The sequence below is a fragment of the Diabrotica undecimpunctata genome, chromosome 10 (assembly GCF_040954645.1).
Source record: "Diabrotica undecimpunctata isolate CICGRU chromosome 10, icDiaUnde3, whole genome shotgun sequence".
Taxonomy (NCBI): Eukaryota; Metazoa; Arthropoda; class Insecta; order Coleoptera; family Chrysomelidae; genus Diabrotica; species Diabrotica undecimpunctata.
This window is the reverse complement of record NC_092812.1, coordinates 15,606,257-15,894,614: the sequence shown is the minus strand read 5'-3', so window position 1 is coordinate 15,894,614 and position 288,358 is coordinate 15,606,257. Positions and strand designations below refer to the sequence as shown.

Here is a 288,358-nt window from a genome sequence, read left to right as displayed (position 1 = left end):
GATACTTTTTCTTCGTCGAGAATGGAGAATTTGTATTAGCGATTTTTTGATTAAAAAAATTTCTACGCCACTGGATTTAGAGTGGCGTCAAATAGCTATGACAAAATTTTTATTAAGATATATTTATTAATAACAAACTTATGACAACTTAGAATTTTAAAACTCACTAAGAAAAAAATATTCTGTATTAACGTTAAAAAAACACTCTGTATTAACAGAAACATGGAAACATAATTTTAGTTTAAATCCTAGTTGCCTCTACCAATCCACCATCTAATTGGATACATTTGTCGTAGCGTTTATGAATATTTCTAATTACATTTCTTAGTTGTTGGGGAGTAATTTCTGCATATGCCTGTCGAATTCTTGCACGAAGTTCGTTTACGTCTCTTGCACGGGTTTGGTAAACTTTTTGTTTGATTGATAACTCCCCAGAGAAATAAGTCTAAAATTGTAAGATCTGGAGATCTGGGTGGCCAATCTATCAACGGACTACCCCGGCCTATCCAACGGTTCGGAAAATTTTCATTTAGCCATTGCTTCACGGTTCTGGCGTAATGAACAGAACACCTATCTAACTGGATATACAAATTTAATCGTTCATTAATTGGGAGCTCATGAATAGCATCCCACAAGTCGGTGTTTAAAAATTCTAAAAAGTTCTGTGTGTTCAAGTTTTCTTCAAAAAAGAAAGGACCAATAACTCGCTCGTTCAGTATACCACACCATACATTGATTTTTTGACAATACTGGCTTTTACAGTTTATTACCCAATGGGGATTATCTGCTGTCCAATAGCGACAATTCTGTGATGATACTACTCATTTTTTATGAAAGTGGCTTCGCCGGTAAACAACACGTTTTTTAGAAAATTTATATTGTTTAAATATTCCCCTTGGGCCCGTAAACAATATTCTAAACGTTTTGCTTCGTCGCCTTCTTGTAATGTGTGTAAGAATTTTGGTTTGAAAGGTTTAATATTATTTACCTTAAGACATCGCCGAATACTCACTCGAGGCACATTCAAATATAAACTGGCATTCCTTAAACTGGCATTAGGGTTATTTCTGAAATGATCTAAATTGATTTGATCATTTCCTCTTCTTCTTTGTAACGGGTTATTTTTTAAAATTAGTTTTGATACTGCACCATATTCATTAAGTATTCTATTTATTTTGTTTACCGTACCGCAGCTAATATTAGGACGATCCACATGTCTGTCATTAAATATTGTACAAACTTCCCTGGCACTTTTATCGCTATCTCCCAAAAGACGTATAATTTCAATTTTTTCTCTCAAACTTGCAGCCATGACACAAAATATTATTAAAAGAATTTGAAGTAAATATTGTTGCAGATATTATGCATAAATTTATGCTAGCACTGAAATTTGTATGATACAAATAATGTCAAACAGGAATATCGTTGTCATGGCAACTGAGATTTAAGTTGTAGCATGTAAAGTTAATAATAATGTAAGTGCTTTACTTGCATTAAATTTTTATGCTATTTTAAACATTTTTTTGTCTAGTAGTGGTTTATTATTAAAATTATTTAAAAAATAATTAGTTTTATGGTTATCTGTTGATACAGGGTGTTCTTTTTTGACTCGTAGCTTAGTGAGTTTTAAAATTTTAAGTTGTCATAACTTCGTCATTAATAAATATATTTTATTGAAATTTTTGTCATAGCTATTTAAAGCCACTCTAAATCCAGTGGCGTAGAAATTTTTTTAATAAAAAAATCGCTAATACACATTCTCCATTTTCGACGAAGAAAAAGTATCGTAGACTGCCCTGAAAATTTAACTAAATATTTCATATTTTGTCCCGCAATAGACCTTTTATTACATGACATTAAAAAAAAAATTTTTTAAAATCGGTTAACAACTTCAAATTTTATAGAGGTGTTTCCAATCTAAATGGGTCACACTGTATATTTAGAGGACGACATCAACAGAAGTAATGTCAACAGAACGACTGCCAAATCCACTATTTTTGTTGTGATTAATGATCAGCGAGATAAAAAAACAAAGAATATATTTATTTGGGATTATTATATTATTTAAGTGCAAAAAACCAGGTTGGAATGTCAGCCAGGAGACTGGCTCATTAATATAGTACAATATAGAGGAGGATGGTATGTTGAAATAGAGGAGAAATGGTCTTAAATATCGAAAGCGATTTAAGTGCCCCACATAATTCGATAGACCTTACGCACACATTTTAGTTTTAGTTTTAGTATTGTAAAAAAACCAAAAAAATAAAAAAAACCAAAAAATAAAAAAAATTGCTTTCCTGTCTATACAAATCAAGCTTTCAAATCTTTACTTTTTCAAGTTAATACTGACCCATGAGTATTAAATTCATATTCAAAACATAATGACGGTATTAGATTTTTGTTTTGATACAGGGCAGCGACAACCGCTGATACGTATTTCGACCTCCTTAGGTCTCGTCAGAACGGTATAGCCACTGCTCTGTGGCCAGAGGTCGAAATACGTATCAGCGGTTGTCGCTGCCCTGTATCAAAACAAAAATCTAATATCGTCATTATGTTTTATTACTTACTTCGTTTGGAGTACTAGAAACGGAATTCACTACGAATTTTGACCAGGATGAACGGCATGTGGAATGCAATTTTAGATTTCCTTGCCGAGTAATTTATCCAGCTGTTTGTGTCGCAAATTTTAGGAAACACAGTGGTAAAAATTTGAATTCGGTTTCGCTAGGTAGAAATCATTTGATTTCTCTTCTTGTTCATATTCAAAAATATATTAAAGGCCCGTCAGCTCTTTTATAACAGCCGCACAGGCTTAGTCCCTTCAGGCAGGTCAAATGAGGACCTTTTCGCAGAATCTGAGCATGGAATTCATGTGTGACAAATGGGCTCAACGGTGTGTTCGAGTACACACATATTTCGGACAGAGAGTCATCAACTTAGGTTTATGGTTCTCTGTTCGAAACACACACTTTTTCTTTAGGGTCTTAAGTCCCGCTGTCCAGTAGAATAACTTCAATAGAGTAAGTAAAGTAAATAGGGAGCAAAGCCGATCAGGAGAAACGGAGGGCATCACCCAGGGCATCCAAAGTAACACTCAGATCATAAGAATCTCCACGTTATTCAAGTGATGGGAAGGGGTGGAGGCAAAGACTGGGGGGTCAGATAGGTACCACTTTTATGGCAAAGTTTGACCGGTTTGATCTTCGGATATGTGGATCCCACTTTACAATGATATACAGTGTGTCCGTAAAGTATGGAATAAATTCGATATTTCCTAAATAAAAGCATTTTTGAAAAAATCTAAAACACGTCGATTTTTAAATTTAATGTTCTACATTTTACAATAAAATTTCATTATACAAGGTGATACACATTACAGCGATGACGTCATCGGCTCTTTTTTAAATGTAACACCCTGTATTTTAGGACATTTTTAGATCGATAAAAATGGGCTAATTTAAAAAAAAAGTATAATACTCGGGTCTAATGGATATAATTTGAAAGATATGCGCTTAGAAAATAAATTATTTATTATCAATTGCAAAATCGCGAACTCAGATGGAAGTGTGTAATTTATTTAATGATAAATATCCAGAAATACCCATCACACAGTCAACAGTAAGTAAGATTGAAAAGAAATTTCGAGAAACTCGTACGGTTGAAAATGCACGCAAATCAGGTCGTCCCTCTGTAAATTATATTACAACATTAGATGTTCTACGTGCTTTTGAAGAAGATGCACATACTTCTGTTCGTAAGGTTAGTAGTGATCTCGATGTTTGCAAAACAATGGTACACAAAGTACGTAAAAGTAAGTAAAGTAAGTAAAATGAGAGTTGTACAGGAATTAAACGAGGATGATCAAGATAAAAGAATACAATTTTGCGAAATAATTATGGATAGCAACCACCGAAACCCTCTCTTGGTTCAAAATGTTATTTTTTTTTTTTATGAGGCTACATTCGAATTAAATGGCGAGGTCAACCGTCAGAATTGTAGACACTGGGCAAAAGAAAACTCCAACTGAATGCGAGAACATCATACACAATACCCGCAAAAGGTAAACATATGGGCTGGCATTGTAAGAAATAAAATCATTGGACCCTACTATTTCGAAGGTAATTTAAACGGGCCAGCATACCTTCAGTTTTTAAGTAGGTATCTCGTATCTACTTTAGTTAATTTATTCCCCAGTATAATTATTAATCTTGGAGGTTTTGATAAAAGTTTATGGTTTCAACAGGATGGTGCGCCTCCGCATTATGCTTTAGATATTCGAAGGTACCTAAACGAAATTTTTCAGGTAAATTGGAAGACGTGGACATATTGAATGGCCAGCGAGGTCGTCAGACCTCAATCCTTTGGATTATTTTATGTGGGGTCATTTAAAGAATGTTGTTTATAAAACGAAACCTGCAAATATTGGAGACTTATAAACAAGGAGATAAACATGGAGAAAGTATAAACAAGGTTCTACAAGAATTTGTACAACGTTTGGGTTACTGTCAAATACAACAAAGGCTACAATTCGAACATTTAAGATTAAGTCATGTATTAATTACTGGATTACTTTCAAGTTATTCATTATAATTTATTTATAATTTATTAATATTATAAATCAATAAAAAATAATTTTCTAAGTGCATATCTTTCAAATTATATCCGTTAGACAACCAGTATTACTTTTTTGGAATCAGCTCATTTTTATCGATCTAAAATTGTCCTAAAATACAGGGTGTTACAGTTAAAAAACGAACCGATGACGTCATCACTGTAATGTGTATCACCTTGTATAATGAAATTTTATGTAAAATGTAGAACATTAAATTTAAAAATCGACGTGTTTAAGATTTTTTTAAAAAGGCTTTCCATTTAGGAAATATCGAATCTATTCCATACTTTACGGACACACTGTACACATATTCCTTAGGGGCAGGATTGATCACCGTGTGTGTGCATTCTGGAAACAAAACGAATAATAGCTCTAGGTTGAAAAAGGTTTAAAATAGATTTGTTCGTTGTATGCGCGAACAGTGTTTTAAAACGTTTTTTGTCTGTGCTTTACAGAAACATGCGTTCTTTGTGCAGTCAAAAAATTTTTATTAAACTGTTCTAGCGGTAGCCAGACCTAAAGTCAATCAAAACACAAGGCTGTAGTAGCGATGTGATATAGCGTAAAAAAAGTAATAAAACCAAGAAACAAATCATAGGGACAAGTCATAATCGCTCGATACATTATATGGAATAAAGCAAATAGTGACGATATTATAAAAGTTTGCAAGAATAACAATATAATTAAATATTTTTTCTCTACTACTTTATGCTTTAGAGAAGGGCCACGGGAAAGAACGATCAGACTCACATTTTGTATAAATCGAATTTTAAAGTTTTATTTTGGTTCAGGAAAATTAAATACAAAATGTTTAGTTATCAGTTTATTACTATACTTTTTTATTACTTTTTAATACAAAAATGAAAAATAAAATAGTTTGCTAATTATATCTTCTTCTTCTTAGAGTGCCATATCCCTACGGAACGTCGGCGACTACCATTCTTATAATATTTTTGATAATTATATATGTAATATATAATTATGTATGCTAATTATATATGTACTTGAAATCTTCAAATTTGTAATTAAGGAGCTGGACTCTGATCTATTTTGCGCGTTAAATGTCGATTGGTGGATCGTCGACAAATTTCACATCACTACCTTCATTCCTACCGGCATCGGGAACTAGTCCTTGGTAAAAGGAATGCGCTTCAGGGTTTGTCAGGAATTGTGTTAGGTGCAATAAACCATGCAATTTAGCAGTCCTAATAGGCAGAGGTTTATTATATAGCTTCTTTAGTGGAACAGGTTTCAATTTTCTCTTACGTGCCTGATTTTTTGAGGGAACTACCACAGTTGTAAGATATAGGCCATTTGTTTTGTCCGCCGCACGAATCACAAAAAATTATTAGATGGCGTATGTTTGAGTCCAAAACATGCAAAATAAAATGTTACAACATAGAACAAACATCATCGGCACCCTTTCGGGCAACACTTTCGTCGTACGTATAAAACACTGAAGTTGCATTTGACAGTACATGAATATTAAATGATATGAAGTTGAGTTAGGAGAGGGGAGGTTTTTTTGGTAATCAATCGTTATGGCTTCCATTGTATCGTTTTTTCGTGATTCTTTGTCGTAGTTGCAATGTTAGCTTTGAAAGTGTCGCAAGAGCTACATGGATCTTTACGTGGGTAGCCGAATGATATGTTGAAATTACTCACAAATATCTCATGAAATGTAGTGTAGCCTATTTTATTATTATTGTGTGATTCATTAAACATTCGATAAAATTTGGCTGTATTAAGTTCTGCAGGTAAATATACCTTTCCTACCTTTCAGGGACTCTATAAAGCTCATTACCATTGTTCTTGTTTCATCGGTCAACTTATTATGTCTGTTTTTATGACCATCTTCTTTAGCATCGCCAAATTCAAGTAAATTTTTCTTTATGGTTTGAGCACGGCGATTAGTCATGCCGTGTAAAGACAAAACTGCTTTATAGCAAACAACAGTATCTTGTAACTAGCCACTCACATTTACCCGAACTCTATAGCTATAAAAAAGATTGATTAAAACTTGCTTCAGCTTCAGGGTTTTGGCTTCTCCGTCTACCAACAGGTATAACCGTGACAAAATCTGTTAAATATTTATTTTGAGCATTGTAGTCCCCAACTCATTAAAATGAGAAATTAATCGTTGTCTTTCATTCGAAGGGATGACTTGAAAACAAATGTAACGAATGCACTTACAGTCTTCCCCGACCTCGTGAGTGGTGGCACGTAATTTTTTCAATACATCACTTATTTTGCCGGTTTTTCTCCGCTTTTTAACTTCACCTGGCTGATTATTTCCATTAGATATATCACTATCACTAAGATCACTTGACATTATAAATTTTCTCAAAAACAAACTAATGAAAACTACAAAACATTAGCAGCTTGCTTAGCGATTACAGAATAGAACTGACGCTAAGATGCTATAGATGCAAACGACAATCTACGTTTAATTACAAGGTCGTCGGAATCTGATCGTTATTAGCCGTCAGCGCGAGGAACCTGATCGTTCTTCTCCGTTGGCTTATATCTTTCCCCTTTATTATCTTCTGTACGGTGATCGTTATTGTACAAACGAAACCATGCTTGGGTTCTTTCCTTAGCTAAGAAAAGCTAAAATATGGCCCCAATATCTAAATTCCAACCAAAAATGGAGTCTGATCGTTCTTTCCTGTGGCCCTTCGATTATAATGTGAACAAAATCAGAATTTTTTGTATAGATAACTATGCCAAATATTTAGAAATTTACTTGGATTCATTAGAAAATTTTAATGAATTGTTTATCTTTTTATTTATTTTAACTATAAATATGGTTTTCAGTTAAAAAATGCAGCTGCGAATGTCCTACGTGAAACCTGGTTGATTTATAAACATACAAGGCTAGTGAAAAGAGTTAATCCAGGTAGAGTTAGGACTCACCAAAGAAAATTTTTACTTGCAATTTATGCGTAAGTATTTTTTAGTGTATGCCTAAGTAAGTAAATTTCTATGCGATGATTTCTATACAATTGAAGCCAAAAAAAACGGGTTTACCCATACCCTTAACATTGAGATTTTATAACTACATGTTTTTTAACTTTTATAAACTCATGGTCAAAACTTACATTAAATACCGAAATGGGTGCAAATTTACCACAACAGTTTCGTCTTAATTTTTTATTATAATTAAGGAATATCAAAAAGAAATATATTCTGATTATATTATATGTATATATATATATATATATATATATATATATATATATATATATTATAGAATGGGGGAAAAACGTATCCATCGACGTAAGAAAAGGGAATACGAACAAAACACTTTCAGTGAGATAAAAAATTTATTCGATAAAAATGAAACGAGGAAATACTACAAATCCTTAAATAATAGACGTCGAGAATTTAAACCACGATTAAAAATTTGTAAAATCAACGGTGAAATTCTACATGATAAAAACCCAGTTATTAACAGATGGGTACAACATTTCATCGAACATCTAAATGTAAACGATATTGAAGGAGGTTACAACATAGAAAATCAACAAAATCTACATTTACATGTCATTTACACAGTGAAGATCCAACAAGAGAAGAAGTGTCAAATGTCATCCTAAAACTCAAAGACAATAAAGCCCCAGGAATCAATGAAATCTGTTCGGAAATATATAAAAAAGTTGGTGATCAACTTTTTGCAGTAATCCATAAACTAATAGTACTTATATGGCAGATTGAATTGGTACCAGAAGAGTGGCTAAAGGGAATAATATATCCGTTGCATAAAAAGGGTGATCAACTGAAGTGTAAGAACTATAGAGGCATTACTCTGTTAGCATCTGCGTATAAAATCTTCAGCAATGTATTGTTTGAAAGACAAACATTTTACAAAGGATATTGTTGTTCAATATTAATGCGGATTTACTGCTGGAAATTCAATTACACATCAAATTCAAACACATAGGCAGATTCTAGAAAATCACTAGAATATAACATAGATACACACCATCTCTTCGTCGACTTCAAAGCAGCCTATGACAGTGTGAAAAGAACTGCATTATATAATGCAATGATGGACTTTGGGATCTTGGGTTAGAATTGAAAGAGAAAACACTATTACTTCTTTGACATTAATAATGGTCTAAGACGGGGGACGCGCTGGAGTCTCTCCTCTTTAATAGTGCCTTGGAAAAGGCAATCAGACAATTAAATAGTAGAATGAATGGAACTATTTTTAATAGATCAACGCAAATTCTCGCATTCGCTGACGATATAGTTCCAGTGGGCAGAAGTTTGAGAGACATGGTGCAGTAATTTACAAGGCTTGCGTACGCGGCAAGTGAATTAGGACTGGTAAACGAGGAGAAAACGAAATATATGTTGGTTTTTAAAAACCCTAGAAATATCCAAAAGAGAATTCAAATTAACAACCATACCTTTAAGCAAGTCAAAGAATTCACATATCTTGGATCGCTAGTAAACGCAACAAACACGACAAGCGACAAATAAAAAGACGCATAGCGATAGCAAACAGAACTGTTCACGGTCTCCAGAAACATTTAAAAAATAAAACGTGCAGTAAAGCTCGATAGATACAAGACCTTAATAAGACCGGTTTTGATATATGGGGCTGAAACGTGGACCTTATCTCAAAATGATATTAAACTTTTTGGTATTTTTGAGAGAAAAATTCTTAGAAAGATTTTTGAGGCCGTAAATGAAAATGGGCTATGGCGTCGAAGATACAACTTTAAACTATATCAGTAATACACCGATCTAGATATTGTGAAATTCGTTAAAGTGCAGAGACCTAGATGGGCTAGACACATTGCCAAGATGTCAGATCACGAATACACGAAGAGATTACCATTTTAAAATCCAGAGGGCGCAAAAAGCAGAGGACGACCACGAAGGAGATGGATTGATGATATGGAAGAAGACCTACAGATTCTAAGGGTCAAAAGATGGAGGGAAGTTGCCAAGAATCGACAGGAGTGGCGACGTCTTTATGAGCAGGCCAAGTTCCATAACCGATTGTCGAGCTACTTATGATGATGATATCATACTTATTAGAAACTTATATATTTCGAGTTTTCTGCGCATACGTATATAAATATATATACGTATATACGTAATAAAAAATAAGTAAAATTACTATTTGTTATACTGAAAATATTCAATAGTTAACATTATAAAATTACTTTAATTTAATAAAATTACTTAACCGGTTTCATAATTAATTTTTGTCAATTATCAGATAATTTCAATTGATTATTATATTGAAAATAATTTTTTTCTGTTTTTCATTCTATCAAACATTTATTCAATTAAAAATTAATTCGTAAAATATTTATATTTAAGAAAAAAATGTGATTTGTAAAGTAAATATGACTTTAGTTTGAAAAAAATACATTATCATAATATCATTTTAAAAGTACAAAATATTCTATAAAAGATTCAGACGATGACTTAGAGTTTTATCAAATGTTTTAGAAAAGTTTTTCTAATTTTTTTTTCTTATCGGAAAAATCGTTTGAAAATTTTTGGAAAAAAATCATGGTATAACTTACAGAAAAAGGAAAGGATTCTACAAATTAGATTTTACCTCAAAAAATTACGAAAATTTTCATTTACGGAAATTTTTTTGGAAAATTTTGAGGAAAACTCTACTACTTGACGCTTTTCAGAATAGTAACAGAAGTGAGCATACAAATTTTCAAATCAATCGGTATAAAAATATCATAATCAGTTTGAAAATTGTTACCGAGACCTAAAATGCGCAGGCAAGTGGTACATTTGACCCCGTTTTATGGCTCTTTGTACCAACCCAGCTGTCCGCCCTTTTGGATTTAGAGTTTTTAGGGGCTAAATAATGAGCCATGAAAATGGCGGACATATTACTTATCTTTAATTTTTCCCAAAAAAATTGCAACTTCACCCCTGTCCGCCACCCCTTATGTATCCACTCTCTCGTCCGCCCTTTGGGATTTCGTCTAATTATACCAAGATCTTACTCTGGGCAAATTTTCAGCCATATTATTGATCGTTAATTTTTCCGAAAAAAATGACAACTTCATCCCTGTATAGCTACCCTCTGTACCACGAGGGGCGTCTGCCTTAAGGCAAAGTCTTAACCCAGTTACAATGAATATATTCCAATAGAGAAATGTCATATTACTGATCAGTTCAAAATTTCGGCTTTATCTCTTGGACTATTATTGCTATAGTTTAAGTTTACTTCGATATAGATTATTTTAGAAAAGACAATTTTTCGGGACTGAAATGTAAACACAATTTGTAGTACCATGTTTAGGACCGGTCTCGAATATCATTAAATGTATATGAACGCAATCGACCGATTAAATAAGAGTAGTATTTGAGTTTTTGAACTTTATAGTTGTCCTTGAGTTGAAGTTGTATTAAAAATTGTAATTCGAATTAAGTATTTTAAAGAAGTGTAACATTGGTAACAACGGTGAGATTGAAGAGATATTAAATAATTGTGAAATAAAGAAATGGATACGTCCGGACCCCCCGCATTGTTTTTAAAACTTAAAGAGGAAATAAAGAAGCGTAGGGAGATAAAGTAGAATCCAGGACAAGAAGAGGAAGAGCTGAAGAAGAAGCGTAAGAAAGAAATGGAAAAGAAAAGGGAAAATAAAAAGGAGAAGCGTAGGCAAGAAGAGGAAGCGAAGAAGGAGAGCCGTAGAAAAGTAGAGGTAGAAATTATAAATAGTTTATCCAAAAAACTTATAAAAATTTTAAATTAGAGATAAGTCACATTACTAGAAAAATATTTAAATTAGAAGAACAACAGAATAATTTAGAAAATAAAATAGTACAACAAAAAAATTGGTGCAAAAAATAATTTAAAAAATCAAATAGTACAACAACAAAGTAATTTAAAAACCGATTTAAGAAATAAAATAAAACAAAAACAAAACGATTTGAAATTTAATTTAGAAAGGTTGAGTTGGAAAGAAAAATGAATACCCAAGCTTCCTTATCTAATATTGTTTCAGTAACTAATATTGAATGAGATCAAACAGCTTCATTCTCTTCCATAGTTGAACCAGGCACAGTTAGAGCTAGCACAATTTAAAAAACCACCCATATTCAATTTTAAGCTGTAACTAGAACAAATGGAATGGACTGGACAAGAAATGGCAGGTTCCTTGGTAGCCTCTCTCCAAAGACAGGCAGCAACTATCTTGCAATTTCTTTTCCAGGATATACTTAGTTATATCTCTCTCCAGACACCTAAAAATTTTCTGGAGCAAATTAGTATACATTCATTCATATATGGACTACAAAATGTCAAGATGGAACAAGCTCCTCGATTACAGCATCGCCAAACGCTAAATCGAGCACTAATCTTAGCTTAGTAGTATGAAGCGGCAAAAAGTATTTCCAGATCTCACCCAAAATTAAAAGAAATAAGATTTCGAGAAAATGAGGAAGTCACTACCTCAGATAATCAACAATTTATTTTATTCCAGGTTATTAAGCATATTTACAACATATTGTAGACGCTGATCCGAAGCAAAAAAAGAAGAACCAAAAAATGAGATCAGAAGATCGCCTAGATTGACATCAAAAAACCCATTACCTAGTTCTACTAGAAATACTAGTAACTATAGGTCTCTAAGAAATCGATTTTCCACAACTGACCACAGAAAGGAAAAAGATACTCGCAAATCTGAAGTTACTCATTTGAAGAGGCAACTAGCGATTAGTAAACATAAAATAGAATAAGGTAACTTGAAATAATGCAAAACCTACAAACCAATGCCAGTACTGTAAAAGACTTGAAGGAAAAGAGAACATAACCGAAGAACAACAGTTATTCGGTTAGTGTCTTTGGTTAGGTAACCAGTGAAACAGGAAGTAGATAATGATCAAGACTTCCCTGGAAAACCTTAAAAAGAGTCATGACAAAGAAAATTACTTAAAAAGCATTCAAGAATGGCGGCTTAAAAATGTAGTAAGATTTATTTGGCAAAAAATAATCAAATACAGTGGCACTATAAAAGCGTACTGGGCTCAATGGGAATCTCTGTATCTTTCCAATGGTCTATTATATTGGAAGTAGGAAACTCCCGGTGGAGTATAAACAAGTGGTACTGCCAAAATCACACATTAAAATTGTATTAAAAGAACTTCATAGCAGCCTTTCTGGAGAGCATTTTAGAGTTAAAAGAAAACTTGCCATAGTTCGAGACAGATTTTACTGTGTCTATTGTCGCCGAGATGTAGGATATAAGGGTAATAAGTGCGATTTGTACAACTGTAGAAAAGGTTCTTGAACAAAAAGTCGTGGTAAAATGGTACAATATCTTCCCGGAGTGCCTTTTGAACGACTTGCAGTGGATATTCTGGGTCCACTTCCGATGCCAGAGTGAGAAAACAAGTACTTAATGGTCGCAGTGGATATTTTTTTTTAATGGCCTGAAATTTCCCCTCTTCCTAATCAAGCGGCGAACACAGTAGCAGAAGTATTCATAATACTCATGTTATCACGATATGGAGTTCTTTTAGAGTTACATTCTGATTAAGGGCGAAATTTTGAATCAGAATTATGGCAAGAATTAATGAAAATCATGGATATTAAGGAAACTCACCCTACGCATTTCCATCCACAATCAGATGGAATGGTCGAAAGACATAATAGAACTGTTTGTCAATACCTTCCAACGGTTTGCGCTGATAATCAAAAAGCGAAGAATAACGTTCATCCCTACGTATATCGAAAATTAGGAAAAAAAATTGGAGAGTCTGCTGGTAAACCTTTTGAAAGAGATGACACAGTATGGTTATACAATCCCACACGTAAGAAAGCACTTTGTCCGAAATTTCAACGAAACTGAGAAAGCCCGTACATCGTCCTGCAGAAAATAAACGATCTAACCGACCGCGCGCATTCCGTTTCCAGCTAGAAGTAAACCCAAGGTAGTTTATATCGAGATATTAGCTCCATACCATGGAACTCATCCACCCCGTTCTCTTTAATCGGTCGCTAATAGATCACATTTTAGAACAGGTCAATAGATTTAAGTACCTGGGATGTTGGATCGATAGCAGCCTAAATCCTGATCTAGAAATAAGATCGAGAATAGAACAGGCCAGAAAATCTTTCGAAAAAATAAAAAAACTGCTTTGTGATTCTCGAATAAAACTCGAAATTCGACTACGTTTATCAAAATGCTACGTTTGGTCGACTCTTCTATATGCAGTTGAAACGTGGACCCTAAAAACATCAACCGTAAATAAATTGGAGGCCTTTGAAATGTGGACCTACCGGAGAATGCTCAAAATTTCATGGACATCGCATACCTCAAACGAAGAAGTGCTGCATAGAATAGGCAAGGAAAGAGAACTTTTTAACACAGTAAAAGTTAGAAAAACATCATACCTAGGCCACATACTGAGAAATAATAAGTACCAATATGCCCAACTTATAGTGAAAGGAAAAATCGAGGGAAAGAGAGGCCTAGGAAGGAAAAGACTATCGTGGCTCAGAAACATCCGACAATGGACAGGGCTAAATTTTGAACAGCTAATAAGAACAGCTGAAGATAGAGAAGATTTTAAAATTGTAGTAGCCAACCTCCATTGAGGAGAGGGCACTTTAAGAAGAAGAAGAAGAATAGATCACTTATTCGAGGCGAATAACTATAAAGGAGAGAGCAGTACGACAATTCCGTAAGATTTACTCTATATAGAAAAAGTCCCTTAACGAAAAAGAAGAGGTATTAACACATTGAGTGCCACTATGGACAAAAAAAATTTTTTTTTGTCAATTTTTAAATGAAAATAACCATAAATAACTTTTTATGCTAATTGAAAAATAAAAAACCTGCAATTTAACAAAAAAAAAACAAAAATGGTGACACGTTGGTCTCAAGCGGCCTCTGAGTTTCAATTTTTGCTTTCGGGCCATATGGGACCAATGTGTCACCACACCATACTGATGTAATACTCGTATATTCACAGATTTCGACTCGCAAAGGTTTACGTCACGGCGCGAACGTGACGTTTTGGTGAGTAAAGATGTCTATTTTTGAGAAAGAACAGCAACGTTTAGAAAAGGTATTGCAAGAATGTTTTTCCGACGAGAGGCTGTGAACGATTTTGAACCCGAAGGAACATCAGATGAATTTGAACCCGAATCGGAGAACGAGTCTGACTCTGATTCATCAGAATATCAGCCATGCAAGAAGAAGAAAGTTTTAACAAAAATATGTGGCTCAAAACGCACTGCCAATTTACACGAAGTGAACTTAGGTGCATCGACATCTAGTGAAATTATCCAACCAGTCAATAAACCACAACATAATATAGCAGATACCATTGAAGCTGTTATTCAACAAATGCAGGTTTTCTCATCAAGTGACGAAGAAGAGGACCAACAAGTTACTAATGCTACATATGTCTGGAAGCCAGTCAGTGGCAATTACCTAAAGAAATTTGATTTTGTGGCAAACGAAAATGGTACTGGATTTCGACCAGAATTGTATGAAACTATGTACAATAAAATTCCATACGATTTTTACAAATTGTTTGTAAATGACGATATCATAAACTTAATAGTAATAGGCAAAAATAATTTTTTTGGATCTTTTAATTATTTTTCTACTTTTAGGTGACTGAACTATTAGAAAAATTGAGAATTACATTTCAGAGCTCGATTGTACCTTCACAAAATAAATGTATCGATGAAACATTAGTTCCCTTTAGAGGACGGCTAAAGTTTTTACAGTATATCAAAAACAAATGCCATAAATGTGTCAATAAGTTGTTCAAGTTATGCCTTGAAAAGGGTTATACCTATAACTTTAGTATATATTGTGGAAAATCCAAAAACGAGCAAATGTCAGTTCCATCCAAAATTGTCATAGATCTAATGGACAAGCTCTTATACAAAGGATGCAAACTTTACACGGATAATTGGTATACCTCTTGCATGTTAGCAACTGAATTATTAAAGCAAAATACCCATCTTGTAGGAACATTACGTGTAAACCGAAAATTCAACCCAAAAGATGTTATTCAAAAAAACTTAAAAAGGATGAAACGGTTGCTGCTGAATGTAAGGAAGGAATTGTGGTACAAAAATGGCGCGATAAACGCGATGTTCTGTGTCTAATTACTAAGAACACGGCTGAGATGGTTTCAGTGAAGCAAAGATGACAAGATATTTTGAAGCCAAAAATAGTTATAGATTATAATAAATGTACTTAAGGCATTTACTGATTTATCCGATCAAGTGAAAGCCTATAATACTTCCTTAAGGCGAAGCTTAAAATGGTACAGAAAGCTGGCGTTGGAACTCCTAACGGGAACGTGTCGTGTAAATGCTTATATTGCTCATCAAGAAATAGCCGATGTCAATATGTCAATTACTAAATTTAGAAAGGAAGTTGTAAAGGGACTATTGCGAGAAGGTGAAGATTTTACGCCAAATAATGAAGAGTCCGAGGAAGCCTAACATATACTGGAAGATGTTGGCCGAGCTAATAAAAGACGTTGCGTTATTTGTTATGCGAAGATCTCTGAACAATCGGATTCCAAGGAGGTCTCAAGAAAAACCCCACAAAGTTCACTGAAGTGCTCTAATTGTAAAAAACATTACTGTATATCTTGTTTTTTGTAGAGCATAACGCAACGAAAATATAAAATACCAAAGCCCTTGTTCCCTTTATTTTAAGTTTTCATGTAGAGTAAAGTTTTATTTTTATGTACATGTACTTCTTTGTAAGTAAATAAATAAATTTAAATTATAGAAACCTTTAAAAATTATAATTTTTATTTAAAACAATAAAAAAGTCACATTGCTGTAGGGTGCCACAACGGTAATATAGCAAATATAGCAACTGGTCCGTCAGGCCATACGTTTCAAGATCCCATTGATTTAAATGAATATAACGAGATCAACGCTGCTTCATATAATGAAATGTTTCGACGCTGCATATGAGTCCACATTGGTATCACACAGCCATGGACGAGACCACGTTAGTCTTATCTGGCACTCAACGTGTTAAAGAAATCTAGAATGATCGAGATGTCATCGAAAAATTCCGAAGTGTCTAATAATGTCTGGAATTTTAGAAAATGTACATAAACACAAAAAGTTGAGAGTTTAAATAACAGTAGTATTCGAGTTTTGAAGTTTATAGTTGTCCTTGTTTTAAAGTCGTTTACAGTATTGTAATATAGTTGGTCTCTGAATAAAGTATTTTAAAGAAATGTAAAGAAATGTTTTCCAAGTAAACAAAAAATAGAAATAGATTACTTGAAATACAAAAGAAATTATTGTCCTGAAATACATTTTCTTTCTTTACCTCCTATAGAACTTTTAAAAAATCTGGATAATCCAATGTGTTCGTGTAAGACTTATAAACTTAGTAAAAGTTTGCTCCAAATAATAATAATCAAACTGTTTAAGTACCGCAAATTATTTCATTTGTTTTTCTTTGTAGGTTAAGAAAAGTAAAAATGGACCAACGTAAATTAATGGATAATGCCAATACTATAACAGATATGGCCAAGGTAATATAATATTTTTAAGATATATTTCTTACTTGTATTGTTGGATTATATTTTTAACCTAATGCTAAGAAAACACGTTTTGATAATCTCATTATTGTTTTGCACTAATTGCATTAAATATAAAATATATAAAACCTACAGTAACTATAAATATACCTATAGTAACTCTCCTTCGCCAGGTTTACGTTTCTTTCCATACACAGTTCTACATACAAAGTGTAGATTTTTTTCATTGTCAGTTCTACGCTCAAATACTTCACATTTGGAGATCTAATCCTAGAGTAATGGCTACTGTACTTAGGAAGCGACTTTAAGTGGTATTTGATTAAGTAAATGGTTTCATCTGTTGTTTTATTCGATGGAGCTTTACGACCTCTTTGGTCCTTGTGAGAAGCCGAGTTTGTGCTGGTCATTTTTTTCATTATAACATTAGTAATTCGTTTATTACTGACATCAAGGGTTTTCATAAAAAAAACCTTACATACTCTATATTCTTCGAATATGTAAGTACAGCTTGTTCTCTTTAAATAGCTCGCATTAGGTTTTTTTCTTGCAGGATCTGGAAGGCTAATGCAAGAACATAAAAAAGAAGTTTGAAGGTCCCAGCTTCCAAATCCCCAATAACTGTCAAAAATAGATTGGCATTTGTCATTAGGGATATTTGTATTACAACCGTATCTATAGTTATGGTTAAACTCTTCCATACGCTTTGCTCAATGCACTGTTCCTTTTCTGTCAGTATAAAGGTGCCCTTCATTTCTTACCTGCTTTGCACGTACCAGTGCCCAATTGTCTGACCTTTTCAGCCTCTTCTTACCGGGGTGTTTGTTATGTTCTTTTCATGGTCCTGGTTTAGGTAGTTCAGGTTCTACTTCGGATTTGCTGTCACTGTCACTAGATTGAGGCTGGTATGTAGAATCTGCATCTCAGTCGTCTGAAAAAATAAGACATGAGCTAGTTTTACCTGATAATAATCTGATTCATAGCCTTTATAAACACAAACTATGGGCTTTACCGAATTTTCACTTACCGATAAAGAGGTTATGTTGAGACTCCTGTTCTTCTTCATCTCCAATACTTGCGATGTCCATTTCGATTAAGGTAACAAAACTTTAGTTGCTTTACTCTTAAAGTTGCCAACTATCGTAGAATAATATGGGTAAAGTTTGAATTAAAAGATACTACAGCAACAGTGTCGACAAGCGTGTACAACATTCAACAACAAACAACTCTGATGACAGTCAGTTGGAGGCCAAGGGGTACAAGTGGCGCTTGTACCTCTTGGCTTCTCAGGAAAACAGCTGATATTTGAGGTAGTACTTATACTATCCGCTAGATTGCAGAACTGTGTAGTGATACGCTTGTATCCCTTTGCCACAAAAATATTTGACTCCATAGCAACTACTTAGTGCACTTAACTCCATTTTGTTTAAAATTGCACTTGTACCCCTTGGCTTCTAGGCTCCTCATATAAGAATATTGAAAACTACGTTCCATTATAAATAAACTACATAATATTTTTATTTGTTGCTTGTGAAGTTTGCCGTTTGATATCTTCTAAAGTAACCCCTTCTTTTTGTGTTTTATCAAAATGTTAAATAATACATTAAATATTATTTCACGACTTTGTCCTGATATCACGGATCTACAAATCCAAATTATCCTGGATTGGATTATCCAAATCACCAGTCACTTTGCGAATATAGACACAAGAAACAAACAATTACATCTGTACATGTACAATCGTTACTAACAAGTAGTTACGCTACTGAAAGTAAGCCATAATAAGGTTTAACACTTTCGCTGCTGACTTCTATGATAGATGAGTTGCCGGGTGCATTTTTTTTCTAAAAATTTTAATGTTTTGGGCTTTATAATTGCTTTAGTACTAAACTGAAGCCCATATATAGAGAGTTTAGTTGTTTTTTATCAATGTCACGCATGCGTGTCGGGCGCACCTAGGTATAGTAATCGTTAAAACATTCGACGCATAATCCGGGCTCTTCTGTACATTGTTGGCAGTGGTAAAGCGTCATTTTACGGATTTTCTTGCCAGAGCACACTCTACATCGCTTTCTTACTGTTTTTCCTTGTTTGCCCTTGGCCAAAATTTTAGTAATAATGTGGACTGTTTTAATTGTCGGCCTCAGCTTGTTATTCATCCCAATGTTTAATAGTTTTTCCAAAACTGACAGTCGGTAGTCATAAAGGCTCATCGGACGTAAAACAAATTGTTTATGTAGCAAGTACGAATTCATTAGCATCAAGTGTATGTATTGTATGCCCAACTTCTTGTACCACCTTAATGATTTTCTTTCACAGGGATAGTAAGAGTTTAGTTGGTCTTGCCGATCGACACCCCCCATATGCTTATTATAATTAAAAATTGCAGTAGGTTTTTCTCTGGGTCTATTCCTTCTATTAACAAATTCCGTCATTTCACTTCCAAATTCATTAGAGATATAAAGAACGTCACGTTTGTCCTTCCATTTACCAACTAAAATATTATCAGAAAAACAAGCAATTCGCTCACCTTTTTTTAGTTTTTTTTTCAATAACGTCTTTGGGATTATGCTTCCTTCTCACATTTACTATTCCAGTGCAGTAAGTACTTCGATTTGTTAATATTTTAAGTTCATAAGAATTATAAAAATTGTCCATGTATACACTATGTCCTTTGTCCAAATATTCCTGAAGTAGCTGTAAAACTACTTTTGTTGTGTGGCCTTTTCCACCGGCATCATCCAGGGCTCCAGTGTAGACTAAAGATTTTAGAACTAAACCACTTGGCTCTGTAAGAATATAGAGTTTTATCCCGTATTTATGACGCTTGTTCTTGATATATTGTCGGAATACCAAGCGTCCACGCCATAGTACCATTGACTCATCAAGTGAAAGGTTTTTTCCAGGATAATAAACAGCAGACATTTTATTATTGAAGAACGTTATTATAGGTCGTACTTTGTACAATCGATCTTGAACTTCTTCTCCACTGGCTGGGTTTCTAGCAAAATGTAAGCACCTCATTATGATAAGGAAACGATCTCTACTCATATGCTCCGAAAAACATTTTAAATTAAATAATGGACGAGATTTCCAGTAATCATTGAGTCTATTTAATTTAATGGTTCCAGTGTGAATCAATAGTGCAACAAATTTTATCATTTCTTCTCGTGAAACTGGCTTCTACTTTGTAATTCTTGATTTTTCTCGTATATGTTTAGAAAGGAATATCTCTTCTGCATACAAGTTGGTTTGGCTAACGATTAAATCCTAAATGTCGTTATCAAATATCATTTTAAAATAATCAATTGGGTCATTGCCACCTGGTTGAACCAAAAGTTCATTATTTGTTTTCGAAAACATAAAATCTTTCATATTCATAGGAATATTTGTCCAGTCAGGAAATTAGTGTTTTAACACAGTTTCGTTTTCGTTGGGAACGTCATCTTGGATTTAAATCGGCATTTCATTTACTGTAACAATAAAAAAAATTAATAATATTGTTATCACATAAAATATAAAAACTTACTCTCTCTATCATCGTGTGAATACTCCTCGGATTCAGAAGAAACGCCCTCGAAATCAAAATCAGTGTTACTGCCAATAGAATGATTACTAAATAAGTCCTCCTCGTCAGTAGATTCATATAACAAAGCTAACATCTCACTTTCACTTAGTTTATTAGGATTTTTCACCAGTACTTTACGTTTTTTACATTTTGAATGTCCCGGCATAGAGTCCGCCATTTTAATAAGACAAAACGGTCTATACGCGAACGTAACAAAATAAATAAGCCGACAACCAACCTTCCACTGCAACAATAGAATTACACTGGATCGAATTCTTTGAACGCGTGACTGACTTGACCGCGCATCCCCTACTCTAGCATGTCCGAATTCCGAACGTCGCGAATGCCGTCTCATTGGGAAATTATGAAAACAGCAAACATATTTAAATACTTTGTGCCTTAGTAACACGCTAAAAAGATGTGAACCATCTGCTGCATACGCTGTATTTAAAATGCTCTGTTAAATTTAACTGGTCAGATGTCACGCAAGTATGTCGTCAGCACCTGGCAAAACAACTTGAAGTCACGCATGCGTGACATCAGCAGTGAAAGTGTTAAAGTATAAGTGGGCGTGTCGACTTTTAAGTAAACGAAATCTGGTTTGTACACTGGTTCGTCAAATTTGGCGTCCACTGTAGGTTACGAATTGTTAAGTTAAATATTTTGACCAGATCCTTAAATAGTCCTTACTATTAATTTAAATATTTCGTAACTGTACTCCGTAAAAAAAAATTTTCCTTTTGTAGAAACCACAGAAGAACAGTCTACTGTGAACTTATCCCTAAACATAATTTCAAAAGACAATTAATTACATAAGTACTTTATATTTACAATTATAAAATAATGTTCATATTCATAACACTTTCGTTTTACTATTTGTGGAACATATATTTCTTCTTCAGTATTTATTCTTTGGTTATCAAACAACTCTTAAACGTAAAGTGTTTTTTTTAATATATAAACTTTTTGTTTTCTTTAAGACACAAAATACTGTATATGAAATAGTGTCAGACATGAGCACAAGACAAGACAGCGTAGAAGATAGATTAACAACAATGGAAGAAAAACTGATAGCACTACAAGAACAACTAGATTTACTACCTGAGTTAATTACTACGAGAATACAAACTCAAGTAAGTACACATATGTATGATATATACGCTTTTACTTTTTCTTGTTAATAACCATTTTAAAGATAGTACCACTTCAAAAAAATTGTGTTCAAAAAGTTAGGTTTTGTGAATATCAACATTTTTAAAATTCCTCCACAACTGATTACTAACAAGGTTTTAATGGAAACACAGCAATTAAAATATAGATTTTGGGGTAAATTTTGGAAATTATATATAATTTTATTGTAATTTTAAACTCATTTCAAATTTATATTATTCAACACATAAAAATACACAAATTCTCTCTCCTACACTACAACAATTTTCTCCAAGCATATGTATATTTTTTTTTATTGGTTTATTACTCTCACATAGTCATTTACTATAAATGTAGTTTTACTAACAAAGAGTATAAAGTGCGCTTCGAATATTTAACCTTCAGCCGTTGACGTAGTAGCGAAAAGTCACACTTTCGGTGACGTCTGTTCCAAGCAGCCATCTTATAGCATGCGGTACTTTACATCCTATATCATGTACCAAAAATTAGGTAAAGTTTTACAATGTTTTACAAGTTTTACAATATATTGTTAACGAAACATACACATGATATTAGAAGATACATTTTATCATAGTAAAAACAAGTTATACAAAAACAAAATATCGATACCTTTTTGCCATAACATCGTAAGTGACAAAATTAGGGAAAACAGTTTTATTGAAGAATCGTATCTATCAAGCCGCCAGGCACCTCCCAGCAAAATTATCGTAAGGTATAATAGCATAGTCTTGGAGAAAAAACCGAATTTGCTGTAACGTAAGTCACATAAAAATTTGAACAAATCTATTTTGTAGTTGTGAAAACATCGCATGGTCACCAAAACATCGTAAGGTGCAAGTCACGTGGTACAAAAATTGCTACTTACGATGCAGCGAAGTGCGTTACGATCTATTAGTGCACTGTGTATAGCCGCAGAATCAGAACGTAAGTACCACAAAATAATTTTTTCGGTAATTATTTATGGTTTTTACTTTTGCTTTAGGCATAAAAGATAATAAAACGTCGAAAACAAGAGGCTGGAAGAAGCAGAAGACAATGTTCGTACAAGTATATAATTAGGTGGAATGATGTGAAACACGAGGTGTGCCAACAATTTTTATTGAAAACCTCGGATATTTTACAAATGACTTTGAGATATACGAAAGAAAACTCTACGTCAGCCTCATTTTCCAAAATAGATCCGAGAGGTAAGCATGTTCCACATAACAAGACTGGGAAAGAGCAGAAGCAGAATGTTTTACCCACTGAATTTCGTAATGTATCATTCTTATACGAACATTTTAAGAAGAAACAGTTAGAAAATGGCATAACTAAGAACGGTATCGTTTCCCTGTAAGTGTTCTGAAAGATTTTTAAGGAAGAATTTAATATCGGATTTCACTTGCCGAAAAAAGATAAGTGCAAAGTATGTGAAGTGAGAAAAGACAAAGATTTTAAGGAAACAGAAGAAACAAAGCAATTGCATGAAAAACATTTGGAAAACAAAGAAAAATGCAAAGACTCATTTCTAGCTGATCAAAAAAAAAACTATCTTAGATTCAAAATTTTTATGTGCTAATTTCGACGTACAGAAGGTGTTAAACACACCACATGGAGACAATTTGCTCTTGTACTACACCATAAAGTATGCTTATTACAATCTTATAGTTTACGAAAGTGGAACCCAAAATGGGTTTTGTTATTTGTGGGGAGAATGTGACAGAGGACGTGGCAGTAACGAAATATCTACCATAATCTACAAATATTTGCAAGAAGTTGCATCTAATGATCCCGACTTTTCTTAGGGATTCTGTTAATATAACATCAATCAGTGTGCGATACTTACTACCAGGCCATACTTATATGCCTGTCGACTCAGTTCCGCAACAATTGAGCGGTTTATCAAAAAACGCGTAGTATGGGCTCCATCAGAATGGTGTACATTGATATCCAACTCTCGTACCAAACCTAAACCATTTGAAACAATAAAAATTGATTTCAGCGACTTCTTAGAATGGAAAAAAAAATATCTGATGATGTACTAAAACCGAGTAAATTCAAATGTAAGAACGGAAAACCTATAAAAAATCAGTGAAATTAAAAATGTAAAATTTGAGAAAGGTAACCCAGATATTATTATAGAGGTTGAATATTTAAATAATGGCCAGAACTGCATCAATTTCACGATGGAATTAAAAGGAAAAAAAAAACCAAAACGGCTTTAGTCTCAAAAATTGTCTATTTCCGTTGCAAAGAAAAAAAACTTAATTGATCACTGCGACTAGAATATAATTCCTCTCAGGTTTCAAAAGAATAAAGAATATAGGCTAATGAAAACGTCAGCTACGCCATATAAGCTAGCAGAATCCGATGAGGAAGACGAAAGCGATGAAGGGCCCCAAGATTAGATTTCTGCTGACTAGCTATGATTCACATTTATTATATCACATGCAATAACATTAGATATTATGACTATTTGTAAGTTTATGAGTAAAGCGATTTGTTGTTCAGTTAAATGCCTATTGTACTTTTTACTTTTCACAAATAAATTACCTTAAATAAATGATTTTTGGTATTTTTTTATATATATTTATGTTACTTTATGAGGCTGCGTCTAAACATACTTTTTATCGTAAGTGCTGAGCTTACGATAACAATCATAATGTGAAATTATTTCTGAATTTACCAAAATTATCGTAAGTGTGGGACTTGTATAAAACTACAGTAGCAAAATTATTTTTAATGCTTCCAAAGTAACGTAAGTCCAATTACAAAAAAACTGAAACTATTTTGAAGAAAAATCATTACTTTACTTCAAACACTCATCATAATACGTCCGGATGCCAATTTTCACTTCAATTGGACATTTCTAAACACGTTTATTGAAAAAACTGCCGTACTGTAAAATTTACTAAACGAGACTTACGATGTTATGGCAAAAAGGTATCGATATAAATACCAGTGTACGGTCAAATGAATTTGAAAAAAAATTTATAAGAATAGAAAAATAAGACATTTTCTTAGCACAAAAGACAACTATATTTGAATGCTCAATACTAAGAACCTTTTTAAACCATCCGCAGAAATATTTGATTTTTCTGTTTTGTTTGGATGTCCATTTTTTAACCCTTTCTCTAAAATCAACACCCAAAGGAAGACAAAATAGGTTTCAGGATACACCAAAGGCAAAAACCCAAAGATGGTAAATACAGAAAAAACTAAGACACAGCTACTACTGTGTGTGAAAATAACTTTTAAAAGAAAATAAGATGGCAAAATTTGTATTTAGAATTAGATAAAGATTAAAAGTAGTTTCTTGTTTTTGTGGAAAATTGTTAAATAGCTTTAGAATAAAGACTAAAAACTTAGTGATCTATATTTTTGGACACGATTATATTTAGCAATACATATATCCTTTAGGAAATTAAGCTTCAATCTAGTTGGTGAATGAAACAAATTTAGAAATTTTATATCGAATTAAAATCAATAAAGTTGCAAGTATATATATATATATATATATATATATATATATATATATATATATATATATATATATATATATATATATGTATATATATATATATACATATATACATATATATATACATATATATATATATATATATATATTTATATATACGTATACCGATATGGTAATTGTTCAACTACCGTTATTCAATATGTGAAATAAAGATAACACTTCATTGTTTGAATAGAAGTAAGAGGGAGTCACCATATCGAAGGAGTAGGTATGAATTTTAAACAGTTTTGCTATATTTGTGTTACATCTTTTCTTCTAACATTTTAGTCCAATACATGAGTATAAAATAATATTTAAATCCACTGCCGTTTATTGTAGAATGAAAATAAATATTGTCCCAAAAAAACTTAAATAAAGCTGCCATGTAATTGTTATTATCTAATCGATTATATCAATTACTTTTTTAGTTAACAAAGAACATTGATTTAACCTTTTGTGGACGGACTTTTTTTTGTTTATATTTAATGGTAAATAATTTGTTTTTAGGACATATTAGGGCATAAATAGACAAATCAAAGGTTTTTTATATTATATTTTTGTAATTTGTACAAAAAAAGGTGGTTCCATGTGGAACCACTAGACCACAAACGAAAAACTTATTTGGTGTGAAATGGACTAAAACATTTTTTTTTTCAGATAGACATAAACCTACTTAACATGTAGTACAGTGCCATCTTGTACGACGAGGAGTTGCCTTGGTACTGCAGTGTGTACAACGTACTATGGCTCCATCTTGAGGCATATGGGCTACTTTGTCAGTTCTTATTTCTAGAGGAACTTGTTTTTTGAACCTGTTACTGGTGCTTGGTTTGTCCATGTTTCTTCTTCCAAATTTAGGCATTTGGGGGTCTGCTCCAATCAAACCGGTGGCTACAGCAATTTCGAAATTCTTTCAAAGACATACTCTTACCAGTTGTTGATGGTTTGAAAATTATATATGAGTTTAGTAATGTTAGGTCAACAAAATGGAAAAAATTTCTACGCCACCACTTTTTGGATTTTCTATCCAATTCGTAGCAAGATACTAACATATCAGACTTATCTACATAGGCCATATATTTGTTGTAATCTTGTTCTAATTGTTTGCAGTTAATTTCCAATGATGACCCATCCTTTTCTTTCCTCTTCACAGTGACATTTTCTTCAGGTTTGTGAAAATTGCTTAGAAAATGAATGGGTTTTTTATCCATCCATTGTAAAGCTAGCACGCCGTCTTCACTCATTCTCCAGTTTGAGTCACCCCTTTTCATTTTTTTATTTGTTTTAAGTTCAGTTGGAAAACCTTTTCTATCTTTTCGAGTTGTTCCACATGCGTAGATATTGTCTTTTATCAAGTCGCATTGTAATGCAACAGAATTGAAATAGTTATCGAAATAAACTTCATAATTTTTTTCAACTAAATCTCTTGTAACCATCTTTTATTACTCTTGCCCCTAGTTGTTGTTCCCTTACATCGTTTACTTTTCCGGTGTATGTTGGGAATTATAAAACATATACTACTTCGTCCCTTGAACCTTATTATCGATTCGTCTATTGATTATTGCCTGCTGGGATAAAATGAGCTTTTATAAGTGGTTGAAAGTTTCTCTAGCAATGGCCGCACTTTGTAGAGTTTATCATAGTTGCCATTACCTTTTTTAGGTTGTAATGAATTGTCATTTATATGAAGATGAGTAACCAACCATCCAAATCTGTCACGCCACATACATGAAGAATTAAACTGATCCCTGATAACAAATTTTGCAGACCAAAAATCTCTATAACTTGACAACTTTTTCGCACCCATCAAAAGGTTTATTCTCAAAAACACTTTATTTCTTTAAGTGTTGTGGGAGTGTTGGTTTTGTTATTTTCTTGGACTACATATAAATTAGTTTGGGAAACAAGTGTATTCAACAGGTTCTCACTACACAAATGAAGGAAGAAATCAAGAGTATCAGGAGTCAGGAGAATCAAGAGTCTCTCTAGTATCAGGAACATTTGGTCCAACGTTTTCTGAGAAAGGACGGAGTTGAGCGGCATTATTTGGGTCAATGGTCCATTTTAACTCATCAAGAATAGCAACTGATACCTCGTCTTCGCCACAGTCACTGTCATGCGCAACATCTTCATTGTCTGAAATATCAGTTTGTTCATCTAAAATAGCTGACTCCAAAGTCATGTACATCAGATCCCTCCTATGGGATATCTGCTAGTAAATCGTAAGCGTCATGACTTGTTAATTGACTCAAATCAAGACGTCTTTTCATTTTGGAATTCTGTAACAAAACATACCTATTAGTTACTGATCGGCCTAGTGGCACCTATTGGAACCACCAATCAAAATATCAAAATTCACTTAGTTATCTACGTAGTTCATAAAGACTCAATACGGCAATACATAAATACATCTATTTATCAACAAATTAACATAATACATACCTTTTATCAGTAGAAGAATGTTTGTTTATTTACAACAATAAATAACCTCACTAGCATTCACTTGTGAGCGCGCCAAATGTGTTATGTACAATGTGCACAACTGCTTCTGGAATTTTGTTATCGCGTGGAAAGTGAAATACACGACGTCTACATCGCATTCCGTCTGGTGGTCCCAGCGTACGATTACTCGGGCAGTAGGAAAAAAATTGTTTAAAGGTGGTTCCACCGTGGAGAAACTAAGCCTGAAAGGGTTAAGGAAGTGATGTTTAGCAGCGCATATTTCCCAGAGAAGTTGTAAAATTTTAAGCAACGCCTTCCTTCACAGTGCGGGGCTCCAAGATACATCCGGCTATACGGCATTCAGTAATTATCAGACACTAATGGGGTGTGGTAATGAGGAGTGTGTAATTCTTTGCATAAAATTATTTTCTCGCCAACTTTCCGTCGGTAAACCTTAAAAAAACTCTAAAACTTATACATATTCGAGTTTTAAATGCAATTCTTGTAGATTTTTAGCTGTGGTAGCTTGGAAATAAAACAATAATTAACAAAACATAAATATTTGTTTTTATAAGGAAAAAACTAACTAAAAAAATTATTCGAAATAATTAAATTAAAATTAAAGGCATTTTTAAAAAAATCTCTAGCCAATTAAATGTTTGAATAAACCACTATTTTGTGCTAAACAAAATCCGAATCTATCAACTAAAGCAAGTCTCATTGCATTCAGCTGATTTGGCTGTACCCGACTACAGAGTTGAACAATGTTTTCTTGCAATTCTGCTAAATTGGTGGCTCGTTCGAATTCATTATTGTCATCATCATCATCATCATTATCATCCAGCCTTCTTTTATCACGTCCACTGCTGGACATAGGCCTTCCTTAAACCTCTCCATTCTTTGCAAGGTTGTGCTCTTTGTTGCCAATTTTTGGTGATACCCCTGATGTCGTCAGCCCAATGTGCAGGTGGTCTTCCTCTACTATGTTTGTCTACTCTTGGCCTCCAATTTGTTATTTTGCTCGTCCATCGTGAGTCACGCATTCTCGCTACATTGCCTTCCCTGTTCCATTTCAGTTCCGCTATGCGTTCCACAACGTCATTAATACTCGTCCTTCTTCGCAGATTTTCGTTTCTTATTCAGTTCCGCAACGTCACTCCCAACATAGATTGTTCCATTCGTCTCTGTGCTACTCTTAATTTTGAAGCCGTAGTCTTGGTTAAAGTCATAGTTTCCGCCCCATATGTCATGACCGGTAATACACATCGGTCAAATACTTTTCTTTTGAGGCTAATTGGTATGTTGGCCCTAAGTGTGTCTCGCAGTTTTCCAAAGGCTGTCCACTCTAAAGTAATTCGTCTTTAGATTTCGCATGTTTGGTTGCTGGTCCTTATTTCATGACCCAAATACGTATATTTCGCCATCAGTTCTACCACTTCGTCTTGAATAGTTAAATGGTTATTGGGGATCATATTTGTCATAAACTTAGTTTTGGTCAAGTTCATTCTGGGACCCACCTTCGAACATGCAAAGTCCAATTTATTTACCATATCTGTCGCTTCTCCTAAATTATCTGTGATAACGACAATGTCATCTGCGAAACGGAGGGGGTTAAGCTTTTCGCCGTCTACTGTTACTCCTATGTGGTCCCAATTGACCATCTTAAAGGCATACTCTAATGCCGTTATGAATAATGTCGTGACAATGTATGTCCTTGCCTTATCCCACGTTTTATTATATATGCTTTATAAAAATCTATGAAAGTGAAGACAAGAGGTTTGTTGTATTCTATATATTTTTCAATGAGTGTCTTTACTGTATGGAGGTGATCATTGGTACCATAAGTTGATCGGAATTCTGCCGGCTCTCTCGGTTGATAGAAAACTAATTTTATCTCCATTCTTGATGTCACTAACCTAGTGAAGAGCTTGTATGTGGATCAACAGGCTAATAGGTTTATAATTCTCTAAGTCCTACCTTTATTTCTGGCATTAGTTCGGAACCTTGATTTATGATCTTCCTTGAAATGGCTGTTTGTATTCATGTTTGATCTTCTCGTTTACTTCTATATAATTCCTCGTAAAACTCTTCGACGACCTTTATTAACTCGTCTCTACGTGATATTATTTCATTTTGCTTGTTTCTTAATTTATGAATTTCGAATTCGTTCGTATTCATGCCGATATAATTTTGATTTTAGCATTCCCTAGAATCGATCGTGATTTCTTTAATAATTGATCGAACTGTTTTCTCTGTCGGCATTGGGCGATTTTCAGCAGCAATAAATAACTGTATTATTTCTACAATAGAATGGTTCCCATAAAATACCATTTCACCATTTGAATCTTTTCTTCTCGAAAATATACGCTTCGCATGTTAATTATTTGTTTACAACCACAGCTAAAAATCAAATAGATAGGCCATAAGCCTGCTGTACAGATAAGCACCGCCTATTCTTTTGAGGGGAAATCATGTACTCGTAGAGGGGGCACACCGTTTATACTATCTGTCTGTCTACTAAAGTGCGTTATTTATTTAGCTCAAGCTTTGGTATTATATTAATTTCTTAATTCAGTGTTCTTTGTTAATTAATCAAGTAATGATATAATCGTATAAAAAATAACAGTTACATAATTAGGTACTTCATGTAAGTTTTGTTGGGGCAATATTAATTTTCATTCTACAATAAACTGTCGTGGATTTAAAGTGAGTGTACTCATGTATCCGACTAATATTTTAGAAGGAATGATGTAACAGAAATTTTGTAACACTTTGTTTGAATAACGTAGGCGGTAGTTAAAAAATTGCCATATCGGTATATATATATATATATATATATATATATATATATATATATATATATATATATATATATATATATATATATATATATATATATAAGAGGACAAGGTGGTATTTCTTTAAATATAATTTTCGAAATAAACCATCAATTATAAAATAAATTATTTGTAATTTGACGTTCCAAGTGCCAGATCGGATACTTAAAAGGATAGAATTTCACTTAAAAGGGAATAATTAAGTATTTATAACCAAAATAAGTTTTTAGAATAAAAAAATATTTATTTTCGTCATATATATTACCTGACATTGAAAATGTAACACAAAGTGCGATATATCTTAATAATTTTTCCGTCGACCGTCCATTTATGATCAATTTTAACACCCTCAAAATCATTGATTAATGACACCTATTAATTAATGATTTTCTATTAATAGACGATTTCATTATAGGCAACACAACATACATTGCTTGCATAAATTAATTAAACGCTCTGTGATTGGCAGTGACCTGTGGTGTAGGCAACCAAACATATACCTATTTATATTTCCAATAAAAAATTTAAAATGAAGTAGCCGCTGTTAGTACTATATATCATTGTATGTAATTATTTATCGTTAAGTAAATAAAAATTTTGTTACGAACTCGTGAATTAAAATATCACGCGTTAAAATATCCCAATTGTTAATCGCCCTTATTAATACACTTGTTGGTTAAATAGCTATTTGGTAAAGAATTGTTATTAACAAGCATCACTGTTTATTATTGTTATCATATAAAAGTTTAATGTACTGCATACTGCCTTCAAAACATTATTTTTCAATGCCTCGTTTAGAAATAACAATGTTCATTAATCAAATGTATTTGAGTGGTAGGAATGCCTCTTCGGGAAATCGCTGATAGGGTTGGTAGAACTGCGTCTACTATAATACGGTGCTGGAACACTGGGACGGAGGAACACAGATATTAAGGTTATAGAGGTACACGAGCAGTTAGCGGAACAAGTGACAGTGAAGACCGCCTAGTAAGAACAATTGCTCTTAGGGACCACTTTATTTGGCTCAATAGCTGACTCCTATCAGCTGTAAACTTAATTTACTGTCGAATAAAGTCTTTTAGTTTTTAATTCTACCGATCACGCCTCATCTTGCCATTAATTAAAAGATATAAAGGAGAAAGTTGCTACCAAGAACGGAACGAGTCGGATCTGGAATGGAATCGAGTCATATTTAGTGACGAATCTCGATGGCCGTTGGTTTGTTAGTCCAATGTGTCCGAAAACGGGGATGCTATAAAATAAGTAGGTCTACTCTAGAGTCAACTACTTCCATATTGATGTCAAGCTAACTTCACCATTATTCCATAGCCATTAAGATAACCACTCTCCTATTGAACATAAATGAGATATGATAGACAGCAATTATGGCAGATTGCCTGCTCCGCCGATGCAGTTACAGCACATTCAGGGTGAGCTGGGTAGAATGCTGGGACCACTTCCAGAGTAGACGAGTGTATTAGCTTAAAAGGAGCTCCAACTCATTACTAAATTTTAAGGTTATGGACTACTTCAATTGACAGGAAACTTTAATCAAGTGGTATAATAATATATGTGCCCATTTTATTAGAAATAAAATTAAAATATATTTACTTTAATTGAGTGTTACTTTTTATGTGTGTCAGGTAGTATATAAGAAAGAAACTTTACGAAAAATTATACAAAAATAACTAATTTTACGAAAAAGTTAGATAAGTTAGAAAAAGAAATAATTCCAGAAATAAAAAAATATCATGCATAAAAATGTTAAGCGAATTGAGTAAAATGTAATAGGATATGGCATGAAACATGTGTATATATGTAAGTCCGTCATAACTAGGTGATACAATAATGGTCAAACTTGAGTTTTTAAGTTTTGACCATAACTCTAACCTAGTTAATTGGATATGGTTACATATCCAATTAACCATATTAAACCATATTATCCATATTAAAGATAAAGTTGCTAACAATATGTTACAAATTTTGATGGGTTCTTTACCTTCTGCGTTTAGGAAAAGGTGTCCTCAGTCGATTGATTACTTATCTGTGATACTTGGTCGTGAGACTTTTAAATCTTCCCTTCTTCTTAGGGTGCCTGTCCGTTCCGAACGTAGGCAACCATTCTGGCTATGATGACTTTCTTGGTTGCTATACGGAATAGCTGTGTTGAGGTCTTTGTATACCATGCTCTCAGGTTAGCAAGCCAGGATATTCTTCTTCGTCCTGGGGCCCATTTTTCTTCAATTTTACCTTTTCTTTCTCATTATATGTCCCAAGTACTGCAGCTTACGGCCCTTCACAATGTTGACCAAATCCGCGGTTGTGTTCATTCTCCGCAGTACGTCTTCGTTGGTGACATTGTCTGTCCATGGTATCTTCAGGATCCTTCTGTATAACCATACCTCAAAAGCCTGAAGTTTTTATGGAGTTTCTGCTTTCAATGTCCACGTTTCTATTCCGTACAGAAGCACTGAGTGCACGTAACATTTAAGGAGCCTTATTTTTGTTTCTAGCCCAACATTTCAATAAACTCCACCAATAAGTTTTATGCTGTTGATAAAAGACATTAAATTTCGTAAAGCCTGTTCAAAAATTTCTAATACGGAGATCAGATTAAGAAAATAATCATATTCCAATTTTAGTATATTACCCCAGTCAATGAAGAAAAAAGCTCAAAAAATATACAGAAATTTAAAGGTTCTAAAAGGTATATGAAGGGTAGCTGATGGAAAATCCGTGAAATCGTACATAACAGTTGATTTTGTTTGGTTTTCTTTTTAAACATTCTCAAAAAGTGAAAAATATACTTTATCGCATATAAAAAGTTTATTATACATTTTAGAAAAAATATTGTTGTAGATCATAAAAAGTTATTTATTTTGAGAATTTTCAAAATAAAATACATAAACAATTGACCAAGATAATTATAAAAAACACTTTATAAATGTTAATTAGTTTGTTTTTTGCATAAACGCATGTTATATAACTACTTAGACTTGTAGTAGTTAATGAACTATTAAAGTAAGTATCCGAAATTTCAAACAGATCGACGAAATAGTTTATAAGTTATTCAATTTGATTATACTGGACAGCGATTATTTAAACAACTATGCTTAGGCAAATAGACACTCTAGAGGTATTGTTACGAAAGATTTATCCCACATAGGAAAAGTCCGTTGACGAAAACGATAGTGAAGTTTGAAACGTCAAAATATTATAATTATATAGTTGTCAGTTAGATATATGGTATTGTCATATTGTTGGTGTGGAATAAAGTTAATTTTCAAGAAGTGTAACATTGGTGACAGCGGTGGGATAAAGAAATATTTAGCAGTTGTTAATGGTAAATACAAGATCCACTGAGTTTGACAAAGAAATGGATACGTCCGGACCCCCTGCATGGTTTTTAAAAATGAAAGAAGATGAAGAGAAGCGTAGACAAGAATAGAAAGCGGAAAATGAGAAGCGTAGGCAAGAAGAGGAAGAGGAGAAGGAGAGGCGTAAAAAAAATAGAGGTAGAAATCATAGATGGTTTATCCAAAATTCACGAAAATTTTCAGTTAGAGATAAGTCAAATCACTAGTAGAATAGATAAGTTAGAAGAAAAACAAAACAATTTTGAAAATAAAATAGAACAACAACAAAATGATTTGAAATCTAATTTACACATACAAATAGTTGAGTTAGAAAAAAAGATTAATACACAAGCTTCTTTACCTAATGTTTCAGTAACTAACGTCGAATCTAAACAAACAGCTTCATCACCTTCCATAATTGAACCAGGTACAATTAGAACTAGTAAATTTTTAAAACCACCCACATTCGATGGTCAGACAGCATGGGAAACTTATTGTTTTCAATTTGAAGCTGCAGCTAGAGCAAATGGCTGGAATGAAAAAGAAATGGCAGCTTCTTTGGTGGTGTCGCTTCGAGGACAGGCAGCAACCGTTTTGCAATTCCTTCCCCAAGATGCACCCAGTTATACCTCTCTCGTTAAAGCTTTAGAGACAAGATATGGCCAACAGCATCTAAAGCAGGTTTTCCAAAGTCAGCTAAAAATTCGATATCAAAAACATAACGAAAGCCTGCAAGAATTTGAAGCCGACATTAAAAGATTATTGCACTTGGCATACCCTCAGGCACCTAAAGATTTTCTGGAACAAATTGGAATACAGACATTCATAGATGGACTACAGGATGTTGAAATGCAACAAGCTCTCCGATTACAACATCACAAATCGCTAAATGGAGCACTAGTCTCAGTCCAGGAGTATGAAGCGGCAAAAAGCATTTCCAGATCTCGCCCAAAATTAAGAGAAATAAGATTTCAAGAAAATGAAGAAATCACAACCGCAGATAACAAACAACCTATTTTATCCCAAATTTTAAACATGCTGCAAAATCTTCAACAAAAACCTCGAAATAAAAACAGAAGATGTTTTAATTGCGGGAGAATAGGACATTTTCAAAACAATTGCAGAAGCCGATCCCAAACAAGGAGAGAACATCCAAAGAATGAGGCTAGTAGGTCGCCTAGATCGACATCCAGAAGCCCATCACATAGTCCTATTAGAAATACTAGTAGAGATAGGTCTCTAAGAAATCGATCTCCCACAACTGACCACAGATACGCAAACAATAGCCAGGGAAACGAATAAAAGTCGACATTAAGGGGCGGGCGTCGGCTTTATCTAATAAAAGCCCCCAAATTCACACTTATACTTTACATAAAAATAAACAGAATTTATTACTTAAGGGCTACGTTGAGAATCAAAAATGCACCTTTATTATTGATACCGGTGCAACCCGATCCTTTATTCGAACCGGATTTCTGAATGAGAAACTACAACCCACTAAAACAAACTTAGTTCTTGAAACAGCTTCAGGCCACACTATTCCAATTCATGGAGAGATAATGGCAACCATACAGATTGGTAACACTTTGAAAAAACACATTTTCCTTGTAGCCGATATTAAAGACGAATGCGTCCTTGGGATGGATATTATGCAGAACAAATTTATCATAGATCTTCAAAATAAAATGTTGTTAATTGAAAATGAAGAAATTGTCCTAAATTTGGAAGAATCGGTACCTCAAGTAAGAGTTATAGTGAGCGAGAATACCGAAATTCCTCAAAATTCTGAAAGTATCATCCTGGCGAGACTGAGTCAAAAACCTGAAGGTCTACATTTCGGCGTTGTGGAAAGCGATGAACTAGTTAGTGATGGAATTTTCATAGCCAGATGTCTTATTAATGTAGATGAGATGATTCCAGTAAGGGTTGCTAATTTGTCTAAAAAGCCTTTTAAATTGAAGAAAGAACAACAAATAGCATTCTGTACACCAATAGAAAAAATAAGCAAGTGCGAAAAATATTTAAAAAAGAATACAGCTTCCAGTAACCCAGTTGACGCTAGCCTAGTGAAACAACTAATCAATTATGTTGACCACTTAACAACTAAAGAATTAAACAAAATTAACGAATTTATTAATGAAAACTACGACATTTTTGAATCCGAGAAATCTACAGGGCGTACTAGTTTAGTTCAACATAGAATTTATACTGGAGATGCAAGACCAATTCGTCAAGCGCCACGGAGATTGCCATTTGCTAGACAAAAGGAAGTTGAAAACATAATACAAGACATGATAAATGCTGATATTATCGAAGAAGCTTCGGGCCCCTGGTGTTCACCAGTAGTCTTAGTAACTAAGAAAGATGGATCTACTCGCTTTTGTGTAGACTACAGAAGATTAAACCAGGTTACACAAAAAGACAGTTATCCGTTGCCACGAATAGATGATACACTAAACACTCTATCAGGTGCTAAATGGTTTTCTACCCTAGATTTAAAAAGTGGCTACTAGCAAGTAGAAGTACATCCGGATGATCGAGACAAAACTGCTTTTTCAACTGGCCGTGGTTTCTACAGGTTTCAGGTTCTACCATTTGGTCTGTGTAATGCTCCAGCTACGTTTGAACGTCTAATGGAGATGGTTTTAAGAGGACTTACCTGGAAAACGTGTCTAGTATATCTTGATGATATAATGATTATGTCCAAAACGTTTGACGAACATCTGAAAAACTTAAGCGAGGTATTTGACAGATTGAGAAATGCCAATTTAATGTTAAATTATAAGAAATGTTCACTATTTCAAAGAGAGGCATACTATTTAGGACATATCGTTTCAGTAGAAGGAATTAAAACTGATCCAGAGAAGATTTCAGTTATTAAAGATTGGCCTAAACCAGGAAACAAAAAGGAAATTAGAAGTTTTCTTGGACTCTGTTCATATTACCGAAAATTTATTAAAGATTTTGGCCGCATAGCTAAGCCCCTTTATCGACTAACCGAAAACAACATTGAATTTGACTGGACACCGGATTGTCAAAATGCTTTCATAGATTTAAAAAAACGACTTACAACAGCACCAATTCTAGCATATCCACGAGAAGATGGTAAATTTCTGTTGGATTGTGACGCATCTCAGCATGGTATTGGCGCAGTATTATCACAAGAACAGGAAGGCGAAGAAAAAGTTATTGCATATTTTAGTAAAACAATGGGAAAGGCTGAAAAGAATTATTGTGTTACCAGAAAAGAGCTCCTAGCTATCATAAAAGCCCTAGAACATTTTCATATTTTTCTTTATAACAGAAATTTTATAGTTAGAACTGACCATAGCGCTTTACAGTGGCTAATGAATTTTAAGAAGCCAGAGGGACAAGTGGCTCGGTGGATAGAGAGACTCCAACAGTATAACTTCGACGTAGTACATAGAAAAGGGCGTCTCCATAACAATGCCGATATTCTTTCTAGGCGACCCTGTTTGGAACGACAATGCCAGTACTGTAAAAGACTTGAAGATAAAGAGAACATAACCGAAGAAGTAAGTCTCCAGGTAACCACAGTTATACAAGAAGAAGATAATGATCAGACTTCCCTGGAAAACCTTAAAAAGAGTCAAAAGAAAGGTAATGACTTAAAAGTCATACGAGAATGGCTTAAAAATGGAGTAAGACCTATTTGGCAGGAAATAACCAAATACAGTGGAACTATAAAAGCGTACTGGGCTCAATGGAAATCTCTGTATCTTTCCAATGGACTATTATATCGAAAGTGGGAAAGTCCCGATGGAGTACGTATAGTTCAACAAGTGGTACTGCCGAAATCACACATTAAAAGTGTGTTGCAAGAACTTCATAGCAGTGTTTCTGGAGGTCATTTTGGAGTCAAAAGAACACTGGCCAGAGTTCGACACAGATTTTACTGGATCAATTGTCGCCGAGATGTAGAAGATTGGTGTAAGAAATGCGATTTATGTAATGGTAAAAAAGTCCCTAGAACAAGAAGTCGTGGTAAAATGGCACAATATCTTTCCGGAGAGCCTTTTGAACGACTTGCAGTTGATATTCTTGGTCCACTTCCGATGACAGAGAGAGGGAACAAGTACTTAATGGTAGCAATGGAATATTTTTCAAAATGGCCTGAAATTGTACCCCTTCCTAATCAAGAAGCGACTACAGTAGCAGAAGCATTTATAACACACGTCGTATCAAGACATGGAGTTCCTTTAGAGTTACATTCTGATCAAGGACGAAATTTTGAATCAGAATTATGGCAAGAATTAATGAAAATCTTGGGTATTAAGAAAACTCGCACTACGCCACTCCATCCTCAATCAGACGGAATGGTCGAAAGACATAATAGAACTGTTTGTCAATACCTTTCAATGTTTGTCTCTGATAATCAAAAAGATTGGGATAGTTTAATTCCTCTATTCCTGTTAGCCTTTAGAAGTTCCGAACATGAAGCAACTGGTTATTCTCCATCAATGATGATCACCGGAAGAGAAATGAAGCTTCCCCAAGATCTTATTTTCGGAAGATTGCCTCCCTGCGAAGAAGAACGTTCATTCCCGACCTACATTGAAAATTTGAAAGAAAAATTAGAAAAAGTCTACGAATTTGCTCGTAAAAGTTTGAAGCTTCAAAGTGATAAAGCCAAGGCCAGGCTCGACATACATGCTACTGGTACAACTTTCGCAAGAGGTGACCCAGTATGGTTATACAATCCCACACGTAAGAAAGGACTTTGTCCGAAACTTCAACGAAACTGGGAAGGCCCGTACACCGTCCTGCAGAAAATAAATGATCTAATCTATCGCATCCAGTTTTCAGCTAGAAGTAAACCCAAGGTAGTTCATATCGAGAGACTAGCTCCATACCATGGAACTGATCCATTATAGAATAACTATAAAAGAGGAAGCAGTGTTACGAAAGATTTATCCCACATAGGAAAAGTCCGTTGACGAAAACGATAGTGAAGTTTGAAACGTCAAAATATTATAATTATATAGTTGTCAGTTAGATATATGGTATTGTCATATTGTTGGTGTGGAATAAAGTTAATTTTCAAGAAGTGTAACAGTATTTTATAAATCTCAATCGGTTCTTTAACCCATTAACAAGCATACCTGCACGGGTACGGCAAATATAATTTTCTGCTGACGCCTTCTATGGTTAAAAATCTCAATATCTGGGACACAAGACGCTTCTGCATAGTTTCATTTCTCAGACGGTGTTACCGATTGCTGTACTGATTACTGATTACAGATTACTGTATTTTTTCGCGTGGTTTTAAGATACAGCACTTTGAAGAAACCATTACAGTTGTTATTTGGGGTTAAATTGTGGTACGTAAACATTTTTATTAATATCGTTCTGTATTCATGAATTTATTTTGTTGCATGCCTGAAATTTGTTTTATTATATGTGTAAGAATATTGAGTGAATATAATTTTATCACATATTTGTTTTACCTCGGAGATTTAACAACCTAAACTTCTTTGTACCTGCTTAAATACATTGGGCAAAGGGGTATACAATATAATATATATTTTTTTAGGTCTGAAATTCTACGATGAGTCTTCCTGAAATAACCACTTCTGCTTTTTATGGAAAAAAGTATCAAACGCTTGCAGCAGCTGTAAATGATATTGAAAATGTAGAGGTCACCAACAGTGCTGAAATAGATCTGGTAATATTTCCACCAAATGTTGATCCTAACCACGATAATTTTGATAATAGAGATGACCCGGATGAAACAAATGATAACATTCCATTGTCCAAAGGAATAAAATCATCAAAGAGGAAACCGACAGCTAACAAACTTCCAAAAAAGAACTTACAGAAGAAGCCCGAAGATCCCAAATGGTGTCGTAAAACAGTGAATATGAGCATGAATGGTACCAATGGAAGCTATAAACGAATGGAAAAGGTAGAAGCTGAGCTGCAGAACTAACTACGTTACAAGTTTTTAAAAAGTTATTTGATGATGAATTTGTAAATCATATTGTAGAGCAAACCAATATGTACGCAACAGCCTCCAATAATCATCATTTTATAATTACAAAAGATGAGATCAAAATTTTTGTTGGAATTCTTTTTTTTTACCGGGTGCCATAAATTACCTCGTGAAAGGATGTATTGGAATTTGGATGAAGATCGGAATGTTCCATTTATTTCCAACGCAATGAGCAGAAATAGGTTTACAGAAATTAAAAACTATATACATTTGGCAGACAATACTAAACTCAATAAAATTGATAAAATGTCTAAACTACGACCGCTTATGGATTTACTGAATGCTTAGTTTCAACAATGGGGCATTTTTCATGAAAATTTATCCATCGATGAGACAATGGTCAAATACTTTGGCCACCATTCGGCGAAGCAATTCATTAAATCAAAGCCAGTACGTTTTGGCTACAAGGATTGGATGTTGTGCAGTTCTACTGGCTACTGTTATGCTTTTGATACGTAGTGTGGAGCTAAACCTCCAGCTAACGAAGAACAGATGAAACCGAAGAAGTCTAAACTGCCACTAGAATCACAAGTTATTTTAGACCAGAGTATTATTACAGTTTTTTCTTTTCTTTTATGCATTTCAATGTGTCTTCCCTTAATTTGATATTCTGATGGGTGTTCCTTTGGTCGTCTTCTCCAAGAGCTTCTAAGGCCGCTGAAATCAGGCAGGTTTTTATGTGTTCATGCATTTCATCTAACGTGTCATATCTGAATTCTTCTAGTTTTTGGTCTAGTCTTCTTTTGTATAAATCTTTTATTGATTCTTCCTGCAATAGATGTAATTTGAGCCTCTTTTCGTTTATTGTCGTTCCCGTTGTAACAATCGATGTATGTTTTTGTTTTGTCCAGATATAGGGGAATTCCATCCATGCCACCACAAGTTTGTGATCTGTTCCACACTCTGCCCCTCTTTTCACTCTGATGTCTTTCACTTTGATGGAGCTGAAACTACACATAAAATACCTAAACACCAAAAAACAGGAAGACTTAGACCTATATAGAGCGAAAAACAGAGAGGTAAAGAAAAGAGTAACAAATGAAAAGAACGAACGATGGGAACAAGCATGCACAGAGATAGAACGACATATCGGAGGAACGAGAAATTCAGAATCATGGCGAATATTAAAAGCACTTCAACGAAATAAGACAGAGAAAACCCAGATCGGCAAAATTAGTGAAAACGAGTGGCAAGAATACTACGTAGAACTACTTACAGAAAACCGTCCCCAATTTCAGGAAGAGAATATAGAACATGCAGGAAATGGGGCATACGACCAGATAGAAATAAGCCTGGCAGAAGTTAAGAGAGCAATCAAGACATTGAAGAACAAAAAAGCCAAAGGACCCGGAGGAATACCAAACGAACTAATTAAAAACGGAACGGAAAAGTTATTCCGCATGCTACATAGAATGTTCGAAAGAGGACTAAATGGAGAAGAAATACCTGCGGAATGGACACAAGCATACATCACATCCATACATAAGAAAGGAAACAGAAAAAAATGTGAAAACTATAGAGGAATTAGTATAATATCGTCGGTAGGTAGACTTTACGGGAAAATTATTAAAGAAAAACTAGAAACTGAAATAATAGGAAAAATTGGAGAAGACCAAGTAGGGTTTACAGTAGGAAAATCATGCCTAGATCATACGTACACATTAGAACAACTGATAGAGAAGAAAATGGCAAAAGGTAGACCGGTCCATCTGGCCTTTGTTGATCTAAAGAAAGCATATGACTCAATACCTAGAGTCAAATTATGGGAAGCAATGAATGATCTCGGAATCCGACAAACACTAATAAAAGCAGTTAAAGCACTATACAAAGAAAACAAAGTAGCTATTAAATGTGGAAATAAAGCCTACAATCCATTTAAGACGACAAAAGGACTTCTACAAGGCTGTGCTACGTCCCCTACTCTGTTTAAAATATTCTTGGAAAAGACACTCAAACCATGGAGGAGAAAGTGCGAAGGAATGGGCATACCAGTAAGAGACGAATACCTATACACCTTAAATTTTGCCGACGATCAAGTAGTCATCGCACAAGATGAAGAAGATCTCAGCTTTATGCTCAGAAAACTAGAAGAAGAATATAAAAACAACGGAATGGAAATAAACTTAGAGAAAACCGAATACCTAACAACAGAAAACAAGGATATGAGAAACCTAGAGATAGACGAGGGAAGACAAATAAATGGAACAGATAAATTCAAGTATTTAGGAACCATAATATCGAACCAGGGAACAACAGAAGAAGATATAAACAACAGACTGAGACAAACAAGAAACTGTATAAGACAACTAAACTCAGTGTTGTGGGATAAGAACATTACGATAAAGACAAAAAAGAGAATATATAACACCCTGACAAGAAGTATCCTGACATATGGGTCCGAAAACTGGACAATAAACAAGAGAAATAGAGGTAGAATAAGAGCAGTAGAAATGGAGTTCCTGAGGAGAAGCTGTAGACTTACAAAAAGAGACAGAATTGAAAACGCAGAGATTAGGCGGAGAATGGGAGTGCAATCAGACATAATCGACTATATAGAGGAGAAGAGACTATCCTGGTACGGCCACGTCAGAAGAGCGGACAGAGGACGCTGGATAAACAAAATCACAGAATGGAGCCCGATTGGAAGAAGAAAGAGAGGAAGACCCCGAAGGTCATTCAGAGATGAAATCGACGAGGCTATGGAGAAAAGAACCCTACGAGATGGAGACTGGAATGACAGGGAAAATTGGAGAAAACGGTTGAGTGAAGGAAGACAGTGAAAACTGTGGAAATCATTAGTAGTAGTAGTAGTATTATTACAGTTCCAACTGATCACATAATATTTTTCGTTAACTATTTTGCGAGTTATACTTTTAGTGACATTAAAACAAAAAAGTATCAGAGCTACGGGCACAGTTCGTGATAATCGTATCAAAAAATGTCCTCTTATACAAGGCAAAGAGAGGAAGAGAAAAGATCGTGCATATTATGATCATTGCTACGATGAAGAAAGTGCTATATTATTTATAAGATGGAACGACAACAGTGCTGTAACCATGCATATCAATTACGATACAATAGAGCCCCTTGCACAAGTGAAGCGTTGGTGTGCAAAACAAAAAGAAAAAGTAGCAGTGTCACAACCTCAAAAATTATTCAAACAGTTATTCAAATTTTACAATTTATCAATGGGGGGTGTGGACTTACTCGATCAAGGGGTAAATAATTACAGAATCGGCATACATGGAAAAAAGTGGTGGTGGGTACTCTTTACCCATATGATAAATGTGACAGTTATCAATGCGTGGAAACTATATAGGATTGCAAATGCAAATGACAAAATAGATTTTCTACTATTTCAAAGAAATATTGTCCGCCATTACTGCAGAGCTTTCAACAAAGCCATACAAAGACGATCCACATCTATCAAACCATCTGGTTCGCTGCCAAAGAGTATACTGGATACTCCTCATGGCCATTTTCCTAAAAGAACCACGAACTCTCGAAGATGTCGCCAATGCCACATGAGAGTTAGATGGATGTATGAAAAATGCAATGTAACCCTTTTCACTGAGCAGAGAGAGTGTTTTAAAATATTTCACTCATAATTAATTATGTGTTTTTTATGTTTATGTATGTATTTTTAATAAATGTTTTCTTGTTCTGTATGCATTTTTATGTTCAATATTTCTACTGGTAAAATATAATTATATTTCATATATTTTATACTGATTGTCCCAGTGTACCTGCTTGGGTACACCATCTTTTTTCAAAAACAAAATTTAAAAAATGTACAAAATATTTTTTTATAAAACAATGATCATAATTAAAAGCAACTCCTAAAGGATTTAGGTATTTTTAGTTTCTCTTTTGGCGGTGGGCATTAATGGGTTAAGGCAATATTTATAAGAGTTATTAAAAAAACTTCAACATTTTATTAAATTTGTTATTAAAACACAGTTTGAAAACTGGCTGACTTATTATTTTCTAAACATTTATACTAAGTTTAATACTTTTTTATGTCACAATGTTGTAAGTAGTCTCAATAAAAAGTTGGTAAATAAGCACAGTTTCAAAAAAAAAATAGAACCTTTCGTGACCAATAACATGAAACAAGCTGAGATATTGCAGCGGAAAGTTCTACTCTGCACTTTTCAGTGACGGTATTTTACGAGTACTTTTACTTCTTATCGGCATATATCATCTATAAAATGGATTATAAAATTTGGATCTTCATATCTAATTTTTACAATACTCAGCTCTTAATGTTAATAAATAATGGAAATATGATTTTTAGAAAAAAAAATGCTATCTTGTTTCCTATTCGTCATAAGAGGTTTTGTTTTATTTTGGGAAGTGTAATTTTTCACCAGCTTTTAATTGAGCCTACTAAAAAGCTTGTGACATAAAAAATGTCAAACTTATTGTAATTGTTTATAAGCTAAAAAGTCAGTCCTTTTTCAAAATGTTTTTTAATAGCAAATTTATTAAAATGTTGCAGTTTTTTTAATATGCCTTAAAAATGTACTCTTATAGAATTGATTTAGATTTACAGAATACCTCTAGAGTGAGTCTCTGGGTAAAAACAGTTATTTAAATTATCGCTCTCCGGGATAAACAAATTGAATAATTTATAAACTATTTTCGGTCGACCTCTTTGAAATTTACCTCACTATAATAACTTAACTGCTACAATTTGCAAAGTTATTAATATTTATATATTACTGCAAAATTAAAAGTTTTTGTAACTATATTGGTATGTATTTGCAAGTATCTTATATATTTTAGTTTAGAAACTGGCAAATTGAAGAACGTTTTAAAATCTACAATTTTTATTTGAACCATTTTTCTCTTAACTGTATAAGAAACGTTTTATAGGCAAGAAAGACTTTTTCAGTTATTAAAACGAAGCAAAATCAGCTGTATGTCTTCACGGAATTTTTATCAGCTACCTCTTATATATCTTTTAGAACCTTCTAATGTATGTATAAGATTTTTACATAAAATCAATGATTTTTTCTCAGATAGACTGGTGTATATGATAGTCCCATAATTAACACCCATTCCCTGAAAAATTTGGTCTCCTAATTTTCTGGACATTCACCTTATTCACCCTAACGTGTTTTTTTTGGTCTCCTGCGTTGAGTGATTGTCGTAAACTGTTGTTAATGAACATGTCAATCCTTTGTTGGATTTAAGATATCTGGACTATATGTGAGACTCACATATAGTCCTCCATTAGCGGCCGGCTTCGAGCCCAGGATTACCCAGCGCTTCACCCTGAGTCCTTTATTTTATTTACCAAGACAGCCTAACGTCACCTTCAGTTTCCTACTTTTAGTCTCTTGGAGATATTTGAATTTAGAGCATGCTACAGCCTTAACAGCTTTTCACTCTGCATTTTTCTCTCGTAAATCCTATTTGACATTAAAGAAGTCTTCATATTTCTTGGACATATGATCATTCTTCTTCTAATTTAACTTCCGGAGACCATGTTCGGATAGTTCTTGGACATCAATGTTATCCCGATCCCCATTAAAGTAGCTTCGTAACTTCCACCATCACAATATTTTGAGAAGGAAGTTGCAGGTTAACTTTTTTTACCTTAAAAATATGGAAAACGTCATTTTGATCTGTTAGATTTAAAAATTGAAAATAAAACGTGTGAGTTGTAGATACAATGGAGGATGTTAGTACAAATCATGAGATATAATTAATTTGTCAAAAGAAAACAAAATAATTTAATTTTATTTTACACTTGTGGTTTATTTTTAAAAGTATATTTGCAAAAATTAAGATATCAAAAAGAAACAGCTTTTGAACAATATTAAAAGTGGTACCTAAAATATAAATTCGTCATTCAGGTACAATTGTCTCAAGAGTGTCCTTCAGAGCTCCTTTGTTCATTCTTTTCAACGTCTGAAAAAATCGTGGAGACGAATAAAATCCCTATTAAGGTACAACTTTCAGAAACTGAAGAGATCAAAAGAATAAGTACATCTGAACTTCAAAGACTGATCCTTCTGGAAAAATTAGAGGTACTTGAACTTAAAAAACGGATTTTATTGAAGAAGTTGGAAAAGTATAACTAATTTTTTATTTTTTGAAGGTAGGCATATACAGCAATCATCTTTGTTTTGTTCATTTTTTTTATTTGCATATGTCTTCGAAGAATTTCTTGTCCTCTAGCTCAAAATTTGGGTCGTTATAAATCTATACGCCGATGCTTGCCCGTTAGATTCTTCTATTAGTATATTTAAAAATTAAAATCATTTCAGTGTTTCTGTTGCCATGAGTATTTAAATAGGCTACTGCACATTCACGCTTTCAATCATTGCACCATTCCGCAGAAAAACGGCGATGTTTCTCCTATTATTCACTAATATTAATCCACGTCTAAGAGATTATTACCTCCCCATTAATATTCATTCGTCAACACCGTTTGGGTATTTCCACGAGCTTATTCAAGGAATATCTTGTTTCATGTTCAACATGTTATTTGAATACAACGATATTGGCAAAATGTTCACTTTTAAACTGCCTTTCTTAATAACAGTATAAGGGTTTCGAATAGCCTTCGCTTCTAAATATCTTTCTCTTAGTTCTATTATATTAGAAAACAGTTAAAAAAACTTTCTTTATTCTGGGTAGTGTCGCAAAAAATGACTTTGTTTTGTGTTGACATTTAAAACTACACAAAAATCGTTATGCCCAATTCTCGTGAATGTTCATTTTTTTCAATTCAGTTATTTTCAGTTATAGTCCTACCAGAGATCTAAGAGAGTAATTAATATTTATTATCGATATGTGTCTACCGCAAGGCAGCGGGGGATCGCCTCTGGACAGGATCATACTTTTAGTTTCGATTGGCATTACTTATTCGATTGTTAGGTGTGTTTAAAACCGGTCTTTATCATTCTCTACTAAAGATATAATAATTGCAAAAATATTTACATACACTACATTCACATATTTACAAAACTTTATCATTTCTAAACAGAGTACTAAAAAAACAGAGGCAAAAATATTTTAGAAAATTATTTTCAAAATTGAGATGTGTCTAAAAGTTGGTTTTATACCGTTATCAACTGAATTTAAAAATATTTTCATAAATTATGTATACAAAGAAAGTTTACTATTTATGACTACAATTTAAGAAGTACTTACATTTAAAAAAAATTACATGGACAAGTCAGATTCACTATCACTATCGTTATCCAGATCTATAATAATTGTTTCTTTGAGCAACCTATCTGTATTCATATAAAATCTTTCCATCTTTAGGACATGGGCAACACTATTTTTCCAGCTATCATTGGCTATTTTCTCCATTTCTAATTCAATTAGACGAACTATAGATGAATTTAGGGTGGGCGAAACCTTACTTCTCCTTACCGATGCTTTTAGCTCATGCCATATGAGTTCAATCGGATTGCACATGCAATAGTAAGGAGAAAGTCTTAATACTGTATGACCCATTTCTTTCGCCAAACTGTCGAAATAATATTGTTGTCTGATGGAAAATGATTTTAAAGTTTCAAGTTTGTTTGTTTTTAAACTAATTATCTTCATAATATATAAGACTTTTACGGATCGAAAACAAGTTATCTATTGAGGATCATTCTTCATCTCCAAAATTTACAGATACCATAGCAAATGAAGCAGTTGATCGCATTAACCGGGCTAAGAATATTTTTGTTAGGGGTGTACCAGAAATTACAGGAGACATTGAAACAAAGAAAAGTCACGATGGTGGAATATTAAAAAATATTTTAGATACTGTAATGTGTAACTCCACTCCTGTCGCATTTTTCAGGATTGGAAAACCAAACAATCGCTTCCCTCATTATGCAAAATGAACATGAAGCCAAACATATTTTGAAAAACAAAAATAAACTTTTACAAAACGTCTCTCTAAAAAACGTTTCCATTATCGCCGATAAGACTCCGAATTAAATAGAATGCCTAAAAGAACTTCGAGTGGAACTGGAACAGAGGTATATACAAGGTGTCCCGAAAATTGTAAACTTTCGTCACTAATTCTGATATTACAGGTTTTCATAATTGGCTATGTTTCTATACTAATCTAGCTACTTTAAATTCCACATTTAATGAATTGTTATGCAACATTCAAAACCTCAATCCTCAAATAATTCTTATCACTTATGACATTGATAATTATTTCCTTTATAGGTGTGATCGTCGTAATCGACGTGGAGTAGGAACTTGTATCTACTTGTCTTCAGAAATTACTAATAATTTCTCTGTTACATCTCTTGATATTACTGGCCCTAATATGGAACTTCTTGGCTTAAAAATATGTCATAAAAACTCTTTTGTTTTTCACCTAGTATGTGTTTATCGGCCTGGTGATTCTAGATTAGCAGACGATGAGTCCCTTATCGCATCACTTGAACTGTCTAGGCTAGAGAATCTGATTGTTATTGGAGACTTTAATTTTAGAGACATTTCGTGGCCTATAACTGATCCACGTTGAGGCTTAACAACTTCCAAAAATGTATTTACAGATTTTGTAATAAATTCTAATGTACATCAATTCATAATGGAGCCGACTCGTTTCAGAATCAATTCATTTATTAACACATCCCATAATAAGCTCTGCAGTAGGTAACTCAGATCATGCAGTCATAACGTTTTATATTCAGTTTAACTTATAGTACTGTACTCCTAATCCTAATGTTAATAAAACGGTATATGAAATAATTGATTTTGAAAATGCAAATCGCCAACTGGCTGATACTGATTGGAATGATGTTTTCGGCGACATAAGGAATCCAGTTGTATTCTGGGATAAGTTCTTACACGCTGTTAATTTCTGCAAAAACCAAAATACCTTCAAAAAAACCATATACAAAAATAACATAAAACCTTGGAATAATGCGGAATTAATATATCTGATCAAGTATAAAAGAAAGTTGTGGAACAAATATAGACGTACAAATCGCATAGAGGATTTACTAATTCATCGAGACTTTGCCAAAGATTTAAAGAAATCTCTACATGAAGCTCGTGTTGCCTACAAAGAGTGTATAGCCATTCTTAATAACTGTAAAAAATTGTACAAGTATATTACATTTTCGTTGACAACAAAAGTTTCTATACCTTTACTGGAAAATGATAATGGGGATATATCCCAAAGTAACTATGAGAATGCCGAAGTCCTCGCCAGTACTTTCTCTAAGGTTTTCTCTGTCGATCCCACTAATCATCAATTGCCTAATATTACTTCGTCACGAGTTTCTTCTTCCCTTGAAAATATAATCATTACTCCTGAAAAAGGTAAACATCATCTTCAAGGCCTAAAAAATAATTCGTCTCCTGGTCTCGACTTAATATCTTCTTTATTTTTAAAGAAATGTTCTGATGGTTTAGCTTACCCACTATATGTAATTATGTCCTTATCATTCATTACACATATTTTGCCTCCTATATGGAAAACCGTATTTGTAACACCGATTTTTAAAAAAGGGAACAAATTGAATCCTAATAACTATCGTCCTATCAGCTTAACACCTATAATATCTAAGATAATGAAATCTATTATTGCCGAGACAATTTCTGATTTTCTGCAAAATAAACTGATTATACTAGAACAGCAGCATGGTTTTGTCAAAGGACGTTCTACAATGACAAATCTTCTCTGGTGTGTCAATGAATGGTCAAGAACATTATACAGAAAAGCCCCGGTAGACATTATTTACCTCGATTTTGCTAAAGCTTTTAATCGAGTTACAAAGTGGTCAATTAGTGAGATGGATCGACGCGTATTTAACAGATAGAAAGTTTTGTGTTATGAGTTGGAGACTCTTTCTCAGTTGAGAGAACGGTTTAAGTGGGGTAACGCAAGGATCAGTTTTGGGTCCACTTTGATTCATAGCATACTCAAGTGATATACAATTTTACATTAAATGCAGCAAAGCTTTCTATGCAGATGACACGAAGCTATTTTCCGACCCCTCGGTAAATTTCCATTTACTACAAGATGATCTTGATTGCATATCGGAATGGTGCTCTACTTGGTTGCTGCCTCTTAATGTGGACAAATGTGTAGTTCTTCACATGGGTAAAAATAATCCGTATCTTCCTTACTCTATTAATGGTGTTAAAAACAGTGAAATCACATAATGATCTCGGTGTTATAATTAATAACAATCTAAGTTGGTCTTAACATATTTTGCATATTTGTAAAAAAGCTAACAGTAAATTATATCTACTAAATAAAACGTTTGCGAAATTGTCATTTATGAGCTTAGTTCATCTGTATAAACTGTACATTCGTTCAGTTCTGGAATATTGCGGAACTGTTTGGTGTCCAGTATTAGTGCGCGATCGTAATATTCTCGAAAACGTACAGCGGCAGTGCACTAGGATGTCTTTTGGTCGCTCAAGACCTACGTATACAGAAAGGCTAAATATGACCAATCTCACTACATTTGAACAAAGTCGACTTCGAGGCGATTTAATTATTACTAATTGAAATTTACTAATGGAAAATTACTAATGGAAATATTATTTTCCAGCATAAATTTCTGGATTCTAAGTTTGGTGTTATTAGAACATGGAACTTTATTATTTCTAAATATTATTACACTGTTTGGTGATATATTTGGCAATAACTTCGTTGAAACCCAGTTTTCAAATAATTCTGACGTGGTGTCATCATGATAGTCGACACGGGAGTCCTTTAAAACCATTTTTCGTTCCTGCATGAATTATTGTAATACGTTTTCCTTTATTTGATGGAGCTTTTGTTATACAGCGACCAGAAGAATCTACCCAACCATATTTTGAAACGTCATGGGATGGGTGTCAAACCACGTCTCATCCAGATAAACAATTTCTCTTCCACCTTCTATGTATTTATGAATTTTAATTAAAAATTTCGTCCTCCATATTTGTAGACGATCAGATTCCATAATCACTTGGCGTTTATCGATCGTTTTTATTTTAAAGCCGTTTTTTAGAACACATTGTCTTACTGTCTCACTGCAGCACTTGATACCTGTGTCATCTTTCTGCAACTTTTGCATGATGGTTTTTAACGTGAGGACCATTTGTTCTTCATACATGTTATAAATTTTTCTTCTAAGGATCTCTACATCACTCCGGTCTAGGTTCCTAAACATACCAGCGTCTTTTCTTTTTCTTCTGCTTACCATCGGTTGTTTTGTTATGGACCACACTGCGTTCATTGGTCTTAATGTTAAGGCTGCCGCTTCCTTTACTGCATTAAATTTGAAAAGTCCTTATTCAAGGAGGGTAGTGTAAACTTCAAATATCACTTTTTTGTGTCAACTGACAAAACACTACTCTTTACGGGTTTGTTAACACTGACTGATGGACAATGCCAGCTACCACAGTCCTAGGCCGAATAAAGTTCCATGTTCTAATGACACCAAACTTAGCATCTAGGAATATATGCTGGAAATGATATATATTATAAAGATAATTATTTTAAAAAATAATCACTTAAAACGGTAAAATCATTTTGCATCAGAAAACAATATGATTGCGCAGTTTAGCGGAAGAAATGGGTCATACAGTATTAAGACTTCCATCTTACTACTGCATGTTCAGTCCTATTGAACACATCTGGCATGAGCTAAATTCAACGGTAAGGAGAAGTAATGTTTCGCTTACCCTAAATTCATCTGTGGTTTGTCTAATTGAATTAGAAAAGGAGAAAATAACTAATGACAGCTGGAAAAATACAGATAGGTTGCTCAAAGAAACCATTATTATAGATCTAAATAACAACAGTGATAGTGAAACTGAGGTTCATGTATTTTTTTAAACGTAAGTACTTTTTGAATTCTATTTGTAAATGGTAAACTTTCTATGTATATGTAATTTATGTAAATATTTTTAAATTCAGTTGATAACGGTATAAAACCAGCTTTTAGACACACCTCAATTTTGAAAAAAATCTTCTAAAATATTTTTTAATCTGTTTTTTTTTTAGTACTCTATTTAGAAATGATAAAGTTTTGTAAATATGTGAATGTAGTGTATGTAAATATTTTTGCAACTATTATATCTTTAGTAGACAATGATAAAGACCGGTTTGTAAACACACCTAACAATCGAATAAGTAATGCAAATCGAAAATAAAAGTAGGATCCTGTCCTTGCGGTAGACACTTATCGATAATAAATATTAATGACTCTCTTAGATCTCTGGTAGGACTATACATTAAAGTGAATTCTTTCTTAAAGTTTAGTGCACATTCGACGCTACTGTTCTAATACTGAAGAATTTTAATGACAACGAAGAAAAAGGTCCAAATTATCTAAAAGAGAAAGATTTAAAATTACTCCAAATATGGATTTTTAGAAATTAAAAAAACCAAAAAAAAAAACTTTTTTACAAATCAAACAAAAATTAGAGACTTATTTTTGTTTTAAAAATTCTGTGATAACAGATACGATGAACAGTACAGTGTGGTAAATGTCAAAGTAATAACATAATGGAGACGACAGGTTGGAGAATCAGAAAGTATACAAGTAGAGGAAAGAAAAATTGAAGTAGAGAAATAAATAAATACCAAAGGTACTTTCTTCTAAGGAATGGTTGCCCAAGTAACGTGCATTGTCTTTCACGCATAACTAATGCAAATTCAGTTCTTGCAATAATAAATAACTTGTCAAATACCAAAAGAGTTGAATTTTTGGTTGATTTCTGGTTAAGTAACCTTGTCACATGCAACTATACTGTCTACGGGTTTTGCACTACTACTACCCTAAGCAGGTCAATACTCAACCATCTTTTACTACCTTCTGACTCATAGCTTTCTCAGATCTTTTTCAACGCCATCGATCCGTCGAACACTCTTCCTCGATGAACTTATCTAGTTACCAGTACCTCCATTGGGTTTCTTCATTAATAGTTCCTGCGGCATACTTTTCATGTAACCTACCCATTTTAATTCGTCTGCCTTTATTTCTGCTACAAGGTCAAGTATTCTATACACATAGCCAGATCATTGAAACTTCTTCTTCGCTACACCCTTTATTTATGAACGGCTCCTTATACTTTTCTTAATTTTTTTTGAGAAAGGTCACTCCCTTGGAAAGGGAGTGCTGCCCGACCATTCTGACCCATAAAGAAAAACTAAGCCAAAATGCCAAAGAATCAAAGAGGTATAGGTAAAAGAAGACCGCTGACGGAAAATACGGCTCCAACTACACAACAATAAAGAAATTAAATAAAGATATCCACCGGTCAATCCGAAAAGACGGAAGAGAAAACAATACAAGAGAAATAACTAAAATAATTCAAGAAAACAAAATTTTTAAAGTTTTGACCCGAAATACGAACAACATAGGCAACAAAAATATGTACAAAATAGAAAACAAAGATGGAAACATTACTACTGATAGAACCAAAATCCTTGAGGTTGTCGAATCCTTTTATCGCAAAATGTATGAGAGCACCGACGAAAGGCAAGAGAAGCCCCTGTCCAAAATCACAAACCAGGGACCAGAATTAATGCCATAAATAACTCCATACGAAATCAAAGTGACACTTTTAGAAATGAAAAATAACAAATCCCCTGGCGATGATGGAGTAGGGATTGAAGCGATCAAACTGGGTGGAAATAAAATTATCCAGGCTTTGGCCGAACTTTTCACCGGGTGCATCTACCAAGAAAAAACTCCTTCTCAATGGAATAATGCAGTGATTACTTTATTACACAAGCAAAAGGCATACCAGATTTAATCAGCATATCAGTTTGCTTTCACACATATATAAACTTTTCACAAAAATTATCAAAAAAAGACTGGGCGCTAAATTAGACTCCTATCAGCCTAGAGAACAAGCTGAATTTAGATTAAGATACAGCACTTACTAGTGATAAAGAACCTAATAGAAAAGTCTGCAGAATACAAAAAACCATTGTCACTGATATTTGTCGACTACGAGAAATAATTTGATACTATAAGCTATCAGAAAATGTTAAAAGCATTGACAGAATGCCGAATAGACCGTCGCTTCACTAACATAATCAAATATATCTACCAAAATCACACAGCTAGCGTAAGACTATCTGAACAAGAAACAAATAAATTCTGTATACAGCGAGGATTACTGCAGCTATTCTTGTCATAGGGTCCAAGATTGATTCACATCAGTATGTCAGTATTGGGAATATCAACCAGTTTATCAACCTCATTTTTAGAGTTCGTGAAGTTTGAGATTCCAAATTTTTTGGCTATCTTTCCTACGGTGAATTCTGCTAGATCACATCTACGTCTTATTTCTTCTTGTAGTGATCCTGTGTTATAAGCTCGAACTAATGTAAATGGTACTTTAAATGACCAGGATCTGTTTATTACCTTACTATTCCCAATGTACTTACTTAAATAAGCTTGTATAAAGGAATAAGGTTCCTTCCTATTTTCCAAATTATATTTATACGGAGGTGCAATCAAAGCCATTAGCACTGCCTGCATATCAGGTAGGATAATAATTTGTTGCCTTCTATGCTCACTTATGTTTACATCGACTTATGCTACTGTTACTATAACGTCTAGTCGAGTCATAATATTACTCCTCCTCCCCAGTCCTAATCCCTTTTGGGATGTGGTGACACCATCAAGCCTTTACAGTTTTTTCACAATTTCCCTCCATCCTTCCCTGTCCTGGGCTAGTTGTTCGACTTTATGTAACCCTTGGTTAATCAATATTTTCGACTGATCTACCCAACGGCTTGGAGATCTTCCCTCGGGTCTCTTTCCTTCAACTCTACCCTCGACTATCAGTTTTTCCATCGTACCTGTTCTTCTAGCAATGTGTCCAAAATACTGCAAATATCTCTGTTGTATTTGTTTAAGCAATCTATATATAATAACGGAGTATACGTCTTCCACTTCATTGTCTAATGCGTCTGAGGTTGGCATATAGACCTGAAGGATGTGTAGTATATGCAGTTTGCCTGGTTGCAGTAATCCTCGAACATTCCAGGTTGCTATTCCCATTGCTTTTCTTAACTGAAAATCTGATTTTCTTTCAGGTGCCAATTTCGCATGTGTTGCCTGGTTGCTCACAAACACATGCCTGGTAGCCCATTTGACACTAGTTGGCCCGGAACCAACTGAGCGCCAATCGCTAATCGGATCGCTAACCATATCTAACTGATTCGATACATTCATAATGGTGTAGTCACGGGAATATAATCAGGTGGTTTCCCCTTGCCTGCCTGATCGCAGTATCACGGCCGTTTGAATCATTATGCGATATCCGCCCGTGAGTATCTGTCATTAAGCCAACAGAAGAAATCATTCCTGTATAGCCTTAATGAAGTAATGTCATAGCTGCTGCCCTATGCCATGTCCTCAATTGGTTCACGGGTGTTTATTTGGTAAAACCTGATTTACACCTATCCTACATAATATTACTAGAGATTGGAAAATAGCAAAAAAAGGTCCTTGAACAGCCATGAACTGGCTGTACATCATACCAACGAATCCTTCTCAAACCCCTAGGCTTATCGAGCACTCTCTCAGAATTTCTGATACTGTATGATTTATTGAGGTTACATTTCTCGAGGACTTATAAGTGATATAAACATAAAGAAAGTGGTTGAAATGTGATTGACGTAACAGCTTTATTCCTAGGGCAATAAAGAATTAACGATTTTATTCAAGCAGTAGCAGCACTGATCTTGTTTTATTTACAAATACTTTCGTTTTTCAATTGATCTTTATCGAGATGTCAACACGAATATCATCGATTATTATTGCAGATACTATATTAGTAACTAAGAGATAAATTTAACTTATTCACTGCGACTCAAATGCTCAATTTTTTGTATTATTCGGAAATACCTTCAAGAAATTAACTGATCGTGATTTTTTTATTAAAGTTTGGCCTGAATTAAGCTTTTCTGTCTTATTTTACAAAGTTCAAGTAGTATTATAATAGCTTTTGTTATGATAGATACAGATTTGTAGAAAATATTCTAGTCGTTAATATTAACTTAAGTTTTAGGTAAGTAGATATTTTCAGTGGAGTTCATTTGTGCTTTTAAATAGGGAAGCAGACCATCATTATGTCGTGTGGGAACAAATTATTAATGGTAAACTATAAACTAAACGTAACTTTGGTTACATTTTCATGAATACAAAGTTTTACTTAACAAATAAAGTATACTGTGGACAAAAAACATGGACTTTTAATTTGTTGTGATTAGTTAACAATTATTAAAGATATAACGATTGAAATTTGGTAAAATATATTTAAAGTAGGTACAAAACAAATGTATTCATCTCCATTATGTCATCAAACATTTTATGTAATGTCATTTTTTTTATTTAAATTTACAACTGTCTCGACAACTAATAGTCATTTACACGGGCACTAAAAAGAATGTTTACGATATTTGTTCAAATTTTACACATATTGGTACTAATATTACACATAACAATTTTTAAATAGGTATTGTAAAGTTTAATTTTAATTTATTTACAGCCTTCTAACACTAACACCAAGTTAACCAACACACAATTAACACAATTAATTTAAAACATGTATTACTTAACTCTACAAATTTATTTAATCGACTAAGCCTCTACAATTTTATTTCTTTTTATATATATTTGTCCCGTTATTCTGGAACTCCATGAAGTCTCTCAGCGTGTCGTTGACTTTTTCAACAGGTTTTGTGACGTCAGGACTATCTTGATCTTAAAATCTCAAATCGTGTCTAGATAGCCGCAGGTCAATAGCCGCATCAACAATCCTTTAAATTAAACTGTATAAGTTACAGTCTTTCAAAAAATCAATTAAAGGGTTTATTAATCAAGATGAATTAAGAATATCATTCTTATTCTTCTAATTATTGCTTTGTTTCCTCGTTTTTATGAAGAGATATAGGAAGATCCATTAAAGATTGGAATAATGGCACCTACTTGTGACGAGACCGAGATTATCGAGACTAAGGCGCCTGTAGTTAATAGTTGGGGACAGTTGTTGTGTATCTCATTACCTATTGGGTATTGTAAGTTTAAAGTTCTTACTGAATGAATCGATGACTGTGAGTCGGTGCATATGGCTATACGTTTATTGCTTTTAAGTGTAACTTCCAGAGCTTTAAGTATTCCATATAATTCCGCTGTGTGTATATTGCAGATTGTTGGAACAGGAACTGACGCTATTATTTGATCTGTTGAAGTAACTGCCTAGCTTGTACTGTATTCATCCTTACTGGCATCGGTGTAGAAGATTATGTCAAACTTCTATATATTTATTTTATTAAATTCTTGTCTGAATAGAAGCGTTGTAAGTAAAAAAGTTTTCTTTTTGTCATAGGTAGCAGAGACATTTGTAAACTACACTTGAGTGCAAAATAATCGACTCAAAATTATTTTGCGAAAGTACGTCTCCTGTTTCAATCTAAAAAGTGTAAATTTAAAAATATCTAGTGTATAATCATTAACCTCATTATTGAGCTTTAAAAAAATTGTTTTTTTTTAATTGGATGCAAGATGCATTACAAATAAATAATGCAAGACTTAGAGAGAGGGTCAGAATTTAACTAATTGAAATCGACACGCACCGACTTAACGCGTTCGGTTAACATCGTAAGCATAAATTTTCATAGCAACCCACCTAATACATCAGTCACTTAAGTTCCAACTGCATTACAAATGGATACCACATCCGTCAACGCATCTCAAGCAGTATTGAGAGAAGACCTGAGCAAGAGGGCCGTGACAAATCGAATAAATTTAAGACAATCTGCTGTGTCCCGAGTGTATCGTCGGTACCAAGATACTGCTGATCATATCCGTCGACAAGGAGGAGGCCGTAAATGAATAACAACAGAGAGAGATGATCGATTTCTTGTATCGAAATCCCTGAGAAATCGACATTTGAGTGGTGCTAAACTGAAAGAAGAGCTGCAGCCCAGAAGCAAAGGTGATTAGAATTTGCTCGCGAATGTCTGGATTGGGACGGATCTCAATGGAGTCAGGTATTATTCTCCGATGAAAGTAGGATCTGCCTACATGGCAACGACAAAAGGCGTCGAGTCTATGAAAGGCCAGGAGAGCGATTTGCTCAATTTTGTATACGAGAAATTGTGTCATGAAGGCGGTTCATGTATATTTTGGGCAGGCAGTTCTATAGATGAGAAAACCGAGTTGATTTTCGTGCCTGGTGCAGGACGTGAAGGAGGTTTAACGGCGTATTGTAACATCAGAGACATTTTGAAGGAATATGTGGTTTTATACGCGGGATTCATTGATGATGCCTTTATTTTAATGCATGATAATGCACGATGCCATATCGCACGAGTCACCATCACCTATCTATCTGAGATCGGTATACCTACAATAAATTGGCCTGCGTGAAGCCCGGACATAAATCCAATAGAGCATGTTTTGGATGAGCTTAAACGAAGGGTCCGGGATAGAAATCATGCACCAAGGAGCATAATAGACTTGAGAGCTGTGCTTAATGATAAATAGGAGGCAATGCCTCAAGAATTTATTAGAAAAGTCAATTGGAAAGTGTAATTAGGAGTAATTAGGAGATAATTAGGGGTAGTAATATTAAATACTAAATAATTAAGAAATTTATTTTGTAATGTATGATTTCTCCGTTCATAACATCTTTCTTGCGTTAGTTCCAATGATGAATATTTAGGAAACTCTGTTTGTATTGCATATTGTTTTTATAATGCGTGTTCCAAATAATGCAGTAGCAGTTTCTGGAAGTTAGATAATAAATTATTGTTTGCACATTACATTTTCCTATTATTTTTATACTTCTTAAATTTAAACAATCTCAAATATCGCTTTTGAGTCGATTATTTTGCACTCAACTGTAGTTTAAAAGGAGTACTTTTCTTCTAATGATGATAGAAGGTTCAGAAGCTTTGATAAAGGTTATTGAACTAGATCTAAAGGTGTCAAGACAAATTCGAAGAGATGTGTTTTGAATCACATTAAGATAGTTTGCGAGGGAGTTGCAAGAGGACATGTAAAATATGCTACCATAATCTACAATTTTTAAATAATTAGCCTTAGTTGCTTTTATATGGTTTTTCCACGACAATCTTTTATCAAGCTTTATACCTAAAAGTTTTTTATTTTCTATTATGTAAAGATAAATTACTTGTAGCTGTAAATTTGATTTGGGAGAATTCTATCTTTTGCTAAACTAGTTTACTGCTGATTTGGATGGTGAAAATGTGCATCCCAGTCTTTGTAAACAATTATTGATACTCTGTAAGGTATTTTGAAGTAAGGCACATGTACTGGATATGGCCTTACCTTGACACATACTTCGATTCAGACGCGATGAAACAATTTTGCACTCTGTCTTCACTTTTTGAATTACTAGAAGTTTCGTCATTTTGATTGTAGGTTATCATCATCAAATTAACCCATCAATATTTTTTCGGCCTCCAATTCCAATTCTAATTGGATTAAGGGCCTTTTATCTTTAAATTTTCCAGTCATTTTTTAATTAAATTGTCTTTAACTGACAAAACAAAATAATTATGCCAAGATAAAAAAAACTTACGTTAACACTAACCTTTCGCAAAAGATACGAAGCAACTGAGATCTTGCGGGTAACGACTGTACAAAAAAAAGCAACTACACAGTGAATGTACTCGACAGATTGATTACTGAAGCTTCTCAAATACCTATGCTTCTAGAATTCATGCAAGGTTGACAATTCTTAAAAAAATTATCAGTGTTCGTAAATTTTACGAATGGTTAGTGTTCTAGGGTTAAGTTCCTTATATCCCAGTGAAGGTTGATTCATGCAGCTTCTGTCCTTAATCATTTGTTGTGTTCATGTCATTAATTTATTATTTTTCGGTTTCGGCTTCGTATGGGTTTTTTTGATCGCAGTGATTAAATTCGTTCTTATCGTTTCTTCTAAATCATTTATGCATTTTTTTTTTTATTGATCTATTGATTAAGGTTAGATTCAAGATGCTTCTGGTAATTGGTACTGTTTTGCATAAGTTCTTTAGTAGTTAGGGTTCTTCTTTGCACAGTTAATTTGTTTCTTCGTAATTTTGTGTTGATTACTATTTTTGGTCTTATTAATCTGTGGTCACTTCCCAGACTCAATCTATTGAGTACCGATACATCTATTACTATATATTTCTGGTTGGCTAATAGGTAATCAATCTCGTTTTTGGTTTTCCCGTCTGGTCTTGTCCATCGTGTGATACGCAATCAAAAGACTTATACAAGTCGCAAACAGAAATTGCTATGCGATTGCCGCGTTCAAGCCCCTCAATCACCTCTCTCACAACATTAAATACCACGTTCGTACTAGAACAAGCACTTCTGAATCTATATTGTGAGTTGCTAAAGTAATTATTTGACTCAAAATAGAAATAAAATTGTTGTTTGATAACTTTTTCAATCTCTTTCCCAAAAGTAGAAACAATGCTTATGGGTCTGTAATTGTCAGTTTTTGAGGATTCACCTTTTTTGTAGATTGGTAGTACTTTTGAGTATTTTAGTACTTCTGGAAATACTTCAGTTGATAGTATTAAATTGATAGGATGAGTGAAAGATTTTAAAACTATTTGGTAAGTTTCTTTTAAAATTTTGCTAATAATTTCGTGTGAACGTCCCTACAATTAGAATTACTAAGAGACTTTATTATTTGAGAGACCTCTTCTTCCGCAACCGGACGAAAAAAAAGGATTGTGGGTTTATTGTTCTATTTATGGAACTGATAGATCATATCTCTAGAAGGGAATAATGTACATTGTCCTCCTAGTAGTCTCGTTTCACGTAGACCAAGGACATCCCATTTGATCCTAGTTAGTTCTTCTTTCAGTTTTTCCATTCTTTCAACTCACCACTCTAGCAAGACGGGTTGGCGAGTATTGGGGGGAATATAGAGAAGGAACTTGGGGTTTGGGTAGGATAATACTGGTGTTTGGGCCTAGTTTCCTCGAAGTAGAGAGTGAAGGAAAACACCATGAGCTCTCGTAGGTAGGAATGCTAAATCTCTAAAGTAAGTCTACCCTTTATCAAGATCATAAAGAGGTATCTACCCGCTACATTTCTGGTACTGATAGGACTGAAAAAGTTTTAAAAAAGTTGTATTCCTTTTGGATTTTTAAATAATTTTGTTAATTTTTTAAATTATACCAATTATACTAAAAGGTTTACACTTCATTGTAAGTTTTTAAAGTTTTTTAAACTATGGTATACAACTAACCACTGGGAATTTTCCCTTTATAGGTTATAAGGAAATGTTTGAAAAATAATATGTAGTTACTCAATGTTAATTTTAAAGTTTCATTTAACCTTAAGACTTAAAATTACTAATATAAAGATTTCTGTGTTTTTTGTCTAGCGGTATATTTTACTATTGTCAATCATGAACCATTATTTTTTAAGTATAAAATGGCAGCCATTTGTACTGGGAGATGAAGAATACTTAAGTCAAGAACATAATGTTATTGAAAAACTTAAATAATACTTTTATTTTTTACTAAAATCGAATCTACTATAGTGTTGAAAATGTGTGCATTACAGAAAATCAAACCAAGTAGTATAAAAAATGCTTTGCATGGATTGGCTTCTCTCTGATTCTAACGCATGGTATAGGATGCATAACTGTGTGGCACACGTATTACTATCACGAGACGTTATGTAACGTAACGTGAGCTCATAGGAACTGATGGTGGTCTGTTTTCTTATTAATAACTAAAAATGTTGCTCAGAAATTTTAAAATGCAATGTAGCATTACTAAAAGACTATTTAATTTTATTCTTCTTTCAGTTTTAAATGAATTTTTAACTAAGGTATGCCAGTTTACCTATGCATATTGCAATCAGCGAAAAAGTCCTATTGACTACATGACAAAATTAAACCCTTGGCTATTTTAGTACTGAGATTAGGCTCTCTTCAGAAATCAATTAAGTACTGATCTTTTTCTGAACTAATTCATGGGCCATTTTATTAGTAATTAAGGTTTTCCTGTCAACATTGGGATTTTTATTTCAGAGAATACGCTTATAACATAATTCCAACAATTATTTTAAAATATCGATTAGTAAAACATTTTTTTAGATAAGGAGTTTAGCCCATGATGACTAGTAATTCCTGGGAGTCCGTTTTTGTTTAAACATTACTTTGAAGTATTTCCCAAAGGGTTAGAAACGATAGAGAATCTTCTAAGACATAGTTTTTGAGATAATTATTAATTGTATAGCCTAACCGAATTGACTAGCCGATTTGATATGGAAGGAGAACAATTTCTGTACATGTATGTGCATCTCAACACCAAACTTTTACAATATAGGTACCTACATAGTCATAAATATGTTACGATCAATTTAAGATATTTTACTGCTGTATTTTCAACGTGAGGTTCTAATACACAATAATAATACATTAATAATTAATACAAACATAATTTAATCGATTCCAGCATGATCACTCCGCAATTTTTATTATTTCAACATAACCACGTGATTTACAACGACACTACAAGCTACAAACACAAGGTCAGTTTGTTTTCTGTATTTATTCACATATTATTCCTAAAGTTTGACTTTTTATTCTTGTAAAAATATTTAATTAACTGTTTGTAATATACATACATTAAATTTTTATATTTGTTATTCCATTCGCCATGTTAATATTTATGTAGTATACTACACATACATGTACTTTTTTACACATAAAATAAGTTAAAAATAGTATACCTACATGGTGACCATCATAGTGTTCAGAGATATGAATGATTCTATTATTTATACTGTGTGAACGTTTAGGTTGGGCACCTCAAAATACCTTCGTTGGGTATCATTTAAGTAAAAAACACCGTAACAGGTCGATTTTTAAATTTGGTTCTGCTTTCATTTTGGATTACCGTAACTGTAATGACGTAACCATCACGTCATCCATTTCTTATATTCAATATTTAACAGAATTTTTAAAACGGCAATATGTATTAGAACTGCCCTAAACTTAATAGTTTTTGATTTACAAGGTGTTAAAATTTAACACCTTGTAAAGTTTCAAGAAACTATCTTTAATTTTTAATAGCAGAAAGAAAAGTATTGGTTATTTAAATAAAAAAAAACACGTTAAATAAGCTAAAATTGAGATATAATCACTTCATATAAATAAAATCATTGAGATCTTCAACATCGTTAGTTAATGGGGTAAGAGGGCGTAAGTTTAAGATCGATTCAAAGTCAAAACGGTATAAAATTCTTCGTAGGTCAAAATTTGAGCCCCGACTATACGAACAATATGTTCCTTTACAGAACGAATTCCGCATTCATAAATACCACCAAAATGTGGAGCAGCAGGAGGAGCAAATGAAAACTTAATATTTTCTTTATCGTGAGCGCTCTCCATGAAGCTACTAAGCTGTCGATAAGCACTATGAAAATTAGTGCCATTATCACAAAATAATTGCGATACTCGACCTCTCCAAGCGATAAAACGTTGTAAAGCGGCCAAAAAGGCTTCCGCAGTCAAATCACTAGCTAATTCAAGATGTAAACCCTTTGTAGCGCAACATACAAAGACACAAATAGGCCTTTTGAGTTATAACTCCCCTGTAACGAGACATGGTTATCGAAAACGGTCCACCATAATCTAACCCACAAAACGAAAAGGGTTTAATGGCACCGAAACGAAATTTAGGCAAATTACCCATAGGGGGTTGTAAGTTTTTAGGAGATTGTTTCCAACATCTAATACATTTGGACAATACCGAATTAACGGCTGATTTAGAAGACATTATCCAAAACCTTTGACTAACCAAAAACTGGGTACTCTTAAATCCAGCATGTAAATACTTCTCATGATAATGACGAACTAGAAGAGTAGTAAGGCGAGATTTTTTTTTAACAAAAACGGGTGTTTTGCTTCATACGATAACGAAGACTGAGATAGACGACCACCTACTCTTAAACACTGAGAGCTGTCATCTAAAAATACTCCCAACTTACGAAATGGTTTTGGAAAAGAATTTGATTGAAGATGTTCTTCAAAATACTTTTCCTGTGTAAATCTGACAAGAATAATCAACGAGTCTTCTAATTCTACGAAAGTCAAGGGTCCTGACCGTTTCGACCTTTTATAACGAGAGTTGTGCGCGAATCGCAACATAAAAGCCAAAATTCTTTGGATCGAGGTAAAAGACGATTTATTTTTCAGCAAACACGACAAAAAATGTTCCTCACGAGTGGAAACAAACACTAACGCTTTCTTTATCTCTTCCAAAGAGGATTTTTCCTGCAATGAGGGAGGAACCTCTGGAAAAATTAATGGAATATTATACAAAAACGAAGGACCTGTTAACCAGTCTAATTTTGATAGAAAAGCGGCCGGTAGCATGCCTCGCGAAGGCGCATCGGCTGCATTATTTCAAGATTCGATATAATGCCAAGAATAATTTTGACTATGGGACTGGATATACGAAATGCGATTTGCGACGAAAGTTTTGAATCTCGAGGAAGAACTTTTAATCCAGTGCAATACGATTTGAGAATCTAACAAAGCATACACATTTTGAAATATTATATGCTTTCACGACTCTAACACAAACGACATAAGTTTTACTAAATGAACAGCAGCTAACAATTCTAATCGAGGTATAGTAATCTGTTTTATAGGAGCTACTTTCGATTTGGCACACAGTAAATTAACTTGAACTAGGTTACGAGTATCAATACTACGAATATAAACGACACAAGCATATCCCTTTTCACTAGCATCGGCAAATCCATGAAGCTCTAAGATGGGACATGAGGATATATTCAAAAAACGAGGAATTTTGAACTGTGAAATAAGAGATAGTTCGCTCTTATATTGCTCCCATACACGAATTATTTCCGAAGGAGGGCGACCATCCCATTTAAGACCGGTTGCCCAAAGTTGTTGGATTAAATGTTTAACAAAAAAGGTAATAGGTGTTAAGTAACCGCAAATTCGAGCTAATTCAGACAAAAACGATCTTTTGGTACAAGGAACGTCTTGCAATTTGACTGAAAGTTGAAAGACGTCGGACTGTGCAATCCACTTCAAACCAAGGATTTTTAATGAAGGATCATTTGCTTCTGGATCAAAATTAATGGAGTGAGGAGGTATATACTATTACGAATTAATAGTAATTCAATTAACACGAACTATTCCTTCGATAACTCTGGCGAGATAATAATGAACTTTCACTCATAGGTGCAAATAATTATTAAAATTTAAATGGTTGCAATAAACAATCAAAAAACAATTTATAGGTTTAGGTAAAACTTACCGCTGGATCTAATTTATCATGGTTTGCACTACGAAACAACGAACGAAACCAATTCAATATGCATGCATGGGTTCACTTGCCGGGTTACGTCTTTTCTTTTCAACGACTGGTGCTCTTCTGTCTTAAAGGGACGCATTCCACGAGCCCGATGGCGATACTTATAAGGATCGTAGGAATACAGGGAGGACAAATGTTTTGATTAGTTCACACAACCATATTTGAATTTAAACACTCGTAGATAAAAAAAACCATCAGAAAATGTTTCTCTCATGCGGGGTGGACAGAAACTGTAGCTGAGTGTTTGAGGTTACAACAGCAAGGTCAAGAACTAACCCAACTGAACAATGATGACGAGTTTGCTGAATCAATGGCCATTGATAATGACGTCATTGTTTGTGATCTTCGGACGGATAGTAAAATTATCGCGGAAGTAATAAATTCGCCGACGGAGCGCGTTATCGTCAGTGACGAAAGTAATAAAGATGAAAAAGACCATCGCGGTGAATTTACGCAAGAAGGTCCTAGTACACAAGATGTGGAAAGTGCTTTAAACTTTGTAAGAAACTGTATCCAAAGACAAAACGCAAATGAAGAAGCATACAACTGTTTCACGTCTTTAGAAAATATGATAAATAGAATAATACTGGACAATTTAAAGCAGTCAAAAATGACAGACTTTTTCTAATTGCAGAAACAATAGTTTATGTTAACCTTGAAAATACGCTTTATACATTATGTAGTTGGAAAAAAATGTAAGTACAGATTTTTTGTTTTAACGTATATTATTGACAATAAAAGTAAACATCTCTTTTTTGTTTTAATGTATTTCATTGACAATAAAAGTAAAGAACTTTTTTTCAAAAACGCCATTCAAGCAATATTTAACATCTTATATTGCTCCGAATAGCTTCACTATAGGAAGTTAATGTTTCAGAAAACTACATATTCATATGTATGCACAGTATTATTGTTGTCTGATATACAGGGTGTTTCAAAAAGGTATGTCATAAATATTAAATCACGCATTCCGGGGACAAAAATAAATTGATTGAATCCAACTTACCTTAGTACACAAGTGTACACAAAAAAAGTTACAGCCCTTTGAAGTTACAAAATAAAAATTGTTTTTTTGCATTATCTCCTAAACTACTTGACATTTTGTAATGGAGACGTTACTTTCTTGTTCTGAAAGCATTTTTTATGCAAAAGAAACAACAAAATTTAAGCGCACAGAAAAATTTTAATGGGAGTGTGCAGCCCTAAATCCCCCCAAACTTTTGAGTACGTTCAAATCAAATGAATTTTGTGGCATCATTAGTTTAACACATTATTTTTAAATTTTTTTTGCCACATCACTTTTTTCAAAAAACAGTTTTTATTAAGTTACGGCCCTTTTCATGAGTCTTTAAAAAATTATGTGAAACTAAATAAATGGCTTAAATGAATTAAAAAGTACAAAAAATGTCTATAACCTCTATAAATATGATATTACAATAAATGTTCAAAATGGCCCCCATTTTCTTCAATACACATTCGGTATCGTTTTAATAAGGAAAACCGAATGAGCTGAAAAATTATATTTTTCTAACGAAATTGATTGCACCTTCAATTATTCGAACCCTCAATTGTTGTTCGTCCTCTATTGTTACAGAATACACTTTCTCTTTCATAAACCCCCAAAAGCAAAAGTCCATGTGGTTAAGACCAGGACTTCAGGGTGGCCAAGAAATAGGTGCGTTACGACCCCTTCCAATCCACCAACCAGTATACTGCCTGTAAAGGTATTCCCGGACTTTATTACTGTAATGCGGTGGAGCGCCATCTTGTAGAAACCACATATTTTGCCTTATTGCAATATTCACTTCTTCCAAATAAAAATTGTAAATCGTTTGCCAAGAAGTGCAAATAATTATCACCATTTAAATTGTTGGGAAGAAATACTGGGCCTATTAGATTATTATCCACAATTCCTGTCCAAACATTAACTTTGAAAGCCCTTTGGTGATGAATCGTTTTTTTGGCGTGAGGATTTTCGACGGCCCAAATGTGCTCGTTAACATGGTTTGTTATTCAATTTCTACTGTAGGTAGCCTCGTCAGTAAACAAAATATTTCTAATAAAATTAACATTTCGAGTGTTTTCCATTAACAACCAATCGCAAAATCCAATCCTTTTAGGATAATATTCAACCAATAACTCTTGAACCATTGTTAGGTGATAGGGTTTAAGCAGCTGATCCTTCAAACGCCTCCAAATCCTTACGTGAACAACATTTAGTTGAGCAGCTATTACCCTTGTACTTGTTCCAGGGACTTCTTCAGTGATTTCTAAAATGTCTTCGCATTCATTATTGGACGACCACTATTGCCAGCAACTTGCGGTTGGAATGTACCCGTTTCCCGTAAACGACGATCAATGGTCAAAAATAATCGTCTATCAGGTGTATTTCGATTGGGGTATTTTACTGCATAACGCCTTGCGGCTGTTGCACCATTTCCTTGACATTCACCTACGATATTCCCGATAGTTTATTGAAATCATAATTTAGTCTGATCCAACTTACCCAAAGTTAAATGCATATCTGCCATTTCCTGAAATGTGTAGGCCACTATAATATCAAAATTTTTAATATTAAACTTATTCACACAATAAATGATAGCTTCAAATGATTGATTAGTAACTTTTTGTAATTATTTTATCTGTAGAAACTAATTACAATTTTATGGCCAACTAGGAAGAAACTAGTTTTTCGAAAAAGTGATAACAGGCAAAAAAGGTTTTAAAAATAATGTGTTAAACTAATGATGCCACAAAATTCATTTGATTTGAACGTACTCAAAGATTTAGGGCTGCACACCCCCCTTAAAAATTTTCTGTGCGGTTAGATTTTGTTGTTTCTTTCGTATGAAAAATGCTTTTAGAACAAGAAAGTAACGTGTCCATTTAACACGTTAATCGCCACGACACCCGACATTTGGGTTTCAGATCCTGTGGTCGTACACGCCCCGACACCCATAGGGCAACCTTCACTACTAGCGTTAACATAAAAGCCTGTAACCCAACTGCCGTGCTTCAAAACACATTTATCTATATGAAAGTTTTTACAGATGGGCCTGGCAGGTAATACTAGTGATTGAGCTCGGCACTTTTTATGTATTTACTATCATTAAAGATTTTTCAAAAAAAATATAAGGATTTATGAAAAAACATTTTTATTTTAATTAAATAATACAAACAGTTTTTATTATTTATACAGAATAATCGTGAACGTCAAAAAAATATGACAAACAATAAAACTTATTACAAGCATCACATGAAAATTTTGATTTTGGTCCCTCTTCTGAGCGGTTTTTCGGCCTTCTTCAGCGTTTATTTTCACAGTTTATAGCAGCGTTTATTAACATACTACATATTTTCGACGATCTTTTGAAGCAACTTTATGTAAAATATGCTTTATGTTGTCATTTTCCGGCACCTTCGCGACATCCACTTCATGCATTTGTAACATACTTAGAGCAATGCTCTGTCTAAAATCCGTAATTGATATTTTGGCCTTTGTCACCATTTTATATATTATAAAAGCGTTTACTACTGCTGAGCCAAGTAATATTTCAAATGCAAGTTTTCTATAAAACTTGATCTTTTAACGCAAAGGGGAAGAATATGATTTCAACTGATCGGATAGATTTATGAATGTTAGTGGTTGTGTCAGTATGAATAGTGCTGAGACAAAGAATATCTATCACGTTTATCCTGCCATTTTAAAACAGCTACCACTGTATAACTTTCTGTTGCGTAAATTTCTCCTTTATTAAATTTTGGGGGAATCTACATCCTTTGAATTGTTTTTTCTACTTTTGCTTAAATGTACCGACAAGATGCGTTTTACGCTTTTGTAGTTCATGCGCTAATGCGACACTAGTATAGTAATTATCTATATATAAAATGCATCCGTGATCTAAAAGTGGCAACATAAGTGATAAAACAGTCGAAACTGTAGCAGGTTTATCTGAATTTTTATCTTGTCCACAGTATATTTTGATATCATATATATAGCCGTCTTTACAACAGAGTTTATACAATTTTATTCCGTATTTGAACCTCTTATTTTTGATATATTGTCTGACCTCTTTGAATTTATTGGTCAAGTTTTCTAATAAAGGGCTTAGTTTTCCCAAACGGTTATTTTTATCAATCGTTTCATTATTGTTCAAATGTGGCATTCTGAGAATTAATTCGAATCAGTTTCTTGACATTTTACACGATATATGATTGCTATATAATGGATTCTTAGATCAGCAATCCGTCATTTTTGGAAACCTTACTAGACCCATATACATTACAATTCCAAAGAATGTGGTAATTTCGTCCCTGTTAGTATCTTTCCATCTGTGTAATCGCGAGAAAACTGCCATAGGTTTGTTTTTGATTTGTTGAGCATATCTCTTGGTCTCTACTACAATCAAATCCAGAAGTTCATCACTGAGATATATCTTGAAAAAATCATATGGTGCCTTTGTAATAAAACTCTCAGCTATCTGTGTTGTAATACCGACATGATCTACATCAAAATTGAAATTTTTTAAATGGAAACCATTCGGAGGAAACCAGTGTAGTTCATCTTGTAAAAGCTCATCATCATTTTAATTTTCAATTTGCATGGCAAAATTGCTATATTTACCTTTTAGTTTTTTTTTCTTGGATTTATTTCTTCTAAAAAATCATCAGAATCACTACTTGAAGATATATTGGAGTGTAATACATTAGACCTTGCAGTGTTTATAGCTGTTTGGCAGTTAGTAGTGGAAACTGAAGGTATTGAGGTGTAAGGCGGAAGCTCATCAATAGAAATCTTTGCTTTTATAGGGAACCTAAAAGTGATTATGTTTTAGTTCAAAAAATCCTGAAGGTTGAACTATAGTTGTAGAAACATTGAAACGTTTTATTTAGATTTAAAAATGGTTAACTAGAACTGAACTACATACAAATATTTAATCCTTAAGCCGTAAACAACACAACAAAAAGAAAAATAAGTTAATAAGTTTTTTGGTGATATGTTTCACATAATAATTACCTTTTTAATTTTTTCTTCCTTGCTTCTAAATTCAATGCACTTTCATCAGACTCAATATCTGATGATGAATTACTGGGCAAGTAATCATCTGAAGTATTATCTATGAAGTCTAAAGTCTCTTGTTTTTCGTCTGATAACTCATTCCATAATTTCAAAAGTCTCTCTTGCTCCTTTTCATAAGTTTTTTCCATTTTATTACGACACAAAACACAATACAATTTTCTATAATTCACAATCAACCTTATTACGCGCCGTAATTTCAACAAATGGATTGTAGACTAAACAAAACAACTGCAATTTTAGCACACACAGACTTAAACTGAAAAAAATGACAACCGATATTCGGGTTTCGCGGCGCTCGGTCGTCAGAGGATCTGAAACCCATAAGTAGGGTGTCATTTTCAAAATACATTTTTAGAGAACTTTTTTAACCTAGCGCTTTATAACAGCCAGTATATCATATCCGAGGTAAAAACCTAATGATTTACTAGAAAAACTAAGTTGGGCCTGGGGGTGGGATATGTTTCGCTTCATTTGGGCGATTAACGTGTTAACGTGTGGCTGTAACTTTTTTGTGTACACTTTTGTACTAAAGTAAGTTGGATTCAATCAATTTATTTTTGCCCTGGAATTCGTGATTTAATGTATAACATACCTTTTTGAAACACCCTGTAACGAGATCGGCTTATAACGAGTTAATTAGTCTGCCATTTCAGTTCTTGTTATAGAGGGAGTCTACTGTAATAACGCTAGTATATTTAAACGAAATTGATTTAAATTAAAAAACAGAAAGGACTAGATGTTCACATTTATTAAATAAAAAAAAACTGTAACTTAAGCTTAAATGTTTTGAAATAAAAACTGAATGAACAAAATTTCATTGAAACTTACGAATGATATTATCCTTAGGGAGGCTCATTGGGATTGTGCACATCCCCTCGTTGCTTAGATTACTTGAACTTGAAGAACTCCGCATGGTTGATATATTATATTTTTTGGTCATCGGAGCTTCATTTTACGTCAAAAATGCTGTTAAGTTTCTGACGTGTTTTGGTTTTTCTGGCCCCTTTGTTACTTTGGCAATTTTATTCATTTCACGCGTTTTCCTATTTTCTTCTTTCTTTATCTTTTTCTGTAGCTTAGCTTCTTCCTTTTCTTTATGAATTTTTTTTCCACCCACTAGATCACATATGGCATTTTTTCCGTTGTATACTGAGACTTTCGCTCTGGCGTCAGTTGCCACAGCAAAGTGTCGCGAAACCCGTGATCATCGATATCCACGATAGAATCACAATTATTTGGCGTGTTACATTGAATGTGCCACACTCTTTCTTGATCAATATTTTGTTGATTTTCTATGTTTCGTTGAAATTTTAAGTTTTCAAAAATCGTTCTAGGTTGGTTATCTTCGGAATTTGGTTTCGATATAGTGTGGCTGATAATTTTAAATTGCTCTTGGATAAGTACACTATCTCCGAAAACTATTTTCATATCTTCAATACTTTCTTGGGTGAAATATCGTACAGGCAGTTTACACTTTTCAAAACTTTGATGTGACTCACACTCTTCACCATCAAACAGCACAGTAACAAGGGAATCATCTGCACTAGAACTGCATGATTCAGCAGCTTCCCCTTTTGTAAATATTTTTAATAACAACTGGAAATCTTCACTTTCATCACCCTTCCCCCAGTTTTTCCTATACTGTCTAAGTTGGTTTAATTTTTCTTGTCCAACAATGGAAATAAAGTCATCAGTTATGTCATTTAGCAACCGTCCTTTCCATTTCCACTTCCAACAGCTATATCTGGTCCTGTTGTCTTATATCCAATACATTTTGAAAAGTCAATGGATTCGACGTTCCAGGGATACAATCCGCAAGCTTTAAAATCGTTAGAAATTGAAGAACCTTTTAGTGACCTTAAAAAATCTTCTAATATTGGTGCAAAATACGATTTGATCAATCCAATGAAGGGATTATTGCTTCGCCATTTCAGAACTGAACGTTTGCAGGCATTTTTCAGAGGTTTAAAGCAGCTAACACCTGCTGGTTGAAGGATTCTGGTAGCATTTGGATGTAAGGCAATGAGTTTTCTGACCATCCACAAAAAGAATGACGGGAAACTGTATTTCGTTTTTGTAAAGATGGGGATGGAATATATTTGAAATATAGTCTACAAATAATTCAAATTTCATCCAGCCATTGTCGCTTGTTCCTATTCACCACGCATCAGAAACACTTTTATTAACAGCAACAGGAAGCCTCTTATAGGCGTAAATAATCATCGGAGGAGTTACTGAGCCAGCAGCTGAGAAGGTGTACATAGTACTATTGGCCTTTGCTGTTCTTTGATCCATCTGGTAAACATTTTCAGCACCGAGAGGAGCCACAACTTTATCCTCCTTAGGACAAAAGAGGAAACAAGTTTCGTCCCCGTTGAACATTTGAATGACTTAAAGAAGGCTTTATACCAGTGTCTTCCAAGTTGGTTATCCTTGAATGAAGTCTTACGTGGATCAACGTCCACATATATATATATATATATATATATATATATATATATATATATATATATATATATATATATATATATAGACGTTGGTGTATATTATCGTCCATAGGTGTATATTATTTATATAAATATATAATAATAATTATAAATTATTAAAATACATTTCATTATTTTATTTAATTTTATAGTTTTTTCTTTCAATAAAATAATTCATATTATTTCAATTGCATTTAATGAATATACGTAGCTAATAAGTACAAATAATATTTTTGTAGCTCACTCCTACACTATTCCGTGGCGGTATTTTAAGAGTACCATCATTTTAACGGGTTAGAACTTTTTACTCCGTCTTAGTATATGCCATCTATAAAATTGATATAGATAGATCTTCTTTTATAATTTATTCAATACTCAGCTCTTAATGTTAATGAACAATGGAAATATGATTTTTAGAGAAAAAAATGTTATCTTGATTCCTATTGGTCATAGAAGGTTTTATTTTTTAAGTCTGTTTTTTCACCGTCTTTTTATTGAGCCTACTTACAAGCGTGTGGCGTAAAAAATGTCAAAGTTATTATAATTGTTTATAAGCAAAAAGTTAGTACTCTTTCATACTATTTTCTAAGAACAGATTTAATAAAATATTTTTTTAACATACCTTAAAATTTAATCCTTCATAAAATCGATTTCAATTTACAGAATTCCTTTAGATTTGGTTGATTTCATCATCATCATCATCTTGGTGCTACAGCCCTTAGAGGGCCTCGACCTTCTCAAGCTTTCTACGCCATTCTATTCTGTCCCTCGCTTGCATTTTCCAGTTGCCGACTCCGATCTTCTCGGCATCTTGTGTTACCCCGTCCATCCACCTTAGCTTTGGTCTACCCCGTCTTCTCATTCCTACGGGTTGCGCTGTTAGAATCTTTTTTATCATGTTTGACTCAGGGGCCCGGGCTACATGTCCTGCCCACTGCAGGCGGTTTCGCTTAATTATAGTGGTAATATCTTTACCACCAAACGTATGCTTGTAGATATTCTGCAGTTCAAAGTTATATCTACGCCTCCATACTCCGTTCTCACAGACCGCTCCGAATATCTTGCGTAGCACCTTTCTTTCAAAAATGGATAGAGCGGATTCATCTGTTTTCGTTAGCGTCCATGCCTCTGATCCATATGTGAGAACGGGGACCATCAGTGTTCTATACAGCCTTATACGAGTTTTTTGAGACAGACGTTTGTTAGCTAAGTACTTTGATAGACCATGATAACACCTGTTTGCAATTATTATTCGCCTTTTTATTTCTTCAGATGTGTTATTATTGGGGTTAACCGATGTCCCTAGATATATGAACTCTTTGACTGCTTCGAAGTTTTGATCATTGATGATTAAATTTGTGTCAACATTTCCAGCTCTTGTGTTTGTGTTAGTCGCCATGAATTTGGTTTTATTTTGATTTATCTGTAACCCCATTCGTTTTGCTGCTGCTACTAGCTCGGTTAGGATTTCCGCAGTTCTCGCCCTAGTTCTTGTTATAATGTCCACGTCGTCTGCATATGCTAGAATTTGGACTGATCTATTAAATATTGTTCCCCTGCTCTCTAAATTAGCGTCTCGTACAACTTTTTCTAAGGCGACATTAAAAAGCTGACACGCCAGCGCATCTCAATCGGCGCGTCTGCCTTAACCCCTTATGTATTTGAAATGGGGTTGACGAGTCGTTTTGAATTTTAACTGCTGATAGCATCTTCGCCATTGTCACTTTTATCAAACATATGAGTTTTTTTGGAATTCCCAACTCATTCATAGCGTTGTAAAGACTTGGTCTTAAGACACTGTCATATGCCGCTTTAAAATCGACAAAAATATGATACATATCTATGTTAAACTCTTGCGCTTTTTCGAGGATCTGTCGTAGTGTAAAGATCTGGTTAATGGTTGAACGTCCACGCCTGAACCCCGCCTGACATTCTCCTAGAAACATTTCAGTATAAGGCTTTAATCTCTCGTGCAAAATATTTGACAATATCTTGTATGCTGTATTTAGGAGAGTAATTCCGCGGTAATTATTGCATTCCAGTTGGTTTCCCTTTTTGTGTAACGGGCAAATTAAGGCTAAGCTCCATTCTTCAGGTAGTTGCTCCTCAGACCAAATTCTACAAACAATTTCTCGCATCACCTTGGTGAGCTGCTCTCCACTGTGCTTAAATAACTCTGCTGGGATGCCATCGCTACCTGGGGACCTATGATTCCTTAGTTTTTCTATAGATATTTTCACTTCATCTACCGAGGGGGGTTCCACGAGTTCCTCATTTCGATATTCCAGCTCTATATTATTAGTAGGTTCCCCTTCCAGCAACTCTCGAAAGTGCTCTACCCATCGTAAAAGGATATCCTCTTTGTTGGTAAGTAAGTTACCTTCCTTATCATTACAATAGTTGATTCTTGGTTTGAATTCTTTTCTAATACTATTTATTTGATGATAGAACTTTCTTGTTTCTCCTTGACTCATATGGCTTTCGAGCCGTTCTAATATGTCATTTTCCGAGTCTCGTTTCTTTTTTCGGTGTATGCGTTTTTCCTCTCTCCTTAAGTTTTTGTATCTATCTATTGTTGTTCTAGTTTTTCGTTGTTGCATGGTCCTAAATGCCTCGTTCTTCTCATCTGTTATTTTTTTGCAGTCTTGGTCGAACCAGTCGTTTCTTTCTTGGGTTCGGGATATTCCCAATGTGCTTTCGGCTGCTAATTTCAGAGCCTCCTTGCAGTTGTTCCACATTTCCGTGCTTGATTGGTCGACTGCCCAGGTGTGTTCTAGGGTTTCTTTTATATGTGACTGGAACTGTTTCTCTTTGTTTTCATTTTTTAGCATATGTAAATTATATTTTACTTGTCTAGTGCCCCTTTCTTTCTTGGCATTGGAAATTCTTTGTCGTAACTTGGCCCTTACCATAAAATGGTCTGAGTCAATATTTGCGCCTCTGTAACTTCTTACGTCCATTAGGTTTGTAAAGTGCCTTCTGTCAATTATAACATGGTCAATTTGATTTGTGGTCCGTCCATTTGGTGATATCCAAGTTGCTTTATGGATATTCTTATGATTAAAACATGTACTTCCCACAATTAAATCTTTGGAAGCTGCCATACTAATAAGCCTTAAACCATTGTCATTAGTAACGTCGTGAAGGCTGTGTTTACCAATATAATCTTGGTAGCATATCTCTTTTCCTATCTGGGCGTTCATGTCTCCAATGATTATTTTAATATCGTTTTTGGCACAGTTATCATATGCTCATTTGGTTGATTTAGGTATTTGAAATTTAGCACACTATAAAATTTCATTAATTATCCCAATTGTAAGTACTTATATTACATGGCAATATGCAAAAAACAAAGTTATTAAAATTTATAAACTACTGAAAAATTAAGGGTTTTTTGCAACTATTTGTAATCTTGGTGAATTCTTTATGTATTTTAATTTAAAAACTCGCGAATTGAAGAAGTTTTTAAGATCTACAAAATTTTATTTGAACTATTTCTCTCTTAACTGCATAAGAAACGTTTTATAGGCAAAAAATTTCTTTTTGACTTTTTAAGATTGCTTTAAACAACAACAAAGCAAAATTAGCTATACGTCTTCACGGATTTTTCATCATACACCTTTTATAACCTTCAAATATCTGTATAAGATGTTTACGTGAAATAAATGATCCCAGATAGACTGTGGTACTAAACATTTTCTTCTTCTTGATCTATCCGTTACGAATGTTGGCGATCATCATGGCAATCTTTATCTTATATGCAGCAGCGCGGAAAAGCTGCACAGATGTTGTATTGAGCCAGATTCTGAGGTTCTTTAACCAAGATGTTCTTCTTCTTCCTGAACCTCGTTTTCCAAATATTTTTACTTGCAAGATGGCTTAAAGGAGAGCATATCTGGATTCATTTCGCATAATATGTCCGAAGAACTGTAACTTTGGAGATTTGATGGTGGTCAGTATCTCTCGGTTCTTATTCATTTTTTGTTCAACCTCCTCATTTGTGACTCGGTCAGTCCACGAGATCTTAAGCATTTCCCGATATAGCCACATCTCAAATGCTTCCAGTTTTCTGCACACATCTTCGTTCAAGGTCCACGATTCAACACCATAAAAAAGGATAGAGAAGACGTAGCATAACAGCATTCTTACTTTTGTATCAAGAGAGAGGTTGTGACTCTTGAAGAAGGCCCCCATCTGATTGAAGGTGGATCTAGCTTTTTCGATGCGTGCTCTAGTCTCCTGGTTGTTGGTCCATTCTTCATTTATTATGGTGCCGAGGTAGTTGTAGTGCGTCACTCTTTCTACAGGGGATTGGTTGACGTAGAGTTGACCTGTTATCCTTTTCTTGCTAATTATCATAAGCTTTGTCTTCTTCACGTTTATATTGAGTCCATATTGTTGACTGTAATACGTGATTTTGTTCATAAGAACTTGTAGGTCTTCTAAGTTATCGGCAAATACTATGGTGTAATCTGCATATATGATGTTGTTTAGCCAGTAACCATTTAGTAGAATACCTTTTTCAGTTTCGTACAAAGCTTCGATAAATATTCTTTCAGAGTACAGATTGAAGATTAGATGAGACAAAATATAGCCTTGCCTCGCTCCACGCATGATTTTCACATAGTGTGTTCACCTTCAACTCTGAGATTTGCTATCTGATTCCAGTAAAGATTTCTAATTATTTTCAGATCTTGGTTGTTAATTCATGTTTCTTTTGCGTATACGTCGCAGTAGACGTATCTGCATCTCTGAAATAAGACTTGTACTGAGAACAAAGCCTCTCTAGTACCAACAGCATTTGTGAACCCGAACTGGTTGGGGGAAATTTGACTTTCACGCAGCTTGTAGATTCTCTTATGAATTATCTTTAGGAACAATTTTAGGACATGACTCATGAGACTCTTGAGCTTTGTAAGTGCAATAAACTCAGATATCAGCCATTCTGTTGGTATTTCTCCAGAGTTGTATATGTTGTTGAATATCTTTTCGATTATTGCTTTAACTGTGTTATTGCGGAGTAAACTTCCTGCTGTAATATTCTTGGTCCATCGTTTACCTCTTCTTCTAGCTCAAAGGTGTTCTCTTTGGTCTTCAAATAGTTTTTCTAGATATTCTTTCCACGTTCTTATTTTACTCTGTTTGTCCAAGATGATGTTTCCGTCAGAATCAGATTTATTTCCTTTCTGCTTTCGTCTTAGTACCCCTGTGAGTTCTTTAACTTTCCTATGTACATTGTGACTATCGTACTTTGACTGCAGAGTCTCAATTTTTTCTCATCTTTTCCTTGCTTCTTCTTCTTTCGCTTCTCTGATTTTCGTTTTTATTAATATGTTTATGGTTTTATATTTGTGTCGGTCATTTTTGGCTTCTCTTCTCTCGTCCATTAGTTTCAGGATCTCATCTGTCATCCATGATTTTTTCTTCATTAATCTATCTGTCTTTAAGTGTTTAACCTTTATATTTGCACTATTTCTGTAATATGTTTGATCGTTTTTTCTTCGTTGGATTCGTCTCTAATTGCAGTCACTTGCTCGTTTAACGTGGCTTGGACTCTCATCCTCGTATCAAGGTCTTTCAGCATACGTAGGTCGTATGAATGTGCTTTCCTTTTCTGCACTGTTTTGAGTTTGACTCGGAATACTCCCACCAATGGAACGTGGTCTGTCTCCAAGTCTGCTCCAGGATAAGTCTTGACAGAGATAAAGCTGTTTAGGAATTGTTTATTTACTAAAATGTAGTCTATTTGATTCCTAATAATTCTCCCGGGTCTGTCTTGAGGGGATTTTCACATGTACAGCTTGCGAGGTGGTAATTGGAAGAATGTGTTGATGACAACTAGTTCTGAGTCTTTTGCAAATTTTTCTAGGAGGTCTCCTCTCTCGTTTCTGACTCCAAGTCCATGTGCTCCAATGTACTGTGTCTTATCTCCAGCTCCAATCTTAGCATTAAAATCGCCCATAATGATGAGAACTTCCTGTCGAGGAATTTTCTGTATGATACTGTTGATGTTACTAAACAAGAATTAAATTGCTATTGAATATCTTTAAGTTAGGTATACTTTCCAGTAGAAAAAAAAACGGAACATTTCATCTTGAACAAAATGTGTTATAGTGAAATTGTTGGTTTTCTCCTATTGCTTTGACGCAATAAGGTAACATTTATTTTTATATCTTCGAGAAAAATCTTAACCATTAAATGCATCATATAGCGCCCTATGAATCAGTACTCTTTCATCAATTATAAAATAAATCGAGTTATGGGCAACAATTTTTGTAGCGTCGTTTCGTCTCATCATATCAAATCTCGATATATTTTTTTCTTAAGGTACTTTCATCGGAAAAGTTAAATTTAATATATTTCTACAAAAATGAAGTAAAAGTGACTTTGTTTACTTTTAAAATTGCAAATCCCGAAGATAACAAAGCATTCAAACGTGCTGGTCAAAAAGTTGCTGCTTGATTTTTTGAGTCCCTAAGCACTGCGCCATTGTCAATTTCCCTTTTTAAATTTACTTGGGCCCTTTAAGAGTTTTTCACAGTTTTTAACCCTTCATAGGTCGCGGTGTATCTCAGAGATACATTCGTTTAAGTTTAATGTTTCAATAAGATTGAAAAAAAACTGATCGAGATCGGAAGAAACGTTTATTTTAAACATAACTAATCAAAAAATAAGCAGATTTAAATTAATTTATTGTCAAGAGAAAATAAAATAAATGCAGTATTAAGAACATAACAAAATAAAACATGTAATAACTATTATTATTGTTACTAATCTAAGGCAAAAATAACCCAAACACATAATTAGATTTAGCTAAACTTAATCAGATTCATCAGCGGAAGGACTAGTAAAACGGTTATTACAACTATTGCAAACAATATTGCTATGCTCAAAACATAAAAATGTGGTACAACATTTACAATAGTATTTGGAAAAACGCGTCGTTTTTTTGCTTAACAACACCTTTTTCTTTTATTACCCGTTTTAGCAACATCTGGATCTGCCCCACTGTTTGAACTTTCCTCCTTATGTTTCTGAAGCTGCAATGGTCTGTGAATACCTGTAATAATATCCGATCGCCGTTTTATTTGCACTGACGATAACTGACTTTAAAGGTTTCGAATGAAGAGTTTACGTAGTATTTTTGAATTCGGATTTAGCATGTGAATGGACTGTGCGTTGATCCCAGCAACGTTCAAGAAGACGTAAAATATTACCATAGGCCACCTCCTGCTGTTTCTGGCTACATCATACGAACCAACCATTTGGTCTACAGTGTCGACCCCTGATTTCGTCTGATTGTAATAATTGATTATCTCTGGCTTGTGCGTATCTGTGCGTATCGAAGTGCATACTAAATACTAAAATTACGTTTTTTCTCTTCTTCAGCACATGCGATACAAGAGTACAATCTTCACTAAAAGCAAAAAAGTTAGATTGTATTGGTCTGTTTGCCGTACTCACTAATTTAGGTGGTAGTTGACGTTTATTTCTTCTGACTGTCCCTACATATGATAGTCTGATCCTTTTCAAATCGCTTACGAGAGTTAGATCGGTGAACCAATTATCAGCAGTGATATTTCGTCCTGAATTATAGATAGGTTCAGCTAATCTCTTGACCACATCTACTGGTTTATTGCTGACACGAAATGGACCTTCAGGCTCAGGAAAAAGACCGGAAAATGCATCTTCATACCGGCCTATAAGCCTTTTGCCTATGATTAGCAAAGTCTTTGAAAAAATATACGTAAAAAGGTTAAAAACGATAATAGACAAACATAAAATAATTTCAGAATATCAATTCGGTTTCTGAGACAAACACGGAACCATAGAACAAGTGCATAGGCTAGTCAACCAAATAAACAAGGATTTTAACGCCAAAAGATACTGTTCTGCTGCTTTCCTTGACATATCTCAGGCTTTTGACAAAGTATGGTACATAGGACTACAAATAAAATTAAAGAAGCTCCTACCCTATCCTCACTTCCAGCTCTTAAAATCCTACATAGAAAATAGACACTTCCTGGTGAAGCACGGTACCGAGCACACTAAGATACATCCTATTTACTCAGGCATCCCACAAGGCAGCGTTCTCGGCCCAATTCTATATCTTTTATACACAGCGGATATTCCAACATCTAGTACAACTACTGTTGCAACGTATGCAGATGACACTGCTATCCTGGCATCCCACACAGATCCATCAATAGCATCAAGAAATCTTCAATTAAACCTAAATAGAATTCAGCAATGAATGAAAGTATGGCGCATCAAATCTAATGGAACTAAGTCAAGACATGTTACATTTACGCTACGTAGAGAAACATGCCCCCCTGTATATATTGGTAATTGTCTAATTCCTCAATCCGATGGGATATATTGCCTAAATCCGCATCTGTCCCGAAAGCTTGCCAACATCTCGTCTATAGTTACGTTTTGTCCCAACTTTTTTGCAAGTATCTACAAATAGTGAAAAGATTTATTATCCTTATTAATTCGACTACACTACCACTTAAAGTCTAAGAAACATTTTGTGACCTAACATTTGACTTTAGTTGGTGACACATAAGCTCTATGGGATTAAATAAACAATAGTAGGGCGAAAGCCGTAACACTGTATGTCCCATGTCCTCGGCCAATGCGTCACAAACATATACTTTTTTAATAGAAAATGATTTTAACACTTCTAACAGTTCATTTTTTAAATAACTTTCTTCAAAATATATATCGTTTTCTAACAGGTAGTTTTGAATTTTAATTTTCGTGTTATTTGCACTTGGAGACTTATGTAATTGACGACTGTGGTAACTTGCATTGTCCATTACTATCACACTATTTTGAGGAAGGTTAGGTATAAGACAATTCTTAAACCATTGCTCAAAAAGCTCTGCCGTTGTATCCTCATGGTAGTCCACGCAGGAGTCTTTAATGTTCTTTGCAGAAAGCCATAAGGCATTTGGGACCCAACCATTTTCTGATCCTGCATGTAAAATTGTTATTCTTTTCCCTTTGTTTGATGGAGCTTTTGTTTGACACCTGTTGGAAGAATCGGACCATCCTTTGGATGGTGTTTTATGAGTGTCAAACCATGTCTCGTCCAGATAAATTATTGGTCGATCTTCTGTACGGTACTTTCTTATGGAAGTTATATATTCAGTACGCCACTTTTGTAAACGATGGGACTCCATAAGCACTTGCCTTTTGTCAATTGTACGATATCTGAAGCCCATTTTAGACAAAATCCTCCAAAGACTAATGCGGCTACAGTTTATTTGTGTATCATCATTAGTAAGCCGTTGTTTTAAAGCATCTAATGTAGGTATCCGTTGCTCTTCGTACATTGTGTAAATTTTTCGTCTTATTAAGTCCTTATCACTTTCGTCAATACATTTGGTAGAACCGGCATCCTTACGCTTCCTTCTTGACATAATGGGATTTGATGTAATTCTTTTCACTGTGGTTAGAGGTATTTTCGTTAAATCAGATATTTCACTGGCAGCAGTATTAGCAGTAAGTCCTCTTGTAAGTAAAGAACTATATATTGTTTTTACGATTTCTCTAGCGTCAGCAGATAAATGCTTTTTCTTTGCTGAAACACTGGAAGAAGCACCATCAATGTTTTTCCACGGACGCCACATAATGCTGTTTTATAGGTTTAAATAAGTATAACACTGGTAACACTTGTAACACTTTCAACTAAATGAAACAAAATGTATATTTAAAAATTTCTCATCGGTTTTATATACTTTTACAAATTATACAGAATAGAGGGAACCTGTATAATTATTCCAGGAAATACTTAACGATCAACAAATTTATTGTGGTCATTAAAAGATCAACCATTGATAGTAAAACTCACTGTTAAAATGTTTACAACTTTATGAAATAAAATGTATTCTAATCGTTTTTATAATTTTATACGATTTTTTAATCGTTTTTATATTACCAGGAATTTATTATACAAACAAGATAACGACACTCCACAGTAGCTTCAATTTTACCTGAATACTTAACTGCTCAACTAATGTTGACTAAGCTGGGGTACTTGCGGTCGGGTTTTATTGCAATCATTAAGCACTCATCCATTTTTCGTGAAATAAACTATACGTATTATTTTGTTTATTGTTAATTATTAATTGTTTACCAGTTTACCAAAAACCTTTTATTACAATAGCAGGTATACCCAAAATGATTAAAAAAACAAATGTTTAATTACTCGGGAAATTTGAATTAACAATTTCGAGAAAAGGTTGACACATTTAGAAATTATTGGCATTATACACTTTTTTATAAAAATAAGTAGATATATGCAATTTCTTGTAAAAATTTAAATTTATGCGATATATGCCAGATATGCAAAAAATGCCTTTTGCGTATATTGCTGTCTCTAGTCATAATATATAGTCATTCAACATAAATCTACATTTTTACGTAACATTTTAATAAAAATAAAATTTAAAGAAAATGTATTGAAAATATTACGAACCTTTTAAGACAAAAAAATTATTAAAATATTAGGCAACAAATTTAATCTGTTACCGATATCGATTATCTCTAATATCACTATTCTTCGGTGACATATGTAAACTAAGATGTTATAAATAAATATATTTATTAATATTATCTTTCGCATTACATTAAAAACACTAAAAAATTACTAGCTGCATTTTTTAACTTGCAGTCATGATTTGTAGGCAATCTTATGTTGTGTAAGTTCTCTCTTTATTATCTATAAACTGCCCTCAAGTCTTCCTGTAGATTTATGATTACATTTCATGGTATGGAATCACCGTACTAGTCTAGGGGTAAAGGGGGTTTCGCCGAACTGATTTTTATGTATTTTGACCCACTGAATCCGAATCTTCAACATCATAATCCGAATGTTTGGTCAGAAATTTTTTTATTAACAATTTAATTGTTTATACTTTTTGTCAAATCATGTTTTATTTCTTTTAGAAAAACAAACTAAACAAACGCAAAAAAATTAAAATCGCTCCGTTAAAAGCTGAGATATTGCAAATTTATTATTAAAAAATAACAAATTATCGACTATATCAGACACTTTTGATTATAACTTTGCTTTTGCTTCTCATTCTAAAGCTATGGTTAGGTATAACCTTTAAAATAAATTTTGAAAAATTAAATTTTCTCCCATACATTCCTGTTTGTTCTTCGATATAATGGTCCATATGTTGTTCTATTTTTTCTTTTATTACTATGGAAAAGATTCTTGCTATTTAAGGCATTACACTGATCCCTCTATAGTTTTTTGATAACCTTTTGTCACCTTTTTTAAAAATAGAGGATATATATGTAGTAGTTCTTTATTATTTGAAAAGGCACCAACATTAAATTAAAGCCCGCGATCAATATTGGAAGTCTTTATTACACAAAAAAAAAAACAGAAAGTGTTGTTATTTACAGGTAGGTACAAGATTGATATTTATACATAAAAAACAGGTCTACGAATTAAAATCAAACATACTTCCTCGGAACGTCGTAACTCTTTCGTCTTTAAATAGCTATCAATCGGCAATATTTCCGGGTGTGTTAATATGACGTAAACCCCTTTCAGACCAAAACTCAAATAGCAAATACCGACTGACTTGACTGATAAACAAATTCGCATCATCCAGTCGCCAACTTTACAACTTTACACATTCCAAGTACCGACAGCCGACCAACATGTATCTTTTCTTTGCCTCTCAAAGGCGTTGTTGTCTCAGCATTATTAAGATTATTATTTAGAATATTTTACAGTAGCGTTACTAATAAAATATATATATATATATATATATATATATATATATATATATATATACATATATATATATATATATATATATATATATATATATATATATATATATATAGAAAAGAAATTTAATCTTTGCAGATTAGTTAAATAGTAAACTCTTAAATATTGGGGAAATCTGCAAAAAAGACTCTAATGTGTATCAATTGTTTCGCCGAACGTTCTCGCCAAAGAGAATTAATTTGGCTTCTTCAGGGCTGAAAGAGAATAAATTATAATTAGCTACCATATATTATCTATTAAAACATTATTGATCTTACCGTAACTTAGAATTGTAGAGTTAGAATATTAAAAAACTTTGCTAGTAACATAGTGGTGTTTTTTGTTACTATGTGCAAAAAAAAGTTTTTTTTAAGGTTTGAAATGTATGGTAGCTTTGAACTTGACACGTAAAGGCTTACCCAAGGTTAATCGAAAAACCCAATGTAACTACATTTAAAAGGAGGTAATTCTTTGAATTGTCGGCAATAACTAAATTTTTGATTTTTAGATAGTTAAAAGTAAGGTTCTGTTTTAGCCAGAACGCAAGCGCTGACAACTTCATTAGTTCGTATGAATCTTTATGTCGTTAAGGTTCATTGGTAAAAAACGAATGAATTTAAATCCCAGTAAAGGGAAATATTATTTTGATTTTCTTTATTTAATTATATTATATTGTTCATGTATTATTGCATCTTATTGAGATGTATCTAAGAAATGCAAGGGAATGTTATATATTTTTTGTTAATGAAAATTAATTATAAAGGTATGTTAGTTGTTAATGGATATATCAGTCAAGTTAGTTATCTGTGATATAGTATTGTTCTTGGTATCTGATTTAAGTAACAGGTGGTATATATCGCTTAGATTCTTGATGTCACTCTTAACATTAATGGAGAAATCGTTAAGGAAAATATAAGACATTTCAATGAACTCTCTTTTAGATTTATTGTTCTCACGGTGGAGAATTGTGGTGTTAGTATAGTCCATGAGATGACCAGTGGAATGGACATGTTTGGCTAATGCACAACGGTCAGGGTGAAGTCGAGAATCACTTTTGTGTAGTGTAATACGTAATTTCAATAATTGAGATGTTTGACCGATGTAGGAATTGTTGCAAGAGAGACATGGAATGTTGTAGACAATATTACTAAGCCTATCTATGGGAGTCTTATCTTTTATCTTAGAATAAAGATTATTAATTGTTAGGGCTGATCTACAAGCCACATTAAGTTTAATGTTGTTATAATAATAATAACAATTTTTGTTTGGCAATACGGTTTTTCCGGGCAGTTAACGGTAAAAAGCGTTCTTGGACATTGGTAGTAATTCTGGATCTTCCGCTTTTTGGACTATCGCTAACAGAATTCGTCTCTCGATATTTTTTCACAATCCGAGACACATCATTCTGATTAACTCCAATCCGGACAGCAACGTCGACTTGTGTGTGGCCTTCCTCAATCAAAGTAACGATTCTCGCTCTGTTGAACTCAGATATCACTTGTCTATTCATATTGTTCACTACAAAGTGAATAAAACGCAAACCAATTTTTACAAATATCGGTTTTCGAAAACTGATGAACGCAATATGAATACTGAGAATTTTTGCGATGATAAAGAAACAAATAACAAGCAATAAAATACATTATTTTAGTAGACAAAAAAAAAATCAGTGCAAAAAATTTCAAATGAGAAACGTTTAGTGGCGTTACAGATAATATGCAAAACATTTTTGAGTGTATATATATATATATATATATATATATATAAACAGGCCTTGTAGGTCACTGGCTTCTAAAAACTTGGTTATTTCCCTCCATTTTTTTCGATCCCTTGTTTTCTCTCTCCAATTTGTCACGCCTATTTCTGACAAGTCTTGCTTTACTACTTCCAACCATTTCGTCTTTGGACGTTTTTTCTTTTTTCCCCATTTCCTTTAGTATTGTTTTAACATTTCGATTCTCTGGCATTCGTATAATGTGACCATTTTCCATACATCCTCGTTATTTCTTTATTCGTTCGTCTTCTCCAAATATTCTCTGCCGTCTTTATTCCTCCGAAGATTTGTCTGAGCACCTTTCTTTCCCAGATATCTACTTTCTTTTCTTCCTGCTGAATTATAATCTACGTTTCACTAGCATACATCACTCTGGGTCTGATTACTGCTTCGTAGACTCGCAGTTTAGCTGTTCTTGACACATTTTTTGCTTTCAGCAATGAATTTAGTGACCCTATCGCTCTGCTTTCCTTCATTAATCTTTTGTCTTTTTCTCTTTCTCTCTCTCTCTCTCTCTTTCTCTTCTCTAACACTTCTTCAAAACTATGGACAGTCTCTGCTCCTTTCATTTTGATATATTTGTTATTATTTGTTATGTCTCCTCTCATTTTCATATATTGCGTTTTTGTTTGGTTTATTATTAATCCGTATCTTTTCGCTTCTTCTTCAAATTTCTGTAAAACTTTTTCTAAATGTTTTTTGTTCTCGCTAGTATCACCACATCATCTGCGTACGCTATGCACTGTTCCCTGCTATTGAAAATAGTCCTGTTTGAGCTTATATTTGATCTTCTTACGATTTGTTCTAATACTAGGTTGAGTAAATTCGTTGATAGCGGATAAACCTTGTCTTAAACCTCTATTTACTGTGAACTGTCTTAAAAATCTTCCTTCCATTGTTACCCTATTCATCGTCTTCTCAAGCTTCATTCTCACTAGTCTTATAAGCTTTTCTGGTATTTCTAATGTCCTATGGCCTCATATAGCATCGTTCGATTTAGGGAGTCATATGCTTGTTTAAAATCGATAAATAGCATATGTAATCTTAAGTTTTGTTCGTAGCTATTATTTTTTATTAATTTTAACATACTTATTTGATCAGTAGTTGTTCTTCCTGATCTAAAACCTCCCTGGTATTCTCCAATCACTTTGTCATCATATATCTTTTTCTAATAATTTTTGTAAGTATTTTATAGACTACTTCTAATAGTGCTATACCTCTATAGTTTTCGCACTCCGTTTTGTCTCATTTTTTATAGATAGAACAAATAAGAGCGCTATTCCATTGTTTCGGCATTTCTTCCTTTTGCCAAATTATTAGTGTTAAGTGAAATATCCTGCAGACCTTACAACTTACTGTCAACCTGCAGACGTTACTAAACACAATTTGTGATACTGGAGAACAGTTTGGTTTAAAAATAAACCAAATAAAATAAAAATAAAATGTTATATCCACTCTATTCTTCTTTATGGTGTCGAAGCTTGGACTGTTAATGTTGATTTAATAAAAAAACTGGAAGCTTTTGAGATGTGGCTTTTTAGGAGAATTTTGAAGATACCATGGACAGAGATCATATGTCAAACGAAATGATGTTGCGCAGAATGGGAAGAGACAGAGAACTTTTGACTACCATTAAAAGGCGAAAGACAGCATATTTGGAGCACATACTTAGAAATGATAAGTACGAGTTGTTGCAGCTGATTATGAAGGGTAAAATCGAAGGAAAAAGGGGTCCTGGTAGACGACAAATATCCTGGCCGAAAAACATTCGCGACTGGACCGGGTTAAACACACAGACGCTCTTAAGAAGAAGATAGAGACGAATTGGCAATGGTTACAGCCAACCTTCATTAGTGGAGACGGCACTAGAAGAAGAAGAAGTGAAATATCATCCTTTCCTTCAATCTTTCGCTACCTTCCTTAAAAATCTCAGCTAGGATACTACTTTCTCCTGCACTTATTTCTTTGACTTCATTCAAAGTTGTAGCATCTTCTGTAGCCTGTTCTGATATAGTGGTCGAATACTAAATTGTTGTAGAAGTTCTTCTTTATGCCTCGTATTTGCGATTTTTTGCATCTCATCATCCTTCTGGACACTATCTTTTTGTCGTCTTTCCGTGAATATTAATTTCCCTAGTACTAATCGGTGGGTACTTGCACATTCTGCTTGTCTGTATACTCTGATATCTTGTATTATTGCTTTGCTGGCTTTTCTAACTATTATTAAATCAATAATTGATTTTTCTACTAGGTTCCTTCTATGTGTAACTTGTATGTTCTTATCCTGAAATATTGTATTGGTTATGGTCAACTCGTATTCTCCACATATTTCGATTAGCCGACTTCCATTGTCGTTTCTAATTTCGTCTTCTCCGAATCGTCCCACTATATCCTCATCGTCCTTTCCTGTGTAGCTATAAATATCTCCAATTAGAAGAGTATCTTCTTTTCCTTTTGCCTTATCGAATACATATTTTAGTGTGTTAGAAAGATCTTCAGTTTCCCTTATGGTCGTATTTTCCTTCATTGCATGTACTCTAACAATTATTGTTGGTTGTCCAAATATATGTTCATCCTAATTTCCAGTATTCGATCGTTTATTTGCTGGTAATCTTAAGTGTGTTTTCTCCATTTATTTTTATTTATAGAAATTCCTTTAGATTTTTTGTCATGTTTGCAGAATCCGCTTCATATGTGTGTATATTTCACTATAATTTCCTCTCCTTGACCTTTTTTTGTTTGACTTAAGACTATTATATCTGTGTCTAGTCTTTCGATTTCTGGGAGTATTTCATTTTGTTTTGTTGCGATGCGTTGTATATTCCATGTTCCTATTCTTATAGTCCTTTTTTTTGCCCAAGTCTTATATCCTTGATTCCTTCCAAATCCTGAGGCTGTGTTGAATTTTTTTTTGCGTAATGAATTTTTCCGAGTGTCCTTGACCTCCTATTCTTTGAAGGACCATTTGTCCTGCTCGTTGATCAAAATCATTTCCAAATTCAATTTAGGGTTATTATCGGTAAATCCATCCAGAGACTGAAGATCGATACTGGGAAGGGGATGATAGGTTTGGACAGGTTTGGATAAGGTAGGATAATGATTTCCCCTGTATGGCATTAAGACATAAACCAAGGCTCGTGTATGGCAGGGGCGCATCCCTGTAGTATATCTGTCACCTATCGGGATCATAGATGAGTATTTACCCGCTATCCGTCAAAATTCATTTTAACGCTTGTAATCATAGCTTTAAAATGAGGTGCTTTAAATATTTTTACGTTTTGCCAAAGCAAAGTTATAATTTGCATAATATAATAATAAATTTGCAATATCTCGACCTTTAATGCACTGATTTTTGTCTTGAAAGTTGATATTAGCTTATTATTGGTTAGATACAGCTTTTCCAATTCTTTAAAATGGTTAATAATAAAGAAATAATAACAAAAACCTTCGCCATAGTTCTAATTCAAAAAATGATCTGGTATTTACTATTTCAGCAAGAGAAAATGGAACAAAGAAGGAACTTCCTTCATCCAGAGTCCGCTGCTGGTCTTCAACAAGCTCGAAGTGTTCCACCCGCTTGTCCGTGGCCTGGTCCAGCGTCGATCGGGAAATCCTCCATTCCACCTACCACTGGACAAAGTTGAGTTACTTACGAATGCGTCTATAGTTACGGAAATATGATTTTAACTGGGCAAAGTGGTTACTTAAGCTTTTAGTACTTTATGTTTAAAGAAAAAGTGTAGTTTAATCTTGTCAGTACAGTCTAAAAATGAATGAAACTAAAGGATGATTTACACTTTTTAGTGTACTATCAAATTGTTAAGTAGGATATCTGCCAAAATAGACAGTACCAAGATCTAGAGCACTAAGGAATAATTCACATAGGGTGCATTTATCATGTTTGTCTTACTTGTCATTAGTTATCATCTTGACTTTAAGTTACAGCTAATATATTTTATATTGTGGTTCTATAAATGGAAAGTTTTTAGTACAGGATTATTTCTAGTTATATAAAGTTGGTGTGAATAACAGCCTAAATTAAAAAAAAATCAGAAGAATATCAGCAACAAATTAACAAATCTGTAGCACTAGTAGTTGTTACATAAAGTAGTACTGTTTAGTCTCGTAAAGGCACAAATAGGGAAAAGTATTTACATGTAGAATGTTCAAATCCATTGGCGTTTATCCATACCGAATACCCGAATTTAATTAAGTCAACTTAATTTAATTAGGTCAAATTAATGTCGTAAGAAAAAACATAATATGAGTGATTTACTGAAAAAATACCGAATTCTTGGAAAAAGTATAGTCGTCAGGCTAAAATCACAGTCGCATTAACGGTTGTATAAATAAACAAATGGATTCTGCAAGTTTGAATGACCTAATCTATTTGTAGAGAAGCCTGTTCAAAGTGTACTAGGTTTTACTTGGATTGTTGTGTATGGTTATGGGACCTTATCTTGTTGAGGACAGGAATGAGAATATTGTACCACAATATTCTAGCATTCTAGAACTACAAATATTTGCTGAAAAAAATATTCGTTTATTTGTGTAACACATCTGGAAGTGAACATTTAATCTTAGATGTTGAGCCATTATGATATATTTCATCTTTGTTCATGATATACTTTTTGAGATAATAAAAAGACGGCATATAAATAAACAGATAAAAACCTGTTAAACGATAAAATAAAATCAATTACACATTAAAAATAAAAAGCTTTTAAGCGAGTTAGTGCCATATTTAGCAATTAATACATTTCTTATGATATTTATAAAAAATTTATTACACATTATTAGATTATTACAAATCTCCAAGATTTTATAAATATCCATATAGTTATTTCTTGTTGTAGGCCTAGGACTAGAACTAGAATTATTATATAACCTACTTTATAAATTCAAACGGTAGTAAATGTATATAAGAAAGATAAAAATTTTCAAATTTCTGTAATTTTTTGTAAAAATTAACCATACAGAAAGAAAAGTTCTAATAATAAATAAATACTTGAAAAAAATAAAAACATATTTTAAATATTAAATAAGTACCACATTTAAACAACGAATTATTCATATTTCTTAAAAATATCTAGTGCTTCTTACTCTATATTTACAAATTTTTGTATCACTAATTCCAGGGAAAAGTTAAAATCCTCTGGGACATTTCTATATAACTACCAAGAGCAGAAACGCAAGACTTAATTGGATGGTGTTATTGCTTTTTATAACTGTATCGATTTGAAAGCTTTGATTAGTTATTTACTTAAAAATAACGCAATCCTCAAAAGTATAGTATTAAGATCACATGCTATTCTAGGCTGGGGAGAAACTGTGTAATTTGTCGCCTGAGATTGGCGAATAACTTGGAGTTGTAGGATAGTTGTTGATGTTCTTAAAGTTTTCCCTCGTTTAAAAGATCAACGTTAATAGCATCAAAACTTTTATTTATAATTCTAATTTATTTTCACAATATATAATTTACACTGGGATAAGTGGAATCGTGAATTTCAGTAGTTCCTGTTTGAAGTGCATTGATCAAAAAATATGTCTCTAAATCTGAATTATTATTAGCACACAAGACACATTGACTAACTGATTCACTATCATATTTATGATCGAATCACACCTTCCCATTTTATTTTACTACTTTCTTTATTTTGAGATCCATGGCTTAAAATTACCCTACTAGTGAAGGGTAAGTGTAACCTGAGGCATATTTTTACTATCAGATTGTAAGCAAATTTTGCCAGGGTAAAAATGAATTATAAACGTTGACAGATGCTACAAAAAAGATTTATTTGCAATAGGAAATACATTACTTAACCCACATTATATGTATTTAATGTAACGGTAATTATCTACTGTAGAGGGGGTGAATTTAACTACAAACTAATCCCTGAGGTTTATATTTGTCAAGTCTAGCTGTATTTGATTAAAGAACTTAATTTCTTCATTCATTTCCTTCACGTTATCTGTGGTAGAATTCGTTGAAATGCTTTGTTTATCTTCAATACTGTCATCATCACTACTGTATTCGATAAACAAGAATCTCTTTTTCGTCGACTTTTTTGCTTATTTTTATTTTTGCTTCAAATATTCTCTGTTTCTGACTCGTCATCTTTGCTACTAGTATTCTCATCTATTTTTTATTTTGATGGGTTTTTAAGTTGCTGATTTTGAATTTGTTCCAGTCACCAAAGACAGAAAAAAGAACTGACTAGTAGAAATGGAGGCCGAAAGACTTAAAGCCTTAGAGAAAGAAATACCCAGAAAAATAAACAGCGAAAAGAGAAAGTGCTGGAAAGAACTATGCTAAAGCCTGGACAATAACATCGGGGGACGTATATAATATTGCAGCAAGCGAAATCAATGGAAAAATCATTTTTAAAATAGAGGACAGCCGCAGGAGAAACCTAGCGGAAGCACCGTTTCCGCAAAGAGCGGAGGAAACCTTCCAAATAACACCTACAGAGGCACCAACAAACAGCTTAACAATGGAAGAGATAATAGAAGCAAGAAAGGCACTAAAGACAAGGAATGCACCTGGAACTGATAAAAATTGCGCCGGAACTAATAAAAACCATTATTGAGGAAAAGGCTGAATGGGTGAAAAACATAATGAACGACTTCCTTAGAAAACAGAAATTCCCCACGGTATGGAAAATGGAAAACCTTATCCTGATTCCTAAGCCTGGAAAGAAATGGAAGAACCATTTATATTAAGGAGCGCTCCCAGTTATACAAATTCGTTTACTGGTTCGATGATGTCGTTTTCTATAACAAGTGATCGTATTATTTGTGGTTGCGTGCTTATTTTCATACACTTTGTTTTGTTGGTGCTTATTATTAAACCCATTTTTGTAGCTGATTCTTTTAATGCTACATGTGCCTCTCGAACAGCGTTTTCCGTTCTCCCAACAATATTGATATCATCAGCATAGGCCAGGATTTGCACTGATTTATTATATATTGAGCCAGTGGTTGTGATTTGTTACATACGTGTTACTTTTTCCAGAGCCAGACTGAATAGGATACAGAACAGAGGGTCTCCCTGGCGCAGCCCGTTATTTGTTTTAAAAGGTTCAGACAGTTCCCTTTGAATTCGTACTCTACATTCAACTTTTTCAAGAGTTAGTTTTGTTAAATTTACCAACTGATTTGGTATTCCTAGCTATTTCATTGCTTTGAACATTTCCCTTCTATTTACAGAGTCGTAGACTGCTCTGTAGTCTATAAATCTGTGATGAGTATCAATGCCATATTTCAGTGTTTTTTCCAAAATTTGTTTCAGGGTTGCAATCTGATAAATTGTCGATTTACCACATCTGAAACCAGCCTGGTATTTTCCTACTATCTGTTCTGCATATGGTGTCATAAGATGACATAGTACTGTGGAAAATATTTTATACTCTGCATTTAGAAGCGTAATTCCTCTGTGGTTAGAGCATTCTAAGATATCTCCTTTTTTGTGTATGGTGCAAAGTATTCCAATATTCCCATCATTGGGGAGGATTTCTGTGTCCATATTTCTTTTATAAGCTCCTGTAATGCCACGATATGGTGGCCATGATACCATTATGGTATCATGGCCACCTTCTTTATGTAGATCAGCTGGGAGATTATCTATTCCAGGTGATTTGTTTCTGGCTAGTTTTTTTAAATGCATCTTTAACTTCAAGAATCGTTGGTGGTTCATCTTCCTCGTCTGTTCCCATTACCTCATCTCTTTAGTCTTTCAGGTTTTCTTCTTCTTTCTCTATATTAAGTGCCTGGTTAAAGTATTCCTCCCATCTATTCAATACATCTTTCCTTGTTGTTAAAAAGTCGCTATTCTGACTTCTGCATTGTCTTGTGGTTGCCTTGAATTCTTTTCTGTTGATGTTAACTTTCTTATAGAATGCTCTGAATTCTTTCTCTCTGTTGAGTTTTTCTATATATTTAAGTTCCTCATTTAGATGTTTTCGTTTTTTCTTTTGTGTATCCTCTTTTCTTCTCTTCTCTTTGTCTGGTAATTCTCTACAGTTTTTCTAAAAAGTGTCTACTGTATATCCTAAACAAGAGCTAATTTGTAATTTTTTAACATTTTTATATTTTGTAGTTAAAAATACATGAGAAATAGCTATTTTTTAAGTCCGAAAGATTTTCATTGTTAGGCAGTGTTATTGATGCTCCATACAGTCATTTCTTGATTCGTCACAGCTTCAACAGCTGATTTAAGAGTATCTTTTGACTATTGGAACAGCGGCTTTTTGCGAACGTATGTTCGCACCCTGTGAGAAATAAATAAGATAAATTATCAATTACAAACTGGACAATTGTCATCAATCTGTTCGCTGTCAAATTCAAACCGTAAATTCATATCTAGCGGTTACATCTGCTACAGAGCATACAAAGGTAATAAATAGGCTAGTATTCAATAGATGGAGCCATTTTACAAAAGCTGCGTTTAGCAGAATAAGCGTTGGATCTACTTGCCCGAATTTTCCACTTACTCCGGTGAACATACCTTACCTTCAAAAGAATGTGGGAATTAAAAACATATTTATAAACAAATAATTCTACATACCTACTGATTGTTGTAATAATTAACATAAAACATTAGTACTCATAAAAACAGAGTAATAACACCATCCAATACTTTAAATTTAGTAACGTGAGTGCCATTTTAACAGATACATTTAGTAATATTTTCAATTAAAAAAATAAATTCACAAGATGAATTAGATAATATGAGATTTTTCCAACAAACAATTGAGGACCACTGTTTTTACACTAGTAGCTATTCATATAAATAACTACATTTTATTTAATGTTAAAAGAGTTTAATCTATTTAAAGCCAAAAGGAATGTTTATCTAAAATTGGTGTCAAAACTAAAAATATAAATAAACTGGAGCTATTCCTACCGAACGGAAAAATAATTGACAAAAAAATTTTTTTTGTATTAATTACATATAAAAGAAAACATTTTTGACCCAATATTATATCATTAAGGATCAAAGCACTAAATCTGTCTTCTTCTTCTTCTCTTAACTGCTTTTACACCCTATGGTGTCTGGAGTTTTTGTTGTATTGGTGTCTATTCTTTCTTTCAATTCTTTTCTATTACGCGATATGATTCTGGCTTTACAACCCTGCGTTAGTCCTAGCCTCCCCAAGAATTTCTCTCCAGTCGTCCCAATCCATCGCCTTTCTCCGCCAAGCATGTATTTCCATATTTCTCATAATATCTTCATCGATGTTATCGAGGAACATTGTTCTGAATCCTCTACTTCTCTTACCAATGGGTCTATCAATGAGTTTTTCTAGCTGCGTCATTTTGTTTCATCAGTATTACATGCCCTATCCACCTTAGACGTCCATCTTAATATGATTTACGATATCAGATTCCTGGCATATTCTATAAAGTTCGAAGTTGTATCGTCTTCTCACACTCCATTGTCATTCACTGCTTCATAGATTCGCCTTAGTACTTTTCTTTCGAAACATCCTAACATCTTTGCATTACTTTTTATTAGAGTCCAGGTCTCTGAACCATATGTTAGTACTGGGCCTATTATTGTTTTGTAGAGTTTTATTTTTGTATTTCTAGATATAATTGTGGATTTAAAGAGAAGATTGAGCCCAAAAATAGCATCTGTTGGCCGTGCAAATTCTGCGGTATATCTCTGCGGTAGTATTATTTTCAGTGTTAAGGAGAGCTGTCAGGTATACAAATCCATACTCTGCTTCGATGACGTCTGCTTTTTAGTCCATAAATATATGATGAGTATCTATGCCATATTCCAATGTTTTTGCTAAAATTTGTCTCAGGGTTGCAATCTGATAAATTGTCGATTTACCACCTCTGAAACCAGCCTGGTATTTTTATACTATCCGTTCTGCATATGATACCATACGGTGACATAGTACTGTGGAAAATATTTTATACGCTGCATTTAGAAGCTTAAGTTCTCTGTGGTTAGAACATTCAAAGGTATCTCCTTGTTTGTGTATGGTGCAAAGTATTCCAATATTCCAATCATTGAGGAGGGATTTCTGCGTCCATATTTCTTTTATAAGCTGCTGTAATGCCAGTATGGTGTCATGGCCACCTTCTTTATATAGATCAGCTGAGAGATTATCTATTGATTCTGGCAAGTTTTTTAACTGCATCTTTAACTTCAAGAATCGTTGGTGGTTCCTCTTCCATATTTCTTTTATAAGCTGCTGTAATACCATTATGGTATCGTGGCCCCCTTCTTTATATAGTTCAGCTGGGAGATTATCTATTCCGGGTGTTTGTTTCTAGCTAGTTTTAAGTGTGTCTTTAACTTCAAGAATCGTTCCCTTTCGTCTGTTTCCCTTACCTCAACTCTTCCGTCTTCCAGGTTTTCTTCTTCTGCCTCTCTATTAAGTGTCTGGTTAAAGTATTCCACGCATCTATTTCACCCAATGCATCTTTCTTTGTTGTTAATAGATGGCCATCCTGACTTCTGCATTGTCTTGTGGTTGTCTTAAATTCTTTTCTGTTGATGTTAACTTCCTTATAAAATGCTCCTAATTCTTTCTCTCTGTTAAAGTTTTCTATATATTTAAGTTCCTTATTTAAGTGGTTTCGTTTTTTTCTTTTGTGTATCCTCTTTTCTTCTCTTCTCTTTGTCTGATAATTCTGTAAGCTTCATTTTTTTCTTTTGTTGCATTCTTGCATTCATCGTCAAACCAATGATTTTTACGGGCACAAATTTCTGTTCCTATTTCATCTTTCGCTGCTGTTTCAATGCCTTCCTTTATTCTGGTCCAGTAGGAGTCTATTTATGTCTGGCCTCCTTTATTTATATTTTGTTTCCTTAGCCTATAGGTGAGTTTTTGCCTCAGCTTTGGCACATTCCATTTTTTTCAATCCATTTTATTCTCTTTACTGGTGTTTGAAATTCTAGCTCTCAATGTTGAGATCACTAAGCAATGATCTGAGTTTATGTTTGCGCCTCTTTAACTTCTGCAGTTTATTACGTCTATTCCATGCCTTGAATCTATTAGGATGTGATCAATCTAACTCGTTGTTTTTCCAACAGGAGAGGTCTAGGTTGCCTTGTGCAATCCCAATCTTTTGGAATTTTATTTTACTCCAACGCTTCATTACATATGATCCACAATCAGTGTATGGCTTGATGCATTTCATCGTTATTATTTCTATACCATCTTCCTCTTCAGATTTCATGTTTTTAAGTATTGTTGTTGCTTCGATAACTTCTTTTCTCTCTATTCTCCATGTCCTGTTCTCTTGATATGTCTTTTGAGTTCAGGCTTGTGTCTTCTAATTTAAATCTAGTGTGGTTTATGTTATAGTTGATATTTCTATCTTTTGTGCTGTATATTTCTTAATGCTTTAATTTTACTCCAAAAGCATCTACTGTCATTTGTATAACCTTTATCTAAGATATTCCCAAATTCGTCTCAGGATTGTTGTTGCGTATCTCTTACTGTCTTTTGGCAAACTATTGTTATAAAGTTCTTTGTCCTTTGGATCCTTTGTTTTTTATTAGTGGTAGCCGCTTTTACTCGGTTTGTTCACCATCTGGTTCACTTTTGGTTTTTCATTATTTTCTTAATTCCACAGGATCATTTTGCTGATTCATGTATTATAATACTTCCTATAATGTTTCGTCAGTTAACTTCCGTAGTTCCGTATTTTACAAAAAATATAAACATTCTATTCACATGCTTCTGTTCTCTTATTTAAAGTCTATTTTTACTGAACCAATATTTAGCAAGTTCATAATTGTAATATTATGATACTTTTGCATTCATTAATTTTTAACACCTGTATATGTGTTTCCAGATTTACTGCTTTGTGAAAAGATGCTTAAAATATTGTAGACTACCTGTTACTTATTGGTAGATCTGTGTATTCATCTTAAAAACACTTTTAATACATTTAAATATTCCAAACTAACAAAAAGTCTAACAATTTTAAGTAGGTTTAGATTAAAAACAGGTCAAAGCTATTTTTTTTTGAGATAATAGCATAAAATTTCAATTCCCTAAAATGTGCCTAAATGTTTTTAATCCTTTATATAACCAATACGAAATTAATCTACCTCATATTTCAATAAATATAAATTTTCCGACGTCCTAAAACTATTTCCGTAATTGTTTTATTTCTTACGCAGTTAGGGATCCCTATTGCCTTATAGAAAGTAAGTTCCTACATGAATATGTTCTCTTAATATGTATACAAACATATTATCTAGCAACTAGGTAGATTGAATAAACCATATACAATATTATTCTCCTTCTTTCTTACAAGTTTCTCTCAAATTTAAATCTACTTCAGTTATCCCATTTTGTCACTCATTTAGGTAAAGTTGATGGCAACATCGTTGCCATTCCTTAGTTAATTATTTTATTTACCTTGCATAAAATTTACAACCCAAAACATATTTTTATTTTTATCCCCTGACATCTTAAAGATCTTTCTTACTAGACGTTTTTATCATGCTTCATCCCGTAAATTCTCATAAACTACAAATAACAATTCTTATAAAAGTGTAAGTAAATAAATTGTAACCTCATATGATTTAGAACCATTTTGACAATATACAAATTAATCTACAAGGTTTGAATTTATCGTTAGTAATAAATATATTCGTGACTGACAGTCATTTAAAATAAGATTCTCCTGTTTGTTTTGCTAAAAAAATATAAATGACTCGTCATGTTTTTATGTGCCAATAGAAATTATTACTTCCAAAAATCAACCAACACACCTAGCAATCTTAAGAAATAAAACATCAAAGAAACAACATTTGTAATTCGAATTTTTGACAAGTATTCAAAATTTCACCTTTTATAGGCTATGGTGACTATCTTTGTATTACTGGAAGCTATTTTTCCACATATTCTTAATCCAATTTTCTAAAACTTGGTAACGTTGGTAATAGAAAAATTAGTTCTACACATTACAGATCTGGTATGTTTGATGTGTTACTTACTACAAACTAACATATATATTGAAAAGGAAAGATTATGTTTAAACAGTAATTTTTAAATTAATAAAATGCATAATAATTACAAATTATGGTTTTTAATATTGTCTCCAAGGGAATTATCTCTTTTTGGTCAAAATAAATGTCATAACTACAGCTAAAGCAGGGTACTTAAGAAAATATGATAATTTGGACAGAGTATCCCAACAATTCTTAGTTTGTTGTTCAGAAGCTACAAAACATTTTAATCTAAAATTAGCAACTATTAATGAGATCTTTGGAAAAAAGTTTGGTCCAGTAAAGACTAGAGCCAAGCTTCATACTATGTTTTATACATTTTTAAAATTTAAATAATATTTTTAAAATTAAATGAAGTAATTTTATTATTAATATTTTAAACAAATTACATTAAGTAGTCTGATAGTCCCGTCAAAATCTGAGCAAATATTAATTTAATAATAAAATATAAATAAATATCACTTGATAGTAAATTTAATTATTATATAAACTAAAGAAGATGTTTAAAAATAAAATTTGAGAATAGTTTGAAAGGAAGTTATTAACAACTAACGGTAAAAAATTAATGCAACGCCAGTATATAAATAGTAGTGACGTTTTCGTGTTGTGCCGGATAATCACGAAACGAACTATTTCGTGTCGTGACCATCCGCTCTGCATTTTACTATAGAAAAAAATTAATACATCGCCAGTATACTAACTTGGCTTCAATAAATTCCTTATTTGTCTATATATTTGTCTGTATATTGCCTAATGTGTTTGGCTTATTGACCTCCTCTTCGCATCGATAATGGGTAGAATACTGTAGAACCTAGTAATTTGACTTGGAGGGATGTCTTATACCAACTTTGATATTAATTTGGCCTTATCAAAAGCCAAGAATGGTTTGGAACTGTTCGGAACAAGCTTGGCCAGTGTCCAATGGTAGTTTTGGTATTCATGTAAAGATAAATATTCTGAAAATACCAAATTACCTATACCCATTTTAAGGCCATTATTGTTGTCATAAGAGGTGTAGACTTTTGCTTCTTGCGTTTTAAGGGGCTTACTTATAATTGTTTTGGAGAACTATCTACTATCGCCGTCAGCGATGCCTAAAAAACGGTAGCTACAATTGGTTTTGGTGAGACCAAATATAGGTCCCCTCATGACCAAATTAGTCGTTCCATCGATCCTTGGACTTGACTTTCTTTAAATTCTTTTAGTGCTTTGTGGAATAATTTTAGTTGTATATGCCATGAAACCACATAAATAACGGGTCGGTAGTAACCTAGTCACCATGCTGAATTATGGTTTGACATTGTCAATATAAAGTTTGGTCAAGGCCTATATTTTAACAAATATTTTTGTGAAAATTAAGTAAACATGGTATTCAGCACAATTACTAACAGATATAATTGAAATACAGATGTAAAACTAAACAGCTAGTTGCTATTTATAAATAAAGTATGTGCAAGATAAGCGGGGTCGGCTTTCCTAATTACATTTCTCCATAAGTATTTATCTTGGGTCATATCAATATTAATACCTTTTACCGATATGTCCTGCCTAAGCGTCTCTCCCCAGGCCTGTTTTGGTCTTCCTCTCCTACTGATTCCAGGAACCCGCAGATCAACAATTCTTCGTATTGGGTGATTAACCTCTCTACGTTGAGCGTTGACCAAACCATCTTAACCTATGCTCTCTCATCTTAGCAACAATTGGTGCTACCCCTAGACTTCCCCTAATATACTCATTCCTAATTGTATCCTTTTTTTGTCACTCTACTCATCCATCTAAGCATTTTCATTTCCGCCACATGCATTCGTTATTCCTCTTTCTTTTTAACTGCCCAACATTCAGTTCCGTACATCATAGCTGGTCTTATGGCTGTTTTATAGAATTTTTCCTTCAGCTTCATTATAATTTTTCTGTCATACAACAAATCACTTGCTTTCACTTTATCCATCCAACCCTAATTCTACTGCATGCATCTTCATCTATTCCCCCATTACTGTGTAACACCGATTCTAGCTACACCTATTACTTTTCACAAACATTTCACCATCCAATAATATCGTTATATTTGTACTAACTCCATCTCTAAATGAACATTCCAAATACTCTGTTTTTGCCCTACTAAGTTTTAAACCTTTTTCCTCGAGAGCTTGTCCTCCATTGTTCCAGTTTTTGCTGGAAAGTCGCTTTCACTATTTCCTACTAACACTACATCATCAGCATACATTAAGAACCACGGAATATTACTCTGTAGTTTCGCTGTTATTTGATCCAGAACTAATGAGAGTAAATAAGAGCACCGAGGCTTGGTGCAATCCTACTTTCACATACAATCTCTTACAATCTTTACATATTCACCGGGGACTCCTTTTAGTATTGAGTGCTCACCACAGAATCTCCCGAGGAACTCTATCATATGCTTTCTCAAGATAAATGAATATCATATGAGCGTTTGTTTCTTTATTCCTGTCTTTTCTATCAAGTGTCTTATAATGAAAATTGCATCTGTTGTTGATCTGCCTTGCATAAAGCCAAACTGATTATCGGATATTTCGGTTTCTTCACATATCCGTCTGTCTACTCTTTCCCATATTTTCATGGAGTGATTAAGTAGTTTTATGGCCCTGTATTTTGTACATTGTTATACATCTCCCTTGTTTTTGTAAACAGGTACTAATACAATGCTTCTTCATTCGTCTGGCATTTGTCCTGATCTGTTATTACAGTTAAATGGGTTATCTATTTATTTTACAATGTTTACAGAAATTATAAAAATACAATAATTATAACGTAATTAAAACAATACTACTGTTGGCCATATTATCAATATCGTGTCGACAATATTGATCACTCTAAAGTAAGTAAATTTTTATCTCAATGACAAAAATATCGAATATTTTAGAATTTTCTAATTTTTTTTTAACATAAATTCTAGTCTATGAAGTCGTTTATTGTGAAGAAGAGTCTATTTTAACAATGTTTAATGAACAATTTTAAGTTTTTATGATCAGTAACGAGTATTCCGCCCTCTAGCTCTTATTACTGCTTGCATCCTTCTCGGCATGCTTGCAAGTAAATTTTGGAAATGTCCTTGGGGAATTGCATTCCATTCATCCTATGTAGCAAGCCGAAGCTGATCTATCGTATTTGGAACGAGATTTCTTTGTCGTATACGGCGAAGAAATTTCTTTTACGTATACGGCGATTTAGCTTATCCCACATGTAGTCTATTGGATTTAAATCCGGGCTAAATAGTAGTCAATCTAATCTTCGAATTTGGACCTCATCAGATAATTACTTACTATGACAAAGGCATTTGGTCGAGCATTATCGTGCTTTAACATGAATTTGTCATATACAATGTAACCAACATATGACAACATGATCTTGTAGGATGTTTTCAACGTAAGATTCACTAGTCCACAAGTGCGGTGCATCCCTCATGACTCACACCTCCCCAAAGCGTTATGCCACCACCTCCAAAACTAACGGTCTGAGCGAGATTGCAAGTGGAGAATCCTTCTCCAACTCTTCTGTAGACGTAGTTTCGACCATATGGCTTCCATAATAGAATTCTGGTTTCATCAGTGAAAAGATCATTTTTCCATTTGTCGATATTCCATGTGTTCTTCACAGGGCGATCTTCAAGAGAAGCTCTAATTATATGTTCGGCATATACATTAAATAATAGGGGGATAAAATGCACCCTTGACATACTCCTCGTTCTATGTTGATGTACTTGGTGATTCCTTTCTCTGTTCGAACGCATCCTGTGTGGTTCCAGTATGTATTACTTATGATAGTCGTGTCCGTCCAACCCTACTTCTATTAGCACCTCGATCAATTTGCCGTGTTTGATGCGGTCAAAGGCCTTTCTATAATCGACAAAGCACACATACAGCCGTTTTTGAACCTCAAGATACCTTTCTGCCATCAGTGTTAATCCCATAATTGCTTCTCTAGTGCCTGTACCCTTTCTAAAGCCGTATTGAGAACGACTTAGGTATTCTTCACACTTATTTTGAATTCGGTTATAAATTATTCGCATAAAAATCTTAGCGGCATGACTCATTAGGGATACAGTTCGATGGTCTTCACATTTCCTTGCTTTTTGCTTTTTAGGAAGAGCTATATATACGGATGTTAGCCAGTCATGCGGTATTATGCCATGTTCATATATAATGTTGTAGAGGGATGTTAATTTCCTGACAGCATTATCACTTAGGTGTTTAAAATGTTCGGCTGTTATTAGGTCTTCGCCGGGTGCCTTGTTGTTCTTTGCGTCTTTTATTGCCTGCAAAACTTCTTCGGTGAGAATGTTTAATTTTTCATCTGTATCTAGTTTTGGAGGCTTATCTGTTCTCTGATCACCAAATAAATCTTTAAGATATTGCTATCATATTTCTTTCTGTTTTTCAGGGTCCAATTCCATTTGGTTTTTCTTGTTTGTTACAATCGATAAGTGTTTGGGTTTCCATATTCCAGCTAGTTCTTTAACTTTTCTGTGGTGAAGTTCTCTATCTTTATGCTTCATATACAGATCTTCTACCTCTTTACATTTTTCTTTCATCCACTCTTCCTTAGCTACATTTATTTTTTTCTCAATTTCCCTGTTGAGTTCTTTGTATCTTGTTAGGTTTTTTTTACCATCCGTCTCTTCTCCATAATTTTTAATATTTTGTTTGTCATCCATGGTTTTCTATGTTTACGGTTTTCTTTCTGTATACTTTGGTCTGCTGCCTCCAAGACAGTATTTTTAATTTTCCCCCACATGTCTTCTTTTATTGTCTTCTCCTTAGTGGGAGGTATTGTCTTAGACTCTAACTGCGTATCTACCATGTCTTCATACTTATGTTGCTGTCCTTGGTTAGCACTACTCCATGCTATTCTCTGACTGGGTTTAGCCTTGTCTACTCTTTTAAGTTTTAATCGGATGGTTGCGACTACAGGATTGTGGTCTGAATTTATGTCACAGCTTGGGTACGTTTTTACATTTAGAATACCATTACGGAACCTTTTGTTAATTGTAATGAAGTCGATTTGGTTCCTCACAATATTTCCTTCGCAATCTTGAGGAGACCTCCACGTATATAGACGTATTTTAGGTAATTTAAACCATGTGTTAAAAACCACCAGGTTGTTCTCTTGGCAAAATTCAACAAAGCGTGTGCGTCGTTCGTTCCTGGTACCTAAACCATATGGGCCGATGATCGATTCGACTTTTTCTACTCCTACTTTGGCATTCCAATCTCCCATAAATATGTTAATGTCGTCTGATTTCATGTGTTTTTTGATCTTTTCAATATCGGAATAGAAAATCTCAAGATCTTCGTCTGGGCTGTCTGCTGTCGGTGCATATATTTGTATTATATTGATGTCGAATTGTTGTCCATTTAATTTAATAATCATTAATCTGTCGCTGACTGGTAGGAAACTTTTCGTGTGTTGTTTCATGGATGCTGTTATCAACACTCCTACACCTGACTGGGCATCATCATCTTTGCCTGCATAATAGAAACGGTTGCCATTTACTGTATCCACATGTCCTTCTCCTTTCCATCTCACCTCGCACATACCAAGTATGTCCCACTTCATTCGTCTCATCTCGTTTTCAGCATTTGCTAGTTTGCTTGTTCTATATAAAGTTTTAACATTCCACATAGCAATTTTAAGTTTCCTTCCAGGGATTCTTAGCACCCCTTGACGATTGAACGCCTGCCGCATATTACTATGATGCTATCCAAATGTCTACTTATAGGTATATAAATAGTAGGAAATTTGTTGGATAAACATTACCGTACATGGCTATATTTCCTATACATACCTTGCAATCATTTTAACGACACTTATTTTTAATTTTATTTTATACTCTTTATATACCTTTATCTTATTTCTTCTGTAGTTGTATTTGTATTATGTTCTATTATATTATTATATTAACTGTGAAATATTTGTACATCTATTTCACAGTTTTAAAATTATACAATTTAAGTAAATTTATTCTCTAAATAGTGCCTCAGATAGAGAAATGAGATTTGACTTTGAATGACCTTGTGTATTAATTTTATTACATAACTCTCTTAACGTGTGTCAACAGTCATGCAAAGGGTTTAAACGTATTTAAACTATTTTATTTTTTTTTTAAATTGTGTTTTAAAGAAATCAGATAGTCAGGTATATACAACTTGGGTTATTTAATATGCTCTATACTTAAGTTGCTCCAATACATCAAAAATTTTCACTTAAAATTATTTCATTGATTGATGATTCTGTTTTCATTAATTAATGTCGCCAGTCTTGATTGTTCGTAAAACAGAACTAAAGATTACATTGACGCATTATACATTTATAATGAAAGTAGTAGTTTCTGAAAGCTACTGTCTGAAAAACTAATAAATCGGGATACTCTGTGTACAAGAAAAACAACCGACAAACATGTTAGTAGATCATATAAAGTATTAAACTAGTCATCTACTTTGCCCAGGTATAATATATTTTAGAGCCTTATATATACAGTATTAGTTAAAAGTAAACATGATCACTTTAGATTTGGTAAATATCGCCTAAACTGTTAATACTATAATCATTTATCAGTCACCCTAAAATAGTATCTACAGAACTGATTAGTCAGCTAGCTACTTTTAGAATACGTTTATAATGAGTAGTGATAAATTAACTTTATCTCCCTGGTATAAAATGAGTGATTAAATTATTTGACCTACCGGCAAAATGAAACTTTTTATTTCTATGTAAGTTCTTATTATTTATATTGATGGTACTTAAATAATACAAACATAAATCAATAATCTAATATAAATATAAATACCATCAATATAAACTTTCCAGAATTTAAAAATAGTCGAAAAGAATTGGAACCTTATATGATATTAGATAATACTTAAAAGTAAACGTTATGTCACCTTTTGCATGTTGCGACCTTCAATGTTCTGTAATTGTTTCATTCCAATGCCAAACTTTTATTAAACCCTCGATCAGCCAACGCCTGATAGTAAAAATTTCGTTGGATATTTCTTTTTTTCTTATTAGGTTGTTAAGATATTCGATTAGATTAATGTTTTGTATCTCTCATTATACAACTACAATAGTAGTAGTAATAGTAGTAGTAGTCCAGGGAGTAGTTTTAGTCCAGATATGTTTTTCTCAGAATATCGCAATAGTCAGGTACTTATGCGAGTTTTATAAATATAAAAATTTTATTTGGTAAGAGATAGAAATAACTTCATCACCATCATTCTGGCTTTAAAACCCTGTGTGGGTCATAGCCTTCTTAAGAATTTCTCTCCAGTCGTCCCTATCCACCACCTTCTTCCGCCAAGCACGTATTTCCATATTTTTCATGTCTTGATCTATGTTAACAAAGAACCTTCTTCTGAGTCTTCCTCTTCTTCTCTGACCAATGAGTCTATTAAGAAGAGTTTTTCTAGCTGAATTAGTTTGTTCCATCTGCATTACATGCCCTACCCACCTCAGACGTCCTATCTTAATATACTTTACTTCAGTCTTCTCCACACTCTACTGTAATTCACCGCTCCATAGACTCACCCCAGTACTCTTCTTTTGAAACATACAAACATATTTGCATTGCTTTTTATTAAAATCCAAATCTGTGAAGTTTTACCTTCGTAGTTCTTGATATAATTGATGACTTAAGAAGGAGATTTGGCCTAAAATAGCATCCGTTAGCCATGCACATTCTGCAGTAGTGTTATTTTCAGTGTTGACGAGCGCTCGCAGGTATATAAATTTGAACCGGTGGTTAAGATTTGTGACATACGTATTATTTTTTCCAGAGCCAGGTTGAGCAGTATACAGAAGAGAGGGTCTCACTGGCGCAAAAGGTTTAGTCAGTTTTCCCTGGATTCGTGCTATAAGAGTTAGTTTTGTTAAATTTGCCAATTGATTTGTTGGCCCTGGCTCCTTTATTGCTCTGAATATTTTTCTTCTATTTATAAAGTCGTAGGCTGCCTTGTATTGTATTAATCAGTCGTCTAAATTCAAAATCTGACATGTCCTTTAAAACAAATTTTAAGTAAACCCTAAAAAACTTTATTCCTGTGTGGAATAACCTAAATCAAAGTATACTTTTTTTTGACTATTTCTACACCTAATAAATGGTCCCTATAAATCTATTTCATCGTAGTTTTTTTAAATAAAATTTAATTTAGGACATGTCAGGTTTTGCGTGTTGTTGGCTTGGATATGTCGTGTTTTGACCACAAACTCTTACTTATAATAGCAGAAATCGGAAAAACTAGTAATTTTTTTTTAGTAAGCAAAACTATATGTGCTCATGGGCATACACCAATAATATGAAAAAGTATTTGAATTTTGAAATGTAAGTTTTCCTCCAAACAGAATTTTTTAGTTTTGTTGTCGTCTGTTTCCTACTCCCTCAAAGCATCTTGTGATATAAGGCAACTAGCTTATTGTGACGTAGATGCTGTAAGATTTTCGTCAAAGTCTTTCTTGAAAAATCATAATGTTTCACCTTTTTGTCAATAACTGGGGAATCAACCTATCAACATGTATAATTTATCCCATTTTGTTTTATTATTTTAATATATTGTTCAGTACACATAACTTCGAGCCTTTTGTATAATGGGTTTTCAATTTGACCAAAAAGTCTCCCGGGTGGAATGTACGAATGTCCTACAAATGGACAAAAATTTCAACTTTATGCTTGAGGGACTCAAATAGTCAGTTGGATAACATTCCGGTGACTATGGAGTTCTTATTCTGAGCGCTACAGCCATCACAGGAAGACCGGGCGGTTTTTGCATTGTTTTCTTCTTCTTCTTGTAGTTCCTTCTCCTATCGGAGGTTGGCTATCATCACAGCTATCCGTACCTTATTGGCGGCTGCTCTAAAAAGATCTACTGAGCTGCAACTATACCACTCTCTTAGGTTTCTCATCCAGGAAATTCTTCGTCTTCCTATGGATCTTTTACCCTTGATTTTACCTTGCATTATGAGCCTTAATATCTCATATTTCGCACCTCTGGTAATGTGGCCTAAATATTCCAGCTTTCTTGTTTTAATGTGCTTTATGGTATTTTCAAAATCCTTTTATAGCACCACATCTCATATGATTTCAACTTCTTTATATTATCCACTTTTAGTGTCCAGCAGTGTCAGATCCAGAGAAAGGTCTCGATTGACAAACATTGTTTTCATTTTTATAAATGCTTGGTCATTGTTTTCATTTACCCAGGTTCCCAGATATTTGTAGTTATTCACTCTTTCTACTTGTTTTCGCTCAATATCTAGCCTTCCTACTGTATGTTGCTTAGAAATAATCATGAACTTGGTTTTCTTAACGTTCATTTGTAGCCCATATTTGATACTGACTTGATGTAATCTACTTACTAAGCGTTGCAATGTCCTAAATTGGCTAAAATGTCCTAAATAAATGTGTTTGCATTGTTACTAAATTCAAATGTTGTGAGGATATGGTATAGTGCTAACGCCATTTCATTGGATCTCCTCTTATGATCCAGTTCTGCCATAAATACGATATAACTGTAGATGGATTTAATATTCCCTTGGAAATTTCTTCACCTATCGCAAAGTCGTAGAAATTTAGTTGTATAGCAAAGTAGGCTGATTAATCTGCCATTTTTGGGAGTACTAAGTTTTTTTGGCAATCAAAGCCAAATCAATATCACTATGTCAGCATAATCTTGGTTTTCTCTCAGAAGCTCATATAAACACTTAGCTATACTTTTATTAAAACGTTGATGAGCCATTATCTAGATTTTTTTTATCACTTTGGTTGTGTATTTTAGTGTTGTGTTTAATAAATTATTTCTTCTGTAATTTGGATTTATTCTGTTGCGTTTGTTGTATTCTGTATTGTAAAAAGGTTTTCTTCTTTTCTTTACAGTTTATTTTCACTTCCTCTTTAAACCATGGGGATTTCCTTTTTGATATGTTAGTATTCGTTACATTCCTCTCTAGAAGTGATTCTATTGCTGCGTTAACTATGTTATTTTTGTGTTTTCCCAGCTTTCCTTGATGTTATCGTTTTCTAATATTTCATTTTCAAAAATCTTCTCTGATATTCTTCTCTATTTCGTGATGATTCTTATTTTTATTGAATGTATATTTGTGTTGGTCTTTGTGGTCAAACAATGAATGTAGGCTTTAAAAACAATAATAATTTCTTTTGTTTTTTGATTTACAATAAATCCCACTCCATCTATGTGTTGACTTTAATATTTGGAATGTCAAGAGTCACTCACACACATGTCTCTCTTGTCAAGAATGCCAGTTCCCGTTCACCGCTTTTCCTGCAGTGTTAAATCATCTACTTTGTACTTGTTCGCTATGTCTAGTAAAGATGTGAGTGCTCCAGCTCGGTAGAGGGTTCGGGTTCCATGTTCCGAATCTAAATTCCATTTTTCGTTTGCAGCGTCGTCTTAAGTTCCGTCCAGCTAATAGTTCCTGAGATTCCGTAACATATGAATTTTTACAAAGAGAGGTTGTTGGCCTCTAGCTCAACCCCCAACCTGGAGAACCAGGGCTCTTGTGTTTTGTTTTTTGTACCATAATATACTCGTATACGAGTTGCCATACCTTAGAAAAATCTTCATAACTGCGTATTATAAATTTTTTTATTAAAAAAAATGGCACACATCTCTTAGAAGATAAAATGTTTATATTTATGTAGAAATAGATACCTTTTTAATGACAAACTAAAATTCGAAATAATCGAATTTTTCACATTAAATTGTTAATTATTCGGCAAACAACGCCGAAATGTTTGTACAAAAAGTACTACTTAGTTTTTTTTACTATAGTATAAATTAACAAAAAACTCTTCAAACACCGGGCTATTGCTATGTACTAAACACGGTTAAATTTTGCTTATTTCTCTACACTACTTTCTATTGTCCGACACAATTCATGCCCGAATTCCAATTCGAAGCAGCAGAGGCAATTTGGGTTTTAAACTACGTTTGGAAAATTTCTTTGGAACTGATTACCTACTCTATATCACTCAATAACAACATCAACAATAAAGTGAGCCTGCCAGCCAGGTTAACAATCGAGGCGGCATCTTTAAAAACATAAAAGTCTGTTTTATTTCTGTCAAGAGCATATCGCAATTTTTTCTTTTATTCTCTTTTCATTCATCTTTTTTTTTTTAATATACGTCGTTCTCCATGACGACAGATTCAAATTGTCACACACACAATTTCTTGTACAGCCCCAGCCCGTAATGGAGTGGTACCTATCTGACTCCCAAGCTATAACCAACCTCCTCTCCCCATCGTAGGACATAAGAAATGGAGAGGCTTTGCACTGAACGTTACTTTGGATGCCCTGGGTAAATTTTGTTGGAAGATAGTTCATTCGATTTAAGAATACCCTTCAGAAAAATCATAGCATATGATTTGCCTTTAACAAGTCAACTACATCCAATGATGACAGTAAAATTCCATCGTTTAGTGTCCCAGGAATTTTTCAAATCGATGATGTAATATGTCTAAATTGTCAATATGAACAAGTCCGATAAAATTAAATTATTAGAAGAAATTTTTTACCAAGTAAAAAAAAACAAAATTTGTTTGATTTATTAATATTTTGTATTTTGAGAACGATTTCCGAAGTGAACTTTAAAACGTCAAAATAAACTTATTTTAAAGTTAAATTGTGGCTTATTCCCAATAAAAATAGTAAATTTTAATAATTTGATCACCCACAATACTTCTGTAAACAGAGAGATGGTTCAAAATTTCATTTATTATTTTTTGTTGTCTCGAAATGTTGAGAGCGTTTCTCATTACTTCATTTTGTACTTACAATTTATTATATTGATACATATTTACAGGTACTAGAGGATAGCTAACCAAAAGTTATATCCTGTTTTATACTAACTATAGCCTAATAATCCAGTGTACCACAGTAAAAATATGGTATAACCTACGATTTCCATCCACACGCATCGATTTTGATGAAATTTTGAAATTATCCTCTATTTACCCTTAAATCTACTATAGGCCAAACTGTGCTTTTACCTTGGGGGTGGAATCTGCCCCAACTAAAAAAAATATTTGCTCAACAAATTGTTCTACCCCTTATTTATTGCTTTGAAGTAGGGGCGACTTTTACGTTATAAATTAGTTAAGCTACAGCACTCCCTATACATTACATACATTTTTAGCTTATGGATTTAATTTGTTAAAATTGTAGTAGAGGTAGCGGCGGTTGGGCTACCTCCTTCACTTTTAATCTGACGTCGTTCAGCTCGAGAACGGCTAGTTGGATCGTAACGTCTGAAGAGTCGTTGGAAGGTAGCTCAATAAGTAAATAATAAGGGGTTGGGGTCAGAGGGTGAATTTTCAAAAAGACCTTAAGCTTATAGTGACTAAACGACTTAACATAAAGGACCGTGCGATATATCAGATGACAGGATTTAGTGAATAGAAAAATCATGACAAAAAATGTTAACACGGTTACTAAACAGAAATTTTCCCAATACACTGACACTTAGAGTAGAAGTGTATTGTCTGTATTTAGCTAATTTAAAATAATACCATAACACGTGATAAATTATTAATTCTAAAATTTCACCTTGTATTATTCATTATAGACCCTACATTCAGGTTGTTAAGAATCTTTTAAAAACATAAAAATATACAGAGTGTTTCATTAAAAATAAGGATTATTGACTATGCCAGACTTGCGTGGATCACCCTATCCATTTAAATTTATGTTTAAAAAGAGCACATTTAAATTTAAAAGTTAACGTGTCCCAGAGTTTTTTATTATTTTCTATAATAAGGACACAAACAATTATTCCATAAGTGGTTTCCACACTGTATATACCAGAGACGTACTGGATTTTTTCCATATAATGTAATCCTTTTTAATAGTTCGTGGAATGTTAAATAATTTCATTTTCAGAATATAAAAATACATCTTATGAAAAATAAAGTCACTAAAGTTTTAATCGCAGCTAAAAAAATATCGCCAATGTTCACAACATTTGCCGCTACCCCAAAGAAAAAAGAGCGAAATTGGTTCATAATTAAAGAAGATATGATAATTTTTTCCGAGCGCCGGCGATTTGAAGTTTCAAATTAATTAAGTTTCTTTCTTTACCTTTAACTTTACTTGTGTTTTTTGACTATAAATGGAGGTTTTTAAAAAAAGAAAAATTATATTCTCATAAAATATAGGCCTTTATCTATTGAATGGCCTCCATTTTAATTCCTTATTGTTATAAACAAAGCAGCTGTCATTTTTAAAACCAATTAAGCTAACTTCACTTCTATTGGTCGTAGAAATTTTTTTTTAATCTTTGTCTTGACTTCATCTATAATAATCAATAAGCTAAAAATAGGTGTAATGTATAGAGAGCGTCGTAGCTTATTAATTTATAGCGCATAGTTGCCGTACTTAAAATCAATAAATAAGGAATTTAAACATTTTTTCAACAAATATTTTTATTTCTACAATAAAATATAATCCACCAAGAAGAGTATCCATTTAGAATTAGATCCCTATCTTTTTTGGTCCTACAAATTTTATTAACTTTTTTATAGAAAAGAAATTTTATAAACAAATAAACGTATCTCAAAAACGATTTGACAGATCGGGTCTTGCAAAGTATCATTCGATTTGTAATTAAAAGAGCTACAATATGATGATTTTTGCATAAAAAGAAAGAATTTTTACAGAAGTTTCAAAACTAAAAATGGCGAAAAATTGACACTTTTTAACCTTCAATCATTAATTTTGTATAAACTATTAGGTCAAATTCAATATAGGATAGCTCAAATTAAAGCTTTTTATGTACTTTCATATATTGTACTTGTTTTACCCTAAAATTTTGATTTGATACAATAAAAATAAAAATAATCAAAAAACACCGTCTTTTGCACCTTAAAACTACCATAAAAAAAATTATAACCAACCAATTGGAGTTGCAAGCACTTGGAGGTTACTCCAGACATTGTCCTTCATAACAGTGTGCTGGTTTCAAAAATTCACTAATTAATGCTCAAAATCATTCAGTTTTGTCTCTACAGCTATTAAGATTTTGACGAAATCTTAATAGAAAATATATGCATGTTAATAAGATTCAGAGGTAAAAATCTTGGTACACTGAATACATAACTTAATTATACTAACTTAATAAAATTAAGATGCTTTATTATGCCTAAATGATTATAGTATTTTCAAAATCCATGTTTCAACGAATAGCACATTCATTATATACACAAAGTTAAACAGACATTAGGTACATATTTATATTATAAAATCTAGATTCTTACTGTTAAATGTAGATTTTCCAAGACGGAAGAAAAAATTGAATATGACAGATTAATTTGTTAAGTTATCTTATGTAATAATACTCTATGAGCCAGGGGGGTTGACTTTTACGCCACCTCGATACCTTGAAGTTTTTTTATGTTTTTTGGTGCGTAGATTCGATTTTTCGATGGTATCAGGCTGAAAACTCATCAGATAATTTTTTATTAACAATTAAATTGTTTAAGTGATTGTATCTCCTAAACTATTAGAGATATTTAATATTATCACAATGAAAAATTGTTCATTTATTTTCTATAACATTCGATGGGGCTTTTCCGAGAATAACTCCTTTCATACGTACCATTAACTTTAAAATCCTCTCATTTTAAAGGTAATTGTTTTAGCTTCAAAAAAACTTTGAAAAGTTACTTTATCTTTATTGATAAAAAAAATTATAACAATTAAACATTAAGAATTTCACTAAAAAGTTGCGAATTAATTTTTTTATCAGAGATTTAAACAAAATAACGCTATATATATATATATATATATATATATATATATATATATATACACGAGGTCCCTACAGCATCTGCCGCTTCTCGCACTTCGACCGCCATCGCTTTCTGTATATCTATTCGTCTTCTTTGATGACTCTATCTCTCATTAGGTGCCGTACATTTCCCATGCAACTGAGGGCCTTCCCCTTCTTATTCTTTGTTGTGGTATGTAACTGAAAGCTTTCTTTGGCGATCTATCTTCATCCATTCGTTTCACGTTACCATACCACACTAGTTATCTCGTTTCAATTCTGTCTACACTAGAAAATACAGTATTTGTCCTCCTTCTAATATCTTCATTCCTGATATGATCTTTTTTGAATATACCACACGCTCTGCTTAAAAAATCCATTTCTACTACTTCTATTCTTTTTTTATCTTTTTTCGTGATCTGCCAAACTTCTGCCCCATAAGTCATAATAGGCTCTACCGAGGTTCGATAGATTGTCAATTTCGTTTCTAATATCTATGTCTAATATCTTTAGACCATAGTAGAAAGTTTAGAATGTTTACCGCTTTTTTTCCCTGCTGTTTTCTTTTCGATGTCTCTTTTGGTAGTGCCTTCTTTAGATATTATAGATCCGAGATATTGCATGTTTTTGTGTTTCTAATTTCTAACTCTGGATCTTCTTCATCATATCCTATTTTAAGATACTCTGTCTTTGACATATTCATATTGAGGCCCCACATTTCATATTCTTTCTTTCGTTTTCTAAACATGTACTCCATGTCTTTCTCATCATTCGCTACGACTACCTGATCATCTGCGAAATATAAAGTTATTAGACACTTACCACCGCCTGGGTCTATTCCCTTTCCGGATACTTGTTTCCTCCACTGCTCTAGAGATGATTGAATATAAATTTTAAATAAAGTCGGAGATAGACAACATCCTTGTTTAAGCCCCTTTGTTATTGGAAATGGTTCAGATATAAAGTTTCCTTCTTTAACGACACTTCTTGCATTTTTGTATATATTTGCGATAGCATCCACATACTCTCTACTGAGACCTATTTTCGTCAATGTTTGAAACAGTTTGTTCAAAGGTACCGTATCGTATGCCTTCTCTAAATCTACAAACAATAGGTGGGTAGATAGATTCCTTGCCTTCCGTTTTTCGATTACCTGCTGCAGAACGAATGTACCATCAGTGCTCGATCTTCCTGCACGAAATCCATTTTGTTCCTCTATGCCTTCGTATTCTGATTTTATCCTTTCTTTTTTTATTCGACCGTTCAACCTCCCCACTTAGCTTATAACAGTTATTCCCCTATAATTAGATTCTTATTCCCTCTGTTATTTTCTTATCTCCCTACTCTGCCGTTTAAATTTCCTAATATAAAGATTTTACAGTTTTCTTTAACTTCAGAGAGTATTTTATTCATCTTGTATAAATCGTCTTTACTTTCTGAATCTGCATCTTCATTTGGGGCATACACTTCGATAATTACGATGTTGTGCCCATTCATTTTCATTTCCAGTATTACCATTTGTTCATTTACTTCAGTCCACGATTTAATATTTTTTTGAGATTTTTTCGAATGGCAATAGAGATTCCTCTATTAGCTCTTTTAACTTTACTTAACTAGCGTTACTTTAAATAACGCTATAACCATGAAAATTGTGGCTAATGAAAGCTATAGAACAACTCAAAATTAATATTTTAAGCTTTGGTAAATGTTTCTATGTTAATTTTTAACCAAGATATGGAACTTTGAATAACGCGCTCTAAGACACATTCAAAGATGCATATTTCTTTATCATTATAAATAAAATAGTTTTGACATTTTATCAGTTTTGCAGATTACGAGTGAAAATATTCTTTAAAAAGTAGTGAAATAATTTTTTTATCAGAGTTTTAAACAAAATTGATAAAAGTTGGCAGTTTGGTTAATGGAACATATAGAACAATTAAAAATGAACATTTTTAAGCTTTTGTATGTTTCTATGATAATTTTTTGCCGAGATATTGAAAATTAGCTTACGCGAGTGGTTTACGCGCTTCTGCATTCGCTGTGAGATGACCGTGCACCTCAGAGCTTGTTATTAAAAGTGTCATATCTTGGTCAAAAATTAACATAGAAACATTTACCAAAGTTTAAAATATTCACTTCTATAACTTTAATTAGCCAAATTTTCAAATTTTATAGCTTAATTTTGTTTAAATCTCTTATAAACAAATTAATTCTCAACTTTTTAGTGAAATTTTTAATATCTAATTGTTATAATATTTTTATTAATAAAGATGAAGTAATTTTACAAAGTTTTGTTTTAAGCTAAAACAATTACCTTTGAAATAAGGGGTTTTAAAAGTTAATCGCAAGTATGAAAGCTAAGTTATACCTTGAAAAGGGGTACACGTAAACTCATCACCAATTAGCATAAAAACTCTCGTACATAGTACAACCTCATCACCACCATAAAAGTAGGGATTTTAACATAGACCCCGAGAGATTGGTAAACTCATCACTGGCCTACCTGCACCCCGTAGCAGGTATAGACCATAACCTAATTGCAAACCACTAAGATTTGGTATTTTGACAGAATAAATCTAAAATAGATATATTAAATGCAAATGCAATTCATTGGTTTTTATTTGGGAATTCCGCAAAATTCTATTGATAGCTACCTAAAACTATGCGAAAAGAAAAATTTCTCTTTATTTGCCCTTGTTCCTTTAACATGGATAGTGAACGACTCATTAATTACGTTTTGAGCCAACGCCGACGAAAAATGATAGATAGCAATAATTTCAAATTTTAATTGAATAAAGGACTCTATCTACGCTTCTACGGTACCAAACAATGGTGTACATAAAATTGCAGAGTTGACATGTACCTGTCAGCAGGCTGAGAACGTCTTACGTGAAAAGTTAGAAAAGCTCAGTAGGAACGAAATTTTCGATTACGAATTTATGAAATTTGTGTCATAAAGATATCATAAAAACTTGTACAAGTAAATAATACTGCAAATAAAATGTTTCTTTTTTAAAATTCTACGATCATTATTATTATGAAATTCAAAACCTATTTTTTTCAATTTCTCACCTTAAAAAATTAGTTTTTTATTGATTCTCAATACATACATACACACACACAACTCGTTTTATATTCACCGATAAATATAAACATTTCTGAATTCCTAGATTAACTTTCTGTGCAACAGGTACCTAGACAAAAACAACAAAGTTTATTTTGATGCAATAAAAACAAGAACTTGTTCATCTATAATAAATATAATTACTGTTTGCTGATAAACAAAATCTAGTTCTACCTGGGGAACACATTTTTTGTTGAATTAGATCTAACACTTGTTTTTCACTAATTTGTGTCCTCTTTCACTTTCCTTATCACGTCAACTTTTTAAACTACAGGGTATCCTCAAAAATCATGCATATAAAAGAATATAAGATAAAACGTACCAAATCTACAGTTTACAAAACATTTAACGCAAGTTAAATCGAGTTCGTATAAATAAAATTGTTTAATTAGTGAAGAGTACTTACAAATTAAGACAAAAATTTGCGTTTATAGCTGTTTTTGGAGCGTTCAGTTTGTGTACATTCGCGCTTGATGCTCCAACAATAGTCAGCCATCATATATGTACGTCCCATCTACCTTGATATCGTGCTTCCATGACCTTCAAATCTTGATGGAAACGCTCACCCTGCTCATCACTCACCGCACCAAGATTGTCCGGGAAATTAGCAAGGTGGCTATGTTAAAAATACACTTTAATGCTCATGTTTCACCCTAGCTGTTGAAAGCTATCCAAGAGTTGCTGGACAATGTCGGCGTAATTCAATGCTCGTGTATTTCCAAGAAAGTTTTTAACAATGTTTTTGAATGCCAACCACGCATTCTTTTCAATTTCTGACATTGTTACCACGAAATGTTCATGTGTAAGAAGCTGCCGAATCTGTGGACCATCAAAAACACCGGCCTTTATCTTTTCAAATGACAGGCTAGGAAATTTTGATACGAGATACTTGAAACAGTCTCGTTCAGTTGGCAAAGCTTTAACAAATTGCTTCATGAGACCTAATTTTATATGCAGAGGTGGAAATATAATATTGTTTCTGTCGACAAGTGGCTGATGTACAATGTTTGGATCACCAGGTCTCAGGTCCGGTCTTGGCTGCCAATGCACCCAATGTTGCGCACGTGCTCTGCTGTCCAACATATACAGAAAGCAGGGATACTTTGTGTATCCACGTTGTTGACCAAGTAAAAAGCAGACCATTTTAAGGTCAACACAAATGATCCATTGGTGCGTGTGATATTGCAACAGATCAATGACTTTCTTTATGTCGTCATATTCTTCACTCAAACAAACTGAATGGTCAATTGGAACTGAACCAAATAAATTTCCATTGTGGAGGAGAACAGACTTCAAGCTCCGCTTTGAGCTATCTAGAAACAGTCGCCAGTCAGTTGCGTTATAGTTTGAAATTCCCAATTCTTCCATTAAATTACATTATGGCAAAACACAAATCCACCATCACTTTGAAAGTAATGCAGAAATGCCCTTTCTCGTGTTCGAAAATAGGATACCTTGTCTCCCTTTTCAAGCAAGTTTTTCTCATTGAGTCGTGATGCTAAGAGCTCTCAAGCTTTTTTGGATAGTCTCAAATCTCGTACCAAATCATTTAGCTCTTGCTGCTTGAATCCCTTACGTACGGTGTCATCTTCAATTTCAAAATCTTCATCGTTGGAGAACGGTCGCTTTCATCTACACCATATCCGTATTCCCCTTCTTCCAAAGAGGGAAATTCATTGAAAACTGGCCGGGGGATTTCGGTCGAATGCGGCACTGGGCTTATAGCTGACGGTCAACTAGAATACTCTATATTACATTTGTTTTTCTTGTTATATCTTGATGTTTTCACTATACAAAAGTAACAATCACTTGAATGATCTTTGGGCTCGCGCCAAATCATAGGTATACCAAATGGAAGTTTAGCACGTGTTCCCTTGGTCCACATCCGAAAACTCTCAACACACTGTTTACACTTTTTATGAGGAGCCCATGCTTTATCTTGATCACCAAGTTTCACTTTAAAATAGGCAAAATATGCTTGTCTGACGAATGTACTGATGTTTGTCCTTTGATTGGGAATGGTAAAACTGCCACATATATAACAAAACGAATCGGGGCTGTTTTCGCACTTACGATGTGTAGGAGCAGAGGTAGCCATAAGGAAACGTTTCAGTTCAAACACACTAAGTAGGTCACTTAAGTAAGTTCACTAAATAGTTCTACACACTTAAGTAACGAAATACTAAATGCTGCTAACCAACACACAACGTTTCACCATGGTATAACAGACGTAACTGAAGTGAACACGTGAAAAGTCAAGTCTAGACCAGTTACAGTTATCAGCGCGTCATTCCCCCACCAACATGCGCCCCACCCACATATAAAACGAACGTGACGTGATAGAAGAAAAGTAAAAACAGTTTTGAAATCAGCACGCCTAATTCTATAGAAAACAGCTAAAAAATCTAACTCAACAGAAATTGAGTTTCAAATTGTTCCCCAGTAAGTTGATTTTAATCAAAAATAAAAATACAATAACTTGTACTGCAGCAGTATATATATATATATATATATATATATATATATATATATATATATATATATATATATTTGGCGGTATATATAACCATATAAGCCGAACAAATAGAGTAGTAAAGACAGCAAGAGACGGTTCCCCAATAGGAAGACGATCAGTAGAAAGACCACGAAAACGATGAAACGACAACTTACTAGAGGCACATTAAAAAATAGACAGAGTCATATCTGCATAAAAAGAAGAAGCAGAAGAGATATATATATATATATATATATATATATATATATATATATATATATATATATTCTTTTTTTTTGCCTACTCACTTAGATTTCGTAATATTTCAAATTTTCATAATTTTTGGCGAACAAATTTTAAATTCAGTTCCATATTTCAAGTTTTTAAGACTTTTTAATTTTTAAATTTTTTTGCTGTTTTCACAGGATAATGTTGGATAATGTTGGCATCAAGTAGGCTTTGACCGTTTATAAATGCCAGGAAACTGTACTTATTTAGATTCATTTTACTGTCACAATAAATAGATTTCTAATTAGTTAATAAGTTAGGGACTATTTCCGATATAAACGGAAACAGAGATCATAAATAATATTTTCATTATAAAGTTAAATATCGAAAACCTATGCAACTGAATTTTCAGATCTTAAAACCGTTTAGATTGGCAGATACGTCTAATAGGCCACACCGTAAGAAACCCGATATTAATATCTATTTTAAAGCAGTATGCTTAAAATAATTTCTGAATTTAATAAATTACCACATAAACGAGAACTATAACAGGTAACAGGCACTCTTCGGCATTAGAAACCAGCGCCTTGGGGCAAAAATGCTGGTGATGAGTTTACCTATCTCCAAAGGATGCCGGTGATCAGTTTACTATATCTCGGAGGGTCTAATAATTTTATGGGGGGCTTTAAAGTGATGAGTTCGTACACGTCCTTAAAAAGCTCAATCAAATACCTGTTTTGCAATTGTTTTTTTCAAAATTTGTTATAAATTCAGTTCTAACAATCGGATCAGAGTTTATCAAACGCCATTATGTTCATTTTTTCAAAAGGAACAATTTTCATTTTAGTGAAATTAAATATTTCTAATAGTTTAGGAGGTGCAATCATTTAAACAATTAAATTGTTAATGACAAATTATCTGACGGCTTTTCAGCTTGGTACCCTCGAAAAATATGCAATAAAAAACATAAAAAAAGTTCAAGGGACATATAAGTGCATACTTAACCTCACCTCGCTCCTAGACTATAATAACTATAGAATAATAATGTCCTAAAACTTTTTTATAGATTATCACGATCATTGTCATTTAAGATATTATTGCGACCTCTTCTGTTCCCTTCATGTTTTGTCGCTTTAATAATTGTACTCTCGTTAGTTTAATGTCTTTATTTCTGAGAAATTGAAAGTATATAATCTTTTACAAGTGTGTGTATGTATGTATGTGTATGTTTAGTTTTTTTATTGTGTATCTGATACTTTTTGAATGTGTATATTTTGGTTTCTCATTATATTATTTCTTATACATGTTGAAAGAATTTATATATATATATATATATATATATATATATATATATATATATATATATATATATATATATACATGTTACTCTATTCACATTTATTTATAAATTTCGCTTTTTCGTGTAATTTTTTCTTTGACGTGATATATAGATCGATATCAAAATTTCGTTTTATATTCAAAAATGCAATTTTGTTTTATTATAAGTATATAAAATTTTTTTTGTAGAGGAGAAATGCAGTTACGCAGTGCCCTAGCATTTGTTCGGTTATATTATTCGAAGTTAAATCCTCTTCCAAGAGAAAGTTGGTATCCTGTCGCTCTCTATGCTATCCCTTGCAGACAGATTGCGTGCTCCACAGTATCACGTTCATTGCAATAAATACAGTATTGCAATACACTCGCCAATAGAGCGTAGTTTTATGTTTGCATTTAATCCAAGGAGTAAGAAGCGGCTTAGGTATAAGCCGCTTTGTCCTTTGTGCATTTTTTAGTTTCAATCCCACCGCCCCTGCTATTTCACGAGACTTGTCTACCATAGACAAGAGATTCTCAATAGACCTTTTCACTGTGTTCTCTCATTATCTATCCATATGGTTCCTTCTTAACTACCGGTGAACACACCGGAGCTCCATAAAGTATAATAAGAGTTAATTACACTACCTATTTATTACACTATCTACTTTTTATTTCTAGGGCCCTTTATAATGATCTCTTCTCTCTTACGTTGCGCTGGCTTAAGCTTATGACAGGTCATTAACTCGTTGATTCTATTCCGTCCCGCATTTACCTTGCTTTTAATAGCTTCATTATCATTAGCTGACAATATAAAATCCAAATCGTCCGCATAAGCTATTACACTAGTCCCGTGCATAGGCCTACTCTTAGCACGATAGGCCGTTATCTCTAACGCCTCGCTCCAGACTGGTGCCGCGTAGAGGACAATCGACTGTACAACACCGTGTAAGACCCTCCTCCTTTCGGTTTTGGGTCGTCCCCCAATGTTGGGCATCACCCTCCCCAACGCAGTCGCACTATTCGCAGCCTTCCGGACCACCTCCCGCACGTGCTCCCCCGATTTTCCATTCTGGTGCAATGTCACTCCTAGGTACTTTACTTGTTTCTTGGGTGTTAGACATGCTCCCGCACATTGCAATTCAACACTTTGCCTGTTCCTTGTCCCCTTCAGAATGATGGTTTCAGTTTTCTCTGTCGCAAGTTTCAGTCCGTGCTGCGTCATCCATTTCTTTACGATGTGGCCTGCGTTCCGATCCCAGTATTTGAGATCTGGCTCATTCCGGGCCACTACCAGTACAGCGAGGTCATCCGCGAATTCGAAGGGGGTTGTACCCTCTCCGTATTCACAGTGCATAACCCCGTCATATGCCAGGTTCCATAGCGTCGGGCCCACGACAGATCCCTGGGGTACCCCGGCCGTCACGTCCATGATCGTGCCCTTTTCCACCATAATCCTTCTCTCGAAAAGATACTCCGCCACCACATTCATTAGGTAACCAGGACATTCTCTTTCCTCCATTACCTTCATTACCTCGTTCCACTGCAGCGTATTGAATGCATTCTTAACATCAAACATTAGCAGGCCCGCCCAGCGATGTTCATCCCCTCTGTTGCGCAATGCTTCGAGTACACTCATGATCGCATCAATCGTGCTTTTCCCTTTTAAAAAACCAAATTCTCTCCGAGATGAACCACCTGCCTCTCAATCATGTCGTCTATGCGTACTCGCAGCATCCTTTTATACAGCTTACTGATGCATGGAAGAAGACAGATGGCGAGACTTTTCGTTAGCCTTGGGGAGTAGTATTAATCTCGATGTCCTCCAAGGCTCAGGAGTTTTGCTTCCAGCAGTGTATTTACGTGTTCCAGAAGCCACGCAGGCTCCGCCCGTCCTATACCCTTCACCGCCTCAGGTGGTATCTGATCTAGTTCGGGAGACCTACGCGTCTTGAGTGAACCCAATGCCTCGACAAGTTCATCCATGATAACGGGTACAGGCCGCTCAGCTCCTTCATCGATGACCTAAACAATTCATTAGTGGTACAGCCAAACCACTCTCTGAAATTACGCAACCATGACATTCTTCTACGGCCTGGATTCCGTTTTCCTTCTATTTTTCCTTGCATTATATTTTGAAGTAATGCGTATTTATCTCCTCTCATCAGGTGACCCAAATATTCGAGTTTTCTTCGTTTGATCGTTGACAAAATTTCTGGGTCTTTTCCTATCCTTCGCATTACTTCAAAGTTTGTGACTCTTTCAACCCAACTTATCTTCAGCATTCGACGGTAGCACCACATCTCGAAACTTTCAATAGTTTTTATGTTGTTCTGTTTGAGAGTCCAGGTCTCTACACCGTATAATAGCGTGTTAAATACGTAGCCCCTTAGCATTTTTAATCGTAGGTAGAGGGATGCTTATATCTCTGTTGCAGAAGAATTTCCTCATCTTTTTGAAGGTGGCCATATGTACTTATTTAAGTAGGACAGTACTTACTTTTAAATATTAATATACTTCCCTTTCTAAGGAATGTACTTATTTTTTCTGGAAAAAATGAATATTTTTATCTTTTACTATATTTAAACAAATATCTTAACTCGGCCATCACCGAATAGCGATCAGGTTTTGTCGTTCATCGCATTAAAGTATTTCGTATTGTATTACTGTACTTTTTAGTGTTTGTTTGCAATAACGTTTTAGAATATGTCTCCGCCTCGACGAAAATGTCATTTTAATGCAGAACTACAAAAGGATTACCCTTTTACGAAAGTCAAGTCTGTTTCATTGCCGCATATTATTTATTATGAAATCTGTAAAAGTGACGATGATATTTTTAACAAGGGACGAAGTAATATTAAAGCTCATTTTTAAAAGAAGAGACACACATTGGCAGCTAATGGAGTGACTAGAAGCAATAAATTACATTCATTTTTTAAATCCGCAAGTGTTGGCTCCGAGAACTTAATAATTGCAGCCAAGCAAAGCAAACTTTCTTAGCATCATTATTGATTCATCAAATCACAAGGATACAAAACTACTAGTACCTTTACTAGTAAGGTACTTCGGCAGCAAAACTGGTATTCAAACAAAATTATTACAGTTAGTGGATTTACCAGGTGAGACATTCGATTAATTACATGATTATGTATTAAATATTTTACAAAAATATATTATCAACAAGATTGTTGGACTAAAAGCAGATAACACAAATTCTAATTTTGGTAGAATGAAAAGACAGAGAACTAATACTTTATTCACTAAACTGAGTAATTCTTGCGGAAACCTTTAATCGGTATTGGATGTGTTGCTTACATATTCAACAATTGAACATGTACATTCACTTATACCAAAAAACGGATAGAGAAAAAGAAAGAGAAACAATAACGAACACAGAACAAGATCTTCTTCTTCTTCTTCTTCGCGCGACTAGGATTACTCCTGTTTGTCTGCCTCTTATTCTGTTTCAGTCGTTATTGACTGTACATTATCTTTTCACCTTTTTGGCGGCCTTCCAACGGGTCTTCTGCTATACGGCTTGTTGTTTTTACAGATGTTCGCTAATCTATCTGGTCCCATTCGGTTTACATGTTCGTTCCAGGTTTTTTTTTCTTGTTTTTATCCACCTGTTAATATTTTGAATTTTGCATTGTTCGTGTATACTTCTGTTGGTTTGTCTGTCTCCTTAATCATATGTCCGCTATTGATCTTAATACTTTCATTTCGATATTGTTGATTTGTTGTTTCGTCTTTCTTGTATCGGTCCTTGTCTCCGCTGCATATGTTAGGATTGGCCTTACTGTTGTCTTGTATACTTTCATTTTGCTTTCCGTGGTCAGATATTTGTTTCTCCATATGGTTTCTTGGAGGCAACCACTTACTCTTGCCACTTTTGATGCTTGCCTTGTAGTCTCTGTTCTTATATCCCTGTCACTAGTGATCTCTACTCCTGGGTAATTGAATTTCATTACTTGTTCTACAATTTTGTCGTCTATTTCTAGTTTGCATCTACGCGGCTCTTTACTGATCACTATACATTTAGTTTTTTCTACTGATATTCTCATATTAAGTTTGTTTGCTGTGATATTGAATGTGTGGAGCTGCCTTTGTAGGTTATCTTCGTTATCAGCAATTAGTACTGCATCATCGGCATAGCATAGTGTCGTGATTTTATGGGCTCCCGTGTGGTATCCGTGTCGTTTTCTTACTTCGTGAACAGAACAAGATGAAATGAAAAAGAATTGACCTATAGAAAAGTGAAAGAGGAAATATGCAAACTTGAAAACGGGAAAACAGCGAGAGAAGACGGAATATGTGCAGAATATAAAATAAGGTGGAACGGCACTATACAGACAGATTTATGAACTAATACAGAATATATGGAGCAAAGAAATAATGCCCGAAGAATAGAAGAAGGGTATTATAGTGACAATCCCAAAACAAGGAGACCATAGAATATGCAAAAACTACCGCACAATTAATTTACTGAATGTAACATATAAAGTAATGACTGGTATAATTAGAGACAGACTAACAATATATACACAACAAAGCATAGGGGATTACCAGTACGGTTTTAGAAAAGGAAGATCCACGATAGACGCTATACTTACGCTAAAACAAGTGAGAGAGAAAACATACGAGTACGACGGAGAAATACGTATACTTTTCGTAGACTTTAAAGAGCCGTTTGACAAACTAAACAGAAGAAAAATGATCCAAGACTTACAAGAGAGTAATATACCAAATAAAATTATAAGAATGATAGAAATGACAATGCGAGATTTCCAAGCAATAATAGACACTGGAAGAGAAAGAACAGAAACAATAAAAATAAAAAATTGAGTAAGACAAGGAGATGCGCTCTCAACCGTACTATTTATTCTATCACTAGACAAGATAATAAAAAAAACTGTCAAACGCAGGAAATATAAACATGAATGCAGTACAAATAATAGCATATAACTCTTTTTATTGTCGCAAAGTTTCTATCGTTCGGCAAAAAGGAATGGCCACGTTGTAGAAAGTACTGGTTTATGGTTTTAAAACTTCCAGTATCTACTAACGAAATTAAAAATCTCACTACAGTATGATTCCGGTTTTGACCGTCACAGTTGTCAGAAAATAAGTGAAGATGTTTCACAGCAGTAGAAATTCAGACTTAATATAATCCATAAGAAATGAAGCAACTTTATTGGGACCCTTTCTGGCTTAACCCTCGTAGTAGGTGTAAAACACCCCTTGTTTTTTTTTCATATTGTGAATTCCAAAGACGTTATAGGTTAGTTGACGTAAGGAAAAAGTCTCCTGTACAAGAATAAGTGGAAGTTGAAGATTTTGCAGACAATCACAACGATATCTCTGCAATTTCTGCCATTTTATTGTAGAACTTCTTTGCATGTCTTTTATGTACAGATAATTCCGCAACTGCCACGCGCTTCGCTGTCTCATTTAAAGATGGACTCTTAATTTTTATTTTTAACTGTTCACATTCACAGCAAGTGTCTACCTGTGGACGTCCAAAAGATAGAGAAAAATGTTCCTGGAGAATCTTTAAATAAAATTTATACTTCACCTGGAAATTTGGCACAAAATAGGTCATACATAATTCGCACATTTAATTTTTTGTCTAAGTAATGCTTCTCTTTCCCCGTGTAATGTGAAATTTTAGTGGGAAAACTCCCAATAAGAGTCCTAATCTGTTCTATTAAATGTTCAGACTTAGAATTGCCTGAAATATTTTTCCACGTTTATCGAGTGGTGCTTTTCCTTGTAGAAGAAGCTTAAAAATTCTTCTAATTCTTTCATGACTCACATTGTGAATTCCCATGAAAGCTTTTTTGCAAGCAATAATTTTGCCACCCGAGCCTGTCACGGAGTAAATAATGTTATATCTTCTATTCTTTGGATTTTTATTTCGAGGTCGTCTCTTTTTTACTTCACACTTTTCCATAAGCCCATAAGTATGTATGTTGTGCATTCTTGGTAAGCATGCTTCTGAATTTGGCAAGTATTTCTGCTCTTACATCCGCATTAACTTTTTCAAAGCACTTCAAGCGACAACTACAAAAAATATATAACAATTTTACGTAAAACTATCTTAACCTTAAAACTTACCGACAGTCTCCTCCTAGTTTTCATGCAGGTACAACATTACCTTTATAATTTTCATATTGTTCCCCACACAGCCTCGCTTTCTTAATAATTTCTGACATAATGGTTTTTTTACCTCTTTTTTACTTTTTCTTTAATTCAGATTATTATTCGTGCCATGAGTATGGGAATGGGTATTTATATTAAGCTGTAGTTTATTACAGTCGAGATGATGTCGTTTCTGCTTAGAATGGTGCGTTGACGTATAAAAAACGGATTTATGAAGAAATGTCAATATTGCCAAAAACGGACTCATGTTGTTTCTAAAAAGACCGATTCATTTGGGGTTTATCCTAACCTTTATGTCGTAAAAATACACAACATATAAACACACATAAACAACTGTTTAAAATAAACTATGGATTTGTTCAAATTCACATTTGTTATTTACTTTTAAGTAAGTGTACCAATATACCAAAACAACAATTTTATGTATAGAAATATCATCTATAGACTAGACTGCTAGACCAATCACTACTGTTAGACGTTCTTCAATTTGTGGAGTTTTTTAGCTGTCTATATTACTTAGTATTATTATTTTTGATAGTACGTCTAAGTTTACACATTTGTATATACCTCTTTTCATTTCTAATCCTTAGTTGTCCTTCTTCCTATCCTCTGCATATACCATTTTCATCATATTATTTTTTATTAGGCATGTCGTTGAATAATGCTTTTAAAATGTTCCAGATTTTTACAGAACGTACTTAAATTTTACTGATATCTTGTATATCGTTTATTGTATATAGGAAAGTTGTCATTTAACAGTAATATACAATATTCTTGTTAAAAATTGTTCATAATTATATCCGAAAATTTGAATGTTTGAATGAAGTTTTTAGTTATTTTGGTTTAGTAGCTGCTGTCTGTAGATTACTTATTTAACGAAAAAGATTATTATTATTGACAATGTACGTGAATGTAAGGGTGAGCTAATTTAGAGGAACAGTTGCTCGTATTTGAAACGTTTGTGTTTTAGATCGGAGAAATTGATATTTTCTCGGGTTTTCAAAAGTGCACTATAATGGGATATAAGTAGAAATATGTAATAAATTTACAAAAATAATATTTTAGTATTTAAAATTAATAAATTTTACTATTTTAGAATACGGCTTTATACAATGTGTCCAAATAATAGTTTACAAACTAAAGTAACAGCTGTCATTTTTAATACCTTGAGTTAATGTCTTCAAAATATTTACCTTCGATTTGTAGTTGCACAATTCGTTGAGAATATTTTGGAACTTGAACGATCTGTAAAAACTATCTACACATATTTCTTATCCAAAGAAAGAATATGTCATTCTACTTATTTGGCATTATAAATCCTATTTAAAAAATGTTAAGTGCTGGTCACACTAAAAAATACTAGTCTGAAATTTACTGTTCTATTTAGTAGTACTTAAAATTGATCGTCCGAGTTACATAATTTCGATAATCTAATACTAGTGCCAATAGTTTTTAAAGTCTGCAATAATTGAATTCCATAAAAATAATATGTAGATCTTGATCCGTTTTGATTTTATTTTCAATTATTTGCTGTAATATAAACAAATCATTAACACAAAAACGCCCTGGAGTTAAACTGCACTTATCCGATCTCATTTACAACCTGGCTTGAATTAATTTTTCCCTGAAACATCTAATAAGTTATTGATTATGTACTTTAGAAAGGAACTACAATGTCAAAGGGATTTTATTATTTTATATGGTCTATGATCCCCAAATATAAAAAAACGTGAACTGCTACAATTTAAATGACTCCGATTTTGAAAAATGGTGAATTTGTTCCCATGCATTTTATGTCCTAAGGCATACCCACTACAACCGCCTGCATCCCCACTGCTTAGTCCGGGACTAATTATTTTATATATTTGAAGCTAACGTTACTATGCAAAGGCCGTTCAAAATTCGCGACCTGTGACTCTGCAGGTAGCCTACAGCTCAACCCCATCCCTTAGCAATATTTTTGATTGTAATTAAAAATCATAAAATCTATGCTTCTACAAAGCATCCAATTGCTTCAAGCTTTGCAATTAAGACAACAATTTGGACTGCTTGTTCTTGTGGTTAATTATTATTTTTCAGACAGATTCCCCTACAATATAAAATCACACGAACGTACTGTATGTAAATAATTTTAACGGAAATGATCAAAATAAAGCATATGCAGCGCTTATTCCTTTTTGTTAATTTTTTTCCAAAAAAATCCTATCTTTGGACGTGGGCTTTTACACACCCACAAAAAATGTTCAAATGTTTTTATACACCCACAGAAAATGTTTTCGAACATGTTACAAAAGGGAATTAAAATTATCTGTATATAATTGCAATTCTTCTTATAAATATACGTGACAGTATGTATGTCCTTTCAGCAACCAATCTTTTCACCACCAGCTACGTTTCTTGTATTTTTTTTTTGTTTATACAAAGAGCAAGAGCCGCTAAAAGTATGTCGTTATCTGACATGTTGCTGATTTGAAAGTAAAACTCATACTGCAAAATCGGTACGTGTGTATTCCCATCCGATTTTCAACATTACACTGCAATTATTGCATTCAACAAAATCGTACTGCGCCGTTAAGGCCCGTTTTCACACTACGTCTTATTATACGTTTTGTGGGTCATATAAAACGTACGACAAAATGTACGTTTTGTCCAGTGTATACACACTACGTTTTTCCTTCCGTTTTCTACCTCATTTCTAATTCAGAGTCTTGAGTTGTATGAAGTTTGTTTAGTGTTTTTTTTTATTATGGAGGAAACACGGCTGCTTTCTTTTATTTTTTCAACTACAAAGATACTACGACTGAGGAAAAAGAGGATGAAGAGGGAAAAGACAAGATGGTCAAGAGAGTTGGCTTCTAAAAAGAAGCCAATATTCCCACGTCTCGTTACTAAAACAGGCGAACCAGATGACTGGCGCAATTATTTACGAATGGATACCTCCGCCTATTGTCAATTGCTAGAGTTGGTAACACCATACATATTGAAATAAGACACCTCATGAGAAAAGCCATTACACCCCACGAAAGACTTACAGCAACTCTCAGATATCTTACAACAGGACGCAGCGTCAAGGACTTGGAGTTCACAATCATAATATCCAAACCAGCGTTAAGCCAAATAATTCCTGAAACCTGTAATGCAATCTAGTTGGTTTTAAAACATAACTACTTAAAAACTTTTATACAATTCAATAAATTCCCCGAGAAAATTCAAGATCTGACGACTTGTCTAAACATGTATTTTCACGTAACGTTTTATCCTATCAGTTCTCGCAAAACTATGCTTCTCCCATCATTTCTACGATCTGACCTTGGATTTCATTTGGATTCGACAAGACGTACGTTTCGCTGTTTACATGCCACGTTTTATTGTATAGGATTTGTCCTATCCAACAAAACGTACAATAAGACGTAGCGTGAAAACCGGCCTTTAGAACGTGAGTGGCTGGCTTTAGAGTGCAAGTCGGCGAAAAAGTTTATGATAGATACTCTCTTCAAAGTTTGAATATCGCTTCACTAGGCCGAGTGTAACACGGTTTCCCTCTGTGACTTTTTTTTTGGTTCTGGAGAGTTTTTCCTTTAATTGTCGATTTTACGATATATCGAAAATGTATAGACACTGCTATTCTTTTTCATTTATTAGCTTAAAAATTACAAGAAAACACGAAAATAAAATTGTCTGTACAACAGTAGCAAAAATACCTTTTTATATTGTCTGACGGAACTTGTATTCCGATTTTCCTGTCTGGCGGGTGGAAGTGGTGGAGTTTATGACTATCAAAAAATGTATTAATTACCGTCAGACATTGAAAAGGTATATGTATACAATCAGTACTTACTACGTGGTACAAGTCTGACCAATTTATTGAGGCATATCTAGAGTCTGACGGTAATTTTAAAGCGGCAAAAAGACCTACATTCTCGTTTGTAATAATTAAAATATTGTAATTTGCAGTTATTTTCTTCTTCTTCAAGTGCCCTGTCCGTTGCGAACGTTGGCTATCAACATGGCAATTCTGATCTTGTTTGCGGCGCTTCTGAATAGTTCGACCGATGTGAACAGGTCTTTTAACTTTGAATATTCAACTTTCTCGAAATATTACAAATAAAAATACTTTATAATGAAAAATAATTTAAATAAGCATCAAGTATTGCGTTTAAAAGAATATTGGAAGATTAAAAAAAAATTCAAAAATAATGAAAATCAAGAAAAAAATTACAAATTTAATTAAAATTATAAATTATCGTCGCTCTCATCACTATTGTCATCATCGCTACTGTCAAAGGTATCTTTCTCATAGCAGTCAGTTGCCTCACAATCATTTTTAGGATCTGCAAATTAAATATTATTTACTTAACGAGATGGTTTGTTTAAGAGTTACAATAGAATAATTTTCAAATAATTGAAAATCACTGTCTTAATAAAGAAAAGAAACTTAAATAATAAATGACAAACACTGTACCTTCAATATTTGAAGATATATATTTCAAAGAAGGACTTTGGGCTCAGTCAAACCAGTAATAATTATAGTTGTTGTCAATCAAAATTCAACCACTACCATTTGGTTTCAATAAACTTGGTTGCCTCAAGTGAGCGTTACCACCATTATATTGGAAACGTAGATCGTTCTTTTAATTTGTTGCAACAGTTCTTCTTTCGTCGATGGCATGCTTGAAGCATCAAGACGCTTTATTTTCTTTTTTTTTTTTTTTTTCGTATTCGAAGTTTGGAAGGAGTATCTATATAAACTTATTTGCGACGGGCACTCTAACTATATCTCATTATTACACTTACTAGCTTTTGCACCGTACTAAGATAGCATTACTACAACCATATAGAACTTTTTTTTTCGGTTATTCTTTTTTGGAATAGGTATCTTGTGAAGTCATCCTGTAAGCTTTCGACTTTTATCTTTGCGGTGTATTCTGGTGTTTTGTTATCACATATATGTGTTTTCATTCGTATTTTACACAATCCCAATTTATGATCGCTTCCTATTTCTGCTGATGTTATTGCTCTTACATCCAAGATTTGAGAGGACTGTAACTCTCTATTCGACAGAATATTATAGATCTTTGTCTTCTACTGTTTCAAAAGTGTATTTGTATTGTTCTTTGTGAGGGAAAAATGTAATATTAATACGTATCTCGTTTATGCTGCAGAGGTCCGTCAGAATATAAATAAAAATAAATTATTTCCAATGCGAAGCACTCCATGGTTTTGTACAGAAGTGAAGGAAAAATGTAAAGAAAAGAAAAAAGCTTACGTGAAATACATGTTAACCAAAAACACAAGAGGCATACCATAATTACAAGACAATTAGAAACGAAGCCCATGCACTTGTAAGAAAAATAAAAAATGATCACTGGCAAAAGGAAATATGGCGCTTCATAAGAGGTCAAAAAACGGATGTAAAGAAATTAATAGAACCAAAACAAATAGAAAAGGATACGTGTATTGACTACCTAAAAAAGCTATATACAGAGGAAGAACAAACGACGCTAGAACCGGAAACACCAGCGATTACCACAAATGAAGAACTTAATATAAACGTACAGGAAGTTCGGAAAATACTTGAAAACCTGAACAACTGAAAAGCAGCAGGTAAAGACGGGATACCAAACGAGTTACTGAAATATTGTGGAGCAGCAATGACAGAACAATTAACAACATTAATTAATGAAATTATAAAACACAATAAAATACCGGAAGAATGGAGAACAAGATAACTAATTCTACTATTCAAAAAAGGAGATAAAAAACAGCCAGAAAACTAACTTGTTAAATACTACGCTAAAACTTACAACTAAAATTTTAGTGCTAGTAAATCAGAGGATAAGTTTAGCAGATGAACAACAGGGTTTTCGTAGTGGAAGATCCTGTACAGATGCCATATTCGTTATAAAGCAAATTACTGAGAAATCACTAGAGTATAATAGTCCAGCATTTCTGTGTCTGATTGATCTAAAGAAAGCTTTTGACAGAGTAAGACACAAAGATGTAATCCATCTTCTGTATAATAGAGAAGTTCCCCTAAATATTATAAAAACTATCGAAAACATCTACCAAACAACAAAATGGAAGTCAGAATAGATGGACAACTTACAGAACCTATAGAAATAGGCAGCGAAATAAGACAAGGGGATTCATTAAGCCCCATGCTTTTCAATTTGATCATGGATGAAATCATTAAAACAGTTAAAAAAGGAAGACGATACAGAATGGGAAACGAAGAAATCAAAATACTCTGTTACGCAGACGACGCAATATTGATAGCCCAAGATGAAGATAGTTTGCCCAAGAGCAAAAGAATTTAATATGACAATTTCATCTCAGAAAACTAAAACAATCGTAAACAGCAAAGGACCAACTAGATGTAAAATAGAAATTGATGGCATCAGTATTGAACAAGTAATAGAAATAAAATACCTGGGAATTACACTGTCTAGCTATGGAGGCCTGAACAAGGAAGTAAGAGATCAAGTACAACAAGCAAATAGACTGGCAGGATGCCTTAATAACACTATATGGCGAAACAGTCACATTAACACTGAGATGAAGTCCAGAATTTATAAAGTCAGTGTAAGACCAATAATGACATATGCCTCAGAAACAAGACTCGACACAGCCACAACGCAAAGGCTACTGGAAACGGCAGAGATGAGAGTACTGAGAAGAATTACAGGAAATACGCTAAGAGATCGAAAGAGAAGTGAAGTCATTAGAAGAAAATGTAACATACAGTGTATAAATGAATGGACACAAAATAGAAAAAAGAATGGAATAACCACATAAGCAGAATGGAGGAGACCCGTGTCGTCAAAATAGCAAGAGATAAGTCACTAATTGGCCGAAGAAGTATCGGACGACCGCGAAAAAGATGGAGTGACAATCTTCCATAGAGGTATTAATTCGCCAATGAACAAGCAGAATTGCTTATAAAGAGGAAGAAGAATAAGAAGAAGAAGATATAGAATTTTTATAATTTATAATGATATTAACTTACTTACTTACTTACTTACTTACTTACTTACTAGCCAACGCCCACCCTTGGCATGTTAGCCATTTGGTGGCGCGCTGACCAGTATAGACGAGCCAGTATCATCCTCCTCGGGTGGGTCTGTTTTCAGGGCTGGGCACTCTGAAAGGTGAGCAGCATCCATCTGGGGCTGATCACATAGTGGACAGTTGTCATTTCGCGGACGCCGATGCGATGTAGATGGGAGGCCAGATAGTCATGCCCCGTAGTTGTTCTGAACACGGCTACACTAATGGGTCTCAGCAAGTTGCGAGGGATTGGTGACTCTATTAGGTGGGCCCAAGATTTTCCAGCACCGGCTTGTATTTGCTGCTCTTTTATCTTCGCTTTGATTCCTCTTATAATGGTGGACTTTGCTGATGTGTACGATTGGAAGCTAGGGGGCTGTGGAAGAGTAATGCCTTCTTTTGCAAGTTCATCCGCCGCTTCATTTCCTTCAACACCGATATGACTAGGGATCCATTGTAGAGTAATCAGCCACCCTTTTTCCATCAAGTTCGATAGTTGGACGCGGCAGGATATTGTTTTGGCACAGTCGGTGTATCGATTTGTCGACAGGGCGAGGATTGCGGCTTGGCAGTCGATGAAGAAGGCAACTTTTTGGGGGTGTTTTAAATTCTCAAGATTTTTTGCAGCTTCGTGTATAGCAGCAATTTCGCCGTCGTAGTTGGTGAGAGGGGCACCCACAGCTATAGAGCCTTTGAAGAACGTTGAGACATATCCTGCTCCTGTTCTTCCCGAGTCCGGCATCGAGGATCCATCGCAGTAGATGTGGAGCCACTCATGTGCTGGGTACTTGGTGTGTATCGTCTCTAGGGCGGCTTTCCTTAGGGCAATGTCTGACGATAAGTGCTTCGGGTCGTTATGGTTTTCAAGCAGTAATTCTGTGTTTGGTAGACAGCGGGCCAGTGTGGTTTGCGCTGGGAAGGGGGCGGCTTCCGACAGGACAATGTGGTATTTTTCCATGATTTGGTTTGCTACTGTAAGAGGAGTGGTTTGTGTTTTAAGACGTGAGGCTGCTTGTCTATATTCGTCCCATTTTTGTGGAAGTATTCGTCTTTGCCTTTCCCAGAAGGTTAACGCGTGTTGCTCTCTGCGGCACTGTATTGGTTCAATACCGGTCTGGGCTTCCATTGATGTAATCGGTGTTGATTTTGGAGCACCGGTGATGACGCGAAGGGCAGTGTTTTGGGCGACTTAAATCTTGGAGGTGGTGTTTGTACTCGCAGTTATTGTAGCTTCACTCCCATATTCTAATATCGGCCGGACATAGGTTTTGTATGTTGCTACCAGGACATCTTGCGTGGCGCCCCACTTTGTTGCTGTGAGACGTTTGAGCAGTCGACATCTCTTTGTGGCTTTCTGTGCAATGTCGTCGATTTGAGGTTTCCACGTCATTTTCTTATCTATGTACACCCCCAAGTATTTTGTTACGTCCTGTCTTTCCAGATCAACTCCTTTATACGTCAGCTTGACAACAGTCTGTTTTGTTGAAAGGCTAAGAACTTGATATACGGTTTTGGTTGTACTGACTTTTAGGCAGTTTTTATCCTCCGTTAATAATGATATTAACTGATCTTTTAAAAATTCTAGTATAATACTTAAAAAACCTAATAAAATAAATATTACAAAATTGTGTTACTAAAAATTTCAATTCCAATAATATTTCTTAAAAATGTGATTGGTACAAATAAAATGAAAACATCACACAATAAAATGTTTAGTTTTGATGTTTGAATGTTATATCTATATATCTATTAAATGTATTATCATAGTAAATATACAATATGGTATGGATACACTATATGGTAAAAATGCAAGATGAGTGAGTAAATTAAATTTATTATTGTGTCAAACGAAATATTATAAGTCCGCTTAAAAGGATTAGTTCTCAATTTCTGTTTTAAATGTAGTAAAAACTTCTTGAAATTTAAGAGACACATTAAATGGCACTTGTACTAAATTTTCTTGTAATATTTTGTTATTATTACAGTAAGTGTTATTTACACGTTAACTGTTAATTTTGAAAAATATGTTTGCAAATAATTTGTACTCAGGACTTAAAATTACACAAAATGACTATTATCTTCAATATATGTGTGGACCGTTTTGCGGTTATATACTGTTGAACAAAAATACTAAATAATAATAAAATTTGTAGAAAATGTTCCAAAAAACAAAATTATAATTTTTTCAGTAATAGAAATCATCTTTTTATTTTATATGTAAAAACAAAAAAATGTAAAATAAGTCAATTAAATAATTTGCAGAATATATGGACGAGTGTTTTCAACGAGAGAGGAATATAGTGCAATATTATCTACTGAACACTTAATAAGAACTGTTACTCGCCTGTTTTCATAATTACTGAACTTCTGACAGCTTCTAAGTGTATCTATACCCAGACTTAATACATCACTATCTATAGGGTATCTCTTGTCAATACAGTATGCCTCTCATCTATTAGTTTTCTCTAAATCCGTTTTTGCCTGAATGCTGATCATAAATTAAATTTGGACTTGGAAGGTATTTTTTCCCACTGGCGAACAGTCCAGTCAAAATATTATGTCGCAAATATCTTATCCCCTCTGTATATTACATTTTTCATACTTCTCATCATCACTCTTATCTATTTCATCCTCTTAACTTTCATCCAGATGTGGGTCCAATATTAGTTATCTCTAGTTCACACTTATCTTCTTTCAGATTTGTCCATTTTAAGTACTTTTCTTGTAATTGTGTTTTTAAATATTCGCATTGTAAGTCTGAACTATAATTGCGCTTTTCGATGCTTAAAATAACTGGTTTATATTTGATGCCTTTCGTTTCATACTGTATCTAATTCCCACTTATCAAATAAAAATTGTTGATTATCCATTTTCAATCTTTGAAATAAGTTATTTTGTATGTTATATATGTAGATGATACCTACTGTAATAAAGTATTGTATATATGCTTTGCACCGAAAGAAGTGTCTGTAAAGATTTGTTTTTAATGTTATAGCCCTATGTGATATTTCCTGGATAAGAAACCATGTAAATACTCTAAAATGCTTTGATACTGACTAAAAATCAGTTAATATACTGGTGTGATAGTGTATGGTGCACCTTAGGCAGTTTATATAAGAAAATATTTATTCAGAGGTCCAAATTGTTAAACTATTAGAGATTTCCGCAATTTCACAAGTTTTATAAACATATATAATTTATTATTGTAGCCCAAAATATACATAAATATACATATATATATATATATATATATATATATATATATATATATATATATATATATATATATATATATATATATTTGTATATATATATATAATATATATATATAAGTATATATATATATATATATATATATATATATATAGGATAGTTATAGCATATTTTTAATTCTTTGGCATTATATATGTTCAAAATGCATTTTCATGTTATACTACTCATGTTACCAACGAATAAACTATTAGTTTCCTACCTTCGTGATTTTTTATTTTCCTATTCATATTGTACCTTTAAAAGCATATTATTTTGACTATCTAAATTGTGTTGTCTCAGCTTGTGTAGATGAGAGACGCTGAACTGAGTAGGGGTCCTTCAGTACTTTGTGCAAGACAGACTGGGCGGGGAAGTCCTCAACTCCAACACGGCGCATATCAATGGCTGGTAGGGAACGTTCCTGTAGATATGCAGGACAGGTATGAATAAGGCTTCGCCAAATAAGTACCTGCGGATCAACGGAGGACATGACACAGGTCAACAGCTGTGTTATTAGTGGCCCGTGGCTGAGGAATACAATTCCTGACAGGTGCGGTACCAAAAAAGTCGCAGGCGAAAAGCAAAAATACTGATTTAACCGGCTATGATACTGCGAACACTCACCAACCCGGCCGGCAAGCGTGGTGTTTTAATGCCAAAACACCCCTCAAAACACAACATGTTGAACTTGAACAAAATGGGACGATAACTCAGGTGGGTAGAGCTAGCAGCTCAGAATCCCACACCGGAAAACCGGTCAGCCTCACGGATTCTGGGGGAGGCACAAGCTCAACAAAACGCGCCAAAACAGATACGAACAAACAAAAACAGTTACTAGTAGCCACAGCCATAGTATATAAAGATGAAAATGTCTACGAATTAGAAGAAGAACTATCCAAGAAAAAGTGGGATATTGTAGGACTGTCAGAAGTGAAAAGAAGAGGCGAAAAATGCATGCATCTAAACTCTGGAAATCGCTTATACTATACAGGGAAAATAGACGAAACATATGGTGGAGTAGAATTTCTTGTTAAAAAGTATCTCACATCATACATTTCTACATATAAAAGCGTTTCTGATAGAGTAGCTTATATTATAATAGACCTAGATAATAAAACCAAGATCAAGATTATACAAGTGTATGCTCCCACAACAACACATCAGGAAGAGGTAGTTGAAATGTTCTACGAAGATTTGATAACAGCATTAGAGGAAAATGATACAAAGTATACTATCATTATGGGAGATTTTAACGCAAAATTAGGTAAAAAAGAAAATACTGAAACTAAAATAGGGATGCATGGTTATGGCACATGAAATGAAAGAGGAGAAAAATAATATAACTTCTTAGAACAACAAAATTTATATGCCATGAACACACACGTCAAGAAACCAGCAAACCGAAAATGGACGTGGATATCTCCCGATAAAAATACGAAAAACGAGATCGATTACTTCTTATGTGGGAACAAAGACATTTTTCAAGATATAACTGCTCTCAATCGATTCATAACTGGCAGCGATCATCGCCTTTTAAGAGCAAGGATTCATATTAAACAGACGAAAACTAGTAGAAACAGGCCACATAATTATTGTAATCAGATAGATCAAACTAAAATACAACAGAAGGGAGATGAGTATAGAGAAGTCTTAAGAAAAGAATTTGTAGAACATTATCAACAAGAATACTCCGACATGAACACAATTAATACAGAAATGCAACGAAAGCTCTTGAAAGCCGGACTGACTGTTGCAAAGAAAACGAAAAATAAAGAAGACAGAATAAGTGACAGAACAAAACGGTTGATGGAAAAAAAAACGCACCTTTCTAAGCGAAGGAAAGCGAAACACCAATGGTTTCAAAGAATTGAATAAACAAATAAAGAAGGGAGTAAAGGAAGATTTAAGGATCTATAATGAAAACAAGGTAGAAAAATAATAAAAAAGAACCGAGGCCTGAAATGCCTAAGATCAAACTTAGGAAAGCCTATAATAATCTCATTGAAGGATAAAGATGGAAAAGAAATAAGAGAAAAGAACGAAATCTAAAAGTTACTCAAACATTTTCCGTGATTTATATTCCTCAAACAAGAACCCAGATAACATTGCAAAGGAAGATCTTAAGAGAAAGATAACGAATGTCAACTCAGAAATACTCCCTAACATAGAATCCTTCGAAATAAAACAAGCTATGGCATAACTAAAGAACAATAAGGCTCCGGGCCCAGATGGAATACTTGTAGAAATGTTGAAGGAGGGGAATGAAATTATTCTTTTCAACGAATGTCTTCACAGAGGAGAAGTCCCAGATGATTGGAATGAAAGTTTGACAATACTTCTCTTCAAAAAGGGAGACAGGGTAAATTTGAAGAACTATAGGCCAATCTCCCTACTGTCCCAAATGTACAAACTGTTTATGAGAGTAATAACTAACAGGTTAACGTCGAAACTCGATAGCTATCAACCGGTAGAGCAGGCAGGATTCCGAAAGGGTTACAGTACAGCGGATCATCTTCTTACAGTCAGAACGCTAATAGGGAAAGCCAATGAATATCAATTGAACTTATACATTAACTCCGTTGATTACGAAAAGGCATTCGACTCCATAGAACTTTGGGCAATAGAGAGAGCTATGAACAACTGCAGGATACACTCCCGATACAGAATACTCATACATAATATTTACAAGAAAACTACAATGAAAATACAAGTAGATGTGAAAACCAAAGCTATACCAATCAACAGAGGAGTTCGCCAGGGAGATGTTATCTCACCAAAGCTATTCACATTTGGACTGGAAGACGTGTTCAAATACATTAACTGGGTAGATAAAGGAATAAATGTTAATGGAAGAAAACTGAGTCATTTGAGATACGCTGATGAAATTGTAATATTGGCTACAAGTTTCAAAGAGCTACAGACCATGATGACGCAACTATTTCAAGCTTCGTAAAAAGTAGGTATTAAGATGAACTTGCAAAAAACAAAAATAATGACAAATACACCGAACATTAGAGAAATAACGTTGAACGACATAAATTTAGAAACAGTTAGCGAATACATCTACCTGGGACAGATAATGAAAGTTAACAAAGAAAATCAAACTGCCGAAATTACCAGAAGAATTAGGTTAACATGGGTAGGATTTGGAAAACTGAGTTGAATCTTGAAAAGCACTAAAATAGAACAATATTTGAAAACCAGAATTTACGATCAGTGTATCCTCCCTGTACTCACAGACGTGGACACTCACCAAGCCTAATATGGATAAAATAGTAAAAGCACAAAAAACGATGAAATGATTCATGCTCGGGGTGAGACTTAGACAAAAAAACAAACAAATGGATTAGAAGCAAAGACGCAGGAGAACATGCTGCCAAATTAAAATGAAGCTTCGCAGGACAGAATTCCCGACTAAAAGATAAAAGAGGAAACCACGAAATATAATATTGGAGACCATGGTTAGGAAAGAGAAGCAGAGGAAGACCACAAATGAGATGGGCTGATGATATTAAGAAGATCGGAGGACACAACTGGAAGCAAGTGGCGCAAAATAGAAAACACTCGATTGATTTGGGGGAGGCATATGTTCAAAGTTGGATTACTTAAGGGTGAAGAAGAAGAAGAAAAAGAAATTGTGCTGATGGTGGTTACAAAATAAACAAAACCATAAGAAACAGACTAATAAACTTTGCAAGCACCACAATAGTAGGAGGAACAAGATTTACCCATAAAATGATACACACAGGTATATGGAAATCACCTGACAACGAAATCGTTAACCAGATAGATCACATATCATGATAGATATAAGGCATTCTTCCGACCTCATAGATGTCAAAAGCTACCGAGGTCCAAACATAGATAGTGACCACCTTCTAGTAAGGGTAAAAATCAGAGGAAGAATATCAAACCTAAGAAAGGATAAAGATATAAAACAATATATAATTAATGTTGATAATCTACTCATTGAAACCATTACGAAAGTGTATAGGAGATAAATGTATGAGAAAATGGAGAGTCTGGAGGCAGGGGAAAATGTGAAGTAATTTTGGACAAAATGTAGAAATTTACATAATAACTGAGAATGCAACGGAAATATTGGGGAAAACCAAACCAGTTAAACAAAACGAATGGTTTGACGAGAAGTAACAAGAAGTAACAGATAACAAAAATAGAGCATACCTAAGTACAAATCAAACTGGATGCACAAGAAGAGCAAAGGAGGAATACTGGACTCTAACAAGAGAAAAAAAAAGATTACATAGAAGAAAAAAAGGCAATTTGAGGAAAAGCAGTTAGAAAGCATAGAATGGCTAAGAAATCAAAACAAAACTCGAAAGTGTTACAGAAATCTAAACCAAATTTATAAAGAGTTTAAGCCAAAAATAGGGAAATGTAAAGATGGAGAAGGAAATGTCCTAAGTGATACGGCCTCAATTTTTGAACAGATGAGTTGAATTATTTTATGGAAAATTTAATGGTCATCATATCGAAGAAGCAGATAACACCCTAGCAGATCGAAATGATTGGAATCTATTCAACCCAAGCGAAAGACCTTTTACCACTGAAGAGGTTGCTCAAGCCATTAACAAGCTTAAAAATAATAAATACAATACAAACACTGCATAAACATTTACTTCTTGTCCGGCAAAATGAGACTATGCCGTATGAATGATCTGAAGACGTGATATGCCCGTTACATAAAAAAGACGATCAGGTACAATGTGACAACTACAGAGATATAACCCTGTTAACAACTGCCAACGAAATACTAGCAAAATATTCCCTAGGAATCGAATCAAATAGGATTAAAAATGAATCTCGACAAAACAAAGATATTAAGCAACAGCCTAGAAAACATCACGATAGATAACATCAATGTAGAAAAGGTAAAACAATATATATATCTAGGACATGCAATTAAAAACGAAAAGGAAAATCAAACCCTAGAAATTAAAAGAAGGACACAATTATCATGGGCTGCTTTTGGGAAGTTGAGCTTCATTTTAAAAGACAGAAAAATCCCAATACACTTAAAACGAAAAACCTATGACACTTGTATACTACCAGTTGCAACTTATGGATTGGAAACTATGGCACTAACAAGAAAAATGGCAGAACAATTAAGAGTAACTCAACGGGCCATGGAGAGGGCCATGTTAAATATAAGCCTCAGAGACAAAATTCCTAACACCGAAATACGTCGAAGAACTAAAGTAACCGACATCATGGAAAAAATAGCGACATTGAGATGGCAATGGGTAGCACATGTAGCAAGACAAGACACCAACAGATGGTCTCATAAAGTGACATTCTGGAGACCTCGAGAAACAAAAAGAAGCGTGGGAAGACCCAAAAAGAGATGGATAGACGATATAACAGCTGTAGCTGGAAAGTAATGGATGAGAATTGCAAAAGATAGGGAAGCGTGGAAACAATTGGAGGAGGCCTATGTCCAACAATGGATGAATGAAGGCTGAAGAAGAAGAAGAAGATTCCCTAGGAAATAATACACGTTTACACAGTGGGCACAGTTAGAAAATACCAGGCCTGATTTACACTAAAACAATCAACAATTGACCAGATTTATTCAATACGACAGATCCTCGAGAAAACGTTAGAATTTAACATTCAAACCCATTACCTATTCGTCGACTTTAAGGCCGCATATGACAGTGTCAAGAAAACAATACTATACCAATCAATGCGTGAGTTTGGTATACCAGAAAAACATCCGATTAACGAGAATGGCAATGTCTAACTTAAAAGCCAGTGTTAAGACACAGAGAGAAAATTCTCGATCCTTTGAGATAAAGAATGGACTCAGATAAGGGGATTCCCTGGCTTGCCTCCTATTTAACATTGCCTTGGAAAAGGCAGTCCGAGACACACGAATTAGAGACGGCGTTACTGTTTATAATAGATCGGTACATGCATATGATCGAAATCTTAGCATTCGCTAATGAGTTCAAAAAGAAACAACCTGTAGTTTAGACAAGTGAAGCTGAACAAGCTTTTTTAAAAATTAAAGAACTTCTAATTTCTGCCCCTATTTTAGCTCAGCCCAATTTTGATCTTCGCTTTGTTGTGCAATGTGATGTAATTGACACTGGTCTTGGTGGTGTTTTGACACAAACTATAGATGGTGAAGAAAAGGTTATAGCGTATGTTAGTAGATCTCTTTACAGAGCTAAAAGAAATTACTCAGTTACAGAGCGAGAATGTCTTGCTGTGATCTTCGCTATCGAGAAATTTCGAGTTTACATTGAGGGAGTCGTTTTCGGTCATTACCGACCACCATTCACTTCTATGGTTGAATAAATTGTCCAATCCTACTGGTAAATTGGCCAGATGTATAATTGTAGATATTGAGGATAACACTCTTTTCATTAAGTGATAAATGTGTAACTTTAATTTTTTAACTGGTGTATAATCACACGTTAATTCCATATTCTATAAACTCACTATTCACTCTTGCAAAAAACAACTGTGTCAGATCTCTTCACTCGCTTATAATCGACTGAACAAAATATTCTGATATTAATAAATGACTATTTAAAGACAATTAACCATTTTATTAATCATTGGTTTTCCAAACAAAATCGAAATTTATACTATTTAAAATAGCGTTCACATTTATCGGAAACCATCTTTCGCTAATCGACTTTTTTTATCTAAACTATCAAAAGACTATTAACTAAATACCTATTTATTTTAAGAGTTTCTTTATTGCTTGTTATTTAATGGGTCATTATCATAACGACAAAAATAACCATAAATAAGGTTACTAAAATAAACAGATTTATATAAATATAATATGCTTTGAAAATGGTTTAAATATCTAATAAACCGAAACAAATAATGTCATTCCCTTGAAGTACCTACGTCTATGACCAGCTGAATAATCCCTAGATTACTGTTCTAACAATAGCAGGTAAGTAAATTTTACGATAGTCCATGTGACGCTACAAAGAGCGGCTAAAGTTGGTATTACTAGTAGCAGGCGTTCATATTGCCTTTACAAGTTGGTTTTCGAACAGTTAGTGACCTCTGCTTGGTTCAGCGAGTAAACGGAAGTTTTTCTTAAATTTATTTAACTATTTTCTTGTGTTTTGTGGGTTCTGTAGGCGGTTAATACAGGCAGGAGTAAACTCGGTAAGAACTTCTTTGAATTTGTTAGTGTTTAAGCTTTCAATTTCATATTTATGTTGCTTGGTAATCTCACGAGGAGTGCGGTGAACGCCATGTTTTTACAATGTAGAACTGTCGGACAAAACGGCAAGTGACAACAGTCGACAAAAAGCCTAAGTTATGTGGTTTTTTTCAGATCTGACAATGGGCCGGTACATAAGGACGACGAATAGACAGAGCTGGAATGAAGAGAGCATGAAATTTGCTGTGTAAGCCGTTTTAGATGGGCAAATGGGGTACCGAAAGGCTTCTGCTAATTTCCACGTTCCTCAGACAACACTAGAGAGACGCATAAAAAAGACTCGTGAACTTGGGTTGTCAGCTAGTGAATCGTCTAGAAAAATGCTTGGATGGTATAAAAGTGTTTTTTCCAAGGAACAGGAAGAAGAATTAGCCCAACATATTGTCAATATGGAAGAGAGGCTTTTTGGCCTTACACTAATGGATCTACGCCATTTAGCGTTTGAATTAGCTGAAGTCAATGGAATTGATCACACCTTCAACAGGAGCAAAAAAGCTGTTGGCAAAGATTGGCTGTATGCATTTCTAAAAAGGAATCCAAGACTTTCGCTGCGCTCTCCGGAGCAAACTTCCTTGGCGCGAGCTAAGGGATTCAATCGAGATGCAGTTAATAAATTTTTCGACCTGTTAGAAGACATATTAAAGAAATATAACATTTCCCCTAAGGATATCTATAATGTTGACGAAACAGGAATCACGACGGTTCCTAATAAGGCATCAAAAATTGTAGCGCAGAGGGGGAAGAAACAAGTAGGTGCTTTAGCTTCATCTGAAAGAGGAACACTAGTGACAGCCGAGACCTGTATGAGTGCTGCTGGAAACTACATGCCCACAATGTTTTTAATGAGGTCCCCATTTTACCCGAACGGTGTCTAGAACGGGGACATTTGCATTTTTTCATAGTTTTAGATTTTGACCAAGTAATAAATAAAAATCAAAATAAAATAAAGAGAACACATGGGTAGAGCATTTTGAGAACTTATTAACAGAGAGAAGAGAAAGGTTTAAACAGACAAATGAACAAGTGGAAGTAGAAGGAAGAATCGAAATATCAATAGAACAAGTGAAAGAAGCAGTTAAGGGAATGAAATTAAGAAAATCTCCAGGCCCAGGCGGAATACATCCAGAGTTGATTAGGTATGGATCATCAAAACTGTTTGAGATGATCCGAAAATTATTCGAAAGATGCTTAAACGGAGAAGAAGTTCCAGAAGAATGGAGACAATCGTATATCTCTCCAATACACAAGAAAGGCACAAAGATGGATCCTAAAAACTATAGAGGGATCGCAGTGATTGCTACTATAGGCCGACTATACTCAAAAGTACTACGAAACCTGATAGAAAATGATATTAAAGACAAACAACCCGAAGAACAAGCGGGATTTAGGGCCGGACGCCCCACTATGGATAATATTTTCACATTAAAAATTGCAATGGAAAAACGAGTGCAGAGAAATAGAGAAACTCATATGACAGTGTACCGATCTCCCAACTATGGATAGAAATGGTTAACTTGAAAATAAACCCAATTCTTATTAACGCCACTCAAAAATATTACGAACAAAACTTTGCAAGAATTAAAATGGGACAAGAAATCACCTCTCCTTTTCAAACAACAAAAGGACTAAGACAAGGCTGCTGTCTGTCACCCACCTTATTTAAAATCTATTTGGACAGATCCTTAGTGAAATGGGTAAAAAAATGTAGAAACATGGGGATAACGGTGGAAGAAAACAAGCTATATACACTTTTCTTTGCGGATGACCAGGTAGTAATTGCCGAAGACAGCTACGATCTTAGCTATATGGTAAGAAAACTGCAAGAAGAATATGAGGTAGCAGGTCTAAACATGAATATGACAAAATGTGAATATCTCTCAGTGGGAACAGATGAAATATGTGACCTAGTCTTGGAAGACGACAAAATTAAAGGCGTGCAATCCTGCAAATATTTGGGGGTCATTTTCAACAAGAAGGGAGATAGCGAAGATGAAATCAGGGAAAGAATAAACAAGGGCAGAGCAGCGACCCGTGCCTTAAACTCTCTTCTCTGGCAAAAAACAATTCGACGAGAAACCAAAAAACACATTTACGGTAGTATAGTCCAAAGTATTACACTTTACGGTTCGGAAGTATGGGACGTCACCAAAGCTAATAGAAACAAACTTATGACGACAGAAATGGATTATCTGAGACGAAGCTGCGGTAGATCGAAACTGGAGAGAGTTAGAAACGAACAAATAAGAAACGAAATGAAAATGGAGAGAAAATATCAATGATGACATAGAAAGAAAACAATTAATCTGGTTCGGACATGTTAAAAGAATGCCAGAGTACAGATGGCCTAGAAGAGTACTGGAATGGATCCCTCCTGAAAGAAGAAAGAGAGGACGACCACGGAGAAGTTGGCGCAACGATATTGATGAAGCAATGGCGGCAAGAGACTTAGAAGAGGCAACTGCATATGACAGAAAAAGATGGAAATTAGGGGCGGAGAAGCGGCGACAGCCGTAATAAATCCGTTATTATATATATAATAAATAAAATAAGCCTGCCAAAACTTATTTAGTGTTAAAGTAATAATCACTAACTCTATTGCACTTTAAACAATGTTAATTACAGTATTCACTTCTTGTAAATCACTAAAAATACACTAGCGTCCCCATTTTGGACAACTCTCCCCTATCTACTTAAATAGTCAAACAGAACGTAAAATAAGCTAAAATATTGACGTTGTACGAAAAGCACACGTACTACAATATGCTTAACAATTTAGTTTTTTTCTGAGAATTTACTCCAGCTTATTTTTCAAATATACTATAGAAACATGCATATGTATATTTTGATTGTATGATAAAATTTTTAAATAAAACAAATTTAACAAAATAATGTATAGCAAGATATTCTGAGGTCATGTATATATACTGTACTGCTAAATTCCTTTGTATATAATGTCTTATATTTTCTTTTATTTTTTGGACACTTTTTTGACTGAAAAATTGGTCTGAATTTTAACGAAGATTTAAAGTTTACCAAAAATTCGATATAAGTTTCTTCTTTCTTTCTTTCTTTCTTCTTCTTTCTTTTTTGCTTCAAGTCTTCATCCGACAACGGATATATTTTTTTTATCTTTTTGTTTCTTGTGCCCATTTTTTACATTTTTTTTTTGAGCAAATAAATTTTGGTAATAACCAGTTGCACTTTTGTTATATTTTTGTAATGTATTACTTAAATAATTTCCCCGTGAAATATTTGATACTGCTGCCGCCAAACACCTTAACTGATAACCACCTCTCTTGGTGTGATTTACACGTTTACCTCCGACAAATTTTGCAATAACAGAATTGAAGCTTTCGGCATTATCATTGGTGGCGCTTTTTATCAAACTTGTTGCAGGATATTTAAGCCTATTGCTGAATGATGTAATATCGGACACGAAACGGCTTGGCTTCACATAATTTTTTGTATGTGCTGCTGTCGCCATCAGCAATAAAATATTTTAAGTTGTGCATTTGTATGCTCTGTTTAAAGCCTTCTATAAGTTTTGTAACATACATGTTGAGTAATAGCATTTTTTGACGCACAAACACAACAATACTTGTTTTTTACGTCTCAGTACAATAGCTTATCTGTTCTTTTTCCTATAATACAAGCCACACCCGAATTTCCGACAATACAGACTTATTTGATCTTCGTGCCCGCCCATGCATCATCAGCTATTACAGTAATAACAGCTTCGTTATCTTCTGGATCAACTTCACCCCATTCTGGTGTAAGACTTTCTTCTTCTTTTACAGCAGCTAACGTTAATTCCGTGGATGTATTATAAAAATTGTCCATGAGCTTCTCTTCTATTTACTGCAAAATATTTGGGTATTACACTGATCTCATGTAAAGAAGAAAAGAGAAGAATTCTGATTGAAATACAAAAAAAGTACTGGCTGATTTGACGAAATTCTACGCTATTTTTACATAATACATTATTATTATATAAGCAAATAGTGAAACAATAGTATTGTTATAAAAACAGTTATAAAAATTTAGTAGCAAAATGCCACAAATCAACAGAAAATATTTCTATTCAAACAAAAAATTAAATTAAATAATAGGTACTTACCACTGGTCTACATACAATTCCGACAATTGTCATTGACTTTTTCGTGTTGCACATAAACGTCTTCGTGAGCTACCCATTGTAAAAGCTATGAACACTGGGTTGTCGATAGTCTGAATCTGAATAAACTTTGTCCATTTAATAAGCACTAAATTCTCGTTTCGTTTCAACACCATTATTTATAACCTCACCGAGAGAGTGTAGGGTATATACCCGATAGGTAGATATCGACAACAAGGACAGTCTCTTTTGACTGAGAGAGATAACTAGTAGCTGAGCTTCCAGCTTTTCTAAAAAAGCTTAAACAAAATAGCTACTTTGTGTTACACTTTATGTTAAAAGTAAAAACAGAAAAAATATTGCTTAAAAAATGTATTAATTTATACAGAGTTAGTGCACTAGAATTTTTTAAGACCTATCATATAAAAAAAGAATTATCTCAATATCTGACATAGTTTTTGCGTAATTTTATTTAAACTTTTACATTGGAATTTAGCTATGTCCAGAATAGCGAGGAACGGCATTAAGTGGTTAAAAATGCCTCTATCTTCCAGGAACAAATATCTGTAAAATTCGTTTAATATAGGGTGGGTTATTATGCACAAAATGCATAAATATCTACTTATCTTTCCCTATAAAACAGATGATAATCTTATCACCTACCGCTCGTCACGGGACATTCGCTCACTTCTCATGTGCTAATGTCTAGCTGATTAGCCTAATATTCCCATAGCATGGCTTCTCGTTACGTTTGTAAAGAGTATATATTAAATGATAAAGATTCTCTCAGTTAAAATAATATATTTCAATTAAAAATATAAATATAATCTTATATACAGTAGATATTTTAAAAAGTTACCATTTAATTAGTTTCATTCTCTAGACCTAGTTTTAAGACACCCTAAATCATGAGAGAAAACCAAAAAATGATAAGAATGAGTCATGAAATCAATTATAAAAATATAAAATAAACACAAATAATGCCAAATTAAAATAAAACAAATTAGTGCGCATACTGCGCTAATTTTTAGCAAATTAGTAAATTTCTTTAATAGGTTGTAACAATACAGGAAAGTATTATATAGTTTTGTATTTACTTTAATTTTTACAAAGGTAGAAAATAGAATTATCCTTCTTGACTCATCCTGTAACAAATACAAAAATATTTTCTCGTAAAGGAAAAAGTGCGACTAAGATCACTGGAAATATAGTCGGCTAATTTATATATGATCAACATTTAGGTAACCTAGAGAACTATGAGGGTAATTTTCTTATTTTTACTATTTGAAAACATAATCTACACCATATAAGTAAGCACGGATTATGTAAGTGAATGGTAAAAAGTCATTTAATGTATACCTGCCCGCCTTCACTGCTACAAAGAAACGTGAAGAAATGGAAATATCCGAAAATCACTTAGGATTTTCACTATGGCATTTATTTATCTTGAGAGAACATATTAGAGTAGCTTAAGATATTGTGATGGGAACTGAATAAACACGTAGATATGCTAAAAACTGTGAAAGATATTACCGCTTAGTATTCCTAAATAACAACATAATATAGCCAATAATAGCCAATATAATATTGGCTAAATTATGGTCGAGTTAGTAGGTATCTTAGAAACTGAAAGTTTAGCCTGTTGATGTTGTTTATTATATGAAAAGGAAGATGGGAAGATAACTACAATTTTTGTTTGTGTAAGTTCAACTACTGACAGTGATTCAGTGCTACAAGAGCAAAGACCTTGAAATAGGCACTCATACTTACCAACTTCATGTCTTGAATATACACAAAGCAATACAATATAAGGGGAACAGACGAGAGGGAAGAGGAACCACCAACGATTCTTGAAGTTAAAGATGCAGTTAAAAAACTAGCCAGAAACAAATCATCCGGAATAGATAATCTCCCAGCTGAACTATGTAAAGAAGGTGGCCATGATACCATAATGGCATTGCAGCAGCTTATAAAAGAAATATGGACACAGAAATCCCTGCCCAATGATTGGAATATTGGAATACTTTGCACCATACACAAAAAAAAGGAGATATTTTTGAATGCAGAGATAAACCGCAGAATTTGCACGGCCAACATATGCTATTTTGAGCTTAACCTCTTCCTTAAATCCACAATTATATCGAGAAATACAAAAGTAAAACTCTACAAAACAATAATACGCCCAGTCCTAACATATGGGTCAGAGACCTGGACTCTAACAAAAGAAACCTAGAATAAGGTTCCGTGATAACATCAATGAAGACATGAGAAATATGGGAATACGTGCTTGGAGGAGAAAGGCGATGGATAGGGACGACCGGAGAGAAATTCTTAAGGAGGCTAGGATCCAAGTAGGGTTGTAAAGCCAAAATGATGATGAATACAATATAACACCATATTTTTTTATAATAAATAATATGTATATCGATTCTTTTCAACTTTGATATAAATATGACAAATTACCTGACAATACCTGGCAGCTAGATTGAAAAATTAACCTCTACAGTGTCCCAGGCAATTCAGCAACATAATTGAACAGTGTTGTCATGTTAGACTGGATAAAACTGTGCCATATAATTTGTGTGTATCGCACTTTTTTACTTTATATGAGTCTATAAGTATTAATAAAGGAAATTTCTGATACTTTTTAACTAGTTAAATAAAATGTATAAAAAATGTAACACTTACTTTAACTGTAATACTGTTTTACTTTTATACTCTTTATAATTAAGTACGATTAACAAATAAACTTCACAGTATGGAAAACTGAATGCAAGACAATCTACTACTGATATGATGATCATCCCTGAATCGTGCGCAAAAATGCATATAGTCCAAAAAATATATATATAAGCAATAGATAAATGTCAATTATTTTGAAATGTATAAAAGTGTAGGCGTATTTAATTATCACATAAATCATATTAAAACACTCTGGTTTATACGTTATTATCCAGAACAGTAGTTTCCTACAAATAGGCGTACTATACATAAGAGCTTTGCGTAGCAAATTGATATAAGGCCTTAAAAGCCTAAACCTATCTATAATGTTTGTTGATGTGTTTTATGTGATAATGTACAAATTTGTGCGCTTTTTACAGAAAAAATTCTTGTAACTGCTACTTCAACCTCATTAACCTACACATTTACTTACTGCTTTTTACATTACAACTAAGTAAAGTCAAAACCATGAACTAAAACCGCTTTGGGATTATATTTTGATAACTTAATTACTAGTGCAGAAGGTAAGTGGAGATATCTTTTACAACATATTTATGTACAGTAGAACTCCAATTATCCGGACTCCAATTATCCGGATCGCCAATTATCCGGATCAGATTGAGAAAAAGAAAAAATCAAGTTTGTATAGGCGCCACGTCCTGAGAGAAATAAATATGTATGCAGGAACCGTGCGCAGTAGTTGACCCTTCTAACTGCGAACACACTGTAGTGTAGGAGACATGGTAGGAGACTATGTAGCAGGTGCCGAGAGCGTGGGTCATCGGTCTCCCTCTCTATAGCCGGTTGCTATCGCTACACTAAAGCTACACTCCTACACTAGTCAGTCGTTCAGGTTCAGTGCTTCTTCACCCTGGAGTAGAGTGAATTGATGTGTTGACTTGTCCGTGTTCCTTTGTGTTTTGATTATTGTGTTCAGTGAACTACGATGAGCTCTAAGAGGAAACGTGTGGTATTATCGTTGGCCGATAAAATTAAAATTATCAAACAATTGGACAAAGGTGTGTCGGGTAAACATTTAGCCGAGGTGTACAAAGTGGGAACGTCAACAGTATCTGACATTAAAAAAAAATTCTTTATTGTAAACTTTGTATCCGTCCTCGAGAATGAAGACGGAAGTCCATCGAGAAAAAATATGAAAACAGCTGAAAATAAAGAAATGGAAGAAGTGGTGTTTACGTGGTTCTTGCAGCAGCGAACATTGGGGAACCCTTTTTCAGGCCCTACTATTTGTGAAAAAGCTGTTTTTTGCCGAGAAAATGGACAGTGTGGCTTCAATTAAAGCGAGAAACTTTTAAAGTTGAATCAGATTCTTATGACCCTGAGTTTTTATACAATGCTGGTGAAACGGTCCTAAACTGGAAAGCCTTTCCAAAAATTACATTGACTAAATTTATTATTAGAAGAACAGACATTAAGTTTCTTTTTGTATTTTTGTGCGACCTACCTAGTTGTATTGTTGTTGTATTAGTTGAATTGGTGTTGGTATTTGTGCATTTGTTTTGTTTTTTGGTTTTTGTTGACCCTGTTGTAGGTGGATCACCCGACCTTTTCAAGATGTATGTTGCTATACCCTTTGATTGTGCTGAGTAATTCTTTTTGTTTAATCACCATTGGGAACTTTTTGTATCCATGGAATTCTCAGCATCCGTTGCTATCGAGCAAAATTAAGTCAATTTGATTTCTAACAATTTTATCTTTTCTGTTTGAAGGTGATTTCCAAGTGTATTCTAGGATGTTGTTTGAAGAAGGTGTTGGCTACTAACAGGTTGTTCTCTACGCAGAATTGTACCAGTCTATCTTCCCTATTGTTTCTGGTACCGAGACCGTACGCTCCTATGTTGTCTACTTCGGCACCACGACCAATTTTGGCGTTAAAATCGTTATCTCGCCTTTTTTGTCAGTCGCATTATTTCATCTATACATATTGTTATAAGAGTTTTCAATTGCTTCGTCTGATTTTTCACTTGTTGGAGCATAGACCTGAATAACATATATGTTTCTATGGGTTGTTCATAATTACAACATTGCTACTCTATCATTTAGAGGGATGAAGTCTATGACTGACTGCGCAATGTTGTCCGATACTAATATAGCCGTTCCATATTGATGTTCTGGGTCAGTTCCTCCTGACCAGCAGATATATCCATCTTTTATTTTTTGTTTTCCTGAACCAGCCCATCTTACTTCACTCATCCCCAAGATGTCTATTTTTATTCTTCTCATCTCGGCTTCAGTGTTTGCAAGTTTTCCAGACATGAATAAGTTGCGTACGTTCCAGGTGGCAATGCGTACTATCCTGTTATATATTTGGATTCTTTGTCCACTGCCTTGGACCTCAGTAGTAATTGACGGGGGGATTCTTCGCACCCTCTCCCTATTTAAGCGGACTGAGGGCCATTTTCTTGTTTCCGTATGCCATTTAGCTTTGTATGCCAAACTTATTTAAAAACTTTGAACTTCATTTTTTTCAATCACGAAACAATACTATAAAGATGACCTGTACAAAGTTTCAGCAAAAACGATCAATTTGTTCTCGAGAAATCGTGCGTACCGCACGGAAAAATAAAGATTCGAGAAAAAAGCGTGAGAGAAACTGAATGGTTTGAAGAAAATTTTCTAAAAAAAATAGATCACTCAAAAGTAGAAGAGTAATTTCCTTGAAGGAGTTGAACAAAAGAAGAACTAAAGGCGGTTAACTGAAAAACAATTGATCACACTGACATATTTTTAAAACTCGATTTACTGCAAAGGTGTGAGGCGTACACAATTGAAAAGAAATTTGTCATCGACCAAGTAGCTCTTAAATACGGCCACGAAGTTCTTCTACGTCCGTCCTATCATTGCCACTAGAATGCAATTGAGTTGGTTTGGGGTATAGCAAAAAATGACTATGACAACCATGCATCCACAACAACAGGTGACGCCAGGTTCTTACTTAATGGAAAGAATCACTAGAATAAATAAAGACATTGGCAAAATTGTATTAGACATACGGAAGATCTAATCGTTTAGTCCATTCAAAGTCAAATTCAGTCCTAATTATTCGCTAGATAATTCAGATAGTGACGACTCTGATAGTGAAGTATCGGATACTGAATAAAAGCATTTTCATTGGGTGACCTTATACAGTATATAATACGTATTATTCAGTTTACAATTATTATTTATTATAGTATAGTAAACTGAATGATTACTATATTTTTTAAAGTGTCATTATTAAAATAATTTTTATTGTATTTATAATATCATATATAAATATTATATTCATTTCATTTACTTTTAATAGAAACAAATTCAATATTCTTACTGAAAAAAATATAGGAAATTAAATTACTTAATTTTTAAGTGATGTGGAACTAAATTTTAAAGCAGTAATTGTTTGAGGCCCACTAATCACCGCCTAATTCCAAATTGGCCTTCTAACATGGTTTTGACTATATTTTATTGTAACTTAAAAGGCTTAGTAATTTTTAAGAACTGTTTCGACAATTAATTTACGTACGTTTCTAATATATAATTAAATAAGATGAAATATTTGATAACAAACATAATTTATATAAAATGATTTTTAAGTAAAAATGGCCTTTAAACCTAATTTAAATATATAGGAAACCAAATATTTTATTAACATTACATTGGAATGTGTAATCACAGATTGGAATGTATAAACAGATCTCCCAAACGACACAAACTCAGTGTGTAACAGATTATGCTAAATAATATATTCAAGTGAAAAGAAGACATAAGAAAGCGAATCAAAGTAACTGTTACGGACCGTGTACTATGTTTACAACGCATGTGGACTGAACATTAATTCACAATATCGCATTAATGACTAGAAAAACACACGCACTTAGTATGCGCTTAAACATTAGTCAGTTGAGATTAGGTACACTTATTTTAGGGTATGTTAAATTATCTTAGAGAAGAGAGGGATAAGTTAAATCTTGAGATCTTAACTTTCCCGCACAATGTCGATATTATGATCTAAGATAAGAAAATAAAAATCACATTTTTGTCGTAAAATAAGTCTGTCATACATCTTAAAGCACATTTGTATAATTTATACATATTAGGTTCTTACGATTATCAGATTAGATATAGGAAAAATCGAATAACCGAAAAGAAACATAGTTACACTTCTATGATCCAACAAACAAAAACTAAATTATAATGGGTCTAGAAAATATATGGAATTTTCCTCTTTAATGATTAAGATTCTTAATCTAAAATTCATCATACTTATCAGCGACTGAGAGTTATCTAAGTTTTTGTCAGATAAAATGTAATTCCATTTTTGTGAATATAATCAATAACGCATTAAAGCAGGTAACAAAGTTAAAATTTGAAAAGTTCGATAGCGTCCCTTTAGGCAAACTCTACTCTTACTCTATATATAGAGACTTCTCTATATATAGAGACTTCGGCTCAGGGCCAGTAACCCCAATGAGAAGCATCTGTTTAAAACTTTAACATCATATAAATTTATTAGCAACGCTGTATATAACAAATTTAATATCATCTAAATGGTTTTTACCCACATGTTTAGTGGCATCACTCATGTATACCTGGTAACAGCACTGATGACGGACTTGTCCGAAAACGTTCTGTGATGTAGCCCGAAAGGTTTTTTTTAATTAATATACTTTTTTATAAAGGATTTTCTATCGGTTTTTCTTTTTAGTGCTTCTATTTATGTACATTTATTGGCGTAATATAATTCTTTTGTCTTTTTCATTTTGTATTTGATGATCTTTTTTAATTACTTGTACTGAATTTCATCCTTGTATCTTCAGGATTAGCCATTAAGTACAATACAACGTTTGATGCCATACTTTCAGATATACTAGATTTTGGTTGGGCGATAGCAAGATTGCAATGATTCCTTGATTAGAAGCTTCACCTAAACGCAATTAGGTCAATTTAAATCCACTTAAAAACACAGGTTGATAATTTTGATTGGTCATGAAATCAGAATAGGCAAGGACAACCAGACCTGCGAATGTCAACGACGAATAACACTTGCTTGGGCGGCGTATGGTTCACTAAGAGACATCTTTAAGAGCAACATCCCGATAGCTATGAAACGGAAGATATTTGACCAATGCGTTCTTCCTATTATCACATACGGAGCAGAAACTCTCAGGCTCACAAAAACAACAGCACTAAAAATGCGAGTGGTGCAAAGGCGCATGGAAAGATCAATTCTGGGCGTGACAAAAAAGACAAAATAAGGAATCAAGACTTAAGGAAAAGAACAGGTATCAGTGATGTCGTCGAACGTATAGCCAAGCTGAAATGGAATTGGGCAGGTCACATAACGAGACTGAAAGACACAAGATGGACCAGAAAACTGACTGGCGCCCACGAGAAGACAAACGCAGCAGAGGACGACCACCAACACGCTGGATGAACGACATTAGAGGAATATCCAAGAAATGGCAACAAAAAACACAGAACCGTGAAGAGTGGCGAAAAATGGGAGAGACCTATGTCCAGCAGTGGACAGAAGAGGTTGCATGATGATGATGACATAATTGTGACCATACTCCGTAGAATTTTAGACTGTTCAACGTGAAACAGTGGCATTGGCACGTACGAAGTGTAATTTTTGTCTGGTGTATTTTACTCCAATTAGAACAATTAATTGTTTATCAATACTTATTAATTTCCATATACTTTCTAGTTATATTGTATATTTAGTAAAACAAACGTGAGATTTAAATTAGCCAACAACTTTAAAATTTAAAAGGTACGTGATATAATATATTCAATAGAAATTCTCTATATACATACTATACCACCAGTTATTTTCTTGCAAACAAACAAAACTGCTCTTATTTCTGTTCAGGTCCTAGTTATACGTATGAAATTTTACAGTATAAAAAATAGTTGAGACAGCACTGCGTTCCAGTTCAGTAAAATAATTGAATTAAATTTTTCTCCCTGACATTAAGCTCTATTATGTCGTCTAGATAAGTAATCAAATAAAAAAACGGGATGTGGTACTCTGGGAGTGACCGTGGAGGAGAAACATAGTTTCTTATCGTCTGCGAACGGAGCAATGGTTTTTATTTTAATTTATTTGATTGGATTTGATTCGATACGATTCCAATTCGATTCGATTTGATTCGACTCGATTCCAATCGATTCGATTCGATTCCAGTCGATTTAATTAGATCCCAATTGATTCGATTCGATTAAATTCCAATCGATTTGATTCGATTCCATTCCATTCCATTTAATTTGATTTGATTTTATTCGATTCGATACCAATTGATTCGATACCAATCAATTCAAATAGATTCGATTCTATTCGATTTCAATCGATTCGATTCCAATTGATTCGTTTCGATTCGATTCCAATCGATTCTATTTGAATCCGATTCGATTCAATTTGATTCCAATCCATTAGATTTGATTCAATTCCAATCGATTCGATTCGATCCCAATCGATTCAATTCGAATCCAATCGATTCCAATTGATTTCAATCGACTCGATTCCATCCCATTCAATTCGATACCAATCCATTCGATAAGATTCGATTTTATTTGATTCCAATCGATATGATTCGACTTGATTCCAATCGATTCGACCCCAATTGATTCGACTCGATTCCAATCGATTTGTTTTGATCCGATTCGATTTCAATCGGTTCAATTCGATTTCAATCCATTAGATTCGATTCAAGTCCAACCTATTCAATCCAATTCCAATTGATTCGATTCCTATCGATTCGATTTTATTTTATTAATAAACACGCATGGGAGTGCGTTTACTACTCCACGTAGTATAGTCGCGCAATACAGTCTGTTTTATTTTTTTTTTCACAATTCTGTGCGATCCACCGCCGCGCACTGCTCTGTCCGTAGCCCACGATAAAAAATATATGCTTCCAATAAGTAATGACATATCGTGACCACATTGAAAGTTATATATATATATATATATATATATATATATATATATATATATATATATATATATATATATATATATATATATATATATATAAAGTAAACGTTAAATAGTGGGTTTGCAGCAATTCAAAACGTTTACTTCCTTACGTTGTCAGCAAATACTTCTGGTTCATTATATATATATATATATATATATATATATTACAGGATCCAACTTGTAAAACATTTTGGAGACGGCTATCGCCGCATTCCCGTTCTCCTCCGCTAATCCTCCCGCGGTCCAAGGCATGCTCCTCCTTCAAACCTCTCGATTCCATCGCTCTTCTAATTCCTTCATTCCATAAGCGTCTACCTCTTTTTCTTCTTCCAGGAGCTTCCATCTGTGAAGTTTTTGGGGCCAACGTTCGTCAAGCATTCTCAATAGGTGTCCAAACCATTTTGAACCTCTTCTTTCTATTTTGTCAATGACCATTTCTGTAGCATTCATGTTATTTCTTTAAATTCGTTGGTCTTCCTTTCCAGCCTTGATATTCTAGCACTTCTTGGTTGCCCTATTCTTTTTATGTTCCTTTTGGAAATGTTGCGATCCCACCATAAGGAGTTCAGACATCCTACAATTTTACTTATTAATTCGGTGTTTAATTTCGGTTTGTCCCAAGCCGTTCTTATCAATGAGTGCACCTACATATTTAAATTTTTCCACTTGTTTGATTTCCTCGTCCTCGTTTATCAACACTTCAAACCTTGCATCTGAATTGATAACTAAATATTCTGTTTTCTTCATGCTGACTTGTAACCCCCATTTTACATATTCTCTGTATAGACGCTTTTTCATAAATTCTAGATCATAAGAATCTTGGACACAAGAGCTAGGACGACTTGGTCATCCGCAAAGTTCAGGGAGAACAGTATTCCTATGAATTCCTGGGATTCCCACTCCCTGGTAGTGGTTTTTCCAATTTTGGAGGGCTGCCTTTCAGATGACTAAGTACGTTATTTAGCCACATTGCTCTTTATTATGGCAGGGGGTCTATTGAGTTGGCGTAGTGTATATTCTTGTGTAATATTATGGAACTCAAAGAGTTCAGTTCCCAGTGGATATATAACAACATAGGAATTTGCACAGCGCATGTTACTCGCTGCCAAGACAATGCAACTAGTGTGTATAGATATTCATGTATGAGCGAGGGTCTGTGCGATGGATTGTTCAACTAAATGTGAGTTTAAAGTATAAGTATTTTCCTTGTGCATTTTGTTTAATCGTAGAAGAGAGGTTTTCCGGTATTATTAGTATATAATATTTGGACAGAAGCTGAAGTTTACAACACACAGTATTTCCAGTTATATTCTGTATTGACTGTAATGAAATATAATGGAAAATATCAGAGAGAAAAATTGACATATTTTTCCATACATTATTGGGCCATTCGTTTTAATTTTGAAACATTTACGTCGTTTGTAAGAAGTTAACTGCTTGTGGTATTGATAAAAATATACATCAAAGTGGTATTCGATGCTTTGAAGATAATTTTGATGAATAAACTATTAAACTATATGTTGACATCTTAAACTAAATCTTTTGAGCGTTGACTGTACTAAAAGGATTAATTGTTGGGACAGTACTTGATAAAATGAATAAAGAATCGATCAAAGCATCAAATCTCTTACGTATCTGTCTAGAGGAATACATTTGAGGTAAATAGTTGAAGAATATCTTTATACAGACTTTAAATATGAAATTTGTGCATGTTTAAAAAACTTGGACACTTGAAGACATTTAATTCAAGATCCTAAGTAGACTAAAATAAGTTATGAAGGGATACCACAAAGTAATTACGTTAATAAATTGTGTGAAAGCATATGCGTAAATAACAAAAATAGAGCCAAAAAATTAATACACCTCAATAATAGTCCAGTCATTTGGTAGTTTTACCTAGAAAGTTTTCAGGTAGTTTTGAAAATTGCTGTTTTTATAGATTTCGGTATGCTCTTTTCGAATTTCAACTTTTCCACCCCGTATCTCCACCACTCGCACCGCCATATTAGAAAAATGGCGCCTAATATCAGTTTCTTTACAATATCTATCTACAAAATTAATTTAGTGAAAATTTCCTACAATTTATGTATTCACAATTTGTTTGTAAAATTAATTATTTTTGGAGTACGATCACCGCAAAGTACATTTGAATATGCGTTTTGGAAAAAAACTCATTTCCACACCACCTGGAGGTAGAGAAAGAGGCGCGTTTTTTTATCGTGGTCTCTCCCGTAGGCCTAATCTACATGTGATGCACACTTTCAAACTTCAACGCAAATTTTCAATTTTAGCGTCTTGGGTACCGATCGAGACGTTCCAGATCGGAATTTCGTTCGCATCATTTACGATTTCGCCATTATCAGACTCATTACAAGCCTCTTCATTTTCGATTTCATCAAACGTTTGCTAGAAAATGGTCGCCGTTTATTCCTCTTCGTCATAATTATATGATGGAACTTACGAATTATTACAAACACCACTACATATTGTACTATAACGGAGCATTTTAACCCAACCTTTCACTGTAACCCTATAATTCAAGAGGGAAACGTTCTAGTGCTTAAGCGTCGTTTAAATTAGGATTTTTTCGGAATACAATAATGAATTTTATTTTTCCTTAACCAAAAATTGCAGATGTTGTATCACAGCCAATGAAAACATGCAAAAATAAAATATTATCTACAGATGTTTTATCTACTTTTAGTGGAATATATTTATTACGAAATTTTTCCTTTTCATTGTTTAAAAAAATACGTTTGACCGCATACATAGAGCTATCAAAAGAATAAGAAGATCTATATCTTTGCCGACCAATAAATATTACGTACTGCGGTATTGATGATTAGCGTATCCGCATCTTACGAGGTTTGTGAGACCATGAAATTCTCAGCTTCAAATTTTGTCTTTAACATTCTAATAATGCGGTTCTTGTTCGAATCATTCCCAGGAAGTTATCTTGTCACACAGTTGGAATCATTGTCTCGTCCAAAAAGTATGTCTAATGAAGCAATTATTCGTGATGGTAGGGATAGCTCCGCATATTTGGCATTTAAGTAACATTCTGGAGACATAAATTTTGGCGATACAATCGCACCTTCGACAATAGAATATTTTATTTAGCAAATACGAAAAAAACGTGGTGGTGTAGATGAATAATACTTTGTGGAGCTGGTACGCAAAAACTATTGATTTTAGAGAAAAAAATGTGTATACATAAGTTGTAGAAAATTTTCTCTAGTTTAATTTTGTATAATATGAATGTTTTTCTTGTAAAATGAGTTGGAAAGGAGATGTTGTCAAAAAACTGTTATTAGACGCCATTTTTCAAATATGGCGGCAAAGATACGAGGTGGCAAAGTTGAAATTCGGAAAGATCACATCAAAATCTATAAACTTACCAATCGTCAAAACTCCAGGAAAACTTTCCAGGTAACCCCTTTTTTGACCAAATGACTGAGCTGTAACGAATAAACTAAGCTATTTTATAGCACAACGTATTGATAATAGTAACAAAAATAACACCTAAAAATACTGAATACTAATAAAGTCCAAAATAAATATAGATGAATTAAACATATAAGAACCGCATAAAGGGCAAAATATATGCTAATTAATCAACAGAACGGCATCACATATTAACTTGCATTGACCTATTATCTGTATGATAATAGGTCAATACAAAGGTCAAAGAATAAATAAAATAAAATAATTAAAAACCAGTACCGTAAAAGTTGAAATTCGTCCACCGACGAAATATCCATACAACGAGGAGTAAGACAAGGTCGCATTTTGTCTCCAACATTGTTGAATGTTTACTCGGACCATTTGTTTAAAAAAAGCACTTGAGAGACAGCCATATGGAATAAAAATCAACGGGGAATTACTTAATATAATTTAATATGAGGACGATACAGTAAATCTATCAGAAAACATTGAAGGTCTACAAATTCTGCTTGATCGTATTCACGAGAAGTAGGAGAGGAGCATTAAAATAAACTCGAACAAAGCCAAATGTTCAGTCTTTAGCCGTTACCCACATCCAGATGCAGAGCTTCAATTAATGGAATCCAAGTTGAAAAAGTTCATAAAATTACATATCTAGGAATCGTCATAACGGACCAACTAGAGCCAGACATAAAAATAAAACGCAGGATAACAATAACTAAACCCAGTTTTCTGAAAATGAAGACATTTATTTGCAATAATCATCTCAGTTTAGAACAAAGACTGATTAATGCGAAGACAAAGAATGATTAAGTGCTATACTCTGTCTGTACTCCTTTATGGAGTATAAAAGTATCAAGCATGAACCGAATTGAAGCATTAGAAATGTGGATTCATAGACGGATGTTGATGATACCTTGGACAGCAAGGAAAACTAATAATGAAGTACTAAAGAGGTCAACAAAGATAGAGAATTGCTAAGGACTGTTACAACACCGGAAAGTAGCTTATCTGCAGGACAATTATTCCATTTGGAAGAATATCGAGAAGCCTTCGCAATGATGATCGCCAACATCTGACCATTCTGATACGGCACGTGCAGAAGAATTGAGTACATCGGTACAAAATGAGAAAGACCAAAACGAAGGTACTTAATCCAGATTGGGGAAATAGAAAATCGACAGAAGAACTAAAATTAAATACAGGAGACCATAAAACATGGAAAATTGGAATAAGGAAAGGGACGATAACAATTCTAAGCCGGCCCTTAAAGAGGCATAAAAATTGAAAAGAAGTAATGTAACGAAATAGCCCATCTGCGATGCGTCACAATTCTTAGAAGGATAAATCTAGAAAACTCAAGAGTTGGCATTTGAATAGCGCCCGTCTTCGATGTGCTTTCGATTAGACGGATTAGAGGGCTACTCTCGAGAATATTCTAGTACATAATAATTTGTATATATAAGTAACGATGATTGAAGTTTTTAGTTAAAAAGATATATTCGTGCTGTAAACGTATAAATAAATATATTTATATAAATTCGAACCGCTCGTTTTATTTAAAAACGTTACAGTAATTCATTTTGATTTACTATTTAATGTTAAAAAGGCATGGAGCGAATGATAGTTGACGGTAACGTAGCGAGTAAATGAGCCAGAGGAAGATCTCTAGTACGTTGGTAGGACCAAATAAAGTAGATGACTGGTTACTCATTCCCCGAAGCAAAACAACACGCACAGGAGAGAGATAATTGGACAGAAATAGTCAAACAAATTACATGACGCCACTACATCCTTGCGAAGGAGAAAAGACTGAGGAGGAGGAGTTAAAAAGTTGTCAAAAACGGCTTTTTGATATTTTCCAGAACCAATAAATATTTTGAACAGAAAAATAAAGTAAATAAAAAAATATGTATCAAGATTACCTTAACAAAAATTATAAATTTGGTAGTAATAAAAATGCACTAAATACACTGATCATAAAAATGTATGTTTTCAAATGTATTTCAGAACATGGTATTTAAAAATTCCGCGATCTTAGCATCCCATAAGGGGCAGTTACAAAAATCAAAAGTCAATTTGTCTCAACAATTTTTTAGTAATTATTAAATTTTGAAGGTCATTGAAAATGTCATACTTATTAAAATACATATTAATTGACCACATCTTAAATAAAACCAAATCAAAATAATAAAAATTTTGTTCTGAAGCTATTTTCTTGTTGTATTTTAATATTATTTACTATTTTTATTAAGAGTTAACCACAATTTCAGTTTAAATCACCTTTAAATAATAATAAAAAATGTTTATTTTGTTGGTAAATAAATATTGGGATATCGAACGAATATTTATTTTAAAAACGAATAATTTGGGCATTTACTCGACTAAGGATCTTTACTGTTCAGAGGCGAATTGGTCTGAAGTTCGTGTAATCCCCGTTGTGGGTTATTCGTTAGTGTCTGTTTCATTTTATACTATGCTCATGCTATACTGTTTCAATGATATTTAGGTCAGGACTGTTAGAAGGAGAAGAAATGACATTTATATTGTGGTTTCCAAACCAGTACTCTCAATCTACCACCAAGAAAGTTTAGATTTGGCCCAAACGAGCCTGGCTTGCTTTTGTTTTGCTAACAGTGGCTTTTCCTTTGCCTAGAAGAAAATCTGTTCAACTAAGAGTACACTTTTAACTTATCTGTAAATCAACCTTATAAAACTTTAATACAGATGTATGTTTCCTTGCGACAGCATTCCCTTGACACATTTAATCCATTTTAATGATTCTATTCAGCTGTAACTTGTCTTAGAGTATTTCTTCGACCTTTTTTGCAAAAACTTTTACTAATAGCCCACTAATTCATCAGTCACTGATACGAAGGACGCAATTGCAATACAAACAGATACCACATCCGTCAAAGCAGCTCAAGCAGTAGCATTATTGAGAGAAGGCCTGAGCTAGAGGGCTGTGGCAAATCGACTAAATTTAAGCCAATCTGCTGTATCGTCGGTACCAAGATACTGATAATTATGTCTGCCAACAAAGAGGAGTCCGTAAACGAATAACAACTGAGAGAGATCATTTCTTGTAACGAAATCTCTGAGAAATCGACATTTGACTGGTGCTAATCTCAAAGAAGAGTTTAGAAAGGTCCGAGTGGACAGTCAGAAGGAGACTAAAGGCAGCCAACCTCACACCAAAAAGAGCAGCTACGGGTCCCAAACTAACTGCAGCTCAAAAGCAAAGGAGATTAGAATTTGCTCGCGAACATCTGGATTGGGACGACTATCAATGGAGTCAGATATTAGTCTCCGACGAAAGGAGGATCTACCTACATGGCAACGACAAGAGGCGTCGAGTCTATAGAAGGTCAGGAGAGTGATTTGCTCAATGTTGTATACGAGAAATTGTGTCATATGGTGGCGGTTCGTGTATGTTTTGGGCAGGCATTTGCATGGGCGAAAAAACAGTTGGTTTTCATGCCTGGTAGAGGACGTGGAGGAGGTTTAATGGCGGATCGTTACATCAGAGACATTTTGAATGAATATGTGGTTCCATGCGTGGTATTTATTGGTCATGCTTTTATTTTACTGCACGATGTGATACCGCTCGAATCAATATAACCTATCTGACTCAGATCGGTATATCTACAATAATTTGTTTGGGATGAGCTTAAACGAAGGGTCCGGGACAGAAATCATGCACCGATGAGCATACTGGAATTGAGAGCTGAGCTTAATGATGAATGGGAAGCAATGCCTCAAGAATTTATTAGAAAAGTCATCCGATCCATGCAAAATCGATTGGAAAGTGTAATTATGAGTAGAGGTGGTAATATCAGATACTGAAAAATAATTAAATTCATTTTGTAATTGATGATTTCTCTGTTCATAATGTCTTTCTTGCTTTAGTTGCAATCATGAATATTTAGGAAACTGTTCGTGCTGCATATTGTTTTTAAAATGCGTCCTCCAAATAAAGCAATAGCAATTTTTGTAAGTTCAATAATAAAGTTATTGTTTGCACATTACATATGTTTATTTTCATACTTCTTACATTCAAACAGGAGGTGTAATCTCAAATCTCGCTTTTAAGTCGATTGTTTTGCATGCAAGTGCAGTTTTGGACGACCCGGGCTTTTACCTTTTTCATCTAAGATATTTCATGTTTCCTCATAATGCTTAATTATCTTCCACACTGTAATTTTGGAATTATTAATTTTATCCGCCAGTTCAAACATTGTTTTATTGCTGCAATAATTCTTAATCACCAACTGACGAATTTTTGAAGTTGTAGAGATAACAGGCACCATTTTATTTAAATAACACAGCGATTCATTCAATTTAACAAGAAATTAATAGTAGAATATAGTTTGACGTTTGTTAGAGTGTACGGCTGCATTATTTTCGCAGCCTAATTGTCTTATCTTGTCCCATTATATGGTTGTCACTAAGTTTTACATATTTTGATGATCCTTATGGTATTAATAGGTTATTATTTTAAAGTCATCTACTTCAAAATAATATATGTCTGAATTGTCAATATGAGCGAGTCAGATAAAATTATATTATTAAAAGAATTTTTTGTATTACCAAGTAAAAAAACAAAATTAGTTTAATTTGTATTTTGAGAACGATTTCCGAAGCGGAAAACGAAACGTTAAGATACGTGTATTAAACTAAATTTGTGATTAATTCCCCATAAAAATAGTAAATAAATTAAATTTTTAATAACAGTAATGCACATGACGGGGATGAACACTGCCAGGATAACATGAATTTCCCTACATCAAATTTAAATGACAAAACAAAGATTTTGCATTACATTATCTTTTATAATTAATAATCTAAAAATTATAAAGCTAACTGATGCAAACAAAAATATTTTTTTCGTCATTAAACATTGCGTTTATCAAATATCCATACTCTTCATACATGTTCATGGACTTACATTCATTGTTCATACGGACTACAATTATTAAAACTTTATTAATTATTTTATTATATCAAGCTATTACTGATCAAAGGGATGAATTTACCTTTTATATGAAACACTTATTTTTATTTAAGTCGCAGTACAAGATAGGACCATCAACAACTTTTAAAAATCTGTCAGCATTGATCCTATCAGTATGTGCTATTCCCTGTCCGTATTTGGTCGGATGTTTTCATTCAGTCTCGATTGGTTTCCCTCATAGCTTATTGTAAGTTTAGTACAGAAGTATAGGTAATATACATATTTATGTTTTTCTCGATAAAACCTTTCTTGTTAATTGTGTGAGCTGTCGGTTTTTTTGACTGTGGACTTAATCCATTAGCCGTTTCTTTTTAATTGACTACTAGCAATTCGTTTCATTAATTTCAAACGCCATAAAACATTCAGATGTTCACTCATCCCGCAACAATTTATGGTTACTAACTTAAAATATGATCCAAGTTTTGTGCTCGTGGATTATTTTTATTGGACGTTATATGTAAACTAAATGATTATTAACAAGAAAATAAGTTTTGTCATATTGCACATTCAACAAGAATTGCTGCTTGTAAAACCTATTTTAACATATCAGCAAGTGCAAGCTTGCATCTTGAAAAAGTAAAACTGCAACTAAGGTTTAGGATTGGTCAATAAGTAATGACTCAACAATGCACAGAATAGATATGGGTAATTACACCACCATATTGCTAGTAACTATTTTTTTGTCTGCTACAGATCTTTGTACATAGAATTAAACTATTCTACCTACACACATAACATTTTGTATTAAGATTCTGACTAAATTTAGACTGTAGCATCAGAATGACGGAATAGTTGAAGTAATCTATATACGCTTAAAGAAATGCAATCTCTTAATATGATCTAATGGCAGAATTTTGGATAGATTGCCACACTTATTGAAAACTGAATATCACCTGGCTGAGGCTGTAGATACCTCAAAAGAAAGGATACAGTCCATTATGCGTAAAAACCTGTATAAACAGTTTGGGTGAGAAGAATACAGCATTTGTTAAATGCTGATCTTAAACAAATGAGGCATAAACTCCACAGCACCGTCCGTGTCATTTTAAAAATAACCCAATCAATTTCTCCGTCAATGTTTTACGATAGATGATACGTGAATTAACTGCTTTTAGCGTGCACGCTGGCACTGTAGCTAAAAGTTCATGGTTCTGCACCGAAAAAAAGCACTGCCAATCATAAAAGACCGCGATGACCATTTTATCAGCTGGATGGGGCTATGACTTCTGTTTTTATGATTCTAAAGGATTTTAAACTGCTCTCCAAAATTAACGCACCATTTTAAATGTATCCTACGTTTGAAACTATTTTTCTTCTGAACTCCTCATTGGATTTCGGTGACTTTTATTTCACGTTATAGGTATATTTCTAAGAATTACTGTACTAATGTTTTCTGAAAAATATTATTTTTGAATCAAAAAAATTGACAGGACAGTTTAAGACTGTTTAATATTGTTTACAATTCAATAAATTGTTTTTGAGGTTGAACTATTATCCCTAGTCGGCGCCAGTAATTCGCCATTATGACTTAATATATCTGCAAACGTTTGACATAAAACGTGACATTTGATATAAAACGTGACATTTGACATAATACGTGACATTTAACATAAAACGCGACATGACATAGACACAGTTAGAAATTTTACAACATCTGTTATTTTTTACCACTCTGCTCAAATTTGTCTAAACTAATTTTTCGAATCCTGGCCTGTTGACACAAAACAGCGATGTTGTAAAATGTCTAGCTGGAGATATACCAACTTTAGTTATGCATGTCACGTTTTATGTCAAATGTCACGTAATATGTCACGTTTTATGTCAAACGTTAATTATTCTGTCAAATGTTATGTATTATATTACGTTTTGTCAAATGCCATGTTTTATGTCAAATTACTGGCGGTGACCATATTGCGGCGGGGCTTGTGACGTTAAAATATATCGTTCTCACTCTTACCTACTTAAAAGGGTAGGTAAGAGTGCGAACCTTCTCCCTCTAACACATTGATTTCTCTATATCTGTAGTGATACAAACGTAGCTTATCTACTCACTGCCCCATAAAAATGCGTTTGCAGTAGAAAATTTAAGCAATTTGAAGTATAAATTGTCAGAATATCCTCCTTATTCGCCATATATCTGAATACTCTGATTTTTACATATGTATACCCAAAGAAATTTGCAACAGGAGAATTTTTTTATTTATCGTATGGAGATTCAGACACATAAAGAAAACCAGTAAGATCAGTAATATAAGGAACTTTTAAATGTAACAAACAAGTCTATTAATATAATCTATCAACTCTGTAGTTGATAATAGGAAGGCGTCGGGGCTACCATTATAGGAATTTATGTGACACTCTTCAATAATGTGGTGAATGATCTGGTTCTCTTTGCAGTCACACTGTGGGGATTGTTGCATTCCCATCTATGCAGTAGTATGCGCATCTGCCATGTCGAGTTCGAATCCTATTTAGGGAGGACCACGTTCTACGTAGTAGGATAAAGGTATGTTATTGTTTTGACGTGCAGTCAACTCTTCAGGCCATGCGTTAGTAACGCTAAATGCTGTTTAGTTTTTCAGGAATCTAATGTAATTCCATAATTAATTGAAACACCCGATTATTGAGCATGCTGGCTATCAGGCAGGCATTTATTTGCAGGGGATTACAGGAAGAATTTTGTTGTAAGATGCCTAAACGTTAATAAATACCGCTGAGATTATTAGTTTTCTCCGAAAACCGGCCTCGATGTAGGTAATAAATGACATGACCTTGTTAACACAACTTCTTTCTGATTGAAACCCTTTGTTCGACAGGGGTCACCCTGGAAAATTCTGGGTTAATTATGTTATAGGTAAGGCTCATTCGCGTCCATAGAATACCTACACGCGCAAACTGAAGTAATGTAACATATGTAAATTAATTGTATTAGAAGTTAATTTGTTAGATATTTTCAATGCATTTTTTTAATCCAGAATAGAAATAAACGTATCTAATAACAAAACATTTTTACTAACAAACCGAGAAGTTTTTTATCTCGCCCTATGTAGTCGACGATACATACTTCAAGTGTTTCCGATTAGGTTTACTATATTGTATATTCACTGTAATATATATTTCTACTACTCTTAATTCTAAAACATTTAAACATTTTTAAATGTTATTTTCAATATTTTAAAATTGAGTAAGAAGGTATACAACATTATTACAAATTACGAAGATTAGGTAGGGAAAATCTGATGAATTGCAGTTCTTTAGGTTGTTACATGTATGTCAGGCCTATATCTATTCTGTGCAGTGTTGAAATAAAGAGTTATACAAAAATATTTAGTTCACACTAGATAAAATCTATGAAGGAGCAGCGGGAAGTCTTGGTCAATTTGATTTCATTAGTCTAATCCAAGGAAGAGGCTTCAACATCCGGTATGTTATTGAGGTCATTCTCCTTGTCCAGCACCCACTTGTAGTAAGGTGGGCCCACCGTTGTGCAGTATTTCCTTCTTAAGGGAGTATCTCTCTTGACGTAGTACATGATGTAGAAGTTGCACATTTCGTCGTTGTTTGTTGGCCTGCAATAGATTACACAGCTATAAGAAGCAGCTAACGAAATTTACAGTAGGGTGTTACAAAGTTTACCCGAAATTGGAGTATGATACTATTTGCATTGTTTTCCAGAGAACATTAAAGGCATAGAAAGACATCAGATTAATAAAAATTGGGTACTAGCGAAAAACAAGTTTTTTTTGTCAAGTAATATTTTAAAAGAATGACGGTTTTGCAACTACAGTCATATTTGAAATAAAATCTACAAACTAATGTCATATGTAAAGAGTACCAAAATTTTAAACTACTAATCGTTCTGTGCAGCTGACGAGAGGGATATACGTCACGTTTAAAGCTCTCATATCGGTCAAATTTGTTATCACCGTAAAATTTTTAGAACTTAATTATACATAAAATTTTTCAAAACGATGGTATAGCGAATCAAACTGACCACATCGTTGACAGTTTGTACTGATAAATATTCTAGCAATTTATATTTTAATCATTCACATACAGCCAAATTATCATAGATTAATGATCGGTTTGTATTCGTTAAGGTATCCAATAAAATGTATTTAATAACATCAATATTTATGTATCATATTATATTTATATACAATATTTATGTATAGAAAACATTTAATAGTACGATAATATTCTGTGTAAAAGTCATACATGACAACGTCGTGTTCTTAGGACAAGTAGAAAGGAATAGTAGATTAACGTTGCCATAAGATAGAGAGAGATAAATTGCTCATTGTTTTCGTAGCATTCAGTAGCGTATCGTTCACACTGTTGCAGTGAATTTTAAAAATTAATCTTAATATTATATTATAATATATGATATGAGACTTATTTAACTTTTTAAAAAGAGCAAAGTATATTGGAGGAGTTAGAGAAAACATATTATAGTTTTAAAAATATTTTAACAAAATAAACTTACTTATATACGAAAGTAATCTAGATAAAGTAGTTCGACCTCCACAGGAAGTCAAAATATTAATCATCGTATGAAGACAACTCATCGGATGATGAAGAGCTATCGTGATCACTACTATTTACATTGATAATTAATGGTTCAACCTAAATATCCACTCTTGTGTCTAAATCCCACATTTTATCTTCTTTTATAGTGTGTCTTATAAAATTTTTCCAAGACTCAGGTGTGACATTTTTTATGGCAGTAGCTAACAAACTTTTCACCTCTACCATTTTAAAACTCACGTTTTTTCTGTCAACTTGTTTTTTATTTGAGCCCATATAAGCCCGATATGTTTCAGCTAACAATGTTAAGGAGAGAGGCGATGTACAATTATGTTGTTTTCATGAGCCATTTCGTCGATAGCATATTTCTTGAATTAGGGTATATGCATTCTCGCGAGATTTAATAATTGAACTTTCAACATGCCATCGAATGGTATGTTTAAAAAAAACAGTTGAAGATGTCAACTTTTCGCCAGGCAGTTGTTGGTGTTGGCTCCAACCGTCGACTATGGTATGACGCATTTTCCATAACAACAACAGAATTTGCATCAAGGTTTGCTAGAATCTTTGAAAACCAACCTTCGAATCTCTGAATGTCCGTTTCCTAATGGTAATCGTTGGTTTCCTTGGATTCGAATACTAACAAGCTGTTGTCCAAACAAACCGAATCGTTGCCTATATATTATTATAAGCTTCCGTCCTTTACCCACTGGTGTTTTTAAACTTGTTGAAAACCCTAATGAAAGATTGTCGACGACTTTTAATATCAAGATCTTGCCACATCTCTGAGACAGTATGACCTTGATTCAGCCAAGTTTCATCTAAATAGTACACTTTTCGTTCTTCACGACGATACTCTCGAATTTTTTTGTAAATAATGTCTCCGCCACAAAATAGTTTCATCTTTTTCTATAAGAACGCTGTTCCTGCTTCTTTTCATATATTTAATATTCATTTACCCTAATGTTAGCAATAAAACACATCGTGATATTTGGGTATTGAATCATCAGAATTTATTTCGACTTCAAATAGCATATTTGATGTCATCCTGAAGCTGGATGCGTTTTCTATCTCTGGTTTCAATGCTTTTAAGAGATACATCATTCGATTTGCTTTCACTTTGTTTAAAATTTTTTAGAATTCTGTATACCGTTCTCGACGAGACTTTAGTCAAATCACTACACAGAGTAACTACATCGTTGACAAATATACTTTTATTCCTTTCACGGAGTCCACAATACACGTTGTATATAATAGTTTTTTCTCCCATCGAAAAATTTGGGCATCATTTACTCTGACTGCTCTCGCCTTCCATATTGCCAACACCACTAAAATACATGTTCATTGCTTCGATAATCTAATGAAATAATTAGACTGATTTCAGAATTTTATGTCACACCGAAAAATGTAATAAAATTTTACGACTTCCTGTCTTCGCTGTCGAAAAAAAACTACTGTATAAAAAAGTAAAATGTCAACTTTGTGTCGCTCGTACACTCGATGTACCCCGAACTACGGCATGGGATGCTATCAGACGATTTCGGGAGGCAGCTGACCGCTTCATTGTCAGCAACGTGTTAATAAATCACTTTTGCACCGCTCCTGAAACTCGTTCGCGTCCTTTTTGAAGTGAAAAATGTTAGTTTGAGTGAACGCACCATTAGAAGAAAGTTGGCAGAAAGAAATTTGAGGTCTTTCCGTCCAGCTGGCACCCCACAACACCGTAGAGCTAGACTTGGTTTTGCGCGAGAATATGCTGACTGGACTGTGGCGGACTGGAAGAACATACTGTTCTCAGATGAGAGTAGAATAGCCCTAAGACGTCCAGATGGACGCCAGCTTATCTATGGGCGTCAAAATGAAAGGTTTGCTCTATGCACTATAAACGTAACAGTGGCTTACCTACGAGAGTCAATAATGATTTGGGGAGGTATCTCTTACGAAGCTCGTACTAATCTTGTTATGTTCGATAGAGGCAGTGTGAATGCCCAAAGATACGTGGAAGAAGTTCTCCAAGACCATGTTATGGAGAACATGTTGGGAGAAAAATCATGAAAAGTTTAAATTAATGCTTGACAATGCAGGTTGCCATACCGCAAGATCCACCCGTGAGTATCTTAATGAGGCCAGGACTCAAGAGACTATACATCAGTCGGAGAGATCAAGACGGCTATGGTAGAGGAGTGGCACAATATCCTCCAATAGGATATCCAGTATATTATGAATGGATTGCCGAAACGACTCCAAAAAGTCCTAAGGAGTAGAGACGGCCCTTATAACACCAAATATTAATACTCATAATAGAGTATGACTTTCAAAATTATCTTTATTCCAATTTTCTTCAAAGATTTTTAAACATTGGATTTTTGCTAAGCATCACTTGAAAAAAGGACCTTTTTTTCGATAATTGTATTGTTTTCTTTTCCTCACAGGTAGTTTTCACCGTACCTTTCATAAAATGTGGTCCACGATTGACAATATCTGTAAACTGAAAGAAATACAAGGTGGGCGGTTAATTGTGCCGGTGAATGTATATAAATTCAACTTATGTGTTTGTAAAAATACCCACATTTTGAACTGTCAACAAATATATTTGTAATACATAAAACAAATGGAAAGAGAGGACTAGGAAGGAAAAGACTATCGTGGCTAAGAAACATCCGACAATGGACAAGGCTAAATTTTAAACGGCTAATAAGAACAGCTGAAGACAGAAAAGAATTTGCAATTCTTGTTGAGTAGTAGCCAACCTTTATTGAAGACAGGGAACTTAGATGAAGAAGATATATATATATTATACATAATTAATATACCAGACAATATTTACGATTCATTACAAATTTTTGATTTTATTACTGCAGATTTATATAAATGTATTCAATGATGTAAATCTTATGGTGATGATGTATTAACCTATCGAGAGCCTGTTCAGCTACACGGAGCGAATATATCAGACAGCCATGTCAAAATTCGACAAGAAAACGTCTATATAGAATTACGGGATCTGTGTTTACTCTTATTACATTTTTATAATTTAAATAGGTATATACATTTTTCTATTCTTCGAAAAGGATTGTTCAGGACTAAAAAATCTACTTACCCAACTTGAGTAAACCTGTTTCTATGCGAACTATCCATTGTACATCGAGCAGCCTAAGAATTAATACAAATGTATTATTCTCTAAGTCAATACATACAAAGTGTGCAACAAAAATGAAGGCTATAATAACTATACTTACCAAACGGTCTCCTTGCATGATGGGAGTATCATCGAACACTGGATAAAACATCTGAGGTGTGAGTGGGTCTCTTTTACCTATCAAAGACCAATGATCGAATCCATCTCTGTCTCTTGTCACTCTATAGCCGGAAACAACTTTACCTAATATAAAATGTAGGAACTTAATTAAAAGTGGAGAAATTTAAAATTTGATAAATTGAGGAAATATAGTTTAAAAAGGTACTGAAACTATTTTCCTGTTGCATGTCTAAGTTAAATACAATGGCCATTTAGGTTAACCTATTAACGACCAAATTAATTTTTTTTTTCATTTTTGGGTAATTCTTATATATTTTAAAGATGTCGGATAAAACTGAGTATATTTTTTTTGCAAAATTTATGAACAGGAGATAAAAAATCCTGATACCGTATGGTATAAGTTTGCGTTTAGGTTCATTTTACTGCTAAAATTAAATTTTATTAAACAAAAATTACAACATATTCTATTATAAATTTTGTATAAAATGATGCAAAACAATTAACATATAATCCCATACTTATTCAAATAAATCTGTACTTTTCTCGTCTAAAATCTAGTACCTCCCTCAGAATCCATAAGAAAGACCATTTTCAAGGTGTGAGATTTGACATTTGATGTCCTACCCACCTGGAATACACTTCCCTCTGTTTTAAAATTCGCCATATTTAGGGCAAAAACCATAATCCTCCACCCACGCTGGCCAGACGTGTTGAAGTATGATTTGAATTAAGTAAGGAATTTTGTTAGTAATTCAGCGCCAGCCGTTGAACAGTACTGACGTGCAGTAGCAGTGACAGCCGAGGACCTGCAGCGACTGGGTCGAAGCCGGACGTATCAGTCTGAGCCGTGGGTTTACACCCACGGGCCAGACGCCTAAGCGGAGACAGCGTGAGCAGCGGCCGAGGCCACTAGAGAGGTAAAAGCCTATGCCGCGACAAAGCTAAACCGGGAAGATTTGTATTTATCGAGTCTTCACGGAGGCCAAAATCGAGGCATAGGCAAGTGAAGAAGAAAACAGGCTTAGCCCGTTGGGATTATCCCTGCGTCAACGTTTGGGATGATACTGTGATGTGTAATATTTTAAAAGTTACACCTGGCAGACAACGCCCCAAGGTCAGGGAGGTAAGAATAGCAAGGTAGAATAGGAAGTAGCATCCCACTCTAGTTCTGCCTAGAGTGTGAACTTCCGCGGAAGGTTACTGGTTACACCCAGAAGCCGTGCTGGCAATGGGCCAGACGGTCGAAAAATCAGCTTTCATCCAAGAGTTAGGGATCCATCAATTACAGGATACGATCGTAGCCTCGCAGACGACAATAGGATACATCGACTCTAAGTTCAAAGAACTTAACAACCAAACGAACAACACCAAACAAAAGAAGACAACGGAAACGGTCCCAAAAGAGAGCCGAAAAGAGGATACTTGGGTAAACCAGGCCAGAAAAGCGTCAAAGCCCGAAAAGGGAAAGTCTACGGGATCAAAACCAAAGACAAAAAGGACAACCACCGAGAAGACAACAAAAAAGCGGATACAAGAAGACGAGCCTAAAAAAGGGAAAAAGAAGGTCGTGAAGTGCAACAGCACCAGGAAACCATCAGGAAGGTGATGCGCGCGCTACACCGCGACCTCCGACTCCATGTCAAAAACAAACGATGGAAACCGACGGAGAACCCACAAAACAAGAAAAACCAACGTGGAAGCCAAAGCCGTCTGTAATAAAATTACAGAACGTCAGTCAGACAGGAGCCAGAAAAAGAAGATAATAACGGTAAACAAGTTATCACGAAGATCTATGGTCAAAATCATAGAAGAATATAATTCGAACTACACCAATACAGTGGATAGCCTTCCTATTAGAGGAATACATAAAACCAAGAATGGTTTTAAGAGGATTACTTCCTAATACAAATCGCACGGAAATGTTCAATACTCTGAAAGAAGAAAGATGGAGGACATCAGAAAAGCAACTGGTCCCACGCAATGTTTTAACTGCCAGGGGTACCATCACGCGCAGAGAGTGTGCTTCAAGGCACCTCGATGCGTCAGGATGCGGTGAAAACCACACCAGCATAAATTTTCAGATGCCTCGTGAGCAAAAGGCAAAATGTGCAAATTTTCAGGGACAACACGCGGCAAATTTCAGTGATATCTGCACTTGCCCTTCATAACGCTGTGTTGGTTTCAAAAATTCACTAATTAATGCTCAAAATCAATCATTTTTGTCTCTACAGCTTGGACCATAACTAGCGTTAGGAACGATTGATAAAGTTCAAAGCCCATTTTTAACTCAGAGTTGTCTCATTAGTGTTGGTTTTAAGATAACATTTGATCGATTCCTTTGTTTCAATGTTGCTGATATGAGGGGTAGTAGGCCCTTTAAAAAAAATTTTTAAAAATTATATGCCATAATGGTACATTTTATGACGACTTTAATTAAAAAAAAATATATTGAAAATTTCTGTTTATAAATGGATCAGTTAAAATAATACATAACTGAAATAGAACACTTTAATAATAAAAAATGTTTTTCCTAAAATCTTACCTAGAGAATGTGTATGGGTTCTGTATGCAAAAGGATGTATGGTTTTGTTTTCATTCAGTTCGCAGGCTGTTTCCATGTAAGTTTGACTTTTAGGTGGAATTATTCCTCCTACCCCTAACAGTAACACTCCCGCTAATTTGCTCTGGCTGAAAGATGAAAGTATGTGAATTATTAGAAATAACAAAACACGGTAAAAAGTTTCTAACAGGTTGACCAATTACTAAAAATTTGTTGAGTATGGTAAAAAATATCCTCAACCGTTAGTGGATAGCCATGAAAACAATAGCATCGATATCTTTTATATTGCTGCTGAGTAATCGACTTCGTGAATATGCTTATTATGATTAAAGGGAGCCTACATATGTGTCCCATATGCATCAGTTGAGGAACAATGTATTTACATTGACATGTAATACATTTCTGAAGCATTCATGATATCGTTTTCTTGAAAAACTGTTTAAAAACTAGTTTTATTATTTAAGCAGCTACTTATCTACTGTTTTAGTACCACTACCAAAAGATCTTCAACTCTGTTAGAATATATCCTAGGTTATGAAGAATTAAACACATTTAACGTTTAAAATATCAATTGGAACAGGATAGAAAAAAACATCAATAATTTATAATGATATGAAAAAGTTCATCAATTATAGGAAAAAATATCATCTAGTAATTTGTTATTTGCGCATTTTTACTACAGGAATAAAATTCCGGCCAAAACCGGCACATAAAGTTCCATCAACACATCCAAGATTAATTTATATATATATATATATATATATATATATATATATATATATATATATATATATATATATATATATATATATATATATATATATATATAAGGTTCTTGAACTCCTAAGTGGAGCATAGAGCTTCAGTGAAAACGCGCCATCGGGTTCTATTTTGCGCTAAGGCCTTCACCTCATTCCAAGACTTTCCTTGGCCTCTTATCTCGTCCATGACGGATCTTCTCCAAGTTTGTACTGGGCGACCTCTTTTTATTTTCCCTTGGGGATTCCACTCTAGGGCAGTCTTTGCGATACTGGAACTATTTTTTCGGAGTGTGTGACAGATCCAACCCCACTTTCTGGACTTAATTTCATTTTGTACCCTCTTTTGTTCGGTCAGGTGTAGCAGATCTTCGTTTCTGATGGTGTTAGGCCAGAATATACGAACAATTCTTCGTAGGCATTTGTTACCAAAGACCTGCAGTTTGTCTGTGAGGGTGTTTGTCACTTTCCAGGTTTCACATCCGTAGAGTAGAACAGATATGACATTTGATCGGAATATTCGGATCTTTGTCCTTGTAGTATACTCGCCAGATCTCCAAACAGGGTTGAGCGTGCTGAAAGCTTGTGGGGCTTTTCGTATCCTCATACGAATATCGTCTTCTGTACCTCCGTTTTCTGTTATGACACTTCCAAGATACGTAAAGTTTTCCACATTTTCAATCTGCATATTGTCGATAGTAAATAGCGTGTTGTTCCTTGCATTTATTCTCATGGACTTGGTTTTACTAATATTGATTTTCAAACCTATTTTATTGGCTTCAGTGGAAAGTGTTTCCAATTGGTAAGCCAGATCTCGGAACCTTTGACCTAATAGGCAGATATCGTCAGCGTATCCTAGATCGCTTAGGCGTGTGGTTAACGTCCATTGTATCCCTCTTGTGTCGGAGTCTAGTTTGGAGAGAACATAGTCTATAGCTATGTTAAAAAGAAACGGAGAAAGCACGCATCCCTGTCTAACTCCAGTAAGTACGTCGAATTCGTCACTGTTGATCCCATTGTGTGTCACGCTGCATTTCGCATCAGTATATAGTGCATTACATATGTTTCTTAGCTCTAAAATTTTCCATACAGCAGCGTGAGACAAGCTATCAAAGGCACGTTCAAAATCAACAAAAACCATGTATAGGGGTGTGTTCCATTCGACCGATTGTTCCATTATTACCCTCACAGTATTAATGTGGTCTATGCAGGAGGATTCTGGTCTAAAGCCTGCTTGATTAGCTCGAAATTCAACCTTGTTTGTTATTCTTTTCAGTATGATGGTCGTGAAAATTTTATTTATGACAGTAAGCAAGGTTATTCCTCTCCAGTTTTTGCACAGTGTGAGGTTGCCTTTTTTTGGAAGCTTGATAATGTTACCTTTTTTCCAGCCCGCTGGAATGTGGTTTGTTTCCCACACCTCTCGGATTATGGGGAGCAAAAGTTCAGCAGTTAGATGCGGATCAGCTTTAAGTATTTCAGCAGCAATGTTATCTATTCCCGGTGACTTGTTGTTTCTCAGAGATTTGATAGCTGCTATTATAAAGATTAATTATACTAGGGAATAAATATATTAAAATTGGTACAAGATACCCCTTAAAAACCGAAGATAATCTGGCCTCTCAACATTGCCTTCGAAAGAATCATCATCATCATCATCCAGCCTTCTGCGTCGAAAGTTTAACATAGGCCTCCCCTAATTTCTTCCAGTTCTGTAGCCAGTTCTCAGCGATTTTTTTGACGTCGTCTGTCCATCGTGTAGACACTTTTCTACGATCCCACTAGGGAATAGGTCTACTTCAGGGAAGCGACCCGGCCCACGCAAGCCATGCTTTACTCTTAACTCCTCACTTTATCCTTCCAAAATTGAGTGACTGATCGCTCCCTGATGAAGGGCAGCAGCGATCATCAGTACCAGCTCAAGGCGCAGAGGAAATCATCCTGGATCGGCTTGAAACTGGACTACCACAAGCATGACTGGCGCAGAAAACCACTCCATTATTATTATCTAGTTCATTTATAATGACACTGACATATGATAAGAAAAGGTAGACTGATCATGGTCTTCGGACACCAAGATCCGGCAGGAGAAGACAAGCACACAGGGCTTCCCAGGCCGTTATCCAGCAAAATCCCTGTGACAATAGAAAAGAAATAAGAATAAAATCGGGTATGAAAATAGGCACATGGAACGTGAGAATTCTCTACGAGCCTGGTAAGACACGAAACACCATACGTGAAATGATAAGGCTCAATATACCAGTTCTTGGGATAAGCGGGAGGCGCTGGCCAGGGACTGGTAAATGTAGCACAGACTACCACGACGTATTCTACTCCGGAGACAAGGCAATAACCACCTGAATGGCGTAGCATTCATTGTACATAAAGAAGTCTCTAGTTGTATTAAATCTATAAGTTACATTTCGGACAGAGTCATCATGATGCAATTAAACTCAAAGCCAGTGGGTATTAATCTGGTCTAAGTTTATGCGCCCACAGCGAGCAGTAGTGAAGATGACATAGAGAAACTTTATGATGATATAAAGATGGTAATAAGTTATCGGAAAAATAAAGACATTATTATAATAATGGGGGACTTCAATGCCAAAGTAGGAAAACGTCGAAAAGAAAACATTATAGGCAATTTCGGACTTGGACAACGTAATGACAGAGGAGATCGTTTTGTAGAATTATGGGTAGATAACAATTTATATGTAACAAATACATTCTTCAAACTACCTAAGCGTCGTTTCTACACTTGGAAGTCACCAGCAGGTACTAAAGAGAAGATCATAATATAATACTGTGATTACTGAAAGATTCCGAAATTCAATCAAGATAACTGAAATACTACCTGGAGCAGATGTCCCGTCAGATCATAACTTATTAATCAGCGACATCAAACTCGAACTTAAAAAAGTAAAACGCCAAAAAACGACTAAGCGGATAAACAGTAACTATATTCGAGATAATAGCCCAGCAATCATACATGAGATAGAAAAGAAGTTTGAAAAATCGGAAGAAACACATAACATCAATGACCACTGGAATCAGATCAAAACTATAACTATGCAAGAAACAACCAAAAAGTATAAAACTATTCTTCTTCTTTGAGTGCCTCTCCTATCGGAGATTGGATATCATTAGAGCGATTCTAATTTTATTTACTGCTGTTTTGAATAATTCGTTAGTGGTACAGCCAAACCACTCTCTTAAATTTCTCATCCAGGACATTCTTCTACGGCCTGGATTTCTACGTCCTTGGATTTTTCCTTGCATTATATTTTGTAGGAATGTGTACTTTTGTCCTCTGATCAGGTGGCGTAAGTATTCAAGTTTTCAAGTTAACTTAAATAACAATTTTCAAATTAATAAAACTATTAATAAACGCAAACAACAATGGATGACTAATGAAATATTGAGACTAATGGAAAACAGACGAGAACAGAAAAATAAAAACATTGAAGAATATAACAAAATCAATAAAGAAATCAGAAGGAAAATCCGGGATGCAAAAGAAAAATGGTACAGCAGCAAATGTATTGAAATAGAAAAACTACAGAAAAAGAGTGATACGAATAGAGTTTGAGTACGTTCAAATCAAATGGATTTTGTGGCATTATTAGTTTAACACATTATTTTTAAAACTTTTTGCCTCATCACTTTTTCGAAAAACTAGTTTTTTCCTTGTAGGCCATAAAATTACAATTAGTTTCTACGGATACAATAATTACAAACAGTTCCATCAATAATAGTCAATAATTTGAAGTTATCATTTATTGTGTGAATAAGATTAATATTAAAAATTTTGATATTACAATGGCCTACACATTTCAGGAAATGACAGATATGCATTTAACTTTGGATAAGTTGGATCAGATTAAATTATGATTTCAATAAACTATCGGGAATATCGTAGGTCGCAAGCCGCAAGGCGTTATGCAGTAAAATACCCCAATCGAAATACACCCGATAGACGATTATTTCTGACCATTGATCGTCGTTTACGGGAAACGGGTACATTCCAACCGCAAGTTGCTGGCAATAGTGGTCGTACAATAATGGATGCAACTGAAGAAGACATTTTAGAAATCATTGAAGAAGTCCCTGGAACAAGTACAAGGGTAATAGGTCATTTATTTAGTTGCACGTAATTTTTTAAAGGTTAATGAAAAGGGCCGTAACTCAATAAAAACTGTTTTTTGAAAAAAGTGATAACAGGCAAAAAAATTTTAAACAGAATGTGTTAAACTAATGATGCCACAAAATTCATTTGATTTGAACGTACTCAAACGTTTGGGGGGATTTAGGGCTGCACACCCCCCTTAAAATTTTTCTGTGCGCTTAGATTTTGTTGTTTCTTTTTTATGAAAAATGCTTTCAGAACAAGAAAGTAACGTGTCCATTTTTATTACAAAATGTCAAGTAGTTTAGGGATAATGCAAAAAAAACAATTTTTATTTTTTAACTTCAAAGGGCTGTAACTTTTTTTGTGTACCCTTTTGTACTAAGGTAAGTTGGATTCAATCAATTTATTTTTGTCCCCGGAATGCGTGATTTAATTTATGATATACCTTTTTGAAACACCCTGTATAATAAAAACTTATACTAATGACGTCTCGACATGAACTGATGAATAAAACAAATGTTATTGCATATTTGTTTACGTGTCAAACAGATTTTTTCCTATATTTGATTAATTAAATATTGTACAAAACAGTGAACTGTTTCAATTGATGTTGGATACGTTTCATAAGAAAGATACAATTAAAAACAATAATTAATAGTTAAGAATGAAATTTAAGGGTAAAAATATTTAATTTATATTATAATTGATATTTAGAATTATTTAAATAAGAGCAAGATGCAAGCATCACAAATATAATGCAAAATTACATTAAGAATTTTAAATACTCACTGCGCTTTAGTGAAAGCTGTAGCTGTTTTTAAATTAAAATCCTATATCTTTACTCGAAAGGAAAAAACCTCATCTTGAGATTTCTTTTTCAATTTCTCATGTGTTTTCGTGATTTATCTTTTTTTTACATTAATTTCTATTTTTCGTCCTTTTTTCCATCCTTCTTTTTGCCTCCTTCAGCTTATCACCTACCGCGTATCCCCCAATTCCTACAAACATTTTATAGACCAGGGAACTAACTATTTTCCCAAGACACTCTTTGATACAGGTATCATAACATTTATTCAGGGTGAGTCGTAACTATTGGGAAATAGACTAAGGACAGGTTATTTGGACCAAAATATGGCTATTGGGCCAAATATGCCTTAATAAAATGTTGCTGAGAAAAAAGATACAGGGTGTTAAAATTAATTTTTGTTTTTCGTTTTTTGCTAATAGTTTCCCTGTATATTTATAAATTGCTATTAAAATTGGCACAGAGGCATAATCTTAGACAAGAAATAGTATTTTATTTACAATTTTACGTTTTGTCATAGAGGGCGCCACGTGGATCATTCCTAATGATCAAATTGAGTCTAAACTTTTTCTGATGAAACTTTTTAGTAATTTTTATTAGAAAATATGACGTAAACATCATTTTTACGTAAAATTGGTACTCTTGTTTAAACATGATAATTTCAACCGTTTTCGATAAAAACGCAGTCGAACTGTTTAAAGTCTTAAAAAGGATTTCAAATATTATTTCATTTATGAAAAATATGCTTTGGACTGTCAGATAATTGTTGTTGGTAAATGTCATTTGTTCAGAGTAAATTATTTTTGATGTGACAGTGTAGTGTAATATTGCATTTTTTAAAAGTAATCATTACTTTTTTTTATTGAAATACCTCGTCACAATCATTTTACTAATGAAGAAATGCGAGATATGATTTGCGTATACGCACAAGAAAATTTTTGCGGTCGCTCGGCAGCCTGAAGGTATGGAATGTTATACGCAAACAGAAGGCAACCAAATCACAAAACTTTTGCAAGATTATATCGTAGTTTAGGTGAAACTGGGTCATTTCACACTAAAAATCGGGGTGGTCGACCGAGACAAATCACACCTAATCAAGAAGATGAACTTTTGGTTCGAGTAGATGAAAATCCTGAAATAAGTTCACGACATCTATCAGCAGCAACAGGAGTAAGTCAGTCGTCTATTGTTAGAATTCTAAAAAAAGAGAACCTCCATCCTTATCGCTTCACTCCTGTTCAAAATTTACTTCCAACAGATCTTCCACGACGGTTACAGTTTTGCCAACGTATTCTGAATAAACATCGCAATGCACAGACACTTTATTAAGAATATTATGTTCACCGACGAAGCAACTTTTACCAGACGAGGGGGTTTTAATTGGCGAAATAGTCATTATTGGGAAGAAGAAAACCCGCATGCTATTAAAGCTAGACATTTTCAGCATGAGTTTAAATTGAATATTTGGTGTGGCATTATAGGCGACCAACTACTAGGGCCTTATGTTCTTCCTCCGAATTTAAATGGAGATTCTTATTTATTCTTTTTGGAAAATACTCTTAGTGATATTTTAGATGATCTGTCACTCGATGTAAGAAGAAAAATGTGGTTTATGCAGGATGGAGCGCCACCTCATTTTTCATTAGCTGTTAGAAATCATCTTAATGACGTATTTCCTCAACGATGGATTGGCAGAGGCAGTGATTTTCAATGGCCACCAAGAAGTCCTGAGTACAACCCGCTAGATTTTTATTTTTGGGGACATATGAAGTCCTTAGTTTATGCCAATGAAATTAATACACGAGACGAACTTTGGAGATACATTCAAAATGCAGCTAATCTTATAAGGGGACAGAATAATATTTTTTTTAACGTCCGAAAATCCTTTATAAAAAGAATTAGAAAAGGCATAGAAATCGGAGGAGACCATGTAGAACATTTAGTTTGAGTTTTTGTGAGTTCTTTTAAGTTAAAGTGTGTTTAGTTTTGATTTATCGTCAAAACGGAAACCTTACGTTAGTTGCAACTTTGTTTATTAGTTTGGCATTTGATAGTGGAATTGTAAATAAAATACTATTTCTTGTCTAAGATTATGCCTCTGTGCGAATTTTGATAGCAATTTATAATTATACAGGGAAACCATTAGCAAAAAACGAAAAACAAAAATTAACTTTAACACCCTGTATCTTTTTTCTCAGCAACATTTTATTAAGGCATATTTGGCCCAATAGCCATATTTTGGTCCAAATAACCTGTCCTTAGTCTATGTCCCAATAGTTATGACTCACCCTGTATAACTTTTGATAAATTTGGCGATAACAATATGTAATAAACAAAATATTTGAGAAAATTGTTTTATATTTGAAAACGCACTAATTACAAAATTATTACTCACTTAAATAATAAATAGAGGTTGATTTTACATATATTGTTTTATTAATACCAAACTTTTTAGACAAATAAGCAACTTAGTAAAAATGTTCAATACTGCCAGTGATAAAATATGGATATTTATTCTACGGTAGTCACGATGGATAACGGAATGAAAACGAGGCCAATAAAAATCAACCGAGGAGTAAGACAGGGAGACACCATATCTCCAAAACTATTTACTGCCGCACTTGAAGACATCTTTAAATCACTAAATTGGGAAACGAAGGGACTATCGATAAACGGAAAGTATTTAAACCTAAGATATGCAGATGACATAGTACTAATAGCCGACAGCTGGAAAGAACTGAAGACGATGATCGATGAGCTTCATACGGAATCCATAAAAAAAGGACTGAAAATGAATCTGAGTAAAACTAAGCTAATGTCGAATAAAGATGATCAACCGACGATAACCATCCAAGGAACAAAAGTGGAACATGTAGAAGAATACATATATCTGGGTCAGAATATCAAGGTAAACAAAGAAAACCAAACTACCGAAATAAGCAGACGAGTAAGAATGGGATGGGCCGCATTTGGAAAACTCTCATACATACTGAAAGACAAAAAGATACCCCAAAACCTTCGAACCAAAGTGTTCGATTCTTGTATCCTTCCCGTTCTCACTTACCGAGCTCAAACCTGGACATTCACAAAAAAGAACATGGACAAGATTCGAAAAACTCAGCGAGCCATGGAACGACAGATGCTTGGTATCTCACTAATAGATCGGCAAACGAACGAAGCAATCCGGAACAAAACAAAAATAAAGGACGCCGCGAAACAAGCAGCTAAATTAAAATTGAAATGAGCTGGACACAACGAACGTCTCGAAGATGGTAAAAAAAAAACTACGGTAGGGGGGCTTAAAATTTTAACAGAAGGTTATAATACCATCTTTAATTGATACTCTATGAAGTTTGGTAAAAGTTGCCAAATTTTTAATTTAGTATCGGTTACTTTAAAACCGTAATTATAAAGTCAATATCAATAACTCCTTAACGACTCATTAAGAACATACAAAGAACTAATAAGAATTATTTCCGAGAATTTCTAGTCACTGAATTTAAAAGGAGTTCGTAATTTAGTCCCATTATGTTGCCGAGTCTCAAAAAGAAAGGTGCTAACAGGCGTATTAGAACCATTTTGTAGAATGGAGATGGTTAAGTATAGTACGAGTAAACAGATCAGATTGACACCAGAATCCAAAGGAATAGTTTGCAATTTATTTAAATATATCCAATTACTATTTGTTGAAGATAATCGAACAACGTGTGAGCGAAACTACTGGAGTATCTTTAATTACAGTGGAAAGGATCATTTAACAAGCGAATACGTTGTAAAACAAACGCAGAGTAAAATAATTCACTAAAATTTCCAGATACAACACTGGCTAAAAGGAAATTAACCGTGACAGACTTGAGGGAGTACGACAAACAGTTCATTAGAAATACCATTCACCGTTTTCATGAGATTGAACATTGTCGTGTATCATTAAAGCTTTTGCAAAAAAGGCTTGAAGAGGTGTACGAGTGGAGTGGAAGTCTAAGTTCTCTCTACAGAATTGTGAAAGATTTGAGATTTAAATGGAAGAAAACGAAGATAATCAACGTTTATTAATTGAACGAAATGACATTCGTGATCTACGGATTAAGTATTTGGACAAAATTAAATATTACAGAAGCGAATGTACATACAGATATGTATATGCAGAACACACTACGCCAAATAGCTGGACAGATGACAGTAGTACAGGACTGTTCAAAAACATTTCAAAAGAAAGTAGTTTCGTTATCGTACATGGTAGCGGGGAGATGGGTTTCATACAGAATGCCCTGTTGATTTTTAAATCAGGAGCCAAGACAGGAGATTATCAGGATGATATGAATTTAGAAAATTACAAAAAATGAATGAAAGAATAGTTAATTCCGAATTTGCCTGCAGGATCTGTTGTTGTTACTGATAATGTGCCATATCATATTGTACAAATTAATAATGCACCCACCAGTAATTCTAAAAAAACGGATATGACATCTTGGTTGTCAGGAAAAAATTACCATTTGTAACGTCAATGTTAAAACCGCAATTGTATGAAATCATCAAACGACACAAACAAGATCATATTCAATATAAATTTGACAAAGTACTGCACGAATCTGGACATGTTTCTTTAAAACTTCCGCCACATCATCCAGACTTGAACCCTATAGAAATGGTATAAGCACAAATAAAAAACTGGACGGCGTTAAGCAGAAAGCTACCAACCTATATATCAGATATTGGGTTAGATGCATATTTGGAAAACAAAATACTATTTAAGAAATTAATCCAGCTTTGAGTGAAAGGCCAAATTAATAGTCAATAGTCAAATGAGTAAAATACCTAAATACATTTCACACTACCGTAGGGAACAAATGGAGGCGAAATATTTACCACCTGGTACCACTTTACAACAAATGTATGATATGTACAAGCAGGAAGAAGCCAATCCCGTAAGCTTAATGTCATACAAGAACATATTCAACACGAAATTTAATTTGGAAATAAAGCCATTAAAAAAGGACACCTGCAATGTTTGTGATACTGTTCTACATCATTAAAAGGATGTAGAAAAAAAAAGAGTTCAAGCAGGAACATAATAAGCATTTGCAAGTTGCAGAGGAGGCACATAAAATGAGAAGAGATGATTTCAAGATAACGACTGAACAAATAGATCAAGAGGGTTTAAGTTTTGACTTAGAAAAAACCCTACCACTTCCCAGAATACCTACAGGCATAGTATTTTATAAGCGTCAGTTGTGGATGTATAATGCAGGAATACACATTGCTAAAGAAAATAGACGATACTGCTACGTTTGGGTAGAAGGTTCAGCTGGAAGGGGCGTCCAAGAAATAGGCTCTTGCCTTATAAAACATGTAACAAGTAAATTAACTCCAGAAGTCAAAGATCTTACCCTTTGGTGTGATTCTTGCGGCGGCCAAAATCGAAATATTAAGTTAATACTTATGCTTAAATCAATTTTGCATGGGACACGCACAAACTTAGAAAGCATTACCGTAAAATATCTCTGTTATGGTCATAGTTTTCTGCCCAACGACACTGATTTCAGTGATATTGAGTCGGCTCTTAAACGACAGCAAAGATTATATACCCCAAATGACTACATCGAGGTAATGCGTTCTTGCAGAAAGCAGAGACCATTGTTTGTTATCCAAATGCACGTCGAAGATTTTTAGGCGTAATGAACATTGAAAAAAAATTACTGATAGCAGAGTGATAGAAGATAAAGAAAAAATTAATTGGTTTATGATTAGGTCAATCAAAATAGAAAAGCAAGATCCATTTCCGCTAATGATACAACAACACGATTTTTCACAACCTTATCAAAAAATTTCCATTAAAAAATCTTCTCGAGGTAGAACTTTAAAGGAAATGATGCACCTTATTCCTGCAGATGCACTGACTTTTTATCAAAATTTGCAGGGTGCCAACATAACTGAAGATGTTTAGGGTTACAATGTCAATACTGAAAATTTAGATTTTGAAGTGGATGACGTAGATTAACATTCAAATTTATTAAATTAATACGTTAAATAATCACATCCTTAACTTTTCGATAAATAAAATCAATTTTTCTAGCTTTACTTTTGTTTTTATTTAATATTGTTGGTATAAATTTCCCACTTTGCAAAATGCAAAAACCTACCAATCCTCAAAAATTTCCCGTTTCTCTTTTTAATTTACAATTAAAATATTTAAACATGTAGAAAATACCAAAATAACTATCCACAGTAAAAAAAAGTAACAAAGTAGTAGCAACATATCCTATAGATTTTTTAAATCAATAAAAACTTTAAACTTGATTATCTCAGTTTGTCACTATTGAGGGTTGGTAGCTTTCTGCATAACGCCGTCCAACTGTAGACAACTGGAAAAAGTATTTTTTTGGAACGCCACTGCTTTGTTAGCTCAGGCTTTACTGTTACAAAAAATTTCCGCCACTGCATTTGAAATACCCTCTAACATTGTTGATAAAAGCTTTTTGGGATAAACAATTCCAATTTTGCAATAACTTTTTAGTGAAACTTCAAATTTTACATGTGGTTATTGCCCCTATTATCACGCGAAAATATAGTTTTTTTGTGTATTTTTAGAAAAGTTATTAATAATTTTCAAAAAAATCGAAGCTATTTTTTCAATAAATATGTAAAAAATTAACAAAAATAACTTTGATTTTAATGGATTTTATATGCTTTTTCAGTTAAATTGTGTCACTTTTCCATACAATTTACTGGTCTTCCCCTTTAGTATTTAAAATCGAATAGCGATCTTATATTGTTTATACAGGGTGGCGCACCGAAAACGAAACAGATGCATTTACTGGCAGATGATTCCTTTTAAAAAAAAACGCTTGGACCCGTCGATTTTGTTATCGAGGGGGAAACAAAATTGGCATAAAATCACATTAACATTTGCAGCCCCCTAAGCGGGGGTGGCACCATCCCTAAAATCTTAAATGGAAAGGGGGGTCGAATGATCCATCATTTAAAAGGTCTTTCAACTCCCTTTACAATGATGTAAAATTCATGTACTTCAATTCAGTAGTTTTGGAGATTTATTGATTTAAAGTTTAAATACATCATCGTAAGAGGAGATCAATACATAGCAGCAAAGTTGTTAAAAAATAAAGAATGAACTGACCTGTCAGCCGAGTAAATGTTGAAAATGACCACCATTACTTTCCATGCAATAATAAAGATTTTGCTGAAAACGTTGCCGGACATTTTGCAATATTTGAGGAGTAATTTGATGGCACTCATTCACAATTCTTTGTCGTAAATCTTCTAAGGATGTTGGCTGAGTAGCATAGATTTTGCTTTTTAAGTAACCCTCTTCTACCAACGGCACCTCTTCTACCAATCCATTGACCTGGAAAGGTCTGATCTAAATAATGCCGAACTCTTAATGCGTAATGTGGTGGGGCACCATCCTGTTGGAACATCAACATATTCTCAACGTATCGACCATCATTCTTATTTTCAATTATATCTGTTAGCGCAGGATCTATGGCATTTTGCAGTAATTCCAAATACATTTCACCGGTCAAATTTCCAGATAAGAAAAAAGGAACAACCAAATGATCGCCAAAAATGCCAGCCCAAACATTTAATTTTTGTGGCTGCTGTGTGTGTACCTCATGGTAAATTCTGGGATTAGAGTCCGACCAATATCGACGATTTACTTCGCCATTTAAAAAAAAGGAACATTCGTCGGAAAAGCAAATGTTAAATAAAAATTGTTCATCGTTTGTAATTCGTTCACTCATAACTTCACAAAATTCTAATCGCTTATCAAAATCGTCTTCATTAAGTTCTTGTACAAGGTGAATTTTATACGGATGAACATTATGAGCCTTTAGAATCCGTTGGATAGTACGTCGACTAACACCACACGAAGTTTGCAATTTGCGGGTACTTAATGTAGGATCTACAATAACTTGCCCCAAAAACCCCCACTTCTGTTGCTTCGTTCCTTATAGGATTTTCCATATTACGTTTTTTATTGGCGACTGATCCAGTTTCCCGAAATTTAGCTATAAGTTCTAGAACATATTTTCGGTGCACATTATTGTTCTCCTGTCGCTCATTAAAAATTTGTGCTGTTCTATTAGCGCACTGATTATTTCCGAAAAATATTTCAATAATTTCAACCCTTCCTGCCGTGGAATATACCATGGTTAATTTATGTATAAAGCAATAAATGATATTTTAACAACAAAGATTGGTCAAATCAATCGCAAACTAATGTACTATTTCCTATTTAAAATAAGTACGTGGCATTATCTACTTATCTTTCTTTAAGAAACAACTTTTTTTGTCACAAAGGACACTTCAATTGCTATTTTTATTATTAATAAACCATGGGCGTAGTAAATAAAAGCATTTACTTATCAAGAAAATGCTTTTACTCAAATTTCTTCTGAAAGAAGTACAAACTAATTTGATGTACCTATTAAAGTCTACTTTAAACTTTAAATCAATAAATCTCCAAAACTACTGAATTGAATACATGAATTTTACATCATTATAAAGGGAGTTGAAAGACCTTTTAAATAATGGATCATTCGACCCCCCTTTTCATTTAAGATTTTAGGGATGATGCCACCCCCGCTTAAGGGGCTGCAAATGTTAAAGTGATTTTATGCCAATTTTGTGTCCCCGTCGAAAACAAAATCGACGGGTCCGAGCGTTTTTTCAAAAAAGGAATCATCTGCCAGTAAATGCCTCTGTTTCGTTTTCGGTGCGCCACACTGTATATTGTTTATAAGTAAAAAAATGACGTTTGCATATTTTGTTTATTACATATTTTTATCACCGAATTTATCAAAAGCAGTTGTTAAAAACCTGTACGAAAGAGTGTCACGAAAAATGCTTTTTATTTGCTAATTTATCTATTTAGTAAGATTTAGATAAATCCAGTCGATTATTTTTGGTAAGATCTTGTTTTTTTATGTACTTAGATATATGTTCTTAGATTTATTGGTTCACTTATGGTCTAGCTCCGTCTTCTTCTGATATCTATGATTCTTCTATTTTTCTTAATATATTTCTTTCGAAGATTTTTAGTTGTTTTTTTTTCGCTTTATATGGGGGTGGTTGCCTCTTGAAATGTACATTAATATCATTATGCCGTTTTCTAAATTTTCACCTTCGGATTTTGACATATCTATCTTTTTTTTCTCTAATTTGTAATATTAATTAATTTTTCTGTAAAAGCCATATTCCCATGTCGCTTCTCCGTTTCCAATGTATTCTTTCAATCGTTCTATTAACTAGCATTCCCAACTATTCAAAAGTTTCTACTTCTTCGAAGATGTGTCTATCTGGATTAGTGTAAATTGTGTTTCTATACATTTAACTATGTGGCAAGCTTTATGCACATAGTTAAATCATGTGACGATCAGAAAAACAAAAGGACCGAAGGAAACTAAGACAATGTGCTCTGTTGAAAATTTTGAAGAAATAAGGCGAAATAAAAAAGTAGTGATATCAACCACAAACAAATTAATACAATATTTCTGAACAAACATGTTTCTTCTAATGTAGGTAATCTCAGTAACTATTTTAATACCTTAAATTACATTCTTGTCAATTTATATAAGTGCGAAACAATAACCATACCTATTAAAAAACAAAAGTGTTAAAGGGTGCTGCCAGTGCAAAATAAAAAAGATCACAACACCAAGTGATAGAAACGGAAGCACCATGCACAAACCTACTTACGGTTCTTCAGTGTACATTAGAAACAATCCAGAATTATCAGTCTGTCCCTCTGAAAACGTTCAAAAAGATCGTTTTATATTTACCCCACATAAGTTAAATCAAATATTTCATTTACCGAAACTTTGTGTACAAATACACTGACCGTTAAACTAGGGCTACATGTGGGTTATCTATATTTATTATTTTAATTTATTTAGGAGGCCCGGATATAAGAAATTGTTACTGCTCAGTAGTAACAAAAATATAAGAAAATAAAAACAAAAATATTTAGTAGAATACCAAACTAGAAGGCCCTAATAGCCCTAATACACAGGAATTACAGATCAATATACAAAAGCAATAACACGGATGCTAGAACACACTACTGAAGTAGCCCAGTCTAGTTATGCAAAAATCATCGATTTCACGGCAAAATTTTTCGCAGATATCTGAAGCTTTTAAGACATAGGTGAGAGTTACTAGATGACGAATAGATGAAAAGGTACTCGTATTTTTATCTTGCGTTTTGTTTAAACAATAATTGATGGTCACAATTTGATTTTTTGTCTTTCAATTTTTTCCCTTATATTTTAGATAAACAATATTTATATCATTGTTTTATATGAAGAATATCTTTATTTTCCCGATTTTTAAAGTAAAATTGATAAATAATTTACGAAGATATTTGCAAAAAAGCAGTTTTTTGTACTAATTTATAAATTTTATTAATTTTTTTATTAACAAAATGAAATGTTATTAATACATTTGAACATCGAGGAATTACCGTCTTTTAAATGTGTGCGAAATTTTCCCCCGATCGATCAAATAGTTTAAAAGTTATTTAATTTATTTATCCCTGAGGCTAAATATTTAAACTATTGAACTTGCTCTGTTAATAATGCTAGACACATTTAGCAAATTTCATAGGATTCTTTAAGACTTAAACTATCTTAGAAGTTAAATGCATATTGCGTTTTCATCCAAATTATTTACAAAATAAACGTTTGAAAAATGGGTATAACTATAAAATTCATACAATTTTTCAGCTATTCAATGACTGTACGTACAAGTCTGTAGCTTGAAAAATATAGAAGTTATTACAATTGTTTATGAGTAAAAAACATACCCCTTTGACCGATCGAGGGGAAATTTCGCACAAATTTAAAAGACGGTAATTCCTCGATGTTCAAATGTATTAATAACATTTTATTTTGTTAATAAAAAAATTAATAAAATTTATAAATTAGTGCAAAAAAACTGCTATTTTGCAAATATCTCCGTAAATTATTTATCAATTTTAATTAAAAAAAAAACGGGAAAATAAAGATATCCTTGATATAAAAAAATGATATAATACAAAAACAATAATAAACACTAAATATTGATTAACGAAAAGAATATTGTTTTGAAGATATTTTCTTGTGACATCTTAAAATAATTACTATTTTAATGCGAATAAGCCACAATTAAAGTTTAAAATAAGTTTATTGACGTTCTAATTTCCACTTCGGAAATCGTCCTTAAAATTAATTAATTCATTTGTATTTTGAGAACGATTTCCGAAATTGAAGCGTCAATAAACTTATTTTAAACTTCAATTATGGCTGATTTCCATTAAAATAGTAATTACACGAGAAGAATAGATGGAAATATTTTCAAGACGTACTATACAGTTCAAAGAACAACAAGGAGGTAAAGGGAAAGAAGAAGAACTACTATTAACAGATATCTATAGAGGAACAATAGAAAACAATAATAGAAACGCTATTATTAAATTATTATATTCATGGTGTTTCATTAATAATTGGAAATATTTTAAATGTAGATTTCTGGGCTCAAAATATTAAAATAAAACCCAAATCACTTAAGGGGGTATGTTCACGCCGCAATTAAAATGAGTGGCATTCAAATAAACTAACGTTTAACAATTATTTGAGTAGATGGCAGCACGTACATCATATTCTAATATTTTCCTGAAATTTAATTCTCTGAACAGCGACATTGATGCCACCAATGCCAAGTACTGAAACTTATGATTGGTACAGTTCGCTCTCAATCGGCAGTATTCTTCAATGTAAGTTGATACTAGTTATTAGTTGATGCACAAATTCTAATTTTCGGATTGGATCATTCCATATAACAACAAAAGTGTAACATGATAAATTCACATCTAGGAGGACGAAGAAGCACAGAAAGTTGGAGAGTCTTAAAATCTTTACAAGATAAGAAGAGAGACATAATGTCAACAATAACAACAGATGACTGGGACCAATACTTTGAGACACTCCTAAGGGAAGATATACCCCAATTTAAAGACAGCAACGAAACACAAAATATAAATATTTTAACTTCGCCCATACGAATAACAATGAAAGAAGTGGAAGATGTATGTAGATCTCTAAAAAATAACAAAGCACCGGGTCCAGGTAACATCCCTGCAGAGTTAATTAAACACGTTACAACCAAACGATATACAAGTTTAGCCAAAATGTTCCAAAACTGCATTAATGGAATGGCAACCCCAGAGGAGTGGAAGACATCATTCATATCCACTATATACAAAAAAGGCAGAAGGGATGAATGTAATAATTACAGAGGCATTGGCGTGACAAACTCGGTCAGTAGAATATACGGAAAAGTAATTAAAAACAGAATAGAAAGCGAATATAAAGACTTACGAGGCTGAGGAACAGGCAGGATTTAGGGCAGGTGGATCTACTGTTGACCATTTGTTTTGCATTACAAAAATTATTGAAAAGAAAATAGCCGTTAATCAAGAAGTATATTTATTGTATGTAGACCTACTAAAGGCTTATGATAGCGTACCACATTACAAATTATGGGAAGCGTTAGAGAAAACAAACATAAGCATGAATTTAATAAATGCGACGAAGGAACTGTACGCTAATGCTAACTCAAAGGTAAAGATTGGAAATAATCTATCAAGTGGATTACAAATAAATAAAGGCCTTAAGCAGGGCTGCTGTCTCTCCCCGACATTATTTAAAATTTATCTAATAGGCTCTAAACACAGGCTCTAAAACTGTGGAAGCGCAAATGTAGAAATATGGGAATGCCGATTAACAACAATAGCATATACACTTTGTCATTTGCAGATGATCAACTAGTGATAGCTCAAGATTATGAAAATATTGAGTATATGACACGAAAATTAATCGAGGAGTATAAAAAATGAGGACTTGAAATCAATATCCAAAAAACCGAGTATGTGTATCGGCGGGAAACAACAACACATCATATTGGAAGATGGAGAAGTTATTAAACAACACATATAAATATTTAGGTATGATCATCACAAAAGAAGGTAACGTAGACAACACAATCGAGGAGAAAAACAACCAAGCAAGAAAAGCCATTTCCTTTCTCAATAGTATCCTTTGGGATCAATCAATCTCTAATAATAACAAGCACAATATATATATATATATATATATATATATATATATATATATATATATATATATATATATATATATATATATATATAATACAATCATTAAAAGTATAATTACCTACAGTAGTAAAGTATTGCAAATAAAGGAAAGATACAAGAGAAAACTTGAGGCAACGGAAATGGATTTCTGGAGACGTTCAGCTGGAAAATCTAGACTAGAAAGAGTAACGAACAACAGAATAAGAGAAATTATGAAAGTAAAACATACAATAGTAGACGATATTGGTACCCAACAACTCAGATGGTACGGTCATGTACAGAGAATGTCTGAAAAACGTCTCCCAAAACAAGTCTTAATGTGGACCACTCACGGTAGAAAAAAAAAAGAGGAAGACCCCGCCTTAGTTGGAGAGAAGGTATCAATAGAGAAATGAAAGACAGAGACATAGAAGAAGACTTACGGATGAATCGATATAATTTCTGTATCCTTTTGTTTATTATTTACCTTTGAGGTTAAGTTGCTGTTTTGATTTTGAGCGTTGTTTTTTAGTTTTATCGGAAACTGGCGACCGTACGATGCGAAGAGACCAAGAGGAAGACCTCAAATGCGCTGGAGCGACGATATCAAAAGAGTCGCAGGACCAATGTGGAAACGCCTAGCACACAACAGGGATGAATGGCGAGAAATGGGAGAGGCCTTTATTCGACAATTCGGATAGAAAAAGGGCTATTAAAAAAAAAATTTAAATAGTGTATACCAAATTTCTGTATCCTTTTGTTTTTTATTTGCATTTGAGGTTAAGTTGCTGTTTTGATTTTGAGCGTTGTTTTTTAGTTTTATAAACATTTTAAATAGTGTATACCAGTCGTGTTTCCTAATGTTGATTGACTGAATATTTTTTAACAATTCTATTAAAAATGGATGGAAACACAAGAAAGTGTATTTATCCTACTATACACATTTTTAACTTTATTTCAAAGATTTACTGATTTTTCAAATTAAAATTTAATAAAAATAATCATATTTTTCATCATTCTTTTTGTGTAAGGGTAAATTCTTACTTATAGATACAAAACGTTCATTCATTTGGAAATATTTTATTACTTATTGTATTTAGACAGCATTCAGACGGAAATCCGTAAGTCTTAACCTGCTCAAAAATATTTATTTCAAACTGATAAAAAAATTTGCAATTGTTTGAAATACAAATAAATAATGATCAAAGAAGGATTATGCTAATTCTAAAGTGAATGAAGATCGAGTTATTATTTATTTATAAGAACAGTATTTCTAAAAAATCTAACATATTATATAAGTTTGATTGCATAACTGTATCATTATTCGTTTCTTTAGTGTTGTTAGACTTTTAGAGGATGTACAAAAAGGTGCATAGAATTAGTAGTTTTATTTTGTGTTTCGACGAGCAAATTATTCTATTATTATTATCAAGGTAAGCGACACATTTGACGCAATAGCTAAATTAGAAACACTACAACATAGCTTTACCTGAAAATTTCTTTGTGTAATGGACTTGTAGTACCAGATACTGTATATCAGTTCCCTTGCCTACTTGGAATCCGACATCATGTGGAAGAGTTAATGTTTTGGCGTCTCTCGCCCAGGCATATAGTACCTGTGAAATATAAAATGTTAGTCATGTTACTGTGGTACAATTATATTTTTACAATTCAAAACAGTTTATTTGACCGGTCTATTGTTTATTTCAATAATACGTCTAATTTCATTAAAGGCTATCCAATCACATTTAATATGTAGTAAACTTTTCTTCATCACGATTTTAAAACACACACATATCTGTTACAGAAGAGGCTTCCTGGGTATCGCTACCTATGTCGATTCAGGACCTGGAGAGCTCCCTGGCTACGAAGCCCTCAAGGCTAGTATGTAAAAGAAAACATACAAATAGATGATGTTGAGTTATCTATTATAAAGAAAGACAAAGGAAACTAACTAAGGTTTCTTTGGGAAAGTCTTCTTCTTCTTTTGGTGCCTATTCGTTTTGAATATTGGCGATAATTCTGGCTATCATTATTTTATTAACTGATGCTTTAAATAGATTAGTTGTTGTTGTGGAGAACCATTTCCTCGGGTTTTTTAACCATGATATTCTTCTTCTCCCAATTCCTCGCTTTCCCAATACTTTGCCTTGAAGGATTATTTTCAGTAATCTGTATTTAGTGCCTTTTCTCATTATATGTCCTAGATATTCTAACTTTCTCCTTTTAATCGTATACATCACTTCTCTTTCTTTCCCCATTCTTCGTAGTACAATCTCGTTGGTTATCTTGTCCGTCCATAATATCCTTAGGATTCTTCTGTATAGCCACATCTCGAAGACTTTAAGTTTTTTCTCCATCGCTTCAGTGAGTGTCCAGGATTCAACTCCGTAATATAATATCGAGAAGATATAACATCGTAAGAGCCTTACTTTTATCTCCAGATTAAGGTTGTGGCTTTTAAAGAGTTTGGCCCTGTTGTTAAATGCACTCCTAGCCTTCTCCATTCTACATTTTACTTCTGTGAGTGATCCCATTGTTCGTTTACTATTGTTCCCAGATAGGTAAACGATTCTACTCGGTCCACTGGTGTATTCTTAAGAAATTGGACGTCTCTAATTTTATTTTTGCTGATGACCATAAATTTAGTTTTTGATGTTTACTTGTAGTCCAAATCTTTCACTTACTGCATTAACTTTGTTTATTGGTTGCTGTAAACTGTTTAAACTGGCTGCAAAAATAACGATGTCATGTGCATAGCGGATGTTGTTTAGGCGTTCTCCATTTAAAAGGATTCCATGTTCGCAATTTTCCAAGGCTTCACTATTTATCTCCAAGATTTGTTCTTATTGTGGCTGATTGGTTCCAATATAAATTTTGTATTATACGCCGGTCTTTATCATCTATTTGGACTTTCGGTGTTGAACTCTGTCAAATGCTATTTGGTAGTCCATAAAGCAGGTGCAGATATAGCAAGTCATATCTCTGCATCTTTGGAATAATACCTGTAGACTAAACAGTGCATCTCTCGTACCTACGCCTTTCAGGAATCCAAACTGTATGTCTTGTACTCTCTCTTCGCATAGCTTGTATATTCTGCGATGTATAATTTTAAGAAAAAGTTTTAGTGTATGGCTCATTAGACTTATTAGCCTATATTCTCCGCAGTTTTTCGCTCCCTGTTTCTTTGGTCACGTAATAGATTCTGAAACTAGCCAATCTTTTGGAATATTGCCTGTGTCGTAGATATTATTGAAGATTTTACATAGTATTCTTAAAGATTCATCATCAAGAAGTTTAAGAAATTTAGACTGTACTCGCTCTGGTCCTGGAGCTCTCCCTTCTTTTAGTGATATTATGGCTGCTCTTATTTCTGCCACTAGTATACGTGGTCCTGTTTCCGTAGGTATTGGGGACTGGTTCTCCCTCTCGTCAAAAAATAAATTTCGTATGTAATTTTTCCAGGTATTATCAATACTCTCTTTGTCCACGATTACCTCTCCGTCATCATTAACAAGTTTACTTACTCTTCTGTTTTTACATTTTTCTGTAATTTCTCTTACCTTTTTATGCACGTTGAAGTCGTCGTATTTACTGTGTAGAATTTCGATTTCTTGGCATTTTTTTCTCCAGTTCTTTCTGTTTGGCTTCTCTGATCTTTCTCTATATCTCGTTATAATGTTTTATACATAGAGTTATTCTTCTTGTTTTTCCTTCTTTCTTCCATCAGCTGCAGAATCTCTGTCGTCATCCATGTCTTACTCTTACCTTCTTCGGTATTCATAAAATTGTCTTTAATGTCGTCTATCGTTTTATTAAGGGATTCTATCTTCTCTTCTGTGCTTTACGTTGTATTATCGATTCCTTTGAATTTCCTATTTATTGTTTTACTGACTATTTCTTTTACTTCATTACATTTCAGTTTTCTCATGTCATTTTTTTTACAGTTTTTCCGTGAAAGCATTGAAATCTCCCGTGACTATAAGGAGTTCATGTTTCGGTATATTTCTTATAAGGCTGCTTATTTGTTTATAAAATTCTGATATTTCCTCATCATTGTGGTCTGCAGTGGGTGCATAGACTTGTATAACGTTAGTGTTCATCGGTGACGTATTTATTTGTAACAAGAAGATTCTATTATTCACTGGTATGAAGTTGTTGACATGTTTGGCTATACTTTTATGTGTGATAATTCCGACTCCATTTTCATATTTACCATTTTCTGATCCTGAATAGTATACTCTGTATTCTTCTGTCACAATAACTTGAGTCAGGCCACCTAACTTCACTTGTGCCCATTATTGCTATTTTCATGCATTGGATTTTTCCTGATTGAGCCATAATCCTAACGTAAGTGGATATTCTTTTCAGACGATTATTGTGTGGTATCTTATAGGTGTGTTATTGGGCATTTCACAGGGATTTTACATATTAACGACCGGGAAAGTGTTTGGGAAAGTAACATACGTTAACTGTAGATATGTTAAGTCATCTAAAAAACCCCATACTTAATTGGTCTTACTACTTCAATAACAAATATACTGGGTGTTTTATCTATTTTGCCAACTTCTTATTGTATTCATAACTTTTTTACCACACTGTACATTTTCTTTATATTTGACATTTTGTATATATTTAAGGTGTGCAATCGATTAATTTATTTATAATTATAAGAAATCCAGGTCCGGATTAAAAAATATTGGAAAAATATACCGACCTAAAAACAACACCCTTTACATTAGTTTTTTTGCAAATGGATTCTGCAATTGAAAAGAGGGTGAAAACCTAAATTTAGTGGTATACTTTGAAGTTTCGGCAAATGATTTTTTCTGGTAAAATTTTGAATTTGACATCTAAAATTATGTGAATTTCGAGAGTTTGAAGTAGAAAAAAAATTAAATGCGACTTTATTTAAATTAATACCATTATTTAATCTGAATTCGTAAAATGTTAACATTTTACTGTTTTTTATTATGTGCGTCAAATAATTCATAACAAATATTTATCTGTAATTAATGAATAAATAATAAAGAGGCCATAAAAAATACCTGAGTTCCTGTGAAATACTTCACCCGTGAATAAACATCTGTTTACTATCCTTGGATTTCGGGTGATCCACTTACTAAAATCAATTCTGAGTATTTCATCCTAAGGAAGCAATCTTTGTACTTTCTGTAAATGGTAACGATGGAGATAATGCTTTTTTCTTCACTAAGTCACAGTATATTGCTTAAAAAGAATTAAGCAATATACTATGGCTAAGTCTTCGCCAGACAGTGGTATGCGGAGTTTTCAGAGCATGAATAATTCTTCGGGTACCCACATTTGGATTATTCTCCATTAAATTAAGAATATTATTTTCCCCACTAACGTTGTATCTTTCACTATGTGTCAAATGACCGTGTCTTCTGGAATAATCATATACCTACGTTTTTAAAAGTTCGATAACTTGGTATTCTTCCTTGACTAAACCGCATTTCATACTTTCTTTGGGCATCTCTGCCGTTAGCATCACAAACCCGTACACATATACCATATCCGCAAATTCTTCGTTGCCGAATTGATAAGGCATATTATTAGTTCTTAATACAGAATGCATGAAAACACAAAGGAATTATGCAGTATCGCGTCACACTGAGTTTCATATCGCCCAACCTCAAATCATTCCTATTGGCCAATTGACCTGGAAATCCCTAAAATCGGGCTCTCCTAGAGTCACCTGCACTCTGGGCTCCTTCCTGCTGGGGCTTTGCTTCTCCATCTACGTTCAAGACTGCGACTGTTCTACTTCATACTACAATTGATGTTTTGTTTAATATTTGTTATGTAAGAAATAGCTAGTCTTTTTAAAGGCTACCTGCACCAAACTGAACTTAGAATAGTCTATATCCAAAAATGAATTTAATAGAGGATTCTTCACCTGCCACGATCGAACCTCTCTGCAGAGCGTACGAGGATGCAAAGGCGGTTCGACCCCTTTCTCCGACGAGACGACATGGCGTCCAACAATCTCCACGACCCCACGCTCAGCTACCCCTAAGGCAACAGGGGAGAGCTATCGGATGTTATTGAGTGCCAATTCTTACAATCCACCATCGAGATCTTCCGCAGATCTGATGCCTTCAGTGTACCAGATATCTTCGACGAGCCAGGATTCTTCGAAGTTGGAAGCCTTAGAAGTGACGAAAGTCCCTGGAGTAGGCCCAGTCACTGCCTCCATACAAAGATGTGGTCCGAGTCACCACGTAGGCCCTGGTCCACTCGACTATGAAACACTGCGGGATATAGCAGATGGAAATCAGATGGCTGAGAAGAAGACGAATCCGCCGAAAGAGTTGGTACATCGACCGAGAATGGCACCTGCAGGAAAGGAGATGATGTCACCTCCACCGTCCCCTAGAAGCTGGCGTAAGTGTTGTCTGTGCTGTGCTCATTGAACAGTTCTTATTTCTAATTGTATTTTTCTAATGTTTTACTCTATTTTCTAAACTTGAATTTTTTCATTTATTATTAATAAATTCTTTTCAGCCACAGAGTCTCCAGAGGAGGGGGGATGTGATCGCGTGCTTTAATCTGTAGACTAGTGCGCACTTCGATGCCCAACATCACATCCTTCCTATTGTATAATAGACCTGGAAAATCCTAAAATCGCTACAATACTTGTCCATAAAAGTAGGCGATTTTCAGATCAGGGACTCAGTCCTTCACGGGCTCTCCTAAAGTCACCTGCACTTCGGTGACTCTCCTGCTAGAGTTCTGCTCCTTCACCTACCTTTAAGACTATGCGGCTATTCTACTTCATACAATTGGTGTTTTAATTTAATATTTGTTATGTAAGAAATACCTAGTCTTTTTCAAGGCTACGAGGGTACGGGGCACAAAGGCGTTTGACCCCTTTCTCCGACTAGACGACAACTTTTCGTATTGTAGCTTATTCAGACATATTATTTAAAAAACACCAAGTTTTGGTGGTGGTTATTTTGAATAATTACTTTGATTTTGAGTAATTTTTCTACAAATTTTCGTGTTTTTTAATTTTTGGAGATACTTCTTTGATTAAAAGTATGTCTCAGAATCAAAATTTTACCAGAAGAAACATTTTGCCGAAAATTCAAAGTATACCACTACATTTACTTGCTCATTCTCTTTTCAAGTGCAGAATCCATTTTTTGTTTAATCTAATGTACAGGGTGTTGTTTGTGGGTCGGAATATGTTTCCAATATTTTTAAATCAGGTCCTGGGTTTCTTACAATTATAAATGAATTAATCGATTTGACACCTTAAAGAATATTCGCGTGGCAAATCTAAAGAAAATATACAGTGTGGCTAAAAAGTTATACACCCAATAAGAAGTTGGCAAAATAGATGAAACACCCAGTACACTTGTTATTGATAAAGTAAGACTCATTAAGTATGGAGTATTTCAGATCGCCTAAGTGTCCCCTTTTTACAGTTAACGTATGTTACTTAAAAAAAGCAAAGCAATTAATCCTAAGTTTAAACCCATAACAACAGAATATGGTATCCAAGTCTTAAAAGAAAATTATTTAACTATAGGTTACTTAGTGTACACACACCTACGGCGGAAAAGCAAAACGACAAAAAATATGAATTCTACGACATCTTAGAGAAAGAAAATGAGCGATGTTTCACGTCATGACGTGAAAATAATTGCTGGGAACCTTAATACAAAAATTGGCAAAGAGCAATTTTTCCAACCAACTAGAGGATGTGAGAACTTACATGAAGAGTCAAATGATAAAGGGTTGAGATGAATACACTTTGCAACCACCATGATAGTAGAAGGAACAAGATTTCCCCATAAAATAATACACAAAGGAACATGGAAATCCTTTGACAACGAAACCGTTAACCAGATAGGTCACATCCTGATAGATGCAAGATATTCTTCCGATCTCATGGTCGTCAGAAGCTACCGAAGTACAAACATACATAGTGGCCACTTTCTTGTAATGGCAAAATTAGAGGAAGAATATCACACCTAAAGAACAATAAACATATGAAACAAGTCAGAATTAATGCTGATAACCTGCGCATTGAAACCGTTACGAGAGAGTATAGTAGACAAGTGGATAAATAAATGGGGAAACTGGAGCGGGGAAAAATGTGGAGGAATTGTGGACAAAACATTAAAACCCATCACCTATTCGTAGACTTGAAGGCTGCATACGACAGTGTCAAGGGAACAGTACTATACCAATCAATGCGTGAGTTTCGTATACCAGAAAAACTTATCCGATTAACGAGAATGACAATCTCTAACTTAAAAGCCAGTGTTATAATACAGGGAGAGGACTCTCGATCCTTTGAGATAAGGGATGGACTCAGACAAAGGGATGTCCTGGCTTGCCTCCTATTTAACATTGCCTTGGAAAAGCTATTTACAATAGATCAATATAAATCTTAGCATACGCTGATGACATTGACATAATAGCAAGATGTTGAACAATATTTTTTAGAATTGGTAAGTGCGGCGAAACAGGTCATCAACGAAAACAAAGCCAAGTATATGTTGGTTACTAAGGGTCGCAACATAAACCTTGGCTCTCTAGTGACTACCGCCAACAAAACAAGCAAAAAATTTAAAGATGAATGAACCTTACAAATAGGGCGTACTATGGACTCCAAAAACAAATCCACTCAAGAAATATCTAAAGAAGAACTAAAATTATCATATACAAATCAATACTGAGCCAGGTCCTCACAAATGGGGCGGAAACATGGACTATAACGCAGAAGGATGAAAGACTTTTGGGAATATTCGAGCGTAAAATACTGCGCAAAATATTTGGGGCCATAAACGACCAAGCTCAGTGGCGCAAAAGATATAATTTTGAATTGTACCAACTCTTAATGAGCCAGAAGTTCATTAAAACACAGCGGCTTAGATAAGCTGGACACATAATACGAATGCCAGGCAAGAACCTACCGATAGGAATTGCACTACTACATTTGGGAATCCTATCATTAAGATAGTTTACTTTGGATGTTCACACAGAGTGATTCTAAAGTCACAACGACACCGTGTGAACGCTCAATTTAAAGTGTCTTGATGTATGTTGGCCGACCCAGATAGCGCCACTCAAGAAGTTTCATCTGGCTAAAAGTTTTTCTTCTCCTTTACTTTATTTTATTACTTTTCTTCTAGGTTTTTTTTATCCATGCATGTGTTAACATACATATTTCTAATTATCCAAACTTCCGGTTTGTAAAAAAACAGTAACTTCTTTCTCATAACATCGATATACATCAATTGTACATCCCGTAACAACCAAGTACATATATAAAATAAAGAGCATAAAACTTACGTGATTTCCCTCTAAACAAGGGGTTGATTTCTTCAAGGGGCCATATGTTTCTGTAGCCGCCATTTCCCCACAGTCCCTAATAAAAAATATAGTCATTATACATTTATTAGCACTGAAATATAGTACACATTGTTATACCATTGTTCATCGGTGGAACCCGGTGTAGTGCATCCAAACAGCAACATATGATGGGCAACGTTCATCGTGGCATTGGGCTCAAACCCCACTGAAACAATAAAAAAATTAACTTATCATCAATTACGTAAACAAATATTTCGTTATTATATGAGGCCGATATTTGCAAAACTTCCTCTTTGGTATTCGATTTACTTTTCACGAGCAACAAAAAACATTGTACCTTTCATGTAAATTATTATGTAAATAATAATTAATATGTAAATAAAACAGTAATAAAATTAGTAATAAGTAATGATGATTGTAATTTTAAATCTTGTATCTTCTTCTTCATGTGCCCTGTCCGTTCCGACCGTTGGCAATCAACATGGCTATTCTGACTTTGTTTACGGCAGATCTGAATAGTTCAGCAGATGACAATCCGAACCATTGCCGCAAGTTTTGGAGCCACGAGTGTCTTCTCCTCCCTGGACCCCTTCTGCTGTCTATTTTCCCTTGAACGATCAGCTGTAGTACTCTATATTTATTATGTCTCATAACGTGACCCAAGTATTCCAACTTTCTTTTCTTTATACTTATTCCTACCTCTCTCTCTTTACCTATCCAGCGTAGTACCTCTTCGTTGGTCACGTGCTCAGTCCAGGATATACGTAATATACGTCGGTAAGCCCACATTTCGAAGGCCTCTACTTTTTTCATCAATGTTGCGGTCATTGTCCACGCCTCCATTCCATATAACAAAACCGGGAATACATAACATTTCAGAAGTCGAATTTTAAGAGGTAGGGTGAGGCTTTTAGAGGTGAAAATTTGCTTCATGCTAGTGAACGATGCTCTTGCCTTTTCTACTCTTATACGTATTTCCTTCGCTTGATCCCAATTTGAGTTAACTATTGTTCCCAAGTAGATGTACGAATCCACGTGTTCAATTCTTTCATTGTCTAATATCAGTTGCTGTGGTGGTTGTTGGGTTTTGCTTACTAACATCCATTTGGTTTTTGTGATATTTAGTCTGAGTCCGTATTGTGCACTTGTTTTTTGTATCTTACTCATTAGGCAACTCAGTTCCTCCATGCTACTTGCTAGAATCACCGTGTCATCAGCATACCTTATGTTATTAATTATTTCTCCATTTATCTTTATGCCTTCTGTGCTTTCCTCCAGCTGTCTTAAATACTTCTTCGGAGTATATATTAAAGAGAATAGGAGACAAGATACAGACCTGTCGTACCCCTTTCTTGATCTCAATTTTATTGGTCAATGTAGATCCTACTTTCACTTTAGCTGTTTGACCCCAATAGAGACTCGCTATTGTTCGAATGTCACTGTAGTCGACTCCGATCTTATGGAGAACTTCAATTATCTTTTCGTGCTTTACGTTATCGAATGCTTTTGCGTAGTCTATAAAGCATATGTACACGGCTTTGTTCATATCTCTGCAGCGCTGGATGAGTACCTGTAGACTAAAAAGTGCTTCTCTTGTCCCAAGAGAATTCCGAAACCGAAACTGCGAATCTCCAATGTTATCCTCGCATTTTTTGCTTATTCTGTTGTAAATAACCCTGGTGTATGTGGTTAATTAGACTTATCATCCGATGTTGATCACAAAACTTTGCTTTTGGTTTTTTCGGTATGGCAACAAAAGTTGACTCTAGCCAGTCTTCAGGAAACTCCCCGATGTTATAAATATTGTTAAAGAGTCTGACGAGTGAGTCTAGAAATTGACTGTTTGTTTCGCACAGCATTTTCAATACTTCCCCGTATACGTTATCGTTGCCTGGTCTTTTGTTATTTTTAAGACCCTTTATAGCATTCTCCACTTCTGATTTTAGAATAGAAGGGCCAGTATCATCATTGCTCAGTGTATACCCACTAGGACGGTCATCATTAAACAGTTGTTCCACATAAGTTTCCCGGATTCTAACTATTTTGTCGGACTCTAGTTGTAGATTTCCATTATCATCGCACAGCCCTTTCGATAAAATATTGTAGCTTTTCTTTGTTGTGAGTTCCTTTATCTTCTTATGCATATTGTGATAGTCGTATACCTTTTCGCACTGTTCGATTTCTTCGCATCTTTATAGTCTTATCTTATCTTTATAGTCTTAATCTTTATAATATAATCTTGTATAGGTTTTGAAAAAAAAATTTGTTATTCGCAAAGAGAAAGTTTTGCAAATAAATTAATGACTGAAATTCATTAAAGTGTTTTTAAATGAAAAGTATGTTAATGAAACACCCAATAACGTGTTACAAACATTAAAAAAAGGTTTTCAAATAACAAATTTTCCTTTTTAAGCATCTTTTATTCAAAAAACTAAGAAATAACAGGTAAAAAATTAAACGATTTTAGAGTCGTTTTCGTTTTCACACAAATCTTGCGTCATTTTCAATTCTTACTGTACTTACAGCAGTTTGCTTTAGGATGTTATTGTACAAGTCTAGTTTTGATAGTTTTCTCCAGTCTTCACCATAATGCTTATCCAACAAACTAATAATTGAAGCTTTATCACCTTTAAGTTTGTTTCTTAGTGGTACTTAACCTGGCTGAATGGATGAAAACGAATTAGTAATTTTTACAAACACCTTTAGGCATTCCTGTGTCACTTAAGTAATTAATCTCACCTTGAATTAATACCGTGTGTTTCTTTTTATGAAACTAAATATAAATATAAAATATAAATTTCGTGTTGCTAAATTTGAAATGTCAGGCTCCAGGCAATTTGACGAATTTTTTTGCTTCACTTTTGCAGCCGTGTATGGTCCAGTCAACACCTATTTTTCTAACGACTCGCATCGTAATGAGTCCTTTCTACGATAACGGGTATTTTTTTTATTTCCTTTTCTATCACGCCGAAAACCCTATCTGGGGGAATAAAAGAGTGCCCTACAATTGGAAATGTGAGCTCAATATTTTTAATACTTTCTGAAGATTCTTTCATAATTTTCAAATCAAAATATTCCGAAAACGGTACACAGTATTGAGTTTTACCAAGAGTACCTTTTTCGTGTAAAATTGAATGATGTTTAAGTTTACTTGAAATTTTGATTAATAATTATACTCTTAAAAAAGTTAGATTGACTAATACTTAGTACGATCCGTGTAAAAACAAATGCATCGGATGTATCAGCTTCCAAAACATATTCGTATAAAATTTCATTACAATGTTGCCAGTAGTTTCGGCAAAATCGTAAAAAATGCGTAATTTTTTTTTCTTCAACGCCCTGTATCTTGAAAACGGATGGCGTTACAAAAATTTTTTACTAAGCAAACCCCAATTATTTTTCAGTTTTTTACCTACCCTAGAGACGGGGTTACCTTTTTTTGAAACACCCTGTATTGTAAATATTTACACATTCTTCTAATTACAGTGTCTTGAAGAAGGAATACAACAATTCCGAAAGCTAGACCAAAAGTCAAAAGAGTGTTTCTGTAACATCTCGGCCAAACCTTCAGACTGCAGCCCTAATAGACTGTGTTGTTTGTTTATATCGACAGTCAATAATATCCAGTATTTCTTGTATATATATATATATATATATATATATATATATATATATATATATATATATATATATATATATATATATATATATATATATATATATTAGAGGATCCAACTTGTAAATACAATACATTTTGGAGACGGCTATCGCCGTATTCCCGTTCTCCTCCGCCAATCCTCCCGGTCCAAGGCATGCTCCTCCTCCAAACCTCTCGATTTCATCGCTCTTCTAATTCCTTCATTCCATGAGTGTCGAGGTTTACCTCTTGTTCTTCTACCAGGGGGCTTCCATCTGTGATTTTTTTGAGGCCAACGTTCGTCGGGCATTCTGAATAGGTGTCCAAACCATTTTAAACCTCTTCTTTCTATTCTGTCAATGACCGTTTCTGTAGCATTCATGTTATTCTTTATAGATTCGTTGGTCTTCCTTTCCAGCCTTGATTTTTTAGGACTTCTTCTCAAATAATTCATTTCAACTGCCAACAATCTTCTCTTCAGGTCTGCATTAATTGTCCATACTTGAGTCATAACAAAGAACTGATTCAACCATGTTTTGCCCTATTCTTTTTTTGTTCCTTTTGGAAATGTTGCGATCTCACCATAAGGAGTTCAGACATCCTACAATTTTACGTCCCTGATTAATTCGGTTTCTCTCAAGCCGTTCTTATCAATGAGTGCACCTAAATATTTAAATTTTTCCACTTATTTGATTTCCACGTCCTCGTCTATCAACACTTCAAACCTTGTATCTGAATTGGTATGAAATGAAACAGTAAGAGTGACATACTGCATCCTTGTCTTAGTCCTTCAGTTACTTTTATTGGCTCTGATAGTCTATTTCTGATTTTTAGGTAAGTAGTGTTATCCCTGTATACGTCTGTGATTATTCCTAAAAAGTACGGACTAATGCCGAGTTGTAAAGCTTGCCACAATTTAAGTCTTAGAACTCTGCCATACGTATTTTCTAGGTCGATGAGGGCTAGATGTACTTCGGTATCAACCGCTATTCTTTTTTCTATTAATTATTGGAGTATAAACAAGTTATCAGTGCAAGATCTACCAGGCGTAAATCCACTTTGGTCTTCGCTAATTAGATGTCCTACATCATCTTATATTTTTCCATTTATTATCTTTCCAACCAATCGCCCGAAAGTAGGTAGGACACTTAATACTCTGTAGCAGTTAGGATATTTTCGATACTCTTTAAAGATGGACACTTAGAGCGGTTTTCCATTCAGATGGTACTTTAATTTGTTGGCAGCATTGATTCATTAGAAAAGTTATTCGTTCTATTAGGAGTGTACCTCCTGCTTTAAGTAACTCTACAGCTATATTGCTAGGTCCTGGAGATCGCCCGTTTTTCATTTTAAGTAACCCAGTACGGACCTCGTTGTTAGTAGTATTAATGTTACTATTTGTTTGTCTCTCCATACTGTATTCCTCTCACATATATTCCAATCTTTACTCTTGGAGTAAATTTTTATCGTGATTTTCCCACTTATCTATAGGAATTAATTTGCTTAAGGAGTTATGGGTGTTTTCTTTAGACTAGTGATAGTTCTCCATGCTTCCGAGTCTGAGAACCATCAATTAAATTTTCAACTTGGACACATTTTTGTTCCCAATTTAGTTTTTTGCTTCTTTTATTTGATTGCGTACTTCTCCGTTTTTCCTTTGATATGTTACTCTACTGCTAGATGTTTTATTTTTTTTATTATCGTTTGTTAATATTAATTTAAATTTAAAATTAAATTCTTACCTATATAAAAACTCTTGTCGTCCACTATTCGAACTGGTGTACATATGTATAATTCGGGCTGAAACAAAAAAAATAATTATTAACACTAAAAACAAAAGCTCTTAGTGGATATCCCTTAGTCCTTAACCTTATCAAAAATACCTCCGAAACCACATAAAAGTAACCATAGAACCTATTGCGACGACTTAAAGATCACAATGAGAGGTTTCCCGGATATATTTCTTGTCGCCGACCTAATGGAAAACAAAAATATAGAAACTTTTTAACGCAAGTAATAAGGTAAAAAGTGAGCTAATGACACTGTCATACTGACTATCAACAAAAATGGAATATTTAGTAAAGAAGTGCAGTTGTTCGCGCCAAAGCTGGCTTCTCCTTCAACGGCTAAAACCATGAAGCGCTCTAGTCAGTGGCGCGTATGTTTGAATACAGATACAAAATGAATATATTATCATTATGAAAAATGAGTTTGAAATAAACATAGATGCGAAACGGAACAATCATAACATGTAATGTACTATACAAATTTTAAAAAATGATTGAAAGAACAACTTTTGAGTAATTTGTAATTTGTCTCCAAATATGGTAATAGTGTTGGATAATGCACCATACCATAATTCACAGGAAGATACACGTTTTTCATCCGCATCGAAGAAGTGTGTTAAGCAGGAATGGCTTCGAGAAAGAAATATTCCATATACTGCTTCTATGTTGAAGCCTGATCTGGATAACGTAATAAAATTGAATAAACCTCGTTATATAAAATACGCAATCGATAAAATTATATGAACACAGCATGATGTATTTAGACTCCTACCATACCATCCAGATTTAAACCCTATTGAAAGCAGCTTTGAAATCATGTGTGGGAGCCAGAAATGTAGACTTTACATTTACGTTAATGCAGTAGCAAACATTTTCTGTGGAAGAATGGAAAAAAATATCTGAGGAAGTCATCGCAACTGAGCGTGATGTAATATTAAAAAAAACACTACTTAATGTAGTAGTACATAATATTGTTATCAATGTAGACTAAGGTTCAGACAGCGAAGATACCGTTGAACACAATTTATTTTACCTAAATATCGCAATGGTGATGGAGAGACGGTCCTGCAAGTGACACAGTAGTTTCGTTGATTTTCGCTTCGTAATAAACTTCAAATAATTGGGGAATTACAAGTTAGAAAATTCAACAGAGTTCAAAAATTTAAGTGCATACAGGTGATAGTAGTGAATAACGGAAATACCATAAGACAGGTAAGAACTATTTTAATAATTTTAACAAGTTTTGAGTAAATAAATAATTGTGTGAAAGATTAAAAAACTGGTTTTGGCGAATGTTTTAAGTCCGAGGGGTCGACCCGCTTAGGCATTCCTACGCGTTTTTTGGTTTCTTGGCAGATAAGAAAGTAATTAGTGCCGACAAAAATTAAATATCAAAATAAAAGCCTCATCATTTTATTACACAAATCCAGATCCGGCCTGAGATCGTGATCGATATGGATAAAGACGCTGCCGAAAATATTTTGAAAGTGAAAAGAATAAAAGTAGACTACACATCCTGCCGAGTAATAGAATCAAGGGTAGAAATACCGAGATGCCTAAGATGTCTTGTGGACCATCACTGGATGTGTTCCGTTGCATGTTTTGGCGGTGGAAAGAACAGAGCTCTATGAGAGAAGACAACCAAACCTTACTGTGGCCGAGAGAAAACAGGAAAGGGAAAGGTCAATTGAAAGATGGCAAGAAGAATGGAACAACACGGAGGATGTTGCACAGTGGACGAAAATGCTGATCCCGAACATAAGAGATTTGGTGGACTGTGGCCACAGGCAACTGGATTATTTCCTGACGCAGGTGCTCACAGGACACGGATGTTTTAGGGCCTACCTCTCTAGATGGAGAGTGGAAAGTAACAAAATGGAGAGAGGCAGGTGTGAATTTTGTTACAGTGAGAGAAACGATTGAGAGAATGATTGAAAATAAATCAGGTTGGACTAACATACACAGCTATATCCGTGCAGTGATCAAGAAAAAGGAAGAGGAAGAAAGACAGCTGGGCCAACGGCAAGGGTAAGAGTGAAAGATGCTGGAAGTTGAAGCTAGAGAAGTGGGTCACACTGTATGAGCGAGATAGGCGTGAGTCAGACTGTGGAGAAGGAGGAAATGCCCATTTGGGAACGATGCCGTATTAGGAGCGATAAGGGTCTTCTACGCGCTACCTGGAACGAGACAAGGAGCCTCCTTGCTGATGAATGGAGTGTGGATGTGTATGAATGGAGAATGAATAAATAAAGGTAGTGCTTCGGAAGTGATGCCGTCCTTACAGCGGCCATTCCGCTTCCGGATCGCTGGATGACAGAGGAGGGTCTGGTTTAGCAGGTAGGCGTTTGGCTTATACTCGGCGACGAGAGGGCATTTTAAAGTACCTCGAGAACTATCACCGGGAGTAAAAAGAACGAATCCTGCACTAAGGTCAGTCAGGCGGCGTCCTGGACTGAGATGTCTTTTGAAGATTCGAGACCCCCCTCTATAAAGACGAAAAAAAAAAAGATCCGGTCTTAGAATAAATTAGAATAAGGTTAAGATTAGAATTAAATTAAATTAAAATAATAAATATTAATTGTTATTGTAATAAAAAAGTTTAATTAATACAGGAAAATAAATAGAAGTGACAAAGGAACAGGAAGCGAAATAGATACAGATGAAGAAACGAAACGAAACGCAAGAGAAGAGACCAGGATGAATATTGTAGAAGTAAAATGACAAAGCGTACACCTTCTAAAAGTGACAAGGAGAGAAAGGAAGAGAAAGAGGATGTCATGATTAAAATGATGCAGCAACTAATGGAAAAAAATGAAGAAATGATGAATGGAATAAAGCAAATAAGAAAAGAACAAATAGAAAATAATAAACAACTACACGAGATAAAGGAAAGAGAAAAGTAACAAACGACGTGAAACAATTACAAGACAGAATGGAACAACTGGAGAACACAAGTAAAAAGAAAAGATTGATTATATCGGGTTTAAAAATAGACACAAATGATGATAAGAAACTAACAGAAAGCATGGAAGCATTCATATCACAAGAACTGCAGACGCAAATAAAACTGAGGAACGCAACAAAAATAGGAGAAATAATTTATGCCATAGAAACAGAAACTTTCACGGATAAAATTGGGGTACTAAATAGAAAAAGTAAGTTGAAGTATCATAAAGATCGCAAAGAAAGAAAAAAGTAACGGAAAACAGACAAGAATAGGCTATAAAAGTTGTTCGTGAATGGGAAAGAATGGATATGGGGTGAAGAAAAACAACAACTAAAAGAAAATACCAAAGAAAAATTGCCAAAAAACTAGTTGAAGAAAAACAACCAGGGAGAAATTATAACGAAATGGCGAGGCAAAGGAATACGACCATGAAAAACGGAAAAATAAACAAAAAAGAAAGGCAACGACCCAAGGATATAATAAAAATTGGGACTTGGAATGTGGGAGGTACTTATGAGCAGAGAGCTTTAAGAAACTTAGAGCAAATTATGGAAAAATATACAATAGATATCCCTGACCTGCAAGAAACGAAACAACCGGGAAATGAAATAATAGAAGTAGGAAAAAGCACACTGTTCAAGAGTGGGGGGACAAAGAGATATTTTGGAGTGGGATTTATGGTGTCGGAGAAAGTAAACAAAGCAATTGTAAATTTTCAACCAATATCAGACAGAATATGTTACTTGAGAGTAAGAGGAAAGTATAGGAAGATAAATATCATTAATGTACATGCGACCACTAAAGACAAAGTCTTGGAAATCAAAACATAGTTCTACGAAAAGCTCATAGGGAATATACAGAAATACGATATAAAGATAATCATTGGTGACATGAATACGAAAGTCGGAAAAGAGGAAATATATAGAAGAATAACAGGGGGATGAAGTTTACATAAGGAATCAAATGAAAACGGGAAAGAGTTAATAGAATTTGCTACAGAGAACAAAATAAAGATAGCTAGCACAAGTTTTGATCACAAAAACATTCATAAGGTAACATGGACTTCTCCCGATGGAAAAATAAAAAATCAGATCATGTCCTAATTGAAAGCAAACATGATGAGGCAATAATCGATTGCAGGAGTTACAGAGGGGCAGATACCAACAGTGACCATACATTAATAATAGCAAAACTAAAACAAGAACTACCAATAATACCAAAACCTGTTAGAAATAGATTAAATTACCAATTAGAGTGCCTTCAAGAGAAGCAGGTTGTAAACAGACTTGAGACAGAAATAAATAAAAAACTAGAGAATCCAGTCAAACAGGATGTAGATGAAGAGTGGCAACCCATACAGACAGCCATGTCGGAAGCAACGGAAAAGTGTATAGGGAGAGAGCATATAAAAAGACGGCAAGACTGGTTCGTTGAAGAATGTAGGAATGTTTTGGCAAGAAGAAACAGGGCAAAACTACGAAGAGATAAAGAAAATACCCAAAATGCGATCGAAAACTATGTGGCAAGAAGAAGGGAAGTGAAAAGAATTTGCAGAAAAAAGAAAAGAGAACAGCTAGAAAAGCAATTGAAAAACATAGAAGAAGCCTACGTAAACAAAGAGGTAAAGAATTTCTACCAAGAAGTTAAGAAATCCAGAGAAACTACAAAGAATAATCCACAGTATTGCAGAAACAAAGAAGGCTTACTTCTAGGTGAAACAACAGAAAAATTAAACAGATGGGCGGAATATTTCGAAGATCTATTAAATACAGACCAACAAGAGAAACTTGAGGGAAATGAGAATTGGCAAGAAGATGAAGAAAGAACGTGCGAGGAACCAACTCTGAATGAAGTCAAAGAAATAATAAGAGACCTAAATAATAACAAAAGTGCAGGAGAAAGTGGTATCCCAGCTGAGATTTTTAAGGAAGGTGGCGAAAGATTGAAGGAAAGGATATTTCACTTGACACTAATAATTTGGCAAAAGGAAGAAATGCCAAAAAAATGGAATAGTGCTCTTATTTGTCTTATCTATAAAAAAAGGAGACAAAAAGGAGTGCGAAAACTATAGAGGTATAGTACTATTAGAAGTCGTCTATAAAATACTTGCAAAAATTATTAGGAAAAGATTATCAAATATGACAATAAAGTGATTGGAGAATACCAGGGAGGTTTTAGAGCAGGAAGAACAAATACTGATCAAATAAGTATGTTGAAATTAATACAAAATAATAGCTACGAACAAAACTTTTGTTTCAACAAAACAAAACAAAGGAAGCTGTTCAAGACAGTTCACAATGAATAGAGGTTTAAAACAAGGTTATCCGCTATCAACGAATTTATTCAACCTAGTATTAGAACAAATCGTAAGAAGATCAAATATAAGCAAAAACAGGACTATTTTTAATAGCAGAGAACAGTGCATAGCATACGCGGATGATGTAGTGATACTAGCGAGAACAAAAAAACATTTAGAAAAAGTTTTCCAGAAATTTGAAGAAGCGAGAAAATACGGATTAATAATAAATCAAACAAAAACGCAATATAGGAAATGAGAGGAAAGATAACAAATAATAACAAATATATCAAAATGAAAGGAGCAGAGACTGTCTATAGTTTTGAAAAAGTGTCAGAATTTGAATACTTAGGAGTAACCATAACGAACACGGGAAAAAAAGAAAAAGAAAGAGACAAAAGATTAATGAAGGAAAGCAGAGCGATAGGGTCACTAAAGACCCACAGTGATGTATGCCAGTGAAACGTGGATTATGAACCAGCAGGAAGAAAAGAAAGTAGAGATTTGGAAAAAAAAGTGCTCAGAAAAATCTTCGGAGGAATAAAGACGTCAGAGAATATTTGGAGAAGACGAACGAATAAAGAAATAATGAGAAATTATGGAAAACCAGCAATTACGGCAAAAATACGAGCCCAAAGAGCTAGATGGCTTGGTCACATTATACGAATGCCAGAGAATCGAAATGTTAAAACAATACTGAAGGAGAGAGAAATGGGGAAAAAAGAAGAGGGCGTCCCAAAGAAGAAATGGTTGGAAGCAGTAAAACAAGACTTGTCAGAAGTAGGCGTGAGAAACTGGAGAGAGAAAGCAAGGGACCGAAAAAGATGGAAGGAAATAACCAAGTTTTTAGAAGCCATGGGCCTACAAAGCCTGCAGTGTTGTTATATATATATATATATATATATATATATATATATATATATATATATATATATATATATATATATATATAGTTTGTTTTATTTTGAGGTTACAGTCATTATTGGGACAGGAAGTAAAACTCTTTGTTCTTTTATTTTATCAAGCCCTAATAATGACTGCAACCTCAAAATAAAACTTAAGTTTACATAACGTGTCAGTCAATAATATCTAACTACTGTATATATATATATATATATATATATATATATATATATATATATATATATATATATATATATATATATATATATTGTTATGATATGTAAAATCGAGAAAAATATTGGTTTGTTTAAAAATATTTCAAAATTCAATAACATTAAATAATTCAGATAAGTAGGATAATATCCAACAAACATTTCGAAGAAGGAGAGTTATTAATTTCTTGAATTACCTGTACCAAACAAAAAGTAAGCTTTGCATAAATTATTTCTTTGTTATACTTGAGTGACCCGCATAAGTTTAAGTGAAAGCCAAAGAATTGAACGGGGTTTTTCAAAATCCATTAATGCAGTGATTAAAGACAATAGAAGGGATTATAGAAAGAGGTTTTTGTTAGTTTTTAAGATTTATAGAAAAATATTATTTGTAAATAAGTTTTAGGAAATTTATAATTATAGGTAAAAATTTGTTTGTTATCGAAATGAAAAAATGGGGGAATTGTGACGAGTTTTGATTGGCGGAGATTGAAAAAGGTGGGATAAGTATGTAGGAGGGAGTTTAGCGAGATTGGGGAGAGAGAAAATATATAATCAGTTGGTTTCCAAGTCTGTGAGAGGAACGGTGATTGTTCTCTGGCGGTTCCTGAAATGTAGCAAGCAGTAGTGGAATGTTAGTGAGTTTTTGTGGAGTTAGTGTATCTGACAGAAGCTGAAGCAGCAAAATATTGTAAGTCATATTTCTCTACTTATATTCCAAGAGTCACTGTTCAGGCCAACGAGAGATTCAGTTTATCGTAAAGAGAAGATATTCCAAGAGTCATTTTTCACTCGGGCCAACGAGAGATTCAGTTTATCGAGAGGAGAAAGGCTATCATAATTTGAATGATTTGTGCTTTTGAAGGAGATCATTAAGGACGATATACTTGCAACAATCTGTGCAAGATTGCTGTTTACATAGGGAGCGGTTGAGAGGAGATAATATAGTCTACAAGGAACAAGGATTTGGACCACTCATCATCAGAGAGAGATATTTTTGTTTCTGCATTTTTTTTCTTTTATTGATAACAAAATTTTTACACGTAATTGAGAAAGGATATAAATATTTTGATTAGGAGAGTTAGAATAGTTTGGGATTTTGAGATTTCAATTAATATTGTTTGTACCATTAATTTTGATTGTTCACGTACGGAGAACAAAATTTTGAGAATCCTTATATGAGATTTGTTTATTGAAAACCTTTGAGTGTGAATTATTTCATTATTTTTATTTCAATATATAGTGTTAGATCATATGTGTTTTTTATTATTCCGGTATTCTCTGGACCTTACCTTTCACATGTAATAGCATAGATATTGAAGCACGAATTTAACCCTGAGATAAAAGAATTAAAAATGGTGATAGAGTCATAATCATATCATTTAAATAATTTTAATTAATCAAAAAAATTAATTAGCTAATTATTGCTTGGCGCACCAAGACTTTAAATATCACAATAATATATATATATATATATATATATATATATATATATATATATATATATATATCGCAATTCCCACTATGAAAGCAATTTAGCTGTCTAATTTAATAGACTTTTGTTCATTTTAATGATTATGACTAATAACTTCATGTAATAACATATTTTATTAATTAGCTTAAACATTTTAACTTCGGCATTAGGCATTAGTGCTCTGATAATAAATATATTATAAAAGCATTACCGTAATTATGGAGTATTAATTTTACAGTTCAAAAACAAAGCTCTAAAATAATAATCGATTAGGCAACGCCCAGAATTATTATCAGTGCATTAGTGCACCCAGAAAAAGTTACGGGGTGGTAAAGTTACAAAATAAAACCGAATTTTTTAATATTGTTCCTTCCACAACGATTTAAAATTTTTTTAAAAAAATTTATATTGTGTTCCCATCCCATGGCCAATAAAACCAAAGTAGCGAAATTATTTTTTTCTAGATTGTTCTAGATGTTTACAGGGTGTCTCCAAAGCTTTTCCCCCAACTAATTTCTATACGAAGTACAATTTTGTTAACAAATGCAATAGGCCAATACATCATTAACATATTCAAGTAGTCAAATACATTATCGTGGCTGAATGGATCAAGTTATCCAAAGCCATTAATTAAATAAAAAAAAAACTTTGTTGTAATATGATATTGGATTAAAAATGAGACGTCAATAAAAGGAAATAACCTATTTAATAATTTTCTTATTAAATGCACTATTGCATTTTTATACCCTGTCCTCTAAAGTATATCATTATCCTCCATAAACCATAGGCGCAGCATATCTCCTAACAGGAAATGGCGGAGGAAGTGAAGATACTCCTCTCTGATAATGCATGCGTGTCGAGAGCGGGAGCAAAAGGGGGCATCGTGAAGAGAAGAATCTTGGTAAAGGAGATCCCAACCAATAGCAAAGGGCGGGCTTGTGACATCATAAAAATTCGGACCGAGACACGAGGCGAAATAAGAGGGATGGTGAGTGCCGTGATGGATGTGGATGAAGACGTGGCCGAAGCGGCCGAGCAAGGTAGACTACACATCGTGCCGAGTAATAGAATCAAGGGTAGAAATACCGAGATGCCTGAGATGTCTCGCCTTTAGACAGAAACAATGGCATTGCGAGGAGCAGAACAGAAGATGAACGTTGCTTCCGATGAGGCAAAGAGGGTCACATAGCGCTGGAATGCAAGGAAGAAACGACCAGATTCCTCAACTGTCTCTGCATCTCTGGAATAAGACTTGTACTGAGAACAAAGCCTGTCTAGTACCAACAGCATTTGGGAACCCGAACTGGTTGGGGGAAATTTGACTTTCACACAGCTTGTAGATTCTCTTATGAATTATCTTTAGAAACAATTTTAGGATATGACTCATGAGGCTTATAGTACGGTAATCTTAGCATTTTTTGGCTCCTCGTTTTTTTGGAAGTGCAATAAACGCAGATTTCAGCCATTCTGTTGGTATTTCTCAAGAGTTGTATATGTTGTTGAATATATTTGCGATTATTGCTATTGATTCGTTGTCCATTAGTTTGAGTAGTTCTGCTTGTATATTATCATGGCCTGCCGCTTTGCCATCCTTTAACTATGTTATTGCGAAATAAACTTCATGCTGTAATATTCTTGGTACATCATTTACCTCTTCTTCTAGCTCAAAGGTGTTATCTCTGGTATTCAAATAGTTTTCCTAGTTATTCTAGCTAAAATCATAAGTTGGTATTATATTTCCTGAGTGACACCCCTTAAAAAAATTTCGGACGCCACTGAAAGCTTCCATAAAGTTTTAACAAAGGTTTTTATTAATGAAGAAGATATCTTACAATGTCGTTTTCGACATTTTTCAATAGCCGCCCTGTATCTCGCTAATGTGGGAAGCTATTGATAATTTGATTGGGCAATCGTTACTTTAACGAAAAAGAAGTCATGACATCTTAACAATTTTTTTTCTACCTCCTCTAGTTTTCGGTATAACCTGCAAAACATACCAATTTGGGACACCCTGTATAGTAGAGCGGATCATTGTCTGTCGAGTGTCTAGCGATAATCCAAAACAGTTGCAAATTCGTGAAAAATATTTTACTACAGCATTCCTATGACCTATGACAAAACAGTACTAAGCCCTCATATGCATACATACATAATCGTTCCTCTTCTACCGTTAGGTGTCGAAGGAGGTGATTCTAGCTTTTGATGAATTTTCTCCATGGTTTTCTGTTTTTCGCCAATCGTGTTGTTGTTTTTCCCTGTTGGTTTAGTTTCCCACACTCTTTTCACTTGTCTGCTATTATCCATTAGTGTTATATGACCGAACCATGCTGATTTTTTCTCCTTTCACTTCATTTTGGGTTTGTCTTTCCTTCATGCTGGGCTATTTCATCTCTGGTGCTTGTATACTACTCTGGTGTCTTCTTTTTAAGATTCAGTTCTCTGCTCCGCATGTCACCGTTGGCCTATATATAAAACTCTAAGCCCTCATACTAGACATAAAAACTTGAAACTTTGCCGTGGCAATTGCATACTTTTCTACACACGTGTTATCATACCTCAAAACATTCATTGGGATATGGTAACAGTTTGTAGGATACATCCAATTTTAGAAAATATACATAATCAGATACAGATACATCAAGGGATTTTATACTGAAAAATAAAGATGATATTTTAGCAAACTTATTTATGATATCAAAACACGGCATCAAACAGATTTTGGAGTAAACAAACTATTTAAAAATGAAAAAATGTTACAGATGAATAAAAAGTGCTGTAATAAGATAATTGTAGGTAAGAATGATTCTCTTTAATTTGACGACTATACTCTTTGTCTCAAATAATGGGTACTTCAACGATTAAAAATAGAATAAAAGAAGAATAGAAAACGAACGAATGCAGTAACAATTCGTAAACCCTTATTCGAGCAATTACAATGAGTGATTTTATTGGATTTCCACCCACTCGCATAAAATCCAGGCTTGATTTTGCTCTGCACATGGCACTCCGCCTACGAACTATGACGATGACGAAAACAGAAAAACGAAAGATGATAAACATGAATACACTTGAATTGATGCCTGCAATACAGAGATACTTATGAAAATATAAATTAAAACTGAAAAGCAATTTGAAATTGCTCATCATTAATAAACAAAATATGCAAAATATTAAACATCATTTTTTTTATAAACAATACAGGGTGGTGAATCGTCAAACGGGCCATAGGAAACTTAATGGGAAATTCTAAAGTGTTGAATTCCTGCTTCGCCAATTATTTTACACCAAAAGTCAAGAAAAACTATTTGTAGAGGACTGAAATATGTATCGAAAACAAATGTTAAAATCGTTCTACGAATTAAACGTATTCCAAAATTCTGCAAAAATATAATACGTTTTTCAGGCCACCCCTTAAAGTCAGGCCACACGCTGTGCAAGAATGTGTATGACATGTTGCGTTTGGTCATATTGATGTTTCTGATATTTGACAATATTTGAATTGCCAAAATTTTTATTTTGTGATTTATTGTTTAAAAAATGTATTCAGTCGGGGAGAAAGTATCAATAATAAAAATGTTTTATTCAGGCAATAGTGCGCGAATTGTTAGTTCTTTATTTAGGGTAAGATATCCCAATAGACCAATTCCAAATCATTCAAAGGAATTTACAAAATTTTGAAGGGCGGACGTAATTTCGGCCGGAAAAAGAGCAGGTACTAAAAGCCGGTAGGTAAATTCGGCCGGAGGTTTTAAGTTGCTTCCTTATCTCATAGGTATTTTCGGCCGCAAATCAAATAAAATAACAGAATGCTTTATATTAAAATATTTCTTTATTTCAATAAAATTATTACATCAACTTATTTCTATAAATTAAGTAAACTATAAATTTTTAAAAAACGTTTTGATGTGATACAGATTTAACGAAATTAATTCTAGAAATATTGTCAGATCGAAGCATATTTACCATGTTTTCGATAAATTTTAGTTTGTTTTTTACTTGTTTGTCTTTAATTTTTGCTGGAATATTTAAATTTTTTATTTTTAAATATGCATCGATCTGACAATCTTTTAATTTTTCTATAAAAATAAATATAGAAGGGTGACTTGAATAAAAACTAGAATTAAAGTGCGAATGGAATGATTCGCAGGCATTTGTGGTTCTTTTAATTGATGGGTTTTCATATGCCCATATATTTGGTGGAAAATGAGATTCTGGCGCTATGTAGTTTTCTAATAAATAGTCTGCGTATTTATCTATAAGTTTATGGTCCGGTTTGTATGACATGAGATCAAATATGAAACAATCTTCAACTTCAGAGGGGTCTAAATAAGTTAGTCCAAAAGTATGAGTAAGCCATTTGCTTTCCTCGCAGTTTTTATCTTTATACATTTGGGTTAACCCTAATGATTGTATTTTCCTATACCACGCCTGGTGCAAGTGGAATCTACAACCATTTAGTTTGGTTTTGGGAAAGACAACTTTTAATGCGTTATGAATTGCGATTTCAAAATCCACAAATACCTCCTTCGGTTCAAAAACAATATTATAAAGTTCAAAAATTTTAGATTTTACCAACAGAAAAAGTCTCATATATGTGTCACTGGTCTTATTGGGCAACAGACAATACAAAAGAGGAACATAATGCCCATTTTCCAGTCCATGGATGGTAAATAACTGATAAAAATATTTTGTACAATAAGAAAATGTGCCATCCATGTAAAAATCTTTCATTTTACATAAACTTATTATATTTGTATGGCAAGAAAAAACAATGATATTATCAGCTGTGCTGTTAATAAACAAAAAATTTTCACCTGTTGTGGTTTTCGGTCCATAACTATCGAGTACAGAATGTACATCGTGAATATCCTTAGGCAGGGCTGGTAAGAGCTTACGGCGGCTGTTGTACAAATTTCTTCTTATTAGACTGACATCTATCGATGACAAATTCTCTGGCAAATGATTTGAAAGAACGCTTTTAATAATTTTTGAAGGTTTCTCCGATATGTCTTCCTCAGCTTTGCGCTTGCATGAAGTCGTCACTATTTTTCTCTCCAACGTAGTTTCATCGGACTCGTGGTTGTGGATTAATTCACTTCTAGTAACTGTGTATTCCGCACCAACAGTGTACAGTTTGGCTAAACATCTTAAATTTTTCTTTATACACCTCCAACGTACTTCACCACTTTTTAATACGTCCTGTTTACAAAACTGAAACTTTTCTACAACTAGTAAGTCACAACCGCGTGAACTCTTAATTACTGAAACAGATGCCATCGTATACAAATAATATATTTTATGCTTTCTATCGACTAGTAGCTTCAAGATAAGTTATAATACTGACTAGCTATAATAATTTTATACCTGTTATTTGTGAATTTTATACATTTAAAGGAATAATCTTAAGTAGGTACAACATAGTTATTAGAATAAAGAGATAAGTAAATTAAAGGTATTTCCGACAGGTACACAGGATTAGGTATTTCCAAATAAATACACAATTAATATTTTACAGAAACTATGAAGCGTAATTACCAATATTTTAATCTCATCGTAAACATCAACCCCTCGGCCGAAATTACCCCTGTCATAAATGGTACCCCTTGATTTATGCAGGTAGGCCAAGGGATTACCGGCCGAAATTACGCCCGCCGATTTTGAAAATACTGGGACCGTGATTTCTAATTGTACCTGTACAAACAAAATTGCTGAGGTACCAAGAAATTTAGAAAATCAAAATGAAATAAATGTATTAACAGCAGTTGTAGAAAATCCTAGAATAAGTTATAGGACTATGGCAGACCAGTTTAATATTCATAATTCCACGGCATTAAAAATTTTGACAAGGAATACATTCCGTTCATATAAATTTCAATGTCATCAAGAACTAAGAGAAGGAGATGTTGAGCGACGAGCGGAATTTTTTTTATGAAATTTTAGAGAGGGCTAATGCAAACAGACAATTTTTAAAAAACATTTTGTTTAGTGATGAATGTACATCTACATTAATTAATGAACCCAATGTTCAAAATTATAGGATTTGGTCGACAAGAAAGCCTGAGGATATTATTGAAAGCCATTCCGAATATCGTCGAAAAATAAATGTCTGGTTAGGAATATTTAGACACAATATTATTGGACCATTTTTCTATAAGGAAAATTTAAATTCAAAAAAGGTTTTAGACTTGCTACAAGGAGAGATTTTACCCAGACTTGCAGAAATAGCTCCAGATGAAAAAGAAATTTTGTTTCAAATGGATGGATTCCCTGCGTACAATAACTGAGAGGCTAAGGAATTCCTTAAAAACAGCTTTAATAATTGTTTGATTGGACCTGACTGTAATATTAAGTGACCCCCGAGATCGGGAGATGTAGCTCCAAACGATTATTTTATCTGGGGGCATTGAAAATCGAAAATATATTCTGACCAAAAATTTACAGATATTCACGCATTAAAAATGCGAATTATTGAAGAGTGTGCAAAAATAACGCCACGCGTTCTGGTTAATGTTATACTTTGTCTCAAAGTGAATAGTCTGTACAGGGTAAGATATGCAATGCTAACCTTATGGGAATTTCGCCAAGACGTTTCCAGTTTTATGCAGTGAGCGATGGCGTTGTTGATTTTCCGAAAGTTAACAGGCCGATTTTCTGTTATTCCACCGTTTTTACAACCCAATCTTCCCTCTACAACCCTCTTTATTTATCTTTTTTCTCTTTTCTTTTCGATACTTATTCGTTATTCTCATGCATTGTCGTTTTGTATGCTACAGAATCGCTTCAGGAAACTCTCGAATCTCAAAGAGACATGTTGCATTCATGGAAGATTTTATTACTTCTCAACATATGATGCCGGTTCCTGAATTCACTTTTAAATCGACTATTTGTTATAACTCTCACGCAGTTTTCAAAAAACAAATTTTTATTTCGCTTTTAAATTGACTATTTCGTATTACTCTCGCACAGTTTTCTAAAAACAAATTTTTTATTTCGCTTCTTTTTTCCAAAATTCGTATTAGCTTCGACGCCAATATATATGACGTTCGAGGTGTGTCGCTAATCGACGCTTTTTATACTGGTCCTAAAAGGGCATCTCGCTTTTTACTTACCTTTCAATATTTTCGTTGTTGTTTTATTTGTGATATAAAGCAAATGTATCGACAAATTAAAGTAAATAAGGAATTTTGGAAACTATAAAGGGGGTTCTCTGAAGATCGAACTTTTTAAACCTCTCCAAGAGTTTTTAATACGTACCGTTAGTTACGGCACTTCTTCGTTTTATTTCGCTTAAACACTGTACAAGAGTAACTCTCTTATCTACTCACCTTCTGTAGTGAGCACTCTCTTAGCTTTTAAAGCTCGATGGTTTTTCGCTAGGCAATGGGCCAGCAACCATCTCGACGGCCTTCCGTCAGAATCACGCTACAAGTGATTCTCTTTTATATACTCACCTTCTGCAATGAGCACTCGCTTAGCTTTTAAAGCTCGATGGTTTTTCGCTAGACAAATCAACAACGTCAGCAACCATCTTCGTTTATTTTCAAGGCTTTGGCTCAGACATTTTGACATGTTGTTCGCTGACCAAGAGGAACCTTCCATTTTTACGGCACTGGGCCTAAAATGGAATCCTACGACTGACTTCTTTTCTTATTCTTCTCGTCCCTTGGACAAACCTTGTACAAAGCGGGCTATTCGTTCGTAAGGCAGTCGTATTATTTTCTATCCTCTTGTTTTTATTCTTTTTCCATGTCTTTTTGCTAGTCAAACGTCTTCTACAACCGTTGTGGTACTTCAATGTATCCTGGGATGATTAAACATCTGAACAGATACAACTGACCTCTGTACGTGTATGTGTTACATTTCTGGTGTTATTTCTATATTATATATATATATATATATATATATATATATATATATATATAAATACAGAATGCCACAAACAAGAAGCTATAGAAAAATAAATACATCTGTCATTTGTATGTTTGAAAACGGTCTCTTTATAGAGATCGAAACGTCTGTAAATTAAACATTTGAATAACTATATTGTGGCTTATTCCCGACATTATTTCTAAAAATACAGAACGACAAGCGAAAAGCCATAAAAAATATCGATCGAAACGTCAGATCGAAACGTCAATAAATAAACATATGAATAAATATTTTGTGGCTCATTCCCTACATTGCCCTAAAAATACAGAATGCCACAAACGAAAATTTTTACTATTGAAAAAATCATGTTTTTTGGTATTTTTATGACGGTAATAATCGCTGCGTGGAAGAATACAGGTTTTGTATGACCATAATTACTACTTGTGAACAAGAATTTGCTACACTGTACGACAACTCCTTGTCAGTTTTTCTATAGAGAAGCACAAATAAATATACTACTTATATATTGTGTAATTTCTTATGAGAAAACGCAAATTGCAGTTGAGAAAACGGGTAGTTTTCGAGAGCCGCTGTGTACATTTAAATTTGAGGATATTCAGTGTTTAAACAATGAATCACTCTCCCAAATAGTGAAATTCTACTATAGTATCTTATATTGCTCCGAATGGCTTCACTATAGGAAGTTAATGAGTTAGAAATCTACATATTCATATGTATGCACTGTATTATTGTTGTCTAATATAACGTGATTCGCTTATAATGAGGTAATTAGTCTGTCATTTTAGTTCTCGTTATACAGGGAGTCTACTGTATATATATATATATATATATATATATATATATATATATTTACTCAAACATTTTGTAACTGAAAAGTTGTTCTAACTGCATTTTCTTCTGAATTATGTTATTGCAAGAAACAGCTTTCTGATATAAACAAATAGAACAAAATTTAAACAATTTAAAGAATCAGTTTGAAATTTTTATCACATATTTTGCAATAGTTATAAATAAATTTTTTTTCAATTTTTCTCTTTTTTCATTTATCTAAACAACAAATAGGTGGATAAATTTTTGCAAATTGTCACTTGACAACAACAACAAATAGGTAGATAAATTTTTGCAAATCGTCATTTGAAGCATTAAACTTTTTGCATGTTGGTTATGAAAATAAACCTTCAATAATAAAATAAACACGCCAAAAAGGACATTTTTTTCACACTAATTCGTTTATAAATAAAAATTATCAATAGATTTCATGAGGGAAATGGTTAGAATATGTTTGTGTAAGTATTATACATCAAAAAACCTTTCAGTAACCTGGCTTTTTGAGTGTCACTACAAAAACCCTATTACCCTGGACTAATGGGGATTAAACCAATTCCATCCAATAGACCTTCTACATGTTCATGTAACAATCTGATATGAGTTAATTTAGATTACTTAATTAGACCATCTGACATATCTACATGATTTCATAAAAAAGCATTTTGTATTGACAATGCTTTAATACTACTTGTGAATATTACTATCGATCCACATATAACTTCCATGCACAATTTAGATAAAATATGATAAACAAGCAGAACAAATAGAGATATAGGTACCATATGCTATCAATAACCTAATGTTAATCAATGATTCCAATAATTAATAATTAGTCAGAAGTAATTTCATTTTTTCCCTTACAATATTCTACTTTTATATGACTATCCTGATTTAATTACTTAAAAAACTCAGTTTGTCTTTCTTCCTGTTTATATCTATAGTTTTATTGCATTTTGCTTTTTTATCAGCTTGTAAATATTTAATTTCTATATTTAGGCACCCTATGTGACTTATGTGAGAATATATTAGATGCTGGATGTTACTCATGTTAATATTATTGGGCTTTTTATTGCTGCTGTCTTGTTTTCTTTATAGTTTGACAATTTGTATACATTTTGACAAAGTTTTTGAAACATTTGTGGAATTATTATATTCTTAACACTTTAAATATCAGTAAAAAATAGTGAGGTGCTATTATAACAAGTTGTTTAGCCCTTATGTCAATTGTGGCTTAATCCCATATAAACATGATATTTAATTTAAACAACAAGAAAACAGTTTCAGAATTCTTAAAACTGTTTTACACAAACACTGTCTGATTTCTATGTACTTTCATAGTTGTAGTCTTGTAATTCTTTATTAGTCTTATACTATTGGATTTAAATTTTCTTTTTTTTTTGTACCTTGTGTTTAAAGACAAATTGGCATACTTAAAGTGGTTCCATTACATTGAATTTAATTCCGCTTTACTGTTACCTACACCTAGTAATAATCACAGGAAATTAATTATTTAACATCCAGCATAATATAAACAAATTAAAATAAATTCATATACCTATAATAAAGGTCATGTAAATTGAAAATATAATGGTTAAATATAATGACTTACTCTTGATGGGAATACATTGGGCATTAGAAGAGGAAATTTTTTTATTTCACAACATGTTAAACCACAAATACACAGCAATATAAAACAAACCCGAAACCGCAACATACGTGTACCCTCCATCCTTCAAGATCAATAAACTAGACAAATCTTCAAATCTGCTATTTATAACCAAATTGTTTTTATGACATGACGTCATACAAAAGTCAATACATGAAACATGGAACGTAGATTCAGCATGTATTACGTCAGTTACTGATAACAATCTGTGTCCATGGTACAATGAAATGTGTATTCATTGTACCATGATCTGTCTGTGTTCGGAGCTACATAACCCATGGGCACGGTTCGTAGACTTACTACGGTTGCCTCTTCCGACTAACCAATGAACATTAAGCCCGAAATTACGTCACGAGAGTACAGTAATTTGAATCGTAACATTATTAATCGTCGTTTTTATGTGTTTGATGTGTGGAAAATAGTAAAGATAGTTATGAAATAAAGATGTCTAGTGGATTATAATACCTAATTATGGAAAACTGTTGATATGTAGACAGTTTGGTACTTAAAATTAATCAGAACCGGTTGTTAATGTTTATCCAATGTTAATGCAGAATTTACGTAATTCTAGGAGTTCAATCTCCATTTTACACTGAAAATTTGTCGCGTATACTGAATTTCCATCAATACTGGATTAACTATTGAATTTATTACCGAATTACATAACTATTTTTTTCCATTTTTTTAATATCTTTCCTACACACTAAAACCTGTGCCTGGCATTCTAAAATTTCATCAACATTATTATTACGTTAACAAACAATGAAATTTTAAAGTTTTAACCTACCTTATAAAAAGATACGAAGACAATAGGTACGATGTACAACTAGAATAAATAACGTTTCTTCGATAATTCAAAATAAGTTTTTATAGAAAACAACACCAAAATTTCAAACAGAAAAATATAAAGTAAACTGAGATATTTAAGAAACGATAAATAATAAAGCAGATAATAAACTGAAAGATAATTACCACGAAAAAACTGTGATAATAAATGAGTTTGTATTCTTGTGTACTCTGGTGACGTAACTCAAGCAGCCCCACCTCAGTCGGAAGAGGCAACCGTACGCTCCTTTAAAAATAAACCGAAATAACTCTAAAATCACATTTTTGGGGAAATCTCGGTATAGCAGTGTTGGCATGTTTTTATAATGTAGATGCTGTATGCTTCAAATATAAAAAGATAAAGCTTTAGAAAAGTACATTTTGTTTATTACAAAACTAGTTACGAATTCTGCAATTTTTGATTTATATAAAACAACAATGAGTAAATATTTGTTTCTTTGTAGATTATTTGCAGTTAATTATTAGAATTTTTTTTAGCAATTACCCTTTGATAGATTAGGGGGTAGATTTGGCAGTCGTCAAATCAGCAGTTGCCAGATTACAACAGATGTTTGCAATTAATCTCAAAAGAGACAAATATTTACTCGTTATTACTTCATATAAATTAAAAATTACAGAATTTATAAAATGGTATAATCAAAATGTACTTTTTAAAAAAGCTTTATCTCTTTATATTTAAAGCATACAACATATGCATTATAAAAACATACCAACACTGCCAAACCGAAATATTTTTGATATTTGCGGCTATATTCAGCTTGTACTTTCGGTAAACTCAACCAGACTTTCAATGTTATTACCATGGACGTATAAATAAAGAATCTTTATTTATACGTCCATGGTTATTACTGTTTAAGATTATTAAAAAGTAAGTGTCTTATAATTCTATTTAACGTTATAACAGTGTTAAAACTTGCAATTTATAAAGAAATTACTAAAAAGTTATTGAGAAGGATAATCCTTACATAGTATAAAATAAGTCGGATTTTAATGCAGTTTTTATCAATAATAGACAGAGTAATATAAGGGAAGGTTTGTTTTTATAATATAAACCCGTTCAAAGCCGGGTGGGTGCTAGTAATAAAATAAAATACAAAATTATATAAGTATTTTAATAAAAATCAAGTTTTTGTAGAAACGTAACACAAAATTAAAGTTTTTAAGAAAATTAACAAAAAATAATAAAAAGAAACTTTGCTTAATATTAAATACAATAAAATTGTCTGTAAGCTCTCTTATTATTAGCAGTCTTGTATTCTTAATTATACCGTAATAATAATGAGATCACGTACATAGGAATCTTCTTCTTAAAGTGCCTATCCGTTCCGGACGTTGGCGATCATCACGGCTATCTTCACTTTGCTTATTGCAGCGCGGAACAGTTCAGTGGTAGTCGTGTTATACCACTTTCGCAAATTTTGAAGCCAGGAAATGCGTCTTCTTCCCGGTCCTCTCTTACCATTTACTTTCCCTTGGAGAATCAGCTGGAGAAGGCCGTAACGTTCTTGATTTCTCATTACATGACCTACATATTCCAACTTTTTAGTTTTGACGGTCATGAGAATTTCACATTCTTTCCCCATTCTACGCAGGACCTCCACATTAGTAACTCTGTCAACCCAGGATATACGTAAGATGCGCCTATAACACCACATTTCGAAAGCTTAGAGCCGATTCATAGATGCAAGGAATACAATAGCAAATTAACAGGGTAATTTATATTTTTCCTATTATAAAATTGAATTATAAAAATTAGCGTAGTATGACGGGATTAATCCTTTAGTGACTAACTCCTTCAGATCTTTCTTTTTATTAGTATAAGCTTTTTTAAGCAGAATTTCACTGAGAGGTGTCATTTTTCTTGTTTTATTTCGCACGTTTACTTCCTTAAACTCTTCGTCTTCATATGACGTTTTATATTTAAACGTAAATGGGTCGTCTTTAGACACCTTTAATTGTTTATTATCATTCCAGTTAACGTTTTGCCCATTAGTGTTGGTACTGAAATTATAGCCCCACTCCTCTTGTAATTCTTTCAAATTCACGAAAAAATCGAAAGACAGCTCGTGAACGGCTATTGCTGGTCGTGTCTTTTTTGCGTTTTTGATTAAGGCAATATACTGATCTGGCGTATAGATAGGGCCAGATTTCAAATTTTTCTTTACCTCTTTCTCTATTAGACTATGTACACTATCTGCCTCGTTTTGGGTGTGACCCCTCATCAAAAATTTGTGCGTTATACTCTTAATATTTCAATTAGACACGGCATACATATATAAGGTTAAGACAAACTTATTTTTGTTTTGTCCATAACAATTATCCGAATAGACGATGACGTTTTTTGCTTCTTCATTTTCAGAGCTTATATTTATCAAATATTTCCAAACACACGAACCAATCTCGATTGCACCACGCTTTACGTCGCATTCTGTCCAAAAGTAGCAATGAACGTTGTCGTATGCATGCTTGTCGTCTTTACTATTCAGTTCAGTTAATGTTAGGTTGTAACTATTCAATTTACTTTTATAATAAAATGCTGAAGTTTCACCTCTAGGACATTGCAAGACTGCTTCTAAATCATAAATAACTACCTTGTTTTCGTTATTTATATTCATTCTGTCATTAAATTTCTCCTTCCTACTTAGTTCTTTTTCTTTAATATGGCTCTGATATTTTTCATCTTCTACTACGAAGTTAGGACCATTGCGATCAATGTGTTCGTATGCAGTACATTGGCCGCACTGATCCTTTTTTGGTTTGTAGAAACTTAAGTTGAACTCATTTGTAAAAATGTTATAGTAAGTTATGTAACTGCCAATTTGTTTATTTTTTTCAATTTGTGCAGACTTAAAGTTACTATATAAGTCCTTAATTGTCCTACCACCCTCGACATATTGTCTTGAACTGTTAGCCCTAACATAGTGGCCCCCTATTCTTGGAATTGTATCAATATGTTTTCTGATATCATCTAACAATTCAGGATCCAATCTATGATTTTTCCGCGTTTGTCAGCAACTAGGCCCATCTTATCAGTGTTGGTAATTATGGTGTAAATCATTCTATCAGTGATGTCCAACGTACTTCTGAAAAAGTTCTTACAGACTCTTATTTTGTCGCCTTGAAAATTAAAATAAAAAGCCTTATTAGGGCGACGAGGTTTCTCAGCGTTTGTGTACTTATATGTTGGTTCTATGTCAACCATGCAATTGTTTATGTAGATTCTTTGCTTATTTAAATCACCTAACTTCCAGAATTTATCGAATAATTCGTATCTATTTTATTTATGAATTTTAATTTACACTTGTCAGTACAAGGAGTCTTTAGACAACGGGCTGGCTTCTTTGTGCGAGTTTTTAACATGGAGACATAACTTCTTCCTTCATTGCGCAACTTTTAACTCTATTTTGCCTCCATTTAGAAGGATGTTTTACCCTCTTACGACCTCTTTTAAGTTGTATTGCAATGCCATTATCAGAGCTAGAAGAATCCGAGCACGATCGTATTAGCAAATTTTTTCCCCGAGAGAAATTTTTTCTGAATAAAGATAAAATTAATTGTTTGTTTTTTTACAGTATGTCTGAAACAGGGAAAGTAAAATTTACATTATCCCAATTATTTTTGTGGTTGCAAGGTCGTCAGAAATCTTTAGTTGAGGGTGAGGCAGTTTTTGGAGCTGGCCTCGTTATATTTTGTAAATTACGCCTTACGTTTTCTACTACTAACTTCATGGGGCAATTTAGCTGATGGAACAGCATGTTTCTTCAGTCTTCTCAATTTAGTTTCAGGTGTTACTATAAAGTAAATTAATATAAATATATTAAAATATAAATAATATTTTAGTCAACACTTACTTGGAAAGTCATCGTTTTCAGTAAAATGTAAACTGCACACAGTCATGTACTTGGTTATAGGTAGGTTTGCCAATTCGCAAAATGCATTGCCAAACTTTTCTCATATTCTTGTCCAACGGAAACTTATGTATGGAATTTTTTTTGTTAATTATAATTTTTTGAAGTCTAAGTCATTGTTAATTACAATATAAACCGGTCACTGTTATAGATAATATAAAATCATAAGGACATGGCAACACTGTCAACGCAATATTTCGTTCTGTGAAACTTTATTGACAGTTAATTTGAGCTATCTTCACTCGACTGGAAACAAATGTGAATATTTGGTGAAACACATATGAAAAACGTGGAATAACTTATTTGGATTTGGAGATAAAATTTTGATAGAGGTGTTCGTAGGTGCTCAAGAAGAAAGAAATTTTAAAGTATCGTCGCTGGTGAGATTTTTACTAACACTACCTCTGTTCATTCACCTTTCATTTATATATTTCCTTATTTCATTGGCAAACTATTTTAATTATAAAGAGTTTAATTTATAACCTATTTGGACATACCCAAACACAATGCAAAGGTAACAAGAAGTGCAAAAACTGTGGAACTAACCACGAACAACCAGATGATTCATTAATTATTTCTTGCATGCAATTATGTTATTTTTGCAAATCCAATTCTCATGATGCTAAGAGCAGGGAATGTCCAGAGTATGAGAGGCAAAGAAATATTAAACAATCCATATTATTTAATAATATTTCATTTTATGAAGCAAATGTTCTTCACCCAAAATTGTACCTAACTAATCATCAGAACTCAAATAACTCCTTCCATCAGAATAGAAGGGAATTTCCCTCCCTACCGGTTAAAACTTTATCCAAAGATAATCAAATAGATATCTCCCAGCGAAGATTAGTTACACTTGCAGCTAATAATAACAAAAAAAGACCCTACAGTGAAGTGGTTACTCAACCAAACATGAAAAACATAACTTCAACAGATCCGATAGCCCATAAAAGATTACTCTCCTGCCCGATGGAAGAAACCCCTCTACATCAGAGAGTGCAGTCAATCACAGATCAGTACAATCAGGATAATACAGATCAAATTTCCTCCACAAAAGTGGAATTAAACAAAGTAGAATATCTGTATACTTATTTTTTAAATACTGTATCACCTAAAGCAAACATATGGCATTGAACTTAAATAATAGTTATTTTGACTTGTCTGCATCTTACCAAGATCCAGACAGGTCAAAAAACCTATAAACATTGTATATTAAAAAAAACATACTTCATAACCAAATTTATTGAACATAAAATTAAACACATTATAATACAATTCACTAACATAACTTATTAATTCAATATCATTTATAATCATATTAAATATATATATTATAAATTGTTTCAACTTAGTTAACAGTTACATTCTCTTCTCTTAATATTATTTACACTTAAAATTCAATTCTTTCACATTCAATAATTCACTTAAAATCATACAGTGGAATATTAGAAGTGTAAATAGTAATTGGAACAACCTCATATCACTCATAAGAGATGAGAACCCAGATATACTCTTATTAAATGAAACATTTTTGAAACCATACCAGTCCTTCAATATAAAAAACTTTTGTATAATCAGATATGACCAGGAAGAAGGTACCAGCATTGCAACATTAATAAGTAATAAAATTTCATACTCCATAATAAAAAATAAATCCAACTGGCAATCAAAAAAGTTTCGATTATCAATTATAAAAATACAAGATATGAATATAATAAATATATATTCACATCCATCCAATGAAATATCCCCAACAACCTTCAACAGCATAATCAACTCACTGCAGGGTCAGGTAATACTGAGGGTGACTTCAATACTCGTCATGCATCCTGGGGTAGTGATGTGATATTAATAACACAAATGGTCAATATATAATAGAGTTCATCGAAAATTCAAATTTATTACTATTAAATGATGGTACTCTTACTAGATTAACCCCACCTGGAGAAAATCGTAGTGCAGTTGATCTCACTATTGTTTTACAAACTCTTATCTCAGTCTCCACCTGGAGAGTTTACAATGATGTTGGTAATAGTGATCAATTTCCCACAATTCTATCCCTTAATAAATGTGCAGACAAATATACAGTCATCAACCATAAAGACAAAAGAAACTTTTCCATTGCAGATTGGCCCAAATACTCTAGAAGAATATCTGAACATCTAAATTCAACTTCACCCTCATATGATTCCCTAACATCCATTATTGAAATAGCAACTAGCATATCCATTCCTAACAAAAAATATATCCCAGGCAAGTGGGGTGTGTTTGGTGGGATGTGGAATGTTCACTTTCTGTCAAAAAAAGAAAACTTGCATTAGCTTCACTAAAACAAAACTTCAATATAGATAACTACATTAATGCTAAAAAGCAAATTGCATTAACTAAAAAACTCCTTAAAAAAAAAATTTTGCAAATTCAAAGAATTCTGTGGAACTTTAAACAGACATTCAAATAGTAGTTACAAATTGTCAACTATCAAAAAATTTTATAATAAAAATACGGATAGTAGACTTAAACTAGCATCATAAAATGTTTGGAAAGATATGCTATCTGCTCTTTCATCTGTTCAAATTGATCCCTACTTCGTAATGCAAACTCCTCTCCTACATTCAAAAGAAATTTCTATCAATGAATTCATATCTTGTATTTCCAATAAAAAAGATACTTCCCCAGGTGTGGATAACATTTCCTATTCCATGATAAAACATTTACCTGATGAATGCATTAATATCCTTATAAATATCTATAACTCACACCTTAAGGGTACTCCCATCCCCTCTACTTGGAAGACACAAATTATTCTTCCCATACTGAAACTTAAAATAAATCCCAATTCAATAGACAGCTATAGACCCATTGCACTATCGTCATGTATAGGTAAAATATTGGAACAGATTATTAAAAACAGAATAGAGTGGTTCATAGAAAACAAGAAAATACTGAACCCCCTTCAGACAGGGTTTAGGAAAGGCATGGGAATTCAGGATAACCTTATTTTTATCACTTCACACATACAGAATCCTTCTCAGATAACTTGCATAAGCTGGCAATTTTCCTTGAGATAAAATCAGCATTTGATCATGTAAACGTACATCTTTTATATAAAATTATGTTGGACCTCCAAATTCCAACAGACCTAGTCAACCTTTCAATTCATCAATAATCGAGAAATTTTTATTAAAGACAATAAAAACCGACTCATAGGTCCATCTTTCACTTCCCAATGACTTTCTCAGGGTTCTCCCCTAAGTCCAATTTTGTTTAACATCTACATAAAATCCATATATGATTTAATACCAGATAATGTTACACTACTCTCATATGCTGATGATCTGGCTCTCCTTTTTAATAACCAAAATCCTAGCTTAAACCTTTCCCACATAAATCATGTTTTATCTGATATCAATGAATGGTGTACCATCCACAACTTCCAAATCTCTGTAAACAAAAGTGAGGCCATAGAGAGATCTTCCAGATCTAACTATTAATCATAATATAATTCCCTACAAAAAGGAAGTGAAATATTTAGGTATCTTCCTTAACCACAACCTTTTGTGGAAAAAACATATTGATCACATAATAGGAAAAGCAACCAACTGTATATAATTCGTGAGATCTTTTTTTAGAACTTGGTGGGGTGCTGATCCATCCACACTACTCCAAGCATATGGTCTTGTAAGATCACATCTAGATTTTGGGAGCATTCTCCTAAAACCAACTAATCAACAACTACTAAGAAAATTAGACACAGTACAATTTAGTGCACTAAATTGTAAATCAACTCCAACAACTGCATTATTAGCATAAGCAGGGGAATGGTATTTGGAATTTAGACATAGATGGTTATCAGCTAAACTTGTTACCAAAATCTATGCCTTCCCTAATCACCCTCTCATCTCTTTACTTGAATATATCCGTATGAAAATCAGATTACCGTTAGGCATTTGGAATAACAAAAATATCCCATATGTTATCGAATCCCTTAATGAAATAGAACCATTCAAAGATACACTTTATAGATCCGATACTTTTCCATGTTTCAAAATGGATGAGCAAACTCTTTATTATCACACCCTACAATCTCGCTTAACTTAAAAAAAAATAATCAACCCAATCTCCTTCTCAACAGTGTAGCATTTAAAGCAGAAACAGACTCTCTTGAAAAGGACAACATCTTTGTATATACAGATGCCTCAAGATCCACTGACAAGGATGATTCAGTTAGAGTAGGTCTTGGCCTCTACATTCCTAAAATTGACTTTAGTTTCTCCACTAAACTTCCTCCCCTTATTACTATCTGAATGCAGAGATTATGGCTATTAACCAAGGTATCAATACCTGCATTAAAAAAAATTATACAACTGTATAATTTTTAGTGACTCCAAAAGTGCAATTGATAAGCTAAAATGTAAAAACATAGATGCCAAAGCTGACTGTCTTTCTCTAGAACCTAAAAAACTACTAGTTAAATTCAATAACAACAACTTTAATCTTAGTTTGACATGGATCCTGGGCCATAATGATATTAAGGGTAACGAACATGTTGACTTGTTGGCAAAAGTGGGAAGTTCATTAAAAATACCACTCAATATAAAAATTGATAAAAATTGCATCTTACTCCACATAAAAAAACAAAATTAAAAAATCTCATAAACAATTTTGGAAATCAACATTCCAAACAAAAGGTAAATGGTATCAAAGAATTCAATCCACCTTCCCTGACAATTCTTGGTTTAAACCCTTTCATTTTATCGACAGAAGACATTTAACAAACATAATCAGATTATATACTGGCCATCCATTATTTGCTGCTCACCTGTTCCGTATCAATGCAAGCCCACATCCTTTTTGTGAATGCGGGCAATTTCCAATTCGTAAATCCAATAATTATGACTTCATACTGAAATGATAAAAGCAGGACTACAAATAGATGCAAATGTGACTGACATATTAAAAAATATTAACACAAATCAGATAGATATAATAAACAAATTTATTTTCATAAACAAATGTAATGTATAGTCAAATATTCCTTTTTATTTTTTAACCTTCCTATTCCTGGGTATCTGTCTGAGGCAACTCCCTGGGTGAAGTGGAATGCTCTGCGCTGCCCTGGAGCGAGAAAAGTTTATTCTCCTTTGTTGTAATTTGTTAAAACCTAACTCCCTCACCAAGAATACACAGACCATGTAAATTAAAGTTTTAAGTGAAACAAAATCTGAATATTGTAACATATTTGATAAATATAATGATTTATTTTCAGGAATAAATCCACACTGTACAACTTGGTAAAATTATTATTGAAATACATTATTTAATCAAATGGAAATAAAACAAGAGATTAGCGAGGAGGTGTTTAAATTAGAAATAAAATATAATGAGTTGGATTATGCTATTTTGGATGGCATTAAATGTGAAATTCAGGAGGAATCCAATAGGCAAAGTACACAGGACACATATGATTATTTAGACTTAAATAAATGTCCTATAAATACTGAAATAGATCAACATGGAAATAAACTTAACCAATTTGAAGAAAACATAAAAACTGAAAAAGGTTAGTAACACAATATTTAAAAGAAAAATCAATTACATTTAAAATGGTCTATAGTAGAAAGTTCTAGGACTAATTTTAAGCAAGATATGGTTCTTCAAAGTTTTCTACTTTTAATGATTATTATTATTATTACACAATTTCGTGCCAAAGCAGAGCTTATGTGGCCCAAATTACAAAATATTTGTAGGGACTAAACTAAATAATATAATATAAATCAAATTTTCTGTCAAAGTAAAAATAAAAATAATATCCAAAGAAATTGAGTAGTACTTAGAAAACGTTCTTGCATTAATAGAAAATACAGATATTACAAAGTATACATAAGATTGCAAAATTTATTCTTAAGAATAGAAATCACATCAAATATGTCCTTACCATTTTAACAGTTTTCAGAAGAAAAAAAAATATCAACGTTATAGTTAAAATAAGAGTATGTACAACATTCTGTTAGTTTTCATCAAACTTGTTTTTGAAACTATTTAAACTAGTAGCTTCTACTATGTCATCACTTAAACTGTTTCATTTACCAAAAACTCAGTTAAATAAAAAGTTTTGCCTTACAGTGGTTTTAAAAAACTTATTTTTCAATTTATAGTTATAACCTCTTAGTCTAGCATCTTCGTTGATATTAAAAAAGTTTGATGTTCCCCAAAAATCCCCCTAAGAATTCTATAAGTAGATATGACATCACCTCTTTCTCGTCTATGAGTTAATAGAGATAACTTGAGCTTTCTTAGTCGGGTTTCATAGTTTAATAAGGTAGCTTAGTGTACTCCTTCTAATAAATTAATGTCCCTTTGCAAATGGAGTGACCAAACTGACACTGCAAATTCTAGGTGAGGTCTGGCATAACTTTTGTAGAGTTTCAAAAACAAGTCTGGAGACATTCTATGAAAATCTTTTGATATAAAGTGTAAATTTTACTAATACTTTACTAACTAATTTTGCTGTTTGAGTAGACCAACTTAATGTTTGGTTACTGGTAACACCAAGATCATTAACTTCCTGTACCAATTTCACAAGAACTCCATACAAAAAATATGTTATATATAGATTATTCTATCCACATTGAACAACACAACACTTATGCATATTTCTGGGAATAGCTGATTTTATGCTCATTCTGATAGCTGGTCAAGATCATTCTGAAGAGTATTGATGTTATCTGGACAGTAATATAACTTTAAATCGTCAGCATGTGAAACCGATTTTGACTGCTATCCACACATTAAATCAGATACATACAACAAAAACAGAATAGGTCATAATATTGATCTCTGAGGGACACCACTGGCTACTGCATGTGAAACACTACAATGCACGTGGTATTCGTGTGTATCAAGGTATAAAAAATGCTTATTAAAAGCTTAAAACTTTTATTTTAAAGATCTTTTCGGAATTGAATCATTCCATCATCAATTTACTAAAAGAGAGAGTAAAAATACCAATATTAAAAAACACGTAAGTTAAAATTTAAATATATAGAAAGAACACATTGGTTTTTTACTACTTACATAAAAAGTTGTTAAAAACATTGTTTGGCCAAAGAAAAACATTGGAAGGAGATCAGTAACAAAAATAATCCTCATGGAATTTACAAAGGTAAATGCAATAGACTGTTAACTTCGTTAATTAATAAAATCTAAAAATGGGGGCATCTTACATGACCCCCAGAGCTGGTGAGATTTTATCGACTTACATTACCCCTGATCTGTGCTAGAGTCTAGGGGCTAACTGATAGAAAGATGAAAGATGGCAAGAAAAATCAGTCAGTACCCGTCAATGTCAAGTGGAATGATGTAGTAGGAGCAAAAGTCATTGTGCTTCCGTTTGTGAATAGGCCGTTTTTAGTGAAGAATTGTGTTTTGTGTGTAGTAGGATCAATAGCAATTTTTGGTATTTTTAAAAAAGAGGGGAGAATGTCAATCTGGTACCTTGATTGTGTGATTGTGAATATTTCTCTTCTTCATAACATCCCAGGTAGAGATTATCTCAAACTTGACCTTTTTGAGGATTTGGAGACCGTCAAGGAAAAGAAAAATAGTCCCAATTGTGTTAATCGTTATACCAGCCTCAATAGAGACTTCGTCCCACTACATCGACAATTATTCTCCTGATCTAACTTTCTTTCTTTTAACTACACATCCAGTTTTACTTACTTCTACATTGCTTCCTCTTTTCCCATAGCTTAATATCGCCCTATATAATCTGTCATACTAACACTATTCTTGTCACCATTAATACACTAACATCCTTTTTCCAATATCCAATTCTCCATCCTCTTAAATAATTCCCATCCTAACTAATCACACAGGTTTTCTTATAAATACTCACTTCACATCTATCATTCCCTTATCACAGTCAACTTCAGTATCCCCAGCTTATATCTTCACATTCATCTCCTATTTCTTTTTCCTTGATTCATCTTCCATAATTTTCAAATCAACTTTTATCTCTACTTACTACATACAATGAAACAATTAGGTAATAACATTCTTTTTTCACTTTTGAAATGATTTATTAATTTTCAACTAACTTAAATTTTGTCTTACCCTGGTACACCAAATTTATTTTACATCACAGTCACTCATTGTTTGACATTCTCCCCTCTTTTTTAAAAATACCAAAAATTGCTATTGATCTTACTACACACAAAACACAATTTTTCACTAAAAACGGCCTATTCACAAACGGAAGCACAATGACTTTTGCTCCTGCTACATCATTCCACTTGACATTGACGGGTACTGACTGATTTTTCTTACCATAGAATAACCGAACACACAGAAGCGACACAACGGTCCAAAAGCGTGTACCATTTTTGTATACGCATGCCCGATTCTGGTTGTTTAACTGTCAAAAACACGTGCTTATTCTTTAATTCTAGTTGTTTTCGATAGTCCGTAGGCGTCTATGGTAAATACTCGACACAACAAATGCATTTGACCATTTATATAATTTATTTATAGTTAAAAGGTTATAGTTATAGTTTATAGTTATAGTTAAATATATAAGTTTATAGTTAAAAGTTTAATTTATATTTAAAATGTCTGGATATATTTGTGCGATTCGCGGATGTTCATCTGTGACAGGAAAAGGAATAAGTTTATTTAGATTTCCTAAGAATAATAACAGGTAATTACTATTGCTTTGTAATTATTATTAGTTATTACATATTAGTATTGGTTTGACTTTCGAACAGTAAGCCGACGCCGACGTGTCTGTCCGAGCTATAAAAAATAAACTTTGGTCTGCCAAGGGATAGTTCAAAATGAAAACATTAAATTTGGTGTCAGTGCTATTTCTTTTATTGAAAGACGCAAGTCTCCGAAGGCTCAGGTCAAAAAATCAACAGATGGTGGCCGGGTGTCAGCGCGCTCGAAGACAACAATACGAATATAGTATTTTTAGGAAATAAAAATATATAGAGGGTTTTATACACGAGAATATTTGATTTAAGAGCGTAGGCGCAAAATTTCGGGCAACTGTTTTTTTAAATGTATTCATTTTTTTCGAATCCTGAAAAAACTAATAAGTATTTTTGAAAAATTTAAACGCAGAATGAAAGACCACATTATTACTGAGGGCCAAAAGTCTCCGAAAACTTCTATAATGTTTATTTTAATAAGTTACAGGGGTGAAAAAAAAAGAGAAAATTTAGTGTGATTTTTAATTTCAAATATCTCATTCAAAAAACTTTTTGTTTATTCTAAGGGACTTTCGGCCCTCGGTAATAATGTAATCTTTCATTCTGTGTTTAAATTTTTCAAAAATATTTGTTAGTTTTCTCAGGATTCCAAAAAAATGTAGCGTAGGCGCAAAATTTCGGGCATTGGCCCGAAATTTTGCGCCTACGCTCTTAAACGAAACAACGAAATTACTAAAATGCTCAAACTAAAAATTGTTGGAAACATAATTAGACCGATAATTGGGAAAATCTTAAAATTACAACAGAACAAGACTTCAAAATTGCAAAAACATGATTGCAAATAAACAAACTTACATTAAATTATGAAAAAACTAAATAGGTACTCATCTACTTTTTGCTATATACAAAAGTTGTCTGCCAATTTTTAATTCGTTAAATATAAATAAAAAAGATCAAATATATGGATCGAAGTACATAAAATATTTAGGAGTTTTAAATGGGAATTACAAATAAAAAATATTAAAACTTTATTTGTTGCATATCTCAATATTTAGTGACATTTTTGTGACTTAGTCAGGAGAAAACTGTAAATTTATTAAGATTAGATATTGACAAAAGTTAAATATTTCATTACTTACAATATACTTAGAATATACTAATACTCTTTTAGTTGTAAGTAATAAAGTATTATTTATAAATACAGAAAAAGTTCTTTGTTTAAAATTTGTTCTGTTAAAAATTTGTAGTGCCAAAGTGTGGATAGAAGCTTGCAGACGAGAAGATTTGTTATTCAAAATTGATTCACTTTATAATAATTATAGGATTTGTGAACTGCATTTTGAAGATAATGTTATTGTAAAAGGAAATAGAAGAAAAACATTGGCGCATGACGCAGTACCTTCAATGATCTTTGTTATTTATATTTAACGAATTAAAAATTGGCAGACAACTTTTGTATATAGCAAAAAGTAGATGGGTACCTATTTAGTTTTTTCATAATTTAATGTAAGTTTGTTTATTTGCAACCATGTTTTTGCAATTTTGAAGTCTTGTTCTGTTGTAATTTTAAGATTTTTAGTAATTTCTTTGTTTCGCTTAAGAGCGTAGGCGCAAAATTTCTTGCTAATGCTTTTTAAATACAATCATTTTTTTCGAATCCTGAGAAAACTAACAAATATTTTTGAAAAATTTAAACACAAACTGAAAGATTACATTATTACCGAGGGCCGAAAGTCCCTTAGAATAAACAAAAAGTTTTTTTGAATGAGATATTTGAAATTAAAAATTACACTAAATTTTCTCTTTTTTTTTTTTTCACCCCTGTAACTTATTAAAATAAACATTGTAGAAGTTTTCAGGGACTTACGGCCCTCAGTAATAATGTAGTCTTTCATTCTGCGTTTAAATTTTTTTAAAATACTTATTAGTTTTTTCAGGATTCGAAAAAAATGAATGCATTTCAAAAACATTGACCCGAAATTTTGCGCCTACGCTCTTAAGAATTTATATTGTGTGATATGCCCACTGACTATTAATTTTCTGGTTGTTAGCTGTCATTGGCGGCTTGGCCACGTAACTTCAAAGAACTGTCGCTTCTCTGTGTTCGGTTGTTCTCTGTTTCTTACCATTTACCATCTTTCTATCAGTTAGCCCTAGACTCCAGCACAGATCAGAGGTAATGTAAGTCGATAAAATCTCACCAGCTCTGGGGGTCATGTAAGATGCCCCTATTTTTAGTTTTTATTAATTAACGAAGTTAACAGTCTATTGCATTTACCTTTGTAAATTACATGAGGATTGTTTTTGTTACTGATGTCCTTCCAATGTTTTTCTGTGGCCAAACAATGTTTTTAAAAACTTTTTGTGTAAGTAGTAAAAAACCAACGTGTTCTTTCTATATATTTAAATTTTAACTTACGTGTTTTTTAATATTGGTATTTTTACTCTCTCTTTTAGTAAACTGATGATGGAATGATTCAATTCCGAAAAGATCTTCTTTAAAATAAAAGTTTTAAGCTTTTAATAAGCATTTTTTTATACCTTGATACACACGAACACCACGTGCTTTGTATTCAACAGGTATACTAGCCACTCCTGGATATCTCCACTTCATGGTTCTGTTCCAGTTTCAATTTTAAACACTACAATAATTTTCACAGAGAAGAAATTTTCCAACCAAAATATCAAGTCATTACTCACGCTTCACGCTATAATATTCTAGCTTCAGCATTAATTTTTTATAGGTACCTTATCAAATGCATGGGAAAAATCTATATAAATAATATCAATCAGCTCATAGTGGTCCTAAGATAAAGTCAATTCATCAAGAGCAAGAAGGAGGTTGCTAGTTACAGAACAATTCGGCAGAAATATGTGTTGAGAGACTGGAATAACATTGTACTTTAACCAAAAGGATACTAACTTATTAGCTATTAATGTTTTCATTATTTTAACTGATGTTAATGGAACTGTTACAGGTCAATAATTAGTTGAATGGGGGTCTATTGACCATATGAATTAATAAAACCCCTTTAACTTTTTAGTTCCTTTCTAAAGTACACAATCAATAGCCTACACAGTCAGTTGATATAGTATTTGTGTTAAATATAGGTAACTTTAGTTAGTATTGTCTGACTTTCAACATTTTCTTAAAATAATGAATGATGTTCAATTGAAAGACAATATACTCAAATCTCGTTAAGTAAGGAATTTTGAGTAAAGTATTCTTTTCTATTTTTGCTTTGACCAATCTTTGTGAGAAAATTTCAGTTAATGTGACAAGTCATCTACAGTAGGAAAAATGGAAGATTACCCACGCGTCATCTATGATATGCACACGAATCAAATCAAAACTTTCTAGTCAAAACAAAGTCTAATATTTACCTAAATTTAATACTGAAAATAAACGGATGTGACTACTACTCCAGTGTAGGATTTTTCGCTTCGTAAGAATTTACCAAACAATTTTTGTGATGTTATTCTTGTTCTCATAATCTGTGGCGTACTCTGGGGGGGGGGCTTTGTGGGTTAAACCCCCCTCCCCCCAGGGCATATAAAGTAGACAAAAGGCTTATGACAAAAGTAGGCAGAACGAGTCTGTTGCGAGCAGCATGCGCCTACAGGACTGTATCTGCGGCGGCCTTGTGGACTATCACGGGTTGTGTTCCTCTGCAGCATGTGATGGCAATAGAAAAGAGACATCTCTTTGAGAGAAGAGAGCATTTGATAACAGCTAAAAAAAGAAGAAAGGAAAAGATCAATGGAAAGATGGCAAGGAGAGTGGAACAACAAGGAAGATGTTTCCCAGTGGACCAAGATGCTGATCCCGAGCCTAAGGGACTAGGTAGATTGTCTGTTTTAGGGCGTATCTTCCTAGGTTCAAAAAGACAGATACAGATAAATGCCTATACTTTGAATATTCCGACATTGTTACACAATGCTGGAGTGTAATAGATGTACAGTGGAGAGATACAGATTGTATAAAGAAATAGGTATGAATCCTGTGACTGTAAGAGAGATGATCTTGAAGATGACGGGAAGTACAGAGGGATGGAATAGAGAAACACCAACCGGGCCAACGACAGAGATAACTTAACTTTTTGGCGTTGAGGTCATTTCACTGTTAAATATTCTTCCCTGATTTTGTGAACAATATTCAAATCACCGCGTCTTGTAAACTTGAGCAAATCAACTATCGGTCTGACATTGAACAATTTTCCATTTAAAACATAACCCAATTTCAAAAAATGATTTCTAAACAGTTTTATCATATGTGGTGCATCTGCGAATACATAATTTTTTTTTCCAGATGTTGGATTTTCAAACCTGGGCTTGTTTTCAGAAATATCCAATCGTTTCCACAGACCTCGATTACTGTTACCCAAATCTGAGTTTATAGCATAAACCGGATAGTAAATGTTCTCCAAACTCTCGATTATTTCAAATAATAATTCTTTTGTCATTGGCCGATCATAATCATAGAAGATAGGCTGCTTCCATTTGTGGCAAATACCCCGGGCCATAATAACTTGCACATATTTATGAGGTCCCAGAATAATATCGCGTTTTTTATCATTGAATATGATAAAAACGTTGTTTGAATTTTCATTTCATCGAAAATAATTATAGAGGCTTTTTCCTGTTTTGTTAGCCCATAATTTTTGATGTGCCTCAAAATTATTTTTAATATTCCTAGAAAAAATATTTGCTTGTTAGAAATGTACCTAATTTAAATAAATTTTGAAAATGTTTACCTGGACGAATTTCTACATTGGCGCCCATCTTGTTAAGGTAGGAATTCCAGGCAGAGGGTACCCTCGTTTACGCAATAAACGATAAGATCGTGGTCCTCCTGCATACAGAGAAAGTGCTGAAGCCACGTCTTCAATGGACCATTGAATTTGCTTTTTGGTTTTTAATTTTCGCAACTGACCTTTAGTAAAAATTTTTTCTACATCTGCCTCTGACTTTATTTTTTCCAGCATAATTCGCAATTATTTATTTTCTTCTCTAAGTTGTCCAATTTTTTCTGCATCTTCAATTGAAGCAGCCAGAGTGCCAATCGAACGTGAAAGACAACATTAACTATTTTCTAGGTTATTACTAGACTTCAGCAAATATGCAAATAAAAATGTAGAAAATATGCGCATAAATATGCACGTGTTTACCCGAAAATATGCAAATATTTTACAAAATATGCATACAAATAAATAAAAAAATCGTAAAATAGTAACAATTTTATTAAAAAAAAAAAGTGTACTGTTGTGAATTTATTAATTGTTATGTCTTTAATTTATAATGTCTTTACTAATTTATTATATTGTTCCTACTTTAATTTATTAAAAGGCACGATAATTTATATAAGTTTATTTCTCACTAAATAATACACATAATTTATTTAGGCGAGCGTAACAAAAATATCGCGAGCGCGAATCTTCTTTATTAACTGTTCCTTCCAAATAAAATGTCCTTTATATATGCCATTGCCTTTACGCTAGAATCATCGAACAGCCTTCTCGATTAGCGGCGAAATTATAACGGTAAGGCAAACGGGTATTTTTACATCGGCTCGACCGTTTCTGGAAGGTCCCTTCAGGTAAATTTCTGCCGGCTAATAGAATACTCTCGTAAAATCTAAAAACAGAACACATTAGTCATAATATTTACGGTTATTTTAGGCCAGGATAATTATCGTAACATTGCCCCCCTCTTAAAAGATGGTTCCTCCTGGAACCTTGTCGGGACTGAAACCGGAACTGTATGCTGGTATCGGCAACTGGACCCTCTTTTACAACTTCCAGTTGTATAAAAATGACAAGGGACGGTTTTCTCTCCGCACCAGTAACTATGCGGATTGCAACAGACTAACACCTGGACTTCGGTGTCTTTAAAGATCTCCTCCACCATATTTCGGATAACCCTCCAATCTAATTGGCGGCACTCCAACTTTGGCATGGCTAACTTTTGCACGTCGGACTCTAGTACGTGCTCTCTCAATTGAAGTAAGGCTTCCCACACATCTCGGTAGGTAGGTTGGTCACGGGCAGTGTCTTTTGTTACCAGGTAGAAAAGGTAACGTGATGCATCTTGGAGTTTCAAGGTTTTACCGGGAGCTGGCACCTGGCATTGAAGTTCTGCAACTCGACCAAACTTCCTTAGAAAGACGGATGCCAACCCTGGTGCGTCTTTGATACTGGCCGGGATGGTAAGGGCCAGCGAGTAGTCATCGGGGAGCGCGAGTAGATCTTGCTTTTCTTCAGTGGTAACACCATGTCTTGCTTTACCGGTACCTCCATAGGCACCCATGAATTCCTCAAACGTGAGGTCAGACACGTCTTGGACTTGGTTTACTTCCACTTCTTCATCTACGTCGTGGTCACCTTCGAAAGACGCCAGCCGGTTATGGTGTACTATCATCGGCTTTCCCCTCGGAATCTTGCTTATTCGGTAGATGACATCGTTGATCTTCTCCATGATGAGGTATGGACCTTCCCAAAACTGCTGCAATTTGGGAGAACAACCTTTTCGCTTCTTGGGATTATACAGCCATACTTTGTCGTTCTTCTTAAAGCAACCCTTTTCGGCTTGTGTATCGTACCGTTTCTTCATTCGGTCGCTAGCGATCTGAAGGTGGGAACGGACCAACTCATGTACATCGTCCATTCTTCTTCGTAATTCGATCACATAATCTTCACCTGCTACATCTTCTCCAGGTCGACACCCAAATTCTAGATCACAAGGTAGTCGCATTTCGCGTCCGAATAGGACTCTGGCTGGTGTCTGGCCCGTTGATTCGTTAACAGCAGATCTGTAGGCCATTGTGAAGAACGGAAGGTATTGGTCCCAGTCTCGCTGATGATCGGACACCATCTTTGTCAAATACTTGCCAACTGTCCTATTCATTCGTTCTACCATACCATCCGATTGCGGATGATACGCGGTAGTTCTTGTTTTCTTCATGCCTAGTCTATCACATATTCCTTGGAATAGATCACTTTCAAAGTTCCTGCCTTGGTCACTATGGATCTCCAAAGGCACTCCAAATCGGCTGATATATTCTTGGATCAACTTATCTGCAACGGTGGCGGCCTTCTGGTCTGGAAGTGCATAAATCTCGACCCACTTAGTGAAGTAATCCATTACTACCAACATGTACTTGCCCCCATTTTCACTTTCTGGAAATGGCCCTGCAATGTCCAAAGCTATTCTTTCAAACGGGCTTCCAACATTATATTGTCTCATAGGAGCTCTCCTTTTCCGGTGAGGCCCGTTACTCGTAGCACAAATAGTACATTTCTTACACCAGTCTTTTACGTCGTCGGAACTGTTCATCCAATAAAACCGTTCCCGAATTCGCTGAAGGGTTTTCCTTACACCAAAATGCCCTCCCGATGGACTGTCGTGTAACTGACGAAGTACTTCGGCTATTCTGCTCTTTGGGATCACCAACTGTCTTCTTTTCTCTGAACCGTCATCATTTTCCAGGACTCGTTTGAGCAAGCCATCTTCGATGATAAATGAGTCCCACTGGGCCCAATACGTCTTAACTACTGAGCATAGGTTTGATATTTCCTGCCAAGGTGGTCGACGGTTTTCCTCTTTCCATTTTCGGATTTTCTGTATAACTGGATCTCTCTCTTGTTCTTCCCTTATCTTAGTAGGCGTCCAGTCGTCGTTGACAATCGTCGTTCTTAGCACTGCTGCTTCCTTGGATTCCGTTTTGTTGCAGTGGGAACACTCTGCGGGGCATGGCCTTCTGGAAAGAGAATCAGCATTTCTGTGGCTAACTCCGGCTCGGTGCTCAATCTTAAAATCGTATTCTTGGAGTCGTTCGATCCACCTGGCTATCTGACCCTCTGGATTCTTAAACTGCATCAACCACTTAAGGGCGGCATGGTCGGTTCGGATTAAAAACTTCCTTCCATAGAGGTATTGATAGAAGTGCTCTACTGATTTAACTACTGCTAGAAGTTCTCTTCTCGTGACGCAATAATTCCGCTCAGGTTTTGAAAGAACTTTACTAAAATATCCGAGGACTCGTTCCTGTCCTCCTTGAATCTGAGACAGCACTCCTCCAATTCCCACATTACTTGCATCCGTACCGTAAACAGGGGTAACTTTGCCCCTGCCAGGGTAACTTTGCTCCATTACTAAAAAAAGTTTCATTTTAATTTACCTATGAATCAAAAACCGTCTTCACAAAACGCGCGTCGCCGTTTTACTGACTGTCTATTGACAAAGTCTCCCCATGTGCAGCATCGTCTTGCTCTTCCATTTACATGCCTACAGCGAGTCGAGAAGGTGGTGGTGTAAAAACTTCGGTAAAAACTACGTATAAAATTTGGTGTGTGTAGAAAGTTGTGCTATTATCTCACAAGTAAGTATTTGTGTATGCGTTAAGTGTATACTGTTTATCAACTTTTTTACTAAATTGTGACTTATAAATGAACAAATGATAAACTTTTATTTTTCTAACCTAATTTTACAAATTATCAGGTGACTCGGGGTAACTTTGCTCCAAAAAAGTGGCGCAAAGTTACACCGAAATATATATTATGTTTAATATATATTTTTGTTACAGATATGCCTAGAACACCTAAAACAGTACTAGGATCACGGCGCTAAGCTGACTATAGACAAGAAACCCTACAAGAGTGTTTAAATGAAATAAGAAGAGGTGAAATCTCACACAGAAGGGCAGAAGAAAAATATAAGTTTCCAAGAAGGACCATTTTAAATAAACTGAAATGGAAACATTCCAATTTGTCAATTGCCTGATTTATATGGGAGAGTATGGGTTCCCTACTAACGCAAGGGAACTGAAAAACAATATCAAAAATTATTTAAACCGTTGTGGAAGAGATGTCAAAATTTTCAAGGATAACTTCCCTGGAGAGGATTTGATCAAAAAAATTATGGTGAGACATCCTGAAATTTCCCTACGTTTTGCAGAAAATATTAAACATGTACGAGCAGGAGTTGATGAAAACATATTGAGAAGCTTTTTCGAAAATCTGGCAGTCGAGTTAGGCGGCGTTGCTCCAACAAATACATGGAATTGTGATGAAACTAATCTCACTGTTGATCCCGGCAAAAAGAAAGTTATTGTCAAGAGAGGTTGCAAGTATCCAGAACTAATTACAAACGCTTCAAAGACCTCTGTGTCCATTATGTTCTGTGGAAACGGCAAAGGTGAACTTTTACCACCCTATGTTAATTACCGGGCTGCTAAAAGGTGGACTACTTGGGCTGAGAATGGGCCAAAAGGATGCCGTTACAACGCTAGCAGTTCCGGATGGTTGGATGCAAATATTTTTGCAGATTGGCTTGAATTCCAGTTGGTACCTATGTTTAGGAAGCTGAATGGTAAAAAGGTATTACTATACGACAACCTCTCTTCACATATTACAGTACATGCACTTCAACTCTGTCGTGAAAACGACAATCATTTAATTTGTCTGCCTCCAAACAGTACACATTTGACGCAACCTCTAGACGTGGCTTTCTTTCGGCCCCTAAAAATAGCCTGACAAAAAATTTTGTCAGTTTTGAAAAGTACTGAAGATGGCATCCGCAACACTAATATACAGAAGCAACACTTTCCTCCATTTTTGTCAAAGGTGATGGACTTGCTTGGCCCACAAATCAATTCTAATTTAGAGGAAGGGTTTCGAAAATGCGGAATATTTCCCCTGAATGTTGAGGAAGTACTCAGCCGAATACGCTGCCTTCTTTTTTAGTTTTTTTTGCACAAATAATATTTTTGGAGCAAGGTTAATATAAGCAACCCATTAGCTTTGCTCCAACTATATGTTACTATACAAAATTTCATGCTTTTATGAGGTGGAGCAAAGTTACCCCACACTATAGGTAACTTTGCTCCACTTTTTATTAAAAAAAAATATGTAATTAATTATTTTTAGAATAAAAAATACCATACAATAATTACATTGTATACCTTCTTCATCAGTTATTAAAAAAAAACATAATACTAGTAGAAAGTTTATACACTTTTCCTCGCAATTCCTTTAATAACTCCTAAAAGTGGAGCAAAGTTACCCCAGTTTACGGTATCTAAGATGAACTCTCCTTCTGGCAGTGGATACCCCAAAATTGGTGCTGTTATTAAATGCTTTTTCAACGTTTCAAAGGCATTTTGGCAGTCTATATCCCAGCGGTATTCTCTTGCTTCCTCTGTAAGTCGCGTTAATGGCTTAGCGATATCTGCAAACTTCTTAATAAACCTCCGGTAGTAAGTACATAGTCCAAGAAAACTTCTCACTTGATGTTTGTCAGTTGGTTTTGGCCATTCCTTAATGGAATCGATTTTTCCCTTATCCACGGCCACTCCTTCTTTACTGACTATATGACCCAGATAATTGACTTTACCTTGAAATAGCTGGCACTTCTTGGGGTTTAGCATCAATTGGGCAGCTTTAAGTCGATTAAAAACGTTTTCTAAATTCCTCAAATGATCTTCGAATGTCTCCCCCAAGACGATTATGTCATCTAAATAAACCAGGCATGTTTTCCAAGATAACCCTCTCAACACATTTTCCATAAGCCTCTCAAATGTCGCAGGAGCATTACAAAGTCCAAATGGCATAACGTTGAATTGCCACAATCCATATCCTGTGGTGAAGGCTGTCTTTTCTTTATCGACTGGGTCCATTTCTACCTGCCAGTATCCAGACTTCAAATCTAAAGTAGAAAACAATTTACTTCCAGCCAATGTGTCCAATGTGTCATCGATCCGAGGCAGAGGATAACTATCTTTCTTGGTAACGTTGTTCAGCAAACGGTAATCCACACAGAACCTCGTCGTTCCGTCTTTCTTCTTAACCAGGACCACCGGAGAGACCCATGGACTCGTAGAAGGTTCTATCACCCCGTCTTTCTTCATTTCCTGAACAATCGTTTCAGCTTCCTCTCTCTTCGCCTGTGGTAATCGTCGAGCTGTTTGACGAATTGGCTTAGCATTACCAGTATCAATTTTATGCTTAACAACGGTAGTTCTTCCCGTCTTTCCTCCTTTCGGTACGAAAATATCACGATACTGCCGAAGAAATTCCCTTAATTTCCTTTTCTCCATCTGATTTAGAGACTGTCCTGCAACTGCAACCATTTGGTCGAATTTGTCGTTGGAATTATCAGATGTTGTCGCCTGACGAATTATGGATGTCACAGGTACACAAGTTCCTACTTTTGTCTCTTTCTTTATGGTCACTGGGTAGTCGTTGACATTGATAAGTCTCACAGGAATTTCTTTAGCCGAAGTCACCAATTCCTTTCCAATTATGATTCCACGGCCAACCTCATCGTCGTGGTTCCAAGGCTCCATCATAACAGGTCTCCCTTCGTCTACAATTCCCTGTAGTCGCGCTACTATGATCGTTTCGCTTCTCGCAGGCACGACTGTATCTTCTGTAATGGCTGCTTGCACAGTGTTGTCATTATGTGGATGGAGAAATACCTCCTCGTTGCCAACTTTGATTACCTTATTCTTAAAATCCAATTGGAATCCATGCATATTCATTACGTCCATTCCTAATATAACATCCTCTTCGATGTCAGCAACTATAACAGTATGGACAAACTTTTCTGCCCCAATTCCCAATTGTACCTGGATTTCTCCATGAATGTTGGCATTTTCACCTGTAGCGGTCCGAAGTCGTAACCTCGTTGGTAACAGTTTCTTTCGGCTGTTTATAACTGTCGGGCGTATAATGGTTCTGGTCGCTCCGGTATCCACCAACAACGTATGCTTTTTACCATTTATGTCTCCATCTACATATACACTATCTTCACGACATTTCAAAGAAGCTATTAGTATGAGAGGGTCTTTGGAAAAGTTCTGGGTCGAAGCTGCCCCCCTAAGGCTGACCCGTTCTAGTTTTCCTGATGGTGAGTTTCTTGATTTGCGTCGTACCTAGGGTGCTTACAGGAGCTTCGTACGTGTCCTATTTCGCCACAATTCCAGCATCTGATGTCTTCGTTTTCTTGTATGTCATGCTTTTCATCATATTAACGAGCTGGTCAAGTTTATCTTCATCTCCTTCCTCTTTTACAGTCCTAACTTTACTGTACCCGCCAGAGGCCTGCGTAGCTGACTCGTATTCGAGGGCGGCGGATAGGACATCAACCAGCGTCTTGTGACGAGCTAATCGCAGTGTTCTCTGCATTTCATGATCACGAAGACCATCAATAAACGTTTGAACGGCCAATTTTTCCATCATGTCTTCGGGAGCTGTTGGATAAGCATATCGTACTAATCTGGCAATATCTACCTCATATTCTTGAAGAGCCTCATCTTTCTTCTGTCTACGATTTTTAAGCTGTGACTGATATACATGCTCCAAATGTTCGTGGCCATATCGCATATTTAACCTCTTCTTCAGTTGTTCGAAATCATCGGTCTCCTCTACGGCTATGGTCTGAAGCACATCTAAGGCATCTCCTCGAAGGGCGATAGTCAGGTTTACAGCCTTTTCTTTTTCAGACCATCCATTTGCTCTTGCGGCTGATTCGAACTGTTTCATGTAGTTGTTCCATGATGATTTTCCGTCGAAAGTTGGGACTTTAACATGAATAGAACCTCCACTTCCTTCAAATTTCGGCCGTGTCTCCAACTTAAATTTCGTCTCGTCTTCTTTTATCTCCACTGTAATCGGATTGTTACCTCTCTCTGCTGTCCCTGTTTCCTCCATCTTCTTTTCCATCTCTTTCCATATCTTTTCTTCGAAGGCTAACATATCGGCAGCAACTTGGTTTTTTAATGAAGATATTCTATCGTCCAGGGCAGACATCTCAGAAGTGACTTTAGAGATTTCCGAAGAGATGTTAGCAGAGACTTTGCTTTCCAGCGAAGAAATCTCGTTAGAAACTTTGTCTTCCAACGAAGCGATGTCGCCGGAAACTTTGGCTACATCAGAAGAAACTTTCGAAATATCGTCAGAAACTTTGTTCTCTAATGATGCGATGTCACCAGAAATTTTCGAAATCGACGAGAGGACAGCATCATGTTTGTCTTCAAATATATAAGTCTCTGGATCTAGTCCTTCTTCTAGCAAAGCGTTCTTTAGTCGTTGGACTAACTCAGCCTTTTTTCCGGTAGAAGCTAATTCTCTGTCTTCAAGATGTCTTCTTAAATTAGTCACTGTCAGCTCATAAATCGTAGCCATTTTCACAATTTATTTTATATTCACTTGTATTATTATTATAAGTCTAATTTATGTTCGATCTCACTCTGACACCATTTGTTGTGAATTTATTAAAAGGTTCAATATTTATAACACTTACGGATTTAATTTATTTCTTTATTTATATTAACTTATCTGACAATAATTTATATATATATATATATCCGTACGTAACAAATTCGCGAGCGCGGGTTCAGAATTAACTGTTCCTTCCAAATAAAATGTCCTTTATATATGCCATTGCCTTTACGCTAGAATCATCGAACAGCCTTCTCGATTAGCGGCGAAATTATAACGGTAAGGCAAACGGGTATTTTTACATCGGCTCGACCGTTTCTGGAAGGTCCCTTCAGGTAAATTTCTGCCGGCTAATAGAATACTCTCGTAAAATCTAAAAACAGAACAGCATTAGTCATAATATTTACGGTTATTTTAGGCCAGGATAATTATCGTAACAATATATATATATATATATATATATATATATATATATATATATATATATATATATATATATATATATATATTATTAATGAATTTTTTCGTTCCTTCATGCATAAATCACGCCCTTCATGCTCTGTGTTTCACTTAAATGTACAAAGTATTACTAATAAGGTATAAGGTAATTAATTATTATGATGGATGGATGGATAAATGAATTATTTTCAATTTGTCTCTTCATATTGTAGAGAAAGTAGACTACATGGAGGTGTAGTGTAGTGCTATGGTTCTAAATATATTCAGCTTGAGCCTGTTGATTTAAACAAATTGTGATCCTTTGAATGCTAAATTCTGTGGTGTTGAAATTAAAAATAATCGTTTTCTGATAATTGCACTTTATCGATCTTGTAATGAGGATATTACTGCTTTCAAAGCTAAATTATATGCTTTAATTGATTTTGCCTACAAAAATTATGAAAATATAATGATAGTTGAGAATATTAACATAAATATGGAAGTAAACACAGGGCGTGTTTGTGAAATACAAAACGTCTTAACCATGTCCTCTTCTAATGGCGCTACAACCCTTTGTGAGCCTTGGCCTGCTTAACAATGTTCTTCCATTCTGCTGTTCTTCCATCAAACGCCTGTTTGAAATCGATATACAAATTTTAAATAGGTATTTTATATTCAACGCATTTTTCATCCTCTTAACATCTACGGCTCTTAACCATGTACGGCTTAAAACATTTCATAAAAGCGCCCACAAGAGTTTAACTTTGTGGAAAAAATTAAATCCAAAGATTGGACTTTGTTTGACGATATCCATTGTAATTCAACCAATTACTTCACGAATATAGCAGATATTATATCGAAATCAATAGGAAACTCTGAGCATGACATAAACTACTATATTAGCAGGCTATCTAGAAGGCAGAGTTCGTTATTTATGGCCGCAATAGTAGCATCTGATGTGAAAGAATGCATACACCAATTAAAAAGTTCCTCATGTGTTCACTACTATGGTTTTAACAGTAAAATTATTAAATCATGTCTAGATATAATTATTGAACCACTCACAATAATATTTAACAAATGTATTAACGCTACAGGTTACTGGCCTGTATGTATTCAAAATATCAAAAGTAATTCCTCTTCATAAAAAAGAAAATAAAAATGCTCCACACAATTACAGACGTATTACCATAATACCAATAAGTAAAATTTTTGAAATCTTAAAGATCGTATAACAAATTATTTGGATAACAAATCAATTATATCTAGCTCTCAATTTGGTTTTAGAAAAAAATACTCAACAACTAAAGCTTTATTAGAAGTAATTGAACATATTGTTCACGGTCTTGATGCAGGTGAACCTACTAATGGATTAATGTGTGACCTTACAAAAGCTTTTGATTGCGTGGATATTCAAACACTATTGATAAAATTGGAGTACTATGGAATAAGGGGTACCATACACTACCTTTGGAAATCATATGTTACAGGAAGAACACAGATTGTTGCATTTAATAATCATGAATCTAATCCTCTACCAGTTTCACCCGGAGTACCACAAGCATCAGTTTTGGGACCTCTGCTATTCTTGATATGTATAAATGACTTACCAAGTGCGATGGAAAACACCAACTGTGTTCTTTTTGCAGATGACACAACCTTATTATGTATAGGTAAAACTGATTACAGTCAGGAAATTTTAGAAAAATCAAAATTCTGGTTTAACTGTTACAAACTTAAGTCAAACGAGCAGAAAACCCAGACAATAGTATTTAGTTCCGATAGATGGGTTAAACCATCTGAACCAGTAAAGTTACTAGGTGTTACGATGGATATACATAAGGTTGAACTGGTCGCACCATATTGAAGGATTGTGTAAGTAGCTCGCCTCACAGATGTTTGCCATGCGCAGATTGGCTACTTCTGTGAGTCGAGATATACTTAGGTCAGTTTATTTTGGAATGGATCACAGAATCCTGACATATTGCATAATTCTTTGGGGAGACTGTCGCCAAGGTAACCAATCACGACAAAGATTGTTACTTTGGCCGGCCAACCACAGTGCTCGTTATTAACTGCGCCGTCATTGGCCTCTCGGCGGAAGTGTGCTGAAAATTCTCAAACACGATGTGTATAAAAGAGCAGCACATCTTCCAATCGAGAGCCAGTCATCATACACTCCTAGCCCCGTAAGACCTTGTTGGTTCGGTGCGCTACCAAGCTACCTTTGAGTTTTATTCATTAACCAATATCCTGCTATCGTCGAAGACGTCAAAATTGAAGAATAATATCCAATAATGGTTATCCAATTTAAAAGTTAAATCAACAAGTGTACAAGAACCGGCGTGTCGACTACAAAACGCTTCCTGACAGTAGAACACGACTTTCTGCGATAGAAAAGACATTGGTCTTAGAACTATTTCAAATCGTGTCGAACTGACCACAGCGTTATTTGGGCCTGTCACGGTAAAGAGCGAATGAAAGCCCCGACGGGGACTTGTTATTGCTTTTCCGATCAGGTTGAGCTGCAATAACACTTCGTCTCCAAAACCTTATGCAAATAGTAACTATAAGAATTACTGTTAACAAAAGGTAGCTATACGAAGCGACTGGCAGCAGGAAGAACATTGCCGGCATTCTTGTACCTCTCTCGAGGAGAGGGAACGCGGCTACACGAGGTGAGAAGGCCGACACCTCTGTGGAACTTGAGGTATACACCACGCATCAGAATTCTAACACATATTAAGTCATTGTAAGGATATTTTGTCTGTAAGAAAGCTCGAACTGTTAGAGAATTCTGATTGCCGGTGTCCCCTCACCTACCACAAAGGGTCGGCGGAACTTCTTGCCCGTAGAGGCCGGTATCTTAATTTAACTCCTTATAACGAAGATGGACTCTCGAAACTTGAGATCCTCTTCGAGAGCGGCGGTCGTAGATCGTCCAGAAACCCCTGAAAACCAGGAGGACGCTACGGCCGTACGACAAGACTCGTCCTATGCATATAATATAAAATTTTCACTTTTCAAAAAGCAGCAATCCAAATTATTGACTCAGCAGAATATCGCGCCAGCTGCAAACCCTTGTTTAAAAAGTATGACATTCTTACTTTACCATTAATATATATATTTGAAAGTTTGTTCACTGTTCATAATAATATATATATATACAAGGATTTCCACAGTTTTCACTGTATTCCTTCACTCAACCGTTTTCTCCAATTTTTCCTGTTTAGCCAGTCCCCTTCCTGTAGGTTTCTTCTACTCATTGCTTCGTCCACCTCATCTCTGAAAGATCTTCGGGGTCTGCCTCTCTTTCTTCTTCCTATCGGGCTCCACTCTGTTATTCTATTTATCCACCGATTTTGGTCTGCTCTTCTGACATGTCCGTACCATGTTAATCTCTTCTGTTCGATGTAGTCTATTATGTCGGAGTTCATTCCCATTCTCCTCTTAATCTCCATGTTATTTATTCTGGCTCTTCTTGTTACTCTGCAGCTTCTCCTTAGGAATTCCATCTCTGTTGCTCTTATTTTGTTTTTGGTTTTCTTATTTATTGTCCAATTTTCACACCCATAAGTGAGGATACTTCTTGTCATGGTATTATATATTTTTTTCTTTGTTTTTATGCTGATGTTCTTATCCCATAGTACCGGGTTCAATTTTCGTATGCAGTCTCTTGTTTGTCCTAGTCTATTTTTTATCTCTTCCTCCGTTGTTCCTTTGTTTGATATTATGAAACCTAAATACTTATACTTGTCTGTTCCTTTGATTTGTTTACCTTCGTCTATTTCCAGCTGTTTTATTTCTGTATTCTCCGTTGTTAGGTATTCAGTTTTCTTTAGGTTTATTTCCATCCCATTCTTTGTATATTCCTGCTCCAGTTTTCTCATCATAAAACTGAGGTCATCCTCGTCTTGTGCGATCACTATTTGGTCGTCGGCAAAACTTAGCGTATATAGATATTCGTTCCTTACTGGTATATCCATTCCTTCGCACTTTCTTTTCCATGGTTTCAGGGTTTTTTTCCAGGAATATTTTGAACAGGTTGGGGGATGTGGAGCAACCCTGTAGTAGTCCCTTTGTCGTCTTAAATGGCCTGCATATTCTATTGCCCGTTTTGATAGCTACTTCGTTATTCTTGTAGAGTGCTTTTACCGCGTTTATTAATCTTCGTGGAACTTCGATGTCTTCCATTGCTTCCCATAGCTTGGTTCTAGGTATTGAGTCATATGCCTTCTTAAGATCAACAAAAGCCAGATGGACGGATCTATTTTTGGCCATTCTTTTTTCTATTAGTTGTTCGACCGTGTAAATGTGATCTAAGCATGCTTTCCCCGCTGTGAAACCTGCCTGGTCTTCTCCGATTTTATCTTGTATATATATTTCTAATTTTTCCTTTATGGTCTTTCCATACAGTCTGCCTATAGACGATATAATGCTGATTCCCCGATAGTTTTCGCAGTTTTTTCTATTTCCTTTCTTGTATATTGATGTCATATATGCTTGGGTCCATTCTGCCGGTAAGTCTTCTCCATTCAGTGCTCTCTCAAACATTTTATGTATCATACGGAATAACTTTTCCGATCCGTTTTTTATCAATTCATTTGGTATTCCGCCGGGAGCTTCTGCTTTTTTGTTCTTTAAAGTTTTGATCGTTCTTTTTACCTCAGCTAGGCTTAATTCGATTTCGTCATGTGTGTAGATTTCTATTCCGTCTATTTCTGATTGTTTGAATTCGGGACGGTCTTCGGTTAGCAATTTTTTATAGTATTCTTGCCATTCGTTTTCTTTGATTTGACCGATCTTGATTTTCTCTGTCTTATTTCTTTGGAGCGACTTTAAGATGCGCCATGACTCTGAATTTCTCGTTCCTCCTATGTGCTGTTCTATCTCTGTGCATGTTTTTTCCCATCTTTCATTTTTTTCATTTGCTACTTTTCTTTTCACTTCTTTATTTTTTTTTCTGTATAGTTCCAAGTCCTCATAGTTTTTTGTGTTCAGGTATTTTATATGAAGTTCTTTTTTCTCTTTTATGCATGTTAGTGTGTCTTCGGTTAATTTCGTAGTTTGTTGGGTGTATTTTTGGTCCACTTCTCCAAGAGCTTCTAGGGCTGCTGTCTTCATGCAGGTTTTTATGTGTTCGTATGTTTGTTCTAATGATTCATACCGAAACTCTTCTAGCTTTTGGTCCAATCTTCGCTTATATAGGTCTTTTATTGAGTCTTCTTCTAATAAATTGATTTTGAATTTCTTTTCTTGTGTTGAGCACGTATTGACAGGTGTAGCCGGAGCCGTAACTTGGTCAGACTCTCCCTGGGTCGGTTTCTGTTGGGTCCATATGAAGGGGAATTCCATCCAAGCGATTACTAGTTTGTGATCTGTGCCGCATTCTGCGCCTCGCTTTACTCTTACGTCTTTTATTTTTATCGAGCTTTCGTGGTTTACTATAACATAATCAATAATAGACCTCAATTTTCTTGTTTCTTGTGTCCAAGTGTATTTGTGTATGTCTTTGTGTTTGTAGAAGCCGTTTGTGATCTTTAAGTTGTTTATTTCGCATAGCTCAATCAATCTCTCCCCGTTATCGTTCATTATATCTTCTCCAAATCTACCAACTGTTCTGTCGTTTTCTTTTCTTCCTGTTCTTCCATTTAGGTCACCGGCGATAATTATTTCTTGGTTCTTCTTTCTCTTTTCGATTTCTTCTTGCAGTTGTTCTATGAATTGTTCTTTTTCTGCAATTGAGCTGTCTTCTGTTGGACCGTATACTGCTAGTAAGATAATTTGTCTTCCGTATACTTTTAAGTTAAGCTTGGCAATTCTTTCGTTTATTGGTTCCCAGTTTTCGATTGCGTGTTCCCATTTTTTTTTCAGTATAATTGCAATTCCTGCTTTTGTCCTTTCTTTCTTATCTATTCCGCTCCAACAGTGAATGACTTCTCCCATTTTTTCGGTACCGTTTCCTTTCTTTTTCGTCTCAGTCATTATCATTATATCTAGTTTCATTCTTTCGAATTCCGCTATTACCTCTTTGTCCTTTGTTCGCCATCCTTGTACGTTCCATGTGCCGAGTGCGAGTTTTCTCTGGCTTTTCTTTCTTTTTGTTGTTGTTGTTTGGTTGAGTTTTGAAGCTGGGCTTCTTTCACTTAAAGCAAAACTGCCCCCCCCCCCGTATCCGATGGGGCTCCCTCCTTCAGAGGTGTGGGTTACCACCCGGGGATTAATCTTTGTTTTTTTCATTTTGCCCTTTGTTTTTCAGCCCTTGAGGTTTTTTCTATGTGCCAGGTTGCTAACGCCTGACGCCAAAACCCCCTTTTGGAGGACCTAGTATTCAGCCGCCCACTCTGGGTCAGACGCTGTTCGTAGCCGTCCACTCTGGATCAGCCGCTACTATTGATTTTATACAATCCCTAAAATCCAGGGATACCACTTCCGCCATCCACGCCGTACCGAATATCTTCTTCTCCGCCGTGCCTACCGTTGTGGTCTTCACCTGTATCCCTAGGCAGGGGTCCGTGTTATACCCCACAGAACTGGGTCCCAACCTGAACTTAGTCATCTATTCACTCCGGCCTACTAAAGTGATAGATGTCCACCCCCGCTGCTTGGACGCGCCAGGTTGGAGTTACCCACGTGAGCGACAGAGAAGGTGACTCTGTGCTCCGTGAGCTGAGTTAATGGGCATGTATGATTCCATACCCAAAAGTTCATAGTTCATAATAATATACAAGATGTAAATACACATGCTGGTCAACATCAGTACAATGCAAGAAACAAAAGTCATATCATTATACCATATTCCAGATTGTGTATTACACAACTTGATACAATAGATTATAATCTGTATAATTGTTTTTTAACCTGAACAAAAATATTGATATTACGGCAATGAATTCTAAACAATTCTATAAATTAGCAAAACACTTCTTGCTGGAACACTGTTTCTAAAAACTGGAATTTGTTTGTTTGAGGTCCTAATGTGGTCGTTGTTATGAAATCTATTTTACACTTAACTATATATATATATATATATATATATATATATATATATATATATATATATATATATATATATATTTATATGTAATAACATTTGAAAGCTTGAGATATAAAAAATAGTCTTCTAGAACAGCCCCTTTTATTGACTCCAACCCACCGAAACGCTATATATAATATATATAAAATATATATATATATATATATATATATATATATATATATATATATCAATCATTTTCAAAATACTGATTTAAAAAATGTATAATACTTGCGCAAAATTTCGGTCAAATGCATTAATTTTTTTAATCCTTGGAATACTAATAAGAATTTTAGAAAAATTTAAACGCAGAATAAAATATTACATTATGACCGATTGCCAAAAGTCCCTAAAAACTTCTATAATGTTTATTTTAATAAGTTACAGGGGTGCAGGGCCGTGCCGTGCTATGATACAACGAGGCAGTCGCATCAGGCTGCATCACAAGGGGGGCGGCATAATCAGTAAAATAAAAAAAATGTCAGGCTGTGTAAAAATGTGGTCAGAAACTATAGACAAAACGAAAAGTTACAAATAATATGGCTAATGACCAAATGAAAATTTAATGCAATTGCAGAAAAGTTTATGAAAATGAAATTCAAGCTAGGATAAAAAAGCGAGCCCGGATAAAAATGCATTGGTTTTTTCGAATTCTGAGAAAACTAATAAGTATTTTTGAAAAATTTAAACGCAGAGTGAAAGATTATATTATTACCGAGGGAAGAAAGTCCCTGAAAATTTCTATGTCTATTTTGATAAGTTACAGAGGTAAAAGGACAGAGAAAATTTATTGTGATTTTTAATTTCAAATATTTCATTCAAAAGAAACTTTTTATTTATTCTAAGTAGTGTTGCCCAAAATCGGTCTTGGTCTTGCAGTCTTGGTCTTGTTCTTGCGTTTTCGCAAGACCAAGACCAAGAACAAGACCGCCTAATTTTAGCAAGACCAAGACCAAGACTGACCGTGCAAGATTTACGCAAGAACAAGACTAAGCCTGCGAGACTCTTGCGTCTTGCAGTTAGGACGGAGTGTCGTTTTAGCGAGTATTGTAGTTCGGGTATATGCTTAAATACTCTATGAGACGCAAAAAAATATGTAATAAAAATTTAAAAAACTGGACTTATGCGCATTACGAACAATAACATACATCAAAATCATCAATCAAAATATTCATTAAAAACAACACATTTGACACGTGCTCAGAGATCATATGTAAAAATAAAATATTTTGTACATTTTTTTTTATTTATTTACGCTGTAACCACTAGGGTTGTTAGCGACCTAAAAAATATAATACAGGTAAAGTTAAAAAAAAAATTACAATAAGTGATACAGTCCTGAGTCTTTAAGATAACTTATTGTGTTTTTAATGTTCATGTTTTTTCCTAGGGCTTCCTTCATATTATTTGGGATAGTGTGCTTCTTTCTTGCTGCTTCATATGTTTTACACTGAGTTAGTATATGCTTCAAGGAGATTGTTACTTGACAATTTTCACACATTGGAGGCACAGTTCGCGTAAAGAGGTGTTTATGTGTAAAGTTACTGTGTCCTAGTCGCAAATATTTTGTACATTCTTTTCCAGCAGACGACTTCTTCGCTCTGAAATTAATTGTCCAGATTTATAGCCGCCCTCTAATCATAAAATAATCTTGCATTGATACGTCGACAGTAATATCGTATCGAAATTTTTTTTAAATATCTTACCCCCACCCACCCACTTAATAATTCAATTTTTTTCCCATTATAATTTAGTTAGGAGGAATCTAAATAAACAAATCTTATCGGCCTAAGACTAAACATTGTTTATGCTGAGTGTGCGATGAGATCATTCGGTTAAACCAAATTTGCTGAAAGAGCGCGATAATATTTAAAAGTTTATTAATAACAGATAATGTAGCTTACCGTGTAAACAAAGTACCGAAATATTTAGAATAACGAAGTATAAATATATAATTCTCGGTTTGTTATTAGATACTTAGGGTATTGAATAGTAACGGACATTTTTATAGTAGTAGGTACTTTTTCGACATCACTAAACTTCATTTGACAAGTTTACAATTTGACATGGGGGACAAAGATTCAAATAGTTTTAAAATAGTCGGAGTAGTGAGCGTTGGAATTATAGATATAAAAGACCTAAAAGCAAATTTGATGAGTTTTTCGAAATAATTTATGCATCCCAAATTGCTTTGTTTGAATTGTGCCTACATAGAAAGGTTAAAATGAAAATGAAAAACAGAAACACTTCAGGTTTAACGAAGCATCTAATATCTTTTCACAAAAAATTACAAATATTTCTTCCTGAAAAACCAAAATTCTAGTTCCTAAAAAAATATTCCTACTACTTTATTTTGGTAAATTAATGTATTTATTAAGTAGATATCTCCTTAATTTAAAATAACTTCTTTTGATTCTCATTGACTTCTTACCTATTCTTTATTTTTTCAAGTTAGTTTTTTATATAAAAGTAGAGCTAAGATTGTTAATAACATTTATGTTGGTTTTGCTTTATTAAGTGGATTATAGTTTGTTATCTTATCACCTAAAGAATATGTGCCCTTGATACCTGTATTTGGATTTTTGCCACGTACCAATCTTTTTTAAGATTTCCATTTCATATATGGTGGAGGTCCATCAATACCTTTCTAGACAGAAAATGTTCTTTAAAATACAGTCAAGTTTATGTCATTAATTTGATTTTTTTGTGTTTTAACCATGTTTGATTGACTTTCATGGGGCATGGTAGATAGCTGGGTTAGTTAGAGCATAGGCACGGATCGCTTAGATCGTGGCTTCAAACTTCCCTTAGTAACGTTTAATAAATAGCAATAGGCTAATGGGTAACTGCAAGACTTGCAAGACTCTTGCTGCAAGACCAAGACCAAGACCGGGAGTGTAATACCAAGACCAAGACCAAGACCAGGTGTATTGGCGCAAGACCAAGACCAAGACTGTCTAAGTCTCGTCTTGTTCTTGCATATGGGCAACACTAATTCTAAGGGAATTTCGGCTCTGGGTAATAATGAAATATTTCATTCTGCATTTAAATTTTCAAAAATATTAATTAGTTTTCTCAGGATTTGATAAAAAATGCATTTAAATAGCATTGGATCAAGATTTTGCGCATACCGTCTTAATAAAAATGAAAGTTAAATTTCAATCATATTTAAGAGGCGGCATTTCAAAAACTTGCATCATATTAAAAGATCTACCGCACGGCTCTGCAGGGGTGAAAACAAAGAGAAAATTTAGTATGATTTTTCATTTCAAATACATACAATAATGTGATCTTTCATTCAGCGTTTAAATTTTTCAAAAATACTCATTAGTTTTCTCATGATTCGAAAAAAATGAATGCATTTAAAAAGCATTTGACCAAAATTTTGCCTAAATATGATAAATTGTTGTAACCAGTATTTCAAAAGCGTTTAAATGAGGTGTCACATGATGTCTACTTTCCCATTTAAAAAAATCGTAACGACTGTAACCTGAAGAGGGATCGCGTAAAGTTCGAAACATTTATGTTATTAATAATATACAGGGTGGTCCTTAAGTAATTGTACAAAAAGAAACAGTAGATTTTACACTTTAAAATATTACGATTTAAGCCAAATTGCTTTAATAAAATGTTGATATTAAGAAAGATACAGGGTGTTAAAGTGCAAAATTAAAATTTTATTTTTCGCTATAACTTTCATGTTTGTAAAATTTTATGTATAAAAATTTACAATTGGGTACTTTTAAATATGAGAAATTATAATTTGATGCACACTTTGATGTAACTGATAGAGGGCGCCACTTATGCCACATATGTGGTATAAATTTGCACTTAACTTTTTGGCTCTTTAAGTTACCGGTATTTGGGATAAAAAATATTAAATATACATAATTTTAACAAAAAAAAGGTATACTTGTTAATAACTTCAAAACTCAACAGTTTTCGAGATAATCGCATTTTAAAAATCAGCTGCATAATTCTGATCTAAGGCAATTACTCCAGGCAGCGAAGAAAAAATAGACAAAAACATTAATACTTCTGAATTTTGGTATAAAATACCTTTAACTAAAGTTAATAGTTAACAAAATATTTAATAAAATAAATATATTAGCAGGATAATTAATAATAGGAATTGACAAAATAACAGAATAATAGGATTTTACATCAAACATTTTACGTTTTATATTAAATTAAAGTCATAATTAAAACATTTTATTTACAAACCAAATTAAGAAATAGTTAAACTAAATAACATAACTTTTTGTCAAAGTAAGTGTTCGATATGTCCACCATTTTCTTTAATTCATTTGTCAATATATTCCATAAAAGATCGTCTCATATTAAATAGCATCATTGGTTCTAAAGAAACTGCTGCAGTATTTATTTCTTCCCATAGTTGGTTGCGACTGTTTATGGGATTCTTATAGACACGTTGTTTTATTGCGTTCCATACACCAAAATCAAGCGGATCAAATTCTGGGCTACGTGGTGGCTATAATGTATAATGGATGAATATATTATTTTGGATACATATCCAAATCTTATGCTATATTATGGAACTACATCTTATTTATCGCAGAAGTTAAATAATGTATTAAACTGTGATGTATCTCGTTCATTGGTTACTTATATACACACGGAATAACCTATCGATGACATTATTTATTTATATGATTACGTTACAGCTTACGAGTAACTATAATTACATCTCGAACAAATGGACTATTATGATTTACTAACGAACTAATATTATGCTGAACTAAATTGCCTGTGTGTTTACTATATTTATAACAATATCGGTTATTAGGACAACGATGATGTTTTTGTAAAAATGCTGAGTCTTTCAGGTTAGATTTGTAGCGAAAGTATTATAAAACAGACCACATATGTGTTATTCAATACCTGTGCTTTAGTTTCTATCTGTCCTAATAAAAATGGGCAAACAATGAACAATAAGTATTCTTTTCGGATTTTTTATAAATTAAATAAATATATCAATATCTCACCACATTGCCAAGGAACCACGACCAATCCAACTTTCAGAAAAGTTGTATTTAAGTATGTTCTAACTGCCTTCTCTCTAGAATGTGGTGATGTACCATCTTGCATAAATCACATATTTTGGGTTTTTAGCAATTTACAATAGAAAAAAAGTAATACAACGCCATTATAGAAACTTAAGAAGCGATAGCAAAGGGAAATTGTAAACATGATGACGGCCAACGTCTGAATACGGACACGGCACCTAAAGAAGAAGATAAAATATCTTTTCTCTAATAAGACATTTAGCACCCATAACAAAGCATTTTGTGATGTTACATGATCATCTTTGAGTTGTTTTAATAAGAATAAACTATGAATTATGCTTATCTACAGGTATTCAGTGCTTTACCGCAAAAATATCAAACTAAGAATTATTGTGCAGCTGACTTATAAAATGCATTTATCTCGAAAACGGTTGAATTTTCAGGTTACTAACAAGTATACCTTTTCTTTCTAAAAATATTGTACCTTTAATATTGTTTAACACAAATAGAGCTAACTTAAAGAGCAAAAAAGTTAAGCGCAAATTTATGCCACACATGTGGCATATGTGGCGCTCTCTATTAGTTACATTAAAGTAAGTATAAAATTATAATTTATTCTACTCAAAATCATCCAACTGTAAATTTTTGTCCATAAATATTTACAAACGTAAAAGTTATAGCGAAAAATAAAATTTTAAATTTCCACTTTAACACCCTGTATCTTTCTTAATATCAACATTTTATTAAAGCAAGTTGGCTTAAATCGTAATCTTTTAAAATGCAGAATCTACGGTTTCTGTTTGTACAATTACTTAAGGACCACCCTGTATGATGTGTGTGTGGATTCTACAAAAAAACGGACTCATTAAATTAAAGCATTTATTTAAGATAAAAATTAATGTGATGGTTGACACTGACGCAAACTATTAACAATTTTAGATAAATCTGGAACGTAATTACTACAAGCTACTTTAAAAACATCGTCCAGGTGCGAATCAGTGAGTCGAGATCGGTAAACATTTTTTGCATATTTCATGTTTGAATATGATGATTCGCACAGGTAGGTTGAAGCAAACAACGTGAGGAGCAAGTATGCGCAACTTTTGAGAGTTTTATAATTATCCGGTACTAACTTCCAGAATTCTTCATAATGATTTGTGTCCCTTTTTTCTTTAAAAATTGCCTCAAGGTTTGTATAATTTTTATTAAAGTCAATCAGCTCATCTATCAACTTAACGCTATTAAATCCCAATGCCCCAAGTTGTGTAGTAGCGCCTACTTCTAAGTGCCATTGATTTTCCACTAATAGCAAACATTTCCTGATTTTTCGCAAATCAGTAAATCTTTCCTGGAATTCATTCCTCAAGGAAACTAAGTAATTGCAAATGGTAGTATAGTTTTCTGGAGAAACATCAATTCCCTCTTGTTGAGCTCCTAATAATGTCGGAAAGTTCTGTAGATTTTTTATATTAATTTCGTCAATGTAGGTACATATTTAGCTTGTCCTCGACAGCAAATACATTATTTGCCAACTGCAAAATAATTTTGTGCTTACCTTGTAAACGACGATTAAGTTCGGCAAGTTTTTCTGTTATGTCGAAAATAAATGCTAACAGACACCACCAACTATCTTGTTCAAGTTCACTGTAAGTTTTATTATTTTGTTGTAGAAACAATATTATTTCGTACCATAAGGAGTAAAACCGTTCTAAAACTTTTGTTCTGCTCAGCCATCGTACCCCGGTATGTAAAAATACATCGCCATGCTCACTTTTTAATTCTTCTAATAAACTTTTAAATTTTCTATGGTTAAGTTCTCGTGCTCTAATAAAATTAACGATGTTAATAACAGTTTTCATCAGGGCGTCAACTTCCGGTATGGTGGTACGTGCTGCGAGATTTTCTTGATGTATGATACAGTGAAATGTTAACAAATTATTTATATCATATTTTTTTTTTCAAAAGAGAAATAAAACCAATATTATTTCCTGTCATAGACGGACATCCATCTGTGCATACACATACCAACTTTTTAACGTCAATGCTATTTTTTTCCAAAAACGTACAAATAACATCAATGTAATCACTTCCTTTGGTATGACCTTTCATCGGATGAAATTTAAGAAAATCTTCACGAATTCCATAATCTTCACGAATTCCGTATAAAAAGCTAAACGCTAAACTCCAATATTTACAATTCTTGAAGTCGTCGATGATATGATTAAAAATATGTTTCGAAATATCTTCAATTCGCCTGACGCACGTGGAATCTGAGAATTGTAGTTGTCTGATTTGTGATATTATCTGAGTTTTATTGCTGAACTTCTCAAATAAAATATTTGAAGCATTTATAAAGCATTCCTTTACAATCTCAGCGTCAGTAAATGGCTTCATATGTTTTCCTAATAAATAGCAAATTTCGTAGGACGCTCTCGTCACTGATACATCTTGTGACATTGAAACTGTCATTATATTTTGCTGCTGCTGTAACGACCTTTTCAAGAGGCATAGTTTTTCTCTTCGCAATGCAGAGCCGACTGGGAAACTATCGCTAAACATCTTGTGTTTTGTATTATAGTGTCTCATAATATTATACTTCTTTAATCACTCTCTCGACAAATCAAACAAGTTGCTGAACCGTGTTTGTTAGGTACAACAAACTATTCATCTTCCCAATTATCTTGAAATAGTCTGTTTTCGTCAGATATTTTACGTTTTGATTTTGAGGACACGCCAGCCGTTGTCACTGTTTTAAATCCCCGGCAAATCAATTATAATTAAAATTATAAGTAAAAGAAACACACTTCACTTGACAAAATTTGAAAAAGACGATACGTGTGTAAGCGGAAGCGCTGAATGAAATTGATATGTTCATATAATAATTGAACTGGTTCCAAATCGACATGAATTGGACATGCAAACATAGCATAACAACGTCAACTTCGGGAAATTCCGGTTGAACACCACAAGGGCGGATCTTTTTATATTATAAATTAGACTTTGTTGATTAGGGAATTTTTAATAATATTTTTATAATGAATTACAAAAATATCTAATATAATCGTATTTTTTAAATTTTAAGATTTTATAAATACATATGTAGATAAAGTCAAAAATTCTTAGTTAGCCTTCGGGCCGCATAAAAAACGCCCGAGGGCCGCATGCGGCCCGCGTGCCGCAGGTTGAGTATCACTGGTCTAGTTTTTCAACAGTTTATAAATAGTCGACATATTGTTAAATAACTTCTAACATTTTATATGCCGTTATATATTTACTTACTTATATTTTATGAGACTTTGTAGAAACTGGTTTATACTTCTTAACCATTGTGTAACAAGTATTATATTTAATGTTACAAAAAGAATTCTAGTACAGTCCAAAATCCGGAAGTAGGTCATTCTGATAATTCAGCTTAAAAAAGGTGTCTCATAAAAGTTTCACAGTCATTGTGGTACCTCCCTGTGCACCATATGTCTTTACACCATAAATTATTGGTTTTTTGTTGTTGATATGCTTATACTGAATGCATTTAAGTATGCATTAAAAGACAATGTGGAGGACTATTATAACATGTATTATCATACACCTATAGAAGACAGAAACACAGTCTTCTAAAACATATTTATATCACTTACTACAGTTACTAATTGTGTAGTGTTAAATTTTATTATTCTTTAATTCATTTATTGCATTCATTTTCCCTTGCACCCAAAGATTTATATTCTAGTTGGTTTTTATTTTAGGTTATCCTGAAGACGAACTTAAAATGGAAATTATGGAGACAATAATTGAAGATTCGTCTTGCGAAGGAAATTATACGAGTCAACACGCTGAAGGAAAAACTAATACAAATCGTTTGAAAACACATTTGAGAATGCACACGGGGGAACAACCTCGTACTAGTTCTTTAAAAACACATTTAAAAGTGCACACTGGAGAAAAACATTACAAGTGTGAAACTTGTTTTAGGCAGTTTACTAGTTCAAAGCAATTGAAAAGACATTTGAGAGTGCACACGGAGGAAAAACCTTACAAATGTGAAATTTGTTTTAAGCAGTTTCCTCATACTAGTTCTATGAAAATGCATTTAAAAGTCCACACTGGAGAAAAACCGTACAAGTGTGAAATTTGTTTCAAGCAGTTTACTAGTACAAATCATTTGAAAACACATTTGAGAGTGCACACGGGGGAAAAGCCTTACAAATGTGAAATTTGTTTTAAGCAGTTCGCTCATGCTAGTTCTATGAAAATGCATTTAAGAGTCCACACTGGAGAAAAACCGTACAAGTGTGAAATTTGTTTCAAGCAGTTTGCTCGTACTAGTTCTTTAAAAACACATTTAAAAGTGCACACTGGAGAAAAACCTTACAGGTGTGAAACTTGTTTTAAGCAGTTTGCTACTACAAGTCGTTTGAAATTACATTTGAGAGTGCACACGAGGGAAAAAAATTACAAGTGTGAACTTTGTTTTAAGCAGTTTGCTCAGGCTGGTCATTTAAAAACACATTTAAGAGTGCACAATGGAGAAAACCATTACAAGTGTGAAATTTGTTTCAAGCAATTTACTGGTAAAAATCATTTGAAAACACATTTAAAAGTGCACACTGGAGAAAAACCTTACAGGTGTGAAACTTGTTTTAAGCAGTTTGCTACTACAAGTCGTTTGAAATTACATTTGAGAGTGCACACGAGGGAAAAAAATTACAAGTGTGAACTTTGTTTTAAGCAGTTTGCTCAGGCTGGTTCTTTAAAAACACATTTAAGAGTGCACAATGGAGAAAGCCATTACAAGTGTGAAATTTGTTTCAAGCAGTTTACTGGTAAATATCATTTGAAAACACATTTGAGAGTGCACACGGGGGAAAAGCCTTACAAATGTGAAATTTGTTTTAAGCCGTTTGCTCATACTAGTTCTATGAAAATGCATTTAAAACTCCACACTGGAGAAAAACCGTACAAGTGTGAAATTTGTTTCAAGCAGTTTGCTCATACTAGTTCTATGAAAATACATTTAAAAGTTCACACTGGAGAAAAACCGTACAAGTGTGAAATTTGTTTCAAGCAGTTTATTAATACAAGTAATTTTAAAACACATTTTAGATTGCACACGGGGGAAAAACCTTATAAGTGTGAAATTTGTTTTAAGCAGTTTGTTACTACAAGTAGTTTGAGATCACATTTAAAAGTGCACACAGGGGAAAAAAATTACAAGTGTGAAATTTGTTTTAAACAGTTTTCTCATATTAGTTCTTTAAAAAGGCATTTAAAAGCACACTAAAACACAGTTGAGAGTGCACACGGGGGAAAACCCTTACAAGTGTGATACTTGTTTAAGACAGTTTACTGCTATGCATGTTTTGAAAAATCATTTGAGAACCCATACTGGAGAAAAACATTAAGTGTGGAATTTTTTTAAGCAGTTTTCTCAGTCTGGTTCTGTGAAACACATTTGGGAGTGCCCACTGGAGAAATTTCTTTTAAATAATTTGACGCAGCCTATTATTTAAAACCTTAAATTCTTTTTGCTCATTTCTTAATTCTTGAAGCTCCCAATTTACTTCATTAATACCTTTTGAATTTTCGACCATTGCTGGTAACCTTTCTAACTGATCTTCACTTCTTAATTTAATTTGTGTTCAAGGCATCTTTTTACTTCGAAAGGATTCCAATTTGACTTCATCTTCATTTTTTTTTCTCTACTACCGTTATCGGTGGTATCTTACTTTTAAGTCCGCAATATGCATTATTCAGGAAGACAAATGTATAATAGAACAGGCTAAAAACACATTTCTAAAAATATTTGATCTAATCGTCGTCATCGCCAGCCGACATAGAGACGGCACCTAAAGAAAAAATTAGAGGAAGGGTGTAGTATTATATAAATCAGAATTTATTTTTTTGAGTGTTTGTAGCAGAAGAGCTTCGGAACTTTCAATCTCAGAAGCAGAGTCAGTATCTGACAAAGTTATTCAAAGTCAGTATATTCAAAATTTTGTTTTATGTCAGATGGGAGTTACTTTTGTAATGTGTAATATAATTTTATAATGTCAAATAATTATAAATAAATGTATGAACTGTTCTAAATTGGTTTATTTGAAAATAAAAATGTTTTTCGAATTTTAATTATACAGGGAATAATCAGAGTAATGTCACAGTTTAGGATATATGAGCTCAGGAAGGAGCATTTGCCCTTTGGAAGGAGCATTTGCCCTTTAGAGCAAATGCTCCTTCCTGGTGCAGTATATCCCCTCTATAACGAGAACTGAAATGGCAGACTAATTACCTCGTTATAAGTCGATCTCGTTATATCAGACAACAATAATACTGTGCATACATATGAATATGTAGTTTTCTAAAATATTAACTTTCTATAGTGAAGCCATTCGGAGCAATATAAGAATGCCAAATATTGTTTTAATGGCGTTTTTGAAAAAAAGTTGTTTAGTTTTATTTTCAATGAAATACATTAAAACAAAAAAGAATTGTTTACTTTTATTGTCAACGATATACGTTAAAAGAAAAAATCTACTTACATTTTGTTCCAACTACATAATGTATAAAGCGTATTTTCAACATAAAGTATTGCTTCTGCAATTAGAAGAAGTTGACATTTTTGACTATTTTAAATTGTACAGTATCATTGTATCTATCATATTTTCTAAAGATGTGAAACAGTTTTATGCTTTTTCATTTGCGTTTTGTCTTTGGATAAAGTTTCTTACAACCTTTAAAGCACTTTCCACATCATCTTCATCACTTTCGTCACTGACGATAACGTGCTCCACCGGCGGATTTATTACTTCCGCGATAATTTGACTATCCGTCGGAAGATCACAAACAATGGCCAAGAATTCAGCAAACTCGTCATCATTGTTCAGTTGAGTTAGTTCTTGACCTTGCTGTTGTAATCTCAACCACTCTACTACAGGATATTCATCTTTTTCATTTTCTACCTTAGTCTCTATCCACCCCGCATGACCGAAACATTTTTTGTTTTCACTTCAAAAGTTTTTATTAAATTTATATGTGACAGGAAGCTGATTTACCTTTTATTAGTATAGGAGTATACTGTATTAAAACAGTAGTGTGACAAGAAGGGTAGGACATCACACAGCCCAGAATAAAAGTTCCCGTAATTGTGATTGTTTTTTTATGAAACTCGGAAATATTTTCCTCGGGACATTTCTTAAAGTGTCAATAACTGGGAGAGTTGCCCTAATATATTCCACTTCAACAGTTCTGGAGGAATGTAGACACCTTGTGCAATTACCTAATTTACCTTAGGATCTAGTATACATAAGATTAAATTTTTAATGAGCCAAGATTAATACTATTACAGGAATTAATATTAAACTCAACAGTCTTCCGGGAGTTGAACCGCGTCGATTATCATTGCGCCGAGCTTTCGAAATTCTCTTGGATGTCTTCTTTAGGGCTTCCGAGGTCTCAATCTCCCGAGCCCCCAGACACTACTACACTGATCTCTAATCAATATACTATTGCTATTGGGAACAGCGGACGGTTACACAGCGAACAGGTAACCGAATGCCGTCATCTCTTTTATTGAGACAATTTGGCTCTTTTTCAATTTCTGTGGCTTCTCGGACAATTCTTAGTTTATAGAAGCGGATGGGGGCTATGGTTCTGGAGTTTTCAAAATCAATTTTGTGACTTGTATGAAGGTGATTTGTATGAAGACCTGTATGAACCTAGAGCTGAAATTGATTTGGAATTTTGAACAGAAATGGAATGCTTAGAAATCCTATTTTGGATTCTACGATTTGTTTGGCCTATATAAGATCGGGCAGTCTGCACAAGGAATATCATAAACTCCGTGTTGTTCATTTGGAATGTTGTCTTTGACTGATTGGACAAGATATGAGAGTTTTTGTTGGGGGGTAAATATTCTCTTTATTCCTCTTGATTTAAGAATTTTGTCGATTTTGTTAGTGACACCTTTGATGTAAGGAAGAAAAGCTTTCGTATGATAAGGATCCAAGTCTTTGGGTTGAGATTGAGTGGGAGATTGATGTCTGTGGATGCTTCTATTGATGTGATTATCGCGGTAACCGTTTTGATTAGGGCTTGTTTTAAACTAGAGAGCTCCGCGAGTCTACTTGCATCATCACAAAAGCGTATTGATCTAGAGACAAGGGTATTAATGACTGATTTAATTTGTGAAGGTTGATAATGAGAGTTAGCATGCATGTAACGATTGGTATGGGTGGGTTTTCGATAAACAGAGTGATGAAAACCTTGGAATTAGTTTTTCTTTATGATAACGTCAAGATACGCCGTCAGATCGTATCTCCATCCAAACCACGTCAGATCAGTGTAGTAGTATCTGAGAGCTCGGGAGACCATCGGAAGCCCTGAAGAAGACATCAGAGAGGATGTCGAAATCTCGGCGCAGTGATAATAGACGCGGTTCAAGCCGGAAGCCTGTTGAGTTTAATATTAATTCTTGTAATATTGTACTAACCGTGGAAATCTTTCGGAATATATATATATATATATATATATATATATATATATATATATATATATATATATATATATATATATATATATATATATATATATATATATATACACTCGCGATCATAAAATCCGGGTCACCTTGAAAATTTCAAGTTTCTGGAATATTTTTGCCTTTGGTGAAGTAATAACCTTTTTTTTTTAGGTTAACGTATTTTTTATTTGTCATCAATGTTTGTTTTGAAAGAAAAAAAAAAGGTTTTTTATTGTTTTTATTGAAAAAGCAGAAAACAAACCAAATTGTTGTTAAAACAGGCATACGAAAAAAATGGAAAATACAGAACGTGGTAAAATGTCAGTGAAATTTTAATGACTAATATCGTGTATTGCCTCCACTTGCTCTAATGACCTCTTGCAGACGACGGGGCATACTCTCAATTTTTCTCCGGATTACATGTTGTGGTATGTTATTCCACTCTCTCACTAACAGATCCTTAAGCTCCTGTCCGTTGTTAGGATTAGATGTTAGGGGTTGAATACGTTTTTTCAAATCGTCCGAGATATGTTCGATGGGATTCAGGTCCGGAGACCTAGCTGGCCAGGGTAACCTCGTAATTCCAACCTCGTCCAAGTATTGCATACTGATCGTGGCAACGTACGTTCGCGCGTTGTTCTGCATAAAAACGACGTTTTCTCCAAGCCTTGCCATGGTATGCATAACATGTTCTTCCAGAATCTCCGTAATGTCCCTTCGTGCAGTTAAGGAACCATTTTCGATTAAGGGTAATTCTGTGCGGAAGACGGAAGATACACCTCCCCAAGCCATTCTTGGCGCATTGGCCAATGGCATTCTTGGAGCAATGCAAGCTTGTGAAAATCATTCACCGGTTCTCCTCCAAACTCTTACACGTCCATCGGATCCAGTTAGGCAGAAATGGAATTCATCTGAGAATAACTCTTTGCTCCAATCGTTAATTCCCCAATGCGCGTATTGTCGAGCAAAAGCTAGTCGTGCAACTCAATGCGCCAGGCGAAGTGGCGGTCCTGTAGCCATTACCCGAGAAGATAGTCCAAAAGAACGAAGTCTTCTCCTGACTGTTGCAACGCCAACATTGCCATTTCGTACTTCCTGTAGACGATTTCGATGCATAATCGCAGTTGAGGTCCGGTTTCGTAAAGCCTGATACACAAGAAAACGGTCATCTCGTACCGTGGTCATTCTTCTTCGTCCAGAGTCAGGTCGTCTGAATAGCAAACCCTTCTCCTGAAAGCGTTGAAGCACTCGTTGAACCGTAGAAAGGCTTACGCCAACAGTTCTTGCGACTTGCCGTTGAGTGTGACCGTCTTTCACAAGCGCAACAGTTTGTGCCGTTTCAACAACAGTCAAGGGTATTTTTGGCAAAAAATAAACAATAATAAACACTAATAATGGCACTAATAAACACTAATGTTGGCAATAATAAACGTTTGTTCGTTGCGTTTGAACAGAAAGTCGAAGCACAAATGAGACATTTAAAACAAGCGGCAGTTACAGGTACCGTTCATTTTGGGAAGTTTGCGCTTTCCCGCGAAATCGGCACTATTGAAATTCCTTGTTGCAAAGGAAACCGCTAAGACTACAATAATTCCCAGAAACATGCATTAGTCTGTATTTGTGTTATTATTATTTACGATAAAGCTCGTTAAAAATGAAATATCGGTGATTTTCAAGGTGACCCGGATTTTATGATCGCGAGTGTATATATATATATATATATATATATATATATATATATATATATATATATATATATATATATATATATATATATATATATATATATATATATGTTAGAAATATCGGGTATGTGGTCTATATTAAATAAAAATCTTTGTTTTTTTCTAAAGCTCAATATTTTGCCATTTATTTATCGTAGCTTCATCGGGAGTAACTGTAAAAAACAAACATTTCAAAACACAGACGTACACTTAGATTTATATTACTTACAGAAATTAATAGATTATACACATAAATAAAATTGAATATTAAAATAACATTATTGCTGATGTAACTGTACATTTAATAAAATGCATGTAAAAATTTAAAATATATTTGAGCACGTTCGTTAACAGTAAATAAGATGGAACAAGTAAAAATTATTTCAAAATGCAAAAAATAACAATGTAAGAAAACATTAGAGGAATAGTATTTCTTTAATTAATCATTAAGGCTAGTTAGTATGATTAATCATTAAGGTGAGTGTAGTTTTAAATTTTGTTTAATATATTGCAATATATTGTTACGAACATGCTTTCGAGATGGCCCAGGTAACGGTTGCATTGCATCTCTAATACTCCTCGAGATCCATCGAGTGAGAGACAGAACAACAGGTCACGTAGGCGAATTAGAGGTGGGACAACTCCCGAATGTTCTGGAACTTAATACTTTTGGTGTATATATGACGCGATGTTAGAAGTAGAGTTAGTTGATAAGAGAGTACCGAACTGTAAAGTTATAAATAAATATATGTATATAAATTCGAACCGCTCGTTTTATTTAATCACGCTAGAGTTGGTGTTACGGTGTGAGTAAAAAGAAATAAATTCAGCAGTGACTTTTGAAAAAGACTTTTGAACTTTTGAAAAGTATTGTTCGTCGGGAACATCCGCGTAGGTCGGTAGTGTCCTTTGTACGAAAGAACATTTGAAAAGTACGTGTGTGCCTAACCAAAGATGCTGCTAGTAGAACTTTCAGTAAAACAGTTGCGTGAGCAACTAGAAGAACGCGATGAAGACTGCAGCGGGTCCAAAAAGATACTTCAAGAACGACTAAAGACTGTGCTCAACAAGAATGGAGACGACCCAGAGACATTCCAGTTTCAATCAGCAGAAGAAGCCGTTTTAACTAAAATAATTGATGGAAAATTCGAGAATGTTTCCAAAAGATTCGATGAAACGTCTCAAATGATCGAAGAAACTTCTCAAATTATTAAAGAAACAGCTAGACAAAACGACGAGAAATTCGAAAATATGTCTAGAAGATTCGACGAAGTATGTAATCAAAACAATGAGAAATTTGAAGAAGTCTCAAGAACATTTGATAAGATACAGAAAAATGTTAACGACAAGATAGAAGACGTAGAAGAGAAGATCAAACAATTAGAGACCATGATAACTAACACAAAAGTGCTACCATCAGTTAATACAATAGCCTTAGATCCGGTAGTGAAAGAAGAATCACCTAGAGACGAAACGACACATAATATGAGATTCAAATTGCCACCATTTGATGGAAAGTCCTCTTGGTCCATATACCTTAGACAATTTGAAGCTATTTCGACAGCCAATCATTGGACAGAACAAGAAAAAGCTGTTTCCTTGACTGCTGCTTTACGAGGTGATGCTGCGGATATCCTAAGATCGATTCCTAAGGCTCAAGAAAAATGTTACCAGACCTTGTTAACTCGACTAGACAAACGTTACGGAGATGCCCATCTACAACAAGTCTACAAGGCGCAATTAAGAAGTAGAATTCAACGAGCAAGTGAAAATTTGCAAGAGTTTGAAGCAGATGTTGCTCGTATAGTGCGGTTGGCTTATCCGGAGGTACCAGACAACATTTTGGAAGAAATTGCTGTAGATACCTTCGTCAATGGGTTAAGAGAAAGTGAATTACAGAAAGCTTTACGACTAGCAAGACCGAAAGTTCTAGATGAAGCGCTCGCTATTGTCTTGGAACATGAAACAGATAGTCAAACTTCACGGAGTCATCGGGTAAGAACCATTGAAGAAGGCGACGAACCAAACGATGAACGTCTGGAAGAAATGGTACGAAAAGTCGTTCGTAACACGATGCCGAAGAGACGCGAGCCCAGATGTTGGAATTGTGGCGACGTATGTCACATTCGCCGTAATTGCAAGAAAATGATACAACAGTCGGAAAACTAGAACGGGTCGACAACAAGGGGCAACTGCCGACCTCGAGAAACACAGCCCCCATAGTAACTGTGAACATTACGTCCTCAGGTGGAATTCATAGCTTGTACATAGAGGGTCGTATCAATAATAAATGTAGATCGTTTTTGGTAGATACAGGTGCAACGAGAACTATTGCACGGCCAGAAGTAGTACGAGGCCATCTTAAATTATTGCCTGCAATAGTAAAGCTTAGAACAGCAACTGGTGAGATAATTAATACATATGGCGAGGCTAATATGTCAGTATCCATTGGCCAGACCGCAGTGAAACATACAGTATTAATTGCAGAGATCTCCGATGAGTTCATATTGGGGATGGATTTACTAAGGAAAGTTGGGGCTGTATTGAATGTCAAAGATGGAGTTCTCGAGATCAGTGGTGAAGAGTTGCCGTTTCATGAAGACAAAGAAGATGCTATCAGCTTAATAACTACTTGTGACGTAATAATACCCGGTAATAGTGAGAAAATTTTGATGACCAGACCTGATGGTTACTGCCGAGAGGGAAGTTTAAGGATGGTCGAAGATGTGAATAATGCCGAGTTCCTAACGGCAAAAGCTTTGGTGAGAATTCGAGATGTCGTTCCTGTAAGAGTTATGAATTTAAAGGGAACTGCTATTAAGTTAAGTAAAAGAACTTTGATCGGACAGTGTGTTCCCGTGGCTTCGATTTGTTCCATGAATACTAATGAGAAACCGTCGAAATCTAAGTATTCAAAGGAGCTTGTTGAGACGATGATTAAAACGTGCCAAGATCTTGATGATGAACGAACTAAAAAAGTGAAGTCTATGCTGATAGAATTTCAAGATGTTTTTGCCATGGATAAGAAGGATAATGGCAAAACAAGCATAGTAAAGCATAAAATTAATACCGGAGACGCTCAGCCAATCAGACAACAACCTAGACGACTTCCATTTTCGAAAAGAGATGAAGCCGAAGACATCATCAAAGATATGAACAAACAAGGGGTAATTGAACCATCAAACAGTCCATGGACATCACCAGTAGTCCTAGTAAAGAAGAAAGATGGTTCAACACGTTTTTGTATTGACTACCGACAGCTCAATGCAGTAACTAAAAAAGATAGTTATCCTTTGCCCAGAATAGACGATACTTTGGATACACTTTCTGGTTCTCGTTGGTTCTCCACACTCGATCTGAAAAGTGGATATTGGCAAGTAGACATGGAGCCAGCTGATCGTGAAAAAACCGCATTCTCGATAGGATCAGGGCTTTGGCAGTTCACAGTTATGCCCTTTGGTTTATGTAATGCCCCGGCCACATTTGAAAGATTAATGGATCCAGTTTTAAGGGGTCTAACATGGAAAACATGCCTGGTTTATTTGGATGATGTAATTGTAGTTAGAAGATCCTTCGATGAACATGCCAATAATCTAACAGAAGTCTTTCAACGATTGCGGGCAGCGAATCTGAAGTTGAGTCCGAAGAAATGTCACTTGTTTCGACGAGAAGTGAAGTACTTGGGACATATTGTAGCAAGTAATGGTCCTGATCCTGAAAAACTTGCAGCAATTAAGGATTGGCCAGTACCAAGAGATAAATACGAAATTAGAAGTTTTCTTGGCCTATGTACATATTACCGCCGTTTTGTCAAAGGATTTGCCAATATCTCCAAGCCATTAACAAAGTTGACAGAAGAAGGCAAAGAATATACATGGAGCGAAGAGTGTCAAAGAGCTTTTGAACACTTACAAATGGCTCTGATCAGCGCACCGATTTTAAGCTACCCTAGACAGGCAGGAAAATTTGTGTTGGACACCGATGCAAGCAACAGTGCAATAGGAGCTGTTCTTTCCCAAATCCAAGATGGGCAGGAGAAAGTCATCGCTTACTTTAGCAAAGTCTTGTCAAAACCAGAAAGAAACTATTGCGTTACCAGAAGAGAATTGTTAGGCGTAGTGAAGGCTTGTGAGCATTTCCATAAATACTTGTATGGCAGAAAGTTTCTTCTTCGCACGGATCACGCTGCTCTAAAATGGCTCCTACAATTTCGTAATCCAGAGGGCCAGATGGCAAGATGGTTAGAACGATTACAAGAATATGATTACGAGATCGAACACAGGGCTGGCAGAGTTCATTCAAATGCTGATGCCCTTTCGAGACGGCCGTGCAGTGCAAATTGTAATCACTGTCTTAAATTAGAAGAACGACTTTGCCTCGTGAGACGAACCACCGTCATTAATGAGCAATGGCAGCCTCAACAGCTACAAGACGCTCAAGCAGATGATTCATGTATAAAAAGAGTATTGGATTGGATGCGTCGAAGTGAGAGACCTTCTTGGCAAGACATTAGTGCATGTAGTCCAGAAGTCAAGTGTTACTGGAGCCAATGGAATTGCCTAGTGCTGAAAGATGATCTTCTGTATAGAACCTTTGAGAACGATGATGGTACAGAAACTAAGCTTCAGTTAATTGTACCTAAAAGTAAAGTGTCAGAAGTATTGCGTCAGCTGCATGACGGTGCATCAGGTGGACACTTTGGTATCACGAAGACTCTGCAAAAGGTTCGAGAACGGTTCTATTGGGTGAACTGTAAAGATGATGTAAGAAGATGGTGCCGGAAATGTGAACTGTGTGCAACCAGTAATGGTCCAGCTGGTAAAAAGAGGGCACCCATGAGACAGTACAATGTTGGTAGTCCTATGGAAAGAGTAGCAATCGACATTGCAGGTCCACTTCCAGAGACAAATGATGGAAATAAATATATCCTGGTAGCCATGGATTATTTTACGAAATGGACTGAGGCTTATGCGATACCAAATCAAGAAGCTGCTACCGTTGCAGAGGTACTTGTTAAAGAATTCTTTAGCCGATTTGGTGTTCCCTTGGAGATCCACTCCGACCAAGGGCGAAACTTCGAGTCAACCCTTTTCCAAAACGTTTGTAAATTGATTGGTGTCAATAAGACCAGAACGACACCCCTGCATCCTCAATCAGACGGAATGGTCGAGAGAATGAACCGAACAATGGGTAAACACCTATCCAAGGTTGTATCAGAACATCAAAGAGATTGGGACCAGCATATTCATTTATTCCTAATAGCCTACCGCTCGGCCGTGAATGAAACTACAGGCCAGACTCCAACCTGCCTGATGTTAGGTCGTGAAGTTCGTTTGCCCTGCGACCTAGAGTTTGGCTGCAGACCTTCCGAAGAACATGTTGCAAGCGAAGATTATGTCGACCGCCTGAAGTTAAGAATGAACAACATTCATGAACTTGCCCGACAACACATCCAGATAGCCAGTGACAGAATGAAAGATCAATATGATTCTCGATGCAAGAGTGAAAGCTATGAAGTAGGTGATCTTGTTTGGCTTTATAATCCACAACGTCGTCGAGGCTTGTCTCCCAAACTACAAAGACAATGGGAAGGTCCGTATGAAATTAAAAAGAAAATAAATGACGTAATATACCGAATTAAGAAGTTGCCGAAAGGTAAACCAAAAGTAGTTCACATAAATCGTCTTGCACCATATGCTGGCTCAAATGAAAGATAAGAAGCACGAACCCTTCAACATGAGATCAAAGATGACCGGCGACCAAGCTTTAATGAATTTATGACAAATTACGCAGAGAGAAAGAGTGCTAGATTCGGCGTAACCACAGAAGTTCAGCAGGATCTTTTTAGTGTTCCGCATAACGTCTCTCTAGCCCACTGTGTTGCCCAAGATCTTGAGATGACTAAAGGAATCTCATCCGTATTTTATAAGAAATTTGGTCGTTTGGACGAGTTAAAAAACCAGCAGCCTAAAATTGGAAGAGTAATGAGATTAGAAGATGGTTCTCGATCTTTGCTGTATATGGTGACCAGGAAGTCGTATACAGACAGGGCAAGCTACGAGGATATATGGCGTGCTCTAACTAATTTGAAGAAAATTGTGTGCAATTACGACATCAAGAATTTGACCTTACCCAAGATAGGCCATGCACTAGATAATCTGGACTGGAAGATTGTCAGAAGCATGCTTGAAGTGATCTTCCGAGAAACCGGCGTACGAATTACTGTGTGTTGTATTAACCCGATGAGATCGTATCCTTCAAAGTCAGTAGACTGGTATTTCTTTCTAAAGGGTTCATGCAGAGCTGGAGAGTCCTGTAGATTCCGCCATCCTGTGTCTACATATAGAGTTGCTGATCGGGACGGTCAGATTTAAGAGGGGAGCAGTGTTACAAACATGCTTTCGAGATGGCCCAGGTAACGGTTGCATTGCATCTCTAATACTCCTCGAGAAGCTTCGAGATCCATCGAGTGAGAGACAGAACAACAGGTCACGTCGGCGAATTAGAGGTGGGACAACTCCCGAATGTTCTGGAACTTAATACTTTTGGTGTATATATGACGCGATGTTAGAAGTAGAGTTAGTTGATAAGAGAGTACCGAACTGTAAAGTTATAAATAAATATATGTATATAAATTCGAACCGCTCGTTTTATTTAATCACGCTACAATATGTTGCTTAATTGCCCCGTGTCTGTTTTATAATTTAAAGTTTGTTTATTTTTGTTAATGTGGTACATCTCCAAATACTACTATTGTAATTTTCCGTCTGTGCCAAAATACGAGCATTGTTGTAGTCTAACAGATGACCGGTGTTTTTGTAGTGCTCGACAACTGCACAAGAATTTTTTCCTAAGCGGCAATCACTTTTATGCTCTGTGATACGTTGTTTTAGCCACTGCGATATATGGCCAATGTAGCTTTTTTCACATTCTAGACACGGTATTTCATATACCACATTACTCCTATATAAGGTTGGTACTGGGTCTTTAATTTTAGAAAAAAGTTGTTTGCTATTTATGGTATTGTATTTAGCTATATTAATATTGGAAACATCTTTAAATATGGATACGACAGACTGAGTTAGACCGTTAATAAAGGGGAGTTTTTTGTATTTGATTGACTCATTGTTAGAGTCAAGGACAGGACCATCATAGAAATTACTGCTGTATATGAGTTTTTTTAAAATATGTTTAGGATAGCCGTTGTTTCGAAAAATTTTGTATAATATGTCCAGATTTTTTTGTAACAAATTATCATCAACAATGAACATTACCCTATTTTTCATGCCCAATACTGTATTATATTTTTGACGAGTGGTGTGGTTTGAAAAGTAATTCATATACCTGCTCGATGCTGTTGGCTTTTGGTACCAATCCAATGTCAGAATATTGTCATTTGTTCTTATTACCTTTGTGTCTAAAAATGGTATACTAAGATCTGTCTCAGTTTCAATTGTGAACTGAAGATGTTCATTAAATGAATTAAAAATGTTTAATGTGGTATTGATGTGATAAGATGGAACTGCACATATGATGTCATCGACATATTTATATATAAATGGTAATTCGAAAGGTAATTGTGTGATCACATTGTCTAAGAGATGATTAGTTACAATAGTAGCAAGGATGGAACTAATCGGGGAACCCATAGGTGTTCCAAAAATTTGGAAGTAAAATTAAGTATTATTAAAAATGAACCTGAGAATTAATAAAAAATTACCTTTAGATAATGTCACAGTCGAAATAATCACGTTAAATATATATATATATATATATATATATATATATATATATATATATATATATATATATATATATGTATATATTCTTATATATATATATATATATATATATATATATATATATATATATATATATATATGTATATATTCTTATATATATATACTTATATATATATACATATATATATATATATATATATATATATATATATATATATATATATATATATATTTTGAGTCAATATCTAAGTTTCAGATATATAGCCCCTATAGGTCGGATTTTGCTCTTGTAGATTCGGATCTTAGTCCTTTGAGGTACGTCTCGTGATTTAAATATCTGGTTAATAGTAAAGTATGGCTAGAACTTCTGCTAAGCTCTTTAATATCTATTTTTTTTTTTATTAGTGATGTTGACTCCTAAATAGATAGGGCTATCTACTTATTTTAAGTTATCAACTACTGTCAGGTAGTAGACTTTAGTCTTTTTGTGTTTATCGACATACCTATTTGTTTAGCAAGTCATATAAGTTCCGTATGCGTATTCTCGCCTGTTGATTTTTTTCTTCTTTGTTTTGTATGGTGTTGCTGACAATGGCTACAACGGATTTATGTAGTTACCGACTATAGGTTTCTTTATATAAACACAGAAAATGTACCACATATTTCTATTACAAAACTACAAATTATTGACAAACATTATTTGGTTGTGCGCACACTATTTAAAATCTACTTCTTAAATATAGAATTTAACTGCATTAACACAACTAAGCGGTCAAATTACTAATAAATGTAAGTAATGTAACTCTGTTGATTTCAAAAAAAGCTGCTGCAGTAAATTTAGGAGCGTGTACAAGAGCTCTATTTTCAAAACTTCTTAATGCAGCCAACTGTTCCGGTGTAACTATCAATTTTTTCTCCATTTTTAAACAACGTTGTTGTCTCTTTTGGGCTTCTTTTGTTGTTAAGTCACAGGAGAAAGTAATTGCTAGAGGCCATATCTAAAAAAAAAGATATAAAAGTGGTGTAAGTATTGAGGGGCAATCAAGAAATAAGAAATGATACTATTTAGCGATCAAAAGACGGAAAACAACCCCTAATTCCCAATTTCTAGTTAAGAGAACTACTCAATTTGATCAAGATACGAAAAATTGGATACCATATTCTGAGAGGCAAAAAATACGCAATCCCTCAAGTAATCATCCAGGGAAAGATTGAAGGCAAGAGAGGAGTAGGTCGCAAACAAATGTCGTATCTACGGAACATAAAGAACTGGACAGACATAAATAACACTGGCGATCTTTTGCATGCCGCAAAAGACAGACGTCTGGCCTTAAGATAATTCGCCAACGCACTATAGGTGCACGGCACTATAAGAAGAGGAAGTTAAGAGACCATTGTAGTTGTCAAACTACGATGGTCTCTTAACTATAAATTGTTTAAACTGCTAAGTAATCAAATAGTCATTATCTTATTGCACTGGTCCTGCATTTCAACGAAGAAGAAGAAACTTTTGTATCTGGTGTATTTTAAAAAGGTTTATTTTAACTTATTTGTAAATCTAATTCCTACATTTTAATGTTTCTTTCATTTGTGCATAAGTTGCACATATTTTTTTATACAGGGCTA

The 288,358-nt window shown here is 34.1% G+C and overlaps 4 protein-coding genes across 5 annotated transcripts in view; 3 read left to right on the top strand and 1 right to left on the bottom strand.

Moving 5' to 3' along the window:
- The window catches only part of SK (small conductance calcium-activated potassium channel), a 975,882-nt gene extending 885,693 nt beyond the window's left edge, over positions 1–90,189 (top strand). For both annotated transcript variants that reach the window (XM_072546075.1, XM_072546076.1), the window contains 4 exons: positions 7,433–7,560; positions 17,074–17,143; positions 21,695–21,847; positions 90,002–90,189. In XM_072546075.1, the coding sequence (XP_072402176.1) occupies positions 7,433–7,560; positions 17,074–17,143; positions 21,695–21,847; positions 90,002–90,151 (501 nt within the window). In that variant the 3' untranslated portion in view covers positions 90,152–90,189. The remainder of the gene's footprint in view (positions 1–7,432; positions 7,561–17,073; positions 17,144–21,694; positions 21,848–90,001) is intronic.
- Positions 90,190–145,353: 55,164 nt separating this feature from the next.
- LOC140451634 (uncharacterized) lies at positions 145,354–146,019 on the top strand. The gene has a single exon (XM_072545478.1). The coding sequence runs from the start codon at positions 145,354–145,356 to the stop codon at positions 146,017–146,019; it is 666 nt and encodes a 221-aa protein (XP_072401579.1).
- An 11,257-nt stretch (positions 146,020–157,276) lies between these two features.
- Phm (Peptidylglycine-alpha-hydroxylating monooxygenase) lies at positions 157,277–229,670 on the bottom strand. The gene is made up of 10 exons (XM_072546466.1): positions 229,518–229,670; positions 211,314–211,371; positions 206,052–206,139; positions 205,914–205,989; positions 198,073–198,199; positions 193,172–193,220; positions 177,745–177,890; positions 175,183–175,325; positions 175,044–175,096; positions 157,277–170,985 (listed from the first exon to the last, which is right to left on the bottom strand). The coding sequence occupies exons 1-10, from the start codon at positions 229,635–229,637 to the stop codon at positions 170,811–170,813; spliced, it is 1,035 nt and encodes a 344-aa protein (XP_072402567.1). The 5' UTR covers positions 229,638–229,670; the 3' UTR covers positions 157,277–170,810.
- A 4,871-nt stretch (positions 229,671–234,541) lies between these two features.
- On the top strand, positions 234,542–274,813 carry LOC140452087 (uncharacterized). The gene is made up of 3 exons (XM_072546149.1): positions 234,542–234,708; positions 239,595–239,888; positions 272,498–274,813. Exons 2-3 carry the CDS (start codon positions 239,654–239,656, stop codon positions 274,030–274,032), a joined length of 1,770 nt encoding a protein of 589 aa, XP_072402250.1. The 5' UTR covers positions 234,542–234,708; positions 239,595–239,653; the 3' UTR covers positions 274,033–274,813.
- The last annotated feature ends 13,545 nt before the right edge of the window (positions 274,814–288,358 follow it).

What these genes read in the sequence shown, in the direction of transcription:
- LOC140452087 (XM_072546149.1), top strand. Translation starts at nt 239,654, where the DNA reads ATGGAAATAAAACAAGAGATTAGCGAGGAGGTGTTTAAATTAGAAATA. An exon ending in AAACATAAAAACTGAAAAAG is followed by an intron (nt 239,889 to 272,497) that starts GTTAGTAACACA and finishes TTTTTATTTTAG; the next exon opens with GTTATCCTGAAGACGAACTT.
- Phm (XM_072546466.1), bottom strand. Translation starts at nt 229,637, where the DNA reads ATGGAGGGTACACGTATGTTGCGGTTTCGGGTTTGTTTTATATTGCTG. An exon ending in CCAATGTATTCCCATCAAGA is followed by an intron (nt 211,372 to 229,517) that starts GTAAGTCATTAT and finishes TTTTTGTTTCAG; the next exon opens with CCCGAATTATACATATGTAC. An exon ending in AACAGGTTTACTCAAGTTGG is followed by an intron (nt 170,986 to 175,043) that starts GTAAGTAGATTT and finishes AATCTATTGCAG; the next exon opens with GCCAACAAACAACGACGAAA.
- LOC140451634 (XM_072545478.1), top strand. Translation starts at nt 145,354, where the DNA reads ATGGGGTACCGAAAGGCTTCTGCTAATTTCCACGTTCCTCAGACAACA.